The 262,080-nt window shown below is 42.3% G+C and overlaps 2 protein-coding genes and 1 long non-coding RNA gene across 5 annotated transcripts; 1 reads left to right on the top strand and 2 right to left on the bottom strand.

Moving 5' to 3' along the window:
* The first annotated feature begins 33,803 nt into the window (after positions 1 to 33,803).
* Positions 33,804 to 215,977, top strand: PDE8B (phosphodiesterase 8B). 2 transcript variants are annotated; one of them, XM_038402078.2, is made up of 22 exons: positions 33,804 to 34,111; positions 135,083 to 135,142; positions 151,725 to 151,915; positions 153,421 to 153,480; positions 154,970 to 155,027; positions 159,328 to 159,416; positions 166,513 to 166,591; positions 168,029 to 168,169; positions 172,140 to 172,228; positions 173,042 to 173,102; positions 182,052 to 182,103; positions 190,266 to 190,343; positions 191,398 to 191,474; positions 192,216 to 192,380; positions 193,382 to 193,427; positions 193,869 to 194,004; positions 197,083 to 197,281; positions 198,432 to 198,649; positions 199,323 to 199,458; positions 210,547 to 210,714; positions 213,093 to 213,222; positions 213,977 to 215,977. In XM_038402078.2, exons 1-22 carry the CDS (start codon positions 34,061 to 34,063, stop codon positions 214,090 to 214,092), a joined length of 2,400 nt encoding a protein of 799 aa, XP_038258006.1. In that variant the 5' UTR covers positions 33,804 to 34,060; the 3' UTR covers positions 214,093 to 215,977. The 2 variants fall into 2 exon arrangements, with proteins under 2 accessions (XP_038258006.1, XP_038258001.1); XM_038402073.2 differs by lacking the exon at positions 33,804 to 34,111 and adding an exon at positions 44,005 to 44,410.
* On the bottom strand, positions 183,745 to 193,806 carry LOC119855644. Its single transcript, XR_005292994.2, has 3 exons — positions 193,746 to 193,806; positions 188,658 to 193,629; positions 183,745 to 183,959 (listed from the first exon to the last, which is right to left on the bottom strand). It is a non-coding gene; the product is annotated as an uncharacterized LOC119855644 (long non-coding RNA).
* WDR41 (WD repeat domain 41) lies at positions 215,311 to 257,466 on the bottom strand. 2 transcript variants are annotated; one of them, XM_038402081.2, is made up of 13 exons: positions 257,126 to 257,408; positions 254,847 to 254,962; positions 246,855 to 246,903; positions 244,737 to 244,868; positions 244,322 to 244,384; positions 242,193 to 242,304; positions 238,502 to 238,564; positions 236,296 to 236,406; positions 233,346 to 233,530; positions 223,510 to 223,631; positions 222,708 to 222,796; positions 220,367 to 220,500; positions 215,311 to 215,992 (listed from the first exon to the last, which is right to left on the bottom strand). In XM_038402081.2, the coding sequence occupies exons 1-13, from the start codon at positions 257,174 to 257,176 to the stop codon at positions 215,942 to 215,944; spliced, it is 1,278 nt and encodes a 425-aa protein (XP_038258009.1). In that variant the 5' UTR covers positions 257,177 to 257,408; the 3' UTR covers positions 215,311 to 215,941. The 2 variants fall into 2 exon arrangements, with proteins under 2 accessions (XP_038258009.1, XP_038258008.1); XM_038402080.2 differs by lacking the exon at positions 215,311 to 215,992 and adding an exon at positions 217,481 to 217,788 and having other exon boundaries at positions 257,126 to 257,466.
* Between the last annotated feature and the right edge of the window lie 4,614 nt (positions 257,467 to 262,080).

The following is a 262,080-nucleotide window of genomic DNA, read 5'->3' as shown; positions in this document are numbered from 1 at the left end:
AGCACTCCTTAGGGGCTCTGCCACATCCTCAAATCCTAATTAATTTTTATCTCAGATAAAAAGTACTGAGTAAAAACTGAACAAGGATTTCAGAATTTGGTTTAAGGATTGTAATCATTCTCTGCTCCAGCAGCTGCTTTTTCCCTCTAATATTTTAGCTGGTCTCAAAACTAAGGTTAGCCATTTTGTAACCGAGAGAGATTTTGCTTTCTCCCTCACTGTGTATACCTGCGGAGGAGACTGAGGGAAGGTTCTTAAAAGATTTACACTGAGATTTGATCTGTATACTATTTTCTTAGGCAGTCCCATAGCGTGTGCTCAAAGCATTGGCTTTCCTCTAGACACTGTCTGTGGAAAATTCTAAATCCCAATAGTCACCATTTAAAATTACATTTTAGATTTGAAGCTTAGTGAAATTGTTTTCACCATTAGAAATAATGATTAGAAGGCTAGATTCAGTGTCATATATTATAAGGTTTGGAAAATGATGAAGTGTGCGCATATTTAGGAACACTGTCAGTTTCAATTCTCAGCACCCTTTCAGCCTTCTGTAATGGTTGACATAGTATTATTATTAGCTGCCACAACTAATTTAGGTAAGCCGCTGTGAAGTGTACCTTTCTTTGTAAGGATGTATTCTCCTTGGGACTTTAACTGTTGTGTTATGTAATTTTGCTCTCTTTTTTAGTTTTTAATTTGTTTTGTTTCGGGAGTGAAAAGATTATGCCACGTGAATGTGACAAAAATGGGTCACATCTATGGGATTTCAAATTCTGGAAGCTAAACCAGCTTGCAGATTGGGTGCTCCAAAACAATAGGAGCCAGCTCCTCAGCTGATATAATCAGCTCCAATGACTTCCATAAATACATGCTGATTTACACCTGTTGAGGATCTGGCCCCAAATGTTCATGGACCAATATTAGTAAGTAAATAATAAACGGAGCAGACAAAATACACACCCCTGCTAATTCTTCATACTCCTGAAGAGATTAAAATATTTGTTCCTGGCATCAGAAGAACAACATGACCACAGACAAGAAAATCCCCCCATCTCCTCACCCCCCAACCCCCACCTCCTTGATTATCTAAATCACTGTAATTCGCTAAGGAAGAACATTCTATTCTTACACGTTTAGAAGCCATGAAATGTTTGTGCACCTAAATGAAGTGTTTGTCCCCTGCTTGGATTCAGAGATTTTGGAATGTCAGCTGAGAGCTGTGATAATCATAATGATTTACCAGGTCACAGTCCAATTACAGAAATGTTTACAAGAGTCAGTGTGGAGTCTGATTTTCAAAACACTACTAGTCTAAGATTGTGCAATTCGAATGTGAATGATTACATGTTTTAGTCTTTTAAATACAGTTAAAAATAGTCCAGAGCTTTAAAACCGATAAAGCCGACACCTGAAGTGATTTGATTTTGATTGGCTTCATAAGAACGTAAGAATGGGCATACTGGGTCAAACCAGTGTTCCACGAGTGGCTGGTGCCAGATGCTTCAGAGGGAATGAACAGAACAGGGCAATGATTGAGTGATCCATCCCCTTTCATCCACTCCCAGGTTCTGGAAGTCAGAGATTTAGGGACACCAAGGTAATGTGGTTGTATCCCTGACCATCTTGGCTAACAGCCATTGATGGACCTATCCTCCAGGAACTTATCCAGTTCTTTTTTGAATCCTTTTGGCCTTCACAACATTCCCTGGCAACAAGTTCCACAGGTTGACTGGGTTGTGTGAAGAGGTACTTCCTTGTGTTTATTTTAAACCTGCTGCCTATTAATTTCATTGGGTGATCCCTAGTTCTTGTGTTATATGTAGGGGTAAACAATTCCTTAGTCATTTTCTCCACACCAGTCATGAATTTATAGATCTCAATCATACTCCCCTTTAGTTGCCTCTTTTCCAAGCTGAACAGCCCCAGTCTTTTTAATCTCTTCTCATACGGAAGCTGTTTCATTCCCCTACTCATTTTTGTTGCCCTTCTCTGTACTTTTTCCAGTTCTAATATCTCTTTTTTTGTGATGGGGAAACCAGAACTGCACGCAGTATTCAAGGTGTGGGCATACCATGGATTTATACAGTGGCATTATGATATTTTTTGTTTTATTATTTATCCCTTTCCTAATGGTTCCTAACATTGTTATCTTTTTTTGACTGCTGCTGCACATAGAACAGAAGTTATCAGAGAACTCTCCACAATGACTCCAAGATCTCTTTCTTGAGTGGTAACAGCTAATTTAGGCCCCATCATTTTGTATGTGAAGTTAGGATTATGTTTTCCAATGTGCATTACTTTGCATTTATCCACAGGCACCAACTTTCCAACGTGCCGGGGTGGGGGCGGGGTCAACCCCTGACTCTGCCCCAGGCCCCACTCCATCTCTTATCTCAAGACTCCCCCTGCTTCACCCCCACCCGTCTCTTCCCACCCAGTTCCACCCCCTCCCCCAAGTGCGCCATGTCCTCACTCCTCCCCTTCCCCACCAGCCTCCTGCACGCCGTGAAACAACTGATCATGGCGGGCAGGAGGTGTGGGGAAGGAAAGGGGAGGCACTGATCTGCAGGGTCCACTGGTGGGCAGGAGGCGCTGGGGGGGGAGGAGCTGATAAGGGGCTGCCAGGGTGGGTGCTCAGCACCCACCATTTTTTCCCCGTGGGTGCTCCAGCCCAGGAGCACCCAGGGAGTTGGCCCCTATGCATTTATCAATTGAATGTCATCAGCCATTATCCAGCCCAATCACCTAGTTTTGTAAGACCCCTTTGTAACTCTTCACAGTCAGCTTTGGACTAAACTATCTTGAATAATTGTATCATGTGCAGTCTTTGCCACCTCACTGTTCACCCCCTTTTCCAGATCATTTCTGAACATGTTGAACAGCACTGGTCCCAGTATAGATCTTTGGAGGACCCCACTATTTACTGCTCTCCACTGTGAAAACTGACCATTTATTCCTATCCTTTGTTTCCTATCTTTTAATCAGTTACTCCATGAGAGGACCTTCCCTCTTACCTCATAATTGCCTACTTTGCTTAAGAGCATTTGAGGAGGGACCATGTCAAAGACTTTCTGAAAGTCCAAGTACACTATATCCACTGGATCACTCTTGTCCACATGTTTGTTGTCTCCCCCCCCCCCCCATCCCCGCACCCCAAAATCAATTCTAATAGATTGGTGAGGTATGATTTCCCTTTACAGAAGTCGTGGTGATTGTTCCCCAACATATCATGTTCATCTATGTGTCTGATAATTTTTTTCATTCCTATAGTTTCAACCAATTTGCCAGGTACTGAAGTTAGGCTTATTGGTCTGCAATTGCCAAGATTGACTCTGAGACCTTTTAAAAAAAATTAGCATTACATTAGCTATCTGCCAGTCATCTGGTACAGAGGCTGGTTTAAGCAATAGGTTACGTACTGCAGTTAGCAGTTCTCCAATTTAATATCGGAGTTCTTATATTTGAGAACTCTTGAGTAAATACCATCTGGTTCTGGTGACTTATTACTGTTTCATTTACCAATTTGTTCCAAAACCTCCTCTAATGACACCTCATTCTGGGATAATTCCTCAGATTTGTCAGCTAAAAAGGATGGCTCAGGTGTGGGTATCTCCTTCACATCTCCTACAGCGAAGACCAATGCAAAGAATTCATTTAGCTTCTCTGCAATGGACTTGTCTTCCTTGAGTGCTCCTTTAGCACCTCCATCATCCAGTAGCCCCACTGATTGTTTGGCAGACTTCCTGCTTCTGACGGACTTGAACTTTTTTTTAAATTTTTGCTGTTAGTTTGCGTCTTTTGCTAGTTCCTCTTCAGATTGTTTTTTGGCCTCCATAATTATACTTTTACACTTGACTTGCCAGAATTTATGCTCCTTTCTATTTTCCTCGGTAGAATTTGACTTCCAATTTTTGAAAAATGCCTTTTTGTCTCTAACTGCCTCTTTTACTCTGCTGTTTAGCCATGTGGCATTATTTTGGTCTTCTGACTATTTTTTTCAAAATTTGGGGTATACATATTGTTCAAGCCTCTATTATGGTGTTTTTAAAAAGTTTCCATGCAGCGTGCAGGCATTTCATCTTCTGACTATTCCTTTTAATTTCCATTTAACTAGCCTCCTTATTTTTGTGTAGTTCCCCTTTTTTAAAGCTGTTGTGGTGGGTTTCTTTAGTAGTTCACACACACACACACACACACACACACACAAACAAACACACGTGTTAAATTTAATTTCATTATGGTTGCTATTACCCAGCGCAGAGGTGGGCAAACTAAGGCCTGCGGGCCACATCCAGCCCGTGGAACTGTCCTGCCCAGCCCCTGAGCTCCTGGCCTGGAGGCTAGTCCCCAGCCCCTCCCCTGCGGCCCTCCTCCCCCGCAGCCATGCCACTGCACAAGCAGCATTCTGGGCAGCAGGGCTGTGTGCTCCTGCAGGGCAGCACGGCAGCATGTCTGTCTCTGGCCAAGCAGCGTGGCTGCCAGACATGCTGCTCTGAGTGGCATGAGAAGGGAGCGGGGGGTTGGATCAGAGGCACGGGGTTCCAGGTGGCAGTCAGGGGACAGGGAGCAGGGGGTGGTTGGATAGGGTGGAGGTTCTGGGGGGGACACAACAGGGAGCAGGAGAGCTGGATAGGCGTGGGAGTCCCAGGGGGCCTGTCAGGGGGCAGGGGTGTGGATAGGGGTTGGGGCAGTCAGGCGACAGGGAGCAGGGGGGGTTGGATAGGGGGTGGAGTCCTGGGAGGGCGGTTGGGGTGAGGGGTCCCGGGAGCGGATGGTTAGGGGACAAGGAGCAGGGGGCGTTGAATGAGTCAGGGGCTCTGAGAGTGGCAATCAGGGGGCGGGAAGTGGGAGGGGGCAGATAAGGGGTAGGGGCCAGGCTGTTTGGGGAGCCACAGCCTTCCCTACCCAGCCCTCCAAACAGTTTTGCAACCCCGATGTGGCCCTTGGGCCAAAAAGTTTGCCCACCCCTGACGTAGCAGTTCACTTTTCACTTATATGCACCTCTTCGACTAGATCCTGTGCTCCACTTAGGACCACTGTTCCCTCTAAGCTGTGCGCGTGTGCGCATGCACACAGATCCTAAACCCTGTGCGCACGGTGAAACACCATGCGCACAAAAATTTACACAGAAGCACAAAAATTTGCACAGAAGAAATTTTTTGTGCACACAGCCTGTCAGAAATTAGAGGGAACATTACTTAGGACTAAATCAAGAATTGCCTCTCCTCTTTTGGGTTCCAGGACTAGCTGCTCTAAGAAGCAGCCATTAACCGTGACTAGAAATTTTCTCTCTGCATTCCATCCTGAGGTGACATGTTCCAAGTCAGTATGGGGATAGTAGAAATCCCTTATTATTATTGGGTTTTCTGTTTTTGTAGCTTCTCTAATCTCAGATCACCATTTCAATTCACCATCACCATCCTGGTCAAAAAGAAAAGGAGTACTTGTGGCACCTTAGAGACTAACAAATTTATTAGAGCATAAGCTTTCGTGAGCTACAGCTCTATGCTCTAATAAATTTGTTAGTCTCTAAGGTGCCACAAGTACTCCTTTTCTTTTTGCGAATACAGACTAACACGGCTGCTACTCTGAAACCTGTCATCCTGGTCAAGTGGTCGGTAGTATAGTCCCACTACTATACTCTTGTTATTCAAGCATGGAATTTCTATCCATCATTCAATATTTTTCCTATATTTGATTCTATACTTTATTTCACATATAGTGCCACTCCCCCCACCAGCACAACTTACTCTGTCATTCCTTTGTATCTTGGGATTACTATGTACAATTGATTATCATCATTCCACTAAGTTTCATGATGCCTATTTTATCCCAATCCTCATTTAGTATTCGGCACTCAAGTTCACCCATTTCAGTATTTAAACTTGTTGCATTTAGTATCTTAGTATTTAAACTTCTTACAAGCACAAGAAATTTGTCAATATTTAGTCATAGGTGCTAGAACTGGGGATGTGGGGGGTGCTGCAACTACCCCTGGCTTGAAGTGGTTTCCATCATATACAAGGTTTACAGTTTGCTTCAATGGCTCTCAGCACCCCCACCGTAGAAATTGTTCCAGCACACTTGTATTTAGTTGTCTGCCTTCATGTAATGTAATTGAAGGTGACTCTTTTTCATTTGACTGTTTCTTGTCAGCTCCTTCCTGTACTTTATCAGCTTCTCCTGTTGAGTAGGAAATAGATCATCCCCTTTAATAAATCCTCCTCTAAGATATGTGTCTGTCTGAACACTGTGCTCCTTTGACAGGTTTCAGAGTAGAAGCTGTGTTAGTCTGTATCCGCAAAAAGAACAGGAGTACTTGTGGCACCTTAGAGACTAACACATTTATTAAAGCATACGCTTTCATGGGCTACAGCCCACTTCATCGGATGCATAGAATGGAACATATAGTAAGGAGATATATATATTTATATATATATATATACACACACACACATACAGAGAAGGTGGAAATTGCCATCCCAACTGTAAAAGGCTAATTAATTAAGATGAGCTATTATCAGCAGGAGAAAAAAACTTTAGTGATAATCAAGATGGTCCATTTAGACAGTTTACAAGAAGGTGTAAGGATACTTAACATGGGGAAACACATTCAATGTGTGTAATGATCCAGCCACTCCCAGTCTCTATTCAAACCCAAGTTAATGGTATCTAGTTTGCATATTAATTCAAGCTCAGCAGTTTCTCGCTGTAGTCTGTTTTTGAAGCTTTTCTGTTGCAGAACTGCCACCCTTAAATCTTTTACTTAGTGGCCAAATAGGTTGAAGTATTCTCCTACAGGTTTTTGAATGTTATGATTCCTGATGTCAGATTTGTGTCCATTTATTCTTTTCCATAGAGACTGTCCGGTTTGGCCAATGTACATGGCAGAGGGGCATTGCTGGCACATGATGGCATATATTACATTGGTAGATGTGCAGGTGAACAAGCCCCTGATGGCGTGGCTAATGTGATTAGGTCCTATGATGGTGTCACTTGAATAAATATGTGGACAGAGTTGGCATCGGGCTTTGTGGCAAGGATAGGTTCCTGGGCTAGTGTTTTTGTAGTGTGGTGTGTGGTTGCTGGACAGTATTTGCTTCAGGTTGGGGGGTTGTCTGTAAGTGAGGACTGGTCTGTCTCCCAAGATCTGTGAGAGCGAGGGATCATTTTTCAGGATAGGTTGTTGATCTTTGATGAAGCACAAATCTGACATCCGGAATCCGGTTCTATCTTTTCTGTATAGGCTGCTCCTTTCCCAAAACGTTCCCCAGTTCCTAATAAACATAAATCCCTCCTCCGAACATCATTGTCTCGTCCATGCATTGAGACCCTGCAGTTCTGCCTGTCTAACTGGTCCTGCACTTGGAACAGGAAGCATTTGAAAGAATGCTAGTACCCTGGAGTGACTTCAACTGGAGTGATTCAGTTGTCTGACAGTTGGAATGCCTACTTTGGTATCTAAAATGCTAGCTAAAAGTAAAAATAATTTTATGCTGTCTAGTTTCTCTTTTAGGTTTCCAATAGTTATATAAACATAGTGTCAGAGTTTCCTCACCTGTACACGAGTTTTTCATCAGTGTGGCTCAGTGGAGTTACTTCTGATTTACACTAGTGTAAGAGAGGAGAAACAGAACCCTAGCTATTATATTACACACACAAAAGTATATTAAGAGAACAGTTAAAGTGTAAAGTCAAGCACTCAAAAGAGAGGAAATGTCAGAATTAAGGTTGCCTGTGCTTCCTTGCCCAACCGGTCCCAGTCTCCCACCTCTAGCTTCCAAGCACAGTTTCTTCTCCCCTACAGTTCCAGTCTCATCAGAGTCCTTGTTTCAGTTTACTCCTTTCCCTCCTCCTGGTCCAGCTTTTGTCCCCCCTGCATTCAAATCAGGTGGCTTCCGCCTCCATGCTGCCTGGATGCCAGCAGAGGAATCATTTAGAGCCCAAGATAGACAGACTCTCTGCTCTCAGTTACTGTGCTCACCCTGACTTTGGCCTGGAGCAGCCATTACAGGGAAAGTCCCTCTTCACCCCATAGCCCTGGCTGGAGCATGCTCAGTAGCTCTATGGGGACGACACATACACAATCTGGTCAGTATTAGCAGCTATGAGAGGCTCAAGCATGCTTTGTGAGGACAGAATCTTTGGAGATTTTAGCTGATAAACTCTAACAAGTCTCTGCTGATCATGTGCAGCCTGTGTTTCTCAAAGGATTAAAACTTAGCTAAATTTTGGTGGATTTTCATAGGAATGGCAAAAGGCACATCCGTGACTCAAAGGCCACCCCCTGCCCATTTCAAATCCCTGCTCCAAAGCATAGGGTAGTAGAGCATTTCAAAGAAAAGGTCTCAAGAATTTTTTTTACATGGGACAAAGAATGTATTTTCTCTAGCTTTGTTCTCAGAAATAGCTGAACCATTTTGTTGACATTTTCCCCAAGAAATTCCGTCTGAGGCAAACACAATGGAAAATTTCAGCTCAAAGGGTTAGAGCTTTTCAAAATCATAAGCAACTGAAAGCAGGTGCTTATGATGGGAAGTGTCAGGGAACCTTAATAATAGGTAGTGCTACAAGCCCCATCTATAATAAATTCTTCAGCGCTACTATTTCATTTTCTCTCTTTTAGTGGATTTTGGCTTGATTACTGTACCAGCTCCAGATTTATGCCAACAGCCATAGAAAGGACATTGGTGTTTTGGTCCTCTTATGTGGAATCTAATAACCTACTTTAAGCCTTACAAGACCCAAGTACTAGGGTGATAGTACCTTATATGTGTCATAGGCACCGACGCTGTGGGTGCTCTGGGGCTGGAGCACCCATGGGGAAAAATGGGTGCGTGCTCTGCACCCACCAGCAACCAAGCTCCCCACCCTGCCCTCTCCCTGTCCCAGCTCACCTCACCTCCGCCTCTGCCTCCTCCCCGAGCATGCCGCATTCCTGCTTCTCCTCCCAGCGCTTGCTGCTGCAAAACAGCTGTTTCCCGGCATAACAAGCTGTGGGAGGGAGGGGGGAGGAGCAGGAATGCAGTGCACTCAGGGGAGGAGGCAGGGAAGAGGCAGGGCCGGGGTAGGGATTTCAGGAAGGAGCCCAATAGGGGCGGGGACTTTGGGGAAGGGGTTGGAATGGGGGTGGGGCAGGGGTGGAGTCGGGGCAGGGCCAGAGGTGGGGGGGGGTCTCGAGCATCCACCGGCGCCAGGAGAAGTTGGCACCTATGATATGTTTGTTATAATAATAATAATAATAATTAATAATGTAACTCATTGTTTTATAAACCACTTGAGTCTGAAAGTCATTATGAACTATGGTTGCTAACTGGGTAACTATTAACTAATAACATTAAATCACTGGAAGTATTATCTTCAGGAATCAATGGGCCTGATTCTTCTCTCGCTTACACTATTTTTACACCAGTGTAAACCCATCCATTTCAGAAGGTGGAGGAAGTTACCGGGGGACAGCCATTTTAGACTTGATTCTGACAAACAGGGAGGAGTTGGTTGTGAATCTGAAGGCGGAAGGCAATTTAGGTGAAAAGGATCATGAAATGATAGATTTCATGATTCTAAGGAAAGGAAGGAGTGAGAGCAACAGCATAAGGACAATGGACTTTAAAAAAGCAGACATTAACAAGCTCAGAGAACTGGTAGGTAAGGTCTCTTGGCAAGAAGATCTAAGGGACACAGGAGTTCAGGAGAGTTGGCAGTTTCTAAAGCAGACAATATTAAAGGCACAACTGCAAACTATCCCAATGCAAAGGAAAGATAGGAAGAATGTAAGAGACCAATATGGCTCCATCAGGAGCTCTTTAATGACCTGAAAATCAAAAAAGAATCCTACAAAAAGTGGGCTCATGGACACATTACTAAGGCGAAGTACAAAAGAACAATATAAACTTGCAGGGACAAAATCAGAAAAGCTAGGGCCCACAAAAGGCAATAAGAAGAGCTTCTTTAAATATATTAGGAGCAAGAGCCAGATGAAGGAAAGTTTAGGTCCCCTACTTAGTGGGGAAAGAGAGCGAAAAAACTGATGACATCAAGAATGCTGAGGTGTTTAATATCTACAGTAGAATCTCAGAGTTGCGAACATCTTGGGAATGGAGGTTGTTCATAACTCTGAAATGTTTGTAACTCTGAACAAAAGGTTATGGTGGTTCTTTCAAAAGTTTACAGCTGAACATTGACTTAATACAGCTTTGAAACTTTACTATGCAGAAGAAAAACGCTGCTTTCCCTTTACTTTTTAGTAGTTTATGTTTAAGACTGTGCTTTACTGTATTTGTTTTGTTTGTTTGTGTTGTCTCTGTTGCTGCCTGATTGTGTACTTCTGGTTACATATGACGTGTGGTTCCCTGGTCAGTTTGTAACTCTGGTATTCATAACTCTGAGGTTCTACTGTATTTTGCTTCAGTCTGCACTAAAAAGGTTAATGGTGACCAGATACTCAACACAATTAATATTAAAAAGAAGGGGGAAGAAACGCAGGCCAAAATAGGGAAAGAACGGGTTAAAAAATATTTAGATAAGTTAGATATTTTCAAGTCAACAGGACCGGACTAAGTTCATTCTATGGTACTTAAGGAACGAACTGAAGCAGTCTCAGAAGCGTTAGCAATTTTCTTTGAGAACTCCTAGAAGACAGGTGAGGTCCCAGAGGACTGAAGAAGGGCAAACATAGTACATACCTTTAAAACAGAGATAAACTGGGAAATTGTAGACCAGTCGGCCTGATTTTGATGCTTGGAATAAATCATTAAACAATCAAATTGTAAGCACCTAGAGGATAAAGGAGTTAGACGGAATAGCCAGCATGGTGCTGGTGATTTGATAAATGGCACTCTTCCCTGATGGCTTTAACTTTAAGTATGTGAGGAATCCTATTGACTTCAAATCCCATTTACTACTCACATGCTTTTAAGATAAGCTCATGATTTTAATGCTTTTCTGTATTGGAGCCAGGGTGCTTAGCACATCATAGGATCAGCACCTAAGTCAGTACTCGGACAATGTCCCAGTGCTGCTGGAAGTGCCCTCTTTCAGAGGAGATGTACAACCAAGGTCCTTGTCACTTGGTGGTGGTTAAAGATACTATGGCACTCTTTGGCCAAATCCCATCTCTGAGAGCTAAATTTCCCCTACCCTTTCAACTGTAAATACTGTTCTTCCCTTCCTGTCTTAGCTATGCACTGGAAAACTGCTGCTGCATTCCGTCATGGAGATGATTGCATTTCAGATTTTGCCATTTATTCCTTATCTACCTCACAGGGGTGTTGTGCAACTTAGGGCAGGTTACTACTGCTTAAGGCGATCTAACTTGTGTCACTAAGAGATGTGAAAAAGCCATGCCCACCACCCCGACCAATGCAAGTTACAGTGACCTAAGCACTGTCCACATCAGCTCTATGACAGCTGTCCCGCCAATGTAGCTTCTGCCTCTCGTGGAGGGGGAGTAATTTTGCTAATGGGAGAGTGCTCTCCCGTCAGCATACAGCATCTTCTCCAGGTGCACTGCACTTGTGTAGCTGCATCGGTGCAGCTGCACCGATGTAATGCTTCTAGTGTAGACCTGCCCTTGGGTAATGTTTGTTTGTAAAGCAGTTTGAAACCCTGGGATGTTGAAAAGTGCTATATACCTGCAAAGCATTATTAAGTGCTAAGTATTTCACCGTCTATCTTTAGTGCTTCATAGCTGTTTTCAGAAAAGCACTGAACACCAATGGATGGGGAATAAAAGGAAGGAGAATAATAAGCTGCATTCGCACTGCAAATGCTCAGTACTTATCCCACAGATAGCTTAGTCCTAGTAGCTCTCAACAAGGATAGATGTCATGATGGTAAAAATGCCGGCATCCTGTCTTCACTAGCACTCCTGTCATTGCTACCATTGGTTCTAGACCAACTGTGGGGAAAATGCTAATAAAGATATAACGCCAGAAGAAGGCCCTCTTCTCTGAGTCAGTACTGAACCAGAGCCCCAGGATGGTTTCAGGATGCACCTTGGCATTCTGTTAATTCATTATATCTGCTTTAGGCTAAGCTTGCAGCCCACAGCCTCCACTTGTGTATATACATAACTATGTCCACAGTTCACTCATGCTGCCATTTGCTTTGCCTATGTTTGAATAATTCTAATGCCTGCACACATGCATATGTTAGGATTTGTACCTGGAAAACTTTCTGAGTAAAAAATGGGAGCAGGTTGCAGTTTGGGCCCATATAGATGAATGTGCAACTTTGCCTGTGTATAGATGGAGAGCAGCTAGAAGTCTAGCTGAAAATGTAGTCCACAGTTGTCTGAAGTGCATGGAGTCCATCCAAACACCCATTCTATGCTTACATTGTCAGGGTGCAAGTAATCTAGGTATCAGCAGGATTGTTATAAAATCCACTCCAGTGTGTGAATGAGGGGCACGTTTCTAGAACTGCAGTAATGTGGGTCTAGAAAGTATGCACTTTATACAGCTCCAAAAGCACCAATGGGGAAGGACTTGGAGAGCTACACTCTCCCTTTTCTTTTTTTTTTCTTTAAAATAATTGGCAAATGAGTGAAAAACATTATTTTATCAACCTTAATCACAAGTGTCAGGGAATGGAAACAAAAAATTACAGCATGTAACTGGGCCAGGTGCCACACAAGAGATTCTCCGTACCTGTTTTTGTGTTAGCAGAAGACAAGGTGGGTGAGGTAATGTTTTTTTTATTGGACTAGCGTCTGTTGGAGAGAAACCTACGTCTACACCACAAATTACTTAGGTATAATTTGTTGCTTAGGGATGTGAATAAACCACACCCCTTAGTGATGTAAATTATACTGACCTAAGTGCCAGTATAGACAGTGCTATGTCAGTGAGAGAGCTTCTCCCACCAACATAACTCCTGCCTCTGCAAGAGGTGGTAGCTATTAAGTCAACGGGCGAGCTCTTTCCTGTTGGTAGCGTCTTCACCAGAAGGGCTACAGTGGTACAGCCACTGTAAATAATGTAGTGTAGACATAGCCAGAGACAAGCTGTGAAGTTACATAGACCATTTCCTCAGGGCTGCAAAAGGTATTTAGTAGGGCTGTCGATTAATTGCAGTTAACTCATGCGATTAACTCAAAAAAATTAACTGCGATTAAAAAAATGAATCACAATTAATTGCACCATTAAACAATAGAATACCAATTGAAATTTATTAAATATTTTGGATGTTTTTCTACATTTTCAAATATAGTGATTTCTATTACAACACAGAATACAAAGTGTACAGTGCTTGCTTTATATTATTACTTTTTATTACAAATATTTGCACTGTAAAAATGATAAAAGAAATAGTGTTTTTCAATTCACCTCATACAAGTACTGTAGCGCAATCTTTTTATCGTGAAAGTGTAACTCACAGATGTAGATTTATTTTTTTGTTGTTACATAACTGCACTCAAAAACAAAACAATGTAAAACTTTAGAGCCTATAAGTCCATTCAGTCCTACTTCTTGTTCAGCCAATTGCTAAGACAAACAAGTTTGTTTTCATTTACAGGAGATATTGCTAACTGCTTCTTATTTACAACGTAATCTGAAAGTAAGAACAGGTGTTCACATAGCACTTTTGTAGCCGGCGTTGCAAGGTATGTATGTGCCAGATATGCTAAACATTTGTATGCCCCTTCATGCTTTGGTTACCACTCCAAAGGACATGCTTCCATGCTAAAGATGCTTGTTAAAAAAATAATGTGTTAATTAAATTTGTGACTGAACTCCTTGGGGGAGAATTGTATGTCCCCTGCTCTGTTTTACCCGCATTCTGCCATATATTTCATGTTCTAGCAGTCTGGAATGATGACCCAGCACATGTTCATTTTAAGAACACTTTCACAGCAGATTTGACAAAATGCATAGAAGGTACCAATGTGAGATTTCTAAGGATAGATACAGCACTCGAACCAAGGTTTAAGAATCTGAAGTGCCTTCCAAAATCTGAGAGGGATGAGGTGTGGAGCGTGCTTTCAGAAGTCTTAAAAGAGCAACACTCTGATGAGAGAACTACAGAACCTGAACCACCAAAAAAGAAAATCAACCTTCTGCTGGTGGCATCTGACTCAGATGATGAAAATGAACATGCGTCAGTCCACTCTGCTTTGGATTGTTATTGAGCAGAACCCGTCATCAGCATGGATGCATGTCCCCTAGAATGGTGGTTGAAGCATGAAGGGACATATGAATCTTTAACGCATTTGGCACGTAAATATCTTGCGATGCCAGCTACAACAGTGCCATGCGATCACCTGTTCTCATTTTCAGGTGACATTGTAAACAAGATGAGGGCAACATTAACTCCTGCAAATTATAACCAAATGTGTTTGTCTGAGTGATTGGCTAAAGTAGGACTGAGTGGACATGGAGATTCTAAAGTTTTACATTGTTTTATTTTTGAATACAGGGTTTTCTTTTACATAATTCTACATTTGTAAGTTCAACTTTCATTATAAAGAGATTGCACTACAGTACTTGTATTAGGTGAATTGAAATATAATATTTCTTTTGTTTTTTACAGTCCAAATATTTGTAATAAAAATAAATATAAAGTGAGCACTGTACACTTTGTATTCTGTATTGTAATTGAAATCAATATATTTGAAAATGTAGAAAACATCCAAAAATATTTAAATAAATGGTATTCTATTATTTAACTGTGTGATTAATCACAATTAATTTTTTTTTAATCGCTTGACAGCCCTAGTATTTAGCTGACACTCTGAGTACAAGATCAAACATATACTTTAGCAAGTAGTTAGCACATATTAAGGATCCATTCAAGGTGTAGTGGCCTGTTAACACCCCTGTAGTCACAGGACAAAAAGGGGGGTCAGTGGTTACAGACTGTTGTAGTAAGCCATAAATCCAGTGTCTTAAGACCATGATTTAGTGTCTAGCAAAGTTATGAATTTAAGCTCCTAGGCTCATCTTTGTCTATTAAACAACATCCTTAATACTTTGTAGTTTTATTAAATGTAAAATACCAAGGGGCCAAATTCATCCCAGAATGTGCTCAAAGTCACATTGCCTTCCACTGGAGTTCCACATGGAGATCTGGGCAAGTTAGTATTGCTGTTGCATTTAATACAATAAATCAATCTTTGTTGGTGGGCAAGTAACTTCTGAAGCTGTAATTCACCTTTGGTGAAGGGGGGGCCAGTGCAGGTCCCTCCACACCATTTAGGCCCTACATTGGGGCTGTGCAATGGGGGACTGCAATCACAGCAATGGCACAGGGGAGGATGCCTGTGTACCCTCAGCGTAGCACTGGAAATATCTCCGCACTGACCTTGCGTGGGCTGTTGCAGACAGACAGCCATGCTGGAGACAGGTCCAGGGAGGGTCTGCAAATCTGTTTATACAGATCCAGTGACCTCAACATCTTTTGTAACTGGCATGGGAGGGGTAGTAGGAGTGCAGCCACTACTCCAGTGAATGGGCTGGGCCAGCAGCCATCGTCAGGGAAAAGGGAGCCCTGTGCCCCTTTTGGTTGGGGTGGGGATTACACATCCCCTACTCTGCTCTCTATCTGCATAGAGCCAGATCCCTTGGGCACCATGTAGGGTAGAGTGGATTCTACCTGACTGCAAAGATTCTGTCATCAAATCACTGGCAATGGAAATAGACTATGTACTCCTCTGCAGTTTCATTTAATAGCCCCATAATTCATCCTGGTCTGCTGAAATCTTCTTCACCCCACTTCCCAACAATTCTCCCTGGACCAAAGCCAGAGAGATACATTCTATTTACCTCCATTTCTCTTGCTGTCATTCTGGAATCTCTCTGATCTGGCACTACTGCAGTCTACAACCGTCACACAGACTCCTATGTTGTTCTCAGTAGTACTTCACAGTAAATAAATTAGCACAACTTCACTGACTTCCATACTGTGTAACATTTGCATCTTTTCATGACTGAGCCAGGCTCCCTGTTTTCTGCCTCACTTTAGTGCATTCTGCAAAACCTAAACAGAACTTACTGTGAAATTGAATTTTTAAAATTATTTTTCTAATTTAGCCTCCGCAATCATGTTTTCCAGTTCTTCTCCAATTTCACATCTCTCCATGCTCTCCGTTTCAGATTTTCCTGCAGAGTGCTGCCAACTGCTGTGCAGCCTACATTTTTCCTAGGGAAATGGAGCTAAATTGTAAATGTTTCTCTTACATTTTTAAGATGTAGATGGATAGACTATCTTCATATTAATCAAGGGAGAACGTGTCCCAAGCAATTCCTCTTCAATCTGAGTCCCACATGGTGGTTGATATAATAATATGACTGAGTTAAGGGTTGCATTTATTACTTAAAAACTAAAAGAGATCCTGGAAAAAATGTACTTTTTTCAGGATCTGCTTACAACTTCAAAACAAAGAGGGTTAGATCCTCAGATGATATATAAAACAGCATAGGTCCACTGACTACAAAGAGCTATGCTGATTTACAGCAGCTGAGGATATTGCTCAGGTTGTCTCTTACTATGTGTATTTATAGTGCCTAGCAGAATGTGTGGCCCTGATCTTGGCTGAAGCCTCTAGGCGCTACCAGAACAACGGGTCAAAAACTCTGCAACAAGATTTGTTTGTAAATGAATCTCTTGTGCTATCTCCTACTTCAGCTTTATTAAGTGTTGGCAACTCGTCCTCTAACCTTGCTCAGGATGAATTAGTTCACCTCTTATATCTGGTAGGCTTACTGTTGATGAAGTTTGGAAGAAATCTTAAAACTCCATTGCTGTTCAGATTGCTTACAAAAATTAGGGAGGTCTTTGCTATGGAAAAAAATTACGAGGATGATTCATATGACAGGTATCTGAACCCCTGGCTTCATCACTTCAGCTGAAGCTAATAGTTGGATCAAAACCCCAGCGCTCTGCCAGAATTCTTCTCTTGACTCAGATTTGTCTACACCAGCAGTTCTCTCAGGACCCCAAAGTGTGTCACGACTCATTTTAATAGGGTCACCAGGGATGGTGTTAGACTTGCTGGGGCCCAGGGCTGAAGCTGAAGCCCTAGCCCCACCACTCGAGGCTGAAGCTGAAGCCCTGGGCAGTGTGGCTCAGGCTTCGGCTTCAGCCTGTGGGCAGTGGGGCTCGGGTTACAGGCTCAAGCTTTGCCCCCACCCCATCTGGGGTGGTGGAGCTCAGGCAGGCTCAGGCTTTGGTCTCCCCTCCTGGTGTCGTCCAGTAATTTTTTTTTGTCAGAAGGGGGTCGCGGTGCAATGAAGTTTGAGAACTGCTGCTCTAGTCATTCCACCCAGACAGTGAGGTGACACACACACCCCTCCTGTCTCCTGCACTGTTCCAAGGGCAATATTAACCTTTGGTACCCACTGGGTAGCAATGCAATATACAGAGGGTAACTGAACCATGTCTAGGATTCATAAAAATATTACAGACAATTCCCACTTTGTCACGGGGCTCAAACTGGTCCTCTTTTGTATTAAGACGAACCCCTAGATATTGAGCCTGGCCCTTCTACCTGCTGACCCCACTTGGCAGATGGACTATCTCTTAAGCTTTATTTCTCTATTTTAACCTAAGGACTCCTGATGCTGTGTGACAGTTGACTAATAAACCCTACTGGTTTTTGAAAACGGGGGAACAGTACACATAGCACATACTCTCTCCGACGTTTCCCCAAGACTGAGAAGAATGTCAGGGAGGAAAAGCCAGAAATACCTGTAAAAGAAATGCTATCACAACTTCCCCAGAATATGAACAATAATAACCACTAGTCATATTTTTAATAATAATAAAACATCCCACCTTTTTGCTCCTTTGCTGTCCTGTGCAGGGACAGGCACAATCAGGACCATAAGGAAGCATGCCACAATACATCTTTTTGAAACTATATCTTCTGTGAGGAAAATCCCACATTAACTCACTGGTATATAGAAATTGTGAGATGCATACAACATCACAACCATATAAAGTCTTGATCATATCCAGGTGCCAGGCCTTTCCAATTGTAGGCTGCTTCCTTCCAGTTCCTGCTGCACAAAGATATTCACAATTATTCCGTGAATGTCTCCTGGGCAGCTGGGTTATTCATCACTTCCCTTCCCTAAGGCGAGATTAGCCATGTAAAAATATTATCCTTCATAGTGGTAAGGCTTTCAAACATAGCCTATGGTGGACTTAGAAATACTACTGGTGCTGGTGGAGAGCCCAGAACCCTTTCCTTTGAGAAGAGTTTACACAAAAGGACATCTGGGATGAAGGATTAAATCACATTCAGCAGCAGCAAGTTTGCAATGTAAAATGGTGAATACTTGTCCTAAGACAAACCCCACTCTTTATACAAAATTGAACAGTGTAAGTCAGGCAAACTATGGGAAAGAGCATGATGTAGTATATTTTAAATACATGTGAAGTATATTTGAAAATTCAGCTGCAAAATATTAATCCCTAAAGCTGAGGTCTGTAGTCCTTGCAAGACTAAACCATTTTCTACTCATTTGCCAAACAAAATAGAAGAATGTCTGGTGCATACCCTAATATAGAGTAATAAAGAGCTTGTATTATATCTGTGCCATCAAAAATTCTCCACAGTTTGTGACTGCAATTCACATAATTAGCAGCATATAGCTTAAATCTAATTAAGAGTCAGTTGAATGAATCTTCTCTCGCTGTGTTTATGGTGTCCTGTGATGTTAATTTGATTAAAAAACCAAAAACAAAAGAGATTTACTTTACAATACCATGGTAGAGTACTTCAGAACCACCAGACTTTAACCAAAAAGCCATAATTAAAATCAAGAATACCACAATACCAAAACAAAAGTTTAAAAAATATGTTCACTAAATGTTAATTGCTTCACTGTGCCTTTTATAATGCATAATTCACATGCAGTGATTAAATGTCTAAACAAAACCAACCAGAGATACTTATCCCACAATAATACATCTGTTGCTTATTTTTGTAGTGGCATAATGTTTTAGTCAATGGAGTTGTTTGCTTTAAAATGTTACCACTAGAGGGTGCTCATATAGCAGTATTGCCAGACTTTCATAAATTGCTCTTCTTACCTTGGCTAGAATTATCTGCTTTTATGCAGTTATTAGTGGCCTTAGGTTTTGCGTTCCTAGTTGTTCTATTTTTTCCTCCCATCTCTTTATTTAGAGCTTCTGTATGCTGAGAGGGTCCTGCTGATTCAGCTACAAGTGAATCATTTACGTGAAAAACATCCCAGTGCTATTTTAATGGTGTTTGTCAACCCAGTGCAAATGGCACGTCCCCATTGCACCTCACCCCACGTCAGCACCACATATTGCTCACCGCTTCCGGAAATGAAATATGCATTAAATCAAAGGATGAAAATAGTTGTGGTGCACTACTGGGAAGAAGATTATTTCCAAGGGATCCTACATGAACAAAACTGTAGTACTATCCCCTATATGAGAAAGCAAACACACATTCTTTCAAATAAATCAACATACATTTTCTTTGCTATGGTATATTCCAGGTCACAGTGTTGCTTCATCAGCCGAGCTAAAAGTGCTAAGCAAATATACCATACTCACCTACATCTCATGCATGTCATAATTATTACAATAGGCACGCTGCATTACACAACACTATACAACATCCTCATGCTGTGTTAAGATATACTGATATTCATCCACCTTTTGTAGAATCTGCATATTGTTGCGAGCCCTGATGGATGAGTAGGGGAAATCCTCCTCAATCTGTGAATACATGGGCAGCAGGTGAAGCTTCCCTTTGGGGAGCTTAGCCCCCTGCCCTGCCTCTTCCAGCAAAGGCCACACCCCTATTTGCTGCTCTTAGCCCCCCCGTGGCGCAGACCAGGGTGAGGGGACTGGGTGCTTGGCACCTCTCCCCCATGGCCCCCGCCGGGGTAGAGGGGGGAGCAGAGAGCTCGGTTGGGGCCACGGGAGTGGGGCTGAGAGCTCGGTCTCAACCGGGGTTGAATGCTCAACCTCGGCTGGGATCATGGCGAAGTTCTCAGCCCCGGCTGGAGCTTGAGCCATAGCCCCTCCCCCATTCTGCCCTTTCCACCTGCAGCCCCACCCCCATTCTACCCCTGCTCTGCCTCTTCCACCCCAAGGCCCCACTCCCCAGTCACTTCTACCCCCACACCGTGTGGCCCTGAGACCAGAAAAGCTCTGTGACCCCACCACAGACCCAGGGTCATGGCGGGGGGAGATTTTTCCAGGCGCTCCAAATCCACCCCCTGGTGGCGCAAGGTTTGGGGAGACTTAGCCTCCCCCAACCTCCATTATGTGCTGCCCATGTGTGAATATAATAAAAACGTCTAACAGCCAGCATTTTACTGAAGCTGTCAATGAGATAAGGAGATTTCTAGAATAAATGTCTTTCAAGAAGAAATTTGAAGGAGGGGAGAAAGAATACTTGGTAGACAAGCATTAAAACATGTGACAGCATGAAAGAGGATTCACAGACAAGTGGGAGAGGATGAAAGAAAATACGAGAAGAGAGGACTGAGACGAATATAAGCCACATGAGGGAGAGTAGGACAAGATTATGTAGGACCATGAACATGAGCATCTGGAGTTTGAAACTGACATGGTAAAACAAGGTGCCAATGAAAAGACTGAAGGAGAAGATGGAGGTTGGAGCAGCAGGATGGGAAGATGACTTTAGCACCAGTATTTTCTCGGGTTTTTCTACGTATTTTTAGGTTTAATGGGGTTCCCTGATTTGTTGGGGGACGATTGAAGGATGAGATTAGTGAATAATGGTGATTGGTTATCTGAACAATGAGGTGCTGCCATCTCCTTATCTTAGATCATTTATTTTGTGCTGATTTTCCATCCAGGTCAGTAACTGGGGGGGAACGGGAGCAATTCCACCTGGGTCCTGAGAGTGAGATGCTCAAGGGGCACACAAAGTTATCGTGGAAAGATCTGCTTAGCAAGGTAATTAATTCTGGGGAATGGAGGGACCCAGGGGCTGGATAGGCAGTGGCAGAATAGATGTGTGTGGGACTGGGGAAAGTGAATATATAGTTTGTGCTTTGGTTACATTCTGGTGCTTATCTGGTTAGTATTTAATGTCCTCACTTCAGTGGCAGTAAGGATGATGTAAGCAAGTGCCTGATAAAGCTGGGACTGTTTGGATATCAGAACATGTCTAGACTGGCTGCCACCACTATGGTTATTACAGAAAGTGTTCCCACCCCTACTTCTGCCTTGCTCCTGCTCCCTTGCTTGGGGCTTGACTCCAGCTCTGACCACTAGGCTTGGCTGCCTGCCTGCTCTTCTGACCACAGGGCCTGGTCTCCTGCTGCTCTGAGCACTGGGCCTGACTTCCTATAGCCCTGTCGGTGACCCTAGTAATGGACAAGAATTATTATGTACATACATATACTGATTTTTATCAGCTGCATTTGCCACTATTGGCCAGAGTTGGTGTAGGTATTTCTGTGGTCACTCACAGAAATAGGTAGAATCACTTTCGTTTGCCGGTTTCACTCCTTTTTGTTCTGATTCATTCTTTGTTCCTAGATGATTGACCTTCTGTTTGGCTGGATTAGGAACATACTGTTTGATTGCACTCATTTTACTAAGCAAGCCAGAGTGCCTGATATAAGTGAGCAGTCATCATTGTTATTTACCACTCCACCAGTCTTTGGCATTTAGTTAGGACAGAGGTCCCCAAACTGTGGGGCACAGAGGAACATTGGGGAGGAACGGGGGGGAGCATGCAGCAGGGCTCAGGCCAGCTCCCACAGGAGGTGGGGAGGGAGCACCACCCAGCCCCTCCCTGCCCCCACCTCTGCTCCAGTCCCGCCACAAGCCACATCCTTGCCCCTCACCCATCCCCGGCCCTGTGCCACCCCCCATTCTTGACCACTGGCCACAGCTCTATTCCCAGCCCAGGGGCAAGGCTGGAGGTGAGGCTGGGAGCAGAGCCGTGTCAGCCCCCACCACAGTCCAGCTGCAGCTCCACTCCCACCTCTAGGCTCAGCCTCAGGCCATGGTCACAGCTCCCAGCTCCAGACTCACCCCCAGCTGTAGCCCCAACCTCAGCCCCCTTACACCCTCTGCGTCCCCCACCCAGAACCATGGCTCCACTCCCAGCCCCAGCTCTGGGGCTCAGGGGGGCATGGACAGGGGTTAGGGGGGTGCGACTCTCAAAAGTTTGGGGACCGCTGAGTTAGGAGGATGTCATTGGCGATCTTGATGAGATGAGCACAATTTTGATGGAGCAGAGAGCGTGCCAGATTAGAGAGATCTAAGTGGACAGTTGGGATGGAGGAGTAAACAGCATGCTCAAGGATCTTGGAGGTGAAGGGGAGGAGAGATGAGTTTGAAAATCAGCCTGGGCTCAGGGAAGGTTTTTCAGGACAGGAGATCCAGTAGCTTGCTTATAGGCAGACTAATAAAGAGCCAGGAGCTAGAGGAGAGAGGCTAATAAGGGAGTTTGTTAGAAATAAGGAAGATGGAGATATGAGGGGATGGAGTTGCAGGTTTGAGGCAGACAGAAGCAGGGTTACCTCAGAGTCCTGAAAGTTGCAAATATACAAATATCTTGGAAAAATTCTCTAAAAAATATGTACATGTTTCTTAATTAAAATTAACCAGGATCACCGTAAATCCAAATTGGTGTGATTCCTCTGGGAATTTGTTTCCTTCTTTAGCTTTATATTTATTAAACATTATTATCTGAAACCTTCTGCTACAGAAAATGTTAATCTCTTCCTATGCATAAGAAACACACTGCCATTTAAAGGTCAAATTTTAAAATGGGCTTCATTCTGGCTTCTAGATTTGAGCCTGTGGACTTTGTGTACACAATACTTTGTGCCAGCAGATAACAGAATGTAAACATCTAGCTTCCTGATGTGTGAGCAAAAAATGGTTTGTATCTGCTAATAAGGCATAAATAGTGATTTGTGGTCACAAATAATATTGCACACAGAATTACAAGTGAAATTTAGAAGCCATTTTTGAATATTGGAAGCTAAATTACACTTGCTAGAGGGAGTTTTCAAGAAGTTTGTAGGATGGTCCTGATGGGCCCCACAGATTTTGCATAATCACTCCACTACCACCTAAGATGTTCCTGAAGGAGATGCATCTCTTGTTCCTTCTCTTCTTCATGCCTCCTCTTCTTCCACTTCTGTAGGTCAAAAGCCCTTAGCTGGCTGGGACCTTGATTTGCTTCTGTCTCTATCATTTCCCAAATTTTCATGCAAGATCCTAGTCTAGGACCTTCCTTAGCTGATCTTACAGCCTGTGAAAGATAAACATATGATGTCACTGCTTGACATTTAGAACTGCCTGTGTGCAGTGGTATCACTGATTGGCATTTCTCAAATTGACTCTCAGGTTAGCTTTCAAAGTGTAATGAATTGAGTAATTGTGCATTGCAACCATGCCTCTTTGTTGCCTTAGATGTAGTATTGTTTCTTGTCCCAACTTCTGCCTTTTACAACCTGCCATGGTTTGTTTGGTTTGAAGTTCTGCTCTGTCTGTCTCACTCATCACCATGGTATCTGAGCACCTTACAAAATTACTTAAGTCCACGGTGCAGTCTGATCAATGCTGATCTTTGCTTTATTCCCCTCTTCCCATAGATAGGAAGGGAGACAAATACTGTAATTGTATTATTGCAATAAATCAATAGTGAAGAGTCTTAAATGTTGTCCGGAAGACAGTGAGATGCATACTCATCCCAATCTGTTGTGTAAGGGGGTGGATTGGAGTTGTTGGTCTTGTTTTCTTATTGTTTAGATGGCAATGTGCAGTTCAGAAAAAATATACACAGTGCCTCTCATATATCCCCTCACATTCCCCTATGGTGTCTATTTAAAGGATTTTTCCCCTTTCTTTTTTATTTCTGCTCCACATATTGTTTCTGTTCAGACCATGACTTACAATTTTACATTACAAGTTCATGTGATTTCCTCTCCCTCCCCTGTCAAATAATGATCCAGATGGTCCTCAGCATAAGCTTTTCTAAAAGTAAAGAGCTCTGGTCACTCCAAGAGCAATGGTATGTTATATTCTCATAATTGTTTGTACCTTCTTACACATAACTTATAAAATATGGGAACACAAAGAAAAGATCTGTGCTGTCTGAGCTGAGGCCATCTGTGGATATTTGGGATCTGCAGATTTGAATATCAATCTCTTGACACAGTACACTGGGATTAGACACTGGAGCATATAAAGAAAGGGATTCTCTTCGCCTCGCAGTCTCTTCACGATAGTTTCACTCCACACCTGTTCCTCCCTTCCCCTGCCCCGCTCACCTTCCTCCCTCCCCTTTTTCTTTCCATTTAACTTATCCCCTTCTAAGTAACCTCCCCCCAATCATGGAACTAACATGACATTTGCCACCATCACATTGTTCACTCTGCTTCTGGGGTCTACCTCTTGCCCCACCCTGTGTCTGTCTTGTCTATTTAGACAGTATTATCTCATTGTTTCCTTGTACTCCTTCATCTGTCTGCATCCATCCATTGTCTCTTGTCTTATTCTTTGATTACAAACTGTCTGGGGCAGGGGCCATCTTGTTCTTCAGTGTTTGTACAGCACCTAGCCCAATGGGTTCTGGTCTATCACTGGGGCTCCTAGGTGGTACGGGTAATACAAATAATAACAATAACAACTCAGGTACGTTACATGATTACAAAAAGCTGAAAAAACTCAGATTGAGATTTTATGTATTGAGGTAGAGAGCTGTGTAATAGTTTCTCAGCTACAGCATGGGAGAGATTTCAAACACATGCATTGCATGCAGTCTATATTTCTTATCTCCACATGAGTTTCAGTTGCAAGCATAGTAATAATGCTGCTTTGTACTTATATAGCACAGTTTGTCCAATGATCTCAATGAGCTTCACAAATATTAATGGCTTACGCACGCAGCTTTTATCAATCAGGGCTGCACTACACTGAGTCCTGTACTGTTTTGTCGTGCATAGTTACGGACAGGCACAAACTACATGATGCAATCTGAATTTACTAATGTAGATTAAGCAGTGTTAAATAATTTCATTGTAGATTGTTTTACCATGTCAGTATGAATGTTTATATGTGTCCCTAACACTTGTTTAGTGCTTTGTTTGAGAGTTCATGGAGACAAAGTGATTAATCTTAATTCTTTCTTTTGTACAATAGCCAAGGACTCTTGTCCTTCTAAGTACTGTAGCCCAGTGCTTCTCAATCAGGGGTAAGTGTACCCTTGGAGGTACTCAGAGGTCTTCCAGGAGGTACTCAATTCATCTAGATCAGTGTTTCTCAATCTAGGGGTTGCAGCTCCCCAGGGGCTCATGGGACAGGTTTAGGGGGGTGCAAATGAAGGGCCAGCATTAGGGGATGGCAAGCAAGGCTTCAGCCCCAGGCAGCCGGGCTTGGGCTTCAGACAAGGCTCACAAGTGAAAAAGAGGCTCAAGTATCACACTGAAATATAAGTATAATATTTATATTCCAATCGATTTATTTTATAATTATATGGTAAAAATGAGAAAGCAAGCAATTTTCCAGTACTAGTGTGCTGTGACACTTTTGTATTTTTATGTCTGATTTTATAAATAAGTAGTTTTTAAGTGAGGTGAAACTTGGGGTATGCAAGACAAATCAGACTCCTGAAAGTCTGAAAAGGTTAAGAACCACTGCTATCGCCCTACCTGTATATACAATAGGGATGTTCATATCTTTCTGTTGGAATTGATACCTTTGAGCAGGGTCTAGCCTCCCAAAAGAAGTCAAATTTTTGAAAAGGGGTCTTCCTGCCCTCTAAATAAAGAGATGAACATTCCTGGTCATGTGCTATAGCAAAGTGTAACTTGTTCATCGTTCAATGGGAAATTCCCTCAAGATATAACTTGGAATAATTTTGTAAAAGAGGTAGGGGGCACTGAATTGTTGGGGATGGGGGATTTCTCATTTCATGTTGCTTTAATATCTGAGTCTACTTCAGAACGGTGAAATACATTTCATTTTTGGAAGATGTCTTCTGAAGATGCAACAATATACATTTAGAGTTATTTGGGATTTCTAAGCATCACCTTTTAGCTTCAGAATATATCCTGCCTCAAAGGGGGGATTTTCTGTTTTTATTAGACACACGGGGTCTTCCAGGATCAGGAGACCATATGATCTAAGAAATCTGTATGTTATGCAACAATGAGAAAGATAACATTTATTATGTTAACGTCAATGGCTGTAGGATAGGTGCTCAGATAATGTGGTTATGGATGTCCCAAAAATACCCTAGATAGATTACATTAAATTCCTTTCTTCTCCAAAAAACATGTACAATACACTCCCTTGCCATTTCCTCTGATTGTTTTATAAAGGTCTGTCAATTGGTTCTATATTCCAACCATGCAGGGTTTACAGGAATTCTGTCAGAATTGCTCATAGGTCCATCATTTCTTTAACTTCAGTCAATGAGCTCTTGTTTTGTTACTGCATACATTATTACCCAGTAATCGCCCATTACTCTGTATAGAAGTGAGACCGCTCATTGATCTGGACCAAACTCAGGATAGCCTTCTAGGGGCACAAAGCTCCAAAGATATAGAGCAGGTTGCACAGAGGAGCCAAGAGGCCAGTGAAGAAGCTTGGCAACATGTGACCTCCAGAAGAGGTAAGCGGAATGTCCGGGTTCCAGTAACACAGACACAGGTAACTAACCGCTTTCATGTTCTCTCCACAGGTACCAATGCGGAGAGTGGACCAGATGATATGTCTGGGGGGAGAAAGCAGAAGGAGACTCCGCTGGTTGGGAGGCATGAGATGCGATGTCCTGAGGTTGGGGGTTCCACGACCACCACTCCCAAGAGGAGAAGGCGGGTGGTGGTGGTCGGGGACTCTCTCCTCCGGGGGACTGAGTCATCTATCTGCCGCCCTGACCGGGAAAACCGAGAAGTCTGCTGCTTGCCAGGGGCTAAGATTCGTGATGTGACGGAGAGACTGCCGAGACTCATCAAGCCCTCGGATCGCTACCCCTTCCTGCTTCTCCACGTGGGCACCAATGATACTGCCAAGAATGACCTTGAGCGGATCACTGCGGACTACGTGGCTCTGGGAAGAAGGATAAAGGAGTTGGAGGCGCAAGTGGTGTTCTCGTCCATCCTCCCCGTGGAAGGAAAAGGCCTGGGTAGGGACCGTCGAATCGTGGAGGTCAACGAATGGCTACGCAGGTGGTGTCGGAGAGAAGGCTTTGGATTCTTTGACCATGGGATGGTGTTCCATGAAGGAGGAGTGCTGGGCAGAGACGGGCTCCATCTTACGAAGAGAGGGAAGAACATCTTTGCCAGCAGGCTGGCTAACCTAGTGAGGAGGGCTTTAAACTAGGTTCACCGGGGGAAGGAGACCAAAGCCCTGAGGTAAGTGGGAAAGCGGGATACCGGGAGGAAGCACAGGCAGGAATGTCTGTGAGGGGAAGGCTCCTGCCTCATACTGGGAATGAGGGGCGATCAACAGGTTATCTCAAGTGCTTATATACAAATGCACAAAGCCTTGGAAACAAGCAGGGAGAACTGGAGGTCCTGGTGATGTCAAGGAATTATGACGTGATTGGAATAACAGAGACTTGGTGGGATAACTCACATGACTGGAGTACAGTCATGGATGGTTATAAACTGTTCAGGAAGGACAGGCAGGGCAGAAAAGGTGGGGGAGTAGCACTGTATGTAAGGGAGCAGTATGACTGCTCAGAGCTCCGGTACGAAACTGTGGAAAAACCTGAGTGTCTCTGGATTAAGTTTAGAAGTGTGTGCAACAAGAGTGATGTCATGGTGGGAGTCTGCTATAGACCACCGGACCAGGGGGATGAGGTGGATGAGGCTTTCTTCCGGCAACTCACGGAAGCTACTAGATCGCATGCCCTGATTCTCATGGGTGACTTTAATTTTCCTGATATCTGCTGGGAGAGCAATACAGCGGTGCATAGACAATCCAGGAAGTTTTTGGAAAGCGTAGGGGACAATTTCCTGGTGCAAGTGCTAGGGGAGCCAACTAGGGGGAGCGCTTTTCTTGACCTGCTGCTCACAAACCGGGTAGAATTAGTGGGGGAAGCAAAAGTGGATGGGAATCTGGGAGGCAGTGACCATGAGTTGGTTGAGTTCAGGATCCTGACGCAGGGAAGAAAGGTAAGCAGCAGGATACGGACCCTGGACTTCAGGAAAGCAGACTTTGACTCCCTCAGGGAACAGATGGCCAGGATCCCCTGGGGGACTAACATGAAAGGGAAGGGAGTCCAGGAGAGCTGGCTGTATTTCAAGGAATCCCTGTTGAGGTTACAGGGACAAACCATCCCGATGAGTCGAAAGAATAGTAAATATGGCAGGCGACCAGCTTGGCTTAATGGTGAAATCTTAGCGGATCTTAAACATAAAAAAGAAGCTTACAAGAAGTGGAAGGTTGGACATATGACCAGGGAAGAGTATAAAAATATTGCTCGGGCATGTAGGAAAGATATCAGGAGGGCCAAATCGCACCTGGAGCTGCAGCTAGCAAGAGATGTCAAGAGTAACAAGAAGGGTTTCTTCAGGTATGTTGGCAACAAGAAGAAAGCCAAGGAAAGTGTGGGCCCCTTACTGAATGAGGGAGGCAAGCTAGTGACAGAGGATGTGGAAAAAGCTAATGTACTCAATGCTTTTTTTGCCTCTGTTTTCACTAACAAGGTCAGCTCCCAGACTGCTGTGCTGGGCATCACAAAATGGGGAAGAGATGGCCAGCCCTCTGTAGAGATAGAGGTGGTTAGGGACTATTTAGAAAAGCTGGACGTGCACAAGTCCATGGGGCCGGACGAATTGCATCCGAGAGTGCTGAGGGAATTGGCGGCTGTGATTGCAGAGCCCTTGGCCATTATCTTTGAAAACTCGTGGCGAACGGGGGAAGTCCCGGATGACTGGAAAAAGGCTAATGTAGTGCCCATCTTTAAAAAAGGGAAGAAGGAGGATCCTGGGAACTACAGGCCGGTCAGCCTCACCTCAGTCCCTGGAAAAATCATGGAGCAGGTCCTCAAAGAATCAATCCTGAAGCACTTAGAGGAGAGGAAAGTGATCAGGAACAGTCAGCATGGATTCACCAAGGGAAGGTCATGCCTGACTAATCTAATCGCCTTTTATGATGAGATTACTGGTTCTGTGGATGAAGGGAAAGCAGCGGATGTATTGTTTCTTGACTTTAGCAAAGCTTTTGACACGGTCTCCCACAGCATTCTTGTCAGCAAGTTAAGGAAGTATGGGCTGGATGAATGCACTATAAGGTGGGTAGAAAGCTGGCTAGATTGTCGGGCTCAACGGGTAGTGATCAATGGCTCCATGTCTAGTTGGCAGCCGGTGTCAAGTGGAGTGCCCCAGGGGTCGGTCCTGGGGCCCGTTTTGTTCAATATCTTCATAAATGATCTGGAGGATGGTGTGGATTGCACTCTCAGCAAATTTGCGGATGATACTAAACTGGGAGGAGTGGTAGATACGCTGGAGGGGAGGGATAGGATACAGAAGGACCTAGACAAATTGGAAGATTGGGCCAAAAGAAATCTAATGAGGTTCAATAAGGATAAGTGCAGGGTCCTGCACTTAGGATGGAAGAATCCAATGCACCGCTACAGACTAGGGACCGAATGGCTCGGCAGCAGTCCTGAGGAAAAGGACCTAGGGGTGACAGTGGACGAGAAGCTGGATATGAGTCAGCAGTGTGCCCTTGTTGCCAAGAAGGCCAATGGCATTTTGGGATGTATAAGTAGGGGCATAGCGAGCAGATCGAGGGACGTGATCGTTCCCCTCTATTCGACACTGGTGAGGCCTCATCTGGAGTACTGTGTCCAGTTTTGGGCCCCACACTACAAGAAGGATGTGGATAAATTGGAAAGAGTACAGCGAAGGGCAACAAAAATGATTAGGGGTCTAGAGCACATGACTTATGAGGAGAGGCTGAGGGAGCTGGGATTGTTTAGTCTGCAGAAGAGAAGAATGAGGGGGGATTTGATAGCTGCTTTCAACTACCTGAAAGGGGGTTTCAAAGAGGATGGCTCTAGACTGTTCTCAATGGTAGCAGATGACAGAACGAGGAGTAATGGTCTCAAGTTGCAATGGGGGAGGTTTAGATTGGATATTAGGAAAAACTTTTTCACTAAGAGGGTGGTGAAACACTGGAATGCGTTACCTAGGGAGGTGGTAGAATCTCCTTCCTTAGAGGTTTTTAAGGTCAGGCTTGACAAAGCCCTGGCTAGGATGATTTAACTGGGACTTGGTCCTGCTTTGAGCAGGGGGTTGGACTAGATGACCTTCTGGGGTCCCTTCCAACCCTGATATTCTATGATTCTATGATTCTATGTTTGTGTTAGCAATAAAATATATCATTTTTGTTAAAAAGAAGTTTTCCTGATTTTAATAGAATATTTATACACTGCATTATTTCTTATTGATTTGCTTCACCAGAACATAAAGGGAACCCAATCACATTTTCAGAACACAATGTAAGTAAAAATAAAGTGATTGTCTAATAACTAAATGAACAACTCAAGGCAAAACAAGAAACTACGGTACATGTCATCAGATTCAATTTATATTTGAGTTAAAGTAACATGGCATTGACTGCACACAAAGCTTAAACTGTCAAGATTAAGTAGGGCAAATTAAAAGTGAATTTAACAACTGATACACTCTGAAGCCTACAGATAACAGAATTGATGCTGGATCCTATGGTCCTTACTCATACCTGTAGTCCTAACAAAATCAATGGGCCAGATAACTTGGACTATACAAAGCTCACAGGAGGTCCTTTGAACATGGAACTCCATTTCCCATAAGGATGGGAGGTCAGTTGCTTCTTTAGTACCATCCGCTTTCCTCTGCAGGGTTACAGATCCATAGCTGCAGAGGGGGTGAGCAGAGGCAGCCAAGAGCAGGGGCTGTGGATGACAAAACACTTCTGTGCACTATCAAAAAGCCAGTGCAAACATAATGCAATCTGGGGCTTCTTGAACTCTTCTTTTTCCTCTCCATGCTGAGGGAAATACCTCATAAGGGGACTATGGAAAAACTGCAGTTGGGGAAACCTTGGCAGGGTGGCTTTTTAGACCTGTGCTGAGAGCTGGGATGAGCTGCAGAGTATCCACGGAGCTAAGGGAAGGAACTGTCTATACTCCAAGGGAAAAAATAACAAAGCTCTCCATGACGAAATGGTCCTAGAAAGTCTCTGCAGGGAAAGGGGTTTCCACCCTCTATGTCCCAGGATTATTTCTGTATGGGCATAGGAGGGGAAAACTGAGCCAATGGCCACTGAAATCAATATGGCTACGTGCATGTATATGTGTTGCAGGATCAGGAGCCTAGACTGCATCATAGGACAAACCGCTTTATCAGGCTTATGTATGCCTTTATAACAACTATAGCTGCACATTCGGGAGTGCAAATCTATTGTTATTATAGAAAGCCACACTCCCTTCTCTGAAGAATGGCCCTTTTTATGTGTTAATGACAACAGCAAGTATTATTTTGAGCAAATGTTTTCCATGGCATGTTTTTGTAGGACATCCTCATGAATAACACCCTGCTGTAGTCACCCAGTTGTATGCTACCATTAGCTGATCACATTCTCTTATGATATATTGCCATCAATTCATGATCTCAAGGTTAGACATGTGTCCCCACTTCTCCTTGGCAAGACCTTAAAATCCGAGGAAAGGTGAAACAAACATCACTTCAAACCAATTGGGACTGGATGCTAATAAAAAATAACAATCATAAGGAATAATATCGGCAAAGAATCCTGTTATAGACTAAGAGATGTATAGGAATAATATGTGCATCCTCACTCATGAATATATATTATTATAATATATGAATCCTCACTTTGTGGTCTGCCTAAACATTCCACTGGCAAATCCTGAAAGAGCATGTTGGCCGGACTGGGAAGGTACAAAAGGAAACACATTGAAAAGCCCAGAGGGAAACTGCAAAAGATCTCAGTTTGACAATGCTTTACAATAACCAACAGAAGCTGATTTTGAAACCTGCATATAAGGCTAGATTATACCTGCCACTTGTGAGGATGCATGAGGGATGAGGAAGGGTCTTGTGCCCCTGTGCTAAAGTTAGACACAGGCAGAGTCCTTACTCCCATGGAGCTTCCTTCTAGAGCCCCAGGGACGCAGGCTATCCTAAAACCCAATCCTGCACCTCTGAAATCAATGGCGAAACACCCATTCATTTTAGTGGTGCAAGATCAGGGTCCTGAAGAGAATGGAAATGAGGTGGGTCCCCTTTACACCAGCCATTAGAGATGGATGGCTACAAAAGAGGACAACATGCTGCATCCTCCTTAAGGATGTTGCCGGAGATGCACTCCCTGTGCATGCCAAAGAGCTCTGGGAGGAACCATTTCTCCTGATTGTGTTTCTCCTGAGAGCTCTCCCTGGAGTACTGCAGCACCTCACAGCCTTCAGCATGGACCGGTGTCTATCAGGCACAATGGCTTGACCCATATTGTTTTGCTTTTCCTATATATAACTTAATTTCTAGAGATTTGCAATGATATGGTGGTAGTGTGGGGATTTTGGTCAGGCAGCTGGTGTGCTGTGAGCAATGCTTTATCTTGCTGTTCACAATCTTCTCACTGTGCTAAATTTGCCTTTGTTGTGTTCACCTGCTGTGTCTCATCCTATACGCAGATCATAGGCTCTTCAGGGTAGGGACTGTCTTTTTTCTATGTTTGTACAGTGCTTAACCCTGATCCCTATTTGGAGTCCCTCATTGCTACCTAAAACTAATAATAATAATTAATAATGATAAATACATGTATTGCGGGAGTTCTAAACCAGTTATTAAATCAATTTGAATACTATGCTATACTTCCAATATATTTTCAGCCTATTTTCAGAAAAAATAACATTTGTAAGAGGTGCACTTAAAATATGAGTGAGAGAAAGAGCGATTTCAGTGAACTCCAATGGAATCATCCTCCGGAAATGTTATTTAAAATACCTGACACTTGTTGCAAACTGGCATATTTCAGATTTTCTCCTGGGAGTATTTCTATGATCTCTGGGGATCAAAGTCATCTCTGGCAGTCATGATTTACCCAGGGAGTAGAATACTCGCCATCAGACACAGGGAAATCACCTCCTTCTTCCTTTATCTTGATGATGGAATTTTAACATACTGGTCCTGACAACTCCTTTCAGTGCATCACTACAATTACTATGGGTTATTTTAGATATATCAAAGTATATTTGTGTGTGCAAGTGTGTTTATCATTTTCAGAAGACCACCACTTGTAATGGGTTGTAACAAGACCTGCTACAGAGCACGTATTTGTTTTACTAGCACCGCTGGCATTTGTAAGCCCTTCTCTTTACGTTATTTTCTCTATAATATGATTTTCTACTCTAAGCTGAGCAAAGGGTGGGGGAGGAGTGGAGGAGAGGATGGCACAAGGGTGAAGAGCTTCGAGGGGAGTACAAGAAGCTTGAATTTGATGCAAGAGGCAGACGGAGAGGGAGCGGAAGGCGTTGGAGAAGGAGGCGTGAGACGTTGTCAGAGTGACAGGCCGGGACGATTCTCTCGGCCGCTTTCTTTTGAAGGGAGTGCGGGTGTCAGGAAGCCCCTCTCCTGTCCTTTCAAAGCACGGGGGCTAAGCCCATCCCTGCCCCTGTTATTTTGAGGGTGCATTATTCCCTGGAACGTCTGGCTGAGCGGGGCAGGGTCTTGCTGCGTGGGGCTCTGCGGTGCGTTATTGGCTGGGCAGCGCCCAGCGGTGCCGCCGCACCTGTTGTAGGGCAGAGAGATCGGCGTGCTGCGGGAGGGGGCGGAAACCAGCGATTGGATGAACGGGCAGCCATAGGCCCAGCAAGAGCAGGCGGGGCGCTGGGAGCCAGCCGTCCTATCGGCGAGCCGGAGGCCGGGAGAGCGTGAAAGCTGAACTTGGAGACTTCTTTAGTCCTTCCTCACCTGGGATCAGCCGACGGGACGCCCGCTGGCTGCCCCGGGCCAGCTCCCAGGTTGACCCCCTGTTAGAGGAGACACTCCGCTCTGCAATGTAACAGATTCCTTCCGCCTGGGAGCCCTTTTCGGCGCTCGGCCGCGGGAATCCCTTTAAAATGAATGGGATCGGCTGCACGGAGGCGCCGCTGAACGGACCAAAGGAGAAGGTAACAGGGCTGTGTGGGGCAGGCGAGCTACTAGGGAGGTGATAAGCAAAACAGAGGCACTGGAAAATAAGTGCAGCTCTGTTCCTGTGTTGGGGAATCGGGTCCCTTTAGACTTAACACAAGGCATGTCCACACGCAGGATGCACTGGCGCCCAGAATGCTTTGGTGCAGGAGCAGTGGCTACACGTGTTCTCCATTCCTGCCAGGGAATTTGAGGGCCAAAATGTAGATGGATCCACCAGGATCCCGGTGCCCGAGTCAGAATTTTGCCGTGTTCATGCACTGAGATGTGTCTAGGTCTGTTGTAGGGGAGAGAGAATTGGAATGTTTTGGTGCGGTAGAAGTGGCTGCACTTGTTCCCCATTCATGCAGGGATATCGGAGGGGTTGAAGGCCAAGAATTGGATGGATTCAAATAGGAGGATCCACCTACTAGATCCTGGGTTTTATGCTTGTATTGGGTGTATTAGGGTCCAGATTTTTTTGGTACAGTCCGAGCAGACTTGTTCTCTATTTAGGTATCAGAACTAGGAGAGTCAGGGCCAAAGTTTGGCTGGGTCCAGAGGCTGGTTTTGGGACACTCATGGTCTAGGATGAATCAAGATCCAGATATTTTGGTACAGTCCGAGCAGTTAGACTTGTTTTTTATTTGATTGGGAACTTGGGGGGGGGGGGGGGGAGGGGAAATCAGGCAGTATCCAAGTATATCCAGCTTTTACCCTTGTCTCACTCTGAGCTTTGGTTTTGGGATTTTCCACAAAATTTCTGCCTAAATCTTGTTGTCATGTAGGTCACAGGTTCTCGACCTTTTTCTTTCTGAGGTCCCCCCCTCCCCACATGCTCTAAAAACTCCATAGTCCATCTATGCTACAACAACTGTTTTTCTGTATATAAAAGCCAGGGCTGGTGTTAGGGGGTAGCAAGCAGGGCAGTTGCCTGGGGCCCCATTCCACAGTGGGCCCTGGAAGCAAAGTTGCTCACTTTTTGGCTTCAGCTTGGAGCCCCAGCAAGTTTAAAGTCACCCTGCTCGGTGAACTCCCTTAAAACCTGTTCACGGCCCCCCAGTGTGCTCCAGATCCCTGTTGAGAACCACTGATGTAGGTGATTCTTCCATAAAATTCCATATCTTCCTTCACAAAGTTTTAGGGTTACAAAGGATACGTCCTTCAAAGTCTTTAGACAAACATTTCATGAAGTGTGTGCATCCAGCCAATGAGAGAATTCCATTCCCAGCTTGTATCCCCTGCTTCCTACTGGGCAGTCACTGAGGGAGACTTTTACACACTCATTTTCTCTGACTCTGCTGCCCTGTCCTGGGAGTCCCAAGTATTTCTCAGAAACACAGCACACAAGCAGATTTGCAAGCCCCATGTAATTTACCCTGCAGCCTCTATTCGACCTTGTTTAACCTAATAAGGTGCAGATTGCTGGCAAAAATCAACTTAGATATTTGGAGCCAAAAGTTTCTTTCAAATGTGATAACCACCTAGGCAGTATTTACTGCGCAAATAGAAAGAGCATGTTGATTTAACAATTAATCAATAAGAAACAATAATGTTACAAAGTGAAACAAACAAATGATACATTTGTTATGAAGAAATGACCATCCTTCTTTTTCCCACAGGAGACTGGCAAAGGAGAAGTTGCTGCTTTCTTGTAAATGCAGGGGCTGCACTTCTTCCTTGCCCTTATTCAAGGGCAGGGAGGAAAGGTGGAAACTCCTTCCAGCCTCCACTTCACTGCACACCCACATCAGGGCCACCCAAAATCTGTCCAGTTCTGCCACCCTTAGCAATATTGAGTAGTAAAGCAAACAGACTCACTGCATTTAATGAGACTAGACACCTAAGTAAGTACCACTCAACCTGAGTCACAGTGGCAGTAGTAGTACCTTCCTATGCAAGTGTTCCCACTGGGAGATTATCCTGAGTTAGAACTAGAGGATCAGGCCCCTAAGCTATGTTTGTTTATTGTGGCAACTTACCATTTTTGCAGTGACAAGGTGAAAGTGACCCTGGGCAGAATAAATATATAGGTCTGGATTCTGATTTCAGTTAAATAGAGGGAGTTCACTGACCTGAATGAAGTTCCTCCAAGTTTACATTGATATAAACAGGAGCACAGTCTGACTCATGGAGTGCAAAGTATGGGCTAGTCTTCCTGAGGTAAAGATTGAAAAAACAACCCTGTGTTACAATATTTGGAAAGGAGAAGCAAGGTGAATGCAATTTCCTTTGCATTGTGTTTGTGAGTAAGAGCATGAAATGAATGTTTGATAAATTATCATTACAGAGATTACAAAAACAAAACCACACATAAAAGGCTTCTTGTGGTATTCTATTTATCATGACTACTATTTCAAAATTGATATATGGAAGATTTAAAAACCACAGCACTTAATTTAATTTAAATTATCCAGACTAATTTAAGTATGTATTTTGCTTTAGTCTAGATATGCCTCACATTAGTTTGCACTGTAGTTTTTAAATCTTCCTGGTTTGATATGAATGGGGCTGAGGAATGGCCAAGCTGTATGGGAGCTCCCACACTAGTCTAAGGAACTTTTTCCTACTCAGGATTATTTATACATTTTAAACTGGTTTTATGGCAAATTAACATAAATAGAGGTAATTGTCTTCAGAAGAAATTTGTCAGAGACCAGATTTTTAGATCCCTGTAAAATGTGACCAGTAAAGTAATATATTGCCTCACTGTGATGAGCTGGAATTTACAGATGTAACTTCCAATAATACTAATATAAACTTTGAAATTTACCAAACTACCAATACCATAAACTCGTAATATTGAGGGCAAAGTGAAGTCTATGACTGGCTTTGGAAGAGATCTGAAGTTTAGAGGAGTATATTCTCCTCTCATTGTGAGGGTATTTACAGGTTTAATTCCCTTTAATATTAACAGAAAGATGTATTCCCATGGCTTTGCACTGAGAGAAGAACAGCCCCTTCCACGTTTCAGAGTTCTCTTCCAGAGCTATTCATGTACTTAAGTTCATCTCACTGAAATGCACAGGAAAGCAGTTTCTTGTAAGTGCAAAGTTTGTTAGAGGGTGCACAGTTTCATAGCACTTACCCTAAAAGCCTTTATCAATGAAAGCTTCTTTTTAGTGGGAAAGCAAATAAAACAAAACAGCTCTTTTATGCTCACTGCATGTGTTTTCCAGAGGTGGAATATAATAGGTCAAATTCTGGAGGTGCACAAAGTGTGTATAAGTGAGGTCAAAGTTTGGCTGACTACATTTAGCAAGTTCTGTCTTTGGTTCCCTGCTCTTCTGTATATCCCTGGCTGAATTCACACATTCCAATTACTACTAGTATGCCACCTCAGTTTTGTCTTCAATTCTTCTCTCTCTTTCTCCTCACATCCAAACTCTTGCTATATCCTATCTCTTCTTCCTCTAGAGCATCTCTAAAATCCATCCTTAACTCTTCACCCCCACACACCCCACTGCTAAAACCCTTGTCCATGCCTAGGTCATTTCTCATGTCTGCTACTCCTCTCTGGCTACCTGGCATCTCATTTTGCTCTGCTCCTCCGGTCTATGTTGCTGCCAGACTCATCCATCTCTCTTGCTGTTCTGACCAAATAATTGCCTTCTTCTCACTTTCTGCATCAAATTCAAGACTTACCTTCAAGGACTTGCACTACTCCTCTTCTGCCTACTACATCTCAGCTGATATCTTCTTCTGTTCACCATCCTGTAGCCTATGCTCTTGTCAAGCCTGTCTTAAATGCTCCACTACCTCTCAGCCTCAGGCCCTTACACCATGAAACATCCCAGAACATGTATTAATTTAATATGAATCATTTCCATTTTTTCAAGTTAGTATTCTCTGCATTTAAAAATCATATGTTGGGTAGGCATTTTTAAAAGGCAAGAACTTCCTTATTATAAAGGAAATGGAAAATTAATCACAGTTCAAGAAGGGTGTTGATAAATTGGAGAAGGTTCAAAGAAGAGCCAGTAGAATGATTATCATGAACCATGCTTTTCAATCCTTTAAACTCAAATAGCTCAACAAAGAGAAGGTTAAGGAGTGACACAGTTTATAAGTATCTACATGGGGAACAAATATTTAATAATGGACTCTTCAGTCTAGCACAGAAAGGTATAACATGACCCAATGGCTGTAAATTGAAGCTAGACGCAATCAGACTGGAAAAAGGTATACATTTTTAAGTGAGCATAATTAGCCATTACAATAATTTACCAAATCTGGTGGTGGATTCTCCATCACTGACAATTTTTGAATCAAGTTTGGACAATTTTATAAAGGACCTGCTCTAGGTATTTTTGGGAGAAGTTAAATGGTCTGTGCTATATAGGAGGTCTGATTAGATGATCACAATGGCCCCTTCTGGCCTTGGAGTCTATGATATCTATGAAACTTCCTCATTAGGCAGAAATCAATAGCATCCTCAGAATCACACCTTGGAAAAGGGTCGGTTCTGCAACTTTGACTCCTATGAAATATCCTGTGACATGAATTGGGAGTAATCATACAGGTAAGGGATACTCATGTAAGAAAATTGCAGAAGCAGATTCAAAATAAAGGTGGGTTCCTTCTTTCACTAACTTCAATGGCAAAAGCTCTAATGGACTTTGATTATAGCAGGGCTGGGCCCTATGTCTACTTCAGAATGTTGAGGAAACCTCGATACGGATTGATTGGTGAAATAAAGATGTAATAATTTATGCTGGTTTATAAAAGCCAACTGTGAACAGCTGAACAACATAAACCCAGGTTTGATCTGACATATTTTAATCAAACTGTCTGAAGATTCAAAATACTATGTTTACTTGCAAAGCATATATTAAAATTCTAAATACTGTAAAATCTTGTTGAATATATGAGACAATTACATTATTATGTAATAGGGATTAAATCCAAGACATAACAGCCATCAAAAATCTTTTGTAGCTAATCTCATTCTGAATATAGCTTGCTGAAGGGGAATGATGATCTTGTGGCTAAAGCATAGGACTCTGAGTCAGGCCATTTGGGCTCTATTCCTGGCTTTGCCACAGTGTAAGTTTGGGCAAGTCACTAAAACTCCCAACTCTCCCCATCAGAAGGTAGCCACACTGTTTATCAGAGATGAAACTAAAGTCAAAATAGGTTTAAAAGAAATGTAGTTCTAAGAAACAAATAAAATGTTGTCATTTTAAATGTCCTATGAACATTATTATTATACAGTGTAATATATTAATTGTATATTGCAATTAATTTTGTACTAGGTGGTTATAGGCAGGTATGAAGGCAAGGTGTCTGCCCAGAAGAGCTTGTGTAACCCACACACCTCCTCAGTGTGAAGTTCTGTCCCAGCTCGTGGCACCAAGACCACTTATAGATTAATGAGTCTGCTACAGCCTTAGCTAAGGGCCATGTGGCTTTTAGCTCATGCAGTAGAGCAGGGGTAGGTAAACTACAGGCCGTGTCCCACCCATCAGATGTTTTAATCTGGCCCTCGAACTCCCGCCAGGAAGCAGGGTCTGGGGCTTGCCGCGCTCCAGCTGGGGAGTCGGGTTGGGAGCTTGCCCTGCTCCACACATGCCATGGCTGCTCCATGCAGCTTCTGGAAGCAGCATCATGTCCCCCCTCTGGCTCCTACATGTTGGGGCAGCCAGGGGGCTCCAAATGCTGCCCCTGTCCTGAGTGCCACCCCCACAGCTCCCATAGGCTGGGAACCATGGCCTATGGGAGCTGCAGGGGCTGTACCTGTGGACAGGGCAGTGTGCAGAGCTGCCTGGCCATGCCTCTACGTAGGAGCCGGAGGTAGGACCTGCTGCTGCTTCCAGGAGCTGCTTGAGGTAAGCACCCCCAGAGCCTGTACTCCTGACCTCCCCCCCGCCCTCCAGTCCCTTGCCCCAGCCCTGATCCCCCTCCCGCCCTCCAAACCCCTCAGTCCCAGCCTGGAGCACCCTCCTGCACCCCAGACCCCTCATCCCCAGACCCATCTCAGAGCCCGCACTCCCAGCCAGAGCCCTGTCCCCTCCCCCCTTGCACCCCAATCCCCTGCCCCAGCCTGGAGCCCTCTCATGCACGCTGAACTCCTCATTTCTGACCCACCCCAGAGCCTGCACCCTCAGATGGAGCCCTCACCCCTTCCTGAACACCCAACCCCCAATTTTGTGAGCATTCATGGCCTGCCATACAATTTCCATACCCAGATGTGGCCCTCGGGCCAAAAAGTTTGCCTACCCCAGCAGTAGAGGCTCATACATTTAGCTCCAGAGGTCTCATATTCAATCCTGACCACTGGGGTCTATCCATGTTACACTTTCAATCTCCATACCATCACAAAAGTGAGGATAGGAAGCAACAAAAGCAATATGCTTTGATAGTGAAGTGCGGTCCACTTCATTAGTTCCACAGTCGAGTTTGTCTTCATGCCTTTTCCTAGAGTGAATCATCAGAATATGGTGGCACAGTGCAAAAACCAGATATGCAGCATACATACCATATGAGCTAAGACTCTATTTGTGGAGTTTGTTTATGTAGGTCTATTGAAAAATCCTTTGTAATGGATTTGATTGCCAAATCCAACATAGGTCAATCGTAACCAGAAATGGTCTAACAGCCGTTTTAGTGGCCTTTGTGAAATCAGCTGATGGTCTCAGTCTCTTTCTTAGTGAACAAGAGTCTTCATTGCCACAATCATCCTCACATGTTGGCAGTCTCAGTAGCAACAGAGGCCTAAGACTGAGTGAATCTGCATACAGATCAACCCTTTAGGTGAAAACATCTTAGTTGGGAAGTTCCCACTGCTACTGCTCACACATGCTTTACCTGGTTGTGAATAAACAGCAGAATTCAGTCTCCAAGACTATCCATGTACACACTTTATTAATATTACATTCTACAGAATTTAAGAAACTAAATAAAAAGGGGCTTTTTTCAGTACAATCATACCAGTTGTCTCCAGCATACGGTACCATAATTCTTGCATTAATAATACTTCCCTGTTTCTAGAATTATAACAGTTGAAAAGAAGTCAGATTTGGGGAATTATAACAACAGTTGAAAAGAAGTCAGATTTGGGGAAACAGTATGTTCAAACTTTAGCTATCATTCTCAGGAGAACTAAACAGAGGACTCTCGAGTAGAAGTGGAGAGATTATATTACCTCTGTATTTGGTACAACTGCAACCAGTGCTGGAATACTGTGTCCAATATTCAAAAGATATTGATAAATTGGAGAGGGTTAAGAAAAGAGTCACAAGAATGCTTAAAGGATTGGAAAAAAATGAGAGACTCCAGGAGCTCAAACTATTTAGCTTAACAAAGAGTAGGTTAAGGGGTGATTTGATCTCAAGCTGTAAGTACACACCTACATAGGGAACAGAAATTTGATAATTGTCTCTTCAATCTAGCAGACAAAGATATAACAAGATCCAGTGGCTGAATGCATAGGCGGCTCGTGAGTCTTCCATCTGGGGAGGTTTACATGTGAGTGCCAGATGCTTCCTAGAAGTGTGGGGGGGCACTGGTGCCTGGACTGTGGCCCTGCCCCAAGGCTCCACCCCCCACTTTGCCTCTTCCCCAGAAACCCCACCCCCACTCTGCCCACTCCTCTTCGCCGTTTTCCCCCAAGGCCTCTCCGCGCCTGCTGCTCATTCCTCTCTGCCTCTTTCCCCAAGGCCCGGCCTGCCTACCCCTCACTCCTTTCTGGGAAAGAGGAGCAAGTGGTAGGTGGGAGGAGACCTTGGGAGAAGAGGTGGAGCAAGAGTGGAGCCTCGGGGGAAGAGACTGAGGGGGGGGCGGGGTCTTGGGGCAGAGTGTAGGTGGGGCCATGGTTCAGGCACCGGTGGCTCCCCCCACTTCTAGGAAGCTTCCGGCGCTCCAAAGGTGGCTGGCTGGTGCACCTCCAAAGGGAGGTGACCCTTTAACAGTGTGGGTAATTACATTGACAAAATTTACCAAGGGTTATGGTGCAGTTTCCATCACTGGCAATTTTAAAATCAAGATTAGATATGTGTTTTTTCCCCCAAAAGATTTGCTCTAGTTCTAACAGGAATTATTTTGGGGAAATTTTATGGATTTTGTTACATTGGGAGGTCAGATTAGGTGATCACATTAGTCCCTTCTGACCTTATGTATGAATGAAAAGGACTTGAGAAGTCTTGTCAATTTTTGATTAACGGCAGATTAAAGCTTTATTAGGCAGTAAGAAAACCACTAGGGTGACACTCATAAATTGTATGGGATTTAAAACTTGCAATTCAAAATCAAGTGATTTAAACCTCAGTCCTACAAAGATTTACACAGGTCATTGACCTTACTTGAGATTAAGGAAATTACTCACAGTGCATACGGTTAATCATTTCTACAAATCCTTCACAGGATTAGGGCCTTAATTTGGTTATTATAGCATGGATGCCAGAGGAGGTGACTGATGCATAGGCCAAGATATCAGTTCATTAAAATGTTTGGAATTCAGGTTCTTTTAAAACAGAAAAATAGCCTTTGTTTTTGTTTTTTAAAAAACTTATTTGTCAAAAACCCCCCAAAACCTGTTGAGTTTTTCTACATTCTTCACGTTTATGCCTTTTATGATTGAAATTTGTACTAAAATGTTAATGAAATCATTATGGGGTTTTTTTTTTTTGCTTACCAAAATGATTTGAATAATATTTTTAATGAGAAATGGGTCCATTTTGAATCTTGAAAACAACGTTAATCTTGTTATGAATATTCTGAGCAGTACTACAAAATCTGATTCTCTAAAAGAATTGGACTTTCACTTGGCCCATTTTAGAACAAATCTGCTACAGAGGGGTGAAAAGGTTTATATACATAACGGTCCTAGCAAACAAATCGCTGTCTGTCCTGAGGTGCTTTTTGCCTGTATCTAGTCCAGCGAAACCATACAAACAGTGTTAATAATTGATGCTGAAGAGGGACAGCCAGGTCTAAGGTACATTCCCGCTCCCTACTATCTTATTTGCAGCAGCTCTGAGGACAGTCCCCGCGCACTAATGCTGCCAAGGGCACCAGTAGCAGCAGGTGTAGTAAGAGCGGAGGTGGGAAAAGAAAGAATAGGAAAAGTGGGAAGGGAGATCTGCCAAGGAGACGACGCCTTCTTGTTTTGCATCACCACCAGGATGCAGGGGCTGGGCAGCAGGAGGGAGCAGGAGTTCAAGAGAAGCACCGAGCATTTGGGCTTTTTCAAGTCCTCTCGGTAGTGCGGGCTGGGGAGCAGAGCCCAGGGGCAAGGGGGCTGTCACAGCTGCAGAGACAGGGTTAGGAGGAGACTGCAGGGGTGGGCGGGGGTTGGAAGGTGAAACTGAACTCGAAGCGCACAAGAAAGCTGAGCAAGAGACGCCGCAAAGCCGGGCGTCTCTGAATTGTGGTGCGCTGGGTGCTAATCTGCAGTTGAAGAGGTAGCCTGAGCCGGGCGTGCAGGCTCTGGGCCGCTGCATGGGGGAAATTGGGAGACACCGGCTTGACTCAGAGCCCGGTGTCCATTAACGGGGCGGGAGGGGCGCGCCCGGGAGCTAGACAGGCACCTCCGGCCGCCGCCACAAGTGACCCCAGGCTCGCGGCGCGGGAGCGGCGGCGGGCCGGCTCCTGGTGGCGGCGAGCAGCGGGGAGGGGGGCGAGATGCCCCGCCGGGGGGAGCGGCCGCCTCGCTCCCCTGTGGCTGTGCGGAGAAGCGGGCCCGCCGCGAGCCCCGCAGGAGGGGGCCGGGGAGGCAGCGGGCGGGCGGGCGGGCGGGCGAGCGAGGAGATAAATGGGAGGGAGCGGCACGGCGAGCGCCACAGGCAGCGAGCGGCGGCTCGGCGGCGGGCGGTGCCCGAGGCACAGCTGCGCGGCGGCGGCCCCCTAGCCGCCCGGGGCCGAGCGGGCTGCGGCGCGGCTGGGCTCGGCTGGGCTGGGCGCGGAGCGCGCCGCGCTGGTGGCTCGGCTCGGCTCGGGGCCGGCCGGCCGGCGGGGGGAGCGGGATGGGCTGCGCGCCCAGCATCCACGTCTCGCAGAGCGGCGTGATCTACTGCCGGGACTCGGACGAGTCCACCTCCCCCCACCAGACCGCCGCCCTCTCGCAGGGCACCGCCGCCCCCCTGCACGGCCTCTTCGTCAAGACCGACGCGGCCGACTCCATCCCCTCGGTGCTCGCCTACCAGAGCCGCCAGCCGCCGCCCGGCCCCGGCCCCGGCCCCGGCCCGCGCCGCCAGCAGCGCCGGGAGCCCGCCACCCCCGCGGCCGCCGGCCGGGCTGGGGCGCGCCGCTGCTGCAGCAGCGCCGAGGCGGAGACCCAGACCAGCCACACCAGTGTCAAGGTAAAGGCGGGGGGCGGGCCCAGGGGCCGAGTGGGGTCTGCCGCCTCCTCCCCTTGGCCCGCAGGGGGCGGCCGGCCGCGCCGGCGCTTGGCTGCCGGAGCTGCCCCGCTCGGGCAGGCGGCGAGTCCGCGCAGAGGCGCTGGCCAGAGCCGGGCGCGGGCTGGGGACCCCGGGAGCTGGGTTCTCTCCGCACGTGGGCCGCGTGTGCGGGCAGTAGCTTTCCAGAGGGCGATGGGCGTATGTCAAGCTTGCGATCCCTGCAAAAGCTTCTGGCGGCAGAGCGGTGGGTGGGTGTGTAGGGCGCGGGGCGAGATTTCATAAAGCCAGGCAGAGTCACAGCGGGGATTCTCACTCTAAAAGCACGTTTTCCCCATCCCGCGGCTGACTTATTTTACTAGGACTAATACTCAGTTTTAACACTCAGCCAGGGTACTGGAACAATTTGTATAGTGAGGGTGCTGAGAGCCACTGAACCAAACTGTAAACCCGCTAATAATGGAAACCACATCAAGCTAGGGGGTGCGGCAGCACCCTTAGTTCCAGCACCTATGCAGTCTACTATAAATGGGGGGGGGGGGAAATCACCCGTATATACATGAATGCACAAGTAAGTTCATCTTGGACAGACATGGCTATAGTACTGCTAGTAGTAGTTGGTGAAGTGGTTCAACAGATGGCTTTAGTCTGTAGGATTCATTCGCTGGAAGTCTGTGGCTGGATTCCAGCCATCAATGGTTAAGGTATGCATTGCAGCAATCTGCATGTGAAGTGTTACAAGTTAGATGTAGTAGTTATGAGGCTTATTATATAATGTGGTTTTGCTTGGGTTTTTTCCCTTTTGTATTTTGTTTGGTTTGGTTTTTAGGAATAGTCTTTGATTAACTTATATTCAAGTGGCCTGGCATTTTCTCTTCATAGCCATGAAGGGTCTGTAGGAATTACTTGTTCATGGTGTCATCACACTCAAAAGGTTAGGAGGACTTGTGGAACCTTAGAGACTAACAAATTTATTTGGAGACTGGACACAGTCATGATAGTGATACAGTTTAAGTTTAGTTACCTTCTCATGCTGTAATGGTGTGGCAGTACACATAACTTAGAAATTAAAGAGACACCATGAACTTAAAAATCACACTTCTGTCTGGAATCTTTTCACTTGAAACACATAAGCGTCATATAAGTGAAAGAGATTACAGGGAAAATAATTTCCCATGGTATATTTGCTTGCTGTATACATTTCATAGCATTCTGTGTATATTTAGTTTCATTGTTTCCATCATAGAGGGGCTGATCCTGCACCCTTAGAATGAATGGGAGTTTGTTATTGACTTCAGTGGGAGCAGAACTGGGGCAATAGCTAGTTAGTCAGTTTCCCCTGTTGTTTGTATGGGTGTTTCAGACAGCAACATGGGAGAAAAACATTTTAAAGGATAAGAAAATGTGATTGTAAAACCTACAAAACTTGGGGCTGATACAATTCTCCATACTGCTTTTAACTCTCTCTCTCAAAAAGGTCTCTTGGTTTCAAATTGGTGTCCCTTTAAAGGGACAATATTGAATAAAAAACATGCGTTATAAACAAATACATTCCTTTATCTATGTTACCAATAACACCTTTGGCTATTACAAATAAATGTATTTTAAAAATGCAATTTAATTTTCATAATTTATGTTCTGCTAGTTTTTTACATTTCTCTCAGCATAAAGAATGAAAATCAGTGAAGTCGGTTTGACTTTTAGGTTCTTGGTTCTGCAATGTTTTGGATTCAGACACTGCAGATGAATGTTCATTTACTTGAAAAGAACTGTTTTCATTGAAATGTTTAAAAAGTGAGAATATTTCTGTTGTTTTTAGATTTTATAAAATCTTGTTTTTACAGCATTTAAATTTTGGGCCAAATTCAAATTTCCCTTTAACTTTTGTCACTATGTTCTATAAAAGTATGCCAGAGAAATAATGCCCCCACTTGTACATATTCTACATTCTGTGACTAAAGTGAGGTTGGATATTGCAGAATTATTACCCATACAAAACACTGTTCAGTTCCGACCTGGTTACAGAGAAAAATTAAAAGCATGATACTGTAGTTTTGTGTTGGTAGATACAGGTAAAACAAATTAAAGAAAAAATATTCAGAATTTTGGCAAATAGTCTGTTTATATTCAACTGCCCATTGTTTTAACTATTATAACTCTTGGTTCAATATATTATCAGGAATGCAGCGTCTCCATTGTGGTCTGAGTTGTTATTTTTAGGGAAAGAAAATCGATTCATTTATATATAGCATTAATAGGCAGGTTAACCCTGATGTCTTCATCAAATTCCAGTTTGGATAACTATGTACTATGTAGTTCTACCTACCTTTCCATTGCTGTTTTCTCTGTCTTTACATTCTGTCCTAAACAGTTGTATATTGCAGCTCCTGGTTAATGCATTGCTTGCCTGAGGTGGCCACACTTCAGTGGTGGATCATTTGCATATCAGTTTGTTTATAAAACACTTTCAAGTTGATCAATGTAACTGCATCATCACAATATACAACTGGCATTAAAAGAGAAGTTTACCCACAGTATGTTTTCAACCCAAAGTAATTCAAACGAAAGGTAACAAAGACTGATTGTTGTTGTTTAAAATGTCATGCATAAACTTGATTTAAGTCCAAATAATCTGTAGCTCATTATGAGTGAGACAATGGTTATAAAAATACATTTCCCCACTTACTTTTTAACAAAATGTTCTAGTCTTCATCAGCCTCAAGCATTCAAGTCTGTTAGTCAACATTCAGGGTACTTACGCCAACCATGGGCAGGAATCTCAGGTAAGTGTGTGAATGCATGTCCCATTACTGTGTTTAAATGTATGGGTGGTGCATGACCCCAGTGTAGTGGGACACAGGTAATGAATTTTCATTAATTTACTCGTACTAGAAGTAGTGCGACAACAAACAGAGGTATTGTTGTCATCTGCTTTTCATTCCCCTGTACAGTTAGGTGGGGCCATGCAGACCAGTTTGTTTATGTACACAGGGATCTCCCTTGAATCATCCTGAGAGATCTCAATGAAACTTTTATGGAGATACACTGCAGTCCTCTCCCAAAAGTTTTTAGAGATGGCAGCCTTATTTCTTCCTCTGCAGTAAGACACATCAGTGTGCGATTTCTTCAGCTGGCACCATTGCAGTAAACAGGTGCCTATGGGCCCATGTGGCTTCAGGATGCCAACATGGGCTGTACTCTCTGTGCCTTTGTTACCCTCAGAGTGAGGGTATCAGCCAAAATCACGACCACCTATGGAAAATAGTGCCAATGCTCAGGGCCATTGCCCTGCAGTGATACACATGGAAATAGGGGCTGAAATTTTATTGTTTCACGCAACCCAACAATTCCCTCCTCATTCCAACCCATGACCTTGCTGGGCTGTTGTCACCATGCCTGGAGCTGTGAGTGGCGGTGTGCACAGGCTTTCCAAAAGCTGAAATGTCAATAAGCATGTCTCACACTTTAGGGGAGCTAGGGAAGGGAGTTCTGAAACTTTTGCTTTCTGGTTCTGACTATATATACAAGGATACTTAGGTGTGTTTTATCTGTTCCCCCTCCACACTCACTGAGCATCTTAGCCAGATAAGGAGGGGAAAAAAGAGGACTCAGGAAGAGGTTCTTTGAGATCCTGCAAGCCAGCATTGCATTGGACTGTGAACAGAAGGCCTGGAAGATGAATATTTCAGACAGGATGAAGAGGGAAAGAGCAGACAAGAGACAGGCTGAGGAGTCAGAGAGGGAGATGCATCAGGGCATAATGGGGCTTCTCTGGCAGCAAACAAAAATGGCTGAAGAGTCTTGTTGACCTACAGGTTCAACAATCATAGGCTCGCCTCCTTTTGCAGTCAATAGAGAACTCCATTTTAGCACTTCCTGACATCCCCCAACTTTCCATGTGACACTAGGGGCTGCATCCCTAATCCTCCAACTCCATCCCAGGGGACATTGAGTTCAACCACAGCTTCACATGCCCTACCCTTGAGAGACTTGTTGCTTTATGTGTAGCCAAAATTAACTGAAATGAACATGACTGTTCTTTCCCCTTGTTAGAATCTGTTCACTTAATTTATTATGGAAGTTTTTTAATTGTATTTGCTTTTTAATTGCACATTGGGTTTTGTTTTGTTTTTTTGCACTGGTTTTGATACACGATGAAACTCTATTTTTTGGAAAATAATTTCTCTTTATTACTTCACAACATATGCTGCAGAATGTCTATCACTAATTAAAAAACACTCACTACTTGTTATTGTTCAGGGCAACAGAACTCATAGAATCAGCAACAAACACAGTTTAATAATTATAAATGTACAGCAAGCACTGCAAAATTAATAGGTGCATTAACAGATAGTGTTATGTTCATAAATGTATACTAGGCATCACACAATTCCTAACAGCACCCAAAACTGCACAGCTAGGTAGAACACAATCCATCACACCATATTACTGTGGCTGACTGTTAAAGTGCTCTTTCAAGGCCTCCCTCTCCCGTATAGCTCCTTGTTGAGCTCTTCTAATAGCCGTTGTGTTTGGTTGTTGAAACTCAGCAAACAGCTATTCTACATCCACCCCAGCAGCAATTTTTCCCCTTTTGCCTCATAGATAAGCAGGACATAACAGGCAACTCTAAGCTTTGGGATATTTTTCTCACTGAGATCCAATCTAGTGAGTCTCTTGGACCTCCTAAAAACACATTCAGCTGTCATGTTGGGCCTGCTGAGACGTTAGTTGAATCTTTCCTTGGTGCTGTCGAGGTGGCTGGTGCATGGCTTATTAAGCCAGGGTAGCTAGAGGTAGACTGAGTCCCCCAGGATCACTGTTGGTATTTCAGCATTGCCAGTGGTGATCCGCTGGTCGGAAAAGAAAGTCCCTGCTTGCAGCTTTCTCAACAGTCCTGTGTTTTTAAAGATGCAAGCATCATGCACCATCTCTGATCAGCCGATATTGACATAGATGAAACTTCCCTGGTAATCCACCAGTGCTTGCATATCCAGAGAAATGTAGGTCTTTCTGTTGGTGTATTCTCTGGCAAGGTGGGTGGCTGGCAAAACAGGGACATGCTTGCCATCTGCCGTTTGGGGACCCCATTGCTTCAATCCATCCGTTACATCTGGTATGTTACCAGAATCACAGTCCTGCACAGCAGAAGATTATTAATGGCCTTACACCCTTGCATGACAATGGCCCCTTCTCTGGATTTCCAACTCCAGAATGATTTCCTACTGTCTGGTAGCAATCCAGCATTAAAAGCTTCCACAGTGCGATCACTTTCTTCTCAACTGTCAGTGCAGCTCTCATTCTGGTGTCCCTGTGCTGGCAACGTGGGGCGAGCTTGGCACACAGATCCAGGAATAAAAGAAAAGGAGTACCGGTGGCACCTTAGAGACTAACAGCCACCGGTACTCCTTTTCTTTTTGCGAATACAGACTAACACGGCTGCTACTCTGAGATCCAGGAATATGGCCTTTTACATCCAAAAGTTCTGCAGCCACTGCTTGTCATCCCAAGCATGCATTACGATGCAATCCTACAAGTCAGTGCTCATTTCTCAGGCCCAGAAGCAGCGCTCCACCATCTGAAGCAGCTCCGTGAATGCCCCCAACAATCTTGAATTGGTTTTCACTATGTCCCACAGCAGTCTGTCCTCTACAAAATTGTCATGTCCCCTGCTGCTGCGGTTCTTCCTGCAGCTGTGCAAATACTGGAAGATAGTTTGTCCTGTATTTGCAGTGCACATGACAGAGCTATGTAGGCTCCATGCTTTTGTTGGAGATGGCAGACAGTGAAAAGTGCCATGTGGGATTTTTTTAAAAAAAAGGTGTGAAAATAATGCGATTTGGATGGTATATGGGGATGGAGAAAGTTGCATGATTGGAACTTGACCACTGGCTTCCCATCATCCTGCATGAGTTGTTTCTGCCTCACCATGCATTGCCAAAATTTCCCAGAAGACAGTGCACTGGATGAGGGTGAGTTGCACACCAAAGGGATACTCGCCCTTGTTGCACCACACTGTGTACCAACACAAGCACTCCTAATGAGTACACCCAACATCTACACAAGGAGACAACAGTCAGGGGCTTGAGCGATATACCAACTGTGGGAGCTTTATGCTGATGTAACTTTAGTCACCAAAGTTTGTAGTATAGACATGGCCTAAGTAAGCATGCATTCTTTCCCTTAAAGACTAGTGTTACATTTCAAAATTCCCACTGCTTAAGTGAAGCTTCTGCTTGACATATATTCATATTGGTAATAATACTTTGCAAATCTATAGCAAATCTTTCATTTGAGGATATCCAAGCATTTTACAATTATTAAATAATGACACCAACATCCTGTACATAGGACGGAGAAGGGATCATTCACCCATCACTCAAATGCAGCCAGTTCTGGGTTGTGTACAGCAACGTTCCACAACACTTTAATAAAGAATATCATAGAAGTAAAGAATATCAGATCCAGAGAAAAGTTGGCCTTGAGCTAACAATTAGATTCTTATGCAAAGTGCTATGTAAACTTCAGTTACAAGAAGTGGTCAGGTCTTCTATTTTACACCTCATCAGGAAGATGACACTCTTACTAAAAGATGGTAATATTGTTAAAAAAATTCTATAGAAAAGATAATGCGAAAAACTGCCCAGTGAAAACTTTTGTTCAAACATTCATTAAAACAATTCTTTAAGTAAGCTGAAGAAAATAACAAAAGTAGAAGTTTAAAAATTATTTTTGTCAGAAACTCATGTCTATTAGATATCTAAGATAGTATAACCACACTTGTAAAAGAACTGTTTATCTATATTTGCTAATTAGGACTTAATTGTAAAGAAGTTAAAAATACAGTTACAAATTGCAAATGTTATAGCAATATATTTACTTAAAATGTTAGTTTAGAAATTCCATATTTTTAAAGTATCAAGTGGTTAAATCTATTAATTTTGAAGATTTTAAATTCAGTTAATTTTAAACCTAACCTTGCTTGCCTAAGGATCGAACTTTAAAAGGTTCTGCCGTCCATTAGTTTTCTACTGATACCTTGGTCCTCCTTGCTTTTCTATTTGAAAGGAAGGCGAGCCAGTAGGGTTTCTTTTCTCTTGCCATTTGTCTTTGTTGTGAACTTTACTCCAGGTTTTTCTTTGCTTCCTGGATGACAATCACAGCAGAAGCAGTTCTTGATGGAGTCTTCAAATTCTTTGTTAAAATCCTAGATTTACTTTTATGAAAACAGCTCATTTGAAACATGGCCCAGAAAGGGAAAGAAATACAGGGACCATACTCTCTTGTTTTATCAGACCAGTAACTATATTAACTCTGCTGAGGAAGTTGATTCTCACTGAGCTTCTTAGTGCCCTATGGTCTGCCTTTCCTGTTCACAAAGAAAAAGGAATGAATGAAAAACATATGAATCTGAGGAGGAGAGGGTTATGGAAAGCCTTGAGAAACCTGAGCACTGAGAGAGGTGTTAGGTCCACAAGCCCATGGGGAGGTGCAGTTCTTCAGGCTTCCTCTTCCTTCATGGTCCTTCCAAATGGATATGGTATTCTTTGCTTCTGAGACATTCTAACGGGGTCCAACCTGGAGCACTGCCTTGCACCAAGAGAAATATTCAACTCCATAAAGCAACATCTTGCCTGAAACAATTTAAACAAAGAGATTGATAGTAGAGCTCTTAGAAAAGTTTCTTTTCTTTTTCATTATACTGCTGTTCTGATGGCTGCTATTCCACTCATTGTATGCAGCTAGAGTTCTCATAGCACAGAGAGGGCAGATACAGGGGGAAAGCCTCCTTGAAGATGAAATCTGAGTCACTCAGGACAGCCATTTGTAGAAGCAACCTCCTTCTTCATGTTGCATTACGTTGTGGGAATCTTGTTTCGCCACTAAGTATGGTCTGTAATGGCCTGACAGTCCTCTTGACTGTGCCCTTGGATAGCAAAGGTATGGAATAAACTGAAAAATGATGGTAACGCAAGGAGTGTTACAATCCTGAGCCTGAGGGACATAGGATAGCAATCTTCTTAGAGCTGCTCTATTATCAGGCTTGGCCTGGACAATTCTAAGCATGTAGGGGACACCAAATAGCTCAGGCTTCAAATTTGTAACCATCTTCTATAAATGAGTATAATAAGAAAGGCTCTGCACAGATTTTGCTCTCGTATGCCAGACTTCATGTGGTATAGGTGAATTCCAAAAAATACTGTAGTTACTGTGAGAAGCAACACTAGACATGGAAGTCTGTGGCTGGAAGCCCTGTTATGGCCTGGATGAAACAGTATCTCAAGAAAACAAAACATCCTGACAGACAGACAGACTTAAGTAGTATCTGCTCTTTTCAAAGGACATACTGTGTTTCCAGGAATGGCCTGCATGATCACAGACTCCTGGGTTGCTATAGACATTAACTTGTTGATCTAAGTAGACAGCAGTAACTATCCAGGCCCAGGAGCAGCATTTGTGGATACTTCTGCCATCCCCAGGACAGATTTTCTTTGGCATGCGTTTTCTCTGGTGCGCCTACTTCACAGTATCACAAGAATAGTGTGAAAGGTTACCATGATAGTAGTAGCCTCAGACTAATCTAAATGATGGAGGGGATTCTCTTCTTCTGCTTCTCCTACACAACTTTCTATCTCATAGCAGCTAGACATCGAAGAAGGGTTCAAAAGGGATGACTAATGAAGGGGGATGACTAGTTGCCATGGACTATGTTTGAAACCCTGGATAGATATTTTACTTCAGTCACTAGCTACTGTGTTTTAGACTTGCTTTAGTTTTTGGTACTGTCAAGGCAGAAGTGGCTTCTCTCCCCAATAGCCCAGAATTTTTATGAGGGAAATTAAACAAAGACCTTTCCTCCTGGTCCCTTGAAGTTCGTGTCAGCTCTGGGAGCCGTTAGGGGAAGAGTGCAGGGTGTACAGATTGGGTCTCAGCTGATAGATTAAATATTGCTCCATGGCAAGCAGAGAGTGCAGTCTTTTTGCATGTTCTCTCTGTAGTATGCCAGGCTGTGCAGTTCTGCTGCAGTCTGAAGCTTGCGTATCTGAAAAATGAAGAACCATTATTTTTCCCTATGGATATACTAGTTGAGTTTCATCAGTCACAAAATTATGTACTAAGAATGCAGAAATAGATATTCTTATTCTTAAACCATGACTGGCTGTACTGCCTGTCAGTTGGAGATGAAAGGAGAAGCATTGCAGTAGTCACATAATGATAGATTAGCATGTAGAAGGCTTATTAACAGGTAAACATTGTCAACTGGAGCTTGGAATTGATTCTAAGCTCTAAAAAATGAAATAATCTACATGTTCAGTTTTGTAGTTTCTGAATATAAAATTGAAAAACCTTTCTTTTAACAATGCCTTTTTGGTTTACTGTACTGAATTGCATTTGATATAACAGTATTGCTTGTGGTGAAAGTGGTAAGCATCTGGTTCGCTTTTCTGTCTGCAAGAAAGAGGATAAGAACAATATGTGAAAGAAGTGGGGAGGGAGACAATGCAGGTAACTTGTAGGAAGGGCTTAGAGAAACATTGTGAAAAAGCCTGATCCAAAAACCACTGGAGTCAATATCTTCACTTCAACCAGTCAAATCTAACCCTGTTTTCTTTGTTATGGTTTTCTCATAGCACAAAATACTTCTGGAACATGTTAAACCTGTATGATTTTATTGGATTTCTCTTTAATATGTATGTAATTTTTCCTAAATAATTTTTAGGGAAGATTAGATTAAAGGTCTTTTTACCTCTGTGTACCGGTGTGGTTGCTAGGAAATAGTATGTGAAGTGTTTCAGAGTGCAGCAGAATTAACTCTTTTTCTGAAGTGTTGTCATGGTGACTAAAAGCAATATTTTCTGGACTTCAAAAAATAAAATAAGACAAGGATAGCAGAATTATAATTTTAAAAAAATCCTATAACAACCTTATTGGATGTTAAAATAGATGCATTATAAATAAATGTGCAAAGATCTGAAGTCCAGTTTAATGTGTATTGAAAAAACATTTTTGTGGGAAGGGGAATGACTTTGTAATGATGAAAACTAGGGATATGTTTACACTTTGATCTGGAGGGTGTGCTTCCCATCTTGAAGTGACATTCTAGCCATTATCCAACTAATGTGCTAAAAGTAGAATGTAGCCACAATAGTGCGAATACACAAGCTAGCTCCTCCTGCCACTTGCGCTGCCATCACTATGCTCTATTTTTAGCACGCTGGTTTGAAGAGAGCTAGCACGAGTATGTCTCCTTGATCTAGGAATCACACCCCCAGCTGGACATGTAAACATACCTAAGTGTTTGACCCTGTGGTATATTGCTGTCTTCCATTCAGCCAGTTTAATAGTCACCTTGCTACCCCAGTAATTCATCGATTTTGCAATCTAATAATAGCTTCAATTGACTTCTGGTGGAAACATCATCTTTATGCATAGAGGTAACTAAAGTTGGGTGATTTGTTAAGGGGATTTTTAGTTTTCCATCTCAAGGTGACTAGTTCAAATGTGCCACAGACTGATAGTGACTGCCTGTAATTAAGGCCTTGTCATGTTCAGTTTTTACCAGTTTTTACAAAAGCTATTGTTCATTTTTTTTCTGATTTTTTCACCTGAACTTTGGAAGTGCTGGAAACTTCCAAGACCCAACTTCCTGCTCCAAAAGGAGAGATAGTGACTCAGTAACCTGGGCCACCATCTCTCCTTCCTGAGCAGGGAACCGGGTCAGAAGTACTGGAACGCCTTGATTGCTGGTGTGTATACTGTTGGCAATTCCATGCCCACCACATATACATTACTAGTTTTGAAGATAGCAGAGATAGATAACAGCTTTCAAAGCAAATATAAGTTAGTAAACTACTTCTCATGCTAAAATGGGTCAGAAATGAAAAACTGTATCTGACTCTGTTTCAGAACATGTGAGTTTTTTTAAAGTTTTTAAAAAATGAAAACAGGAGATGGGAGTGATATTTATTGAGAAACTTGTAAAGTTAATTTTTTTTCACTGATTTTTTCACTCATTTTTAAACTTTTGTAATAAATACTGATCAATTCCTGGGAAATTTTAAACAGAATAAAAACTGAAAATGAAGGGCCTTGCATGTGATTATTACATCTAATAGTTACTAAATACGACTATCAGCCAGAGAAGAAGTTTCAGGCCTGAAGACAAAGTTTATCAGGCTGACAGATCTGTTATGAAGCTCAGACAGCTGCAGCGGCACAGGAGCTAGCAAACAGAGCTCTAAACAGGGGAGTTTGAGTGGGAGTTCTGTTGGAGGAGAAGGTAGTTGTACTTGGTTTTGTATTTTTAGTATTTGTGTGTGTGTAGGGGCTTTGTGCTGGGAGAGCAGCTGAGCCCTGATTAGGGGGTGGGGCTTTGTGCTGGGAGAGCAGCTGAGCCCTGCTTAGGGGGTGGGGCTTCTGACTAGAGGTCCTATAAAGGTAGCCAGCCAGTCAGGCAGCGGCACAGGAGCTAGCAAACAGAGCTCTAAACAGGGGAGTTTGAGTGGGAGTTTGCAAGGGGGGGTTTGTATTGTGGTGCTTGTTTGGGGTTTGCTTTTGCTGGGGGGGGGTGGTCTTTTTGGTGTGGCTTGTGTTTCCCAGATTAACAGGATTTAGGTGGGAAGGTGATGACAGATACAGAGGCAGCTGTGGGAGTGACTCCTGTAGTGGAAGACACATTGAGGATGACTGGATGTGGAAGCTGTGGTATGTACATGATCCTGGAGGGGGGAATCGGTAAGAGTTTTTTCTGCATGAAATGCTGTCTGATAGAGCTGATGGAGGAAAAGATTGAGGTTTGGAGATGCAGGTGGAAAGTCTGGTTGAGTTTAGGAAGGGGTTTGAGCAGATGATGGAGCAAAGATATGAGGTATCTGAAGGGAAAAGCTCAGACTCGCGGATGGAAGCAGGGCTGGGGAATTTTGAGGGGAGACTGGGTGAGGAAAGTGGTCAGTGGAAGCATGTGACTAAAAGAACCAGGCAGAGGAAAAGATGGGCTAGTGAAGGAGAAATAGAGCTTAGGAATAGGTTTGCAGAGTTGGAAAATGAAGAAGGGGCTCAGCAGGTACTTGTTGAAGGTGGAAGGGTAAGGAAGAAGAGAAGAGAGGCTAGTCCGATAGGAAAAGCGGAAGAGTCAAGGGAGACTACACCAAATATGAGCCCCAGGAGGATACAGGATAGGTTGAAGAGGATTATAAGGGAAAATAGGAATGGAAAGAACTTGCAGCCAGAGGGAACAGGGGAGAGACTGGAGAATAGCACCGTCACCAGGAAAAGGCAGGTCTATGTGATTGGGGACTCTTTATTGAGAAGAATAGACAGGCCTGTAACTAGAGCTGATCCAGAGAATAGAAGGGTGTGCTGTCTTCCGGGTGCTAAGATACGGGATGTAGACCTGAGGTTGAAAAGGATCCTAAAGGGAGCGGGAAAGAATCCCCTAATTATCCTTCATGTGGGAACAAATGATACTGGTAGATTCTTGCTGGAAAGTATTAAGGGAGACTATGCTAGGCTGGGGAAGACGCTTAAGGAAATTGAGGCTCAGGTGATCTTTAGTGGGATCCTTCCTGTTCCTAGAGAAGGGCAACAAAGGTGTGACAAGATTGACTGTCAACAGATGGTTTAGGCAGTGATGCTATAAGGAGGGCTTTGGGATGTATGGCCACTGGGAGGCATTCACGGACAGAGGACAGTTCTCTCGGGATGGACTTCATCTGAGTAGGGAAGGAAATAGACTTCTAGGATCGAGGCTGGCACAACTGATAAAGAGAGCTTTAAACTAGGAATTAGGGGGAGATGGTTGGGAGATGTCCAGGAAATCTCCACGCCAGATTTTAGCATTGAGAGGGAAGAAGACGAAGTAAGAAAGGATACAGCCGTGGGTAGGAGAATGTATATAAGGAGCGAGGGCGGTGTGGATACCAGTCTAATAGGTCATACTGGCTGTAGAATGACTGTGCCTAATAGGATACAAAATGTGAGCGAGGCCAAACAGCAAAATTTAAGATGTTTATACACCAATGCGAGGAGCCTAGGTAACAAAATGAAGGAACTAGAGCTACTGGTGCAGGAAGTGAAACCAGATATTATAGGGATAACAGAAACATGGTGGAATAGTAGTCATGACTGGACTACAGGTATTGAAGGGTAAGTGCTGTTTAGGAAAGACAGAAACAAAGGTTAAAGTGGTGGAGTAGCATTGTATATCAATGATGAGGTAGAATGTAAAGAAATAAGAAGCGATGCAATGGATAAGACAGAGTCCGTCTGGGCAAAAATTACATTGGGGAAGAAAACTAGTAAAGCCTCTCCTACGATAGTGCTCGGGGTGTGCTATAGACCTCCGGGATCTAATTTGGATATGGATAGAGCCCTTTTTAATGTCTTTAATAAAGTAAATACTAATGGAAACTGCGTGATTATGGGAGACTTTAACTTCCCAGATATAGACTGGAGGACCAGTGCTAGTAATAATAATAGGGCACAGATTTTCCTAGATGCGATAGCTGATGGATTCCTTCATCAAGTAGTTGCTGAACCGACTAGAGGGGATGCCATTTTAGATTTAATTTTGGTGAGTAGCGAGGACCTCATAGAAGAAATGGTTGTAGGGGACAATCTTGGCTCAAGTGATCATGAGCTAATTCAGTTCAAACTAAATGGAAGGATTAACAAAAATAAATCTGCAACTAGGGTTTTTGATTTCAAAAGGGCTGACTTTCAAAAATTAAGGAAATTAGTTAGGGAAGTGGATTGGACTGAAGAACTTATGGATCTAAAGGTAGAGGCGGCCTGGGATTACTTTAAATCAAAGCTGCAGATTTAAATTGGAGAAGATGGGGATCAATATGAACATCAAAAGGTGGATAAGGAATTGGTTAAAGGGGAGACTGCAACGGGTCCTACTGAATGGAGAACTGTCAGGTTGGAGGGAGGTTACCAGTGGAGTTCCTCAGGGATCAGTTTTGGGACCAATCTTATTTAATCTTTTTATTACTGACCTTGGCACAAAAAGTGAGAGTGTGCTAATAAAGTTTGCAGATGATACAAAGCTGGGAGGTATTGCCAATTCGGAGAAGGATCGGGACATTATACAGAAGGATCTGGATGACCTTGTAAACTGGAGTAATAGTAATAGGATGAAATGTAATAGTGAGAAGTGTAAGGTTATGCATTTAGGGATTAATAACAAGAATTTTAGTTATAAGTTGGGGACGCATCAATTAAAAGTAATGGAAGAGGAGAAGGACCTTGGAGTGTTGGTTGATCATAGGATGACTATGAGCTGCCAATGTGATATGGCTGTGAAAAAAGCTAATGCGGTTTTGGGATGCATCAGGAGAGGCATTTCCAGTAGGGATAAGGAGGTTTTAGTACCATTATACAAGGCACTGGTGAGACCTCACCTAGAATACTGTGTGCAGTTCTGGTCTCCCATGTTTAAAAAGGATGAATTCAAACTGGAGCAGGTACAGAGAAGGGCTACTAGGATGATCCGAGGAATGGAAAACTTGTCTTATGAAAGGAGACTTAAGGAGCTTGGCTTGTTTAGCCTAACTAAAAGAAGGTTGAAGGGAGATATGATTGCTCTCTATAAATATATCAGAGGGATAAATACAGGAGAGGGAGAGGAATTATTTCAGCTCAGCACCAATGTGGACACAAGAACAAATGGGTATAAACTGGCCACCAGGAAGTTTAGACTTGAAATCAGACGAAGGTTTTTAACCATCAGAGGAGTGAAGTTTTGGAATAACCTTCCAAGGGAAGCAGTGGGGGCAAAAGATCTATCTGGTTTTAAGATTCTACTTGATAAGTTTATGGAGGAGATGGTATGATGGGATAATGGGATTTTGGTAAGTAATTGATCTTTAAATATTCAGGGTAAATAGAACTAATCCCCTGAGATGGGATATTAGATGGATGGGATCTGAGTTACCCAGGAAAGAATTTTCTGCAGTATGTGGCTGGTGAATCTTGCCCATATGCTCAGGGTTTAGCTGATTGCCATATTTGGGGTTAGGAAGGAATTTTCCTCCAGAGCAGATTGGAGAGGCCCTGGAGGTTTTTCACCTTCCTCTGTAGCATGGGGCATGGTTGACTTGAGGGAGGCTTCTCTGCTCCTTGAAGTCTTTAAACCATGATTTAAGGACTTCAATAGCTCAGACATAGGTGAGGTTTTTCATAGGAGTGGGTGGGTGAGATTCTGTGGCCTGCGCTGTGCAGGAGGTCGGACTAGATGATCAGAATGGTCCCTTCTGACCTTAGTATCTATGAATCTTAGTCTTGGGAATAATGAGAGATTTTCCTCCCCCTGTTGCCTCTCACAAATCTACTGCAAATGCTGTTTCTCTTGAATTGCCTGCTACTACTTGCCATCAGAAGGCTAGGTGTATACAGGAGGTTATGACTGAAGTATCTTGCAGCTGAGGGAGTCCATCTGTAATAGTGATGGGGTATGCAGATCTTAAACATCTCAAGAGATGGAGCCTGGACACTATCACCATCACGTTAGGGTTATGGGAGTGAGGGGTTTTTGGTTTTGTTTACAATCCACAGGCTGCTGAAGATCCATCCCTCTCTCCTCTTAGGGCCTCTCATTGGGGTAATGGGCTGTGCAAAATGAGGTGCTCATTTTCATGAATTATCACCACACCTTAAAATATTCTGTTACTCTGGACATGTAAAGTTTGGGTAGGTTTTTTTTTTTTTTAAATATTTGTGGTGGGAGGAAGGGAGCTCTGTAGAGCAGGATATCATTTCTCCTGAATAGGCTGATGTTCTGCACAGCCTTCTGGAGTCTAGGTAGCCTGTAAAGCCATAACTGTTTTTTGCAGGATAGAGTTTAGTCCAAGGTGTACAAGCATTTTGTCCTTGCAGTTCAACTGTTATCTATCTGGCCTATTCACTGAACCAGCCTTTAACACACAAATATTTATAGACCTTTTTCTCACCCACATGATCAGTTACAACAGAACACAATGTACTAGAGTTGTACTATTTCTTTAGACTCCCATCTTCATTTACATCCCTGGGAATAGGGAGTTATTTTGGAGAAGCATTCAAAATACATCAGTACATATCTGCTCACCCACTCGCTGCCAAGTATTTTATATTCTGAATGCAGGAAAGGCAGAGCTTCAACTGTTTCCAAAAACCATTTCAGTTTAGTGATGACTGTGCTCATTAATAGTGCCTCAGTGCAGAGCTCTTAAATATTAAATTACTTTGCTCTTTAAACACACAGAATCCATTTTTAATGGAATTGTAATAAATTGATGCATTCCATGACTTCCCAAAACTAATTCCCTGGGTTCATGGCCACTGAGGGGCTTGCCCCCTCTCCTGTGGGCACAAAACATCCTGATGACACTGGAACCAGCTTGACTCCACGGCATGGGTGGAAAAGTACAGGATTCCAGGAGGAGCATACCATCTGCGCTGCACAGTGCAGAGTTCTGTGTTAGATCCCTGCGACTGAGTGTGTAGAGTATTTGTGTGTGCCAGGCAGGCTGGAGGAGGGGATATCAGATCCACTATACTCCAGTTGCCACCATGGAGCTGCTCTACAGCTAGTTTGTGGTCTGTTCGGAGCCATTATTTCCTGTCTCTGGCCTTCATGGATCTACCCGGTGCACAGCCCAAAATATGTACAGAAGCCAGCATTTGACTCCAAATACTTAAAAATTGTGGTGATTTTAGTCAGTCTCTTGGATCTGCACTGAAAAAGTATTAATGTTTTTTTTTCCCCCAGGGACAGCAAAAATAGCATACCTTACTCCTACTCATTCATGACAGGCTTATGTATTTCTTAGGACAAACTGTGCTCTCAGCCAGTGTGCATACATCAGTGTAATTCATTCCTGTTCAACTACAATTTGTTTGTAACTTGTTTTTTCAGACCTGATTCTCCTCTCACACTAGTTTAAGCATGGAGTGGGTCTACTGAAATCATTGCAGTTATACCAGTGTAAAAATCATGTAAGTGAATGTAGACTCAAACCCTTGGTTTAAAAAAGATCGTTTTGAATCTCCTTCCCCTGTTAGCTCAGCCAGTTGGAAATTATGTAGGAAACTTTTCCCCCTCTGTTGATCTAGGAGCCTCTCTGTCTGGGATTGCTATACAAAAGGAAGCCATTTGAACACAAGTGTTAATCATCTTCATTCTATTGCAACTTTATTTTATAATAATTACTGTTGAGTGCATTTCTAAAGGGCATATTACAACGCTGTCTAGGCACCAAGGGCTAGATCCACAGAGGGAGTTAGGCGTAGCAATATCATTGTTGCCATGCCTAACTTTTAGGTGCCCTGTTGCCCAGAGGAATTCACAACCCTGAAATAGGAGCCCGGGGGGAGGTAGGTGCCTAAGAATGGAATCCACAGAAGCCAGCAGGCTGAGTGGGGAGCTGCCTAAACTAACCAATAGGAAATACTGAGGAGAGAAGTGTAGCCTAAGCCCTGCCCGTCAAAGAGATTTAGGCACCTAAGTCCAGGCAGGAAGGAGACTCCTATCTCTGTTTGGTATCTCCAGCCATGAACCCTTTCCAGGAATTAGGGACCTGTGACCGAATGTACCTCTGTAGTCACACTTTACACACCATTGTAATAATCTTTGTACAAAGTATCAGAGGGGTAGCCGTATTAGTCTGTATCCACAAAAACAATGAGGAATCCAGTGGCACCGTAAAGACTAATGGATTTATTTGGGCATAAACTTTCGTGGGTAAAAAACCCACTTCTTCAGATGCATGGAGTGAAAATTACAGATACAGGCATAAATATATATATTGGCATGTGAAGAGAAGAGATTTACCTTACAAGTGGAGAACCAATGTTGAAGGCCAATTTAGTCAGGGTGGATGTTGTCCACTCCCAATTAATTGACGAAGCGGTGTCAATAGCAAGAGAGGGCAAATTGCTTTTGTAGTGAGCCAGCCACTCCTAGTCCCTATTCAAGCCCAAATTGATGGTGTTAAGTTTGCAAATGAATTGTAGCTTTGCAGTTTCTCTTTGAAGTCGGTTTTTGAAGTTTTTTTTGTTCAAGTATCGCTATTTTAAAATCTGTTATTGAGTGTTCAGGGAGACTGAGGTGTTCTCATGCTGGCTTTTGTATGTTACCATTCCTAATGTCTGATTTTTGTCCATTTATCCTTTTACGTAGAGACTATCTGGTTTGGCCAATGTACATACCAGAGGGCGTTGCTGGCAGAATATGCCTTGTGAGGTACCATTTGAAAACTAGTAACTCACTGGTCAGTAATATCACAATGAAATGTGTGTAGCAACATTATATGTAAAGATATGAACGTATTCCGAAATTATGACCGAAATGTGTTTGCCAGACAAGTGTGGGGAGGGAGTAAACCTGTTTTTCAAAGACAAACTGATGCCTCTAGCCAGGTGCCAAAGTTGATTGGCAATGACCGGTCAAGTGGCCATTCTTTGGCAGCGAAGGGGAACAGATCAATTTGCATTTTACCAAACAATAGCATGAAAACTTTTTCACCACAAGACTCCTGCCTCACATCTCACAGCTGGAAGGAACTTTATCTAGGTCAGAAGTGGGCAAACTTTTTGGCCTGAGGGCCGTACCTGGTTATGGAAATTATATGGTGGGCCATGAATGCCCAGTGGGGGAGGGGCACTCTATGGGGTGTAGTACGGGGGGCTCTATAAGGGATGATACCAAGGTGGGAGGAGAGGGGACTCATGGGGTGTGGCACGGGGCAGTACCAGGGACTCCTAGGGGCCCTGCTGGCAGTGACACCAAGGTGGCTGTACTAGGTGCTGCCACGGGCAAAGGCACCCTAGCTGGGATGGGTGCAGCCCCTGGGCATTTTCAAGATTCTCAAGGATGGGGCCGTAGGAGACTGGGAGGGGATTGGGTGCATTGCCGCGTGGGGGGCTGCCTCATAGGGGCCAGGTTCTGATCCCAGAAACAGTGCGGTGAAGTCGTGCCTGTGTATTGTGGCTCTGCATGCCAGAAGATGGTGCTCATCAAGGAAATTGAGAGTAGAGGGCTGGGGAGCACTGGGCGGAGCGGGGCAAGCCCCTGACCATGCACCCCAGCAGGAGCTCGAGGGCCAGATAAAAATGTCTGATGGGCTGGAAGTGGCTTGCGGGCCATAGTTTGCCCACTCCTGATCTAGGGCATAGAGTTGCCAACTTTCTAATTGCACAAAACTGAACACCCTTGCCTTGCCCCCTGCCCTGCCCCTTCCCCGAGGCCCTGCCGCTTCCCTGAGGCCCCACCCCCACTCACTCCAGCCCCCTTCCCTCCTCGCTCGCTCTCCCCCACCCTCACTCATTTTCACTGGGCTGGGGCAGGAGGTTGGGATGTGTGAGGGGGTGAAGGCTCCAGCTGAGGGTGTGGACTCCAGGGTGGAGCCAGAAATGAGGGGTTCAGGGTGTGGGAGGAGGTTGGGGTGCAGGAGGAGGTTTTTGGGGTGTGGGCTCTGGGAGGGAGTTTGGGTGTGGGAGGGGGTTCTGACCTGGGTCAGCAGTATCAGATGCTGGTGGAGGTACAGGGTCTGGGAGGGAGGTAGGGTGCAGGAAGGGGTTCCAACCTGGGCCAGGCAGAGGGTTCGGAGTGGGGGCTCCTGCTGAGCAGCGCTTACCTCGGGCAGCTCCCAGTCAGTCGTGCAGCAGGGTTAAGGCAGGCTCCATGCCTGACCTGGCTCCGCGCTGCTCCTGGAAATGGCCGTCATGTCTGGCCCCTAGGCAGAGGTGCAGCCAGGCTGGTCTATGCGGTGCATGCTGCCCGCACTTGCAGGCACTGCCTCTGCAGCTTCCGTTGTCCGCAATTTCTGGCCAATGGGAACTGCGGAGGCAGTGCTCGGGGCTGGGGCAGCACGTGGAGCTTCCCTGATCGCACCCGTGCCTAGGGGCACAGGGACATGCCAGTCACTTCCGGGAGCTGTGCAGAGCCAGGGCAGGCACAGAGCTTGTTTTAGCCCTGCTGTGCTGTCGACTGGACTTTTAATAGCCCAGTCAATGGTGCTGACCTGAGCAGCCAGGGTCCCTTTTCAGCCAGGTGTTCCGGTTGAAAACCAGATATCTGGCACCCCTACTAGGAGAGCATTTCTCAAATGTGGCCACAAGGGGTTTTTCTTGTGGCCACAGCCTCCTGGGCAGTGTTTGGGGAGGTGGGCAAACCAATGGCCCCTCCCCTGGGACTGACAGCAGGGGGTGGGGCCTTCTCCCCTCTGAAGCCACAAACACCAGAGGAACAGGCAGCCACTGTGAGTTCCCACCTTCCCAGGGCTCTGGGCTCTGACTGCGGGGCCATGGAATCCAGTCCCAGGCTCACCCCCCCCCCCCACACACACACACATATGCCCTTGCTCCTGCTGCCTCCCCTGGTCCTCCTGTCATAAATATAAAGGGAAGGATAAACACGTTTAAATCCCTCCTGGCCAGAGGAAAAACCCTTTCACCTGTAAAGGGTTAAGAAGCTAAGATAACCTCGCTGGCACCTGACCAAAATGACCAATGAGGAGACAAGATGCTTTCAAAGCTGGAGTGGGGGAAACAAAGGGTTCTCTCTGTCTGTGTGATGCTTTAGCCAGGACCAGAGCAGGAATGCAGGTCAGAACTCCTGTAAAGAGTTAGTAAGCAATCTAGTTAGATATACGTTAGATCCTGTTTTGTTTAAATGGCTGATAAAATAAGTTGTGCTCAATGGGATGCATATTCCTGTTTTGTCTCTCTTTGTAACTTAAGGTTTTGCCTAGAGAGATTCTCTGTTTTGAATCTGATTACCCTGTAAGGTATTTACCATCCTGATTTTACAGAGGTGATTCTTTTACTTTTTCTTTAATTAAAATTCTCTTTTAAGAACCTAACTGCTTTTTCATTGTTCTTAAGATCCAAGGGTTTGGGTCTGTCTTCACCTCTGCAAATTGGTGAGGATTTTTATCAAGCCTTCCCCAGGAAAGGGGGTGTAGTGCTTGAAGGGGTATTTTGGGGGGGAGATGTTTCCAAGTGGGCACTTCCCCTGTTCTTTGGGTAACACCTTGGTGGTAGCAGAGTTTAACCTAAGCTGGTAAGAATAAGATTAGGGGGTCTTTCATGCAGGTCCCCACATCTGTATCCTAGAGTTCAGAGTGGGGAAGGAACCTTGACATGGTGGCAGAGCGTTGGGGTTAATTTGAAATCATTTTGAGATTTTTTTTTTTTGAACCAGAAGCACAGAAGGATTTTAAAAGATTTTAAAGGGTTTTGTAAAAGGGGACAAAGCAACAAGCATAACAAAAGGGATTTGTCTTTTGTGAGCTGGAGTTTTCTCTACCTAAAGGCAGGGTAGCTAACCTCCTGCAGGGAAATTCACAAGTTTTTCAGAAGAGTTTTTTTTGTTTTAGCTAAGAGCAACTAGAGGGTTTTTCTGTCTATTTGCCTGGAGACAAAGGTGTTAGTGTTTTTTTTTTGTTTTTTTTTAAGGATTTTTCTGTAGGTTGACAATCGCTATCAGAGAACATAGGTATCAGGTTACAGCACAACCTATTTTTTTTGACAAGCCAAGTTTTTGTTTTTTTTGTTTTATTTCTAACTCTCTGGTGTAAAGTTAGTTAAAAACAGAGAAGCAAACATGACAGAGCCCAAGGCAGAAACAACCAAGAGGCTGCCCACAGGGGAACTCTGGAGACAGCGAAAGAAGCAGAAAAAAACCAAGAGGCTGCACACAGGAGAGCTACGGAAGTAGAAAAAAACCAAGAAGCAGCCCACAGGAGAGCTATGGAGGCAAGAGAAAAAAAAAATGGAGGAGAAGGAAAAAGAGAGGAAGCATGAACGGGAGTTGGAGAAGGTAACAACTGAGCGGAATCTACTGGATAACCCTAATAATCCTTCCCCAACAATCCACAAATGGGAGCGACTGTGTCCACAGTATGATGAATCCAGTGATGTTGCTGAATATTTTCTCACCTTTGAGAGACTGTGCACTCTCCATAAAATTCCTGAAGCTCACAAGATGACCACATTGATCGCAAAATTGACTGGAAGAGCTCTGGATGTATTCAATAAGATGCCTATTGATGAGACTTTTGACTATAATAAGTTCAAGGATTTGGATTTAAAGCAATTTCAAATTACTTCTGAAACATACAGAGTAAAATTTCGAATCCTTAAGAGAAGGCCTGGACTAAGTAATGTGGCTTATCTAAACCAGATGAAGGATCTGTTAGATAAATGGGTCCATGGAAGGGGTGTCTCTAGCTTTGATGGAATGTCTGATATGATAGCTCAGGAGCAATTCCTGAATAAGTCCAAGGAGGAAATAAAGCAATGTTTATGGGATAAGGAAATGGACTCAGCAGAAAGTCTTGCTTCTTATGCTGATCAATACGAGCAGTCCCAGACCGCCAGAGATGTGGGGCAAGGTGGAACAAAATGGGTAGAGGGAGGAGAGAGGAACAACCCTGGTCACAGTTGGAGCGGATACCAGAAGGGACACCCTCCGACCACACCCTACTATCGGGGGCAGCCTAAGGCCCAACTACACACGAAGGAATCTCCAGACACCTTATCGTCCTGCCACACTGTTCTCCAGAAACCCACCTCGCCCCAGTGATCCGTCAGCTGGAAGATGTTTTAAATGTAATGAGCCGGGGCATGAAAAGGCCAACTGCCCCAAGAACCCCAACAGATTACAGTTCATTGCACTGGAATCACACCAGAGGTTCTCAGGCCCAGATACCTCCCAGATACCCTCAGAGCAGAGGGAAACTGGGAGTGTGGGCGGGAAGAAGGTCACCGCGTGGAGGGACACCAGAGCACAAGTGTCAGCTATCCATGCTTCCTTAGTGGACCCCAATTTAATCGACCCAGAGATCCAAGTGACAATTCAACCCTTCAAGTCCAACTCTTTCAATTTGCCTACAGCCAAGTTACTGTCCAGTACAAGGGCTGGTCAGGAGCGTGGACTTTTGCAGTCTATGATGATTATCCCATCCCCATGCTGTTGGGGGAAGACTTGGCCAATCATGTGAAGCTAGCCAAGAAGTTGGGAATCGTCACCTGCAGCCAGGCTAAGCAAGCCGTCATGCCTAGCTCTGTTCTGGAAACTTCTACCAGGACCCAGTCAGAGGCGATGGACCCGGACCCCAGGCCAACATCTGCAACAGCAGTAGTGGATCCAATCCCAGAGACCCAGACAGAGCCAGTCCCAGAACTGGAACCGGCGGAACAACCAGCACCAGACCCATTGCCAGCACTGAATCCAGTACTTGCAACCCCAACACCAGGGGGCCCCACTGAACCTGAACCGGCAGCAGCCGATAACCCTACATAAGAGGCTCTGCCAGAGCCTGAACCCCAACATTGTGCACCAGTGGAGAGCAGTTCACAGTCAACTGAAACAGACCCATCCCCTACATCGCTTCCAGAGGAACCAAGCCTAGGTCCACAATCCAATGAGGAACTGATGTCTCCAGCATCAAGGGAACAGTTCCAGACTGAACAGGAAGCAGATGAAAGCCTCCAGAGAGCTTGGACGGTGACACGGAGCAACCCACTGCCTCTCAGCTCTTCTAATCAATCCTGGTTTGTTGTAGAAAGAGGACTTTTATACAAGGAAACTCTTTCTGGTGGACACCAGGAAGACTGGCATCCTCAGAGACGTTGTTAGTTCCAACTAAGTACCGGGTAAAGCTCTTGAGCTTAGCCCATGATCATCCTAGTGGCCATGCTGGGGTGAACAGGACCAAAGACTGTTTGGGGAAATCATTCCACTGGCAGGGAATGGGCAAGGATGTTTCTACCTATGTTCGGTCTTGTGAGGTATGCCAAAGAGTGGGAAAATCCCAAGACCAGGTCAAAGCCCCTCTCCAGCTACTCCCCATCATTGAAGTTCCATTTCAGCAAGTAACTGTGGATACTCTGGGTCCTTTTCTGAAAAAGACACCTAGAGGAAAGCAGTACATACTGACTTTCATGGATTTTGCCACCCGATGGCTGGAAGCAGTAGCTATAAGCAACACCAGGGCTAAAAATGTGTGCCAGGCACTAGCAGACATTTTTGCCAGGATAGGTTGGTCCTCCAACATCCTCACAGATGCAGGAACTATGGAAAGCCTCTGGGAAACTCATGGGGTGAACCACTTGGTTGCCACCCCTTACCATCATCAAACGAATGGCCTGGTGGAGAAATTTAATGGAACTTTGGGGGCCATGATACATAAATTCATAAATGAGCACTCCAATGATTGGGACCTAGTGTTGCAGCAGTTGCTCTTTGCCTACAGAGCTGTACCACATCCCAGTTTAGGGTTTTCACCATTTGAACTTTGTATATGACCGCGAGGTTAAGGGGCCATTACAGTTGATGAAGCAGCAATGGGAGGGGTTTACACCTTCTCCAGGAACTAACATTCTGGACTTTGTAACCAACCTATAAAACACCTTCCAAACCTCTTTAGCCCTTGCTAAAGAAAACCTAGGGATGCTCAAAAAGAGCAAAAAGCCTGGTATGATAAACATGCTGGAGAGCGTTCCTTCAAAGTAGGGGACCAGGTCATGGTCTTAAAGGCGCTCCAGGCCCATAAAATGGAAGCGCCGTGAGAGAGCCATTCACGGTCCAGGAGCGCCTGGGAGCTGTTAATTATCTCATAGCATTCCCCACCTCCAACCGAAAGCCTAAAGTGTACCATATTAATTCTCTAAAGCCCCTTTATTCCAGAGAATTAAAGGTTTGTTAGTTTACAGCCCAGGGAGGAGATGACGCTGAGTGGCCTGAAGGTGTCTACTACGAAGGGAAAAGTGCTGGTGGCGTGGAAGAGGTGAACCTCTCCATGACCCTTGGGCACATGCAGCGACAGCAGATCAAGGAGCTGTGCACTAACTACGCGCCGACGTTCTCAGCCACCCCAGGACTGACTGAATGGGCATACCACTCCATTGACACAGGTAATGCTCACCCAATTAAAGTCCAGCCTTAACGGGTGTCTTCTCAAGCTAAAACTGCTATAGAACGGGAGATCCAGGATATGCTACAGATGGGGGTAATCTGCCCCTCTGGCAGTGCATGGGCATCTCCAGTGGTTCTAGTTCCCAAACCAGATGGGGAGATACGTTTTTGCGTGGACTACCGTAAGCTAAATGCTGTAACTCGCCCAGACAACTATCCAATGTCACGCACAGATGAACTATTAGGAAAACTGGGACAGGCCCAGTTCTTCTCTACCTTGGACTTAACCAAGGGGTACTGTCGGGTACTGCTAGATGAATCCGCCAATATCACTTCACTGCAGCAGATTTACTAGCTAGCAAGTCTTTTTAAAAAAAAAAAAAAAAAAAGCAAAAGCAACAACAACAAAAAAGACAAGAATGTGCAAAACACCTTATTTTGTTTCTATTCTGTTTAGATCCTGTAAAGAATAAGGACACCTGTACATAATTTTTATTATTGAGTCTGCAAAAAACCCCTACATAAATAAATTATAATCATCTGCACATATATATATGTGCATATTTATTTGCTTTTCCTAAAGCTAATTAAGTATTTTAGGAAAAATTGTCAGAGTGGCCACCAGCAAGATTTGGTAGCTGCACTCTAAAGCCATCAAAATTTTTCTTGTGCAAAGACCTGATCTAGGGGTAACCCTCAGGAAAATGCATTTCAAAGGCTGACAAGACTATAAAAGTGAGAGGCAAAAACACCCCAGGGAGATAGATATATATATATATATATATATATATATTCTCTCTCTCTCTCTCTCTCTTACCTCACAAGACAAAGGAAACAGCTCTTTGGACTTTGAGGGCAGATTCTGACGTGAGAATTTGATTTGCCATGTTGCTGGGAAGATGTAGAAAGAATTTTACCTTGAATCAAGTCTAGTTTAAGTTTTCATTACTAGAATGTGTTGTATCTTTATTTCTCTCGAAAACATTTAGACTTTAATGCCTTGTACTTGTACTCACTTAAAATCTCTCTTTTTTTCTCTCTCTCTCTGTAGTTAAGTAAACTTGTTTTATTCTTTAATCAAAACTGTTTAATCCAGTGCTGTGTTTAAACTGAATTGCTTGGTAAATCCAGTTAAAGTAGCAAACTGCTGTGTGTTGACCTTTTACAGAGGCAACAGACCTCTAAGATCCGAATTGTCCGGGAGAGGCCTGGACACTCTAGAACACATGTTTTGGGAAAAATTCAGGACAAAAATTACCCTTCAAGTAATAGCCAGGTGGTGATACAGCCCGTCACTAATCTGGTTTGCATCCTGGAATGTGATAGCACCTAAGTCATTTTTGCAATAAATGTAGGAGGAGAAGGCAGAAGAGGCCCTTATAACCTTCAGTCCAGGATGTGGGAGACCCAACTTCAATCTGAACTTGGATATTCCACCTCCCAGGAGGGTGTCCTAACCACTAGACTGAGCAGTGGTTTTCTGAGTGTCAGTGGTACCTGAATGTTGGACTTCGGTGCTTAAAGTAGCAGTCAGGCACGTAAATCGCTTTGTGAATCAAGCCTCAATTATATAACTTTATTAGAAAAGCAGCACTCTCTTTTTCCCTCCCAGATTAAAGGCACTTGCCTATGAAACATAGCTGGGGCTGTATCACAGTTTGTTGGGTCATATCAGGTCATGTTGTGACCTTGGGGAAGAGGTAAAAACCGCATGCAGGGCAACCCACAGCTAATTTGTGCTAAGCCACTTCCTGCTGTAGCAGAGGATTCAGTGGGAGGAGCCAGGCTGACAGGAAAGAAGCAGTCCCATGGACGTGGAATAACCATTCCTCTCCAAGCCCTGAAATCCTATCACAGTATCATGTCTTGATCTGTGAGTGACTTGAAGGGGAAAGGGGAGAGAGACTGGCTACAGTTGCTGGGCAATCCATGTGCATATCGGCAACTCTCTCATGATGGATTCAATGTGCTGCACACATTACATGACTATTTTGAGGACTGAGGGAGTGGGGACTGGTTAACATCTGGTTGTGAAGGATACAACTAAATCAGCACCAGAGAGAGAGAGAGAGAGGCAAGAATGTCAACCAGCAGTGTAAAAATATCAGTATATAGTGGATGACCGGAGAAGAGAGAGCTGGAAATACAACCTAGATGGGAGTTACTCTAAGGTGAGTGCATAACTGCTTGTAAAACCATTCTCCAAGAGTAAAAACAATGAGGAATCCTTGTAGCACCTTAGAGACTAACAAATTTATTTGGGCATAAACTTTTGTGGGCTAAAACCCACTTCATCAGATGCATGGAGTGGAAAATACAGTAGCAGGTATATATACACAGGACATGAAAAGATGGGAGTTGTCTTACCAAGTGGGGGGGGGTTAGTGCTAATGAGACAATTCAATCAACAGTAGAATACCAAGGGAGGAAAAATCACTTTTGTAGTAGTAATGAGGGTGGCCCATTTCAAACAGTTGACAAGAAGATGTAAGTAACAGTAGGGGGAAATTAGTTATGGGGAAATTATTTTTTGTAATGACCCATCCACTCCCAGTCTTTCTTCAGGCCTACTTTGATGGTGTCCAGTTTGCAAATTAATTCCAGTTCTGCAGTTTCTCGTTGGAGTCTGTTTTTGAATTTTTGTTGTTGAAGAATTGCCGCTTTTAAGTCTGTTGTTGAGTGACATGGGAGATTGACATGTTCTTCTACTGGTTTTTGAATGTTATAATTCCTGATGTCAGATTTTGTCCATTTATTCTTTTGCATAGAGACTGTCTGGTTTGGTTGGTGTACATGGCAGAAGGGCATTGCTGGCACATGATGGCATATATCACATTGGCAGATGTGATGGTGTGGCTGATGTGATTAGGTCCTATGATGGTGTCCCTTGAATAGATATGTGGACAGAGTTGGCACCGGGGTTTGTTGCAGGGTTTGGTTTCTGGGTTAGTGCTTTTGTTGTGTGGTGTGTAGTTCCTGGTGAGTATTTGCTTCAGGTTCTGGGGGCTATCTGTGAATGAGGACTGGTCTGTCTCCCAAGCTCTGTGAGAGTGAGGGATCATAGTTATCAGTGGTTCACAGTCAAGCTGGAAGAGCATTTCAAGTGGGGCCCTGCAGGGATCAGTTCTGGGTCTGGTTCTGTACAATATCTTCATCAATGATTTAGATAATGGCACAGAGAGTACACTTATAAAGTTCATGAACGATATCAAGCCAGGAGGGATTGCAAGTGCTTTGGAGGATAGGATTAAAATTCAAAATGATCTGGACAAACTGGAGAAATGGTTTGAATTACTCCATTTAGGAAGAACAATCAGTTGCACACATACAAAATGGGAAATGACTGCCTAGGAAGGAGTATTGTGGAAAAGGATCTGGGGGTCATAGTGGATCACAAGCTAAATTGTGAGTCAACTGTGTAACACTGATGCAAAAAAAGCAAACATAAATTCTGGGATGCATTAGCAGGAGTTTGTAAGCAAGACACGAGAAGTAATTCTTCTGCACTACTCTGCTGATTACTCAAGTGGAGTATTGTGTCCAGTTCTCGGTGTCACATTTCAGGAAAGATGTGGACAGATTGGAGAAAGTCGAGAGAAGAGCAACAACAAAAAAATCTAGAAAACATGACCTATGAGAGAAGATTGAAAAAACTGGGTTTGTTTAGTCTGGAGAAGTGAAGACTGAGGGAGGACATAACAGTTTTCAAGTACATCAAAGGTTGTTACAAGGAGGGAGAAAAATTGTTCTTGTTAACCTCTGAGGATAGGACAAGAAGGAATAGGCTTAAATTGCAGCAAGGGTGGTTTTGGTTGGACTTAGGATAAACTTCCTAATTGCCAGGGTAGTTAAGCACTGGGATAAATTGCCTAGGGACGTTATGGAATCTCCATCATTGGAGATTTTTAAGAGCAGGTTAGACAAACACCTGTTAGGGATGATCTAGAGAATACTTAGTCTTGCCTTGAGTGCAGGGGACTCGACTAGAAGACCTCTTGAGGTCCCTTCCAGTTCTGTGATTCTATGACACTAGTTGGTCCAGGGTGGGCTAAGCAGAATGGGAGAAAAGTACCTGGGTGGAAGGCATTGCCAAGCCAAGGGCGTTTCGAGCCCTATTCAAAGACTCAAATCCAGGGACCCCTCCTCCCCACTGCAAAAAACCCTGGAATCACCAATAAGTACTTTTACAAAGAGGCCTTCATGGCCTTCTCTAAAGCAATCTCATTGGCCTTGCTTCTGAGTTCTCTATAGAAATAACTGCCAAAGCACTTAACCTTTGCTGCCCAAGGGGCATTCTTAGATAGGTCTTGATTAATTTTAGCTTGCTGAAACTCCTTTCGTTAGCAGACCTGATTAAAAGAAGACAGCAAAAATACACAGTGCAGTTTCTATGTTAGGGAAACTCCCATCTAAAGACTTTTTATGAATGTAGCTAAGGAGATCACTGGGTGCCTTTGTTTCCAAGTCAGCCTTAAAGATTCACTTGCAAAAACTGGTGAAAAGCTCAGTCTCATTCTCAAAACTGAGTTTAAATCCTCAAGGTAGTTGCTTGCCAAGTTTCAAATGTGCCTTGACATTTCAGTTTCCTGCATGTTACAAAAAGCAAACCTTTCTCTGTGTCCATCATACTTACACTCCTATCATCTAATTGTATTAGTATTGGGTCTAAAATGGACTTGAAAGCCTCGCATTCAAAAATTTTTTGAGATCTGATGGCCTTTCGTCCTTTGCAAGTGTGCCTGACATTGGTTTCGTCCTTTGAGATTGTTTCTCTTTGAAGTGCATGGATACACCTAATGTTTCAGCCTGTGAAGCAGCAACTTCCTTACACGCAACAAACCCAGAGGCCATAATTCTGAAAAAGTGACTGGAAGACCACCAAGTAAACTGAAAGTTATTTGTCAAGATCCGGATTCAGCAATTTTTTGCTCACAACATTCATTTTTGATAAGGTATTATACCACATCTTGGCCAAAACAAGAAATGAAATCTCTGAAATATTTGTTTGCAAGCTATCAGCTTCTAGCTTAAGTTCTGGCATGTGAAACCTTTATCTCAGCTAAAGTATCAAAAACACCCTATACGTGATTCATAGTGGATGGATTGCCTCTACTCTTGCTGAACATCTTGTTGTACTTTGGCATTTTTTATGTAACATTAATATGCTTTTTCAACACACCCCAATTACTAGTCGAAGCAGGAAAACAGGGTATACGATATTTGAACAATTCCAAAAAATAGAATTTGTGGAGCAATAATTTCAGTAGCTCCTCCCACAATATACCATGAGTGGGCAGCACATGGGATGAAAGACATGTATGAGTTTACCTGCTGAATCGGATTTTGAACACCTTTTTATGCTGCAGCTGTGTTAGCTCTGTTGTCATAGCTTTGTCTGTGGCAATCGGCCATATCTAAACTATCTTTTTTTCAGCTTCTCTAAAATAATCTCTGAAATACCTGCCTCTATTTTAGGGTGGATATCAATGAAATATACTAAGCTCTCAACAACCTTTCCTCTGCCTTTCGAAACCTCAACATACCTTAACACCTGAGATATTTGTTCCATTCAGAAGATGTCTTGACTGCCGTCAAATGTAATAGAGAATTATTTAGCTTTCCTAATCTTGTGAAAAAAAATTGTCTGCTTTTTTTCTTGTGATCCTACCGATAAATACATTTTGAATTCAATTTGATAAGTATGTCACCTTGCAGTACTAGCCTTAATAGCTTCCACATAATCTCAATACGCCATCATACCTTGTAAACAATTTCCATTACAAAGACTGCCTAATTTCTTGTCTGAACTTCTCAAGTTAAACCCCTCTCACCTAAGTACAGCAAAAGATTCAAGAGACGACGCAAAATATCGCACCACATGTCCTTCTGCATCTGATGACAGATTGTATATCTTTTCCAATTGTCAGGTTTCAGAGTAGCAGCCGTGTTAGTCTGTATTCGCAAAAAGAAAAGGAGTACTTGTGGCACCTTAGAGACAAACACATTTATTTGCGCATAAGCTTTCGTGAGCTACAGCTCAATGCATCCGATGAAGTGAGCTGTAGCTCACGAAAGCTTATGCTCAAATAAATTAGTTAGTCTCTAAGGTGCCACAAGTACTCCTTTTATTTTTCCAATTGTGTGACCCTTTTCCAACCATTCGGCAAGTTCCATCTAGTGAGCAATTGCCTCCACATGTTTCTTTGAATGTTCATGTTGGCATACTCACTCATTAAAGTGGAAGAAGTTCATCATGAATTGAATTTACAATTCACAGAGGAAGATAAGGAATTTGGCTGGAAAAGCAAACAGGTGAAACAGAACAAGGAGGTAAGAGTCAAACTGTATATCAACCATGCTTGCTAGCATAACTCCCCATTAAGAATGTTGACAGAGAACCACCGTTTTAATACTTGCCTTCTTTTGTGTTTGCTAGGCAAAAAATCTTGTTCTAAATTAACAGCAAACAGAATCCATCACTTGTGGCCAAGTAGCCAGATCTGCTGAAACTCTGCCCTATGCTTTCAATAATCAAAATCTTATCTGCATCCATGTGCATAGCAATTATACTAGCAACCAATGGGCAAATTTCTGTCCTGGAATCAGAGATACTGGTACCCAACAAGCCTGACAAACCCAAATCGACATCCTCACTCACTGAGGCAGAATCATCCACGGATTGTTCACCAGGAACATAGTTGAACTTCTCATGTTTCAAGAAACTTCAGTAAGGTTTACACTATGAGCCAGGATGTGATTCTCAGCTCACTTACACATACTTGCACTAGCTCTCATCAAACTAGCAGGAGTACAAATAGTATTATAGCTGCCGTACCACATGTGGCAGCATTAGAGGAATGGCTTAGCCAGGCTGAGTATGTACCCACTATTTTCAGGCAAGTTTGTACTCAGCCTGGCTAAGCCATGCCACTGCTGCCAGTGATACTGGGTCTACACTACTACTATACGTGTGCTAACTCGATGAGAGATAGTGTGAGTATGCATAGTCAAACTGGGAATTGCATCCCCACCTTGTAGCGTAGACATAGCCTATATTGATCACTTGCATGAGTACCACCATCAGGGCAGACTGGTAAATTTAAATTTAGAACTCACAATCAATTATGAGTCCTAGTTTTTAACAATCAACTGCACCAAGTACAAATTCCTCAGGCACATTAACAGCCTTAACATGGAGATACAGACAGTTCCTGGGGTACTCCTGTTTGTCTTGCCACCCAGGTGAGTGCATCTCTGTGATAGAGGGCCCCTTAATCAAGAATCACAGCAATATTCAGGTTACTCCTGATCCCAAAGGACCAATCATTTACCCATGTCAATTGTGCTTTAGGTCTCACACCAAGACAACCCTTGTAGCCAGTGCTATAGTAAATTATATGAAGATTTATTAAATAGGAAAAGGAAATTAGAGGGTTATTTACAAGGTTAAAGCAAGCAAACATAGACACACAAACGAGTTAGTCTTTGGTTTCAAAAGGTAATATAGGCTTCTGTGATCAGTAAGCACTGTTGTTTAGGGCTAACACAGGCTAAGCAGCTGGAGATCTCTTGTTACACCTTGAAATACCTTTCCACCTCCTCCCCCAAGTCCAAGCAGCATAGACATACCTACTTCCTTTGGGGGGGGCGGGGGTGTCGGTTATCCCCCTCCTGCCATGTGCTCTGAGCTACAAACTCAGCAGATAGGAGGAGTAAACTTGCATGGCTCATCTTTGCAGGGAGGAGAGCGAACATTTATAAGAGCCTTTAATTCTTTTGTTGACGATTCCTTAATCCAGATGTAAAATCCATCCTTAGCCTGTCTAATATCAATTGGTTTGCTCTTTCAGGAGGGGAGTAACAATTTCTGTAGAAGAGCAACTCTTTTCACTCATTAATGTCGCTCCCCTGTATGGCGATCCATAATCAGAGGCTCATAATACAACCACTCAAATATTACATTACAATATGGAACACAGATATTACAAGTAAGAAGAATGCATGCAGCAATTCAAAGCATTCAATAGAGCCCAAACACTACCGAGTTTCTTTTAGTTCTAATATTTCTTTTATCAATATTAATCTACAAGTGAGCCAGACAGATTCCAGATGTGTATCTGTTAGTTTCCAGTTGAGACATGGGGACCTTGGCATGATCTGGCACGTAGCCTGCCAGTATCACAGTTTTTCCAGGTATGCCTGAGGTTAGTTTAAATAAGATCTTTTTCACACAGTGGCACCTATTGGCTGAACTGTATAATATAGTTTAGCATTCCACCATACATCTCCACCTTGAAGTTCTACAATCCTAATGTTTACAAAATATATACTATCATGCTATCTTTGAAGTTAAGTGTCTCTGACTCGTACTGCTTTTCTAATGACATGACCCGAATGCATAACAACTTGCTCATCTGGCTGTCCATTAGTTGAAATGACTGGCTGTGTTTGGTTTGGAATCTTTGAGTCGTCGTCTTGTTCTGCATCCACCATCGGTAGAGTTTTCTCTATTCATTGTTCTTTTTGGAGAAACAAACTGTAGACGTCGACAGTTTCGGTTGAACTCTCCACAGTCCGTCTCAATTACATATGATGTGGGGCCTGAAGTCCTTTTCTTTCTGACAGCTGGAATTCATCTTTTTTCCTCCATCCAGTTTGAGACAAACATGGTCACCACATTCTTGATCAGGCAGCTCTCTGAGTGATGTCTGTTGTAAAGTATTTGTAGGCTCTTTTTGCCTTTTTATTTGATTTGGTTTCTCTCTTCATGTCTGGCCACTTTGGAAATAGATACTTTTCCAGAGTTGGAAGAGTAGTTCTGAGTTGTCTTCCCATCATGATTTTTGCTGGACTATATCCAGTAGCTGCTACTGGTAGTGATCTGCAAAAAGAAAAGGAGGACTTGTGGCACATTAGAGAGTAACAAATTTATTTGTGCATAAGCTTTCGTGAGCTACAGCTCAATGCATCCGATGAAGCACGGCTGCTACTCTGAAATCTGGTAGTGATCTGTAACTCAGAAAAACAAGGAATGGATCTTCCTAGTGTAGGATTTTCTTGTGCTTTCTGTTCAGCTCTCTCAGCCTCTCCATTCACTTGTGAATAATGTGGGCTGGTAGTAATATGTTCAAAATCATATTTCATTCAGAATTACTTAAATTCAGTGAACTGTGGCCCATTGTCTGTCACTAGTTGTTCTGAAATACCAAAATGAGTAAAAGAGCACTTCGTTTTCTCAATAACACAGTGATGTTATGTCTTTCAAGTATATTATTTCTTTATACCTGGAAAAACTGTCCACTACGACCAGGTAATTATGTCCTCTGAATTCACATAAATCTGCAGGTACTCTCTTCCAAGCTGTCTCTGGTAGGGGTGTCTCTACGCTGTATGATTCAATGTTGTCTCAAGTTGATTTGTATTGGATCCTCTTTCAAAATCCAATATCATCCATTGAGTTCTTTCCCCTTTCCCATCAGGCCCATCATGGCTGTCGCATTGCAGCTCAGAAAGTTGTTGGTCTTTGATTCTTTGATCGCATGCACTCTGAATGCAAAGGTTTTGTCTTTGTAAATTGTTACTATGGTGAACTTGCTGGTGCAGTTCGTACCTCCAGGGCTAGTCGGAGCTGGGTCAGGTGACTTCAGCTCTGGGAGGGGTTGAAGGTGCTTGTAAATCCCTTCTGAGATGATTGTGACATCAACTCCTGAGTTAATTTTAAAGGCATTAGTCTTACCATGAATATTCAGTTTCACTCTCCAGGCAGGCTCACTCTTCATCTGCAAAATGTCCATATTTCACACATTTATTACTGCGTGCAACTCTTCTGGACATGCATTATCTCTTGGGATATGACTCTTTCCACATTTTGTGCACGTAGGCTGGAATTTGTCCCTTAGCCTGGGAGTTCTCTCTTCATGCCTCAGGAGTTTTATGATAATTACTGTTTGAAAATGTCTGTTTGTAGCTTCTAAACCAGTTTCAGGGTTTTCAAGTTACTCCTTCCTTTTGTCCTGTTGTTTGACCAGTTCAGACTGCTTTGCTTTCTGTATAGCTGTGGCTCAGGTTAAGTCTGTCATCAGTTATAGCTGCTGAGAAAGGTTTTTAATCTGTTGTTCCAATAACCAGCCCATCTCTGATATTTTCATGTTTTGCAATCCCAAAATCATGGTTTTCAACCAATGTATGCAGAACTCTTATAAAACATTCGACGTTTTCCCCGGGTTCTTGAATTCTCTGTTGAAAACATGCTCTTTCATAAACCACATTTCTTTGAGGTATAAAGTATGCATCAAACATAGCCAGAATCCTTTTTATAGTCATCTTTGTGTCTGTCTTCAGTAAAGTCAAAGAATTTAAAGAAGATACCAATATTTCTCCAGTTTCCCTGTGGAGCTTGGTAGCAATATGAAATCTTGCAACATATTGTTTCCAGTCTGTACATTCTGAAGGTTTGTCAAATCTGAAGTTCTCTGGGGCATTGAAGAGTCGCATGTTGATGAGATCCTACAACCTTTGTTGCTTTGTTCCTTCTGTTGACAAGCTTTGTTGCAGTTTTCCTTCTGTTTCTGTTCTCCTCTGTCACAAGTTTTATTTCTGAGGCTATGTCATATTCCTGTACCAGATATAGATTGTCAAAGGAGCTTCCTTATTGGTGAGGTACACACCAGATGTGTTCATCATAAGATCCTTTAATGCTTTGCCAGGTATGGTAGAGGTTAGTTTAAATAAGGTATTTTACACACAGTGCCATCTAGTGTCTGAACACTAAAATACAGTTTAGAACTCCGTTACCTCTAGGGCCCAACGGTGGAAGAAAAGAGCAAGTAGGTTTTTTTTGGTTTTGGTTTTTTTTAAAAAAAAAAAAAGAAAAAGCCCTGTACAGGCCTGAGCCCAGTTCCATTTGAAATCCCTCTTTGCACGGTCTTGGTGGAAGGAAAGTCAGAGTCTAGTCTAGGCTGAGGAATCATGAAAGAAGAGTCTGATGGGCGGGTGGGTGGGGATGGAGAGTGGGGCCAGAGAAAAGGTTGGTGCTAGGCTAAGAAAGGATGGAGGAATAGTTGGGTGGAGAGGTAGCTGGGAAGAAGTGTCTGTCTTGGTGGCATACTATTTTGAAGGAGCCAAAAGTTTTGAGGGATCTATGCCTGAGCTAGCTTTCACCCACTATAATCCTGCAGAACTATGGCTGATGATATAGCCTTGAAGTTGTCTTATAACAAAATTTTTTTGAACCACTGTGTCTCTGGTGCTTATTTATAGGGGTCTGATTCAGAACTTGCTATAACTGCTCAAGTGTATTTCTGTCTCACTATAAAAAGTGAAGTGTAGGTGTTATTCTGTGCTCATGTTTTAAATTAGAAGTAGATTGTCCATGGCCATCTAAACCACCTAACATGAGTCTGTTCTCTGTACATATTTTTTCTTCCAAAGATCGTGGGGAAATATATGCATGTATGGACAGTAGAAGAGACCACTATGTATCCACAGAATTTGGAGGAGCATTAATCCATCCATTTCTTTGTGGCACACAGGCCAGCATGTGCATCCATAAGAGTAAAACAAGGTCTTTCACCTTCATCCATTTTTTTTCTTGCTAACACAGATTATTGCTACTGTCAAATAAGGTTGATTAATAATGGATATATGGTGGTACCAGGGAATCTGGGAGTGGAGTGTGGGCAGCTATAGTAGTGGCTCTATTGTAGGAGGGGAAGGTTGCTGGCAAGAGTGTGCTACCAGTGCCAAGAAAGCTGTGGATGGGCAAAACAGGGGCATGACTGCTGCAACAATCAACAGATGAAAGGGGAAACTTCTGGCAGCACTCCAGAATAAAACTAAATAATGAAAATCACCCCTATGCAGCAGATCCTGCACAAGGCATTTATGTCCCATTTTAGCCCTCGGCAAAGATTTGAGTGGCTACGCAGGGGTGAATTTCACCAAAGTGCAGCTTTACTCTGGAAAAGTGACTTTGTAAAATTAGTACCATTTTATTCAGCAGAGTATTCAGTTTCCTTTGTGCATTCAGGCTTAGCCACTCACTTTAGTGACAAAAAACAATGGTTACTACTTTTCACTTCTATTAGCTCTGCAGCAGCCACACAGGTAAGACTGAGAACTGCAGACTCTAGTCCATCTTTTGCAACTTCAGTAGTATTGTTTATTGAAGTCCAACCAGCTCTGTTTTAAGTTCACTGAAACAATCAGATTGTATAGGAATTACTAAGGGCACAACTGGCAGGCAGTAGCAGGACTGTCAACTCCATGGCTTAAAATCATGAGATTTTTTTTAAAAATAATAAATGTGGGGGGTTTTGTTTTTGTTTTTTTTGCCTTCTGGTGTTTGAGCCAGTAGGGGTCACATTGTCCAGCTTTTCTCTACACATGAGTGCTAAAAACCTACTTTTTAATGAAAACTTAAATTTATCGGTAATCACATGAATCTGGGAGCTAGGGTTGTAAGATAAACACCAAATAGGGTTATACTTCTAAGAAGCACACAGGATCTTTTTGGGGAGAAGGCAGCATGCCACATTAATTGAGAATACAATAGTTAACGTATGCTTTTTAATCACACACACACCCACATGCACACCATGCACACAGTCCTGCCAGTTGATGTTTATAGTTACCAGTCCAGAATCTGGATAATTTAGTGGCCAGCCAGATTGGTTGTAGAGGGGAGCAGGGCTCTGCTGGTCGCGATCCGATGCTCCTGGAGAGTGGCAAGATGAACCCAAAGTCCCATGGCCAAATACCCTGTTCTTATAGTCTTTTTTTCTCTGTTGAAGTCTATGGATTTTGCTGTGTCAGTTTGTGACCGATTACTTCTTAATTGGTGTATCTTTTGATGTAATGTAAAAACCGGATGACTGGAAAAAGGCTAATGTAGTGCCCATCTTTAAAAAAGGGAAGAAGGAGGATCCTGGGAACTACAGGCCGGTCAGCCTCACCTCAGTCCCTGGAAAAATCATGGAGCAGGTCCTCAAAGAATCAATCCTGAAGCACTTAGAGGAGAGGAAAGTGATCAGGAACAGTCAGCATGGATTCACCAAGGGAAGGTCATGCCTGACTAATCTAATCGCCTTTTATGATGAGATTACTGGTTCTGTGGATGAAGGGAAAGCAGCGGATGTATTGTTTCTTGACTTTAGCAAAGCTTTTGACACGGTCTCCCACAGCATTCTTGTCAGCAAGTTAAGGAAGTATGGGCTGGATGAATGCACTATAAGGTGGGTAGAAAGCTGGCTAGATTGTCGGGCTCAACGGGTAGTGATCAATGGCTCCATGTCTAGTTGGCAGCCGGTGTCAAGTGGAGTGCCCCAGGGGTCGGTCCTGGGGCCCGTTTTGTTCAATATCTTCATAAATGATCTGGAGGATGGTGTGGATTGCACTCTCAGCAAATTTGCGGATGATACTAAACTGGGAGGAGTGGTAGATACGCTGGAGGGGAGGGATAGGATACAGAAGGACCTAGACAAATTGGAAGATTGGGCCAAAAGAAATCTAATGAGGTTCAATAAGGATAAGTGCAGGGTCCTGCACTTAGGATGGAAGAATCCAATGCACCGCTACAGACTAGGGACCGAATGGCTCGGCAGCAGTTCTGCGGAAAAGGACCTAGGGGTGACAGTGGACGAGAAGCTGGATATGAGTCAGCAGTGTGCCCTTGTTGCCAAGAAGGCCAATGGCATTTTGGGATGTATAAGTAGGGGCATAGCGAGCAGATCGAGGGACGTGATCGTTCCCCTCTATTCGACACTGGTGAGGCCTCATCTGGAGTACTGTGTCCAGTTTTGGGCCCCACACTACAAGAAGGATGTGGATAAATTGGAAAGAGTACAGCGAAGGGCAACAAAAATGATTAGGGGTCTAGAGCACATGACTTATGAGGAGAGGCTGAGGGAGCTGGGATTGTTTAGTCTGCAGAAGAGAAGAATGAGGGGGGATTTGATAGCTGCTTTCAACTACCTGAAAGGGGGTTTCAAAGAGGATGGCTCTAGACTGTTCTCAATGGTAGCAGATGACAGAACGAGGAGTAATGGTCTCAAGTTGCAATGGGGGAGGTTTAGATTGGATATTAGGAAAAACTTTTTCACTAAGAGGGTGGTGAAACACTGGAATGCGTTACCTAGGGAGGTGGTAGAATCTCCTTCCTTAGAGGTTTTTAAGGTCAGGCTTGACAAAGCCCTGGCTAGGATGATTTAACTGGGACTTGGTCCTGCTTTGAGCAGGGGGTTGGACTAGATGACCTTCTGGGGTCCCTTCCAACCCTGATATTCTATGATTCTATGATTCTATGTAAACATTCCAATACACCTCAGAAAGGGTATTCCTGTCCTGGTTCCAATTTAATTAATTGTTCTGTCTTTAGGAGTGCCAGCCTTCACCTCAGGGTTGTCAATCTGCCCTTCCTTCATTATGGATGCACGTTGTTGATTTTCTGGTGTCATAAGGCCCTTCACTCCTTCCTTGACCATCTGGCTATAACAATGGCCTTCACAGCTTCTTTTCCTGATGCATACATTCCTCATTTACACAAACAGTCTTTTTACAGAGACCTTTGAGAATACAAATAGTGTCAGTTTATTTTGAATCTCCTTAACATAGACACAATACAAGATCCTGTCTCTTACTTACTAAACCTTTAAAACAAAGAAATGTATATTTAACTAGAGTGCCTAATTTGTAATACATATAGAAAACCATAGTAGACATTATAACTGATCCTAAAACAAAAGGGTGACCATAATCAGTCATAAGGATGGTTCTAGTCTGTCCCTGCTTTAACATCAGTACAGACGCTGGCAGTCTGTCAGGATGAAATCAAATCGTACATTAATTCTCATAGTACAATTATAAAATCCTGCTCCTACAATAGCGTGAGACTCATACTAAAATAGGTTTCAGAGTAGCAGCCGTGTTAGTCTGTATTCGCAAAAAGAAAAGGAGTACTTGTGTCACCTTAGAGACTAACAAATTTATTTGAGCATAAGCTTTTGTGAGCTACAGTTCACTTCATCGGATGCATTCAGTGGAAAATACAGTGAGGAGATTTATATACACAGAGAACATGAAACAATGGGTGTTGTTATACACACTGTAAGGAGAGTGATCACTTAAGATGAGCTATTACCAGCAGAAGGAGGGGGGGAGAAAACCTTTAGTAGTGATAATCAAGGTGGGCCATTTCCAGCAGTTGACAAGAACGTCTGAGGAATAGTGTTGGGGGGGATAACATGGGGAAATAGTTCTACTTTGTGTAATTACCCATCCACTCCCAGTCTCTATTCAAGCCTAAGTTAATTGTATCCAGTTTGCAAATTAATTCCAATTCAGCAGTCTCTCGTTGGAGTCTGGTTTTGAAGTTTTTTTTTGTTGAAGGATAGCCACTCTCAGGTTTGTAATCGAGTGACCAGAGAGATTGAAGTGTTCTCCAACTGGTTTTTGAATGTTATAATTCTTGACGTCTGATTTGTGTCCATTTATTCTTTTACGTAGAGACTGTCCAGTTTGACCAATGTACATGGCAGAGGGGCATTGCTGGCACATATCACATTGGTAGATGCGCAGGTGAATGAGCCTCTGATAGTGTGGCTGATGTGATTAGGCCCTCTGATGGTGTCCCCTGAATAGATATGTGGACAGAGTTGGCAATGGGCTTTGTTGCAAGGATAGGTTCCTGGATTAGTGGTTCTGTTGTGTGGCCTGTGGTTGCTGGTGAGTATTTGCTTCAGGTTGGGGGGCTGTCTGTAAGTAAGGACTGGCCTGTCTCCCAAGATCTGTGAGAGTGATGGGTCGTCCTTCAGGATAGGTTGTAGATCCTTGATGATGCGTTGGAGAGGTTTTAGTTGGGGGCTGAAGGTGATGGCTAGTGGCATTCTGTTATTTTCTTTGTTGGGCCTGTCCTGTAGTAGGAGACATCTGGGTACTCTTCTGGCTCTGTCAACCTGTTTCTTCACTTCAGCAGCTGGGTATTGTAGTTGTAAGAATGCTTGATAGAGATCTTGTAGGTGTTTGCCTCTGTCTGAGGGGTTGGAGCAAATGCAGCTGTATCATAGAGCTTGGCTGTAGACAATGGATCGTGTGGTGTGATCTGGGTGAAAGCTGGAGGCATGTAGGTAGGAATAGCGGTCAGTAGGTTTCCGGTATAGGGTGGTGTTTATGTGACCATCGCTTATTAGCACCATAGTGTTCAGGAAGTGGATCTCTTGTGTGAACTGGTCCAGGCTGAGGTTGATGGTGGGATGGAAATTGTTGAAATCATGGTGGAATTCCTCAAGGGCTGCTTTTCCATGGGTCCAGATGATGAAGATGTCATCAATGTAGCGCAAGTAGAGCAGGGGCATTAGGGGATGAGAGCTGAGGAAGCATTGTTCTAAGTCAGCCATAAAAATGTTGGCATACTGTGGGGCCATGCGGGTACCCATCGCAGTGCTGCTGATTTGAAGGTATACATTGTCCCCAAATGTGAAATAGTTATGAGTGAGGACAAAGTCACAAAGTTCAGCCACCAGATTAGCCGTGACATTATCAGGGATACTGTTCCTGATGGCTTGTAGTCCATCTTTGTGTAGAATGTTAGTGTAGAGGGCTTCTACATCCATAGTGGCTAGGATGATAGTTTCCTCAGGAAGTCAGTGGTGTCTTGAAGATAGCTGGGAGTGCTGGTAGCGTAGGGCCTGAGGAGGGAGTCTACATAGCCAGACAATCCTGCTGTCAGGGTGCCAATGCCTGAGATGATGGGGCGTCCAGGATTTCCAGGTTTATGGATCTTGGGTAGCAGATAGAATACCCCAGGTCGGGGTTCTAGGGGTGTGTCTGTGCGGATTTGTTCTTGTGCTTTTTCAGGGAGTTTCTTGAGCAAATGCTGTGGTTTCTTTTGGTAACCCTCAGTGGGATCAGAGGGTAATGACGACAACAGCACCTCTTTTGTCAGCGTTTTTGATTATGACATCAGAGTTGTTTCTGAGGCTGTGGATGGCATTGAGTTCTGCATGGCTGAGGTTATTGGGCAAGTGATGCTGCTTTTCGACAATGTCAGCCCGTGCACATCGGCGGAAGCACTCTATGTAGAAGTCCAGACTGTTGTTTCGATGTCTGATTATCGAGCCTCTGATAGTGTGGCTGATGTGATTAGGCCTATGATGGTGTCTCCTGAATAGATGTAGGTTGTGGTGATGGGGAAACCATCATAGGGCCTAATCACATCAGCCACACTATCAGAGGCTCATTCACCTGCGCATCTACCAGTGTGATGTATGCCATCATGTGCCAGCAATGCCCGGGAGTGGATGGGTCATAACATGGGGAAATAGTTTTACTTTGTGTAATTTCCCCCCCACCCCGCACTGTTCCTCGGATGTTCTTGTCAACTGCTGGAAATGGCCCACCTTGATTATCACTACTAAAGGTTTTCTTCCTCCCCCCCCCCCCCGTTGGTAATAGCTCGTCTTAAGTGATCACTCTGGTTACAGTGTGTATGATAACACCCATTGTTTCATGTTCTCTGTGTATATAAATCTCCCCATTGTACTTTCCACTGAATGCATCCGATGAAGTGAGCTGTAGCTCACGAAAGCTTATGCTCAAATAAATTTGTTAGTCTCTAAGGTGCCACAAGTACTCCTTTTCTTTATACTATAATAGGTTGAGTTGGCAACACCGTGTAGAATGCCCAATTTGTCTGGCAGAATCTTTCACACACAACCGGTCGGAGGCAGTGTATTGTCTATCAAATACTACTGCAATTGATCAGTTTATCTGTCTGAGGGCATGTCTACACTACAAAATTAGGCTGAATTTATTTAAGTTGACATTTAGCCTCTTATTTTACAAAGTCGATGCTGCATGTCCCCACTTTGCATATTCTGTCGGCAGAGCACATTCTCACTATTACGGGTAGTATCGACGCACTGAGTGATGCACTGAGGGCAGCTATCCCACAGTTCCTGCTACTGATTGGAATTTTGGGTTAGGTTTCCAATGCCTGATGGGACAAAAACATTTTCTCGGGCTCTTTTGGGTACATGTTGTCAGCCTCCCATTATGCACTTACCTCCTCCCTCCTATCCCTGAAAGCAATGGCAAACAATCATTTTTTGCACCTTTTTTTCCTGGGTTACCCATGCAGATGCTATAGCATGGCAAGCCTAGATCCCACTCAGCTGTACACTGTAGTTGTGAGCGTCACAAACACCTCGCGCATTGTCCTGCGGTATTTGTAGAGCCTAGCCAGGAGCTGCTGCGCGGAAGAATGTGATGCCACACAACTAGCCGTGCTGGAAGCCATGGAATGGAGCAATTCGCACATGGTGGCGGCAGCAGTAGGGCTTGTTGACATGGTGGAACGCTGCTTCTGGGCCCGGGAAACAAGCCCAGACTGGTGGGACCATATAGTTATGCAGGTATGGGATGAAGAACAGTGGCTGAAGAACTTTCAAATGCATAAGGCCACTTTCATGGAACTTTGCAAATTGCTTTCTCCAGCCCTGAAATGCAGAAATACCAAAATGAGAGCTGTTCTGACAGTTGAGAAGTGAGTGGCGATAGCCCTGTGGAAGCTTGCAACCAGTCAGATTGCTACCAGTCAGTCAGAAATCACTTTGGAGTGGGTAAATCTATCATGGGAATTGCTATGATCCAAGTAGCCAGGGTGATCAATTCACTCTGCTAAGAAGAGTAGGGACTCTAGAGAATATGTAGTACAGAGTGGATGGGTTTGCTGCATTGGGGTTCCCTAATTGTGGTGGAGCGATAGATGGAACGCACATCCCTATCTTGGCACCAGACCACCTCGCCAAAGAGTCCATAAACCGCAAGGGGTACTTCTCAATGGTGTTGCAAGCGCTAGTGGATCACAAGGAGTGTGCACAGTGAATAAAGAGCCTTTTGTCCTCAATCCATGCATTTTTATTTTGCTAACAAACACTGAACAGAGACAGCAATGAATAGCAAAGATAACCCTGATCTAAGGGCCTGATAACACAGGGTGGGAGGGACAAGGACACGAAGCTTATTACAATTGCACTGTGTAGCAATCAAAGCTGTGGGAATGAAAGCCTTCTGTTCCATGAACCATCCCCTGGAGTTGAGTTCAAGGGATAACGGAGATTCTCCCTCCCCCTGCATTCTAGATCGTCTGGGAGAGGAGGATATGGAACTTGATGAGGAGGGCAGCTGGTTCATCACTGGGTGCAGAGGGACTCTAAGGTCTAGCTGCCTTTCCTGCACCTCAACCAGATGCCTCAACATGTCTGTTTGCTCCCCCATAAGCCACAACATCTCCTCTTGCGTGTTACGCTCTTGTTCCCTGCATGCTTTCCTGCCCTCTTGGTTGGTGTGCATGCTCTCCGACAGTGTGAGCCTCCATGCCCTGTCAGCTGGGCCCCGTCAGTCTTGGAGGAACACATCAAATCACAGAACATGTCTTCCCTTGTCAGCTTTTTTTCGCGTTCTAGTCTGGGACAGCCTTTGTGCTTGTGTGGAGGAAGCACCCACAGCCAAGGTTGCAGCTGCAAGGGAAAAAACCCCACAAGGGTAGCCTTACAGAACATATATTGTTGAAAACAGAAGGTTAACTCTTGCAATGAATGAAACACTTCACAGCAGTAAATACGTTTCCTGAGATACAAGGCCACATTTTTCCTTTTAAAAGAAGTGCCTATCAGTAAAGTACAACACATGGCAGAGCACTGGGCAGCAGATTTCGGTTTCCAGGCAGGTATGGTAAGCGCACAAGAAAGGATAGGAGATGTCAGGACACACCCAGGGACGTTTTTTGGTGGGGATCAGCAAACAGTGGCGGATTACTTCAGGGCAATCACTTATGAAACTTCCCCCATTTCACCCAGGTAACCATGTGTGATATCAGTCTCCTGAGGGTAACAGAGCCAGAAAGGGAGTGGTTGCTTCAGGAATCTGGGCAGAGACCAGGATCTTTTCCTGCTATCTGTGTGCTGCAATGATGCCAGATCACTTAATACTGGTGTGGCATGGGAAAGTGTCCTACCGCAGTGGACAGAATAAGGCAGCCCTCCCCAGCAACCACCTGCAAAGGATTGCAGAGTACCTCCAGGAGAGCTTTCTAGAGATATCCATGGAGGATTCCTGATCCATCCCCAGGCACGTAAACAGACTTTTCCAGGGAGCACCCTTTGCATAGCTGGACTGGCCGCCACTGTATCCCAATTATTTACCTCAGATTAAACATTAAACACATTTGCATTTAATCCCTGTAGTAGGCTTACAAGTGTGCACTCACCAGAGATGCCTTCCCCCCCACATCATAGTCCTGCAACAATAGGTCCGGGGGCGGGGGATTGGCTCCAGAGTTAGGAAAAGGTAGTGGCTGTCGGGGAGAATGGATCCTCCAATTGCCTGCTGTGCATTCTCCTCCTCCCTTTTCTCTTCCACAATGTCTTCCTTATTGTTGCCCAGGGCCACCTGAGGCCCCGTGGGAGGTATCCACAGAGAGTGCTGGCGTACCGCTGGGGTCCCTGCCTAGAATCACATGCAGCTGCTCATAGAAGCAGTATGTCTGTAGCTCAGAACCAGAGCAACTGTTCACCTCCCTTGTCTTCTAATACTCTTGCTTGAACTCCTTTATTTTCACGTGGCACTGCTGTGTCCCTGGGTATAGCCTTTGTCCCTGTGTGATTTTGGCATAGATGTCAGCAATTCTTCTGCTGGTTCGGAGTTCTGCTTGCACATACTCTTCTCCTCACACAGCAATCAGATCCAGTGCCTCCATGCTGGAGCACGTTTGTGGCCCTGGCCAGGGATGGTCAGTTGTGCTGATGAGCTTTCCATGGTGATCAAACAGGAAATGAAATTCAAAAGTCCCCAGGGCTTTCCCTGTGCACCTGGATGAAATGCAGTGGAGTTGAAAGTGCTATCCTGAGCAGTCACATTGGAGCACTCTGGGACACTTCCCGTAGGCCAGTTCCATCAAATTACACAGCATTGTGTCTACACTACCCCTAATTCAACCCGGGAAGGTCAACTCTAGCACTACGCCTCTTGCCAAGGTGGAGTACAGGTGTCGATTTTACAAGCCCTTTAGGTCAGTAGAAAGGACTTGGTAGTGTAGACACGCACATTATAAATTGGACCTAACGTGGCATATGTCAACCTAACGTCATAGTGTAGACCAGGCCTCAGATAGCTGTGATGCTGCCCTCCACACAGTTTTGGTCTTCATGGGTGTTAATGGAAGGAAATCCCATGAACTCCCCCCACCCCATCTCCCAATGAAACAGTTCAATTGAACACTGTTTAGAACTCTTTGGGCTTAAAACTCTTGGTTTCCTCCCTCTCCTTACCAACTTAATTAATGACCAATTACTTTATTTCTTCTCACAGATCCTGTCTGTGGGACTCAGTTAAATAAAATAGGTGATCCACATGCATATTTCTCCTGACCTTCTGGCATCTTAGTGACATCTATAAAGTTCAAAGAGCTCACTTATGAGTCATCTTCAAAGAGGAAAACCTTTTCATGGGGTTCACCTGCTTTGTAAGTGGAGTTATTTTTAGATCAAAGACTTTTTCTAAGGACATTAAGAAGTCTGCAGCCTCATCTTAAATTTGGAAAAGCCCCCGTACTGAAAGTGACAGCGTCACAACCATCCTCTTGCCTCTCCATCATTTTTCATAAGGGCTTTAAGAAGTCTGCAATCTATGGCTTTGGACATCTTAAATTTGGAGACACTGTACTTCTACAGTTTGCAGGTAGCGTATCCAAAATGCACTACAGTACCTTGCCTTGATATTTGGTTTCATACATTGATGATGATGCTTAGTCAGACCACTGACTTTTGTTTTTTTTATGTCAGTACTGTAATGTCTTGATTTTCAAAAAGACATTTGACTGCCTGCATAGGCCTATATTGTGGAATATTTTTCAGTATTATGAAAATTCCAGATAGTCATGATCATCATCAAGCCTATGTACAGTGATGCAAAATACACTTTAAGGGTGAATAACCAGACAGCGGTTCAGCATGGACAATGGCATGAAACAAGGCTGCATTCTATTTCTGCTGCTGTTTGGCATTAGCATAGACTGGGTAATGGAAAAGTATATTAGCAACACAAACACTGGCATAGCATAGGCAAGTGGAAAATGCCTAAAAAACCTGGACTTTGCTGATGATATTGCACTATTAAGCGGACACCCCAATAAGCTACAACCAAAGACAGATTTAGCAAAACCAGCCAGGCAGTGCTCAGGATCAGTTATGCCAAAACAAACATCCTTAAAACCCAGTCATTAAGCAGCAACATCACATAAGATGGCAAACACATCAGGAAAATAGAACAGCTCATTTACTTGGTGTGATGGGGTCGCACCTGGACTGTGGGACTGCTGAGCCCTCCATCCCACCAACCTGGGCTGCCTCTCACACTGTGAGGCTGATGTCAAGCTAGAAGCCTCTGAGAGGCTCTTCACTTACACAGCCATCCACAAGCAGGGACACACCCACCTGAGTTACATGAATGATCTCCCAGCCACTTGTGAACCATCAATAGGGAGGCTCTAGCTAATTCCCCTCAGCTCCCCAGTCTTCCACCCCAGAACTGTACCATCTTACACTGCTCAAGACTCATTTGTACAGTGCAAGTTCATTAAATAAGTTTGCCAGTTCTTCATAGGAAAGGGGACATACTTTTGTAAGATGAGCTGAGATTTCCCAAGCATTTCAACCAAAACACATTGTTTTAGGTAAAATATAAAACAGATTTATTGACTACAGAAAGATAGATTTTAAGTGATTATAAGTAGCAGGTATAGAGATCAAAGTTGGTTACTTAAGAAATAAAAATAGAAATGCAGTCTAAATTCTAACTTTAGCAGATTAAGCAAGATTTGAATCAAGCAATGTCTCTCTCTCTAGCAAATGGTGCAAGCAGGTTACAGTTCCTCAGTACACAGACTGGATCACTTTCTAGCCTGGGATCAAACTTTCCCAGTTCAAAGTTCGTTTCTCGCAGCTATTCTTCTAGGTGTTGAGATTGGGGGTGAGGGGGGTAAGAGGCCCAGTGGTGTCACGCTCCTTCTTTTATACTTTCTTCAGCTGCTAGAAAGAGCCTTGCTGTGACATGGGGGGGTCAGTCAGTCCCTATTGGTCAAGCAGTCTCCATGGCATATATGCCTTCTCTAAGGCTATGTCTACACTATGAAATTAGGTCAAATGTATAGAAGTCGGCTTTGTAGAAAGCGTTTTTATACAGTTGATTATGTGTGTCCCCACACAAATGCTCTAAGTGCATTTAGTCGGCGGAGTGCGTCCACAGTACCGAGGCAACCATCGACTTCTGGAGCGTTGCACTGTGGGTAGCTATCCCACAGTTTCCGCAGTCTCCGCTGCCCATTTGAATTCTGGGTAGAAATCCCAATGCCTGATGGGGCAAAAACATTGTCGCGTGTGGTTCTGGGTACATATCGTCAGGCACTCCCTTCCCTCCCTCCCTCCATGAAAGCAAAGGCAGACAATTGTTTCACGCCTTTTTTTCTGGGTTATCCATGCAGACGCCATACCACGGCAAGCATGGAGCCTGCTCAGCTCACCGTCACTGTATGTCTCCTGGGTGCTGGCAGACGCGGTACTGCATTGCTACACAGCAGCAGCTCATTGCCTTTTGGCAGCAGACAGTGCAGTATGACTGGTAGCCATCGTCGCTGTACTCAAGGGTGCTTTTTTAGCCGACCTTGGTGAGGTCAGTCAGGGGTGCCTGGGCAAACATGGGAGTGACTCAGCCAGGTCATTTCCCTTTTATGTTTCATCTCATGGCGATTCAGCACCATCTTCTAATGAGCAGCCAGGAGACGATGATGGCCAGCAGTCATACTGCACCGTTTGCTGCCAGCAAGATGTATAAAAATAGATGAAGTGGATCAAAACAAGAAATAGATCAGATTTGTTTTGTATTCATTTTCTCCTCCCTTCTTCCCTCCCCCCGTGAAATCAATGGCCTGCTAAACCCAGGGTTTTGAGTTCTATCTTTGAGGGGGCCATTCTGTTTCTCCTTGATGCAAAGCCACCCCCTTTGTTGATTTTAATTCCCTTAATTAAATTTAATTTAATTAAGCCAACTCTGTAAGCCATGTTTTCAGTTACCCCTCCCTCCATCAGAGCAATGGCAGACAATAGTTTCACGCCTTTTTTCAGTGCAGACGCCATAGCACTGGGAACATGGAGCCCGCTCAGATCACCGTGGCAATTATGAGCACTATAAACGCCACGTGCATTATCCAGCAGGATATGCAGAACCATAACCTGCAAGAAAAGCTAAACTGGGCGAGGAGGAGGCGACTGCAGCACAGTGACGAGAGTGATGAGGACATGGACATAGACTTCTCACAAAATACGGGCCTCTGCAATGTACACATCATGGTGTCAGTTCATGGCATGGAACTCCGATTCTGGGCCCGGGAAACAAGCACAGAGTGGTGGGACCGCATAGTGTTGCAGGTCTGGGACGATTCCCAGTGGCTGCGAAACTTTCGCATGCATAGGGGCACTTTCATGGAATTTTGTGACTTGCTTTCCCCCGCCCTGAGGCGCAAGAATACCAAGATGAGAGCAGCCCTCACAGTTGAGAAGCGAGTGGCAATAGCCCTATGGAAGCTTGCAATGCCAGACAGCTACCAGTCAGTCAGGAATCAATTTGGAGTGGGCAAATCTACTGTGGGGACTGTTGTGATACAAGTAGCCAACGCTATCACTGAGCTGCTGATATCAAGGGGAGTTACTCTGGGAAATGTGCAGGTCATAGTGGATGGCTTTGCTGCAACGGGATTCCCTAACTGTGGTGGGACGATAGATGGAACTCATATCCCTATCTTGGCACCGGAGCACCAAGGCAGCGAGTACATAAACCGAAAGGGGTACTTTTCAATGGTGCTGCAAGCACTGGTGGATCACAAGGGACGTTTCACCAACATCAACGTGGGATGGCCGGGAAAAGTACATGACGCTCACATCTTCAGGAACTCTGGTCTGTTTCAACAGTTGCAGCAAGGGACTTACTTTCCAGACCAGAAAATAACCACTGGGGATGTTGAAATGCCTATAGTTATCCTTGGGGACCCAGCCTACCCCTTAATGCCATGGCTCATGAAGCCATACACAGGCAGCCTGGACAGTAGTCAGGAGCTGTTCAACTATAGGCTGAGCAAGTGCAGAATGGTGGTAGAATGTGCATTTGGGTATTTAAAAGAATGCTGGCACAGTTTACTGACTCGTTTAGACCTCAGCGAAACCAATATTCCGAGTGTTATTACTGCTTGCTGTGCGCTCCACAATATCTGTGAGAGTAAGGGGGAGACGTTTATGGTGGGGTGGGAGGTTGAGGCAAATTGCCTCGCCGCTGATTACGCACAGCCAGACACCAGGGTGGTTAGAAATCTACAGGAGGGTGTGGTGTGCATCAGAGAAGCTTTGAAAACCAGTTTCAGGAATGGCCATGCAATGGTGTGAAAGTTCTGTTTGTTTCTCCTTGATGGAAACCCCCCCTCCCTGGTTTCACTCTACTTTCATGTAAGCTAAGCACCCTACCCTCCCTCCTTCGATCACCACTTGCAGAGGCAATAAAGTCATTGTTCCTTCACATTCATGCATTCTTTATTTATTCATCACACAAATAGGGGGATAACTGCCAAGGTAGCCCAGGACGGGTGGTGGAGGAGGGAAGCACCAGTGGGGTGGAGGAGGAGGGAAGGACAAGGCCACACAACACTTTAAAACTTTAAAACTTATTGAATGCCAGCCTTCTATTGCTTGGGCAATCCTCTGCGGTGGAGTGGCTGGATGGCTGGAGGCCCCCCTCCCACCGCGTTCTTGGGCGTCTGGGTGAGGAGGCTATGGAATTTGGGGAGGAGGGTGGTTGGTTACACAGGGGTTGTAGCAGTGGTCTGTGTTCCTGCTGCCTTTCCTGCAGCTCAACCATATGCTGGAGAATATGAGTTTGATCTTCCAGCAGCCTGAGCATTGACTTCTGCCTTCTTTCAGAAAGCTGACACCACCTCTCCTCACGGTCATATTATGTTTTCCTGCACTCTGAGATTGTCTGCCTCCACGTATTTTGCTGTGCTTTGTCAGTGTGGGAGGACAGCATGAGGCCAGAGAACATTTCATCATGAGTGCGTTTTTTTGCCTTCTAATCTTCGCTAGCCTCTTGGAAGGAGAAACATATGCAGCTGGTGGAGGAAAAAAAAGGGAGAGTGATAGTTAAAAAGACATTTTATAGAACAATGGGTACACTCTTTCACGGTAAACCTTGCTGTTAACATTACATAGCACATGTGCTTTCATTACAAGGCCGAATTTTGCCTCTTATTGAGGGTATGCTGGTTTCGTGTGAGAGATCACTCACGCAGGGCCGGGCAGCAGAATTAGGCTTGCAGGCAGCCATGGTAAGCCACAGTCTTTTGGCTTCTTTGAATTTCATGACATGTGGGAATGGTTTCAAACAGCAGCGCCCTCATTTCCCGTACGAAGTAGGCATTGGGTTGGCCATTTAAAATGGGTTGGCAATTTAAACAGAGGGACTGTGGTTTCCGGGTTCATGTGCAGCAGAAACCCAACTAACTTCTCCCCCCCACACACACACCCAATTCTCTGGGATGACAGCTTCACCCTTCCCCCCACCGCGTGGCAAACAGCCCAGCAGGAACGGGCACCTCTGAATGTCTGCTTACTAAAACCACCCTATTTAAGCCAGGTGACCATGAATGATATCACTCTCCTGAGGGTAACACAGAGAGATAAAGAACGGATATTGTTTGAATGCCAGCAAACACCATACGCTGCAATGCTTTGTTCTGCAATGATTCCCAACTATGTGCTACTGGCCTGGCGTGGTAAAGTGTCCTACCATGGAGGACGGAATAAGGCTGCCCTCCCCAAAAACCTTTTGCAAAGGCTTTGGGAGTACATCCAGGAGAGCTTTATGGAGATGTCCCTGGAGGATTTCTGCTCCATCCCCAGACACATTAACAGACTTTTCCAGTAGCTGTACTGGCCGCAAATGTCAGGGCAAATTAATCATTAAACACACTTGCTTTTAAACCATGTATAATATTTACAAAGGAACACTCCCAGAGGTCCCTTCTCTGCCTTCAGGGTCCAGGACCCCGCCGTGGGTGGGTTCAGGGGGTACTGGGTCCAGGTCCAGGTTGATAAATAGATCCTGGCTGTTGAGGAAACCGGTTTCTCTGGTTCCTTGTTGTGAGCTATCTACAACCTCCTCCTCATCATCATCTTCCTTGCCCCCAAAACCCAACACTTCCGTGTTGCCTCCCACTCCTTGGATGGAGTCAAAGCACAGGGTTGGGGTAGTGGTGGCTGCACCCCCTAGAATGGCATGCAGCTCATCAGAGATGCGGCATGTCTGGGGCTCTGAACCGGAGCGGCCGTTTGCCTCTCTAGTTTTTCGTAGGCTTGCCTGAGCTCCTTAATTTTCACGTGGCACTGCTGCGGGTCCCTGTTATAGCCTCTGTCCTTCATGCCATTAGAGATTTTTTTCAAATATTTTGGCATTTCGTCTTTTCGAATGGAGTTCTGCCAGCACAGATTTGTCTTCCCACACAGTGATCAGATTCCTTACCTCCCAATCGGTCCATGCTGAAGCTCTTCGGCGACTCTGGGACTGCATGGTCTCCTGTGATGATGAGCTCTGCTTGGTGACCTGTGCAGGTGAGCTCGCCACATGGCCAAACAGGAAATGAGATTCAAAAGTTCGCGGGCCTTTTCCTGTCTACCTGGCCAGTGCATCCGAGTTGGGAGCGCTGTCCAGAGTGGTCACAACTGAGCACTCTGGGATAGCTCCCAAAGGCCAATACCATCGAATTGAGTCCACAGTATCCCAAATTCGACCCGGCAAGTCCAATTTCAGCACTAATCCCCTCATTGGGGGTGGAGTAAAGAAATCAATTTTAAGAGCCCTTTAAGTCGAAAAAAAAGGGCTTGGTCTTGTGGACAGGTGCAGGGTTAAATTGAGATAATGCTGCTAAATTTGACCTAAACTCATAGTGTAGACCAGACTTAAGGAGCCTCTGGGATAGTGGATTGTTTTCCTGATGGGCCATTAAAGCTGTCTAGGCCCTCCTTTGTTGCAACTGAAAGGCTGGTTGTGGGTGTTCCCAACCTCACAACATATTTCCAAAACACATATGGCAATACTTCATAACTCCACATACAACTATAACACATACAATACAACCGGATAGTAATGTTCAACAGATCAATACTTTTAAAATGATACCTCAATGTATACTGTGTACAAAACATATCAATCATTATCACAGTAGTGAATATGGGGGTTCCAAGGTGCTATTTTGAGGTACAGAGTGTCACCCCTGGACAGCACCATATTAGCCAATGGAGATCTCAAAAAAAGAAGAGACATCAAGATAGGAAAGGTATCCACAGTATTCACTAAACTCCATCACATGTGGAAATCAAAGTTATGCAGTAGCCAGACAAAACTGAGAATTTGCAACTGAAGTATACTCTCAGTGCTAACTTATGGCTGCAAGAGCTGGACCTTTATTAAAATGTTAGCAAACTAGATGCCTGTGCAGCAGGGTCATGTATTTAAGTGTGCAAAAGCATTTTCAACATAATTAGTTACCTAGTTGGGTATCTAAAATAAGCAGTGTATTTAAAAGTGTAATTAACTTTGATTTATTGAGAAGCACTCTGTAGTACTTTGTTCTTGATTTCATATAAATAACGAGATCCAATACAATATTTTATTTTAAAGGGTATCTGTCTTTTAGACTAAAACTTTCATACAAAGGCAAAGTTGAAAATGGAAACAAACAGTGAAAGACAGCAGGACAACATAGAACTGTGTAAATTCTACCTTAAAGTATGCTTACAGTAAACATTCTTTGTCCGATCCACTAGCACATACATTCATTTAACAAATTTGTTCTTAGAGAAAGCAACCAAATTCAAATGAACATCTCACGTACGTAAGTCCAGATCCTGCTCCTATTCAAGACACTAGCAATATGCTCATTGACTTCAGTGGGACTAGGATTTGGCCCTTAGTAAATACGAAATCAAAAATCAAAAATTTTCTGTATAAATCTCAACAATTTAATTTTTAATATAACTGAAATAATTAGAGAACTGGCCATATGCTCAATCCTCAGCTGCAACGAGTTTACTCAGTTGCTGTGCAATCTTTCCCATCCATGCATATCTCATCTCCAGCACATCTTTTATGAAGAGCCAGTGAGGCCAGGAGGCACAGAGCAGACTATTCCAACTTTGCACCGCCCAAGTACGTCAGAGTAATCCTTGGCTGCTCCTTTGGAGAAGTTTTCCAGCTGCTTTGTGCTGCCTTAAGGTTTGGCCCAAATATTCAATGTTTTTTCATCTTTCCATGGAGCAGCTATTTCAGTGGCATAAGTTTTGTGAACAAAGGGCTTGATCCTGGGAGATACTGAGCTCTTGCCAGTACTTGCAATTCCCAGGATTAGGTCTGGAGGGCTTAATCCTACTTCCATTCAAGTCAGTGGCAAAACTCCCACTGACTTAAATTGGAGCAGAATCAAATCCAAATAATATAATTAATATTCATGAGAAGAAAAAAGTTATATTAAGACATGTTACTATATTTTTGTCTCAGCATCAGTAAAAAGAACAATCCCCCCCTCCAAATCCCATCAAAGTTTCCGCTGCTAGAATTACTTTTCCTTTTTAGATACAAAAGCACAGCTTGAATAGAGAGGGGAAGATTTTAGAAATCATTTACAGAATGAAAAGAGGGGAAGTATCTGTTAATTAGCAATAGGGCATTGATCAGTGGGTGGTTTTGAGCATAAGTAGTATCCTTTGAGTATTTACAGTCTCTGGTATTCACATGAACAGCTTTGCACCAAGTGCTCAGTTAAGAGCACAGTAACAGGGACATAGATGACTTTTATTGTGGTGGGAGATCTAGAATTAAAAAATAATAATAAAATAACAGCTATTGCTGCTGCTGAGAGGCAATGGGGGAGGTAGCAGTGGCCAAAGCCCCTTCCTGGGAGTGCCTGGTGAGGGGAGTCTGAAACCCCTAGCCCAAGGGACGTGCAGTCTGAAATATACCCCAGCCTGGGTTCCTAAGGCTGCTGCTGCAGAGAGAATCAGTTCCTTCCGGGATACAGCGAATAGAAATGGGGACAGAATCTAATATGTGATACTGGGGAGGAACTGCCTGGACACCCATCACCAGAGACGCACACAATTATCCCTGCAAACCTTCAGCTCCCATATGCACCTCTAGCCACACACCCTACACACACTATAGCTCCCACAATGCCCTCACAGCTTCCGGGTGCACACTCCCACAACACCCATGTACACACAACACCCCTGAACACACTCCATTTCCCCCCCAAACACCCCACCACCTATCACTTTAAAAAAATGGCAAGCTTGCTCAAGGACAAAAAACGGAGTGCTCTGTGGAGTTTGTAGCCCTCAGCATGCACAAAAGATTAGAGTGAACTTTGCTGGATTTTATTACCCAGGATCCTAGCATTGGTGTATAGGTAAAGAATTTCTTTACTTCACACCCTCTGGTGCCTTGATCTTCCTCCTGTCAATGACTAGAGAACAGACATCCATTCTCATCCTCCTGGACCTCTCTGTAGCACTGAACACTGTTGACCATGAGCTACTGCTGTCTCATCTGAGAGATGTGGCGGAGTTCCAAGGTAATGTGCTGAAATGGTTTGAGTCCTTCCTTGAGGGGCACATCCAACAAATAGTGATGGGAAACTGCACATCCACCGCTAGACTCCCTCACTTGTGGGATTCCACAAGGATCAGTTCTCTCCAGTCCTTTCCAAAAATCAACAGGTGGTCACTAGGTGAACTGGTAGGACAACATGGATTCAAGTACCAGCACTATGCAGATGACACACAGTTCCATCTAGCCTGCTCCACCTACAACTCTACCTCTACCACTAAGGTGGCCCAGTGCTTGGATGAAATCAGTTCATGAAGGAAGAACAGCTGACTGAAGCTGAACCTGAGAAGACAGAGGTGATCACCTTCTCACATGCAGACATCAGAGCTCAATGTCCAGGTTCTGTAACCAGAGGATAGCCTCTGTGTCAAGGGAGGCTACACGTTGTAAGTTGACCTCCAGATGTCAAGGTGGGCACACTTCCACCACATGAGTTATTATCTGCAATTCTGCTCCACGGTCAGAGTGGAGAGGAAATCAGGCCAAGCTGGTGCCTAGTTGCAGCAATTCTGGACAAGTCAGAGAGTAGCCTGTTGAGCTTGGTCCAGGATCTGTGATGAAATGGACAAGGAGGCAGATGCAGTGATGGACTCATGAACATACTTAGATCATCTGACTCTTTCCCAGTGATGCTTCCACTCTGTAAGAATATAGTTTTCAGCTCCTCGGCAGTGCTGATCATCCGTGCATGGTTAAAGGGTCAGTAGCACTCTTGTCCAGGAGTGTGTGAGCTACTGTAGCAAAGGGGTATCGAGAGATCAGCCCTGCTGTCAGATCCTGGTCTGCGGGAGTGATATTCCTCCCCTGAAATATGAGCAGACCTTCGAGCTGGAGCTACATGTTGTTTCCTATCTGCAAATGAGGCATCAGTCAGCTGGAGCTGTAGTAGGTTAGTTTCCATCTGTCACAACTCTCCAGGCAGACTTAACAGTAATGGCATCTAGGCGAAGGTCTGGCAGAGCTATGTGTGCTAGAACATACAGTTGTTGTATAATTCAAGTGCCAATAATAATGTGAGTTGCCAAATTCAGCTCTTTGTCAACATGCTAATGTGGTGACTGTACCCACAAAACACAGAGCAGTGTTCAGCTGAAGCCAACACCAGAACCAGGACAACTGTAGGAAGGACTGAAGTGTCTGATCCCCAGGAGGTTCCTGTCTACTTCAGAGCATCAGACTTTTCTATTTCTTCCCAGAGAATGGTTGGAAGATTTGGCTTTTATTGATGCCACTCTTTTGATTGACACCTTGAAAATATTATCTTTGTCTGTTTTTGCTATGTTGGTCAGGTGTGTGGTGACACATGGCAACAGGCATTCTCTCCCAATAGTATCTGGTGGGTTTTGTCTGGCACTGAACTTCTTGAATGTCCATGCTTCCCTGCTAGATCTTGACCTCTCCATTTCTAAGATTGCTTCCCCCCCATTTCTAAGAGTGCTCTTCAGGCTGCATTCAGGCTCTAAAGGAGGTGGGTTTTGATTTTTCATACTGTTTAAGGAGGTGTGCCTATTCTTCATCCAGACATGGCAGATAGGTATTTTGGTAGCCATGTGGGCCGGGCTTGAAGGTGGCCTTAAAGATTGCTTTGGTAAACCTGGAGTATGCTTAGGCTTGTCAAGGTGTGATGTCAATTGATAGAGCTTGGTACACACTGACTTCAGCTCACATACTGAAATCGATGAAAGAAATATCAGTCGGTAACAGTTGGCATGTCTGCAGGGATTGGGTGTCATCAGCCCTACAGCAGTGCAGGGAGCCCTCTGCATTCTTGTGTCACGGGAGTGAGATTCTGACAACAGTGTGCAGGGAAGGCTGAGGTCCGGGCAGAGCAGAGAACCCTGGGCAGGACTGGAAGGGAGAGAAGGAGAGGCCACCCCACTACTGAATGGCTGCTGTAGCAGCACAAGGACTCTGCAGCCCCATTGTCACAGATGTGCTCTCACCCAGCAGCTGGGAGGTCTCTGCTCTGCCCCATCAGGACTGCAGCCTTCCCTGCAACTTGCGCCTGTAGGGATCGAGTGACACCAGCCCCGTAGCTGTGCAGGAAGCCCTCTGCAGCCCCATTGTCATGGGAGTGAGTGAGTGGGGCTGTGAGAGCAGAGCTGCAGAGGACTGGCTGTGCGGTCATGGATCCAGAAACGCCCAGTCTGCAGACACAAGCTGTGGAGAAGGCTGCGGTCCTGGCTCAGCTAACCAGAGTGGCCAGGACTGCGAAGAAGAGGACAAGCACCTGGGTGTGGGAGAAGGCCACTTTGCCACCTAATGACTCCATCCTTAGGCAGGAACTGTTCAGCAACAGGGCAGCCTCCCCCTTGCAGTCCTGACTCAGGGTCTTTGCTCCAGGACTGCAGCCTCCCTGACTCCATGCACCCGTGTCTTTGGCCCGTTGGTTGTGCCAGGAGCCCCCTGCAGCCCCGTGAACCTCTTGCAACACTGCCCTAACCCTAACCTGCCAGGAACTGTCCAATAAATAAATAAGTAAATACAATTTAAAATAGACAAGTTCTTAAAAAACAAGAAAAAAATTAAAAACCCTTAATAATTCATATTACTCCAAATTAGAAAAAATAAAAACTGAATTCTGCCACGCCTAAATACGCTTGATTGTTGAGATGTTTTGAAGCATATAGACTGTATATTGGTCAATGAGCTTAATATAGTTGACCCATTCTGCCTTTCTGTAGTTCCAATATAGTCTCAGTCTAGTGGGCATGATAGGTGTGGTATGGGTTAACGCTAGATGCAGGGGAAGGACCCTACAGGTGGCTGATAAAGGGCAGTCTCCAGCAAGAACAAAGCTCATCAGTGCGGGAGACAGAACTTTCTCAGGGTGGTCCAAGACTATGGAATGAACTCCCCCAGGAACTAAGGACCATGACAAACCTCATCCCCTTCCACTCCAAGTTCAAGGTGCATTTCTTTGCCTTTTGCCTTCTCTAACAAACAAATACACATAGCAACGGGTACATCTATGAAAAACACCTCTTAAAACAAAGCCCTTATCAGAACAAGATACTCCACTGCACATGCTTCTCCCACTGGGGAGAGGATGAGAGAACAAACAACATGTGACAGATTTGCAGTCCTGGTGCTTAATGCACTACAGGAAGATGCTTAGGTACTGTGGTGATGAGCACAGTATGAAAACCTGAATAGAATAGAGATATTTTCTGCAGTTTCCATGCTGAGAAACTGATAATGATTGGATACTCTAAGCTGTGTGGAATTCCTCCTGGTCCTCCTCTCTTTGGTGGTCACAGCCTGTCCTTCCTCATCTGTCTTCAGTGGTGCAGAATGCTGCATTGATTCTCTTACTTCTGGTGTTTACAAACTGTCACTCCTCCTTCTGGTTTCCACACTCAGTGGCTCCTTGACCACCACCAGTTCCTTTCTTTCTTGAATCTGGGATGGTGACGCTTCTCAAACCTGGTTGTTTAGGAACTCCTCTGTTTTGTGGGAAATTTTGTATTTTTTTTCTTTTCCAAAATGGAATGAAAACAGAAAGTGTTGAAAGTTCACATGAAATTATTGCTGGGTGAGTAACTAATTTTTTTGATTGGCAGCAATTAAAAAAAAACTGAATTTTTAAATTTCGTTCATTGAATCAGAAAAGTAAAGAATATTTTATTAAATAATTATGAATTGCCACGGTGAATTACAATGAATCATCATTGGGCCAGGGAAAGAAAGTGAGAATGACTGTCTAGTGTGGTGGTTAGTAGACTCATGTATGATGTGGGAGACACAAGTTCAAGTCCCTCCTCTAATGAGTATTTAATTGGGTATAAAAATTGGAACAGCTTCAATAGGAGAGACTGAGGAAAAACCCATGCCAGAATATCCCATAACTCAGTGACTCGGGCATGCTCCTGCAATGTGGAAGACCCAAGTTCAAAGCCCTTCTCCACATCAGGCAGAGGGGGGAATTAAACCTGGGAGAGTACCCAAACCACTGAGCTAAATGTTATAAGGGAATGTCACAGAGTGCTCTACTCACAGCTGGGTAGCAGCTTCTTCTGGGACTTAGCTCTGCCCAGTTCAGCACCCCCTTCCTTCTCTTTCACCATTGCAGTTCTCCTCGCACCCACAGAGTCACACTACAGCTGCTTCATGACTTGGCCCTCTGGCCAGGTCGTACTGTGATTCTCCTTCTGGGAGAGTCTTTCCAAGTATCTCACCACAAAGCAGTATCAGGCAGTCCATAGGTACTGACTCCGTGGATGAGGCAGTCCTCATACCTGCTACCCTGACTATGTCACTCCTGCAGTGACTCAGGCAGTCTTCCCATTCAGTCTACCCAGTGCAGTATCACTCAGCAGTGGATGGTCGGGGATTCCAGTCCAGGGCCCTGTAGTGAACAATTAAGGGCTCCATCTACCTTACTGCTCTCACCCTCCTGACAGTGTTGCCTGCCTCGTGGCTTTATAGAAGCCCCGCCTGTTCCCTCACAGGTGAGCTTTATTCTAATTAGCACCCTCTACATAGCCTAAATCTTCCCTGTTTGCAGCTTAATTGGCTGATTGGGCCTGCCTTGCTTAATTCAGCTCTCTTAGGGCAGGTATGGGGAGTACACCCCATCACAGGGAGATCGTCTTCTTCCCTCAGCATTTTGTGAGCCTATGCCTTTGCTTTTCTGAAAAAGCCTGAAATCAAAACAAAAAATTTTCAGGTTGGGTTGAAATGAAATGTTTTTCTGACATTATCAAAATGTATCAAGTTTTTTATTTCACTCAAAATTGTTTGGCAGACTCAACAAGAATTTGCAAATAACTTCAGGTTGAATGAAATTGCATTTTTGGTGAATAAACTTCTGAAAAAAATTGGACCCAGTTCTACACAAAATTAAATTCCCATAATAATTTGTTTTGGCATTTTGTTCCAGTTTCAGCCTTTTCAAATGTGCATATTATTATATTAGATAATATAAAATAAAAACACTGAAATAAAAAGTTGCTTTCACCTTTTTGGAATGTTTATTCGGGTATTTTTCCTAACAAAATTTAGTCAAAATCAACACCCTTCTATTAAATGTTTCATTTTCTACCAACTGGCATTTTCTTATGGAAGAAAGTTTGGTTCGAAAATTTCCAACCAACTCTAATATTAACCCTTGCTGCTCCGCTTCACCTCCTCATTAACAGGAAAGGATTGACCGCTCAGAGATTTCAAATACAAAGCCTTCCCCAAGACACAAACAGACCTGTCTTGCCTGGCTTGTTCAGTGGCCCAAAGAGCCAAGCTACATGACTCTCAAAGACAATAAATAAACAAATAAACGACAAACAGACCAGACCAAATACACAACTCACCAAGTCCCTCTATTTTCAAGCACAGGATCTCCTGCTGCTGCTGCTTCTTCCAAAATTCCACTGTTTGCCTCTCCTGTTCGCTTGCTCAGGAGTTTGCTTGGCCGCTGACTTGATTTTAACCTTTTGTGGAGATGTATCTTGCATCTTTGATAGTTGTGCAGTGTGGGACTTAGCTGTTGAATTTAAATTCAGAGCAAAGAATGAAATGCATGATTTACCCTTTTTACATTCTACCATATCATCATTTGTGTGCTCATTGATTTGACTTAGACATCCAGGTTTAATGGTTGCAAATATATTCAGTGAACCAGCTGGGCATGAAAAATCTTCCCCTTTGAAGGCAAATATCAAACAAAGCACCAAGGTGAAGAATTTAGCAAGCCATCTGTAAATAAATATGGTTCTTGACCTTGGTTTGGCTGGGACATAAACTATCAAAAGCAGCAAAGCAAATGTTTGATTTGGCCTCATGTAGCATGATGCCATTACCCAATTCATTGTTGTTATGGTTCTAGGCATGAAGAACCGAGTCACACAAGACAGCACATGAGTGAGATGCTCATTTGATGTTGCTATCAGTAGTGGCAATGTGAAATGACCTTGAATCAATGTTCTGAGTTTTACAGTACATAAAAATTCATTGAGACTCCTGTACCACTTCATGCCATACATATTTCAGTGATAAGTAATAACCTCAGAAAGAAATGTCGTTAGTGTACCTTTTGGCAGTAACAAAGACAATCATTAAACCAAGCCATCTTAAAGAAGATAAAAGTTCTTGCAGCTGTTTCATTTTCTAAGAATGAGTCTTTCACTATGGATCATTTATATATCCCCACCTAGTATATTTATTCTGTTTGTGTATAGTGTCACAGCATTTTCATCAGCCTTGCAAGGATAATAAAATAATTTGTGCTGGGTACCAATGGAATTATTTCACTTACATGATAATTTAGCTGCTTGAACCTGTCTATGGTTACATTGCAATTTATAGCAAGTGTCTTATGCTGCATAGCTACGCTGAACTAAAAATAACTGGCACATGTCAAAATGCGGGAACAGTTGTCGTGTGATAGCTGTAGTTAAGGTTACATACAAATTTCCATTCTAAACTTTTTGTTTTGAGTCTTTCATAACTTTCTAAAGCTTTCAATATTCACAAAGCTATAGTCATTATAATGTACAGGAATAGGGTGGCATCCTTTTAAATAGTTTCTGAGTTGTGCTAAGTTTCGAGAATTGTATCCACTTTCTGCTCTACGGTATACTTGAAAGCTTTTCAACTAAGTTTCTGAATTATTATGATACCCTTAATGTTGTTATGTGGTTCCTATGAGATAGAACAGGGGTTCTCATTGTAAACAGGTGTCGGGGGTCACAACTACCTTGCCTTTCCCATAGTGCTAATTGGGAGGGGGGATCCTGTCTCAATCCCAGCTAGATGGGAGGACGGGTCCAGGTATGGAAAAGGATGAGAACCACGAAGGTAAAAGTGGCTCGGATCAGTGTTTAGCACTGTGCAGATGCCCACTTTTCTTCCCAACCATACAGATCCCTTCCCTGACTGATGACAGTGTGCTGATGCCATGGTATTTCTAATGTACATGGTTCAGAGCTTTACAGTTATTCAAAAAAAGGGCTCAGTTTCAGTTAGTGGCATTGACCAAGTAACATTGGGGAATGGAATTAAAGTTTTTAAAGTAGATCAGAGGATTTATTTGAAGTCTCACTTCATTACTAAAATACAAAAATATTAGTCAGTAAGGCTGTACCTGTTCTCTCACTGGAACAATCTAAGCAAGAACCATGTTTGCAAATGCATGCATCCAAGGATTGCAAACCCTGCAAGTTAAAAAATATGAGATAGATGACTTTCCTCAGGTCTCCTCCCCAAAACAGAGATTTACAAACAATACAGGTTTCAGAGTAGCAGCCGTGTTAGTCAGTATCCGCAAAAAGAAAAGGAGGACTATAAGTCCTCCTTTTCTTCTTCCAAACAATACAGTCTCATGTATTAATATTATAGCTCTTTGGTAAGTGGCTCCTTCCTTTGCCCTGTGTGTGTGCCTATTTCAGATTAAAAAAAATTAACTGAACATTTATACAAAATGCACTCACAAAAACGGCAGGAAGTTCACTGCTCCCAGATGAGAGAGATACTCATGCCAACATTCTCACCAGATCCTGGGCCTGATTGACAGCTCCTTCTTTTGAATACTGGTCAGTTGGTTCGCAGGCTCTCAAAGCTATTGTTTCTGGCTGGTTAAAGATTTGCATTGTTGCACTGAGTGCCACTTAATTCATATTTTCCAAGTTATCTTTATAACCATCAGGGCTAGAAACTAATTGTTTATAATGAAAGATTAGATTCTCGAGCATAATTTTACCCTAATGAGTGTATTCTGTGGAAAATTGCTTGGTCACAAAATTACAGAACAAACCAGCCCCTGGCAATATATAGTTGTATAGCTATTTTTTATATTCATTTGTAAACATAAAGGACCAGATCCTGGCTTCAATTAAGGCCCTGATTCAGCAAAGCATTTGAGCAGTACTTAATTTTAAGTCTCTTGGGGAACATTGCAGTTGGGTGCAATTTAAAGCAGTCCTGAGACTGCTGTAACCTGTGTCAGGGTCTGATCCAGGCCCTGGCTGGCCTAAGGATTGGGCAGCGGAGAGAAGATATAAAGCCATCTTTGGCTTCATGCTCAGAAGAACTGAGCGCTGTTCTAGTGTAGCTAAAGATCAAACCTAAAGGTGCCTTGCGCCTTATGTTGTCATTTGCACAGTGACTGTGAAAAAACATAACTCCAGGCAAGAGAGGATTTACTGATTTGGACATACTGTATTTTACATCCACTTTGCGTTCAGCCCAGGTATAAATGACTACACAGGCACAAATCAGTGAAGAATCTGCCACTCTGTATGTAGCTGTCTAACAAATTACAGCAATTTTACTTTGTGTGACTGAAAAAAACCATAACTTTTTACTACATTTCTTTTCAGAAGTATGTTGCAAGGCTACAGAATGAAAATGATTCCATACACTAACATTAGTGTTGCATTTATTTGTTTTATCATTAGTTGGCACTGTGTAAAATACAAATAGTCTTTTTATTCATTTTAGTATTACTTTGTAGGCAGGAATAATGCACATATGCTAAAGATTTAGGGTCTGATTCTCCTCAGACCTACACAGGTGTAAATTTGGAGTAAAACAGCTAAAGGCAGAGAAGTTAGCCTAGTGTAACAGAGAGGTGAATCAGGCCATGAGTACTAACAATTTGCATTGAATCATGATATACAATATTTTGTTCTGGTGAGAAAAACTATTCTAAGTTACCAACTATATGCTTCTTAAGAAAAGCATGTAATCCACAAATGCAATGTGTAAGGCTCAAGTCAATTAAAAATATTTCTCACTTTTTCTGCAACCTAGCTCTGGCTCTGGCTCAGCAGAAAATTATAGAAGTACTTTTAAAAACATTAATGTTTTCTGTATTTTAGAGTATACTTTGGTGAATAAATAAAATATGAAAAAAAAAAAAAACCAAGACAAGGATGCTTTTACTCTGAGCTCATCCAGAGACTTGTAAAATGACTTAAGACATAGAGAAGTTATGTAATAAATTCTCCTCTTCCTGAGTACTGTAGTGCCTGATTAGGAATAATTTAGGCTAATTCTCTAGTGATGCAGATGGGACATAGGCTCATGTATTTAAGCAAACAAAGACTTTACCTGAGTGTTTTGCTATGGAGGACTTTGTCCATCCAGTGGAGCTCAGTATTCTCTTGCATGCTTTCTCTAGAGAGCTATATATAGTGGAGCAGTAGAACAGCTGCTCACAGTTTCTAATTGGTCACAGAGGACATGAATATTCCCTTCATTTTAGTTAGTTTCGTTAGCTCTTTGGGGCAGTGACCATCTTTTTGTTCTTTGTACAGCACCTAACACAGTGAGGTCTGAGTCTGTGACTGGGACCGTAGGCACTACTGTAATACAAATAATAATAATAATATATCCTGGAGATATAATACAATGTTAGAGGAGGCAAGGGTGGATTTCCAAGCTAGAAGACTCTCTTTGGTCAATGTCAGGAACAAACAACCTGTCATAAACCCATTTGGGGCTTGATCTTGCAAGATGCTGAACACTCTGGTCCTGATTCTGATCCAGCAGAGCACTTAAGCACATGAGTAGTCCCATTGATTTCAGTAGTTCACAGGCTTGAAGGTAAGCACATGCTTAAGCATTTAGTCAGATTGATGCTGAAGTGCACACAATTGAGTCATATGATATTATTGCACTACAAGGCTGGACAGTCGTGAGAGCCTTACAGAATGCTCCAGGGGCAGAAAGCATAATATGGCAGATATTGCATTCTGCAGTCGCCGAGGAGTTTGCACTTTTCCCACGCTCGTGCATAGAAGTTCACATATTGTAGCATGTGCAGAATCAGGAGAGGGCTTCAGCTGCTGAGACATTTTGTCGGAGAGTAATGTTTTGTGGTCTGTGAATAATGTAATGGTGGTGCCATTTTTATTTTCTCAGTGTTGCCTTGGGAGTGGGTTGAATAATATATTTTAATAGTGGACAATAGTTCTGCTGGAATATATTTCAGTAAATATAAAGTCTTGGGGTAGTATTTAAGGACTCTCTGGAACATTGGTATTACTATATGTGGCTGATTCAGGGAAGCAGGTTTTCTGAAGTCAGGTTTGATTTACTTGTTCTTGTAAGCACAGAGAACATTACAGAAAACCACTATCCATATAGATGTATTAAAAAGTGGCATTTTAAACTGTAGTATGTGAAAAAGAAGACTGTAATGCAGTAATTAACAACTGCCATTTTGGAGTGTTCATGTAAAGCCCAGCAAATTCATTCCTGTGCTGATGGCCAGCCCAAGGCCTGTGCAATGTTTAAGACCCACACTAAAAGCCCCAATTTTATAGGGACAGTCCTGATATTTGGGGCTTTCTCTTATATAGGCTCCTATTACCCCCCACCCAGTGTCCCGATTTTTCACATTTGCTGTCTGGTCACCCTAGTCCCACACAAGCCCTCATAATGACTCATAAGTGGTGCATAGGCAGCGAACTAAACAGAATGAACAGTTCTAAAGTTAGATCCTGCTCTTCCAAACACTTACATGCAGGAGTAGTTCTAGTAAAATCACATGAATAAGGATTGCAGGACTAGGGCCTTAAATTTTAAGCTCTTCATGGCAGAGACCTCCCTTCAGCAAGCTGGCATAACTACAGGTGTCTGTAACATGCAGCTGCCTTGGCCCAGATCCACAAAGGGACATAGGTGTCTAAAGCCCAGATTGAGGCACCTAAGTCCCAGTTTTAGGCACTACTGATCCACAAAACCCCTGTTTGGCTGCCACCTAACCCTGTAGGTGTGAAAACTTACTCAGCACCTGAATTTTTGCTGTAAAAGTTCCCTAGGTGCCTGAATTTCTGCTTGTGGGCATGCACGCTGCTACCTCACTCTAGGAAGCTGGACCCCTATCTCACACTAAAGCCCCACTGCAATCCACAAACCAGCGGAGGATAGGTGCTCCTTCACCCAGCTTGCCTGTGGGGCCTGATCATGATACTTAAATAGTCATTGGGACAGAGAGAGAACCTGAGAGAATGACTAGAGTCTGGTAGATTGGAGACCTAGGGTCCAGTCCCCCTCTTAATTTAATTGTTTATCCAAAGTGGAACAGCTTTAGCAGGAGGAACTGAGGGTAACCCACATCCAAATATCCCATGGTCCAGTAGTTAGGGCACTGTACTGAAAGGTGAGAGACCTGTTATTTATAGAGGCTGGTTGGGGCAGTGTGCTGGGAGATAAGCTGAGCCCTGATTAGGGGGCAGGGCTTCTCTCACTAGGGGTCCTGTAAAGGAAGGCAGCCAGCCAGCCAGGCAGCGGCACAGACAGCTGAAGCAGCACAGGAGCCAGCAAACAGAGCTGTAAACAGGGGAGTTTGAGTGGGACTTTGGGGGGAGACTAAGAGAGCCTGGCAGAGGAACAGACAGGCTAGTGAAGGGAGCGTGTGGTAGTCTGGCAGTGTTTTGGTGCTTGTTGGGGGTTTGTTTTGCTGTGGGTGGTGGTGGTTTGGTTTGGTTTGTGTTTCTCAGACTAACAGGACTTAGGTGGGAAGGCGATGACAGATACAGAGGCAGCAGTGGGAGTGACCCAAGTAGTGGAAGACACAATGAAGATGACTGGACGTGGAAGCTGCGGCATGTACGTGATCCTGGAGAGGGGACCTGAAAAGAGTTTCATCTGCATGAAGTGCCACCTGTTAGAGCTGATGGAAGAAAAGATCCAAAGATTGGAGATGCAGGTGGAAACTCTGGTCGAGTTTAGAAGGGGGTCGAGTGGATGATGGAGCAAAGACATGAGGAAGCTGAAGAGAAAAGCTCAGACTTGCAGTGGGAAGCAGGACTGAAGAATGCTGAGAGGAGACGGCTGGGTGAGGAAAGTGGACAGTGGAAGCAGGTGACTAAGAGAATCAGGCAGAGGAAAAGACAGGCTAGTGAAGGAGAAACAGATCTCAGGAACAGGTTTGCGTAGTTGGAAAATGAAAAAGGGGCATAGCAGGTGGTCACTGAAGGTGAGAGGGCGAGGAAGAAGATAAGAGCAGCTAGTCCTATAGGAAGAGGGCAAGAGTCAATGGAGACAACACCAAATATGAGCCCCAGGTGGATACAGGATGGGTTGCAGAGGATTGCAAGGAACAATGGGAATTGAGAGGACTTGCAGCCAGAGGGAACAGGGGATAGACTGGAGAATTGCACCATCACCAGGAAAAGGCAGGTCTTCATGACTGGGGACTCCTTATTGAGAAGAATAGACAGGCCTATAACAAGAGCTGATCCAGAGAACAGAAAGGTGTGCTGTCTGCTGGGTGCTAAGATACGGGATGTGGACTTGAAGCTGAAGAGGATCCTAACAGGAGCGGGAAAGAATCCACTGATTGTCCTTCATGTGGGAACAAATGATACAGCTAGATTCTCACTGGAACATATCAAGGGAGACTATGCCAGGCTGGGGAAGACGCTTAAGGAAATTGAGGCTCAGGTGATCTTCAATGGGATTCTGCCTGTTCCTAGAGTAGGGAAGCAAAAGCATGACAAGATTATGATGCTCAACAGATGGCTCAGGCACTGGAGCTATAACGAGGGCTTTGGGATGTATGGCCACTGGGAAGCATTCATGGACAGAGGATTGTTCTCTCAGGATGGACTTCACTTGAGTAAGGAGGGAAATAGACTTCTAGGATGGAGGACACAACAACTGATCAAGAGAGCTGTGAACTAGGAATCTGTGGGAGATGGTTGGGAGATGTCCAGGTAATCTCCACACCGGATTTTAACATTGAGAGGGAAGAAAACAAAGTAAGAAAGGATACAGCTGTAGGTAGGAGAATGGACATAAGGAGGAAGGGCAGTGTAGATACCAGTCTAATAGGTGATACTGGCGGTAGAATGTTTGTGCCTAATCGGGTAAAGAATGTGAGCGAGGCCAAACAGCAAAAATTAAGATGTTTGTACACTAATGCGAGGAGCCTAGGTAACAAAATGGAGGAACTAGAGCTACTGGTGCAGGAAGTAAGACAAGATATTATAGGAATAACAGAAACATGGTGGAATAGTAGTAATGACTGGACTACAGGTATGTGCCATTTAGGAAAGACAGAAATAAAGGCAAAAGTGGTGGAGTAGCATTGTATATCAATGATGAGGTAGACTGTAAAGAAATAAGAAGTGATGGAATGGATAAGACAGAGACTGTCTGGACAAAAATCACATTGCGGAAGAAAGCTACTAGAGCCTCCCCTGGGATAGTGCTTGGGGTGTGCTATAGACTGCCAGGATCCGATCTGGATACGGATAGAGCTTTAATGTTTTTACTGAAGTAAATACTCATGGGAATTGTGTGATCATGGGAGACTTCAACTTCCCAGATATAGACTGGAGGATGAGTGAGAGTAATAATAATAGGACTCAGATTTTCCTGAATGCGATAGCTGATGGATTCCTTCACCAAGTGGTTGCTGACCCAACAAGAGGGGATGCCATTTAGATTTGGTTTTAATGAGTAGTGAAGACCTCATAGAAGAAATGTTTGTATGGGACAACCTTGGTTTGAGCGATCATGAGCTAATTCAGTTCAAACTAAATGGAAGGATAAACAAAAATAGATCTGTGACTAGGGTTTTTTATTTCAAAAGTGCTAACTTTAAAAAAATTCATGAAATTAGTTAGGGAAGTGGATTGGACTGAAGAACTTGTGGATCTAAAGGCGGAGGAGGCCTGCAATTACTTCAAGTCAAAGTTGCAGAAACTATCAGAAGCCTGCATCCCAAGAAAGGGGAAAAATTTATAGGGAGAAGTTGTAGACCAAGCTGAATGAGCAAGAACCTTAGAGAAGTGATTAAGAAAAAGCAGAAAGCCTACAAGGAGTGGAGGATGGGAGGGATCAGCAAGGAAAGCTACCTTATTGAGGTCAGAACATGTAGGGATAAAGTGAGAAAGGCCAAAAGCCATGTAGAGTTGGACCTTGCAAAGGGAATTAAAACCAATAGTAAAAGGTTCTATAGCCATATAAATAAGAAGAAAACAAAGAAAGAAGAAGTGGGACCGCTAAACACTGAGGATGGAGTGGAGGTTAAGGATAACCTAGGCATGCCCCAATATCTAAACAAATACTTTTCCTCAGTCTTTAATGAGGAGCTTAGGGTAATGGTAGGACGACAAATGGGAAGGAGGATATGGAGGCAGATATTACCACATCCAAGGTAGAAGCCAAACTTGAACAGTTTAATGGGACTAAATCAGGAGGTCCAGATAATCTTCATCCAAGAATATTAAAGGAGCTGGCAAATGAAATTGCAAGCCCATTAGCAAAATTTTTTAATGAATCTGTAAACTCAGGGGTTGTACCATATGACTGGAGAATTGCTAACATGGTTCCTATTTTTAAGAAAGGAAAAAAATGTGATCTGGGTAACTACAGGCCTATTAGTTTGACATCTGTAGTATGCAAGGTCTTGGAAAAAATTTTGAAGGAGAAAGTGTTTAAGGACATTGAGGTCAGTGGTAATTGGGACAAAATACAACATGGTTTTACAAAAGGTAGATCGTGTCAAACTAACCTGATCTCCTTCTTTGAGAAGATAACAGATTTTTTTAGACAAAGGAAACACAGTGGATCTAATTTACCTTAATTTCAGTAAGGCATTGGATACGTTTCCACATGGGGAATTATTAGTTAAATTGGAGAAGATGGGGATCAATATGAACATCAAAAGGTGGATAAGGAACTGGTTAAAGGGGAGACTACAACGGGTCACACTGAAAGTTGAACTGTCAGGCTGGAAGGAGGTTACTAGTGGAGTTCCTCAGGGATCGGTTTTGGGACCAATCTTATTTAATCTTTTTATTAGTAACCTTGGCACAAAAAAACGGGAATGTGCTAATAAAGTTTGCGGATGACACAAAGCTGGGAGATATTGCCAATACAGAGAAGGACCGGGATATCATACAGGAAGATTTGAATGACCTCGTAAACTGGAGTAACAGTAATAGGATTAAATTTAATAGTGAAAAGTGCAAGGTCATGCATTTAGGGATTAATAGCAAGAATTTTTGTTATAAACTGGGGGCGTATCACTTGGAAGTAACAGAGGAGGAGAAGGACCTTGGAATATTGGTTGATCACAGGATGACTATGAGTCGCCAATGTGATATGGCCGTTAAAAAATCTAATGTGGTCTTGGGATGCATCAGGCGAGGTATTTCCAGTAGAGATAAGAGGTATTAGTACCATTATACAAGGCACTGGTGAGACCTCATCTGGAATATTATGTGCAGTTCTGGTCTCCCATGTTTGAGAGATGAATTCAAACTGGAACAGGTACAGAGAAGGGCTACTAGGATGATCCGAGGAATGGAAAACCTATCTTATGAAAGGAGTCTCAAAGAGCTTGGCTTGTTTAGTCTAACCAAAAGAAGGCTGAGGGGAGATATGATTGCTCTCTATAAATATATCAGAGGGATAAATACCATGGAGGGAGAAGAATTATTTAAACTCAGTACCCAATGTGGACACAAGAACAAATGGATATAAACTGGCCATCAGGAAGTTTAGACGTGAAATTAGACGAAGGTTTCTAACCATCAGAGGAGTGAAGTTCTGGAACAGCCTTCCAAGGGAAGCAGTGGGGGCAAAAGACATATCTGGCTTCAAGACTAAGCTTGATAAATTTATGGAAGGGATGATATGATGGAATAGCCTAATTTTGGCAATTAATTGATCTTCAACTATTAGCGGTAGATACGCCCAATGGCCTGTGATGGGATGTTAGATGGGGTGGGATCTGAGTTACTACAGAGAATTCTTTCCTGGGTGTCTGGCTGGTGAGTCTTGCTCACATGCTCAGGGTTTAGCTGATCACCATATTTGGGGTTGGGAAGGAATTTTCCTCCAGGGCAGATTGGCAGAGGCTCTGGGGGTTTTTCACCTTCCTCAACAGCGTGGGGCAGGGGTCGCTTGCTGGAGGATTCTCTGCACCTCCAAGTCTTTAAATCACAATTTGAGGACTTCAATAGCTCAGACATAGGTTAGAGGTTTGTTACAGGAGTGGGTGGGTGAGATTCTGTGGCCTGTATTGTGCAGGAGGTCAGACTAGATGATCATAATGGTCCCTTCTGACCTTAAAGTCTATGATTCTATAGTTAAATCCTTTCTTCCCCACCAGGCAGAGAGAGGTATTGAACCTGGATCTCCCCCCATACTAGGTGAGTGGTCTAACTACTGGCCTACAAATAATAAGGGAATTACCATCTCCTCTTGTGTTTTTTCAAAGGAACAGCTTAGGTACCTGAGCTGCCTGACTCCAGGTGCAGGGTTCTCAGCTCTGGATGGCAAACAGAGATAGGAACTTCCCTTCAGCTGGGTTAGGTGCCTAGCTCTGTGGAAAGGGCAGAGCTTAGGACCCACCCCAGTCATCTATATCTCCCATTAGCTAGCCTAGGGGGCTCTCTGCCTAGCGTGTTGGCTTTTGCGAATAGCATTCTTAAGTGTTTCTGGTTGTGCCATCCCACGTTTTCAGTTTTCAATGTAATACAGATTTTTATGTTGACCGTGCATAACTATGATAAAAGATGTAAGGGGAAGCTGGAGGCTTTGGTATCAGGGTGAGAGGAGCTGGGGTTTTGGGCATCTAAGAAGGCATGGGAGGCAGTTTGGGATTAGCTCATTAGCTATATGTTTCTGGTGAAATGATCAGCAGAGAAGTAGGTAATAATGTTTAGGTTTTAGAGTTAACGCTACAAAGTTTAGGTTTTAGAGTTAACACTTCATTGCGATGAATGGGGAAGTTCACACTTCCCAGATCTATCATTTCATGCCACCTGAAGACTCAGGAAAATAATGCCGATTGCTTTATATGCAATTCATGTTTTTCTTTGCAACTCTGAGAGCTAGAAGCATAATTTTTTTAAAAAAGTTTAGATTCTGGAGCAAAGGGTGCATTCTGCAGCAAAGCCCATGGCTGCTGAAGCATGGATTACACAGGCCCTGCTAATCTGCCTCAGTTGCCTTTCTTCAGACCCAGACCATCTGAAGAGAGAACTCCCAAGAAATCACAATTCAGAAGTACTTGAGAATGGGGGAAGGCCAGGGAGAAAAACTAGGTTTTTTCCCCTTCTTCTATTACAGCTTCTATTTCTAGGGCTGATCCACAACAAACTCATCCAGATAAAGAAGTTTCTCATGTATTTCCAGCCTTCCTCTTTCTGTTTGTCTTTTCTCCTTGTTGTTTGTCTTCCAATAAGTATAGTACGGAGTGGTGTTTGGATTGAGATAAGGTATACATGCTCTCTGATTGCTTGCACAGGAAGGGGTTAATGGACTTCATTAGACTAGCATCATCCTGCAGACACTGCAGCTCCTAGGCAGGATGCCCTCCAGCTATGGACACCTAAGAATAAGAAACAAAAGGAGGAGGCAGGGGTAAGTAAAGACTTTTTGTTGCTGCTGCTGTAGGAGAGACAGACTGAGTGGCTCTGGAAAAGGTTTCAGGCTATTAAACCCTAAAGTTTAAAGGTCAGTAGCAGCAGCTACATGTTCCTGGGTAAACTGTCACTGGGGAAAGGGTCTACATGGATTTAAATAGCTCCTAGATCAAAAAGGAGCCTTTCTGTTTTTGCCTTGGGGTAGAGGCAACCTCATTATTTTGGGATGTGCTTACAAACTTAATTTTTTAGGAGTCTGATTCTGGCAATTGTTGGCATATAACAAGGAGCAGAGCTGGGGTAGGGAGAACTCTTGAGCACTGCTCTGTCTTAATGGACTCATTTTATATGAAAAACCTGGACCTTGGCAAGCAAGGGGCCCTTAGTCACTGGGGAGCTTTGCATGCATTCTGGTGAATTATAATGGAGCACACTAATTGCCATAATGAGGACCCCGTGAAGTAAATAATTAGAATTGTTTCCCTTTCAGAGATGGGGAAATTAAGGCAGAGAGGCTACTTGGTGACTGGCCCAAGGTCATAGAGGGAGTTGTTGTCAGAGCTGGGTTTGGAGTGTTGTGGTAAAACTTTCAAAAGCACCTAAGTGACTCAGCCAGTCTCCATTGTCAAAATGATTTAAATGTTTTTTGACTTAAATGCATTTAAATGCTTAGGCTCCAAAGTCACTTAGGCACCTCTGAAAATGCTGCTTTTAGTTTCTAGTCTAGACTGTGTCTTGCAGTGCTGAGCCACTCTGATTGTGGCAAGAGGCCACAAAGGTACCTTAGCAAAGGAGGTTGTGTAGTTCTAGTAACCAGTTGCCGAGGGTCCACCCCCCAGCCTTACAGCAGCTGCCGACCGAGAGCCCCCCCTGCTTTCCAGCAACACCAGCCACCAATGGAGAGCCCCCCCATTCTGCAGCTGCAAGATGCTTTCAGGCAACCACCTCCCACCCCCGCAGCTGCCCAGGTCCCCGACGCTGGTGGTGCTCTCGCTGCTCTACACACCATCAAGAGAGGAATCTCCATAGACAGGACCAGCATCTCTCCAGAGACCACCCAGAGAGTCACCAGCGCCTCACCGGATGCCTGCCCAGCCTCAGAAACCACCCTGAGGGACCCCAGGTCCGTGCCAGATGCCTGCCCAGCCGGACCTCTTGACCCCAACTGCCCACATCAGGATGAACCAGCCAGCGATACCACTGATGCTGCTGGAACCCTCCCGCTGCAACATAATGAGGACACCATCTACCTGCAGTACCCCCTCGCTGTGGACGTGCTCATCTGCCCCATCTGCTCTCCGCCCTGAAGCTTCCACCTCCTTGGTGGCGTCACTAGGCACCTGAAGAGATGCCACAGCAAGCGGGTCGCCTTCAGCTGTGCCCTCTGCAGCCTCCCTTTGAGGCGCAGAAGCAATGCAAGATGCACCAAGTCGCCTGCAGGAAACGCCTCAAGGGAACAACACAGTCCCCTGTCCCGGCTCCCAGCCCTCCTGCTACACACCGGCCCGCTGCTCCTGAACCTCAACAAAGAAAAGCGATCGTGCAAGCTGCCGTCAAGAAGCCTGTCCCCATCGCCAGACCAGCGCAACGGGGTGCTGTGACCGAGAAGGTACCTGCTGCCTTGGGGACCATCACCCAGGTCCTCGCCAGTAGGAGGCCCGTCTCACCCTCTCACGTCGCCAAGAAAATCTCCATACTCAGACGACTCAGTACTACCTTGCCACCTGCCCAGCAAGTCCCCGTCCCCAGAAGGATCAGCGCCCCACCATGCATAGCTGCTCGAGATCCTGTCACCGGAGGAGCCAGTGCCGCCCCTCAGAATGCCCCGCCAACTCCAACCGCTGGAGGAGCCAGAGCCACACCTCAGACCGGCCAGCAAACTCCAACCACCGAAGGAACCAGAACCACACCTCAGACCACCCTATAAGCTCCAGCAGCCAGAGGAGCCAGGGCCAAGCCTCAGACCGCCCTGTGAGCTCCAGCCACCAGAGGAGCCAGCACCATGCCCCAGATCACCCTACAAAAACCAGACATTACTGGAGGAACCAGCCCCGCAGCCACCGCAAAGCACCGGGCCTTTGTCACCAGACGGCCCAGCACGGCCCCCGATTCCATTCTGCAGGACACTACCTACGGGAGATCTCCCGCTCCAGCAGCAACCGCCCAGACAGCAGCCACTCCTAGAAGGACCAGTGGTGTCCCTGCAACCCCCGAGCCAGACCGCATCTCTCCGACCGCTAGCAACGCCAGCATCCCGCCAGAGATCCCGCCCCAGCACCCAACCAATGGGAATCCTGAGCCATGAGATAGACGGCAGGCCGACAAGGCAGGCTTTGAGCCTGCACCGGATGAGTTCGAGGACCATGAGGGCCAGCAGATGGTGGAGAGGGCTGCTGCTCCGTGGCAGACTGCCTGGACCAAGGAACTGCAAGCAGCAGCTTCCTTTGACGACTTCGACCTCCTCGTAGACAGGCTTACCCAAGAACTGTCTGCTGGAACGGCTCCCAGGAGAAGTTCGAACCAGGAGAACACCCCACCTGCCCACAGAACGCCTGCTCCAAACCTCAACACCACCACCAGGGGAGCCAGAAGTAGAGACGCCAGCCGCCGCTACGATCCAGCTGCGGCTTCAAGGATCCAAAAGTTGTACCGGGCATACCACTCCAAAGCCATGAGGGAGATCCTAGACGGGCCCTCGCCCTACTGCATGATCCCATCTGAGCATCTCTACAGCTACTTCAAGGATGTATTTGACCGCATAGCCCAGAATGAGGCGCAGTGCCCAGAGTGTCTCTGCCCCCTGCCCCGTGTCGATGAAACAGGTGTCCTGGAAACTGACTTTACGCCCAAGGAAGTGATGGCCAGACTCTCAAAAACAAAAAACACAGCTCCTGGGAAAGTCGGCATCCCCTACAGCCTCCTGAAAAAGCAAGATCCCGGCTGCCTGGTCCTCGCCATGCTCTTCAACCAGTGCAAGTGATTCTGCCGGACTCCCAGCTCCTGGAAGAAGGCCATGACAGTACTGGTGTACAAGAAGGGTGAGCGGGATGACCCCAGCAACTGGAGGCCCATCTCCCTCTGGTCCACGATGTACAAGCTCTATGCCAGCTGCCTGGTGTTGAGGATCATGGAGTGGCCAGTGAATGGGGGAGCCATCAGCTCCACCCAGAAAGGCTTCATGTCCTGTGAGGGCTGCTATGAACACAACTTTGTCCTCCAAACCATCATCGAAATGGCCAGAAGGGCGCAGAGGCAGTGCACAGTAGCATGGCTCGACCTGGCTAATGCCTTGGAGTCCATGCCCCACCACCACATCTTTGCCACGCTCCAGGAGTTTGGGATGCCAGAGAACTTCCTCCGTGTGATCCGAGAGGTATACAAGGGATGCAGCACAACCATTCGCTCGGTCGAAGGGGAGACCGCCGAGATCCTGATCCAGAGCGGAGTTAAACAGGGCTGTCCCCTCAGCCCCATCATCTTTAACCTCGCCATGGAGCCGTTGCTGCGAGCGATCTCCAATGACACAGATGGCTTCAACCTCCACGGCGAGAGGGTGAGCATCCTGGCTTACGCGGATGACCTGGTCCTGACCGCAGATGACCCAGAGAACCTCCAACGTATGCTAGATGCTACCAGTTGAGCTGCCGATTGGATGGGTCTCCACTTCAATGCAAAGAAGTGCGCATCTCTCCACATCGACGGCAGCAAAAGGGACTTGGTGCAGGTGACAGGGTTCCAGATCCAGGGCAAGCCCATCATCCCCCTGGCAGAGGGGCAGGCGTACCGGCACCTCGGCACGCCGACAGGTTTCTGTGTCCGGCAGACACCCGAGGACACCATCTAGGAGATCTTACAGGATGCCGCCAAGATCGACGCCTCCCTGCTAGCACCATGGCAGAAGATAAATGCCCTGAACACCTTCCTGATCCCTCGCATCTCTTTCGTCCTAAGGGGATCCGCCATGGTGAAGGTACCCCTCAACAAGGCAGACAAGATCATCCGGCAGCTGGTGAAGAAGTGGCTGTTCCTTCCCCAGAGAGCCAGCAACGAGCTGGTCTATATCGCCCACAGGCATAGTGATGCCAATGTCCCCCACATGGGTGACCTGTGTGACATTGCGGTGATCACCCACGCCTTCCGTCTGCTGACATGTCCCGACGCCATGGTAAGGAACATCGCAGCAAACGCCCTTCATGACGCAACAAAGAAGCGGATCAGCAGAGCCCCCTCCAACCAAGACACCACCAGATTCCTGAATGGTTCTCTGGATGGCGAATTTGGACGGGACAGTGGCGACATCGCTTCACTGTGGTCCCGTGCTCGTAATGCCACACGTCGCCTGGGGAAGCGCATCGGCTGCCGCTGGGAGTGTTGTGAAGAGCTCCAGGAGCTGGGAGTCCTGGTGCCGCAGATCAGGTCCTAAGACAATACCATCGTCACCCCGAGCGCCAGGGGCATGCTGGAGAGGACCCTGAAGGTGGCCATCCACTCGTTGTATATGGAAACCCTTAAGCATAAACCAGATCAGGGTAAAGTCTTCGAACTTACCAGCAAGTGGGACGCCAGCAACCACTTCCTTGCCAGGGGCAGCTTCACCCGTTTCGCCAACTGGCAGTTCATCCACCGCGCCCGACTCAACTGCGTCCCGCTCAACGGAGCCGTCCGCCACAGGAACCAAGACAAAAGATGCAGGAAGTGCGGCTACTCCAACGAGACCCTGCCCCACATCCTGTGCAGCTGCAAGTCCCACTCCAGAGCCTGGCAGCTGCGCCACAACGCCATTCAGAACCGCATGGTGAAAGCCATCGCACTGTGCCTGGGGAAGGTCGCCGTGAACTCCACCATCCCCGGGACGGACAGCAGTTGCAACCTGACATGGTAGTCACTGACAAGGACCAGAAAAAGATCACCCTCATCAACATCATGGTCTCCTTTGAGAACAGGACCCTGGTCTTCCGCAAATCCCGAGCTCGTAAGCTGGAAAAATACGCCCCCCTGGCCGACACCCTGAGAGCGAAGGGCTACGAGGTGGATGCCCTGATTGTCGGAGCCCTAGGCGCTTGAGACCCCCGCAACGAGCGTGTGCTGCGGACCTGCGGGATTGGTCGACGGTACGCACGGATCATGCGGCGCCTCATGGTCTCGGACACAATCCGATGGTCCAGGGACATCTACATCAAACACATCACCGGCCACCGACTGTACCAGGAGGTGTGAGCTGGTACAACATCGTGCATCAACCATGGGAAAGGGACTGAGAGACTTTTTTCATTGGACCATATGAACTGGAACCATAAACTCACTGAACATTAAATCCCACCAAATGAGGGTAGATCCATCCTCATCATGACATCCGCTCATTATACTCCACACCTGAACATAGCCATTATATGGACAACATACCCCCATATCTCAATGTCTGTACTTTGACCCATTAAACTTTTACCCCCTATTGGGGAAATTGCAGATTATGTATTCCTTATGCAACCTGCTCCTAAACTGAATTTCGCACCCCTTGATAATCTGTACCTTATTCCCTGATAACCAGAAAATTCTATGCCTAAACTCTGTACCGTTTTCTTTTTACTTCAACATTATCTTAATAAAATTATTATCCATGCCCGCTTAGGCAGCCCAGTGACCCACAGTCAAGAACTGCTCTGAGTTCCTCCCAAAATGGAAAGATAAGTTTTACGAGTATTCAACACCAAACCTGGGTGGCTATAGGAGGAGTCGTGAATCAACCATGAACATCAGAAAAAATTGCACATGGCAAACTTGCAATCCTAGCAATGAGCTTCAGTGTTTGAGGTCATGTCTGCAAGGAAGAAGGCTAAAAACTTAATTTTCACTTTCAAATGAAAGCTGAGCTTTTCTTTGACATTTAGAGGGCTCCCAAACTGAGAGGGAAAGAGTCAGGGGCAAGAGCATGACTGACAGGCCCCAGAGGCCAGCTTGAGGGCCTGTGGTAAGGGCCTGATTATTTGTCTTTTCTATCCGACTGTAACAGTGTACACTATAACTGTGCCAGAAGTGAAGGACTCTCCTCACAACTAAGAACATCCAAGGTTACCTCATGAGGCTCAGTTATTTACTAGTGTGGCAGTGGAGTTTGGGGCTATTCCAGGATGGGATATACACAGCCAATTGGTCTAATCCCTCTTTACCTGAGAAATATCCAGTAAGCAATCACTAAATGCAGTTAAGAGAGAGGGGAAAACTGCCCTTTTCTGATTAAGGTTAGACTCGTGGAAAGCTCCTCAACAGTAGTCATCATTAAATATTTAATTGCTTTCTTTCCTAACTTCCGGGAGCAATTTCAAATATGATAATTCTGTCTCAGTAAACTCCTAGTAATGTCATACAGCCCTGCAATTATGCCTCTCCCCACTGTAACAGCACAAAAGGAAGACTTCAAACTTCCATTGGCTGCATCTGCAGCATGAGACAGGGCATTGGGTGGCACCTGGTGTAAATGTTGAGCTGTCAGTCTCTGGGACATATAAAATCTCCTATTTTACTCATTCACTTTTTGGAGGAGGATGACTTTATGTTAAAATTAGGTAACTGATTATTTTGCAGTCCAATAGTCTTTCATAAGCCGTGCACACGTAGCCAGCTTAGGAGCGGGTGGAAGGTCATTAGAGCTAGTTTGTTCACTGTGACCCTGGGTTTTCTTTCTTATTGCTGCAATTACTGCTTTAGCTGTAGTTACTCACTGACATTTATTAGATCACATTGCTCTCTCGAGGCTCTTGTGCTGTCCATACTTACTTTATACCCATGTACCAATTACAAGGTGATGACAAGACCCTTTACAAAATTCTGGTGTGTCTAATCATATTTTTAGCATTTTCTCTCCCCTCTCCCTCCCTCAGTGTTTGCATCACTGATGTGGTTCAGAGTTAGTTATAATAGCCTTTCGTAAGATTGACGTAACCAGATCTGACCTGATTCACCAGTGAGAAGTGACTCATCCTGCTACTGAAACGAGAATGGACAATAATGACAAATGGTTGTACAGAATGAAATCTCAGACACACTCAGAAGACCCATCCTGGACAGATTATACCTACCTTTGACAGATACTGAAGCGATTTATCTTTTTTCTAATATTTTGGTGACACTAATAAAGCTTGTTGTGCCAATAAGTATTTAACAAAGTGAACTGGTGTGCTAGGGAATTACATAATACGTCTTCAGAGAGAACTGCATTTAAAAAGACAATATTCAGAAACAGGCTCATGGCCATTCTCTATCTTATTACAATTTCTTTTCTCCCCTCCCTCCGCCATACCCCCAATTTATAAATTTCACTGCTTGTGAAAAGATTTGGGCTGTGTGTTTACTGCCCAACTATATCTCTTGCTGGATTAAAATATAGGAATGTAAAGTCTGTGTTTACCGGTGAGTAGTTCACTACCATTATACGTGGAGTTACAGAAGACTCCTAGTTTTGGAGGAGTCCTGAAGGGCCCATTATGCCTTTCTGCATTTGCAACACAGTCTAAACAGAAGTTAATGTATACGTAGCATCAGGTGCAGAACTGACTCTTTGGTGTGTCACCAAATCATAATCAAACTGCTGTTGGAAACAGATGGATTCAACAGTCTATGTATGTGTTGTGATTTATTTTTCCTGTTCAGGAAAAAATATTGCCTTTTTTTTTTTCAAATCAACAGGAGGGCCATGTATAAGCGTAGCTGTGATCTTGAAATGAGATATCATTGATACATTACTTTGTCACAGCCAATCCCATACACTTAATGATTTGCGCAGCCATAGCACCATCCATTTACGTTCCTCAAGTATTGTGTTAGTCTGGCACAGCAGCCTTCCTACCACTACTAAGTAAATGTCCCTTTAAAATGCCACTTAAGACAATAGAATAAGAATCCTGCAGTATTTTGAAAAGCTGTTTTGAAAAGCAATAAATGCTTAGTTTTTCAGTGGTCTCCATCCTGAACAAATAACTGTGTATATTAATGCATGCAGTGTTGTAGCCATGTTGGTCCCAGGATATTAGCGACAAGGTGGGTGAGGTAATATCTTTTATTGGGCCAACTTCTGTTGGTGAGAGAGACAAGCTTTTGAGTTACACGGAGCTCTTCTGAAGATATTACCTTTCCCACCTTGCCTCTGTAGTAATGCAGTCTCTAACAGGTGACTTGCGTCTTAAGGGCTAGAGGTCTGAAGCTAGCCAAACCCTAGTTACTAACGGCAGGTCTACACTATCACTTAAGTTGATCTACCTTACATCTCTCCAAGATGTGAAAAAGACACTCCCCTGAGCAACACAAATTACGGGGAGCTAAGCACTGTCCATATCAGCGCTATATCAGCCAGAGAGGTTTTGCAAAGATGGAGTACCTGTGCCGACGGGAAAGCGCTCCCCGTCAGCATAGAGTGCCTTCACCAGACGTGCTAGGGTGGTGCAGCCACATCAGTGCAACTGCGCCAATGTAGTGCTTCTAGGGTAGACCTGCCCTTAAATAAGTACACCTGAGCTGGGATCAGGTCATTCCCCTAAACAGTGGCAGGATGCTGCAGAAAGGTGGGGGGGGGGAGGGGTTGAGCTGGTGGTGTTCCACCCTGCTTCCAGCCCCTGATGTAGGAGGGAGATAGCTAAGGACTAGGGAATGTGGCTGGAGATCACCCCTTCTGTCTGGCTGTTTCCAAGTGCTAGAATGGCCCCCTTTGGGCTGTGTTCAGCTAAGCATAAACTAGAGTGGCCCCCAGGTGCCCTAATTTAAACAGAGGACCAAACCCTTCCCTGCTAACCCTAGATTCCAGGGGCCACAAAATTAGCTGTACTGAGATCATGGCTCAGAATCTGGACCTTGATGTATATGTGTAATAAAAAAGTGTGGGAGGGAAGATTGTCTGCATAGTGTAAAAAGGTTTCCAGCTTCTAGAGTACAGCCTCAGTTATCCAAATGTCTGGGGGATGCTGAAAAAATCCAGATCTCCTCAGAGTTTTTGATGTGCTGCAGTAGAAGTCAAGAGACTCATCCCCGTTTTGGAGCAAGCTGTCTGTTGCTCCAAAAATATTTTGTGTTAACTAGATACTTATATGGCTAATAACATCCACAGTCACAGGGAGAATAGAAATGTATAGAACCCTCATGGTACAAGCCAACTATTGACTATTGAGGGCTAAGGAGACACTTCCCATAAGGGCAGGTTATTACATGATTATTCATTATGGGTGAAATCCTAGCCCTATAGAAGTCCAATATGACCCACTAACCTCAGAAGGGCTAGGATTTCACTATATGGAGATTTTTACTTCATATTTTTTTTGTGTTTTGCACCTTCCTGTGATGCTTCTGGTAACAACCACTGTCTGAGACAAGATATTAATCTGATCTGATCCAGCATGGACAATTCCTGTGTGCTTAAATTAACAAAATAAATCTCATTCACATTGGTGACTTTTTTCCTATGAGAGGTCTAATTCCTATAATGATGATGTATTTCCAGACAAGCTTGTATTTCTGTGTGAATATGATTAAAAAAAATAAAATCCTGATACAATGCAATATTCTTACTGCTGTCATTTTAATACCAGACCTACATCTGTTCCATTAGCACTCAAGGAACTATTCTACAAATGTCAGCTTGATGTTTCATGAGGTTGGTCTAAAATTGCTAGTAATTTGGTGTCTCTGCCTTTTACCTTTCTGAATTGCTTTCTTCTTAAGGTAGGCCCAGGTTTTTTATGTATCCTTTTCATGCTGGCTGGCCTCTGCCTTTTTAATTCTTTTGAAGCTTTACCTATGTACAGCTGGCTTACTTGTCTTTTCTTATTGTGATTTTATAACATATAGGGCCAGATTTAGCAGTGTGATCACTGTCATTTTATTTTATAGTGCATACAATTGTACAGAAAATTAATAGGAAAACAGTTTCTGCCCCAAAGACCTTATATTCTAAACTTTTAATTTGACACACAAGCAAGGATACAATATTTGCCAAGAATGGGGACAAAGAAAGGAGAATCCATGTCATAGGGCTGGCTCCTGCAAGTGATTCTGTGCAGTTGAAGAGGTCTGCCTGCACTGAGTCAACTGCAGGAGCAGGGTTGTAGAGTGTACAGTTACTCCGTTTAGGTCTGAGTCACTATGGCTTTTGTACCATATGCCTAAATATCTGATTTGTGGCATTGTAGGCAGAAAATTTGGCCCATATTGTATAATCTTTAAGGTTTTTCTATTCTTAATAGTGTTCTATAGGTGATTGGAAAATTATGTCTTTTCATTCTCTGCTTAAGTGATTTCTGTTATTAACTAGTTATCAACATTTAATATGTAGCAGCTGTAAGCCCTGAATTCATTCTGGGTTATGAACATTGCTTATACACGTGAAAAGGAGGCCCTTTCAACTATGTGGTAAAACGTTCCATCCCTGATTTGCAGAATGACTTAATAAACCATTGGAGCAGGGAAGTGCTCTGCTGTAAGAGATACAATTGGGGTGCATAGATACTGAAGATTTCTTAGCTGGGCACCAGGCTAATCCATTAGAAAAGGTCTCCTCTTTTTGTAGCGACAGAGCTTGTTGAAGTTTTCCATAGTAGAAAAGACAAGTTTTCGTGACTCACAAATTTCACAAAAAAAGTTGTTTTAAAATAAAGTAGCCTAAAATAAAACATCTTCTTAAAAACAGAAGTTATTCTAAAATCAGTCTGAATCTTTTGCAGACCAAAAATATCTTCAGGGACACTGGTAAAAATTGGAAGCAGCCAGATGATCCAATTTATAAAAATCTAGACTGAGATAATCACAAAGAAAGTAGATAATCTTAAAATAGTTATCAATCCTCGGTTCCCTTTCTGAAAGATTCTAGTTCTGCAAGGAGTAAGGTTGATAATGAAAGAGCAAGACTGATACCTCACAATGAAGAAAACCTCATTTTTCTAAATGCTAATCTGCCAGTTTTGGGCTACTGTTCCTATGCCACTATTTTGGAAAAGGATGATGATTAACCTACAGTTCTCTCTCCTACACAATGCTGCCATTTTAATACTTACTTACACAAAGTGTAAAAGGGATTTTTCCAGAGGGGGACACTCAAGTATGATGAGGCCCAAAAAATTGGTATAAATTCAAATAAACTTTGTTTTAAAAATCCAAACTTTTGGTTCTTATAAAAAACAAACTGGTGAAATTTGGACAAAAAATTAGTGATCTCATGTGCTGGATGTAGGTATGATCACTTTGCAGTATATTCTGGCTAGTACGGGTGCAGTGGGGGGTGGAGGTGGGAATAGATGCTGGAAAAAAAGGAATAAGGAGAGGTAGGTATGAATTCAGGAAGACGGAGACCACACATCCGTTTCCCCCAAGCTTATGATCTGCATCTACCTGGATGCTGACACCAAAGAAACCATCCATAAATATTTTTTATTTGTATTCCTGTAGCATCTAGGAGCCCTACCTATGGACTAGGGTCCCACTGTGCTAAAGGCTGTACAAATACAGAACAAAAAGACAGTTCCTGACAATCAAAGTATAAGACAAGGTACAACAGATGGATAAAGGCAGACAAATGAGGAGTACAAGGAAACAATGAGATAGTATTGATCAGCATGCTGAGCAGTGGTATCAGTGCACCGCAGCCTGACCATTGTCTTTTTTTTTTCTTTGTAGACATCATGATAGAGGAGAGTTTTTTATGGAAGGATTAGAAGGATGGTAATGAGTTAGTTCTGTGGATGTTAATGGGGAACTCCTCCCAAGCATAAGGGGCAGCATGGGAGAAAACACAAAGGGGCTTATTTGAAAATTTAACAAGTGGGCAATGGAGACTGGCTTCATGGGATGATCAGAGGTGGCAGCTGACACCTTGATAATGAATGAGACAGGCCATGAAGGGCCACAAAAGTGAAGACAGCCAGCTTATATTTGATATGATACAGAACAGGGAGCCATGGGAGCAGGGCAAGCCCTAAGTTTTTTTGCCCAGGGCTGAGAATGTTTTTGGTTCCCTTCCCCACAGACCATCTAGCCAGTCGAGCAAAAAACAACCACCACCAAGCAAGCAAGCAAAAAAAAATAAAACAACCAAAAAGCCCACAACAATGCACAGCTGGATGCAGAGCATTGTATCACCCTTAGAAGCTGGCATCCAGAGAGGCCGCCCTGCTCACCCGCTCCTAGGGCTGGCTCTGCGGTGGAGGGATTCAATGCAATGGACTAAGAAAATTATCTTTTCAGTAGCTTATTAAATGGATATGAGCTGGCCAAAGATTGCGTTTGTCAAGACCAAAAAGAAGGATGTTGCAGTAATCAAGGTGCAAGATGAGTGCCTGGATGAGAGTTTTTGCTGTGTGGATGGATAGGAAAAGCTGTAGTTAGAGATGTTATGTAGAAAGAATCAGCAAGATTAAGACATCATCTGTATATGAGGATTGAGAGAGAGGTCCCGGTTAAAGAGGATACCCAGGTTATGGGCCTCAGTGACAGCAAGGATGATGGTGGTGTCCACAGTGTCAAGAAAGGAGATAGCGGGGAGGGCTTGGGGTGAAAGATTAAGAGCTCTATTTTAACCATATTGAGTTGAGCTGACGGCTAGACATCCACAAGGAGATGTCCGAGAGAGAGATTCTGTAGCAGACAGCATGAGTTTACATAGAATTTTGGTAGAGAAATTTCTGAATAGTCCATGAATGCCAGGTAGTTCAATTCTCAAAGTCTTACGTGGCTGCAATATGTAACTAGGTTCTTCTGTCACACCCACTGTTGTACTATCTGAGCAGGGTACTGTTGCTAGAGGATCTGTGTATTCAAATATAGAAGCATAACTATAGCACGGGGTCTTATAGTTCTTCAGTAGCATGAGACATTTAATGAAGAGATTGCCCATCAAAAATTTTTATTAGTTTGGTTAATGTTAGATACAGTCTGGTATTCACTGTATAAACTATTTTGTTTGGCACTCTTTAGAGCATTCCAGATCTCTAAACTGGTTCCACAATCAAGTGCTTTAACTGAGACATATCTGGCAGACATTGCTGGAGATAAGGGTATTTAAAAAAAAATGAAGGCGAGTCAATCGGAATGCTGATTTTCAGTGAGTCTCAAACCAGCCTTCTCTTTTGTGCGTGTATCTTTGTGTAGGCACACCTGCATGAGTATTGCTCTGCATTAATACCTGTGCAAGAGACTCTTTTTCACATGAAAGTTGTATCATGTGATCATGCTTCTAATAGTTTGAGCCACACAAAGTGGTGGGGTTTTTTTTACTGCAATAGCAGTTTTCACCATAAAAAAATTGTCCTGAAAATGTAAGTTCTGCTGTTTTTGTAAAACTAATAAAGTATAAACACAGCTTTACTTTCTGAACTCTTGCAAGAATGAATAAGAATCAGAATTTGAAAGCTTAACAACAACAAAAGACTCACTTGGAAAGTTCTTTTAACTGTGGCCTCAATTCAATTGACTCCACATAGGCAGACTCCTCAGTCAGCACAGAGCTGCATTGATTTCATTGGGGCCTTGAATGAAAGCCAGTTACAGGACTGGGATCAGTATTTGTAAATCATAGAAAACTGCCATCACACAGGCAGTTGCTTGTGGTATGCTTCTCCTGAGCTACCTGCTGTCAGAGCTGGTATAGCAGCTTCACAGCTCCTGCTTCAGCTGTGTAGAATAGAGCCAGAAGCATGAAAACAAAAATCAGGAACTCTGAGAGGTCAAAGGATCTACCAGTTAGTACCTTGCATCAGGAAATTAACCCTGCTGATGAACTACTTCTGTTTTCCTAGTTTTTTGTATTATATATATCACTAAGCACACCCTACCTTGTTTTGTCCAAGACAAAACAATTGAATCAGAAACGTATGAAGTGAGCTGTAGCTCACGAAAGCTTATGCTCTAACAAATTTGTTAGTCTCTAAGGTGCCACAAGTACTCCTTTTCTTTTTGCGAATACAGACTAACACGGCTGCTACTCTGAAACCTGTAGATCTGTGTGGTGATCAGTCAGTTTGCCACTCTCATTGGTTTGGATATCAACAAAAGAACTGTGACTCAAAGTACATAACCCAAAGGACATGCAAACAAATAACATATGCCCTGTCTGTACTAGGTAAACATTTCAAAACAATCCCAGAACTACTAATAGTTTCTCCTGGGATAAATCAGGCTAAGAGCCCTAGTATAGATGGACTGCTAGCTACCACATGCATTATAAACTCTGAATGATCTAATCCTGCTCAGAGCAGATCTAATGCACATATAGTGCTTAGCATAGCAATGGTTGCTTATGCTAACAGAGATGGAGCAAAACTGGTGTTAAGTGAAACTATTTGGACAAATGTTAGCTTAGACAGTGCTTTGCAGTGTATGGGCTTGATTTTTTTAAAGAGTTTCTTGAGCTAACACCCTGACTGTCTGGAGAAATTGAGATCAGTTCCCCTTCCCCTAGAATCTGCCCTATATTTATAGACCCCATGATTAGTAATGAAGTGTAGCTGCCTTTTGTCTATCAGGTTCCAAAGGGATCTCACTGTCTTTTAAAATCTGGAATTGACAGAAGAGCTCTTTTGACTCCTAGCTTCCCCTTTAGTCCTCTCGTTGCACTGTTGAGGCCAATGCTGTTTCTCTTTATTAGATAAAATGTGTATGATTACCACAAGAACCATTCTGGGGAACTCCAAAGGGTCTGTGCCATCTGTCACTGGGACACTGTAGTTAGGAGGCTTTGGAAGGAGAACTCAGGTTTGATCATTAGTATGCCTCTGTGGTGTGCTCTAGTTGTCACAAATCTTCATATACAATTTAATTTCTTTTATATATTTAGTTTTTTAAATATTTAGCTTGTTCAGATAAATCTCAGGAGATTGTCTGGACAACAGTTTTGTTGCCACATAACATCACCATTGACTTTCAGTACAAGATATCCTTAAAAGCTATCCCTCTGTAAGTAGCCTCATTATGCGCTCATAATTTCACAGATAACCTTTAATTATTAATTTTCATTTCCATTCTGATAACCTAACGCATGCAATGTTGTGACATTCTGTACCTTGGGGGAGCACCCTGTAACCCCCCATACATATTCCTCATCTGTATATAATTGTGATATTACCTTACAAGGCATGCTTTATATGTATCAGGGGAAAGGTTATGATCTGCTAAAAGTCATTTCTCTATCCATAGATGTATAGCATTAATGCATGTGAAATTATGAGAATTATGGTCACTAAAACATGATGTAAGTTGGGGAATCAGCCAGATATTTGCTCCCCAGAGGCAACAGCAAGGAAAGTAACCAATGCCCGGGTGTGGTGTCAAACCCATCAACAGCCATTGTCCAGCAAGGGAAGTACAATTCAATGACTCACCTGCATGAGGCCACACCAGGGAAATTGCTTAACCTTGCCTGGAGACCAGTAATGCCCCCCAGACATGCCTGGACTTGTGTTTTCCAAGTGGACATGGACATGGACTGAGCGTATAAAACTGAACACAAGGGGGCCATATGGGGCCTTCTCCTGCCACCACTTATGCTGCAAGCAACTAAGGGCATGTCTTCACTAGCAATGTTAAAGCACCGCTGCAGCAGTGGTCGTGGCACCAGCACTGCCACGGCTACTGGTTCTGGCACCAGCGCTGGGAGGTGAATCGCTACGAGGGGAATAGCTACCAGCACTGGTTCACTGTCTACACTGGCACTTTACTGTGCTGAAACTTGCTGCGCTCAGGGTTGGGGGGGGGGTTTTCACACCCCTGAGCAAGAAAGTTGTAGCGCTGTAAAGTGTCAGTGTAGACAAGCCCTAAGACACTGAGAAGAAGACAAGACTCCAACAGAGGAGATTGTCTCAGGTTTAAGGAACAAACCTGTATATTAAGGACTGCAACATCCAATGGGCTGAGAAAAACTTAGTCTAGATGTTGCCCAGTCTAATAGGGTTGAGAGTTTAGATTGCATGCTTATATTTTATTTCTGTTGGTAACTAACTCTGACTTTTTGCCTATCACTTAAAATCTACCTTTTATAGTCAATAAATTTGTTTAACTGTTTATCTTTACCAGTGAATTTGTCTGAAGTTTGGGGTGAATCTGCTTAGGTTTCATAAAGGTTGGTGTATGTCCATTTTCCATTGTTGAAGTGGCGAACCAATTAATAAATCTGCACTGCCCATCTTGAGCAATGCAAGACAGTATATTCCTGGGGTACAGTGCTGGAAGCCTGGGGGGAGGGACAGAACTGGGCTGGTGCCTTTCTCTGTGTGATTCATCAGTGGCTCTGGGAGCAATATAGCTGGGTGTGGGGCTCCACAAGCTGTTGTGCTGAGCGATTACAGTGCCTGGAGGGGTTTGCTGCTGGTCACTAGCAAGGCATTATGAGAGAAAGCCCAGGCTGGAGAGAATTCAGGTCACAGTGGTCCCACAGTTCCAGGCTGCACCTCAGGGGGGATCCTGTCACAAATGTAACTTCTGTTTGCTTATGGCAGTAGATCAAATAAGCAATGTAGCTTTCAATATTTTGTGAGAAAAGGAACTCTTAGTTACAGCGTTTTACCTTATATATTAGAAAACAGTGATAGGTTCTTTGGAGTTTAGTATCTTGAAGTACTGCCTATGGTATGAACACCCTTTGACGTGTGTTGAACTGAGAAGAATCAACGCTTAGTGATGCATGAAAGCCAGACATGTCAGTCATAACTTTCTGTAATTATACTGTGTCTCACGTACAGGTAACACTGTGTTAATACTTAATAGGGATCGTATTCTTTAAGAAAGAGAAAACAGTACACTAAAATTATACACATATAATGTTCAGGAATAATCCTTTGGAAGATATCAGCTTTAAGAACAAAAAGACACCCTTAATGAGTGCTGCAGCAATATAAAACTGCTTCCTGGGTTCCTGAGTCACAAATAAAGGCCTCGCACTCCTGCCTGGAATTAGGATTTCATTTTATATCTGACTCATGGAGCAATTTCTTTATCTTACCTTGAACAGGCAGTCAGGGTAGTCACTGAACAGGAGAGTGGAGATCTACACTCTCTTTGAAGTGACAATTATTAAATAAAGTGCCCATTGATTAGAAGTAGCTTGAGGGCATTCTGACTTTCCATTGCAGTTAGATGTTGGTGTGGGAGGGCCTGTGCATTGTTTAGTCTGTGTGAGAATATTCTATAACTCTGTGAATTTAAGAAGATCTCAAGGGAAATGAATCATTAGTATAAAGGAAAAGTATATTAAGTTGCATCAAACTGCACAAGGAATGCGTCCAAAGCAACAGTCCAACTTCTTTGTAATATAGCAACTGACCAGCCATAAATGTTGTCAGTTTTATTGTGTTGGCGCTTATCATAACGAGTTAATGTGGATGTTTTCTGATTGTACTCTGCCAGGCATAGCAGTGATGCATATTCCTGGAAATTCTATAGGCCATGGTTCAAAAAAAACAGCCTTAAACCCATAGCTTTCAAATAAGCATTCTAAAAAGAAATTCACTTATTTAAGCAAACCCAGAAAACAATTTTTTAAAAGACTGTTAGTCGTGTGCTTTTTTTCCCTTCAGAATGTTTTATAGAATTACATTTTTATTGTTCTGTCTGATCTTTCTTGCAAAATTCTATCTGTTAATGTGATCTGAAACTGAAAACATCTTTTGCATTTCTCTCACTTAGCAGGCTTCGACTACAGAGGTGCAAATTGGGCCCATGAGACTAACACAAGACCCTGTTCAGGTAGGACTTTGTTTCAATTTGATGGTACTGTAAGTTGTGTGTGAAAGTGCAAAGGAATTAAAGGCTCAATCCATGTATTAAAAAGTCATTGCCAAACAGACCACTTGTATTAGAATGCACATCTGTATTGCTAAATTACACGTCTCCTTCTTGAAGCTATGTTGCCGCTCTAGAGTTACGTATAATAACATGATACAGGCAGTATCCAGCAGACTATTGTAGGATTCTGGATACTTTTGTTTTTTCCTCAATTTGGAATGCAGCTATTGAACTATGCAAGAAATTCTTCAGAAAAGCATCTCGGCCTGTTACAAGAGTGAAGAAGCTTGGTATGGAAAGGCAGCATAAATTCTGCTGCATATAAAGTCTTTCAAGAGCTGGAAAGTAGGGTCCTTCGGTTCTTGGACTCAAAACCACACAAGAAGATTTGGATCTAGATATTTGACACCAATTCCCACAAAATTTAAGGAAGGTTTGGACTTGAGCTTTTCTAATTTTGGACCATCTTTAGGAAGAAAATGTGACTAGTAAAGTTTTTAACATGGTGGTTCTCAGCATTTTATAGAGGTGAGAAACCATTCTGTCTGGCTAGTGTCTTTGTTACTAATAATGCCACTTTTATATGAGAAAAGTATGGAATAGAATCCTGAAAACCGTTCTGCTCAGTGATCTTCATGAAATTTACTGTGCCCATATGTTAAATGTAGTAGCTGACATTTGAAGAAAGCTGTTGCATTCTGCTAATCATTTGGTAACATGTAGGAACCATTCTTTTCTAATTTATCCAGCCAGGAAGGAATAATACATAACTTTTATGGAAAGTAGCAGCAAATCAACGTTCTTACTACTTGTACCTGTTACCCACTAGAACAGTTGGTTTAATGCTGCAACATTTTACAGTACCTGGCTAGATAGCTATAGAAAGTTCCTCACTAATGAAAATTGCTCAGGCAGGCACCAGCAGTTTAATTAAAATGGCAATTGACCTTTGTGACTGTAATGTGCTCAGGACTGAACTACAATGCTAGAATGAATATACACTTAAAGTAATGAACTCTTTGACCACTTCATAGAGCACATTCCCTAAAGCTGCATCCGATGAAGTGAGCTGTAGCTCACGAAAGCTTATGCTCTAATAAATTTGTTAGTCTCTAAGGTGCCACAAGTACTCCTTTTCTTTTTGCGAATACAGACTAACACGGCTGCTACTCTGAAACCAACAATTTCTTTGGTTTACGTACGAGCCTGGGAAGAAACCAGTGCACAAAGCATGTGAATATGCAGTGACAAGCAAAGAGCTCAAAGAGAGGCCACTAAAATAGAACCATTCCTGTCACTAGCTTCTACCAACCAGAATCTCTTTTCTCAGTGTTATAGAATTTTGTCCTGATACAGTACTGTAAAGCACTCCATTACGGAGTTAAAAGGTACCATTGAGTCACTCCCTTTGCTGGAGGATGGCAGAACAGGACAAAGAGAATTGTGCTCTGACAGGTTACAACTACAAGAAATCAAATGAGCCCCAACAATAATGACTGAACTATGGCTCAGCATAAAATCACTCTTACTCATACTTACTACAATTTCTATAGGTTTTGTCTGTTCAGGTAAATAGGATAGATGCAGTGCTTAATTTGTGATGGAAGAAGTAGGCCTGGCACAAATTAAGCACAGATGCACACACTATCCCATACACCCAACCCTGCCTATACTCCATGCAATTCCCCATCCCGCACACAGCGCATGCACCCCTAGCCCCGCCTATCTCCCATGCACCCCTAACCTACACCCTGTCATGAACACCCATCCCAAACATACGCCTATGCCCTGTACAATTGTCCCAGGGAGTCTGGTGCTTTAGTTTCCAAATTGGTCAGGGGACACTGGAGAGCAGCACTATGCCCCCCGCAACCACCTCCATCCCCATTGCTCTCCCAATGCCAGCGTGTGTGTGTTAATTTTCCACCCCAGCCATCGCTCCCATACAAAGGGGCTGTGGTCGTCCCCAACTGAACCCAGATCGCTTCGCTCTTGGCCTGGATCGGGGCATTTATCCAGCTGGAATCCCTTGTGGGGAAGAGCACCCCATCTCTTGTGCAAGGGGGTCCAGAATTGGGCCCTGTTCTCACCTCCTCCTGGTGCAGGTTCCCTGTGGGGGGTGGGCTGGGCAATGCCCTCGTACTGAGCCTGGCTGTTGCCTGGGTCTGCAGCAGCCGGGATTGCGGGCACCATGGTGGGGTTAGCACCTCCCACCCCCAGCCAGAGAATAGAGCTGCCTCCCTAGCTGGTGCATCTTGCATGCCCTTTTCTGTGTGCCTGCAGTGCCTCCCCCAGCAGGGTCCTGCCCATGGCACTGGGGCTGCCTGCTGGAGCTTCACTCCTGTCCCGATGCCGTACTGCCCCTATCCTACACTGCACTCCGGCTGCATGGTCACCTCCCCAGTCCCTGACACCTCACCTCTCTCCTCGCTGCCAGTACTTGGGAGTCTCTGCCCCTCCTGGGCCTCCCAGGGGGCAGCAGTCTCCTCACAGGAGCCCCCCAGAAAGCCAAAGGGGCACTGGCAGATGCAGTGCTGAAGGGTGCCATCCCCGGCCCCGAAGGACTCTCAGCCCAGGATACAGGAGCTCAGCTTGCATTGATTTAACCACAGCTGCACCCACTGGATGCTGGACAGGCTCAACATGGGGGATGGGGTGGAAATTGGAGCCTGTGCGTGAAGCGGCTGCAGCCCCAGTGCAGAAAGGATGCTCTGCTGCCAGCATGAGCCTCCTGCTGCCTGTGTTGGGACCGGAAACTGACCTTCCAAACCCGCAGGTGTGAGGGCACAACCCTGGCACAAATTAAGCACTGGATGGATGTCAAGTGTTAGTTCTTGGTTTATAATGTGTACACTTAGGGATCCCAGATGACAGAGAATGTAAGTTAAAAGTTTGCAAAACAATATATATTAACTGTTGAAACACAGTAACCTTTTTATTCTCATTCTGTAACAATGAGAATAAATTTTAACAATACAAGGTTCGGTTTTATTTTTGTCTGATTTATCTATACATTTTACACACACAGCTATGTGGCAGAATTTTAAATTGCTGTGAGAAGCAAAGCATAAACAGTGATGCAAGAAATAAAGCTTTTGTGGGAATGATACAAGAAACAAAGCATTGCTATCCTCTATGCACATATAATTAAATTTAAGTTTAGAATTACCATAAAATGTTGAAACTTTTTCTGTACCAAATACTGTTCTAAATAATGATTTAATCAAATTAAATAGTTCCTTCATGTTATCTTATGCTTGTAGAACTATAACTAGCTTCAGTAGTAGAACAGTGTCTTTGTTTTTTGTGGAATTTTAACATAAATGTGTGGAACTTTTCAGGAAAAAAATGTTCTTCGAACTTTGATAGTTTGCACTACGATGGGCAAGAAAGTATTTAACAAGTAAAACTGTACTCTCCACATTTATGTGAAAGTTCTCTTCAGTGTCCTTAGCAGAAATCATGTTTCTCTAAATACTGTTGCGCTAGTGTTAGCGGTTGTGATGTATTTTAAATTAACATTCATCATGTAGGAAGGGAGAGCAAAAAACAAATGCTTTAGGGTTGGTTTTTTTAAACTACTTCGTTGCTTGTAGAAGGTCTTTTGTCCATAGTTCTTTTAAAGAGATAAGAATCTACAGTATTGCATAAAAACTGAAATAAGGTTAAAAACATTATATAAGTTAATTTCCATATAAGAAAGGCATTATTATACAGTATTCTTTTTACTGTTTGTGGGTGGGGGAGACATTGTACCCAAACACATTTGTGGAATAAATTGTGTTACTCTACACTTGGCTAATCTGGCAACATATTGCTAACAAGTCCATTAATTTAATAAATCTGCATGCTAGTCTTTTGTTCCATCTTAACCATGTACATGACATAAAATCTGCTGTCATCCAATTTAAAATCCCCATTTTCTGCAACTTCATCCCATGTAAAATTACCAGAAATTAGTCGACATGTCTGATAAATTCAAATAGCTTGTTAAAACAAGTCCTTGTCAGGCCTTCTATAACAGCTAGGTTTGTTTTACTTGGTATACTTCTTTAAGGGTTATTATCTAAAGAAGTGAATATTGCTTGTGTTTCATTTGGAGCGAACTGACCCACAGAGCTAGGAATGCTAGGAACATCCAGACCTGCCTGGAATACTGCCTGTATTTTTGCCTGGTATGTGACATTATTTGTAATTGTGCCCTGCCACAGGCCATTTAACAGATGGGTGAAGAGTCAAGTGGGGAATCTACAGCGGGGAGGAGAAATGTCTGTTCTGGCATATGTTTGTAGTGCAGCATGATGAACGGTGACCTGGACAGTCTACTCCTGGCCTTATGTTCCTGACCTGCAAATGGGTGAGGGATCCTGACTGTGCCTACCATGTGATTCTAACATGTCAGCCCCTGGTCTCTAAGTGCCCTTATGGTAGTCTCTCACAGAGCTTCTATTGCTGCCAAAACCCTGTACTCTTGCCTCTTGGGACCCCAGAAGTGACACTGGAGGTAATGTGCATGAAAGGTGTCTCCCCACCCGCACTGGAAGCCAGTGGAACAGTTTATCTATGGACGGACGTGCAAGTTCTGATTACCCTCAAAAAACTGTACTGGCAGGCATCTCTGAAACAGAACAAAAACTTAGTTCTGCCTACCACAGGCCCTGGACTGGGCCCTGTATGTCTGTTGCTCTGAGTCATACCACACGTGACTCGGATGCAGAGCCAAACTGGTTTCTACCTTACAATGGGAAAAGAAGCAGAAAAGGCAAAAACGGGACAGACAATAAACGAAGGGAGAATCAACAGGATAGTTAGTGCTCAGAGCCTCTCTGGATTTGGCCCTTGGTAGATGAACATTCCTTTAAATTAAAGGGATCACTTGGTATAAAGCCTTACTCGTATAAATACGTACACAGATTTCCGTGAGACCATTTGTGCAATTGCTTATGTGAGTGGCTTGCAGGATCAGCCATAAGACAGAATCTTTTTCTGTGGAGAGCTTTCGTAAAGAACACATCCGTCTGCATTTGAGGCCATTAGTAACTGTTAAAATAACATTAGGGAGTGAGTTAAAGGTGATGGAGTAACTTTATAAAAAAAAATTGGATTCTTTAAAGAAGATGGCCAGTGGAAACTTTAACAATCACTTTAATTCTAAATGATATATGGTGGTCATTTCACTAATAGCCTAGGAGTTTCATATGCAGTTGCCTGCTCAGTACAGAATATGATGATGGTCTCTCTCCGGAGAGGGTATATGGTAGAAATTATGCCTGTCAGTAGGAAGCCAGTGTAAGTCAACCTGATGGAGATATAGTAATTAAAAAGGTGAACTTCAATATTACATTGACGGCAGAACTGTCTCCTTTAGCGAACTTCAAATATTATGGTGAGTGATCCTGGTTATGTGCCACTGTTGGTATTTTATGAATACAGATGCAATGAGGAAAATGATGTACTATCTAGTTGCTTGTTTTGGCCCTCTTCATCTCATGTATCCATTACTGCCATCTCCCCTACTCTGGCCTTGACAAATGCCACTTCTGTCCTTTTGAAACATTGCTGCAAAAACCTTTTTCCTGGCTCATCACTTCAACAATTTCCTCAGTTGCATTCTTCCATGGCTTCCCTTTCTGCATTTCTTAAAAAAAAAAAAAACAAAACCCTTACTCATCTTCACTTTTTAAGGCTCTTTATCTGTCAACTCTTGTACAATGTCAAGATTTCAACCTCTAATTCTGCTCCACCAATAATGCCTTCATTGCCCATCTCTAAAATTTTCTACTAAGCATTTTTGTCTTTTCTCTTGTCCCACTCCTTATGGGTGGGAAGAAGCTCCCGGTGAACATTCTCAAAGCCAGTGTCCTTCAAAATCCTTCCTTAAAACTCTTCTGCTATGATGCCTTCAAGTACCAAGCCAATAGTTAGGCAACTGATGTGTTGTGACTGGTGCTTATCACACTGATCATAATCTTCTCATTGTTACCTTATTGCACCTGTGTCTGTTTCCACTTGTTGTCTCTCATCTTATACTTAGATTATAAACAATTTGAGGCAGGGACTGTTTTTGTTATATGTTTACACAGTGCCTAACACTGGCATCTTTATGTGCTACTTCAATACAAATAATAATTAATCACACCAGGTTCTTTTGAGCCATATAAGTTGGCTCAGCAAGAGGAATCTACCTTGCTATCTACCCAGAGCAGTGCTATTGGAATAAACATATCAAATTATCCACCAAAACAACAGATAAAATGACTTTAGCTAAGGAATGCACATGAAATCTAAACACACATTTTAATTCAAACTCTTGCATGCCAGTCCAGATTACTCAGAACTGTTATTTTCTATCATGCTATAGACCGTATACCTTGAAATCTGTCTGGGTATTTCTAGTTACGTTAAAGTTCTGTAATTTACCAGAAAGGTCCCACACAAACTTCTGACAACCAGGGATTATAATAATACTTTACTGGTGACTTTTAGCTAAGGCATTCAGCGGGTTTTATACACTCTAATTAAGCCATCCAAATACCTTATGAGGTAACTAATTACTACTGTATTATTTTACAGATGGTGAAATGATGTAATTAAGCTACAGGTTTCAGAGTAGCAGCCGTGTTAGTCTGTATTCGCAAAAAGAAAAGGAGTACTTGTGGCAACTTAGAGACTAACAAATTTATTAGAGCATAAGCTTTCGTGAGCTACAGCTCACTTCATCGGATGCATTTGCAAATGCATCCGATGAAGTGAGCTGTAGCTCACGAAAGCTTATGCTCTAATAAATTTGTTAGTCTCTAAGGTGCCACAAGTACTCCTTTTCTAATTAAGCTACAGTAACACAGCAAGTCAACTTAGTCATAAACTCATCAATTCCTCCTTATCCAGAGCACCTTCCCAGAGTAGGTGTGCCTCACTGAGAAACATGAAATCACCCATAAAAAGGTTTGCTATGGACATCTTTGCATTAAACAAAGGGCACTATTTCAAGCTGCTCACCTCCCTGGGCTTGGCAGTCCATTTCTAAAGAGGGGGAAGGTGCCAAGAGAGGGGATAAAATCACAAAACCTTGCAAATTAATACCGCCTACACTACTAATCTAATTAAGAACAGGATACACCTAATAATTGTAGAAGAAAGGGCATGGCAGACCAGGGAATTGAACCAGGGTCTGCAAAGTCTCAGGTTAGCACCCTAACCCACTGGGCCCTTCTTTGATGCTCCAGGACCTGGATGGAGATGAGGAACAGTGCAGAGTGTTGGCTACTAACACACACACACACTCAGGCCTGAATACTCAGTGCCACAAGGTAGTATGCATGTGGTCCCAATGGCCAAAACTTGCTAGCGAGTTCCAGCAAAAGTGTGGAGTGTGCAGCCACCTCCCAAGGGCAAGGCTCTGTGCAGACAATCACCTCAGAGAACTCCGGGTACAGCTGAGTAGTACTGCAAAGCAAAACACACACATCTTACTCTATTTCTAGTTAATTGTGACTACTGAGACACTTTCTAGTAAATATAAATATCTAAAGTTCTAAAACATTAAAATATATAACTACTAGTATGTCACTTTCTTACCAGATTAATCCAATATTGAATTATACTGCTTCCACCATAACATTAATCACTTCACTTGTTGTTTAGAATTCAGCAATCTAGACAGCTTGAGATAAGACAAAAGTAGGGTCACCTTGGCTAGCCTCTAGGCTGTGTGTGTTGAATTTCACATGGTGACACCATGGTTACACAGAGTAACACAGATAAAAGACTGTTGATCTTTCTCATAGACATTTTGGGCCAAATCTGGCTTACTTTACCAGACAAGTTGTCCCAGTGAAGTCAATGGGATGACTCGTGTGGGTGAAACAAACAGTACTTTGCTCTATATCTGATTTTTCATGTCACTGCATAGTTTGAACAATTTTTGGTAAACTTTAGAATCCTTGAGCCCTTTCTTTTTCAGTATATTTACTTTAAAGAGATTTTTTTCATCTGCAGCACAGTATGGCATAGTTAGTGACTGATTGCTATGGTAAATATGTGCAAATTGTAGAGGAGAGTGGCTAGATGACCTGTGTTACTGGCTATATAATCTTTAAACTGATAACAAGCAGTATAAGTGAAAAATTCTTTCCTTTCCTATAAATTAATTAAAAATTAATTATTTAATGTAAGACATATTCATTAAGTTCCACCTATATTGACCCTTGGGTCTGTCAGATAGCAAATATATACATTTTCTAGGATATCAATTTAGTTTTTATATTACCATCTAACAACGGATCCAAACCTACAACTCTTTTCATGTGAGTAGTTCTAACACAGGTTATTGACCCTGTTGAAATTGGTAAATATACTTACATGACTTGGGATAACTCACATGAGTAAGAATTGCAGCATTGGACCCAAATTTTATTTCTTTTGTCATACATTATCTAATTGCTTGCTGCATATTATTATTGTTCCTGATGAAAGAATCAGACTTAGCTATGTTTGGCTGCACACTTAAAGGAGAAGTAATGGATAAAAGGCATATTTGTATTCATTGTGTTTGTCCCTGGTAATAATAACTTATAAAGCTACATCTTAGACAATGTCTCCTTATTAAAAATATTTAAGTTGGGGCCTGGATGACCTAAAGGGCTTGGTAATAAAATATGGAACCTTTCACTTAGACACGAGATGAAATCCAGCCCAATTTAGTAGTGAGCCAAAGTTGTCATCTGGTGGCTATTTTCATAGCTTTTGTAACAGGAGTTTATGGTCTCTCTCCAGTTCCTAGTGGACAAGCATCTGCAACACAGATTCACTATCACATTTGTTGTTGGCTCTCTTGCTGGCAAGTTCAGCACGGAAACCCAGGGCGGAATGGGAATGAGACTGAAACCATTGCCCTCTAGAGGGTGACCAATTCTAGAAGAGGGTTGAAACTAGAGGGGTTGGGAGAACTGAGAAACTATAGGAAGTACTGAAGGAGGAAGAAGAGGGACAAAACGTAAGGGTGATGTGGTCAGATAATTTGATGGGGCTAGAGAATGTGCTCAGGTCCAGGTGGTTGCCTGGGTGGTGATAACAGTGAATTTGTCTTGACTGTTTGTGGCAAAGTGAAAACATTTTTAAAAAAGAACGGGAGCATTTTTGAATAATGTTTTTGCTGACCGTGACATCTATCATGGCATAACGTATTCTGGTTAATGCATTATTTCATATATACCCCCTGAAGCCATTATAGCTGTCCAACTTTTACTGCTCGTCTCTGTGCCTTTAAAGGTATAGAATTTGCACAGGCCTCTGGAGCAGTGCACGAGCATGTTCTATTCCCCACACTCCTGTACAGTATTTCCATAGGGACAGATCATGAGCTAGGTTATTGCAGCATGTTGGTCAAGAGCACTGGAAATGTGTTTCTGCCACACCTGGTGAGTGCAGCAGGCCATCGATGTGACTCAGTCTTTCCTTTCACGTGTTCATTTGTCCCCAAATTGAAGTAGGAGTCAAGCAGCAAGCCACAGTTAGTTCTTTCTTTCACAGTTAGTAGTGTCTAAGGGGCCCAGTAAAGGGATTCCCATTGTGCTAGGTGCCGTATGTGAACACATAATGAAAGGATTATCCCTGTCCCAAAGATCTTACAGTGTAGGTATAAGATGAGACATTTGGCAGGGGAAGCACAAGGTCACAGTGAGGAGAGTAGAAATGTAATAAGTAGCAGTCTCACCAAACCAGCTCTCTAACCATTAGAGCTGGTTGGAAAATAGTTATTTTTTTCCATGGAAAGTTTTGACAACTAAAGTATTTCCCTCAAACTTTTGTGCATTACATTTTGAGTTTTTCTTGGAATATTGAAAACATTTCCGTTCAAAATAGTGTTGCTGTCCCTCATTGAAACTGTAGTTTGCTTTATGCTCCCATTCTCTTCTATGGGCTGGGCTCTCACTACATCTCCCAGGTTATGCCATTTTTTTGCACTCTTGGTGAGGGGAAGAATTGCACATAGGAGTCTCTGGCTATGGAAAGTATAGCCCAGCCCAGAGAGGAGAATGGAAGCTTAAGGCACCCAAACTGTAACATCCGTAAGGAACAGTGATGCCATTTTAAATTTTAGCTTAAATATTTCAATTTCCCATTAAAAGCAAACACTTTTCACAAAAAATTGAGTTCAGTCAAAAATCCAATTTTCTATTGGAAAAACAGTTTCAGCAGAAAATTTTCAACCAGCCCAATTAGCTGCTGTCAAATGTCTTTTAGGCATTTTGGCAGCAGTGAATTTTTAAGGAGAGATTTCAAGTAGTCTCCCCTCTTCTGTTGCTATGCTTAGCAGTAGCTGACTGAGTGTGTGCGCGCATGGCCTAGGCCTTCCCCCTGTTGGGGATAAGATTCCATCCCTTGCTCAGTGTATTGCTTCAAACTTTTTCACAAGAACATCCCTTGTACTCAGGCTCTTGCTTGCTTTTTCAGGATTTCAGCTATAGTGACTAGGACCAGAATGGTAACAGTTTACATGTTTACAATTTCAGGCAAAAGGATTTGCATATAGAGAATTAAAAAAAAAAATAGAACCAGATACTGGGGGGAAGTAAATGGCAGTGTTAATTACAGGTTGGTGAATCCCTATAAATCTATATAGCTTCTATAACATGAGATTGAAGGGTGTGGTTGTGGTGGTGGTTGGTGAAGTACCCTGCATAAGACTGTAAAATTAAGCAGACATCATTTTATAATTTCTTTTATCCTTTCTTCCACTATGTGGCTGTTGAGAAACTGAGGGCAAAATTCTTAACTGATGTAAAGTTTTATTGTTAGTTACAGACAAGCATTGTCAGCACTTAACAAATTTAAAAATGGGTTTTTATGATTGACATGTTCCATTTTATGACAAACAGAACAATTAATTCACATATATTTCCATTCACATTTTGAAAAATTATTAAATCTCTTGGGAAAAGTTTGTGTGTGTGGGAACCCAAGGAAATGTTGGAACTGTATCAATAGGCATTTAGTACTTCCCAGTTTAAATTATTCAGTGAAGTGGTTTAGCAAAATAAAGAGATGACAGTGGATTAGCTAACATATTTTTCTAACAGAATACTGCCTATTGCATTCATATTAACTAGAGTTTCCTAATGTGAATGTATACCATATCATATTAGAGCTTTTATTTTAGCTGTGTGTTTTGGTTGTTTCACAGCTGTATTAACCATATTATGTGCATTTGAAGTACAGTCTAAATTGAGTTCAGCCTCAGTGGACAGGAGTAGTGGCAATGAACCATGATCTCCCATTCACAGGCATGGGCTGGTGGATCTGAACAGATTGTTGGTCCACTGGCAAAGCACACAACCTGCTTCAACCATATCCCCTCCACCATCTGTGCTCCGGCCAAGCTGGGCTGTCATGGAGCTTTGCTGCAAGGCATGCAGCATTCTAAGGAGCCATCTAGCATGGCTTCATTGCTTCCTGTTCTCTCCAGGCCATGGGTTCACTGCATTTCTATTGCATTTTGTACTTTGCTCTGTCACAGCAGCTAGGGAAGAGAAGAGTACAGGCCCTCTGTATTTCTGTGGCTTAGCTATAGGTTGTGTAATGTACCTGCAAGTATGATTAATAGTTGACAAAAGTAATCTGAACTGATAACTAATTATAATATCTACTGTAGTTGTAAATGCATTACTTTCTTCTTGATCTCATGAATACAGTAGTACCTTGTGATCAGGGCCAGATAAAGACCTTTAGAGGCCCTAAACACTAAAAAGATTATGGTGACTCCCCTCCCCATAGGTAATTCAAAATAAAAACAACACTATACCGTAAAATAAAATTTTATTTTTTGAAATGACACAAAACTTACATGTATGCTAAAATTAAAATAGCTTCTTTCTATATTTTCTGATTGCAAAATTCTGGATAAGTTCATCGAAGCTGACTTGAAGAAGCATGTCCGCTTCCATACACAATAGAGAAAGTGAATTAAGTCTGTCCTGACATATTGTTGTTCTCTGAGGGTTTTTTATTCTTTTCAGCTGAGAAAAAGAGCGTTCTGCAGAGCAGTTAGTAATCATCAATGTTAGAAAAATACGTAGTGCGATCTCTATATTTGGAAATACACATTGTATTCAGTCTTTCAGTATTGTATCATGAAGATCAATGTGACTGAATTTCATTTTTCCTGTTTCATTAAACTTTATATGCATATAACAGTGGAACTGCCGTACTTCTCCACAGAGATTCATGTTCAAGTCAACAGGGTATGAGTCAACTAGCTTTTGGGAAACTTGTGAATATTGTTTGTCAGATAAGTCCATATTTTTTAGAAAAGAAAATCTACTTGATACTACTTTGTACACTTCACCTCTCCTCTTCATATGAGCTTCAAGTGTATCAATTATAGCGTAGTAAGTAGATACGCAAAATTTGTCTCTAGGATTCAATGCTGTTTCTGTTGAACTGCTATCATTTACTTGTTTTTTCCTGATTCACTTGCGGGACTGGACTTCATTGTAGTTAGTATCAGGCAAGATATCTTTTGATATGTCTTCAAATCTTTCGAAATCATTCCTCAAAGTGTGTAAGTGGTCTGCTAATGATTGACAGAGGTCTGCATATGTTTTCAAATCTAATTCTTTTTCTTGGAGAGCTTGACTTGTGTGGTAAAAGTGTTATAAAATTTCATTCCACATGGTCAACATGAATACAAACTCTAGTTCTTGCATCTTGTTTGCAATGTTTTCTGCTTCTCATATCGTTTCTCCCTTTTGTGATTGGTCTTCAGCTGTACTTTCTAATGCATCCACAATCTTTGAGTAGGACTCCAGAATTGCACTTGTTGCCACTGCATGTGCCTTCCAGCAAGTATTAGAAAGAGATTTTAACACACATCATTGCCCAAATATGTTTTAAGAACTGCCCATCGATATGTTGAGACAGAGAAAAATGTATAAAGTAACTGGACTGTTGAGAAAAAACTTACTGCCACCAGACAACAATCAACAGCACTGTGGCCAACAAGATTGAGAGAGTGTGCAGCACATGGTATGAATATGGCATATTTGTTCTGTTCTAAAAGCTTCTTCTGCATTCTGCAAACTTGGCACAGATAATGCAGTACTTGATTTACCATTTCTTCACCAGTGTGGCTTTTCAAATTGAGGAATGTTATAAATCATTCAGCTGGTTTTCCATCTGTGGGAGACACATATTTTAGTACAATACTCAATTGATCAATATGTGAAAGATCAGGTTTAGAGTCGACAGATAAACTGAAGTACACAGCAATACTTATTTCATCCACAATAGCTGAACGAACGTTGTCACTCATTAGACCGATGAGTTCCTCACATATTGTCTTGGATAAGTATGATGGGTTACCTTTGCCAGCATTCCCATATTTTGAGATATGGCCTGCTAAAAATGGGTCAAACTGAGCCACAAGCTCCAATGATCCCAAGAAATTTCCATTCTGCAATGATCCAAATGTGTCATTTGATCCCCGGAAAGGCAGACCACGTTCAGCTAATGTTTGAATAACAGCTATAACACGCTGCAAGGCATGTTGCCAGTATTCATGCTCCCCTTTAATTTGTTCTTTCAATTTTTGTGTCAATCCAAAGCCCTGTCTTCGATTTAAATATGTCAACACTGAATCTCTGTGAGTAGTGCTATTTTCATGTTGTTCAATTAAAACAGTATTCCGCCAGTCACTAAATCCATCTTCGGCAAACTTGCCAACAAGTTTGCAAAAAGTTTGCAAAGAAAACTGGACGCAGACCCTGTTAATGATGAATACAGTAGCCATTTTCAAGTGTATTTCTCACCATTCGCTTTCATGCCGAAAAATATTTTTTGTGGACAATATCTTGTTTGTTTGCCATTGGTAAAAGTCCGACATGATTTCTCAAATGGCCCAGTGTGGTGTTGACAGTCATTTGGTCCACGATCTATCCAATAAGCTATATCATCGGTACTGAAATCAACCCACATACCAGGATTTTTTCTCCTACTATTTACAGCATGATCAGTTACAGTCTCTGACACATCCACATGTTCTGGAATGGTGTTTGTTTCACCAATAGAAGAAGGGTCAGTCTCTGAAACACCTACAGGTTTTGGAACAATATCTGTGCTAATGAGAGAAGATGTTGCTTCTGATGGATTTGCTTTGAAAAATGTCAGCTTTGGAAGATTTTGGAAAAATTCACTAGTTTTTTGTTTCTTTTCTTCCGTCAGTTTACGTTTCTGTGCTTCACTCAGTTGGTTACATTTCATCCTGCCCCTTATCTCAGTTATCTGAACATAAAAAAAAAATTACACAATGTACACTATTTTTATGTGTGTGTGTGTGTATATATATATATATATATATATATATATATATATATATATATATATATATATATATAAGAAAGAAAAAAGACAAATCAAGGACATATAACTCAGAAGAATATATCAATAATAAAACATAAATTTATTGTAATACATGACAGGATCTGATTTCCTCACATTATTTTGATCTACCTTAGTAGGATGCCCCCCTGGTTTAGGTGGGGATAAGTAATAAAAAGAGAACAGAAAATGGGGGAAGACTGTGTAGTGGAGTATAAGGAAGTCTAACAATGTTCTGATTTTTCCCATGATGACTACTTCGATTCTTTTTTTGAAATATTAAATGTCAATTTTTTTTTTTTAAAAATCCCATTTTTTTTGGTGCCCCCTGCTTTGCTTGTGCCCTAAGCACGTGGTTCATCTTCCTATGGGTAATCCAGCCCTGCTTGTGATTATAATAGGTGACAATGTTCATTACAGTCAACATGTATAACTTCTCAGTGGACTTCTTCCTGGTGACCTGTTTTCCATGCATTCTGAGCCAGATTCTTTTAGCTGAGCGGTGTTCAGCAAAGGAACGGAGGACGGTGTGCACCAAAGCTGACTTTCAGATACCTTTTTGTGTCTTCCTTTATTCTCTGGATGACCAGGAGTCAGTTCAGCCCACAGCATAAATTAGAGTAACCTTGAGGCTGGTCTAACTCATGCTAAGCTACAACAGCCAGGAATAGCTGAAATGCAGCACAGTCCAGCCAAACCCTTGCTTTGCCTAAACCAAGGTCTGCTATCCTGGCAGCTCTTTGTTGACTGGGGCACCTTCTTATGTAACGGATAATCCTGTGGGATTTGTCTATCCTCATTGTGTTGTGAGAACAGAACAGAGAATCTGCCCTTCTATATATGAAGAATGAACAATTTTCTGCCTGCAGCATAATTTTGTTGCCAATCATGGGAAATTAACTTTCTCTCATTCTTCTGTTCTTCTATAGCAAAAATGAAATCATGCTGGACAATAAGAATCTATGTCTAATTCTGGGTTTGTCTCGTGTAATTGAGTGCACACTTAGGCTCTAATGGTGATCCCATTGAAGTCAATGGCAAAACTATTGATTTCAGTGGGGCCAGGATGTCGCCCTAAATATTTGATTCTCAATCCCATTGAGAGAGTGATGTTGCACCACTGTAAAAGTGGTGTAACAGAATGGAGACTCAGGCCTGCCATGTTGTATACAACAATTCTTTCTTGTCGCAACCTCAAGATGATGACACCAGTTGTTGGAACACCTGCTTATAGGCTATTGCTGCTTATGGCTTGGAGCAATATTCACCTTCAATCATGGAACCCCCAAGTGGGTGCTGTTAAATTCATTCCTGCTTTTGCTGCTGATGCCCATCTAGTTTTCATGGTAGATTTCATTGAAGCTTTATTGTTTTGCCATGTGATACTTAGTGACCTGCATTCTAAGTGAGCATTATTTTTCAAAGCACTTTGAGTCATTTTTTCTTTCCAAAGTAGCTAAATTTTTCTTGCTGTACTTTGAATTGAAACTATGTAGAATGCACCCCCAGAAGCCTGTGCCTTTCACAAACTTCTGATTGACGAGCATTTGGAAATTAGAGTGTATATAAAATATTTGTGAAGGAGCTAGTCAGTTCACTGTCTTGTGGTAAGCAAGCTCAGGTGCACACACAGGAATAAATTTAAGATTATTTTATTCCAAGCTCCAGCAAACTCTGCTTCACACAGTGTTGGTTTTTTCCCTACTTTTGATCCTACTCGCAGCACTGGGATTCACTGGCAATAGCTATCTGGTGGCTTAATGGTATAAGTGTTGCATCAAGATTTTTTTCAGGGCTGAGGTCCTGTCTTCCTGGTGCAATTTTTTGCTCCTGGTTAATGGCAGGTGCAAATCCTACTACAGATCAAAAACTTAAACATTTTAGTGGTAGGATTTTTATCCAAAACTAATTGTGGACACATCTGCATTCACACAAAAAGTGTCTGGGTGAAAGCTGAATAAAAATAACGTGCTTAATATACATTATTAAAATTATGTTTAATAATAAGGCTAATGTAGTAATTAAATGGGTCTGTTTTAAATTGTAGAGTCTGATACTGTTTTTGAAAGCAGGAAGACTAATATTTTAAATTCTAGTAGTTTGTTTGTACAACAAAAAGAATTATGTTGTATATTTAATATGAGCTGATGACTTCCCTGTTTTGCAGGTTTTGCTGATCTTTGCAAAAGAAGACAACCAAAGTGATGGGTTCTGGTGGGCTTGTGATAGAGCTGGATACAGGTGCAATTTTGCCAGAACACCAGAGTCAGCGCTTGAATGCTTTCTTGATAAGCACCATGAAATAATTGTCATAGATCACAGGCACTCCAGACACTTTGATGCAGAAGCGATCTGCAGGTAACTTAATGGACGTTGTGCTTCTATTGAATGCATTGCAGAATACCACATTAAATGGGCATAACAAAGTCAAGACATGATGACATACAGAAAACAAGTCTGGAGACTAAGAACAAGGATTGCAGTGCTCCATCACAAAGAAAAAAATAAAAACTGCTTTGGTGGCTAAAACAGCAATAGAAATAATTACATTTAGTAAATGAATACACCTATTGTCAATACGGCTGACACATGACCAATAAAACCATCATTTTTTGTTCATAGCTTCCATAGGAGCTTGAACCAGAGCTAACATGAAATCCTTCCTCACAGTGTGTGGTCATCAATTTTAGACTTACTCCTCTGAGAAATTAATCCTGCATCAACAGTTGGAGCAGCAGGGTCTAATGGAACACTGTCATTTGTCCCCTGGGTCTGCCCCACTTAACTAATGGCATTTCAGTGAAGTTTATGTCATTCTTTGCATGTGTGTGGTACTCTGTGTCAAAGCAGCTGCTTCTAAGTTTACAATCATTTATCATTAGGATTCTGGGAAAGGTGTCTTTTCAACTGTTTCATTTATTTTACACATCATGTCATGCTCTGTGCTTTTTCATCAGAGCATAATGGGCAAATTTTGTCATGCTTATCCTGAATAGTATATTACCATTCAGACGCTTTTATTTATTTCAGTAGAACTACTCACAGAGTAAGTGATTACCTGGTGGAAGTATGGCATGGGTGGTGTAAGGCTAGCCCCCAGCCCTGCCCCTTCTGTGCCCCCTCCAATTTCCACCCCATCCCCCATGTTGAGCCTGTCCAGCATCCAGTGGGTTTGAGGATTTGCAGAAGGGGCAGATACTGGAGATCCCATGAATCCTTTGTCTGTGAGGGGAAAAGCATGTTCTGGTCTGCAGGGATCCAGGGCTGTGGCAGTTGAGAGCTGGCCTCTCTTAGTACTCTGTACTTTCCTCCCACCACGCAGAACAGCTCCTTGTAGGAGCTGTGCTACCTTTGACCTACCTTTCATACCTCTGCCCTAACCAGCAATAGGAGTAGGAGATGTAGATGAGTTAATGCTTCATTTTCTAATCTTCCACCAAGATCTCTTTTTTGGCAGTCAACTAATGGAAATGGGGAGCATGCCATTTAGACTGACTGCTCCCCCTTCAAGCCCACCATACAATCCACACATCCATGGAATCCAAACCAAATGAAATTGGTAAGAAGGGGCTTCTCCAGGTTCCCTTGTATTAGACAGATGCAGCTTCCTGCTCTCCCAAGCTTTGGGGCTTTCAGCCCAGAATTGAGGGAATGTGAACCTAGTATCCTTAAATACCCAAAAATGAAATGGATAAAGTGCAAAAAATGTTTTTTTGGGTGTTCTCTACCATTTTCCAGCCTTGACCTTATAGAATCTTCTCTGAGGCTTTGTTCATTTTCTGTTATATAGAAGATGAAGAAATTCAAAGTTGTCAATAAAGCATGGTGTGACATAGTGTGACACAGGACTTCTCTCCTTTCAGGTCAATCCGTGCTGCAAAGCCATCAGAACACACTGTGATACTTGCTGTTGTTCCCCGCATGTAGGTATTTCTTTATATTTTTGTAAAAGTTTTGTTCTGTTCAAGAAAATGCTTATTATTTACAAACAGTAATAATGTTTGCATGATGATGTGTGGTCTCATAGGCCACAAGCTACTATTTGTAGCTTGGGTGGAATATATTATCACTAGGAGTATTTGTTTTTACATGAAGAGGAAAAGATCAGTGATGTCATCTTGTGGTAGGTTCATTTATTCTATCTGATTGCAGACAAAACTATAACTTATTGCATTCTGTCATTGAAGAGGGTCATAATATAATGGCCTAAATATCAGAAAAATATAGAAAGAATGTTGTAGCCTATAACATCTTGGGGTTGTGGGGTAGGGTGGAGTAGGAGAGACTAAGAAATATAAATATAAGAAAACTTAACAGTAGCTTGATAGAAGGCAGGTCCCATGTTCACTGGAACATTTCCTGAAGTCTTTACACTGTTTTTACTCTTTGCTCTCTTTTTTACACATTTTACTCCCATTGACTTCAATTGAGAATTTCGCTTTATTAAGGACTGAGGACCTCTTCCTGTAAGGGAGTGGTTCTCAACCAGGGGGTTGCGAGCAGGTTTCAGGGCGTTTGCCAAGCACGGCTGGCATCAGGCTTTCTAGGGCCCAGGGTAGAAAGCCAAGTCCTGCTGCATGGGACTGCAGCCAGGGACCCCGAGCCCCACCACCAGGAGCTGAAGCCTGAGCAACTTAAGGGCATACAGCACCTTACAGAATTCCTTCCTAAGTATTGGACTTAGGATTTGACTTGTTATGAGGAACACAACTAATATTAGTTATTAGCTTGAAGGGAAAAAGAGAGAGAGGAGTACTAACAAAGATAAGGAACAGAACAATAATGAAGAGCCCATGAAATTTCTAGGAGCTCAATTAAAAGTTCTAGAGATGCATACAAATTATATCACATTATTATTCCAAGGCAGTCTTGTCAAAAGTAATCATGGCTCTGCATACTGTATAACTAAAGGAAATAGCAAGATCATTTTCTCCACCTAGTTTTGTTTGTTTTCTAGTTGTGTGACCAGGTAATTGTAACAAAATAAAATATAAAAGATTTATTATTCATTTCCACTCTTTAATGAATAACTAACTTTAGGTTTTTTCCCCCCTCTGTGTATACCTCTATCCTCTTTATATTAGCTTTCTTTGAAAAAAAACCAAAAAACAAAAAAAACCCTTCTTTCTAGCTGAAAAGAGCCAGCACTTCTCTTGAACATCTAGCAGGTTTGCTGCAATAGTGATGAAAAAATATAGTAACTGCCCCCAATATCCGTCATGATATCGTACAGTTAGCACATTGCTGTAGGTATCTAAATATATGCATCAGGAAGAGCTACATCTGCAAATGGATTACATGATATATACTGTGATTATATTTTGTGCCATGTTATTCTTCCTACAGTCTGTTTATATAACTGTCAAGTTATCCTAGTTTTCATTTTGGATGATATGTTCTGCTTTGCTGTAGATCTGCTGACCAAGAAGAGGCCTCTGTTCTTCCCCTTCTCCATGCGGGCTTTGACAGGGTATGTAATTTACTAAAGAATCAGGATAATTTCTACAAACACTTCAATTTTCTATAACTAAAAATGAGTTTATGAATTATTCATGTAAAGCATAAGTTTGCTTGTATCACATGTTAACTACACTGTATTAATGAGAAAATAACTTCATCAAACACTGTTGTTTGTGTTTAACTGGAAATGTCTAAGTATACACCCTAAGAAAAACCTGTAGACCTACCCAGTGCTTCCACAAGGAGCAGGAATGTTGGTAGATGAATTCCTGTTGGACTGGGCACAATTCCTGTGACAGTGTCAGGATAAATATCGTGCAGTTGGGTGTCCTTTGCTGCTCCTTTGAAAAAGAAGCAGCTTGGACCCCTGATTTGTATGTGTTGCATGTCACAGCATGCACTCTAGCCATTAGGAGAGCTGTTCATCCCTCTAGCTGGCAGCCCACACCTACCTGGGGCAAATGGGGCCTAATCCAACTCTAACTGAAATCAATAGGTGGCTTTCCATTGTTTTCAGTAGAGACTGAATCAGGTTGGTTGTGTGATATTGATACATTGGCCTGCAAAGTCTCTTGGTGCTCTGGGTATTAGATTCTGCCACACTGCTTGCACAAAGGGAGGATGAAAAAGGTGTCTGTGCCTTCTTGCTCTCCATGGCACCTGTGTAGTTGAGAACTGAGAAAGTAGCCCTGTAAAGAAAGAAACAATAATCCAAGAGCTAGGGTGCTAGCCTGGGACTCTGGAGACTCAGGTTCAATTCCCTGCTGTCCCACAGACTTCCTGTGTGACTTGGGCAAGGCTCTGTCTTTTTGTACCTCAGTCCCCATCTGTAAAATGAGGATATAGTACTTCCCTATCTCACAGGAGTCTTGCGAGGCTAAATGCATTAAACACTGAGGTGCTCAGATGCTGTGGTAATGGGTGGGGGGAAGCATATAAGTACCTAAGACAGATAGATATCAGCCCATACATTTGCAACTTCAATTTTCTTTTTAGTTTAGTGTATTGTTAAAAAAAAGTTTAATTCTTTTAGTCACATTCTTTAGTATTAAAATTTTTTGTCTCAAGATTTCCTTTTCTCCTAATGCCTAGTATTTTGTCCAGAAAGTTCAGGGCCATATGCTCTGTAGGCTAGATTGTGACTTAATGTGCAGTCCTGAGCAAGGGTGGTGCATAACCACCCTAGAAGTAGCTGCAGGAGGCACTCTGAGTGACTCTGACACACAGCTCTGAGTCATCATTCCCTTCCTGTGCTGGCCTTATACCAGCAGCAAACTGACCCTCCCTGCACTAGTTCAGCTGTACTGGATAGTGAAAAGGGAGGATTGATCCAAAGCCTTACCTGTTCTCTCCCACCTGCCCCAGCCAGGGCAGCAAGTGGGTGCATTCACTTTCTCTTGCATGGCCAGAGCAAAGGTAGGGGGTTCAGGGAGGCTTCTTAAAACAGATGGGAAGAAGAATTGGAAATGAAGCAAGGAATTCCTTTGACTAATTTTCGGAAAGATTGTCATCATAAATCTTTCATGATCCTCTGCCTTTTAGAAATGAATTAGATACTTCTCCACGATCATTTAACATACTCCATTAGCCTGTTGTCATCACCATTGAATGTTGAACATCATTTTCTCCTTATCGCCCTAATTATTTGTAATGCTGTAATCAGTACGTCAGCATGATTTTATTGATTAGTAGCAACTTCCAGAATCAACTTGTTAAGACTGGATCCCACTGAATATCTTCCTGACACACTTTATGTTGCCATTATGACCCTTCTTATCAGGATTGTTTTCAAGTTCTAGAATATGTCAGATATCAGAGTCTACTTCCGCCTATCACAAGCAGTGGGGAGCATAGCAATTTTTCATGCTTGAATGGATATCCACAGGCTCCAAATCCATTGAAGGGAGAAAAGATCAGCATTGTGTACACACACAGACTAAGATTTTTATCAGCAACAGAATGAAATCAATTTTTGGAAAAACAGATTCATTTTGTTTAAATTATATGTATCTCTTTTTACTATTTCCCTTTTTCGATAGCTTTATTTATCATATCACTATTCATTATGATGTTGGCATGCAGCACCTGCCTTTTACCTATCCTTCCTTAATTTTTTTCTTGGAAAAACACTATTTGACAGTTTTGTGTACCTTACTGCTAGTTCTGGTGGTTGTCTGGGTTTTTTGCACATGTGTAAATTTTAAAAAATTAACAAAGGGTTTAATCCTGCACCCAGTAAAGCTATTGATAATGATACTGAAGTCCTTTGTAAAATGCTTTGAGATCTACTGATGAAAAGCTCCATATAAGGGTAGGTGTTTGTTGTATTATTATTTACTGGAGTTTTGTTGTTGACTTCCTTGGGTTCTGGACTGGGCTCAAAGACTTGTTGAAAGCTGATTTAATCTCTTCTTGGAATAGTTTTGTCAGCTAATCAATAGAGTTTCTACAGTACAGTATATTATGTCTATGTCCTGTAGCGATGAATAGTTCTGGACTTTTGCTTAAGAGTTTTTCTGTATCTTTGTCATTTAAGTGACCTTTAAATTATCTTTATTGATCCAATGAAATTCCTGAATCACTGCCTTTGGGGTTTGTTTTTGTTTTTGATAGTTTCTGTGATCAGTTCCTATAAGATGAGTAATTTTTTTTGTCATCTAGTGCATAGCTGCTACAGTGACAGAAAATCTTCTGGACTGTATGTAGGGACAGTCATGTTTTAGGAGTTATTTCTGTTCATTGTTTCATAAAGTGGCCAGGAACCTTTTTCATATGCCATAGACTGATAGAAACCAAGTCATCGAAACCTATTGCTTTCCAATTCTTGCTTCTTGGGGTGAAACACTTCCAGAATATCTTCTGAAGTCTTCTTTTTTCCTGTATATTTTTTGCTATTTTTTAAATTTTTAATTAAGTGGCTTTCATGTGTTCATGTTGGTATAATAAATGTTTGTGCTGATTCCCTTTTATAATCAAAAGTATTATGAGTATATTAATGAATTAATTGCATAAATCTACTACACATCCATAAAAGAACAGAATATGTCTTTCTCCGCAGGGTGTCCCTTTCTGGTTCTGTCAGTTCTTTTCATCAGTGCTGATCTGATTTTCTTCTTCAGCATTGTACCCTCATGTGATAATACTGCACAGGCTGAATCTTAACTTCTGTGAAGTGTAAATTGTCCTTTAAATTGTACAGCTTCCTCTCAAAAGGTCCTTTGATGTTCTTCAAAGGACTGGCTGCTGGCTCTCAATCCAGCTATTCTTCCACAAAACTAACAACATTAGAGAAGTTTCAGAGTAGCAGCCGTGTTAGTCTGTATTCGCAAAAAGAAAAGGAGTACTTGTGGCACCTTAGCGACTAACAAATTTATTAGAGCATAAGCTTTCGTGAGCTACAGCTCACTTCATCGGATTAAGGTGCCACAAGTACTCCTTTTCTTTTTGCGAACATTAGAGAAGTGTTCTTTCTGGAGAACACAATAAAACTGTGCAAGCATTTATAAAATGGTTGTTTCAGAGCTTCTCCAACAGTTTTACTAGTCCGCAGTTCACTATAACTGAAGTCAAAGAGCCAGATTCTTCTCCCCTCATAGTCCATGGCAAAACTCTTTAGACTTCTGTGGGAGTAGGACTGGATGCTGTATTTGCCAGAGAGGGGATGGGGGAAAGAAACCAAAACTATTCTCACTTTTAGAGTGTACAGATATTACCCTTTGCCATCCTCTTTTTCTTGACCACTATCAGTGTGCTCAGTACTTCAAGCATCCTTTATAAGCCAGGGTCTACCAGCCATACTCACGCTGAGGAGTCCCTTGGACTTCAATGAGACCAGACATAGACTAGGCTTCCTACTCCTTGTCAGTTTTGGACCGTTGTGAGTTTACTTGGAATAAAGTGGAAGGCCAGAGCGCATCATAGATTAATTTGGTATTAATGTGAATGTTGTACATGTTTCTCAGGAATTCCATTTCTTTTCAGAAATAAGTGATGGACATGCAATATGAAAAGTCCTTGAATATAGGTTCTGGATCAGGTTTTTATTTTTTATAATTCTCTATTTAGCTGGCTTCCTAAAACCAAACACGAAAATGTGCAGTTACTTAGCATATTACCTCACTTGCTTTGTACATTACTAGGCAATGTTGTCTGGACAATTAGAAAATCAATACAGTGGAAAAGATTGTTAGAGCGTTAGCCACAAAGGGTACAAATAAGGGTTCAAAAGATTAGTGCTTTAGGCACAGAAGTATAAATAAAGGTTTAAAAGTAATCAGACTTTTCATGTACTGTCTCTGATTCTTTTCCAGCGATTTATGGAGAATAGCAACATAATTGCCTGTTACAATGAATTGATTCAAATAGAACATGGGGAGGTGCGGTCACAGTTCAAACTACGGTATGTAGAAGCACAAAAAAAAGAACATAAACTTTTATTGTCCAATTACTTGTTTGTGCATCTGCCTCCTTGTGGGTTCCATATACTGCATTCTGTGTTAAGAAAACCTGTCAGAGGTGATTATCTGTCATCATCAGTTCTGATGGGTTTTTGTGCCCCACTTGCCTTGATATGGCTTATAGTGAATTTAGGCCACAGTGCAGCTCCCCTTGCTAACGTCCCCCTATAGATCAGAATGAGGCCAGTTTGTATATTTATCATTCTAGTAGAAATAGTATGAAAGAGCAATGTACAATTCAGCTGGTGGGATGGGGTTTATATGAAATTTGTCTGGTCTTGTATACATGGTGCATACACTATCATTTTAAATGACATCATAAAATTTAATGAAAGTAATTTAGGTTATTATTCATGTAGTATTTACTTACTATGTGTGACATCCTGTCATAAACTCGATCTAGTGCCAGATCCTGATGCCTTTTTACTCCGTTTTTACTCATTCTTCATTTGGGCAAACCTTGTATTGATCTCGGTGAGAGTTGGCCTCTGTAAGGAATTGGAGATTTTGTCCCACAGTGATGGTATTCCAATATAGGATTTGTTTACTATAACTAGTTTAACAGAGAAGAGGGGGGTGCAAAATATATACTCAGTCTTCTACGTATATAAAAAACTTGTTGAAATTCATAAATAAACTTTAGCAGAAAAGAAACAATATTTAATCTTTCCAAAAATATTGAAGAGGAATAATCTACAGTGGTGACCTCTGGAAAAGAACATCTTTTCTGTGAATTTGAGTTCACTCTACAGGAATGCTATAAACATCTTTCATTAATTGTCCTGATCCATCACCATCTAAGTTAGGGGTCTCAAACCCGCGGGCCGCATGCAGCCCCCAGGGTTATTTCCTGCAGCCTGCAGGCTCCCCATGGCACCCTTACACCCTCAGCATTTACCTAGAGCGGCTTCAGCCTGGCACGCACTGGTGGCAGGAGGGATTTCAGGGAAGGGGTGGGAAGAGGCGGGGCAGGGGTGGGGCCTCACGGAAGGGGAGGAGTGGGAGCAGGGCCAGGGCAGCGAGTGGGGGGGTCAGTAGTGTGGCCCTCGGACCAATGTACTAGTCCTCATGTGGCCCTCGTGGTCATTTGAGACCCCTGATCTAAGTCAAGGGAAGCAGGAGCAGACCCTCTTTGCAGAATCTACTTTTGCTGTTGAGATGGAGGTCTTATAGGGCCTTGATTTCAAATAGATCTTGAGGTGGCCTTGAAATTTGAACAGACATGCATGCTATTGGATGGTACTTGGCAGGGCACACCAGTTACTACAGTGTGAAAGCAGAGGAATGCAGAATTCAAAATAAGTGTAATACAAAACTTAGCTTTTTCCAAAAGCTTAATATAGACTATATACAGTATCTGTAGTCTGCGATAAGACTAATGGAATATAATCTGTAATGACAGTATAAAAGGAAACCTTTCCAGATAATTTGGTGTAATTTTCAGACTACCATCTCCAAACTCCGTATGTACTATGATAATAGAAACATATTGCCCAGCAATGTGCAAAGTCAGAATCCTGCCAGAAACTCTAAATACATGAAAATACCCCACTTAACTATTCTCAGATAGTTAATTAATTAACCTAATTAGTCTTTTTGCACCCTTTAGGCTTAAAACTTTCTAGGCACTTGCATCTGTCTTCTAGCACTTGTCTGGAATGTACAGGAATAAAGAAACAAAGAATTATTAAAAAGGTCAATAGGCATTAGTTTCATGTCAGCACATTGAACATGCCCTCATACTTCCTGTTCTGTTTTCATTTGTTTCCTTTTCCAATAATCATTACATCCTGCTTGTTTAAAGAGTACAAAAACAGGATGTTTTATCATGTAGAATTATAGCTCTCAAGGACAGAACACTAATACAGCCTGAACACCTCTGCATGAACAGTATTAATAATTAATATAAGTAATTGAATTCCCAAATCCAGGGAACATGACTCATATTGATTATCACATTTTTCTGCAGCTTTATTGAAAATAAAGCCATCAGCCAAAGAAAGCTTAAAGTCCTCATTACACTTTGAAGCCAATGTGTTAGTCTCTGGAGGTAATTAATCTACCAAATCTACTGATATCCTTTCACCTAGTTTATTTAAAGGAACTGAGCTGTGCTCTCTCCTTTCTCATTCAGTTTTCTGTAGTTTTACAAGCCATAACAACAAAATGAATTCTAAAGCACTGCTTTTTTGCATCTGCATAACTCTAAAAAATGCCTTCAACTTAAAAAGAAATAATTTGGAAAGCAATTAGTCTTTAATCAAATAGAAACTGTGTTGGTATTTTCATCCATTTAATGTGAGTTGTATCTCAATATCCCCTCTGAATTTGGACCACAGAGACTGCATTAATGTAGCTCTGTTTCAAACAAACTGGTACTTTTTCACATTTATCAGCAGGGTCTACATGGGACAGTTAGAGCTCAGCAAGTTAGTAAGCTTTACAAATCGCACCCTCCTGTCACACTCTGCTGCACCATGTAGACAAGCTCTAAGTGGATCTAAATTGCTGTAACTAACAATGAGGAACCAGAAGATGTGTGTGTAGTAGGCAAGCACCTAACACGAGGGTGTAAGAAGATGCAAGGTAAAGCAGACTGACCCTGGACTTGAATTTACACTATTTTCTTGCTTTATAAGGCATAAGTTACGTAAACTTAGTCCCCCTTAACCTATTTCCACCCACTTGAATATTACTGATGTTTATCTTACACCTATCCCACACCTCTCAGTTGGACTCTACCTGGTTTTAAATCCACGACTTTAACTGAGAATGATCTCAAAAAGCCACTTAATGCCTGGATGCAACATTTTTTGGTTTGCTACGGCCAATGCAGACATCAGCCCCCAGAGACCGCTTCAGTTAACTCAGTGATACTCAGATCTCAGTGGTTCAGGAGCCAAATTATTGATCAACATTATCCAAGTGTGAATTCATTGTTTTATTTACTATAGTACTATAGAGTATGTGTGTGTATAATATATAGATTGTGTGTGTGTGTGTGTGTGTGTGTGTGTGTGTGTGTGTGTATATATATATATATATATATATATGTGTGTGTATCTATATACACACACACACATAACCTATAGATAGGTCGTAGTGAGGTGCCCACAACCCTGGGTACCCTTGGGAATTTGTTGTGAGATTATGTATATATTATATATACACATAATCTCACAAAAAATTTCCAAGGATACCCAGGGTTGTGGGCACCTCACTACCACCTACCCTTAGCATGAGGAAGCTTTGTCTGTGCCTGATGAGGGTCAGCTCCCTGCCTCCACCAGTCACAGGCAACACAAGCCCTGACGTGTAGGCCTACGCAGGCCATGTACTCTCTTTACAGGCTAGTGAAAGGAGCACCCCAGACTGACAAAGCATCTCCCTGGAGTGTCCAGCCCCTGTTCCACTGGATACTTGGAGTATTCACAGAATCACTGTTTCCAAAGAAGTTATACAACCCTGAGTACGTGTTTTACCTCAGATCACTGCTCTGCTAAACACATAGATATGTTCATAGTGAAAACAAGTAAGTTTATTTAACAAGGTAGAGAGATTCAAGTGATTGCAAGTAAAGGTATTGGAAACAGTTGATTACATATCAAAATCATAACACACATTCTAGAACTTAGACTTGCTTAACTAGATACTTGCATGTCTTACAGAGCAATGCTCACCCAAAACCCTTGAAATGTTTTACAGCCAGGCTTGGCTGTGAACTTCCATTCATGAGACAAGTCACGCTGTCAGCTTGCTTCCTCAGTGAAAGATTCAGGATGTAAAATTTCCTTTCAAAGATTTTGCAATTTCTTGATTAGCATTTGGCTCAGTATGCAAACAGGCATCTATTGTGAGATATGCAATGCCCAATACATATATGACCAGACAGAGAGAGAAGCATCTGTTACATCCTGCTTGAAAGTAACCTGTCTGAGACATGTCATAGACTCATAGAATCATCGAATTTCAGTGTTGGAAGGGACCACAGAAGGTCATCTAGTCCAACCCTCTGCTCAAAGCAGGACCAGTCCCCAATTTTTTCCCCAGATCCCTAAAATGGCCCCCTCAAGGACTGAATTCACAACCCTGGGTTTAGCAGGCCAATGCTCAAACCACTGAGCTATCCCTCCCCCCCACCTCCTGGTTACCTGCCTCAAGAAAATAATTTTGTGTACAGACACATAATTCCTTTAATATTGTCTGTACATACATTTCACAGTGATTTATTATGATCAGTAGGCCACTGGCTCTTGGTAGAGACCTCACATATCACCCGTCAGTGAATTACTATGCATGTATCTGACCCAGGGATCCCTGTAAAACTCTCTGCGCCCCTCCAGCAGTGCCTGCTGCCAGTAGATGCCAAGAGATTCCTGAGTCTCATAAACCAAGACTCTTTTGTGGCAACATTTATATAGTTATGAAATAGTCACACAAAAGTAAACTATTTCTGTGTGCTGGTGTCATTACTGCCAGCTTCTGACTCAGAGATGTGCGTATTTCTCAGAGTGGAGGATTTTTTTCCAGTAACTTAGTGTTTCTGAAGGAATTCATCATAAAACACTGAATAACTGTCATTAAACTCACTTTGGGTAAAAGAACAGAGTCAGGCTGTCTAGAGTGGCTCATGAAAATGTGTGCCAACGTCAGGGCGGACTGTTACAAACCAGGGCACAAACCCCGAGCTGGTTGTGTGTTCTATAAGTAGATTCCATCAGCCAAGTATCAAGTGTGAATTCCTCAAGCATTAGAAATGCCTTAACATGGAGTCACAGACAGCCCCCTTGGGCATTCCAATCTATTTTGCCACCCAGACAAGCCTGCCTTTGTTATGGATAGTCCCTTACACCAAAAATCACAACAATATTCACATTGCTCCCTGTCCCAAAGGACCAGTCACTTACCCCAGGTCAGTTGTACTTTAGACAATCCTATAATAAACTAAAGTTTTATTAACTAGGAAAAAGAAATGAGTTATTTGCAAGTTTAAAGCAGGTAAACATAAACACACATGAGTTACAGTCATAGGCTTCAAAAGATAATAGAAGCTGTTGTAATGTTCAAACTGTGTGTCCTTTAGATCCAACCCAAGCTAACCTGCTTGGGGATCTCTTGTTTAAGCTTAGAAATGTTGCCTTCTCCAAATTCCAAGCAGCATAGTGATGCATATCAGGGATTTTTATTCCCTTCCCCCAGAGTTCAAACTGTGATGGGATGAGGGTTTGTGAACATCCCTTCTTCATGGGGGTGGGAGGGAAGCAATCAGCAAAGTCTTTTGTCCATTGATGTTCCACAATGGTTCGTCTGTTATCAATAGACCTTCTCTTGTTGGGCAGGAGATGACACCTCTTATTGTAAACTAGTAATTCATACTAGGTAATGCTTCCCTCCTGACTGTAGGGGGTGTCCAGCTTCATAGCTAATACCTTTGTAGTTACAGAGAAAACATTTAAATATTACCTTTATAACATGGGATACAGATGATATAAGTGAGATTAATTAATGCATCAACTCGCACACATTTCATAAAGTCTAAATACTAAACACATTCTTATAAATGTAACACATCTGTTTTAACCATGCTAACACACAGGTGAGCCAGATTGGTTTCCAGTTAATCATTTGTCAGTTTTCAGTGAGGCCTAGGGGTCTTGGCATGAGCTGGCACCTGGTCTGCCAGCATCACAAACAGTTTGATGGTGTTTATGTTCACTTGACTTTTCTCTTCACTCCAAATGCATTTCATCACACATTTAATGGGACTATTTGTTTCTGGTAAACAAAGAGAAAATTTTGCTTGGTATAGCAATATGATTTGAACAAACATTTGTAGGCTTATTGGGGTTTTTTGGAACATTGACTGCTGAAATGAAAACTGAGACATTTCAGGTGTCCTGGGACCCAGATGAAGCCATATGAAAGACTAGGCCTGGACATATGATCACTGTAAGGGAGGGAGAGCATTGTCTTCCTAGCTAGGAACCTCTCCACACAAAAGAACTTTACAGGTTCTGCTGCTGTTGAATCTTTCCAAAGGACCCAGGATTCGGCCCAATGACTTCAGCAGGTGTTACATAAAAAATCAAAGAAAAATTTTGAATTTCTGGTTTGAGCCCCTATTAAAGTTATTGAAACCAAATATTTTGGTCTTAATAATAACATGGGAGCAATTAAAACATTCCAATTTGTTTTCTTGCAGGGAGACTTACTTCATATTTCTTTTAGCTACTAGTAGATCAGCAAGGGGGCTCCCAACATTTCAAACTAAATTAGTTGTACTATATGATTTAAAAAAAAAAACCCATACATAATGAAGCTGTTTTGGTTGCCAGGACATCCTTTATAAAGTGGTGATCAACTCAGGAGAGACTTTTGTTGGGTTCCCTTGGTAATTTGTGTATTGTTCGCAAGATACACATGCATGAAAACTGAAATGTTGCTTTCTTAACCTTGGCCCTGACCAAACTATTATCCAAAGGGCTACGGTTTTGGTTTTTGCATACTTCATGTTGTAATGAATGTAACTAATATCTGCCATATAAAAGATTCAGTTCAACAGAAATGCTGAGTATCTTCTGCATGTGTTAGGCTACTGAAATGGCTATATGCTTTCAACTTGTTCTGAAACACTGAACAGAAGTTTGTCCAGTCTTTTATTAGCAGTGCCACAGGCCTTCTGTAGAGACCCAAACTGGAAGGCAGACTTCATTATAAAATTTCATGTCCACTGTTTCCCCAATAATACACACCCCTCCATAGACACTCTGGTTGTTCAGTTTAAAGTGTGTTCAGAAAAGAGAACTTGCTATTAAGATGGTAACTTTTATATTGTGAATAACAATAAAAACACTTGAATGTCAAAAATGTATGAAAACTGAATTTTCAATTATTATAATAGAGATGATTACATAGTTTTGTCAAAACAGATTTGGTAAATGAATCACCCACTTATGCATACAGTGTAACTGCATACTATAGTTACCGGTGACAATTGTAATATCGGTAAAACTAATGTGATTCATTTGCTAATTGCAGGGCTTGTAATTCAGTGTTTACAGCTCTAGACCATTGTCATGAAGCTATAGAAATAACCAGTGAAGATCATGTTATTCAGGTATGGCAAATATATCATTTATTAGAATATATGGTTGGTAAGGAGGAAAAACTGTCTCCTTTTATTCCTTATGCTTTGCTGTATTTTCATGTTTTGATTTCATTGCCTGTTGGAAAGCTTTAATAAATGAAAGCAAATATGATGATCTATTTATTTCTTTGCATATTACTATTTGCTGTATTTGTAAGGTCTTTCTTCATTGCGCTATCAAAAATATGCTTTAAAAGCTGTCTCCAATATTTTGCATTATGACTTCTTAATACAAAGCCAGAAAGATTGATTGTGAAAAATCCTAATAAAGTAATACATTTACAGTGTATAGTACATAACAGAGTAAGATGGCCTTGACAGTCAAGTATTTATATAATTTTTACTTCATTTTTCTTTTGCCCTTCTCCTCTCCCTAATTTGAGATCTTTTTTGTAATTTTTGCCACTTCCATGATACTTGGCATCAAAAGCATGAGGATGGACACCCCACTACATGTGACTGCAGTTATGGGTTCATACAGACTATTCTCACTCTCTGATATGCAGGATGAATAGCAAGGCCCTTTTCCCCCACTATTTTTCTCTTTCACTCTTTCCTCATGATTCCTTGATGCTTGTTATTTCTGTTAGCATGGCTAACAGTGCAAATCAAAATGGGACACTTTGTAATGTGATGTAAAGTTCCAGAAAATGGACAAAATTTACAGCAGTTGTGTAATACATAATTTGACCATAGCATCAGAACTCAAATTGTTGTTTTCACAGGATATACTGTAGGCCTTCAGCTACAGATCCATTAATGCTGAGCAAATATGGCAATATTTGAGAATATTCTTTGGAATGAAAATCATGTCTTTGCTTTAGCAGTACAGTACTTGCAAGCCTTTTTACTTGATGTTTGCAAACTTTTGTGAGTAAGTTTGATTGTTTAAGAGTCTTTTGTCTTTAATACCCACAGGCACTTATTTGTAGGGTTTTGGGTTTTTTTTAAATTGTTAATGGATAATTGGCAGAGAAAATGGCTAAATTAAATTATTTGCTATGAATAACTCACCAAGCTCTAATTTTGGCATATTGAATAATATATGTTGGTTTGTTTTTGTTTTTTAATTAAAGTACTTTGGACAAATTCTGCATTAATTTGCAGTCCCTTGTCTTATTTCTGCTTCTTCACATGTTACACGTGAATTAGGGCCCATTCAAAACCTTATTGACTTCAGCAGGAGCAAGGTCAGGCCCATCAGCAAGTTCCTTGGTTTGGTAAGAGGAATAGTCTGGGCTATACAATGTGTATTCTTCCAGCAAAAATTTATTAGTATAAGGTACAGTAGGGCATTTCACTCGGTATCACAGAACATTTTTATGTTTAGGTTTGAGTAGATCTTTTCTCTCAGTACTTTCCTTTTTCGCATGCTGGACTAAAATTTAAGGACCTCTATTTTGACAGTATGTTAACCCAGCCTTTGAACAGATGATGGGCTATCACAAAGGAGAGCTTATGGGAAAGGAGCTTACTGAGCTACCAAAAAGTGATAAAAACCGTGCAGACCTTTTAGACACTATCAATATGTGTATCAAAAAAGGAAAGGTAGGTAAATAATAAAATTACACAAAATATTCTATTTCTATAATGCCATGTTATGTTCTTCTGGACTGAAAATGTGACATGTCCCAGTTCTTCTGATAAATCACGTATGTGGGGCCAGACCTTGGTCCCTGCTCCACACAAAGGAGCTGGCAAATCTGAGAATCTAGTCCTCTGGGGAATCCTCTGGTGGCACAGGGCCACTGCTTCAGTGATACCCATCTCCCAGTCCCCTTTATAAAGGGAATCCCTGTGCTCTGGTGATGCCCAGCTACCCTAATTGCCCTGTGGGCAACCGGCACAAAGTGGAGCAGCCTACTTTATGCTAGGGGCTGGACTGCTAGTCAGCTGCCCCAGGATTGGGAGGCAAGGGGATGATAAATGTGGCTTAATGATGCCTTTTGTCCCTCTCTTCTCCCTGCTCCAAGCTGCACCAAACGCAGTGCAGGGACAGCCCAGGATCTGGGATTAATCTTTAGTATACCATTTAAAGTTCTTGTTTGTGTGTCTGGTCATGAAAATGGCATTTCCTACTACACCATTCCAGGTGTGCCATATTCCAAAAGAGAGCTCATCTACAGATGCCAAAAGTGACTTCTCTTGTTCAGTTTTGGGCTACCCAGAGGCAACCAGCAAAGCTGACAGACCTTGTGGATTTCTTATTGTAGAGATGTCACTTTTGATCTAACCTGCACACATTGAAGTCAATAGGTGTTGTGTTCTTCACTTAAATGGGAGAGATTCCAATACACCCATAGCCCTAACCCCATAATTCCCTCCATGCACAGACCCACCCTCAATCACTAGCCTGTGACTTCCAGAGTCTGCTCCTAGGGATACCAGAGAGCAGTGCTTGGTGGAGCCCTTAACTGCCAATGATCTGCAGGGAGGATGAGGATAAAAAGCAGGATTGGGAAAGATCAGGATTTCCTAAGGACTGAGCCTATCTCACCATTCAGGACTGGTGAAGAGACTAGTATGGGGACAGCACAGCAGAGTCTTAGGGAGGCAGACCAAACAGCTGCTGAGAACAGAAGTAGCAGGCAAATCTGACTGCTTCTAATACTGCCAACCTCAGATAGTCAAAAACCACGAGACTGGCTGAGATTTTTAAAATAGTAATTTTGGGGGGAGGGGTGGTGTGGAATTTTCCTTCTGTTTTTTGAGCCTTTTTGGTCACATTTTCCAGACCTTCTCTACAACCATGAAGGATAGAACCTTTTAAATTAAAACTGAGATTCTCATGTAATCACATGACTCTATCTTTAAGAAAAACAGAAGACATCACAAGACTTATGATAAATCATGAGAGTTAGCAACACTGCTGGCCTGTTGACTTTTGTTTGTTGGGCTAAAGTGGGTTCTGATGAATAAGGAGAGTAAGTCTTTGTTTAAAAGTTTAAATCGGCCTTATCCCTGAGATAGTGTTACTGTCTGTGTTTGTGTTAAATCTGGAATCTGTGGTCACTTTTTTTAGGTAGAGGAATCTTAAAAATAATGAGGCTCCTGAGGGTGGAAAGTGAAGGGAATTTCAAAATGAAATCACTTTTTAAAATGTTCCTACTGATTTAGTTATTTAAAAAATATTGTGTTAAATTTAAGAGCATAATTCAATCATTGGTATGAAATAGAAGGATTTTCATCCTGCTTAAAATTCTAATCTAGAGCTAATTGAAAAAATTGAACTTTTTTCAACAGGAAAAGGGACTATTTTTTTCCGTAAGTGTCCTGAAAATTTCTTTCTGGTTTTGTTTTTGTTTGTTTACCCAGTATAGAGCTGGCTGAAAAACCTTCCAGTTTTGAAAGGTGTTTAGTTTTTTGTTTGTTTGTTTGTTTGGGGGTGGGGGAAGTTGGAGTCCATTTTTCATTACGCATTTTTTTGCTTTTTTGTTCCGCTTGATTTTTATCTTATTATGACCTTAAGTATGGAGCTGTTAGGGCATATCCATAACGTAATTCGGTCTGTAAAATGTGCAGTAAAGCATGTCACTAACAAATTCTGCCCCTTTCCTGTGCTGGTCTGAAGGGCCCTGGGTACAGTGGAAACAGAATAGAGGTGGAGCAGGATGCTGCCTGCCGGAGGTCAGTAGAGGGAAACACAGTAGATACCTCTAGGAGAAATGGTAGGAATCATATATAAATCATATATAATTCCTTTTCAAAAGAAATGCATGGCTAACTTTCACACCACAATTATTTCTGTAAAATATGTGTCAAACATGGTGCTCTGAAAGCTTCTCCACTGATTATGATTTAAAAAATAATTATGGGTATATTTATAGGGCTGTCAAGCAATTAAAAAATTAATAGCACTGTTAAACAATAATAGAATACAATTTATTTAAATATTTTTGGATGTTTTTTACATTTTCAAATATAATGATTTCAATTACAACACAAAATACAAAGTGTACAGTGCTCACTTTATATTTATTTTTGATTACAAGTATTTGCACTGTAAAAAAACAAAAGAAATAGTATTTTTCAATTCACCTAATACAAGTACTGTAGTGCAATCTCTTTATCATGAAAGTTGAACTTACAAATGTAGAATTATGAACAAAAGAACCCTGCATTCAAAAATAAAACAATGTAAAATGTTAGAGCCTGCAGGTTCACTCAGTCCTCCTATTTGTTCAGCCAATCGCTCAGACAAACAAGTTTGTTTGCATTTACAGAAGATAATGCTGCCCTCTCCTTATTTAAAATGTCCCCTGAAAGCAAGAACAGGCATTTGCATGGCATCATTATAGTCAGTGTCACAAGTGTCACATTATGTGCCAGATGTGCTAAAGATTCATATGCCCCTTCATGCTTCAACGACCATTCCAGAGGACATGCATCCATACTGATGGCGGGTTCTGCTCAATAACAATGCAAAGCAGTGTGGACCAGCGCATGTTCATTTTCATTATCTGAGTCAGATGCACCAGCAGAAGGTTGATTTTCTTTTTTGGCGGTTCGGGTTCTGTAGTTTCCGTGTCAATGTGTTGCTCTTTTAAGACTTCTGAAAGCATGCTCCACCCCTCGTCCCTCTCAGATTTTGGAAGGCACTTCAGATTATTAAACCTTGGGTCAAGTACTGTAGCTATCTGTAGAAATCTCACATTGGTACCTTCTTTGCATTTTGTCAAATCTGTAGTGAAAGTGTTCTTAAAATGAACACGTCTTGGGTCATCATCCGAGAGTGCTATAACATGAAATATATGGCAGAATGTAGATGAAAACAGAGCAGGGGACATACAATTCTCCCCCAACAAGTTCAGTCACAAATTTAATTAATGCATTAGTTTTTTAATGAGCATCATCAGCATGGAAGCATGTCCTCTGGAATGGTAGCCAAAGCACGAAGGGGCATACAAATGGGCCATATCTGGCATGTAAATACCTTGCAAGGCCGGCTACAAAAATGCCATGCAAATGCCTTTTCTCGCTTTCTGGTGACATTGTAAATAAGAAGAGGGCAGCATTATCTCCTGTAAATGTAAACAAACTTGTTTGTCTTAGCAATTGGCTGAACAAGCAGTAGGACTGAGTGGATTTGTAGATGCTAAAGTTTTACGTTGTTTTGTTTTTGAGTGTAGTTAACAAAAAATTCTACATTTGTAAGTTGTACTTTCACAACAGAGATTGCAAGACAGTACTTGTATGAGGTGAATTGAAAAATACTATTTCTTTTGTTTATCATTTTTACAGTGCAAATATTTGCAATCAAAAACAATATACAATTTGATTTCAATTACAACACAGAATACAATATATATGGAAAATGTAGAAAACATCCAAAATACTTAATATATTTCAATTGATAGTCTATTGTTTAACAGTGTGATTAAAACTGTGATTAATCGCGATTAAATTTTTTTGAGTTAATCACGTGAGTTAACTTCAATTAATCGACAACCCTAGTATATTATTTAATTTAATGTGACCCGAAGTATCCTTGAAAGCTGTTTTCATTACATTGATTTAGGAATGGCAAGGGGTTTACTATGCAAGAAGAAAATCAGGAGACAGTATCCAACAACATGTGAGGATAATACCTATGATTGGTCAGGGAGGGTAAGTTACCCAAAAGGTACACTTTATTTTGTGTAGTGTGTTAACCAAACTATTTTATATCCCCAGCGACCTTGGTATAAAAACCCCAATGTGCTCATTAATAGAGTGACATAGATAAATGTACAATAAGCTATTGCTTATTCTTTGTTTTCTGCCTAGGGAATCAATAACAAATTATCAAAGCTGAACACTCGAGGGTGAAATTCTGTGATGTACATCCATTGCAGCCCCACTGAAGTCAATGCAATTACTCGTTGCGTACGTCAGCGCAGATTGTGGCTCAAAGAATTGCATGTAAAACTGGGGGGAGGGGGAAGAAGAGAAATAGCAATTATAATGAAGTGTAACAATGTCACTAATACAGAAAACTGCAAATCCAATGTTTAGGTGAACACTACATGAAAAGAATAAAAACAACTTTTAAAATTACCTTCTGAAAAATCCAAACAGACTGTGAACAATTCATGGGAATCAATAGTCTGAGTAAAGGCTTCCCATTCCGCTCATCATGCATGCACATGCTTGCATGTACTCATAATTGCAGTGTATTATACACAGGGTTAAATTCTTCCTTCAGAAGTGCATATGCACCTACCACAGGAGTTAATGACATAAGGATCCAAGGGCAGAACTTGGCTATGAAATATAATGAATGTTCTTCACCTGGTAATATGTTTTATGCTTTTGGTTTTCATATATGGTCACTAAGGTCTGCTTTAGACAGCAGTACTGATAGTGTGTAAATGTAATCATGTCGTTTCACTTCTGTCTTAACCATTCAATTGAATAACAATCAATTATTTGTGTTGTTAGGAAAATTAGACATTTTGTGTCCATCAAGAAGCTGTGTTGTACCAATGAAAACAATAAACAGGTATTGTATTTCCTTTGTAATGTGTAATATGTCTGTGTTATCAGGCCTTTTCATTAACCTTTTGCCATTTTTCTCTTTACAATTGGTATAATAGACAACTTCTAAAACAAAAAGATAAAGTCAGATACTCTTTAAAAATGTTGAAGACCGTGTACCCTTATTTGAACAAGCAAGAAGACTTTTGTATTTATTTCAAGAACAGCTTTTTCTAGTCAGCCACGCTTTATATTATATAGGGCTACACTCTGTGCTGGCTGGTACGGTGAATGGGAACTCCTGAAGAATGAATCTAGCCATCCAGAGCATGATTTGATGGTTCAGGCCTTGGGTATGCATTCTAGAGTTCTCTTTGCTGCCCCTTTGAACTAGAGCAGTGTGCCCCAGCTAAAGACATCAGCACACACAGTAACAAGCTAACGAGCTAGATCCTTCTCTAACCTGCAACCTGGGGGGGGGATGTGCTGACAGGTAAAGTAGGGCTTCTTCTAGGCCTCGGCTATACTTGAAAAATGTACCATGTTAGAAAATATGCTAACTATAACCCATTTGAACTAGCACAGTGTTAAATATATTTTTGCTCTTAATGTGGACAAAGACAGTTGTGCAGAAAAGCCAGTCCTGGTTAACTCTAGGGGATACTATTACAATGTGCTTCGCTCATATCAATACACTGTCTGACAACTTCTGCCCTTGGATGAAATAAAGATATGTTCTAGAGGGCAGACTTTGCCCTATCAGTTAAAATTAAGCCCTCTGGACAAAATCCTGCCTGCTTACATGGCGCTAAAAGGGAAGGGGTGAATGATGAGAGAGGTTAGAGAAGTGTAATTTTCAGTGAGGTGTGCCTGAGGTTTTTCTATATATTGCACACTCACCAATAAAACACAGTGTATAAACACCTGATCTTGCTAATGCAGAAATAAGCAAGAAAAAGTTGAAGTCATGTGTATAAAGTGGCAGTAAAGGACATAATTTAAAAACAACACCAACAAAATCCTGTGCGGTTCATTTTTGTTTTTCTGTAGTCTTCAGTCTCTCTGTTCATTGACCTGGTAAACACAAGTGAGTTAAAATATATGGAAAAGTGTACATATAAAACCTTCTTGTATATAAAACTTGGATCTAAAACTGAATTAACATTGAGCATATTATAGGCAGAGCTGGCAGCAGCATCTATTATTAAGGTTTTGATTTCTGATATTTGAATAGTTATTTGAAAACAAAGGCCACCTCAGCCTTCAAGCTAATTAGCCTGGGCAGACCCTGATGCCGCTTTGCATCTCCCTTGACATGTTACTTCAGGAGGGCTCTACAAGGCTGTTGGGGTCTGCCCTCAAGGTTTGAGGATCAAGGCCTAAAAGAAAGCATCACCCATAGAGGGTTAAAGGCCCTACGAAAAAAACAAGCTAAGGCCATTTTGTTCAAGTGAAGTTAGATAAAGCTGGCTTTGATCAATAGAAAATTCTTTTCTTACAAAACTGTGGTTAACTAGCTAGTCTTTTGAATTCACAACTAAGAACCTCTCTTGTTTGTACCAGGATGTTAAGCACGCTACGATATTGAAGGAAATTTCAAAAGAAGTTTTATTGAGATTGCAGGCTCATTGGGGCTGGGAATGTGTCCTTAGATAGGGCCACAAATTCAAACAGCTCTTTATAAAAATAGATTATTTTGTAATAATAAGTTGAGAGGAATGATTTTGTTAACTGGATTCAGACATTGCAGATTTGCACCCTCTGGTGGCACAGATAGCTTTAAAAAAGGGAAGGCAAGATCCAGTTTAGGCTGTTACAAGCATAACTGAATTTTTGTGCCAACTTCTGTGTTTGTTCAGCATTAGTATGGCAGACTGGAAATTCATTTGTAGCCTCAGGAAAAATAAAATTGAATCCTTTATTGAATTAAATGAAAGTAAAAAATAAAATTATTACAATGTCTCCTATGTTATTTAATTAGATATTAAATTAAAATATTTTTTCTACCCCTACACTTTTAATTTTCAATATGGTGCAGGATTTTCTATTGAAAATACATCAGTATGTTGTAAAAGTAGTCAAGGGGAAAGCTGAAGGCTGGGTGTGTGGCAGTTTGGGGGTTTGGCATCCAGGAAAGTATGAGGAGGCAGTTTTGGGATTGTGGGTTTAGAATATTCTGAGATGATTCTGTCAAACTGATCAGGAATGAAATAGTTAACAAATGGCTTGTATACATTAGGGATTTTTGGCACTGGTCAGCAATCTCTAGGTAGCTGAGCTGCACTGGTGTAAAGTGACTCTTTACCAAAGTGTAAAGTGGGTGTATCCTTAATGTTGACAAGCCTAATGTTGACATTTAAATTGTTTCACTTTGAAACTAACAACCCATTCAGATACATGGGGCATGCATACTTCCCAGAGCTAGTTTTCAGATTCTTGTGCAGATTTAGGAAGACAATACTGCTCATTTATTTCATTTGGTGTTTACATTGACAGCTTCTTTGATGTGTGATTAATACAGTATTTAAATTCACAAAATAAGATACCACTCACTGTGCAGATGTTCCCTGTTTGATCCTGTGTTGCCTGGTTCTCCAGGGAGCTTCACTATATCCATGGTCTCTGCTAGGCTCCTTGGGCTTGGCTCCTTTTTGATTGGGATCCAAACACCAGTCACAATTGGCACCAAAATGAGACCTCACTCACAGAAAATTGTGCTGACCTGTGACCCACCCTCTTCTTTTCACATGAGGAATGAAACAGTTAACAGTGTTGTCATTTAAATTGTCAGCAGGCATAGGAGTAAATGCTGAGATTGGTAGATTTTAAAGCCAGACAGTACGTTGCGATCATCTGGTCTGACCTCCTGTATAACACAGGCCTTAAAATTTCCCTGAATTAATTCCTGTTTGAACTAGAGCATATCTTTTAGAAAAACATCCAGTCTTGACTTAAATATTTCCGGTGATGGAGAATCTACCCCGACTCTTGGTAAGTAGTTCTAATGGTGAACTACCCTCACTGAATGGGGCAGTTCATTTTTCTCAGCGCTATTTTCTTGGTTCTTAAGTCGGACTCGTCTCTGCAGTGGTTACCCAAGGTGCGCGTTTTTGAGATTCTTCATAACCATAACAGCTAGAGACTTACATTTGTTAAAATGAAAACTGTGATTATGGAAAGCAAGATATCAGCACTTCTCTAAAGCTAGCCAAGGCATATGGTCATACACGGCACCTAGCACGACTGGTGGTAAGGGGGCCTGTTCAGTTAGCTTGCAGGCATGAGAGCAAGTATTAGGAGAAAGCGCATGCTGCTACCTTTTGAGACAGCAGTAACATGCACTGTGTAGTGGGGTGCCTCCAAGTTTCACTGAGCTGTCTTGTCCTGTGTAGACATCATGGCTCTGCAAATCCCTACTTACCTTTTAGTGTTGTGCTCCCCACCAGTGTGCCTCATATTGGTAGATTTTTGCCTGATGATGAGGTACCTAGATGAACTTCTTACTTGCTGAGCTGTACAGTAGCACACTGAATGACCAGACTGAGGGATTATGGGTACATTAATAAAATTTGGGCCAGAACAGTGACCCAGCATCAAAAATAAATTGCTGGACTTCGGGGGCATTTGTTCAATTCCTATAATCCAGTTATGGTCAGAAAAGGCAATTTGTTCCTAAAAGCAAAATCAGCAATTGACTGGGCTGGATTTTGCTGTCTGTTCAAGTCTGCAGTAACTCCACTGGAGTTGTCATAAGTCTATAATGTATGAATCCATCTACAGTTCAAGCATAGTTCATGGTCTTAATATCAAATGGTTTTTATTGCTGAGAGAGTCACAGATGAAACAAAGGCCTTTAATTATGGAATAAATGAGTCCCAGCATTTAGTCACATTATTACAAGGATGGTGTTCTATGTAGCATCTTGGATGGGTACCTTCTTGGGGTGGCTAGCCCCGCTCACAGCTTGCACCACTATTTACGCTCTGTTTTGTGCACAGTGGCTCAATCAGAGCTAGCGCAGGCATGTCGCCTCATACTGGAATTACACCTTGTGACATTTCTGGGGTCCTCAGGTTGGGGGGCACCACACCACCACCTGCCCTTGGTGTGAAGCAGTCTTGTCTGTGCCTGCTGTGGTTCAACTCCCTGAAACCACCAGGCTCTGGCAGCACAAGCCCTGACTTCCGTGTCTCCGCAGACCTCACCCTCTCTGCACAGGCTAGTGATAGGCACACACCAGCCCCCGAGTCCTTGGAGTGGTCTCTACTGAAAGCAGCCCATGTCACGGGATGCTCAGAAATGACCAGGTAAGCTGCCCCTGGAGGAATAGTACACACACAGCTTGACTGGTACCACTCAGGGTCAGGTCCTTTGTAACAGCATAACTCAAATATATTTATAGTGAAACAATGATAAGTTTGTTATCAAGGATTAAGTTTTAAGAGATAGTGAGTAAGGATACAAAAAGGGTTACAGATATAACATAAAACACAATCCTTATCAGTGCTTATCTTTCCTATTTAATAAAGTAGATTTCCCCCTAAGGGTTAAATGTTTGTTTGATAGAGCTGCAGTTTGTCAGCCTTGAAAACAGGACACCTGGCAACCCTAGCCCATTGTGAAATAATACAATGCTTAATTTACATGTCAGTTGCTAGATGGACAAACACTCCTGGTCTGAGTGAAAACCTGTCTCTGCTGGTGACTCATATCTTGATACAGACACTCGGAATATATTTTCAGTACATATACACAACTCCTTAAATATCATCCCTACATACATCACACAATATTATTAACCAGCATGATCCTGGCTTTCATTTAAGATCTTACACAACACTCTTTATGGATAAATACTATGAAAGCAATATGTTAGCTGTAGTGAGTTTGTCAGGCCTGCTAGGAGTTGCTGTTACATGACAGTGAATCCCTTGCCAGCTGGGATTCAGGAGTTCTGAAGGTCACACGCCTCCAGCTCCAAGTGAAAATATACCCTAAAACTGCTAGCATTTAACACTTCAGACTTTACACACAGACACACATACCTCCTTAAATTCTCATGCATTGTCCACTTTTTTTAAAATGTGAAAATAAATTACATTTGTTTTTTGCCATTTGTTACACTTCATCAGGGATGTCATTGTAGATAGGTTTCTACGTGGTAGTCTCTATGGTATGTATTTGTACATCAGACTTGTCACAGAGAAAAAATATATGAAGGATTTGTGCATAGAAAACTTTATTTCTGGGTACAAGATTACAGTAAAGACTGTAGTATAGTAAAGATTTGTGAATGGGAATTCATTACTCATGCTTAAAAAGAAACACAGTCTTAATACATGCTTTGCTGGGTTGGGGCCTTGTAGTATCCAGCCTGATGTTCAAATTTGCACCTTCCTCTCCCCTAGCAACCAATTGGCTCAACATTAAATGTGTAATCTCCCTTCTTTCTTTCAGGCCAGCTGGGAGGATTCTTGCCTGCAGGGGGAGGAAGGGCTGAGGGAAGGGGAAATGTATTCAGAACTAGTATCTATCTTTTACTGGTTTCAGAGTAGCAGCCGTGTTAGTCTGTATTCGCAAAAAGAAAAGGAGTACTTGTGGCACCTTAGAGACTAACAAATTTATTTGAGCATAAGCTTTCATGAGCTACAGCTCACTTCATTGGATGCATCTTTTACTGGGGCACTGACAGGAATAGTGGATGGAGGCTTCCTATTAAACAGGGTGACCATTGATGTGTCCCCCTGCAATTGTGCAGTAAAGAGAGAAGAGATAGTTAAAGGGTGACTTGATCACAATGTATAAATATTTGTATGGGAAACACATTTTATAATGGAAGAGCCTTCTCCTTTGCAGACAAAGTTATAACACAATCCAATGGCTGGAAGTTGAAGCTGGACAAATTCAAACAAGAAATAAGATGCACGTTTTTAACAGTGAGGGTAATTAATCAATGGAACAATTAACCAAGGGTTGTGGTGGAGTCTTCATCACTAGACACTTTAAAATCAAGATTGGATGTTTTTCTGAAAGGTGTCCTCAAGTTCAAATAGGAATGAATTCACCCAAGTCCTATGGCCTGTGTGATGCAAGTGATCCGATTAGATTATCACAGTGCTCACCTTTGTCTGTATAGTCTAGGAATTTGATTCCCTCAGGGTTCAAACTATTCCCCAGAGAACTTTCAGTTTGAGCCCACAGCAGCTGCTTTTGCGCACACTGTAGCAGTGGGATGTGCGCGGTAAACATCACCTCGACATTGCCATGAAGCTTGTCAAAATTCCTTAAATTATTTTTTAGCCAAAAAAAAGCCTTATCTCCCTGCCACAGAAATTTTTGTGAAAAACATTTGATAGTCGTTAAATATCTCACATGCTTTCACTGATACAACATTTGACATGGCATCATTTCACACCATACTTTGCCATGGCATATTAACCCAGCAAAACATTCTTTGATCAAAGGATATCCTGTTTAGGCTATTGTAACCCTTTCTGGCATTATTCATTCTGAATAACCACTGTGAAATAGTTTGCTCCTTGCTCCTATTTGTGCCTCTTCTCCCCCACCCCTTCTTTTCAACGTGGTGGATGTGAACAAGTAAGCAGGCTCTATCCCTCATTTGGGGCCCACTGCTGCCACCTGCACCCACAGAGAGTCACACCTTACTATAGGTTTCAGAGTAACAGCCGTGTTAGTCTGTATCCGCAAAAAGAAAAGGAGTACTTGTGGCACCTTAGAGACTAACAAATTTTTTAGAGCATAAGCTTTCGTGAGCTTTATGCTCTAATAAATTTGTTAGTCTCTAAGGTGCCACAAGTACTCCATACCTTACTACGTAAGTAGTCCTGTTGATGGGACTGCTCGCAGAGTGCAATGAGGCAGGCCCTGTGGAGCCCAGGTGACTGTGCAAACTACTCCTATAATGGTGTAAGCTATGTCATGCCCTTGCAGTACATTTTGTGGGCATAAAGCATGGGAATGGCTTCTATTGCACCTCCCTGAGGATGTAAAAGGGACAGATTTGGCATTACAACCCAGAAGGGCCTACAGAGATTGTCGAAGTTCTTGGAAAAGTCTGCCTTCACTTATATTGTGAAGCCTTGAGTGGCCCTGTCTCCTCGGAGTGGCTGAGGATGCTCTAGCAGTGTCCTTGGGCTCACCACTCTTGTCCCAAAAGGACACTGAGGGTTAGCTGACCATTTGTCCTGTGTGAGCTGCCACATTCCTTGGTTGAATGCAGCTGGCAGGGCAAATTGCTGCAGCTGTGGACGACACAGGTTAAAACACTTGGGATGTACATGCTACTAGCTGCTGCTGACCTAAGGTATGTTGACAGTGTCCATTTGCATAAACCCATTGCTTTCTTTGGTGACTTCTCCTAATTTGTATATTGCAGCATGCTATGTCAGACAGACCGTATGCAGGCTGCTCCCGGCTAGGTGCAGCCCCACATGATTCCCTCTAACTCAGAGGTAGCAAGTCAGGTGACTTACCAACTCACTACCATAAAATTCATGCTCCTGCAGAACCTAATGCATGGGCATAGGGTGGCTGATGCGTTTGGTCAGAGTAGGGTACTAATCACCATGAGCAAGGGTGGCAAAACTGAGCTCTTAGAGCTCTGTGAATAACTGGTTGGGGTTTTTTTTGGTTTGCTGGCTGAACCAAAAAAATGGTCCTGGGTGAATTTGTTTTGGGTCAAACAAGATGTTTTGGTTTTGAGTTTAATCTTTTAAAAATTACAGTAAAAATCAAAATTAATAGTAGTTTGTAATCGAAACATCAAAATGTTTCATTTTGAAAACACTGAAATGTTTTGATTCTTTCAAAAAAAAAAACAAACAAACCAAAAAACTTTGGGGGTGCAAGTCTGGGTAGGTGACCAAAAATTTGGTGAATTCACACAATGTTTCAGTTAACCTAAATCTGTATTTTTGAGCAAAAAAATGTTTTGGACAGACAACTTCACTCAGCTCTACTACTAGTGTGACTAGAGTAAAATACAATGTCCAACTATTATTTTAACGAGGGGCTCTAACAAACTTTCCCCTTTAGTATTTGATTAGCCACATATAAATAAAGGTTTGCATGCCTGTAGAGAGGAGGGTTCTGAGACTGAGCAATCTGTTCACTTGTTATCCCACTTCAGCAAAAATATTTTCTAAAATCCATAACCAAAGAATGAGACAACATGATGTGGCAATTTAATTCTGTTAAGTCTATTCTGCCTGAGAAGTGTATACTTTATTCCTGGAAACAAACAGAGCATATTACAGAGTAGTGTTCAATCTGTGTAATTTGAAATCTGGTATTTATGTGAAAACATAATAAGGGAGTGATGATATCTTGCCCAAGAAGAGAGAAATATTTAAATACAGAGAGTGGAGCAATCTGGTGCACTCCAGTGGCAAAAAAGAAAAAAAGATCTTACTAATCCTATGATCAGTGAAGATGATTAAACATTATCCAGGAACATGTAGCAAACTTCATCAGAATCAGGGAATTTCCCCACCCAAGGGATTTTTCACAAGGCCAGTGCATCACTGGTCCTTGAAAATGTATTTGTAAAATTGGTTTATAGAGTACCAGGAAATCAGTTTTTAAATTACAGTAGAGTAGACAAAAAGTACCTGATATTTTTTTACTTTTTATTGAGGGTAGTCAGTATTTCAGGGTGACTGACTTAGGAAAACACAATTAAAAATGAATGTCTGTTCCCTTACAGTCACAGGCATCAAACAGAAAAGCACTCATAATGCATAAAAGCACAACAGTATTTGTAATTTCCTATGCCATGTGCTTGTGGCCTCTCCAATTGTTGCTCTTTCTTCTTAAAATGCAATTATATCTATAGAATCTTTTTAAAAAAATTCTTGCAAATAATTGGACAGTGCTTGTTGAGGATCATATTGAATGTAACCCTTTAAAATGTTTTCTTTTTTTATATATTTTACTTTTGGTACAACTCCAGCTCTACAAGATTCATCGTGATGAGAAGTATGCAGGAGACAATTCACAGGCAGGTTAGAATATGATCATTTATCTACATACGCTTCTTCATTTAAAAAAAAATGAGGCCAGATTCTTCGCTAGTATAAATCAGTGTAGCTCCATTCTGTTCAGTCCAGTGGTGTTAACCCATCAGAGAAGCTGGCCCATGACTGACTGAGGCCAATTGGCAATGTACTGCTAAACAATGTGTGTCACTTATAAACAAGTTTTGAGTAATAGTCCCCACTTTTATATTACCTTTATTTTATGGTGTAGAGCACTTAGCTGGTGCTCAGAGTTAAAATATAACAGTTGTAGTTGTATTTAGCAGTGGGTCAGATCTTTAGCTGGTATAAATTGGCATAGATCTACAGCCTGAACTAAAGGGTGCTATACTGATTTATGCCAATGGAGGATTTGGCTAAAACCTTCTAAATTAGGACCATTTTAGGACAAGTTAGGCTGGAAGAAAAGCAAATGGGTCACTAAAACTTGTCTATGTATGGCTGACTCTCCTCTAAAGAGCCAGTTCTGGTATATTCTTGGTGTTGTGAATGAGATGTTGTTGAATACAGGACTGAAAGTTGGGAATTCCTGCTTTCTAATTCCTAATCCAACATTGGTTCCTTTGCTTGCATTTTTTAGGTTTCCTACCCCATGTCATGTTGTTTGGCTACAGCCAAATTGTATTCATTTTAACTATTTTTCAACTTTCCTTTACATCATTTAAGGACAGTTAAAATTTAATAGTGAATGAAATGTAAGATTCATTCATTATGCAAAGAGTCCTGTGGCACCTTACAGACTAACAGGCTTATTGGAGCATAAACTTTCGTGTGTGAATACCCAATTCGTCGGATGCATGTAGTGGAAGTTTCCAGAGGCAGGTATAAATATGCAAACAAGAATCAGGCTAGGGATAATGAGGTTAGTTCAATCAGGGAGGATGAGGCCATCTCCTAGCAGTTGAGGTTTGAACACCAAGGGAGGAGAAACTGCTTTTGTAGTTGCCTAGCCATTCACAGTCTTTGTTTAATCCTGAGCTGATAATGTCAAATTTGCAAATGAACTGAAACTCAGCAGTTTCTCTTTGAAGCAGTTACTTGTAATTTCCATGTAAGTAAGTTACATACATAAAAGGTTGTTACAAGGAGGAGGGAGAAGAATTGTTCTTGTTAACCTCTGAGGATAGGACAAAAAGCAATGGGCTTAAATTGCAGGAAGGGAGGTTTCGGTTGGACATTAGGAAAAACTTCCTAACTGTCAGGGTGGTTAAACACTAGAATAAATTGCCTAGGGAGATTGTGGAATCTTCATTGTTGGAGATTTTCAACAGCAGATAAGACAAACACCTGTCACAGATGGTCTAGATAATATTTTGAGTGATGGGGACTGGACTAGAAGACCTCTTGAGCTCTCTTCCAGTCCTATGATTCTGATTTTGTACATCTAGTCTCCCTGCAGAAAGTCGTCATGTTCAAGTTCTCAGCCAAAAGTTTGTCACAAAAGTTACTCAATGTATCCCAGTATCCCGGGGAAGTGGGAGAAGGAAATAAAGCTAAGACATTCACTTTTTCAGAAAACATGCACTATTACATAATAAAACTATTTTATCTGAGGAGGAAGAGGCACAAGTTCAGTTTTTAGGGTTGTAAACATCTTTTATTGATCTAAATGATCTGCCGTTTTAAACCAATAATAGCAGGTGGGTGAACAAACAGGTGGGGAGAAGGGATGATGGTATAGCTGCATGCACAATTTGTAGGTGTAATAACCCAATCAGCAGCAGTAATCACAACTAGTAGCAAGACTGTAACAGAGGAGCTGGGATCTTGATCCTGCAGTGCAACTCAGTAAATTCAGGAGAGTGGCTTTCAAACTTTCACCACTGTGTGGAATAAGATAAAACCCTTGTCACCTCCTTGTACAGGAATTTTTGGAATTTTAAAGTAACCTTGGACCTCTAATGGGAAAAAGCTACTCTCAGGGCTTGTCTACACTTGATATGCTACAGTAGCAGAGCTGACACAGTGAAGACTCTACCTACGTCAACAGGAGAGGTTTCATAGATTCATAGATATTAAGGTCAGAAGTGACCATTATGATCATCTAGTCTGACCTCCTGCACAATGCAGGCCACAGAATATCACCCACCTACTCCTGCGATAAACCTCTCACATATGTCTGAGCTATTGAAGTCCTCAAATCATGGTTTAAAGACTTCAAATAGCAGAGAATCCGCCAGCAAGTGACCCGTGCCCATGCTACAGAGGAAGGCTATAAACCTCCAGGGCCTCTTCCAATCTGCCCTGGAGGAAAATTCCTTCCCAACCCCAAATATGGCAATCAGCTGAACCCTGAGCATATGGGCAAGATTCACCAGCCAGATACCAAGGAAAGAATTCTCTGTAGTAACTCAGATCCCACCCCATCTAACATCCCATCACAAGACATTGGGCCTATTTACTATGAATATTTTAAAAGATCAATTAATTGTCAAAATTACATTATCCCATCATACCATCTCCTCCATAAATGTATCGAGTTTAATCTTAAAGCCAGATAGGCCTTTTGCCCCGACTGCTTCCCTTGAAAGGCTATTCCAAAACTTCACTCCTCTGATGGTTAGAAACCTTCGTCTAATTTCAAATCTAAACTTCCCAATGACCAGTTTATATCCATTTGTTCTTGTGTCCACATTGGTACTGAGCTTAAATAATTCTTCTCCCTCTCCGGTATTTATCCCTCTGATATATTTATAGAGAGCAATCATATCTCCCCTCACCCTTCTTTTGGTTAGGCTAAACAAGCCAAGCTCCTTACGTCTCCTTTCATAAGACAGGTTTTCCATTCCTCGGATTATCCTAGTAGCCCTTCTCTGTACCTGTTCCAGTTTGAATTCATCCTTCTTAAATATGGGAGACCAGAACTGCACACAGTATTCCAGGTGAGGTCTCACCAGTGTCTTGTATAACGGTACTAAAACCTCCTTATCTCTACTGAAAATATCTCACCTAATGCATCCCAAGACCGCATTAGCTTTTTTCACGGCCATATCACATTGGCGGCTCATAGTCATCCTGTGATCAACAATACTCCAAGGTCCTTCTCCTCCTCCGTTACTTCTAATTGATGCGTCCCCAGCTTATAACTAAAATTCTTGTTATTAATCCCTCAATGCATGACCTTACACTTCTCACTATTAAATTTCATCCTGTTACTATTACTCCCGTTTACAAGGTCATCCAGATCTTCCTGTATGATATCCGTGTCTCTCTCTAAATTGGCAATACCTCCCAGCTTTGTATCATCTGCAAACTTTATTAGCACACTCCCACTTTTTGTGCCGAGGTCAGTAATAAAAAGATTAAATAAGATTGGTCCCAAAACCTATCCCTGAGAAACTCCACTGGTAACCTCCCTCCAGCCTGACAGTTCACCTTTCAGTATGACCCTCTATAGTCTCCCTGTTAACAAATTCCTTATCCAGCTTTCAATTTTCATATTGATCCCCATCTTTTCCAATTTAACTAATAATTCCCCATGTGGCACAGTATCAAATACCTTACTGAAATCTAGGTAAATTAGATCCGCTGCATTTCCTTTGTCTAAAAAATCTGTTACCTTCTCAAAGAAGGAGATCAGGTTGGTTTGACACGATCTACCTTTTGTAAAACCATGTTGTATTTTGTCCCATTTACCATTGACCTCAATGTCCTTAACTACTTATTCCTTCAAAAATTTTTCCAAGACCTTGCATACTACAGATGTCAAACTAACAGGCGTGTAGTTACCCGGATCACTTTTTTTTCCTTTCTTAAAAATAGGAACTATTAGCCATTCTCCAATCATACGGTACAACCCCTGAGTTTACAGATTCATTAAAAATTCTTGCTAATGGGCTTGCAATTTCCTGTGCCAATTCCTTTAATATTCTTGGATGAAGATTATCTGGGCTCCCCGATTTAGTCCCATTAAGCTGTTCGAGTTTCGCTTCTATCTCAGATATGGTAATATCTACCTCCATATCCTCATTCCCATTTGTCATGCTACCATTATCCCTAAGATTCTCATTAGCCTTATTAAAGACTGAGGCAAAGTATTTGATTAGATATTGGGCCATGCCTAGGTTATCCTTAACCTCCACTCCATCCTCAGTGTTTAGCGGTCCCACTTCTTCTTTCTTTGTTTTCTTCTTATTTATATGGCTATAGAACCTTTTATTATTGGTTTTAATTCCCTTTGCAAGGTCCAACTCTATTTGACTTTTAGCCTGTCTCACTTTATTCCTACATGTTCTGACCTCAATAAGGTAGCTTTCCTTGCTGACCCCTCCCATCCTCCACTCCCTGTACACTTTCTGCTTTTTCTTAATTACCTCTCTGAGATGCTTGCTTATCCAGCTTGGTCTATAACTCCTGCCTATGAATTTTTTCCCCGTTCTTGGGATGCAGGCTTCCAATAGCTTCTGCAGCTTTGACTTAAAGTAATTGCAGGCCTCCTCTGCCTTTAGATCCATAAGTTCTTCAGTCCAATCCACTTCCCTAACTATTTTCCTTAATTTTTGAAAGTCAGCCCTTTTGAAATCAAAAACCCTAGTCGCCGATTTATTTTTGTTAATCCTTCCATTCAGTTTGAACTGAATTAGCTCATGCTCACTTGAACCAAGGTTGTCCCCTACAACCATTTCTTCTATGAGGTCCTCACTACTCACCAAAACCAAATCTAAAATGGCATCCCCTCTAGTCGGTTCAGCAACTACTTGATGAAGGAATCCATCAGCTATTGCATCTAGGAAAATCTGAGCCCTATTATTATTACTACCACTCATCCTCCAGGCTATATCTGGGCAGTTAAAGCCTCCCATGATCACACAATTTCCATTAGTATTTACTTCATTAAAAACATTAAAGAGAGCTCTATGCATATCCAAATTAGATCCCGGTAGTCTATAGCACACCCCAAGCACTATCACAGGGGAGGCTCTAGTAGTTTTCTTCCCCCATGTGATTTTTGCCCAGACGGACTCTGTCTTATCCATTCCATCGCTTCTTATTTCTTTTCATTCTACCTCATCATTAATATACAATGCTACTCCACCACCTTTACCTTTATTTCTGTCTTTCCTAAACAGCACATACCCTTCAATACCTGTACTCCAGTCATGACTACTATTCCACCATGTTTCTGTTATCCCTATAATATCTGGTTTCACTTCTTGCACCAGTAGCTCTAGTTCCTCCTTTTTGTTACCAAGGCGCCTCGCATTGGTATACAAACATCTTAATTTTTGCTGTTTGGCCTCACTCACCTTCTTTACCCGATTAGGCACGGTCATTCTACAGCCAGTATGACCTATTAGACTGGTATCTACACTGCCCTTCCTCCTTATGTCCATTCTCCTACCCACGGCTATATCCTTTCTTACTTCGTCTTCTTCCCTCTCAATGCTAAAATCCGGCGTGGAGATTACCTGGACATCTCTCAACCATCTCCCCCAAATTCCTAGTTTAAAGCTCTCTTAATCAGTTGTGCCAGCCTCCATCCTAGAAGTCAATTTCCTTCCCTACTCAGATGAAGTCCATCCCGAGAGAACTGTCCTCTGTTCATGAACGTCTCCCAGTGGCCATACATCCCAAAGCCCTCCTTATAGCACCACTGCCTAAGCCATCTATTGATAGTCATAATCTTGTCACACCTTTGTTGCCCTTCTCTAGGAACAGGCAGAATCCCAGTAAAGATCAGCTGAGCCTCGATTTCCTTAAGTGTCTTCCCCAATCTAGCATAGTCTCCCTTGATACGTTCCAGCGAGAATCTACCAGTATCATTTGTTCCTACATGAAGGATAATTAGGGGATTCTTTCCCGCTCCCTTTAGGATCCTTTTCAACCTCAGGTCTACATCCCGTATCTTAGCACCTGGAAGACAGCACACCCTTCTATTCTCTGGATCAGCTCTGGTTACAGGCCTGTCTATTCTTCTCAATAAAGAGTCCCTGATCACGTAGACCTGCCTTTTCCTGGTGACTGTGCTATTCTCCAGTCTATCCCCTGTTCCCTCTGGCTGCCAGTTCTTTCTATTCCTATTCTCCCTTATAATCCTCTTCAACCCATCCTGTATACTCCTGGGACTCATATTTGGTGTACTCTCCATTGATTCTTTCCCTTTTGCTTAAGGACTAGCTGCTCTTCTCTTCTTCCTCGCCCTTCCATCTTCAGTGACCACCTGCTGAGCCCCTTCTTCATTTTCCAACTCTGCAAACCTATTTTTGAGCTCAATTTCTCCTTCACTAGCCCATCTTTTCCTCTGCCTGGTTCTCTTAGTCACATGCTTCCACTGTCCGCTTTCCTCACCCAGCCCTCTCCTCTCAGAATTCCCCAGCCCTGCTTCCATCTGCAAGTCTGAGCTTTTCCCTTCAGTTGCCTCATGTCTTTGCTCCATAATCCACTCGACCCCCTTCTAAACTCAACCAGACTTTCCACCTGCATCTCCAATCCTCGGATCTTTTCCTCCATCAGCTCTATCAGACAGCATTTCATGCAGACAAAACTCTTACCAGGTAGCCCCTCCAGGATCATGTACATACCACAGCTTCCACATCCAGTCATCTTCATTGTGTCTTCCACTACATGGGTCACTCCCACTGCTGCCTCTGTATCTGTCATCGCCTTCACACCTGAATCCTGTTTATCTGGGAAACATAAACAACACCACAACACCACCTCCCACAGCAAAAACCAACCCCAAACAAGCACCACAATACAAACTCCCACTGAAACTCCCCTGTTTACAGCTCTGTTTGCTGGCTCCTGTGTCGCTGCAGCTGTCTGAGAGATTCTCCTGTCGGTATAGGTAACCCAAGAGCAGTAGCTAGGTCAATGAAACAATGCTTTTATCAATCTAGTGCTGCCTACCCCGAGGTGAGGTCATCTTAACTGTCACTCCGGGATATAGATTTTTCACACCTCTGAGGGATAGTTGGGTCAACCTAACTTTTTAGTGTCTCTGAATCCAGCATCTAAAGAGTATTCCTAAAACAAACTTTTGATCAATTTTAGTCACTTTAAAATATTTATTATATTTATAGTTTACATTACTTTAAATTCTAAGACATTTTAGTAAAATCATATACCATTAAGTTTCCAACCAATAATACTGTGTACATTATAATATTATATATCTTTATACTATTGTATGTTCACATTAGATGCATACCTCCAGCATCGCATGAAGTTAATAAATATCAATTTAATGATGGACCTAATTCTTTAAATTATAATTATCCCTTCTGAACAGTTCTCTGTGATCTGTAACTAACTGGCACTTTAGATACTACAATGATGGGCATTTTAAAAATATGTACACATAGATAGATGGAAATTATTTTACAATGTAAGGTAAACTGTGGCTATGTATCTGAAAAAAAAATCTAGAAGTTTACCAGGTTACCCTTTTGAGATTATCATGAAGCATGTAACGTGCATCTGTTTTATCTGACTATTTCCTGGTCTGATAGATGGGATTTTCTCTCTTGTCAATGTCAGGAATGGTGGTTTGGTTTGTAGCTAATTGCTTGGCAGCAACTGACTTGATTGTTTTTAATCACTGTAACTCTTTTTTAATATAATACTCAACAAAATAAAAAAAATGTCCAGCTCAATTCCGTGTGGAGAAGCAGGATAGTCTTCTGGTTCAAGAACAAGACTGGGAGTCAGGAGACAAAGTAGCTTGTCTTTCGTGTGCAGCAAATTCCTGGGTGATCTTGGCCAAGTTACTAAGGGCCAGATTTCAAAGGTATTTAGGCACCTAAAGAAGCAGATCAACACCTAGTGGGGTTTTCAAAACTGCATAAGAACCTAACTCCAATTTATTTCAATAGGTATCAGTTGACATGGGCCAGATTTTTAAAAGTATTTAAACTGAACTCCCATTGATCTCAATTATTTTAAAAACCTAGCCCCTGGGCAATTTTGAAAATCCCAGTAGGCAACTTTAGGTGCCTAAATATCTTTAAAAATCTGGCCTTAATCTGTCTCTGCCTCCATTTATCTGTATAATAGAGCTAGCAATATCTCCCTACCTCACAGGGGGCTGTGAAGATAACGAGCTTTGGGATTTTAAAATGGAAGGGGCAGTAGAAGAGCAGTGTATTTATTATTATTGTCATTTTAAAGTTTTCATTTTATATTTCTAGAATCCCACTCCTTCAGATGCAAGAACAGGAGGAAAGAATCAATTGATGTCAAATCAATAACATCTCGAAGCAGCGATGGTAAGAAAACAGAAATCCAAAAAGAATACAGTTAGAAATATAGAAAGCAAGTGACCTGAGCCATCAAAATACAGAGTTAAACAGGACAGATGCACTGAACAGCAGTAGCATTCTTCTGAGCTACTGATGGAGAGACGCACAAGTGATCTTTGACATGTCTTCCAATGTTTTTTGTTATCCATTTATGTTGAATTATGAGGTACTTCCCAAAACAGTAGTAGACACTAACTTTTCAGTATGATGCCTGATCATGTACAGCCTGCATGAAGGTGAGGTGTGGCTGCGCTGCAGCAGGGGTAGGAGGGTTCTGGAAGAATGCATTTATGGAGTGCCAGCTCTGCCCCCTTTGAAAGGGTGCAGCTTGTGCTCCTCCTATGTTTGTTCAGCTTCACGGGCCAATGCAGGAGGGGGAGGGGCCTTCAGCCCACAGGAGCCTTGTTCTGCTACTGGCTAAGACTCGCTCCTTATCCCATTTGTGGCTGGCCGCTGTGATGGGATGTGAGCATGGTGACGCTAGAGGCTTCTTTCACCATTTCTGCTCATTTGCACGCACTCCCAAGCAATCCTAGTTTGCAGAGATCTAAGAACCTGGTTGTGGTCCGGCAGAGTCTCAGGGTTCAGAGTGTGAAACAAATAAAAGGAGAGTTGAAAGAAAAGCTAGACTGAATTAAGGCTATTTTAATTCTGAAGGAGAGTGTCGATGCAGGGATTTAATGTGGTTTTAACTAATCCATTTAAAATTTACAGCTTCAGTTATTCAGATTAATTTTCCTGAGTATTCCCATGTAGACAAGCCCCTAATAGGCACCAGTATACTCAACTGAATCAGCTGCAGTGTTGGTGCTAGTGACTGCTAATAGCTTCCTGCTGGACCCTCGTGTGCAGGGGATTAAGCAACTTTGAACCCCTTTGCTAGCTAAGGGCATATTTTGTTAGGTCATTCCCAATGACAGTCTCTATGTGCCAGTGATTCATAGGGCTCTTTCATTTAAATGCGTGTTCGGAGTTACGTGCAGTGTCAAAATCTAAATCTGTATATTTTATGCAATGGCAGCGCCAAGCTTACAGAATCGTCGGTATTCATCAATGGCAAGAATCCACTCAATGACAATAGAAGCACCTATCACAAAGGTAAAAAAATGTATCACTGACTGCTACTGTATGCCACAAACTCAGGGTTAGGTACTATCTTTGCAGAAAAATATGTGGGTCTATTTACAACAAAGGGAAATTGTGCATCTCAATTTTATTTACTCTGTTACAAATATCCTCTTTGGGTCTCTCCTTCTAAATTATAGCCATAGAATAGAATATCTGTGTGGCCCCTGCTTTCTCTTCCTTTTATATTGAGAGCCATTTAGAAAATCATAGCTTTGCCTCCACAATCACAATGTTTGAGTTCTGGCCTGGATTCTTTGTCTGGAGACCTGTATAGTCCCATAGTTTATCGGGTCTCAGTAGTCTTGTGGCATTGCCACCCATTAGCCTGCCTATAAAATACCTTGGGCCCAGACACACAACTTCTAATAAGGATGCCTAGGCTAGGCATTCACACCTCTCTCTTCACTCAGGCTCCTGGTCCCCATAGCTCCTCAGTAGGTTTCTTCTCACCTAATCTGCTGTTTAAAGCACCAAAATAATAGAATGTAAGGGAGGGAATTCAGATTCAGAAAATCTAGACTCTCTGGTTATTTATATAATACACTTAGTATTTGGGGTGACCATAGGACTTCTACAAAGTGTGAAATAACACAGTATACTGACTGCTGTCACTGTAAATGTCGTGGGGATTAAGATTTTGTAATAATATGAAGGGAACAATGTTTTTTCTTTGAAGCAATCTGGTTTTACTCTTCCCTCCCACCCCCTCAGGTTATTAACATCATCAATACTGCCCAGGAGAACAGCCCTGTCACGGTAGCAGAGGCTTTGGACAGAGTTTTGGAAATTTTACGGACAACAGAACTTTATTCCCCTCAGTTAGGTACCAAAGATGAAGATCCTCACACAAGTGATCTTGTTGGAGGTCTGATGACTGTGAGTAGGAAAAGAAAATTTAAACAAACATCAACTAACTGATCTGACCCAGTGGGTATCTGTCTTCCACCACTGGGGCAAGGGAATCCCTGCATCCACCTGACTGAGGGTTCGTCAGCTATAGTGCCTGTACCTTCAGGGGGACTTGCCTTGCATTTAGGCCACACCAGTGAAGTTGACCTGAGAGGCACCAGTAAGCATGAAGATTGTTACTCTTGCTGTTTTTCAGTCAGTTGGCTTGGAAACACTGCTACTCTTACGTGAATAATTCTTTAGTTCCATTGGAAACTACATATATTGATAACCTAATCAGTAGTATCCCAAGTTCCTGAAAGCTTTTAAGAAAAAGCTTAAAAGATCACTGCACTGCAATTGAACTGAAGCAGTCAGTGACTATACAGAAGTTGTAAAACTGAACTTTGACCTGCTAAGGAGCTTTTTACCATGTCCAGTCTGCCCTACACACTAAACCTGCACTGGATTTTCATAGTGGAATATCTCAAACCCTCTTCCTACAAATGCTGGTCAGGAACCCCAGAATGGGTCGCTTGTGGAAACAGCATAATTGAAATGCAAAACAAGTGAAATTTGTGAATTTCAATTAAAAACATCATGCAACCATCAATGAAAGGGGATGAGAGGAGGCCAATACATTGTTGATCAAATAAATACCCTTTCTGGAGACCTCCTACCAGTGGTATTCAATAGTCCGAGTGTCCCTGCTTTTAGACCTGTGTCATTAAAAAGGAAATCTTGCAGTAGCAGTTACCACTTTTATCAAACTTTTCAACTCCAAGAAAGTGGAGTTGGAGCTTCTGAGTCCCTTGGTAGTTACTTCTACCTCTGTACTGGAAGACTGAAAAGAAGCATGCTGCTTGAGGCACTCCCTAAAATATGACCAATATTTTAGGTACCCAGGACTAGTTCCTATGGGGAAATGGTGTAAAGTATTCTTTATGCTTGATAATGGTTTCCTACAACTTATAGAATCTTTATTTCAGGATGGCTTGAGAAGACTGTCAGGAAATGAGTATGTATTTTCTAAGAGTAAGTTTCCATGTTAAAACTTTTTTTGTCTGTGTTGTGTTTCATTGGCTGCAAACATTGATTTAGAATTCCAAGCTAGTTTGTAGTTTGATTATTTGTCTTTGGAAGTGGTTTTCCCAGTAATCTGAGAGCAAGTGTTTGAGCAAGTATCAGTTTGGTTCAAGTAGTCAACATCATGTATCTGAGAAATGTAGAAACCAGACTGGAAAAGAATTAAAATGAAAAATGTTAATTAAACAAATATGACCGTAAAAAGTTGTCATTTGATTTGTTTGCTCTTCTTGATTTATGTCTAAACTTAAATAAAAGATACAGTACCTGAAGATATTTCTAAACTTGGTGTCTTCAGAAGGAATTAATTTCTAATAAGGATCCTGCAAATGAAATAAAAAAGTTTTAAAAATCCATAATTAATTTCATTCCAAAATTTTCTTTTGACAGACATGAACCAAAGCCATAGTCACCTTTCAGTGCCAATTACCATCAATGATGTACCACCTTGTATTGCACAGTTACTTGATAATGAAGAAAGCTGGAACTTTAATATTTTTGAATTGGAGGCTGTTACCAATAAAAGGTATGTGACTGCTTTCTGTACATACCCATAAATGAAGCTGTCAAGTGAGCTAAAGCACAAAGGAACCCTGTGTGTTTCACTATGTATTTTGTCATACAAATACATACATCTTTCAGAGAGACCCTCCCCTGTTGTGTGTGTTGTCACTGTACTACTTTGCAAACAGGTCAATATGCTGTTTTCAGAAATCAAGTGCAACTGGCCAGAAAGAGTCAGTGTCCATGCTAAGGGTACAGACACCTCATCCTATCAGTCTCTTCTTTATCTCAACACCCATAGGCCTACAGGATTCTTTCCTCATCAATTGATCTTGTTTCCTACCTGCTCCAACTCCCTCTCCAAATAGACATTCTCTTCGGAATACTCCGCTGTCTTTACCTTCTAGATGCTCCCACAGAATCCTTTTTTCCCAATTGCTCCACAAAGGATGTTGAGGTGTATTTTGTATCTGAAGGCTGCTCATGGTCATGCAGGAAACAGAAAACCCCCAGTAGAGGAGGTGCTGGGACAGGTCTGTGTTGGGAGTTTAAAAAAAATAGGTGGAGGGGAGCAAATGGTACTGGGCCCGATAGATTTTAAGGCCAGAGGGAACTATTGGATCATCTAGTCTGTATAACACAGACCGTACAGTTTTACCCAGCTAGCCCTCTACTGAGCCCAGAGTGACCAGATGTCCCAATTTTTATAGGGACAGTCCTGATTTTGGGGTCTTTTTCTTATATAGGCTCCTATTACCCCCCCAACCCCGTCCCGATTTTTCACTTGCTCTCTGGTCACCCTAATTGAGCCAAATTGTGCTTCACTCAAGGATGCCTTCCAGAAAGGCATGTTGTATTAACTTTGCTGGAATAAATGGATCCAGAGAGTAAAAGGTGTTAACATGATCCTGACATTGTACAACACCAAACAGTTAAACATAGCTCAGGTTTCAAGGTCAGAGCCTCAGCCTGCTTAGTCGCATGTGAGTGTTAACACCATTAAACAGCTTTTTAACCTTTAATTACAGAAAAAGAAGGAAAAAACTGTTAAAGCATTTCAAATGTAAATTATTATGCAGGTCTTTCATTTTAACACATCCCTGATTCCCATTCCCTGAGCTGTACAGAGTTTTTAGAAGGAAACACATCCCACGTCTGACAGTGTCTTAGGTGGTGGTAAAGATGGTAATAACTGTCCTTTTCTGGGAGAAAAGGAGAAAGTTAGTGGAGATGAGCTGCTGTTGTAGTCTGATCCTGTTTCCTAGAAGATAAAACACATAAGAAGGAAAAGAACAGCAGAGAAAGAAAATGTAACTTCTATCTCTGGTGCTGACTGTCACTTGCAGCATTGCTGCTGGGGAATTGCACAGGGTCTTATCAGCCGCTGGCAAACTGGTAGCGGTGTTGGGCTGTGTAGGGCATTGCTTTTAGCTGCCTCTCTGGTCACAGGCTTACAGCAGTGTCACAAAATATACAGTCTTGGCCAGCTAAGCCAGACTCTCTTATTAAGCAGAAGGCAAAAGGAGAGGGATAGGAAAGAAGAAAAAAGGTGCAGAAGAAAAAAGACACAGTGCGGGGGGGAGGGGGCAGGAATCAAAGTCTCACACCCCAAATGGTGTTCAGGATCTAGCCACTGGGTAGTTAGATCCTGAACAGCATGTCCTTGGCTCCTTCTCTCTGGCCTGGGCTGGGCTGGTCAGGTCATTTCTCAAGATCAGGATGACAAAGGCCCTGTGGTGTCACCATAGGTCTCGGGAGATAGTGAGGGTGCCAGCTCTGATGGTGAAGCTCCTGCCTTCCTGTATTTCTGTCTCCCCGACAGACAGCTACTTGTATTTTAAGGACCCCAAAAGGAAGTGATGGGGTGAAATAGCCCTTGTCCACCAGTTCGGCCTGATTTCCAACACCATGTTTGGTCCATTGGTTTCTGGTTCCACACATCTCTTGTTCACGAGACATAATTCAGCACAGTCCTTGAGTTATATCAGTCTGTCTCCTTTTCATTCCTTTTCCCATCAGTGTTTATTGTCATAAACTATTGTGACATTCTATAAAATGTTATCCACATTTCCACAGTTAGGCTCATGCTTTCGGTAGATAGGTAAGGCCCCAATTTTTACATTAGGCATACAGTCTTGATTTGAAAACATTAAGAGATGAAGAATCCACTATTTCCCTTGGTAGTTTGTTCCAGTGGTTAATCAACCTCACTGTGAAAAGTGTGTGCTTTATTTCTAAATTGTGTTTGCCAGACTTTAACATCTCATAATTGGTTCCTGCTATGCCTTTATCCACTAGATTAAAGAGCCTTATAGTTGGTCCTGCATCAGGTAATTCAGTAGCTGAGCAGTGTATGGAATCACAGTAATTCAGAAGCTGAGCAGTGTATGGAATTCCCATGCTTCTCTCCCCAAAAGTGGTCCTGTCCTCCCAAAGCAGGCACAATTTATGCATTGGATATCTCATCAGTGTGGGCCATCGTCTCTATAGGGAAGGAGTGGCTTTAGGCTCCAAGCTATTCAGAGCAGTGTTCATAAACAGTATTGCCACCCTCAGGCATTTAAAAACCATGAGTCAGATCCCCAAAAATAATGAGATTAAAAAAAAAACCCAATAGCAGGGTTCTTTTTATTTGCCACTGGGTTTTGAGCTGTTAGGATATACTTGGGTCATGTTTTCAAGTTTTTTTTCCCAAAGACCATAAGGATTAGACTTATATATATAAAATGAAAGCTGAGGTTGTCACATAATCAGAGGACACCAGGAGCTGGAGTTTTAAGAAAAACACCAAATACCTTGAGACTCCCAATAAAATCAAAGAGTTGGCAACACTGTTTGCTCTGTGATGCTTTTCATAGCAGATTAAATTAAGTCTGAAAGCGTGGCAGAATGGGTAGTAAACTAACTGCTGATGGACCAGAGCCTTAAAGAATTACATCATGTGATAAACTAAATGGTGTCTATTTACACTTGTTTTTTTAAAAAATGGAAGGTGCCATTTTAGAATGCACAATAGAAATTATTAATTTGTTTGCACGCATGTGTGTTTTTTCTACTTTGCTACATTTCAATGATACTTGTCTCCTTACTTGTTTTCCAGGCCATTAGTTTATTTGGGTTTAAAAGTTTTTGCCCGGTTTGGGGTCTGTGAATTTTTAAACTGTTCAGAAGCAACACTACGAGCCTGGTTCCAGGTGATTGAAGCCAACTACCACTCTACCAACTCGTACCACAACTCCACACATGCAGCAGATGTTTTACATGCTACTGCGTTCTTTCTCGGAAAGGAGAGAGTTAAGGTACAACTTCTATTGTGAATTCTTTACTTTGACCCTTGAATAAGCACACTTTAGGACTAATCAGATTATTTGTTCATTAATAAGTGTGTCCATGACAGCCTCTTGTTACAAATAACATATTTGTTACTTGACAGTCACACAGTAGAGCTGGGCATCTTTGCAACCAATAGATAATGCTACTAACTTCCTATGTCTGCTCTAGCCTTTGCACCTGCAGGCTTTGCTGAGACAAGTAATTTCTCTGAAGTCCATAGGACTATTAACGTGAGTAAGGAAATTAAACAAATAGGCGTTGCAGGATCACACCCTTCATTACAAACAGCTGAAACCTCTTTTCCCTTTTGTAATCTCTTGAAAATTTTGCTGGGGGGTGTCAAGAGATATACATGATAAACCTAGGTTAATACAGAGAGAATACTGATCAGGAGTGGTAATGGCATTATTTTTTCTCCAGGGTTATTTTAGGAAATTGAATGCTATAAGGCTTCTAGTTAGAATGACCTTGCCCATCCCTTCCTTCTAGAAACATTTCTTTATTCACAGAAATGTAGCTGAAGCAATTATAAAACAATCTGTGTTTATCCTTTGAAAAATGGTATCTTCAGCCATTTTTCTAGAAAAAGGAGAAAGTTAGTATTTGGTTATCTGGTTTCCTTACCCCAAAATATTGTAGTCATATGGTCAAAATCAACTGTAAGACAGATGCAGAAATTAAAATTTTAAATGGGATTTCTACATCTCAATTTACTTAAGTCAATGGCAGAAATATATTTAATTCTTTGATGAAAATTGTAGAACATGAGTATTTTGGTCTGTACACAGTGCTTTGCAAAACATGAAATAGAAATCCTGCTGCATGGTGCTTACCATTGCAGACACACGCTACATGGCACAACAGCTCCAACAGAAGAAGGTGCAGAGAGATCACTGAGATGAAGACACAATAGGAAAGCTTCATAGAAGAAGTGGTTTTGAGACGAGGAAAGGGTACTCTTGGCACTCAGTGAGTGGGAAGCTCACGCATGGAGAGAAGGCCTCTGTTCTGAAGAGCTTACATTTGAACTCCGATATTTACCAAGTGATGTTCTAAAGATTGTATTGTGATTACTTACTACATGCTGAATAATGGTAGTTTTACTCTTTCTTGCAGGGAAACCTTGACCATTTAGATGAGGTGGCTGCATTAATAGCTGCCACAGTTCATGACGTGGATCACCCAGGACGAACCAACTCTTTCCTGTGCAATGCAGGAAGTGAATTAGCTGTACTTTATAATGATACTGCTGTACTGGAAAGCCACCATACAGCATTGGCATTCCAGCTCACAGCTAAAGACAACAAATGCAACATTTTCAAGAATATTGATAGGTTAGCTTGCTGTGTTTATTTTATTCCTTTTGGACACAGAAGGTGCCACTTTTGCTTAATATAGAAAATTCGCACAAAAGCCTTTATCACTTCTAGAACTATACAATAGACAATTTTAAAAAAAAATTCTTTCTTCCCCATGTCAGCATTCCAAATGATATGTTTGGAAATGTAAAGATGTTTCATATTATTTTGTGGAATATGGTTTTACTTAAAAAACCAATCGACTAGAACTCCAGGTTAATAGGAGGGGTTGCAGAAGTATATTGTTATTATCCCTGGAATATTGAATTCTGTGTATTGATTACTCTACCATATGAACCTAACTTTCATTATTTAAAAAGATTTCTATGAGTGCCCTGGTGACTTCCTGTTCCTGCTTTTTTCAGACAGATCCTTTATTACATCCCTTTTGAGGTTATGGCATCTTATGAGTGACTTGTAATTGTACTGATTTAATTTTAAGTTTTGTAAAATGGTCACAGGCCACTAAAACCCCTGTTGACATGAAAGCAACTGCAGTCACTTTTCTGAGTTGCTTTCAAGTTAGTCCATTTTATGTTCGATTTCTGTCTCAAAATGCTTTTTGTGAATGTTGTGAGGAGATCAGGAGAAACACAGTTAACTCTGGCAATGGCCTGCATGAGTAAATTGTTTCATTTTTCTCTTTCAGGAACCATTATCGGACATTGCGCCAGGCTATTATTGACATGGTTTTGGCAACAGAGATGACAAAGCACTTTGAGCATGTGAACAAGTTTGTGAACAGCATCAACAAGCCGATGGCATCTGAGGAAACCAACTCAAATGTAAGATAAATCAACTTGCTGTTCTGAAGGACTTTGATCTGTTTAAGCATCAAGCAAACATTTAAATGTTGTTTTCATGTACTTATATTTATTTGCACTGTGGCAATGCCCAAATGCCACAATCAAGATCCTGACAAATGTAAGGGGACTGTTGCCCCCTTACTAACATTCAGTGGAGGTGTTTCAGTTGCTAGCTCCCAGTTCTAAAAAGGGGGAAGGGTCGATGGGGAATCAGGACCCTCAGACTGACAGCCCCCAGGAACAATGGGGAGAGGCCAATGCTCCAGGTCAGCCTGAATGACAGGGTGGCCAGGCTAATCAGGGAGTCAGGAGGCCAGGGAGGTCCTGTCCTCCGTGTGAGCTGGAATTGCCTGGGTCAGACAGAGTGGGGCCGAACTAAGGAGAAAGCAGGGGCCCAAGCAGAGAGCAGAGCTGTGCCAGATCCAGAGGGACCAGAAAAGCAGCCCAGAGAGAGCAGACCCTGTCCTGGGAGCAGAGCTGCAGCCCCAAAGCCAGAGGCACAGCCCAGAGAGAGCAGACTTGCCCTGGGAGAAGAGCTGCAGCAACCGGAACCAGAGGGACCAGAAAAGCAGCCCATGAAGCAGGTCAGTGCTGGAAGCAGAGTCATAGAAGCAGCCTGCAGAGCAGAGCTGTCCTGTGAGGAGAGCTGCAGCAACCAGAGTCAGAGGGGCCAGAGAAGCAGCCCAGGGAGCTGGAGGCAGAGCAGCAGCCGTGCTGAGGTAGAGTGGACCTGAAGCTAAGACAGAGTGGAGCTGGAGCTGGAGCTGGAGCTGGGGCTGGAGCAGTCCAGAGCCAGGTGTCGTGAGCAGCTGAGGAGAGCGAGGGGGGACCCTGGGCAGTGGGCCCAACACAGGGAGACGCCTCAGCCAGGAGGCTCTGCAGGCCAGACTCGAAGGGGGATTGGTAACCCCGACAGGGCAGGAGCAATGCTGGGAAGAAGGGCCCTGCCACCCAGAGCCTGTGGCCACCACCAGAGCGAGTGTCCAACCCACAGCATCCTTGCAGCACAGCCAGAGCCTGAGAAGAAGGCCTGGGACTTACAAGGAACAGACTGTGAACTGCCCTGACATTCCAGAGACGCTGTTTGTGATGTTCCCTGCCACAGAACGGGTTGATGTGTTTCCTTTAACCTTTCCCATTTCCCCTTATTCTTTTTAAAATTAATTGTTGATTAAATAACTTGCATTTGCTTCAAATTGTATGTAATGGTCAGTGGGTCAGAGAAGTGCCAAGTGCAGAGAGAGTACCCCGGAGAGAGGGACACCCTAGCCCCTGTCCTAGGTGACCACAGCAAGATTGGGGGTTGAGCCCTCCAGGAATCCTGGGCCCCGCCTTGTTGGGGTTACGAGGACTCTGCCAGACAGCAGAGTGGAAGGGGAGTCCTCAAGGGCAGGGAGGCCACTGGGTAAAGGAAGTGGGAGCGAGGACTCGGATCCTTTCGCTAGCCCACTTCACGGGGTAGTGCAGAAGCCAGGAAAGTTCCCAACAATAGCGGGACTATTCCCCCGCTTACACTATGGTGCTAGATGCAGTACAAACACAGGAAAACCATAGTGCCAGGCCCTGGCCCAAAGAGTTTAAATCATCTGATGTTGTAGGCCATACTTTCATAGAATTATAGAAGATTAGGGTTGGAAGAGGCCTCAGGAGGTCATCTAGTCCAACCCCAACTAAATCATCCCAGCCAAGGCTTTGTCAAGCCAGGCCTTAAAAGCCTCTAAGGATGAAGATTCCACCACCTCCCTAGGTAATCCATTCCAGCGCTTCACCACCCTCCTAGAGAAATAGTTTTTCCTAATAACCAACCTAGACCTCACCCTTGAGACGATTGCTCCTTGTTCGGTAATCTGCCACCACTGAGAACAGCCAAGCTCCATCCTCTTTGGAACCCCCCTTCAGGTAGTTGAAGGCTGCTATCAAATCCCCCCCTCATTCTTCTCTTCTGCAGACTAAATAATCCCAGTTCCCTCAGCCTCTCCTCATAAGTCATGTGCTCCCAAATCATTTTTGTTGCCCTCTGCTGGACTCTTTCCAATTTGTCCACATCCTTTCTGTAGTGGGGGGCTCAAAACTGGATGTAATACTCCACATGTGGCCTAACCAGTGCCGAATAGAGGGGAATAATGACTTCCCTTGATCTGCTGGCAATGCTCCTACTAATGCAGTCCAATATGCCATTAGCCTTCTTGGCAACTGTTGACTCATATCCAGCTTCTCATCCACTGTAATCCCCAGGTCCTTTTCTGCAGAACTGCCGCTTAGCCAGTCGGTCTGCAGCCTATAGCAGTGCATGGGATTTTTCAGTCCTAAGTGCAGGACTCTGCACTTGTCCTTGTTGAACCTCATCAGATATCTTTTAGCCCAATCCTCCAATTTGTCTAGGTCACTCTGGACCCTATCCCTACCCTCCAGCATATCTACCTCTCCCCCAGTTTAGTGTCATCCGTGAACTTGCTGAGGGTGCAATCCATCCCATCATCCAGATCATTAATGAAGATGCTGAACAAAATCTGCCCCAGGACAGACCTCTGGGGCACACCGCTTGATACCGGCTGCCAACTAGACATCAAGCCATTGATCGCTACCTGTTGAGCCCAACGATTTAGCCAACTTTCTATCCACCTTATAGTCCATTAATCCAATCCATACTTTTTTAACTTGCTGGCAAGAATACTGTTGGAGACCATATCTAAAGCTTTGCTAAAGTCAAGATATATCACATCCACCGCTTTCTCCATATCCACAGAGCCAGTTATCTCATCATAAAAGGCAATCAGGTTGGTCAGGCATGACTTGCCCTTGGTGAATCCATGTTGACTCCTCCTGATCACCTTTCTCTCTTTCAAGTGCTTCAAAATGGAGGTTTTGAGGACCTGCTCCATGATTTTTCCAGGGACTGAGGTGAGGCTGACTGGTCTGTAGTTCCCCAGATTCTCTTTTTTCCCTTTTTTAAAGATGGCAATATATTTTCCTTTTTCCAGTCATCCAGGACCTCCCCTGATCACCATGAGTTTTCAAAGATAATGGCCAATGGCTCTGCAATCACACCAACCAACTCCCTCAGGACCCTCGGATGCATTAGATCTGGCCCCATGGATGTGTGCATATCCAGCTTTTCTAAATAATCCTTAACCTGTTCTTTGCCCACTGAGGGCTGTTCACCTACTCCCCATACTGTGCTGCCCAGTGCAGCAGTCTGGGAGCTGACCTTGCCAAGACCGAGGCAAAAAAAGCATTGAGTGCTTAAGCTTTTTCAACATCATCTGTCACTAGGTTGCCTCTCCCATTCAGTAAGGGTCCCACACTTTCCCTGGCCGCCTTCTTGTTGCTAACATGCCTGTAGAAACCCTTGTTACCCTTCACATCCCTTGCTAGCTGCAACTCCAATTGTGCTTTGCCTTCTGATTATACTCCTGCGTGCTCTAGCAATATTTTTGTACTCCTCACTAGTCATCTGTCCAAGTTTCCACTTTGTGCAAGCTTCCTTTTTGTGTTTAAGCTCACTGAGATTTCTCTGTTAAGCCAAGCTGGTCAACTGCCATATTTGCTGTTCTTTCTGCACATCGGGATGGTTTGTTCCTGTGCCCTCAGTAAGGCTTCTTTAAAATACAAGCAGTTCTCCTGGACTCTTTTCCCCCCCCGCCCCGCATATTAGCCTCCCAGGGGATCCTGCCCATCAGTTCCTGAGGGAGTCAGTCTGCTATTCTGAAGTCCAGGGTTCAAAGTCTTCCTAACTGTATCAACAAAATTTGGGAATATATCCATTTGTGCAAAATTCTACATGCTGAGCAGAATCAGCATTTGTGTGTAGTTATCCAGGTCAGTTTGTGTTTCCAAATGTGGATTTTTACATGAATTAATAAAGGCATCAGCAGACTTTACATGTGCAATTAGAAAAGCTATTGACAATTTGGCCTTAGCTATTTTAAAATGAAGCCCATTTCTGGAACCTTTAAGAAAGATTGAATAATTCTCACTTTTTTTCTTTTTATCATTCTATTTTATCATTTTGCCAGAGCCCACACCCCAACCCCCCTCCCTTTTATCATTCTGCCTTTGGTCCCCTCTTTTGTCGCTCCTATTTGTCACCCCGTGCTCCTTAAGCAGCTGCAGTCAGCTTCTTGACAACATCTCTTGGGATCAGTCTTATGCCCTGTGCTTTTTGACTGAGTGCTCCAGATCTGGTGCCTCTTATCCCTGTTTGTCTCTCCTCAAAGTCAAATGTTTGGTCTGTATCCCAATAATCAGCTGTCACAAAGTTCCTCAAAACAGTCTTGGCCACTAAAAAAAAAAAAAAAAAAAAAAAATCTACTTAAGCCTCTGCTTAAATAAAATAAATGTATTAGAAAAATTGAGAAAATCCTATCAAATCAAAAGTATATGACACAAAAATACATACCTAGGTCTAAGACTCCCCTCACCTTATCTAGGTAAACACCAAATGCTCTGGAAATAAATGCTCACATCTTTAGGCTTCTGTGCCTCAAACAAGCTCATATCAAGATTTTTCTATGTTCATATATGGGTATATTAATTTACTTCTGGTATTAAATGGCCCCTTTGCCTGCCAGTTATATTCTTTATACCCTTTGAAGGGACAGTTGTGAGAATGCATTAGTATGTTCACTATGAGGTCATGGGATTTTGGACAGTGATTTAATCTCTCTCTCCTCTGAAAATGTGGTATTTTCCAAGATTATTAAACTTTGCCTCATTTGTTCGGGGAGGCAGTTGTCCTTCTCCTGCCTCTCCTTATTAATTTCAAAGTTCCTTTGTCTTGCAAATAAAATTACCACCAGCCTTTTCCACATACAGTGGCTTTCTCCCCAGGAAGGCATGGTCAGTTACATGTAGAAAGATCTAGTTTAATTGTTAGACAATAGGCAAATCTCTCTTTCAGAGTTTTAAAAATCCTCAGCTGCTCAATAACATGAGTAGATAGCAGATATGATTTTTCCATAGATAGTATGCCATCTGCAGTAAAGACCCTTCCCTAACTGCAGGAGTGTAGCTGACGGAACTGGGGGAGAGGTTTGTGGACCACCATTTTATTGCTGTTTACCACTAATCGTTCCCACTGTCCTTTGTCATGTTTATAGGAAGGACAGAAGTCCTCTGTATCTGTAAACTCAAGAAGAGAGAGGAGATTACACCTAACCTAGTGTTTCCTGAAGGATAGCACCCACCACTATACCTAGGCAGTTATGATAACAGTAATCCTTACACACTTACCTGTATCTAGGTATTTCATGTATCTTTAAACAAGGAACATCTGCTTCCTCCATTATTTCATGGAGGTGTGGTGAATAGCTGAAATGGATTTTTTTCAGTTGAGGAGTGTCATTTTGTAGTAGAATTTGGATGACTGAATGCAATTTGACAAATTAAGACCATTATTACACTTCATGTTTAGGAATAAGCCTCTTTGCTTGCCATCTTCAGAGTTGTTGCATAGCTTGCTAGGCATAGCATGCTGGGGCGTGGGCTTTGGCCAGCTTCCCACTTGTAGAAACATGGAAGAAGTTCTACAGCCTGCATAGCTTCCTTAGAGATGAACCATAGTTCTGAATGCAAATCTTGAGGCTGTAGCTCTCTGCACTGGCTATTCATTATTAAAGCTGGAATCGTTCTTAAGTCTTTCAGGAGTAGATCCATTTTAATATATTTTTCCCATTTTTAAAGCTTTAATGTTTTCCAACAGTTGAGTGCCCTGTCAATTTAGGTGCACAAGTACCACTGAATGTCTAAATGTCCTAAATCCCAAGGTGGTTTTGAAAGTCTCACATTCCTGTAGTAAAGGGATTTAGCACTTACTGATGTGCCACTAAATGTTTTTCAAACATTCTACTTCAGTCAGCATTTTTAAGCTATAAAAAACATTTCCTCTGATTGATTGATTGACTTTCCTTTATTTTACCAGTTTATAGCAGAGACTATTGTAAAATATACAAAGACTTGGGGAGTAATAAAACTGCAACACAGAAAAGAGTGATATTACTGGCTTATTCCCCCCTAGCAGTAGTTTGTTGTAGGTTGTAGGTATTGTTAATGGTGCCTCTTCCTATTTTTGATCTTTAACAACAGTTAGGAGGAAGCATTAATTTGGTGGCTCTTTGCTGGTAAACCTATGCTGAATTAATTTGATTCAGCATAGGTTTACCAGCAAAGAGCCGCCAAATTAATATTAAATATTGAGATAAGAGTAATGCCCCAATTGGTAACAGTTTGCAAAATATTTCCTCATAAACCACACAGACATTAATTGCAGCACTAGTGATAAAAAGTATTTATGTTCAATTTTTGACTGAGTTGAATGTAGTAAGAGAAGGGAGGACATAATTACACAAATATATTACTTTTGTGAGCAGCATTAATGCCATGGTGAGCTCAGTTTTATTGCTCAATAAGGAGCCAATCCATCATAACATGCCTGTGCCCAGAGACAGATTAGGGGTTTGTGGGGCCCTGGGCCAGAGCAAGTGGGGGCTCCTCCCCACCCCTTCTGCCTGCAGTCCCCCTCCGGCGCTCCTGCTGGGGAAATGGAGTTGAGCACAGGCTTGCCCTGCTCCGTCTCCCCCCCTTCCATCCACCCACTGGCCCAGCACTCCTGCCAGAGAGTGTGGTCAGGGTGCAGGGGCTTACCCCACTTCCTAGCAGGAATGCCAGGTGCATGGAGCAGCGCAGGCCCCCTTGCCCTGGCCTCACTCCCTGGCAGGAGCACCGGGCGGGCGGGATGTGGGGGCGTTCATTTTTCTGGAGGGCCTGCAATTGGCTGTGGCCCAGGGCACAGGCCCCGTTGGCCCAGTGGCTAATCCGTCATTGCCTGTGCCCTTGTAAACTGTACAAGGCCCAGAAGACTGCTCCATCAAAGGTTTGCCACAAAAGTTCCAACCCTGCCACCCACTCTGCAAAGCAGCTGGTAAGGGGTGAACTGCAGAATTGCTTAGGAAGTAGAGAGCTCTTGCAAATGACCTCTTCCTTTCTATTTCACTGGTGGTTTTCTGGGCTGTCTCAAAGCTACCCAAGGCATAAAGGAGTAATTCCTACTCTGGGGCTTAAAATCCAGTCCAAAGGCCACACAGGGAAGTTACTGTTTGTTTCAAACTTATAAAACTAACTGGAGCTGCTGCTCTATCCTCAAAAATGCCGTGGGCAAGTCACTTTATATCTCTGTGCCCAAGTTTCCCCATCTTTTAAGTGAGGATCAGACCTTCCCTCCTTTCTTAGATGTAGATCTCAAAGAGCTTTATAAATGCTACATAAGATCTACATATTGTTATAATGTCACCTCTAAAATGCTAATTCCAATCCAGATCACTTTTATGACTGAAAGCTGTTTACTAGCTTCCAGCTATCGGGTGATACCTATGCAATAAGATTGATAGTCCTTTGTCCACATCACAAATAGCCACCCCCACAATTGGTTTTCTTGGTTGATGAGGAAAGAAAAAGTCAGTGACTCTTTCTTTTGCTGACTTCATAACTAATTCTGAAAACCTCCCAAACTTCTAACGCAGGTAATGTGATTATAACTACCTAGTAATACTCCTGTACACAAGAGAAACTTTCTCCTCTCTGCTTTTTGTATTTAACCTGTTGTTTGAACATGTTGCTCACCATAATAGAGGCTCAAACTATATGTATACTCCTGTGACGGGGTGATCCACTCACCACTGCTAGGATTACACTACCTCCTGGGAGTTGTGGGGACTAGCTTGCAAGGTCAACACCCCTTCCCACAGTTGCACACCGTCTCTCCACCTCTGCGTGTGCAGCACCTCTCTTGCATCACGAGTTGCTGCTGCCTCTTTGTGACTTAGCTGTCCGGCCAAGTCATTCTACATATTTTCTCCTCCCAGGGTACAAAAATCTTCCTTCAGCAATCCTAGGCAGTCTTTTCATTCACTGCCTTGTAGTGCCACTCCCTCAATGGCTGGCATGGGAACCCGGGCCCACCATTTATTCTGGGTTTCGGTTCAGGGACCCTCTAACCAGCAGTCAAAGACTGTTCCTTTCTAGACCTTACTGCCTTTCCCCGAGCCCTGTCCTACCTTCCTCCCCTCATTGGGTTTGCCAGTCCAAGTGCACCTCCCTTCTCCCAGGGAGTGACTGCAGACTTTCCCAGCAGTCCCTTCTGCTATCAGCTTCCTGCCTTGATAAATACAGCCTCTCTCATTCCTCCTCGGTCAGGGCATTGCGTAGCCACCTGATTCCTCTCAGTTATGGCCTGTTTGGTTAATTGTCCCTCCTCTTAGCCTACATTAACCTTTTCCAGGCAAGTGCAGGGTGAACACCCTATCACAACCCCAAATTAAAAAAAAAAACAACCAAAGTATCAAAAAAAAAAAAGTCACCATGGCTAAACAGAATAAAAAAGGTGGTTAAAGACAAGAAGAGATCCTTTAAAAACTGGAAGTCAAATCTTACTCAGGAAATAGAAAGGAGCATAAACTCTGGCAAGTCAAGTGTAAAAATGTAACTAGGCAAGCCAAAAAATTTTTTTTGAAGAATAACTAGCAAAAGACTAACATTTTTGTTGTTAGTTTGTAAGTACAACAGAAGCAGGAAGCCTGCCAAACAATCAGTGGCTCCACTGGACAATCGAGCATTCAAGGAAGATAAAGCCATTGCAGAGAAGCTAAATTAAGTTTTTGTATCAGTCTATGCTGCGGAGGTTGTAAGGGAGATTCCCACATTTGAGCCATTCTTTTTAGGTGACAAATCTGAGGAACTGTCTCAGAATGAGGTGTCAGTAGAGGAGGTTTTGGAACAAACGGATAAATTTAAACAGTTATAAGTCATCAGGAGCAGATGGTATTCACCCAAGAGTTCTGAAGGATCTCAAATGTAAATTGCAGAACTACTAACTATGTATAAGACACAGATTTTTGTCACAGATATTTTTAGTAAAAGTCACAGACAGGTCACGAACAATAAAGAAAAATTCACAGAAGCCCGTGACCTGTCTGTGACTTTTACTAAAAATATCCATGACAAAATGTCCAGTATTGGGGGTAGCTGTGTTAGTCTGTATCCTCAAAAACAGCAGGGAGTCCAGTGGCACCTTAAAGACTAACAGATTTATTTGGGCATAGGCTTTTGTGGGTAAAAAACCCACTTCTTCAGATGCATGGAATGAAAATTACAGATGCAGGTATTATATACTGACTGACACATGAAGAGAAGGGAATTACCTCACAAGTCAAAATGGGGAGCTCTGGGTCCACACCACCTGTTGGGGCTCAGAGCTCCAGGGTCCCCCGTGGCTCAGAACTGCAGGCCCACAACGGCTGAGAGCCAAGCATGGGGATGGGACACAACACCCCCACAGCTCCCAGTCACCACAGGCTGAAGTCACAGAGGTCTCGAAGTCATGGATTTCATGACTTCCGCACCCTCCATGACTAAATCATAGCCTTAACTATGTACACTACCTATCACTTAAATCAGCTTATGTTTCAGATGACTGGCAGATAGCTAATGTGATGCTGATTTTTTTTTTAAGTCGCCAGAGGCAATCCTGGCAATTACAGGCCAGTAAGCCTAACTTCAGTACCAGGAAAATTGGTTGAAACTATAATAAAGGACAGAATTATCACACACACAGAGTAACATGATATGTTGGTGAAAAGTCAGTATGGCTTTCATAAAGTGAAATCATGCCTCATCCATCTGTTAGAATTCTTTGAGGTTAACAATCGTGGACAAGGGTGATCCAGGGGATAGTGTATTTGGACTTTCAGAAAGCATCACCAAAGGCTCTTAAGCAAAGTAAGCAGTCATGCGACAAGAAGGAAGGTCCTCTCATGAATCAGTAACTGGTTAAAAGACGGGAAACAAAGGATAGGAATAAATGGTTGGTTTTCACAGTGGAGAGAGGTAAATAGCAGGGTTCCCGAAGGATCTGTACTGGGACCTGTGCTGTTCAATATACTCAGGAATTATCTGGAAAAGGGGGTAAACAGTGAGATAGCAAAGTTTGCAGATTATACAAAATTACTCAAAATAGTTAAGTCCAAAGCAGACTGTGAAGATTTACAAGAGGATATCACAAAACTGGGTGACTGGGCAAAGAAAATGTCAGATGACATTCAATGTTAATAAATGCAAAGTAATGCATTTTTACTCCCAACTGTATATACAAAATGATGGGCCTAAATTCGCTATTACCATTCAGAAAGAGAGTCATTGTGGCTAGTCCTCTGAAAACATCGTCAGGGATAGGTAGTAAGGCAGAAAATATCATAATGCCACATTATAAATCCATGGTCTACCCACACATTGAATACTGCGTGCAGTTCTGGTCGCCTCATCTCAAAAAAGACAGTAAGAATTGTCAAAAGTACAGAGAATGGCAACAGAAATGAGTAGGGGAATGGAACAGCTTCCATACGAAGAGAGATTAAAAAGACTGAGGCTGTTTGGCTTGGAAAAGAGACTCTTGAAAGGGGATATGATCATATCGAGGTCTATAAAATCATGACTGGTTTGAAGACAGTGACTAAGGAAGTGTTATTTACTCCTTCACATAACACAAGGACCAAGGGCCACCCAATGAAATTAATAGGCATCAGGTTTAAAACAAACATAAGGAGTACTTCAACGCACAGTCAACCTGTGGATCTCGTTTGCAGGGGATGTTGTGAAGGCCAAAAGTATAAGTGGGTTCAGAAAAGAATTAGATAACTTCATGCAGCCTAAGTCCATGAATGGCTATTAGCCAAGATGGTCAGGGATGCAACCCCATGCACTGGGTGTCTCTACACCTCTGATAGCTAGAAGCTGGGACTGGATGACAGGGGATGGATCATGGGATAAACTGCCCTGTTCTTTTAACTCCCTCTGAAGCATCTGGCTTTGGCCACTGTCAGAAGACAGGATACTGGGCTAGATAGACAATTGGTCTGATCCAGTATGGCCGTCCGTCAGAATCTAGAGTACCATGTATCTAATTGGAGATGGTGCCATTTATTAGAAGTGTTTCAGAGAGGAATGAAACGATGAGTTTATACTTTGTTGCCAGTACTGATGTTGCCATCAAACTGTGACTGACTCCCTCTGTTACAGAGTGAGGGCAGTGACTGTGAATGTGCACCCAATGTAAAGAATTTTCCAGAGAACCAGACACTGATCAAGCGCATGATGATAAAATGTGCAGATGTAGCAAATCCTTGTCGCCCTTTAGAACTGTGTATTGAATGGGCTGGGAGGATTTCAGAGGAATATTTTGCACAGGTATGTTTTATTATTATTATTTTATTTGAATACATCTTATTAGCTCACACACAAGTGCACACATACCATCCACTCTGTGCTAGTCATTTTAGAGTCCATCTAATATTCCTATAGATTCAAAATAGAAATGGTTTTAATCTACTTTTCTCCCACTACTAGGATCTCGCTGTTTCATACGAGAAAAAACATGCCTACATCTAAACCTTCAACTATTCGTGACTAAGGCTCTGGGTTTGTCATGGATTCTGTGACTTCCGCAGCCGCCCCGTGTGGCTGGCCCAGGAATCGCACTGGCTGATGCTGGGGCAGTCTTGGGCCTCCCCGGCTCTCAGCAGCAGGAATTTTGTGGGACGTAGCTCAGGGCTTGGGGTTGGGGCTGCTGCTCACCTGGTGGGGGCTCCTCACCCTCTGCTCCCCTCGCTCCACAATGCAGCTCTGCTGGCAGCAGGCACCGCCCCTGCAGCTTCCATTGGCCAAGTTCCCAGTCAATAGGAGCTGCAGAACCAGGGCTTGGGGCAGCAAGTGGATCTAGGGCCGCCGCTTCCAGGAGTGGGTAAGGAGCCTGCCCCAGCCCCACCAACCCCCTCCCAGCACCCGCACCCTTGTCCCTGAGCCTCCTTCCCCAGCACCCCCAGTGCCCTCCCCCCAGGCTGCACCCCCGTCCTCAGCACTTGTTGTGCCCCCTTGAGTCCCCTTCCCCCCCCAGTTTGAGATAGGGGTATTTTTAGTAAAAGTCGTGGACAGGTCACAGGCCGTGAATTTTTGTTTACTGCCCATGACTTTCACTAAAAACACCCGTGACTAAAACGTAGCCTTATTCATGACCTGCTGCCTGTAGGGCCAGACTGAGTTTAGTATTGGGTTTGAAATGTGAAACTATTTGGAGAACACTTTCATGCTTCAATTGTTCTATCTGGGTTGGACTAGATGATCTCCTGAGGTCCCTTCCAACCCTGAGATTCTGTGATTCTACTTTCTGTTACCTTCTCAGTCTGCCCAACAGCCCAAGAGATAATTACTCATCACGTTACAATCACCATTCCAGTTTCCAGTCAGACCACTCTCCCAGATGAAGGTAGTAAAGAATTCTGTGTCTGCAGAGACACCTTGGTGTTCAGTAGAGGATACTTTTCCTTCTGTCATACTTGAACCAATATCTCAGCATGGGGTTATGCAGCACTCTGCTATTGAAGGTGTTATTTTTCAGATATGATGTAAAACCAACCACATGTGATCACTAAAGTTGCCATGGTAACCTTCATAAGACTAGGGACGTGAGCCCTGCTTTCCTTCCTCACTTTCAATGCCATTATGCCTCCTGCAGACATTTCCTGCAGTTTCCTGAAAATGAAATACTCTTCAGTTCCTGCTCCAAAGCACTGTGGACTATTAAAAAGCTCTTGGGCGCCACTCCACTGGTGGCAATGTTTCAGCAGCGAGAGAAATGATCTCTCATCCCAATCTCAGTGTTGGCTTGAGCGTAAAGCACTCAAATGACCGCTGTAGCAATGCAAAATATTATTTACCCTGTGTGATTTCCCAAACAGTGTGCTCGAGGAAACTAAGAGCTGCACAAGAGACAGATGGCTGATACATTTGTCAAAATCCAAATGGGAGATATGGCACGGTTATTAATGGAAACCATAGTGACAATTCTCAGAACGTTTTGGAGTTCTGCTTTATTCCACTGAGTGGAGTCTCTGGATAATTTCTAACTCTAACTCTTAACATGAACTTGATTAAACATTGATTAAAATATTACAAAAATGTACTACGAAATAAAGATGTTGTTACAATTTAATTAGTACTTACTGTCATTATGAGGCAGCAGCTGACTCTAGCTCTTGGCACTTGTCTGATTTGTCTTAATATTATAAATCTTTATAATTATAAAAATAAGTATAATTACACTTAAGGAAAAGGGCAAAAGATAAGAGGGAAAAGATTTTCCTATTCGTATCTCTTCTGTGCACCATGGACAGAGCTCCGTAGTGGGTCTCTAGCTAGGACTATGGAATAGGGCATGGTGGACACGTCAATGCAGCAATGACAGCAGGTCCACACAATGAAAGTGTCAGGGTTAGTAACGTTATTATAAGTACATTTTTTTGTTTGGTTTTTTTTTCCCCCTCCAAAAAAAAATAAACACGATCCTTGAACTAGGAGTTTTTAATCCATCTTAACGCAGGACACAGTAATCCCCCCAAGGAATTAGTCATATTAAACTACTAGCTTGCAATTTTTGTGTTCTGGTGATTGGCTAAAGAACCACTTATTGTTTCGGTCTACTTACAAATTCACCTAATTCTCAACTTGTCTTCACCCTAGGACGGCAAAGGCAAAGCTTTAAAGGCTAATATTAACTTTGTTTTCTACAGACAGATGAAGAGAAAAGACAGGGTCTACCAGTTGTAATGCCAGTATTTGACCGAAAGACCTGTAGCATCCCCAAGTCTCAGATATCCTTCATCGATTATTTTATAACAGACATGTTTGATGCCTGGGATGGTAAGAAGTTTACATTCTCTTCTTTCTCTGTTGAAGAGCAAATCCCCGTTACAAACTCAATGATATTCTCTCATGAATTATCTCAAGCCCTGTTCTACTGTTTTCCATTTCAATAACTGTGTCAATACTGAATATGCAGGAGGATCTAAACATTAGTTGTGTAAATTGCATTATTTATACTGAAATTGAACATTATTGTAGATCATTTCAGAGAATCAAGTACTTTTAAAAATAAAACATTTTATTCACCTTGTTTAATGATTTAAGATGAAAATAGTTATTTTTTACCAACTTTCTCCTTTAGCAGAATATTTCTTCTGAGCAAATGAAAATTAAGCTATATCTTCCTGTTAGTAAAAAGAAAAGGAGTACTTGTGACACCTTAGAGACTAACAAATTTATCAGAGCATAAGCTTTCGTGAGCTACAGCTCACTTCATCGGAATGCATCGGAGACTAACATGGCTGCTACTCTGAAACCTGCTTCCTGTTAGTGTACCAGAATTATTGATAAATCAGCCCACTCGTAAAAATAGGATTTGCTTACCGGTGCTGCTGTTGTGAAAACAGTGCAGAATCTTGCCCCAATAACACTACTTAGTAGTGCAACATGTAAAAGGATGGCAAGGTTACACCCAGATCACCTGCCAGATTATAATAGTGTAAATGTTAGGCCAAGTAAGGCTGGTGCTATCCTTCTGAACACTACGCCATACAAAGCTGTGATATGTTACTCTTTCTTCTGTCCACTGCAGCATTTGCACATCTACCTGTTTTGATGCAACACTTGGCTGCTAACTACAAACACTGGAAAACATTAGATGAGTTAAAATGCAAGAGTCTCAGGCTTCCAGCAGAAAACAACAACTGAAGCAACGAGAAGAAAACAGGACCTCTTGATCTACCAGTCACACTGTGAATCATTTACTAAATTAGATACAAGAGGCATTGTGTCTCCTTTAATATGAACTTAAAACTCTGCAGCAAGGAGAAAATATTTTACTCCTCACTTTTAAAATGCTCTAAATTCAACAAAATTGTTTTTCATCAAGGTATGTAAGTGGAGATGAATAAATAGTCTTTGGAACTATCCTTTTGTGGCAGAACAGGTATTTCTAAAGCTAATTTGTAATGTTTGTTTTAGTGCGTTTGTCAAATCTTGTAACTGGTGCAATTTTATTTAGTGACTTAAATATACTATTTACAAATGGTTCTCCTACAAAAGTGTAATCTATTCACCTGTGAAATGCAAATAAGTTAATCAAAGACAAAATAGAGTAAAAACCACCATAATTTGGCATAAATTTGCCCCCGTTATGTAAGTTTTCCTCACAAGGAAAACCTTTTAAGAACTTTATTTCTAAAGAGAAGCTCTAGAGTAGAACAAATGAGGCTGCATAAATAGTTGCAAAACCTGCTGTTTTCAGAGGAACACTGCCTAGACTGTCTACAAACTTTAACCATTTGTTATTAATCAAAGATTGAATATAATTTTACCTCTGTCATATTGCACAGATCAACCTGTTTCTCGCCTTTCCCATATAAACTCTTGATTGTTATAATTAAATCAGTCTAATTTAATTACATTTATTATATAGAGGGGATTTATCATGGTTCATATAATTGGTGCGATTCACTCTTTTCTCTGCCATCATACAGAGGTTACCAGGAGACATTTTGTCATATTTTACATGTAAGCCAATACAGCATGGGATTGATCAACAAACTTTTTAATAAAATTTTGTTTGTACACATGGTCACTAAGATTTTATTAAATCTAAATTTTATGGACACAAGGCCATATGGGGTGTGTGTGTGTGTGTGTGTGTGTGTGTGGACCTGTAGCTTTTTAAAGAGTTTTCAGGTTATAAACTATAACAGCATTATAATTTATGCTTTTTTCCCCTCTAATAGAATATGCTGTTTTATTAGATGATGTAAAAAGTATTTCAAAAGATGTAAATAAGTTAGAAACTGAACATAGTATTTTCATTAGTTTTAAAATATGAAATTTATGGTAACGCTTCCAAAGCACAAATGCATATTTTTATACATCTCATTTTAATCACGAATTTGTGCAAACCCTGAGTTCAGATTTTAGACTTTGTTTAATACTAGCAAAACAGCTAACAGCAATTATTGATTTTTAACACTGTGCACTCCAACCTGCAGTCAAGAGTTGCGAGCTGTGACTTTGTAGAAAGAGGTAACGCATTGCTCACAGAAAATAAAGGACTTTGGACAAGCTCTATACCTCTGTTTTGTGCTGCATCAAGTAGTAAACCAGGTAAAAAGAAAACAGACATACTGCTATGGAGGAAAAATGACAATGATTGTAGTTTACTGCAGGAAGCTTACATAATGTGCCAACATTTTTTCTATGTTTTGTACCAAGTTATGTAAACAAATGGAAACTGTACAATTTCCATGCAGAGAAATGTATATTAGCTATATTTTTGTTAGAATTGTAATAGAATCTTACTTTTGTCATAGCTGAGGCAGTTTGCTGTGTATTATAATGCTGCGTTGTGTATATTTGACGAATGGAGTTTTTGGTGAACTGTCTATATTAATTATTCCCATAATGTACCACTATACGAAGTTTTAGTTCTGATTACATTTTTTTCCAATGGATTTTTATTCAAATAAGTTGACTTGTAGGTTTTATACTGTAAAATGTTTTTTCTTCTCATTCTTCCATTTACGAGCAAGTGTTCTGGTTATATCTTGAACCAATTATATGCTGAAAGACTTGACTCTCGTTGCAGTTTCTGTTGGAGAGGGAGAAAGATCTCCCATGAAACTTCAGAGTGTTGTCACTTGAACTCAGTTTGTTAAATACAGTATCAGTTTTCCGACTATAAATGCTGTGTATAAAGATTTACTTCAACTTTCTATTGTCAAATTTTATACCAACTTCAAACTCTTACAATACTGTAGGAAATGTTAACTGTTGAAGAAATAAAGCTCAACCACAGTTCTGTTCATCTGAAGCTTTAATCTGCAGTCAATATTAGTTGTAAAACGCTACACTCTTTCCCCAACACATGAAGAAACAAAATTGGGGTTAAGCAAGGTAACTAGTAGTGGAATGATGACCTTGTGCAATAAAAGCCTTAGGCCAGGTCTACACTACCACTTAAGTCAGCACAACTTGTCACTCATCCTTGTTGGTTTTTTGATTTCTTCTATCAGAACTTTCTCCTGCTGGTTTTACCCTAGGAATGAGTGGTCTGGCCCTTATGTTTTAATTGCACTCACTGCAGCCTCAATTCAGCTAAATCCAGAATAACAAACTTTAAACCTCTCTCTTTCAAGCTCTGAAAATAGCTGCCACTGATTCAAAAGGAAGAGATGACATAGGAAAAGCTATAGCTCTGTTTACTTCTGAAAGATGCACCACCACCATGCCCTAAAACCCCGTTTTTAAAGCTGCTGGGTTTTCCTCTGTGCTTATTTCTATTCAAGGGCAGTCTCAGGGTAAGTGGATTTAAAACCAGCTAAAAAAAAACTCTCCTAGATTTCTCTCTATGGCTGAACAAGCCATTTCCAGTCTCAGTTGAATATGGAGGTTCTCACATTCTAAAGAGCCTAGAGGGCTTGCCAGTGTTTTTATTCAAGTCAAATGAACTGAGATGAAGAAATGATGAAAAGACTAATCTAATTTGTAAATATACTTCATATTAAACACACTAATGTTACATAAGGCATCTCAGGTGCCTCAATCCCCACTAAGGTCACAACTACTGTGAGCTACCAGCATCCTTGTACTATTCAGTTGGCAAAACAGGCACTGGGCATTTCTTCTCGCCCCCTACTTTTGTGCACATTATAAAAACTTAAAATACTAAAAATCATCCTACCTAATGGCATTCATGTTTATCATTTTCTGCAGACATTTAAACCCAGACCACAGGTAAGAAAAGCCATCTACTTCTGCCTTTAAATAAGAGGTTATATAAATGAAATTTCTAATTATCCTTCCTTAGCCCCCCTGTGAGTTTGGCTCTGTTAGAAAGAAGTGAAAATCCCAATGACAACTGCTTCAGTTATGATTAAACCAAGATTTTTAGCCTCTCTCATGCTGATTTCCATCCATGTTTCTTTAAAAGAAAATTATGGATTCTAACGATCAATTATAATTAATACAATTACTTTCAATGGCTTAAAGAACAAACATGGCACTTCTGCTGAAGCAGCAGGCCACCGTTTCAAACATGCAACATTCTCTTTTGGCTGTATAGAGTAATAACTAAGAATTCAAAGAAAGGAAAAAGACACCACCTTTATTTGTAAGGCATAATGATACACAAAGTTATTTTCAATATTTCAACTTTTCAAATAGCTCAATTTCCTTTACAGACATACCTAACAAACACACAGCTCATGCACATCTACCTCTTACTCAGCCAAGTTAGAAACTAAGCTGCAAAGCATCATTTTGCTCTAATTTTTGAAATAATGTTAAACTGCGCAGTCTAGACTCTCTTTCTCCATCTTTCCACAAAATAATAAGATGGTCAGCAGAGCATGTCACCAGTCCAAGTTCACTAAAGTACAGGAACATCTGCAACAAAAACCATTATCATGATCGTGCTGCACATTTAGATTTAGGCAAGTTGCTTATTTTCAGCTTTGTGTGAGACAGTTCATTGGGGATCCCACAATATTTCTGTTTAAATGCAGAATAATGTTTTCCACATATGTGAAATTTTATACAAAGTTTTCCATATCATATGTAAACTATTTGATACTAAAATGTGAGGCAGTGATAGCAGAAAAAACAATCTGTGTCACAATAATAATCTCTGGTTCTTATATAGCATTTTTCATCAGTAAATTTCAAAGCATTTTAGCGAAGGTCATCCCCATTTTACAGATGGGAAAACTGAGGCCCAGAAATGAAGTGACTTGCCCAAGATCACCCACTAGGCCACTGGCAGAACCAGGAAAAGATCCTAGGTCTCTGGACAGCCAGACCAGTGCTCTAACCACTGGGCAACACTGTCTTCCCCTATCACATCAGGGCCTGCACACCACCAGTGGTCATACAGTAAGTGAGGAGATGGCAACTTCTTCAGGCAGCAAAGTGTGTCTAGCCAAGGCAAACACAGACTGACACAGGAAAGTGGCCCAGCCAGAAATGCTAAAGAATGGCAGAAAGGGAGTTAACAAGATAGTTAGGGCTGACAAATGGTGCTACTGGCAAGTACACAGCATAAAGAAAGGGAAGCCCCTCAAGACTTCTCTTCATGGACTATCAACAATCTGCCAACAGTCAAGAAGCAACAAACAGTAAAAGGAACCAGGAATGGCAAAGCAGCAGATGTCAAACTGTCAAAATATGAAAACAATTCAGTGCAGCAGTCAGAAGAACATGTCATGAGCACAACTATCTCACAGCTGTAATATCCTGATTCCTCAACTGATTAGGAAGATTCTGTCCTGCGGAAGCATTCAGCCAAAGGAGTCTGTCACAGCCTGCCTCCTCCAGGAACAGCCATAGCAAAGTCACCAGCAATGGGGACTCTCCCAGGTAAAAATACTTCAAACCCACAGCTTTGGATATCATGTTCCACTGGCAACTTTCATCATGCAGGCTAGTTTTCTATCTTAAACAGCTCCAGTCTGCTTGGAGTTAAAAATTACAATTTTCCCCAAAATGCAGCAGCAAACAGACCCAGCAATCTGGATAAAGGCTATTGAAGAACAAACAGTTGCATGGTGGCACGGGGTATTTCAATGATTGATTCACATGTGCTCTCCACAGGAAACGGCTGTGGCTGATTTTTTAAGCAAATATCAATTTTTGCATGAAAATCAAATACAATCATGGGAAAGTACTGTTTAGAGCATAGGATACATTTTATCCTTGGCTTTGTTTTGTTACAAAGATCCAAGTGGGACAGCAGCTCCCGGATTTGCATGTTGTGCCAGGAAAAACCTCACTTCCAGAATCAAAGGGTTAATAATATATTAATTGCGGTTAAGTGTGGTTACGCTAGACCTTCTCAACGATGGTATAATAGTGACTCAAAAAAGAACTGTCTTCTACACGACTGCCCCTTCCTTATTCTCTACCTTCTTTCCTGTTTGTAAAGATAGTGGGGAACATAAGAACGGCTGTGCTGGGTCAGAGCAAAGGTCCATCTAGCCCAGTATCCTGTCTTTCAACAGTGGTCAATGCCAGGTGCCCCAGAGGGAATGAACAGAGCAGGTAATCATCAAGTGATCCATCCCCTGTCACCCATTGCCAGTCTCTCTCTCTCTCTCTCTCTCTCTCTCCTGGTTATAGAAAAGTCCATCCCATCAACTAGCAGGAAATGCCCCACCCCTAGTGCTGACAACTATATATTTTAATTGTTTTATATGAAATCAGTGTTGGTGATATACGTAGGATGGAATAGGCCCTTTAGCTAGGTGTTCTACCTCCCCAACCAACTCTTTCTTCTCTAGATACAAAACATTTCTTTCTTATGCTGAAATTCTATAACAAGAAATAGATACCCTTGTTGGTGTTCCTCAGACTGGAGAACCAAGAAGACACAGGGGGAAGTGCAGCTATTTAAAATTAATCACTAACATTTTACTGGGCAGATACTAGCATGGAGTGGTACCTGCTTTAAAAAGGCAGATATAAAACATCACACTGTACACATGAGGGACAGTTAACATTGCTTTCAATCAACAGCCAAAAAAACCATTTCTGTAACTAGTTGATGAATGGTTGATGGCTGATGAATGAAGAAAGGATTTTCATAAATCTTATAGGACAGAAGGCTGCTTAACAAGTTTTATTTATTACAGCCCCCTGGGTTGGAGTTGGAGCCTGGAACCTGCATATCCAGGTTCCCAATGCCAGTTTCTGAGGACTCAAGTAAAGGTTGCTTAAGAAACCTGATAATGCAGAAGGTTTTGCCCCAGACATCTTTGTGATGGACTTTGGGTTTCTCTTTTTTGAGAAACTTGCTGTGAACCAGGCAAGGCCAAAGTACAGGCCTCATGCAGCTCTGCAGCGTGACAATCAGATTCCCAGTCTCCTGAGCCATCTAGTCATAAATTACAGATGTGTAAGAAGAAACATTACCAAAATTACAGCATTAAATAAAATTCACATTTTGTTTCTCTTACTAAATTCCACATACCTGCACGGCTGACGAATGCCCAATCAAATCGCCAATAAGCTCTAAGGAATATGATGTAGTGCTTTCTTGCATCTTTTTAGCAGTTTGGCTTGCTTGTTTGTTGGCCCTTCCAAATCCCCACATGTTGAGAAACCCTGGGACACATATAAAAGAGAAAATCCTTCTTTCCATTTTGGCAAAGGCTTATATTAATATTTGATGAATTAAACACTATACTTAGAGGACTATGGGATATTGTCACTTAACTCAAAAAAGACAACAGATGTGTAATAAAACATTTCTGCACCTGCATTAAGACCACACACTTCTTAAATCAGTGGGTAACAGAAACTTTAGATACTGTCCCCCTTAGTAGGCCTGTCATAGCAGACAAGTTAACTTACCCACTTGGATTGTAACTGGGATGAGACAGTGAAGAAGTGAAGAAGCACAGAGAGAAGCTGCCCAAATGAACCCACAACACAAAGTTGTATAGTGCAGTATTATGAGGCTTACCTCTAGTCTGTGCTGCCTAAATTGATTGGTTGTCCTTAAATGGAATGGAAAGGGAGGAATGAGGCACGGATCTCTCTCCTCAGTGACTTGCACAAACACATTCATGTTTGTCAATAGCTAACAAGCTCTAGTTTCTGTTCCTGCACTGTCCACCTATATATTCTCCTTCTTACAGAAAACGATCACCCAGAGGGATTTGAGGACAAAAAAGCTCTTGCCAACTGCTCCTCCAGGACTGCTCTCACCAGCTATTGCTGCTCCCAGATATCCAGAAGCAGCTGCAAATTTAACTTCCCTAGGTTACGAACTTAAGCAATAAGGGGCAGGTAACTGTAATTCACAACATGGATATAATCTCTAGCCCTGCTGCTGCTGTTTTCCCCACATCCTATATGCACTCTCTCTTATCCAGGTTGATTCTCTGTAGGCTAGTACTCATTTATGCCACAGTCTCCAAAAGACACTGGGTAAATTGTGTAACTGTATTGACAGACTTAAAAAGATTGGGTATCATCTACCAATAGACTGAAGACAGTGCCGGATTTAGGGGAAGGCGACCAGGTGACCACTGAGGTGCCAGGCGTGGGGGACGCCAGGCTCGGGGTGCTGGTTTTGTTGTTAGCGACAAAAGGGAAAACAGAATGTTTGAAGTCAAATGTTTCAGATCTTCCGTATGTGGATTCATTTTTCACTAACCTCCTAAAATGTTCTGGACCTTTGTAGAATCTCGTGGAGCCTTCCAGACTTTCTGAGAACTACATTTTCCTTGAATCTCCTAGAATGTTGTCAGCCATGCTCTCACGGGAAAATAAGGGACACAGTGTCACCAGTCCCGCAGTGAAATATAAGAACGAAGTGGAGTGAGAGCCCACGTGCGATATTGTGAATCTTGTTTTATTGTGTAATTGTGGGGGGAGGGTGCCAAAGACGCTCCTCGCGTGGAGTGCCATATGGTCTAGGGCCGGCCCTGACTGAAGATGACACAACCTATACTTTCTCAGTAATCCTTCGATCAGCCCAATAAACACACTGAACAAGAAGGGTGACAAATTGGAATCCTGTATGAGAGAGACAACAGGACAGATGAACAGTTACTCTCCGGGATCACTCAGAGAAAAGAACAGAGCAACTCCATCTGCCCCTACCATATAGCCCCATGTAGCATGTGGCATCTTCACCTGCTCCTGATTATAAAAATTATGTACCTCCTATATGAGAACATAAACAATCTTACATCATGTATTGCATCACAACTGAGTAACACAGCTCAGATTTTGAATACTGAGTACAGAATATTCATAGTGAACTGTTTATAATCAATACAGAGTAAAAAAAAAAAGCAAAAATTAAAAATAAATTGGAACGACTCTCTGAGGAAGCTGTGATCTGCTGGTGAATATTCTATGAACCGAGAAACAGGCTTAAATGTACTCACTCAGTTTCAGCAAAGACCCTAAGGAAGAACAAAAACTAGAAGAGGAGCTCTGTGTGGTGGATCTCTGCAACCAGATGGAACCCCCAGTGACTTCAACAGGGCTCCTCACTGTACAGGGGTCTACCTGGCCAGAGCTCAATGCAGGAACTTTGTAGGTGAGGCTATGCATACCAGCTGATTGAAAGTCTTGATATCTTTGCTTATAAATTCCGGGGGAGAGAGAATAAAGGAAAAACAACATTTTCTGTAAAAGCTGCCCCTACTGCAAGCATGTCATAGTTTCGTTTTTTTATGCTATGCTCAGGTACTTCTAGTTTTGTATGGTCAACTTGGGGGTCCATAGGTGGGTGGGTATTTGTTTGTTTAACACCATTTTTATATAACCAATTCTCTCTGGAGCTACAGACAAACCTGTTGGAACAGGCTCAGCTGGAAGCTGCTGCTTTTCTCGTAGCTCCCAAATGCGAACACTGCCATCTTCTGAACATGATATCAACTGCCTGTCCAACCAAATGAGGAATTATATTGAAACAGAATAAACGTGGATACATATTAGCACAAATCGACTTATAAAATTTCACTACAAGTACAATAAGTCCCGCAATTTTATTACCAGTATCTCTTAAGAATTATTATTTAACATGATGCTGAGAGATCTCTTGCAAAAGGACAAATTCTAGTGAACTCAGGAAAATTAGTATAAAACTATATAAATCTGCAATCCCATTTAATGCTTTTAAAAACGTATTGCTTTATAAAAACAAATGTAGGTCTTGATCTGCAAAGACTAATGCATATGTGTAGTCTTAACAACTTTAAGCATGCAAGTAATCCAATGGAGTGAGTCTACTCACTGCTTAAAGTTAAGCACAATGCAAGTGTTTGCAGGATCAGGGTTTTAAACAAATGTGAAAAGATATTTCCATAATGTAGACTAATTATTTTGCTAGATTTGAATTTAAAAAAGCAAAAAGGTATTTAATTTGGAAGCTGTGTACTAAGTATGCTGAATTCTATTATTCCACATTAAATTATAATGGTGTATTTTCAAAACGGAAAACAATGCTTTCTATTTCTTAAGGGCAGATCAAGCCAAAGATCAGGTACCCTATGCTGCCTTGGGAAGTTAAATGTAGCTCTGCAGGTTGTTTCTAGCCATCTTTCTGAGCCTTGCATTTCTTTACTGCATTACAAAATTTACCATGACTTGTACCTGTTTGGAAGTTTTGCAATGTGCAATACAATGGAGTCATGAGCAGTTCTCTGGCAGGCAATCACACGCTTCATTTGAAGGTTATAGACATATATGCCCTTCCCAACAGCAGCAAACACACACTGGAAAGAAAATTCAATAGAACATCATACAGATACAGACATAAAACTATTACTTTGTGTAATAGATTTCCAGTGGTACTACGACATCATAAACCACCACTACCGGGCCCAACCTATCCTTTTAACCTGAATTAATGCACTGCCTTCTGAAGTATAAAAATATCAAACAATTGGGAAAGCTTTGACACTTCCTGGATGAGAGAGGAAGATTGCTTAATGGGTAAGAGACCTTACATATCATCGCCCCAAAATTAGTACAGCATAAAAATGTACTTGTAATTATACTTGAATTCCTCTGTATGCTGAATTCCAAGTTGGCTACAGTGATATAAAAAATTCACAAAGTGCAGCAATTGTTTCTTTTATGGAATATTTTTATTCAAAAACGTTTTAAACTATTGTGAGAGGGTGTGCTCCCCACACAGATTCTTCAGGGCAAGCTGCACAGATGAGTTACTCCCTGGGAGTAGGAAGTGATGAGAATGGCAAACCTGGAGGAGTGGGGAAGGCAAGGAGGTATGGAATCGGCTCAGAGAAAGGCAGCAAAATGCAGGGAAGGGACCTTGGCTGCTGTGTAGAGGGTCCTTGAGCCAGAACCTGGAGTAGAGGTTGGGCCCGGTGGCACTGTGAGACAGTGAAGCAGAAGACTACCTGAGACTGCTGGAGAGCAGGAACCTTGATGCACTCCTCCTGGAAGGGAAAGCTACTATAGTGACCTGGCCAGATGGCTCAGTCATGCAGAGGACACTGCGGTTCCTGGAGCAAGAGAGGGGTTGTAGAGGAGAAACTGATGGGGTGTAACAACTGGAAGGAGCATTAGCCTAAGTGAATTAATCCCCAGAACCACCAGGAGGCAGCACAGTCCATCGGTGACTAGAGCAACCCATCACAAATTGATGGAGAATGTGGGCAGGATGGTCACCTCTGATGCAAGGGGTCAGTAATGGACTGTGCCTCACAAGATCCCCCAGGTGAGGGACAGAGAGACACTAAAATGCGGTTGAACCCTGCAGCAAGGGTATATAACAGAGAGAGAACTGCTAAGTGAAGGCAAAAATGGAAATGCCCACAGTACAGACTTTCTTTGCTGAGGGAAGATGTCCCCTACTAGGGTGGATGCCAGAATTGCTGCTCCCACAGTGGGAAGATAAGAAGCAACAGAGGTGGGTCCCTGCTACGTGGAGATAGAGAACCTGCAGAGACTGTGTGAAACCCAAGTCTATTTACAAGACTGTATGGTGCAGGTCACTTGTCAACAGCAGCAGCTGTACAGAATCCTTCACGAAAGAAGCAGGAGGAGTTATAAGGGCCAGGAATGGGAAAGGTGCTTCAGGACTAGGAGGCCAGAGGCCCAACCCGAAAGTGTTATGGCTATGGGAGCAGGAGGCACCTGAAGAGGGAGTGCCCCTATTTGGAGGGAAGCAAAGAGCCCTTCCAGGAGGCAAGGACTAAGGAGAGGGCCCAGAGAACACCACCCAATAAGTGATTGGGTTGGAGGAGGACCTGCTTTTGGTGTGGTAGAAAGGGCTATATAAAGAGGCATTGACCCCACAGGGAAAAGAGAGCTCAAAAAAGGGCAACGGCCTGAGGCAAGAGAGAAAAGAGTCAGAGGCCTATAAGGAGCTCATAAGAATAGTGGAGAAGCCCAAAAGGCAGGTAAAGAAATGTAAGGGGAAGAAAGAGCCTCTGCATTAATAACTGTCCTCCCTGGGGGCCTAACACTGAGATAAACCACAAAACAGTGGGAACTCAGAGCCTGGCAGCAAGGAGGACTCTGAAGGGATGGTCCAGGTGAGAGAGAAGCTGTTAACTGCAGAGCAGGCCTGGGTGGAGGCTACATAGGACCTGCAGTTCCAGCAGGAGAAACTCAGAGATGCTATGAGAGATAGGTCTCTGACCATGAGCTACAGTCTAAGGCCTTGTCTAGAGTATGAAATTAAGTCAATTTTTAGAAACCGATTTTATACAGTCAATTGCATATGTCCACACTAAGCGCATTAAGTCATTGGAGTGCGTCCTCACTACCATGGCTAGCATCAACTTACAGAGCGGTGCACTGTGGGTAGCTATCCCACAGTTCCTGCAGTCTCCACTGCCCATTGGAATTCTGGGTTAAGCTCCCAATGCCTGATGGGGCAAAAACATTGCAGGTGGTTTTGGGTACATGTTGTCAGGCCCCCCCCGCCTCCCTCCCTCCGTGAAAGCAACGGCAGACAATCGTTTTGCGCCTTTTTTTCCTGGGTTACCCATGCAGACGCCATACCATGGCAAGCATGGAGCCCGCTCAGCTCACCATCACCGTACGTCTCCTGGGTGCTGCTGGCAGACGCAGTACTGTATTGCTACACAGCAGCAGCTCCTTGCCTTCACGGCAGATGGTGCAGTAGGACTGATAGCTCTCGTACATCTCCTGGGTGCTCCTGGCAGACCTCGGTGAGGTCGATTAGGGACTCCTGGACAGACATGGCTATCCTCCTCTTAGAGCACCGAATGGGAGCCAGAACTCCAGGTCATTCTCTTCTTTAAGTTTCGTCTCATGGATATTCAGTCCTGCCTAGAATATCATGCAAACTGGAGGCTTCTGCCTCAGGCTGCTCTCCCAGCCGACAGCACCGCACGGTCACACCTACCCCAGCCTACCCCTTGCTCCCGTGGCTCATGAAGCCTGGACAGTAGTAAGGAGCAGTTCAACTATAGGCTGAGCAAGTGCAGAATGGTGATAGAATGTGCCTCTGGATGTTTAAAAGCTCGCTGGCTCTGTTTGCTGACTAGGTCAGACCTTAGCACAACCAACATTCCCATTGTTATTGCTGCTTGCTGTGTGCCCCATAATATCTGTGAGTGTAAGGGGGAGACGTTTATGGTGGGGTGGGAGGTTGAGGTAAATTGCCTGGTGTCCAATTTTGAGCAGCCAGACACCAGGGTGATTAGAAGAGAACAGCAAGGCACGCTGTGCATCAGAGAGACTTTGAAATCCAGTTTCATAACTGGCCAGGCTTCAGTGTGACAGTTGTGTGTGTTTCTCCTTGATGCAAACCCACCCCCTTTCTTGATTTTAATTCCCTGTAAGCCAACCACCCTCCCCACTTCGAAATAAAGTAACTATTATTTTGAAACCATGCATTCTTTCTTTGAAATGAAGTAACGGACAAGGTAGCCCAGGTGGGGTGGGGGAGGAGGGAAGGACAAGGCCACATTGCTTATTGTAGCTATACTAAAAATCAAAATGTTTGAATGACAGTCTTCTGTTGCTTGGGCCATCCTCTGGAGTGGAGTGGCTGGGTGCCCGGAGCCTCCCTCCCCGCGTTCTTGGGCGTCTGGGTGAGGAGGCTATGGAACATGGAGAGGAGGGTAGGCGGTTATACAGTGGATACAGTGGGGGGTCTGTGCTCTTGTTAGCTTTCTTGCAGCTCCAACAGATGCTTCATCATATCAGTTTGCTCCCCCAACAAACGCTTCATCATGTCCGTTTGCTCCCCCATTAGCCTCAGCATCGCATCCTGCCTCCGCTCTTCGCACTCACTTAATTCTTTCCTGGCCTCTGCCAATGAATGCCTCCATGCATTAAGGTGTGCCCTATCAGTGCGGGAGGACTGCATAAGCTCGGAAAACATGTCATCGCGAGTGCGTTTTTTTCGCCTTCTAATCTGCAATAACCTCAGGGACGGAAATGATAGGGGGAGCGAAGACACATTCTACTCTCTACAGTTCTAGGGGGACTGCATGGTCACCTGTGCTGCTGAGTTCGCCACGCTGACCAAACAGGAAATGAAATTCAAAAGTTCCCGGGGCTTTTCCTGTGTACCTGGCTAGTGCATCGGAGTTCAAAGTGATGTCGAGAGCGGTTACAATGGAGCAGTCTTGGATAGCTCCTGGAGGCCAGTACCATCAATTTGTGTCTGCACTACCCCAAATTCAACCCAGCAAGGTCGATTTTAGCACTACTCCCCTCGTCACGGAGGAGTACAGAAGTCAATTTTAAGAGCCCTTTAGGTCAACGGAATGGGGTTGGTTGTGTGGACGCATTCATTTTTAAATCGACCTAACGTGGCTAAATTCGACCTAACCCCGTAGTGTAGACCAGGCCTAAGACAAGAAAGGGATGACCTGATAGCCCAGCTGCAGCAGTCATGGGTAGGTGATTTAGAGTAGAAGAATACCTGCCCACCCCTGGGTTGCAGCCTTGAGGAAGAGGGCGTGTGATGAGATGTCAAGTATCAGGGGGGTAGCCATGTTAGTCTGTATCCACAAAAACAACAAGGAGTTCGCTGGCACCTTAAAGACTAACAGATTTATTTAAGCATAAGCTTTTGTGGGTAAAAACCCCACTTCTTCAGATGCATGGAGTGAAAATTACAGATGCAGACATAAATATACTGGCATATGAAGAGAAGGGAGTTACCTCACAAGTGGAGAACCAGTGTTGACAGCACCAATTCGATCAGGGTGGATGTGGTCCATTCCCAATAATAGATGAGGAGGTGTCAATTCCAGGAGAGGCAAAGCTGCTTTTGTAATGAGCCAGTCACTCCCAGTCCCTATTCAAGCCCAAATTAATGGTGTTAAGTTTGCAAATAAATTTTAGTTCTGCTGTTTCTCTTTTAAGTCTGTTTCTGAAGTTTTTTTGTTCAAGTATAACTGCTTTCAAATCTGTTATAAAATGTCCAGGAAGACTGAAGTGTTCTCCTACTGGCTTTTGTGTGTTACCATTCCTGATGTCCAATTTGTGTTCATTTATTCTTTTACGTAGGGACTGTCCGATTTGGCCAATGTACATGGCAGAGGGGCACTGCTGGCACATGATGGCATATATAACATTAGTAGACGTGCAGGTGAATGAGCCTCTGATGGTGTGGCTAATGTGGTTGGGTCCTCTGATGGTGTCGCTAGAGTAGATATGGGGACAGAGTAGGCAACGAGGTTTGCTACAGGGATTGGTTCCTGGGTTAGCGTTTCTGTGTTGTGGTGTGTAGTTGCTGGTGAGTATTTGCTTCAGGTTGGGGAGCTGTCTGTAAGCGAGGACTGGCCTTCCTCCCAAGGTCTGGGAGAGTGAGGGATTGTTTTCCAGGATAGGTTGTAGATCGCTGATAATGTGTTGGAAAGGTTTTAGCTGGGGGCTGTACGTGATGGCCAGTGGTGTTCTGTTATTTTCCTTGTTGGGCCTGTCCTGTAGTAGGTGATTTCTGGGTACCTGTCTCGCTCTGTCAATCTGTTTCCTCACATTCCTAGGTGGGTATTGTAGTTTTAAGAATGCTTGATAAAGATCTTGTGGGTGTTTGTCTCTGTCTGAGGGGTTGGAGCAAATTCAGTTGTATCTTAGGGCTTGGCTGTAGACAATGGATCGTGTGATGTGTCCTGGATGGAAGCTGGAGGCATGTAGGTTAGTATACCAGAAACCAACTGACCGCTATAGGGTGGTGTTTATGTGACCATCACTTATTTGCACTGTAGTGTCCAGGAAGTGGATCTCTTGTGTGGACTGGTCCAGGCTGAGGTTGATGGTGGGGTGGCAATTGTTGAAATCCAGGTGGAATTCTTCAAGGGTCTCCTTCCCGTGGGTCCATATGATGAAGATGTCATCAATGTAGTGCAAGTAGAGGAGGGGCGCTAGGGGACAAGAGCTGAGGAAGCGTTGTTCTAAGTCAGCCATAAAAATGTTGGCATACTGTGGGGCCATGCGGGTACCCATAGCAGTGTCGCTGACTTGAAGGTGTAAGTTGTCCCCAAATCTGAAATGGTTGTGGGTGAGGACAAAGTCACAAAGCTCAGCCACCAGGTGTGCCGTGGCCTCATCAGGGATACTGTTCTTGACAGCTTGTAGTCCATCCTCATGTGGAATATTGGTATAAAGAGCTTCTACATCCATGGTGGCCAGGATGGTGTTTTCAGGAAGATCACCAATGCATTGTAGTTTCCTCAGAAAGTTGGTGGTGTCTCGAAGATACCTAGGAATGCTGGTAGCGTAGGGTCTGAGGAGAGAGTCCAAATAGCCAGAAAATCCTGCTGTAAGAGTGCCGATGCCTGAGACGCCTGGGGCGTCCAGGGTTTCCAGGTTTATGGATCTTGGGTAGCAGATAGAACACCCCTGGTCGGGGCACTCCCCACACTGACCCTGCAAAAGCTGAATTGGGCCAGGTGGGCCCAATCGTCTAATTAGGCTGCAAGGGTTTGGGGAGGGGTGGAAGGAGATAGCTTTAGGTGGGACACAGCTACTTACAGAAAAGCTCACCTGTGAGGGACAGGTAGAGCTTTTATCCAAGATTGGAAATTGGAAGCAGAAGAGGCTGCAGGGAAAAATCTGTAGTCACTCCCTGGGAGAAGGGAGGTATGTTTGGGGGGGCTGTAGAGATGAGTTACCTAGAATTATTCCCTGGGAGGAGGGAGTAAAGAGATTGGCAAACCCAGAGGAGTGGGGAAAGCTAGGAGGTATGAAAGTGGCTCAAGGAAAGGCAGCAAGGTCCAGGGAACAGACCTTGGATGCTGTGTAGAGGGTCCCTGAGCTGGTACCTGGAGTAGAGGGTAGTTCCCAGCTCCCCCAGTCTGCCACTGTGGGAGTGGCACTGAGGCGGTGAAGCAGAAGACTACCTGAGACTGCTAGAGAGCAAGAACCTTGATACACTCCCCCAGAAGAGGAAACCACAATAGTGACCTGGCTGGAGAGCTGAGTAATGAAGAGGACACTGCAGTTCCTGTAGCAATAGAGGGGCTGCAGAGGAGAAGCTGACAGAGTGTAACCGGTGGAAGGAGCATCGTCCTGACCAAGCTAATCTCCAGAACCACAAGGAAGCAGCTCCGACCAGCAGGGAGTAGAGCAACCCATCACACTTGCCTAGGCCAATTCTAGTTTAAAACTACATGTAGAAAGAAGAAACTCTAATAAGTAAGTTTAATATTTCAAAGAGCCAGAAGAACTTGTACACAAGATCAATTTACATAAACTACAAACACTAGCAACAACTCTGCAGTTGTGGCACACACAAAAAAGATTATTTATGCCAAGTTCACTGCCAGCTTTGTCACAAATGATTTGACAAACTTTTCTTTCCTCAATAAAGTATCTGAATGAGTTTGCAGGAAAACAGTATGTTCTGAGGTATCTTAATACCATTTTACGGGGTTTGGGCCAGTTTATTTCAACAATTTTTTTATTACTACTATTCTTTATTTATGTTGTGGTAGCATCAAGAAGTCTCAGTAAGGAAGATAAGCCCCAGTGAGCTGGGCTCCTATAATGAAAGATGGTCTCTGCCCCACAGAGTCTCCATGGTATTGCAAAGTCTGGAAGCACTATTGTTTACAGCAGTTATATTATCTCAGCAGAGTGTAGGGATGCTGTACAATTACTAAAACATAACTGTACAATTCCCCCTCATTATGTAATGATGTCTGGTTTGTATAATCACTGTATTCTACATGGATGGCAGCCATTATTAGCCAGAGGGTAGTATTCTGCAGAATCACTTTACAATTATTCTCAATAAATGTAGTGTGAATAGACAGATCTGTCTGGGAACTTTTTCCCAGCATTCCCAGCTGATCTTCTAAATTTGGCAGAACCAAGCATTCGATCTAAAGTGGCCATTTTGTGCCTATTTTACCTTCCTCTCTTCCATCTGATGAGTACTGAGATCCTCTTATGTTTCCCCTCAAGCTTCCCCACTCTTGTATCTCATAAGACAGCACATTCTCACAAACTACTATAGTTCCTCTGGGTCCCACACCCAGAAACAGTTGCCCATATAGAGATGCTTCCTCACTCAATCCAAATAAAGCAGAGATAAATAAAGAACATTATTTTAAAAACAAAGAACATCAAGCTGCATAACAGGGAAATAATTTTGTTTAAAGTATTTAAAAACCCTTTTGACGATTTCCTTCAGGCCAAATCTTGCTCTCTCTGGAGTTCATGTGAACTGTGCAATTGATTTCAATGAGGACTAGCTCTGATCCTTCCTCAAATCCATTTCCTCCTGTCTACAGGCTAGCAAGGTTCTCATCATTTCCACAAGAACTATGCTATATTTGGATTTACATTGGGTTAGCTCACCCCTCCCTCCCAATTTAATTTTGACATTCAAATATATTGTCATTATTCTGAGGTGAGCCTTGTCAACGAGTAAGGAGGGGAGGAGATGAAAATGAGGAGGGAGATGAAGAGAGTAAGGGGGGAGAGCCAACAGGGTTTTTTGGGAACAATTTTTGGTTTTTTGTTAAACAATTTCCCTTTCAACAGTTTTCAAACCCATCTGGGGGATTTTCTCCTTTCACTTAAAACTTGATTTAACTAAACATGTCCTAACAATAACAACTTGAGGATGCTTTATTGCATACAATGTCATAATCATGTCCTGAGCTGAGTTTCTTTGAAAGAATGGGCACCTTTGAGTTATCACTGACACATTATAATAAGCTCTGCAGTTCTGGACCCATCTTTGCAACCTTTTCAATCAACTACATTGATCAAGTCTCTTGGAACAAAGGCAGGAACATTTTTTTTACTACCATGTAATAGACATGTTCACAGTCTGGCACAGACTGTAAACATGCCCTTTGTTTAATTCAGTTTATTAATTTTAAAGTGCCTACAGCTAGAACTGTCTGAGGGGCAAAGTTTGGAGAAGCAACTCAAAAAGTTGGAATAACTTCATTTCACTGAAACAGGCACCTACCTTGTTTGGTTTTTAAAACCAACTTTAAAACAAATTAAATTGTATCTGTTCATTGTTGCCGTCTGCTAGTTCTCAGGTTGAGTCTATTGACTCCCTGTGCTGAACTACTTAGAAAAAGCATTGGTAACTGCTGTAATCTTCTTAGTCCAATGAGCAAAACATTAATATTATTTGTGGCACCTTAGAGACTAACAAATTTATTAGAGCATAAGCTTTCGTGAGCTACAGCTCACTTCATCGGATGCATTTGGTGGAAAAAACAGAGGGGAGATTTATATACACACACACAGAGAACATGAAACAATGGGTTTATCATACACACTGTAAGGAGAGTGATCACTTAAGATAAGCCATCACCAGCAGCAGGGGGGGGAAAGGAGGAAAACCCTTCAAATCAAAGGTTTTCCTCCTTCCCCCCCCCTGCTGCTGGTGATGGCTTATCTTAAGTGATCACTCTCCTTACAGTTTTCAGAGTAGCAGCCGTGTTAGTCTGTATTCGCAAAAAGAAAAGGAGTACCCGTGGCACCTTAGAGACTAACAAATTTATTAGAGCATAAGCTTTCGTGAGCTACAGCTCACTGAAGCTCACGAAAGCTTATGCTCTAATAAATTTGTTAGTCTCTAAGGTGCCACGGGTACTCCTTTTCTTTCTCCTTACAGTGTGTATGATAAACCCATTGTTTCATGTTCTGTGTGTGTGTGTGTGTATATAAATCTCTCCTCTGCTTTTTCCACCAAATGCATCCGATGAAGTGAGCTGTAGCTCACGAAAGCTTATGCTCTAATAAATTTGTTAGTCTCTAAGGTGCCACAAGTACTCCTTTTCTTTTTGCGAATACAGACTAACACGGCTGCTACTCTGAAACCTGTCATTAATATTATTGACTGCATTAATAAATAATATCCAGTTCTTCAGATAGCTGAGTAAATTTTAAACAAACATCACAGTAAACTGAAAATGTTAACTTAAAACACTCTGCTTTCTATTATAAAGTAAACTTCATTTTTTTATTTTTGTTTGTTTTGTTTTGTTTAAGGTTTTTACCTCCGCATCAGATGTTAAATGCTGAATTGAAACTTCATGTTGGTTTTGTGATAATTTAATTTCTTGTTGTGTGACTGTGTGGAAAGAGGGGTCCCATGTGTTGCGCTCACATACTTGACTTATCCACTCCAGTGAATCCCAGACTATAAGCTCACCCACATGAGAGCCAGTCACAAAAGTCAAATCTAGGCAAAAGCACAAAAAGCCGCATATTATAAATAATGCATTTCAAACTAGGAAGCCGCTCTACAAAAGCAACAGCTAAAATGCTGCTAGATAAAACCTGTTTCTAAGTTAGTGATTGGAGTTTGTAGTATGTATTTGGTTAGGTAAAATCCTCTGTCCTTTCAAAGATGTTGGTAATCTGATTTCCTTTTATTGATATAAAATTAAATAAATGTTTTGCAAAACAAATCAGAAAGGAAAGCATTTCAACTTCTGTGATGTATACCATGATAAAGAAAGGCACCAACAGCAGAAGCATGTGCAAATGCTAAGGGTTTTTGTCTTCAACCTGCATGAACAGACACTTATACTTTATTGGTGATTCACTGGATCATCCTCTCTCAGGCAGAATATACAAGTTATTTCTTGGTGTGGAGAAGGGACTATGATAACCTAGAATGTATGATAGGTGGCAGTGTAAGATAGGCATTGTTAAGCACAATTGTAAATTGGGTATGTTGTGAGACAAAGATCATACACTGTTGGGTACGGGGACACAGAGGTGTGAAATCTAGGATGGAAGCACCAGCCAGAATGCTCATTTGGACCTTTGTGGAGGTTGAGTTTGAAGGGTCACTGTTTGGCTCCTGACTAGAGAGGGCCAGAGAGGAAGACTATGATCAGGAAGGGAAGTGTTGCTGGGCTCTTAAAAGATTAGGCTTTCCCTCCTAGAGTAAGAAAGAGAGGTTATCAAAAGCTATTATGTTTAATGTGGTTGAATAAAAAGCTTAACGGTTTCTCAAACCCAGAAATGGGAGAGTAGCAGGGTGGTCACCCACTCCTGCCTTAAGATGCTTAAAACAGCCCGGGGAGAGGAATGTGGCAGGGAAGGAAAAGCAGGGCTGACTGGGAGAAGCAGCCTCAGCTGGGGGCCATGCCCCAATCAGGCTGTGGCTGGCTTAATCAGGGCCCAGCTGGCCCTTATAAGAGGGCAGTGGGCTAGGAGCCCACAGAGTCTTTTCTAGCTGTGGAGGGAGATGGGCCTGGCTGCTAGGGAGCTTGAGAAGGTACCTGGAGTGGAGCAGGGCTGGGGGAAAGCCAGAAGAGCTGGGGAGCTCTGGCCTTGAAACCCCACAGGCTGCAGGCCTAGTGGAAGGCCAAAAAGGGGACTGGGCTTGCAGGGGGAAGCCCATGGGTAGGCAGAGGCAGCAGGTCCAAACCCCCCTTACCTGTGATGATTGGCTTATATACTGCAGTGTGCCCCAGTGAATGGGGGCTCAGTGGTGACTGGCAATAGCCAAAGACTGAGGTGAGGTGGGGATAGTGGGTGGGGGTTCCCTGGGGGGGGGTACTGCTGGGGGCAGCACCCTGGGTAAACATGGGGGCAAGTGGGACACTGGCTTGCACAGGGTGCTCTGGAGGCTGGAAGAGCTAATTCCCTGAGAGGCCAGCAGGAGGTGCTGCTGGGTGAATCTGTACCCCATTACAGGGAGGTGTAGTCAGTGGATTCTGCAGAGCCCTCAACATAGAGTTAGGGAAAGCAGCCAGAATTGCCCAATATTTACAGGTAAATGTCCAAAGAGATTGTACTAGAAACCCAGAGATATCAGTGTTGAACAGTGTGTGTGTGTGTCCATGAAGGGGTGGGTTGTGGTAGCTGGTTTTCCCCCACTTGTGGTTTTAGAGGGTGGGGCTGAGTTGTCTACCATGATCATGACATCATACACAGAGCAGTTAGTGGGGTGCCTTTTTAAACCCAGCATTGTTCAGCTCCTGGGATTAGAACCAATGGAAAACTGGGAACAAAAATCCTATAGATCTTGCTATTCTAAAATCTAAGCTTTCATTTTCCCAGTTTTTCACCACATTGCACCATGGCCTCTTGGGTATTATAACCCTGATGCAAGAAGCTGCTATGCCAAATCTACAGGAATCCTGGGCACAGGTAGAGTTGTGGAGAGGGTGAGAAGCAAGAGAGGGTGTAGTAAGGCCAACATGGGTGCTTCTACAGCAGGGGAAAAATTAGGGCAACTCTCAGGCCTACCCTACCCATCAGCAGGGGCTCTATCAACTCCTGCAGCCTCTGTACAGAGAAGACACATGCTAACTCATTTTGGTGCCGGTACAGGTGCAGGGATGAATCTGGCTCAGACTCCCGAGCTGTTCATTTATTCAGATGGGTTTCAATTAGTATTTAACATTAAGCCAATTTAAAGCAACACTAAAATCACAACTTGATTTTTTGTAAGATTTGAGTGTCCATGATGTGCTGCAAACTTTTTTTCAAAAAGCAACATAACATTACTTCAAACTTCATAACTTCTATTATACCAACCTACCATAATCATCCAAGCTAAGCAATTTTAGGAGGTCACGGAAGGGAATGATAGAATGGTGTTTTTAAACTTCAAATACAGCCGTAGCAAAAATACAATACAAGCCATGAATTAGGATTCTATTCCTGTCATTGACATAGGTTGTGACTAGTCCAAGGCACAGAGGAGCCAATCTGGCTTAGCTTCCCTAACCATATAATAGTATTTCCTTCACCGGGATGTTATGAGGATGAGTTAGTGTTTGTGAAGTCCTTTGATAGAAGAATTTCATAAGCATCACTACATATAGTTTTTAAATTTGACTATCTTCACAACTCTATTTGAGAGTTCCTCTAGAGCTTAGAAAGCTTTGTTCCAGTTATGTGTCTGGCCATATGCAAAATAAACTTCATAGCTGAAAATATTCCACTAATAACCAGAAATACTAACTAATAAAGCATCAGTCTTACCATTGACACTGACCAATGAGAGGATGTTATCTTGATGGTCATCCAGGCGTTTTACTTCAAGGACATCCCAACCTTCAGAGCCCTCTGTGGAAACTACCAACCTAAAAATTACTTAAAGACAGATGGACAAATTTTCTGAATAAGCATCATCATTTGTATAGAGTAAAATGCAGCTCTGGTTAAATGAGGAACGCAACTATGAATCAAGTATGCTTTAGATGACAATGCAGTATGTACTATACAGTTTAGGATAGTCTCTTTTGTGAGGGTTTCAAAGTGCTATGGGCTGCTATGCTCCAGCTATATACTTTTTATCTGCTTAGCAAGAGTTAATGATACTTTGGTGGTGATGTAATATTATACCTGGTCTCCTGCTAATTGGAGTTCTCTTCAGACTCTCACCTCTGAACACATTTGGAAGAGGCTATGTGCCGTGATCTTTTTTTAAAAAAAGACTCCTCATGGATGACAAACATGTAATCCTGTTGTTTTACTTTGAGCTCTGAGAATGTCTAGTTATGTGCTCTGGGTAACATTCCCTGGCTGGCACCTTGCATGCATGTTTTTATGATAAGCAGACTCTAGAGATGCCTAGCAAAGGTAAAGAGTCTGGATTGAGGGCTGGGGAGAGGTGAAAACAAAATGGAAGCTCAGATAATGAGTTCCAGAGCAAGGTTAAGGAGAAATTTATCTTCTGTATTAGAACTAGGCACCAGAGGTGCTAAGCTACCAAAATATATAGAGCTGCTACAACCAGTATGCACACATCTTGTTCTTAGAGAAGGAAACAAGTAGGAACTTGGTATAAAACAATTTTAAAATCAAAAGACCATGATTCATTATCATAAACTTGAATTAACTGTAAATCATAGGCCATTTACTAAGCCATATAGGAACCAGAATGGATCTGTACAACAATGGATATACTAATTAGGTAATAAGACACTGCGCCATGCTGAAATTTTAAAATGACTGAATGCAAGTAACTAAGTTATGAAAGAGACTAGATGCATCATTAAACCACTAAAAAAATTTTAAACTGGAAAAAAGTTAAGCAGCTTAATAAAATATCCACCCTTTAATTTATTTTCCAGCTTGTTTTTGTAAACACAGCCGTTTTCTTTGATCCATTCACATCAGCCCCATTTCTCCTCTTCCCCACCCCCAATCTGCCTGCTTACTTTTGACAGGATATTAGCTTTAGTTCAAAATGCTTTTATCAGAAATGGTAAAATGCCACCTGATTCCTAATTTTGAAACACATAGTAAGCCAGAGAATCAAAAGACCATGATTCATTATCATAAACTTGAATTAACTGTAAATCATAGGCCATTTACTAAGCCATATAGGAACCAGAATGGATCTGTACAACAATGGATATACTAATTAGGTAATAAGACACTGCGCCATGCTGAAATTTTAAAATGACTGAATGCAAGTAACTAAGTTATGAAAGAGACTAGATGCATCATTAAACCACTAAAAAAATTTTAAACTGGAAAAAAGTTAAGCAGCTTAATAAAATATCCACCCTTTAATTTATTTTCCAGCTTGTTTTTGTAAACACAGCCGTTTTCTTTGATCCATTCACATCAGCCCCATTTCTCCTCTTCCCCACCCCCAATCTGCCTGCTTACTTTTGACAGGATATTAGCTTTAGTTCAAAATGCTTTTATCAGAAATGGTAAAATGCCACCTGATTCCTAATTTTGAAACACATAGTAAGCCAGAGAATCTCATCCCACCACAAAAGTGTGGCTGAGACATAACTTTACAGAAAACAAGCAAAAGAAGTTTTTTATTTTGTGGGGTTTTTTTTGTTTTAATAAAGTGCAGTGGCTGTCCAGTACTACAGCTCTAATTGCATTTTGTTACTTCACTTGCAAGAGGACCGGACATTGAGTGTTACTCTCTACCAAAAAGTTGAATGAGAAGCATTCTTAAAACACTAGTTATATCAGTTGTAATATGAAGTGAAAAAAATTATTTTTTTATATAAATAATAAGGCAGCCCAGACTGGGGAAACATGTAGGTAAATATATATATTGGAAAAAACGAGGAAGGAAGGAGCTGATAGAGTGGCATACAGTTTTGATAAAATGCTTCAATCCATGTGTTCTTGCAAGCTAGACTTTCTTATATGCAGTAAACCTCTTGAATATTTTGAAGGTTGTGGAAATTAAGTTGAAATGTAATATACTCACTCAACTCTTTGCCAACAGCTGCTGCAACACAGTTTTTAGGCAATTCAACCAAAGCACTGATATCTTTAAAAAATCCATAAAGAAAGGAAAGGTTGTTTTCCATACAAATATAATGCAGTTGAGAAATAGCCCTTCTTTCATAATTCTAAAAATTAGGGATTTTAATATAAGAAAGATTAGTTCCACATTCTCAACACACAAATGAGAGGCAAATTGATATCACGTATGTACTGGCAACACATACACTGTTAAATATATTTTCTATGATTTATCAATTCATATATATATTTCAAAACATTTTAACAGTAGCTTTTTACAAACAATGTTCATCTTTAGTAAAGACAATGGACTAGATCCTCACCTGGTGTAAATTAGCAAGTCTCCATTGGCTTTGATGGAGTTATGCTAATTTACACCTGCTGGCTCTCTAACCCTGTATGTTTTACTTCCTAATTTAAAAAAAAAAAAAAAAAAAAGTTAGACAAAAAACAGGCATATTCTGCCACACTACACCACTCACATTATTTTAAACACGGTTGGCCTGATCTCCAGAAATGCTGAGTCCCACTGAAATTAAAGGGAGCTGCAGGTATACAGTGCCTTTGAAAAAAATCAGACCATATGACAAAATCTCTTGTAATGAGGGATTTTGTCACCATTACAACTGTAAAATGACCTAAATGCTTGTAGTCTTGTGGAAAGTGTTGGACAAATTTAGAACATGAGGGCATTCAGCACCGCACAGCATCAAACCCTTCCTCAGGAAACTGTCCCATAAACTAAGAACAGCAGTGGTTTGTGACTGTCCACCAGACAACACTATATACACTTTAACAGGTTTACAACTGTTGTTTTTATTAGCCCAATTACAAACTGTTGGCATTGTTTGTAGCTCTATGCTATACAGATAAGATTGTATGATTTGGGTGCATTTTTAATTAGCATTTCTTTTTATTATATGTGCTGTATGTAAAATATAGCACAGCTGATTTTTATAGGTAGTTTGAGTCCATGAATAAGGTAAATCAATATATAGTTAAATTTGTATGCCTTTACTCTAAATTTCTATTTCACATTGTGTGTGTATACATAGAGACACACACACAGAAAGGCAGATAAAGCATATTTGTATAGATTTATCTATTCTAATTTTGAAGATCTAGGATTACACATACTTATGCAGAATAGCAACATACAGATAGATAGTACTCCTCTAGCAATTAAGTTAGAATAGGTATATTCATATAAATGCAGTGATTACATATACAGGACATTTTACATGCATATCTGCTCTCTCTCTCTCCAGATAAAATGGAGATTAGTGAGATTCTACTCTAATCTTCAAAACAACCTTATGAAGTAACCAGTAACTATCTCTTTCACATGGGGAAACTGAGGCACAAACATTTGTCTCAGACCACAGACGGAGTCAGTGTCAGACCTGGAACTAGAAGTCAAGAATTTCTCACTTCCAGTGTCATGAGTTAACTGCTACACTATCCCCAACTCCTAGCTTTTGAATTGTGTGATAAAACAAAGGCAGACCAGCTCAAGCATTAGGATAGGTGATGTTTCTTATATGAAAACTAAGTCTATCTTTGTGATCAGGCCTCTGAGGCAATGTTTAAAGATTTAACTGTTACAATTGCAATGCATTTCATAGATACATTGGGGAAAATGAGTTCAATATTTACAGATATTGCTGCACCAGACTGTAGCTCTCAAGGTCCCAAATGTGTGACCCTTCTCCTCCTCTTCCCTCTATACCATTTCCTTGGGTGTTCTCACACCTTTGTAATGAGGACTCACAAATCTGCCTTCTCCCTCCTCAGTTGTCTCTCTACCTCCATCCCTCATATCTTAGCCTGTCCGTCAGACATGTTCTCTTGGATATCTTACTATGAACTTAAATTTAACATGGCTAAAATTTCATCTAATCCTTCCTCCCAAACCCTTCCCACTCCCTGCTTTTTCTGTCCCCATCAACAATATCATCATCTTCCCACTCAGGTCCATAACTTGGGAGTCAGTGTCTAAGCCTCGCTTTCCCTTGGCTCACATATCCGAGGCTGTGTCCATATATTGCATTTCTTCCTTCACAGTATTTCTAAAATCAGATATTCAGTTTCTATCTAAAACCTGTAAACAAGTCGTCCTCCTCCTATCAAGTACTACCACTGCTTCCTATCTGGCTTCCGTATTTCCCCATCCCCCCATAGCATGACCTGCTATGATCATCTTCCCAGCCACAGCTCTCCCTCTCTGAATCCCTTCACTGGCTTCCTCTGTCCCACCACATCAAGTTCAAAATCTTTGCCCCCACTATCAGACCTCTGCTATGGTCTGCCACTGATGCCAGCCTTGACCACTTATCTCTCACTGCTTCTCATCTTCTTCCATGCTGCCACTTATGTGTGAATGCCCATCCCAAACTGATCTCTCAGGCCACTGCTTCCTCCTCCTCCAAACCCCTCCACAAACAGCCCTTCTTTTGTGCCATCTACATAAGAGGTCAAGGGGCAACTGGGTACAGGCATACATTTTTATATACTTTATTTTTTTCATAAGAAATGTATGTAATACACATTAAAATTGTGCATAGTTAATTACATCCCCTTTGCCACATATCCTTCTTGTCCTCCAAGACTGTATGGATGAAACCGCTGACTTTAATGGGGCCAGGATTTCACACAAGCTTTTTTGGGGTAGGTTCTACGTCTTCCTATCCATTTGAATTGTAGCTAGGACAATGAGTTCCTAGTCTGAAGGGAGTTCTCTTAGCTGCTAGTGCAATATAAATAAGAACACTAGCTTTATGCTGAGTGAAAGACACAAAATGAGGTTCAGAGCAAACTGTTTGAAATGCTGTACAATTATCTTTAACTTGCACAAAGTTCTCCAACATCTCCACTCCAGGAATAAATAGTAAAATACAAGCAGATTGTGAGGGCTGGAAGTAATACTAAGTCTGAAATGAGTGGCTTGCCTCAAAACTTAGAGGTAGGAGGTTAAATTGTGTATCTGTGTAATCCTCCTGTGTATATAAGAGCTAAAATATCTCTGGTATCCTATTTTATGAGGGGTATATGTAGCTATTTTGGCTCCAGCCATGTACTGAAAAATTCCAGTATACTAGATGCCTTAAGAACATTGCTGCATTTTTTTAAGCTTTTACAAACATATTTAGATGATACTGTATTTTAATACATTGATTTACTAATAGTTCAGAGCTGTATGAGTTTCTAAGTTCATATCTGATTATATTTACTAATCCTATTCAAAAATTTCCTTTAGTTTATATAAAGGATTGAATCTTGTAATTAAAACCCTTGAACCTATGTACTTACAATAAAAGTCTAGTTCCCTCATAGAGGTATAAATCACTAGGCTGTGGACCTGGCCCGCTTCAAGGGAAATGTATAAATCACTAGTTGAGGATCTAGTCCAGCAAGTCAAAGTTAATGTACAATTATTGAAACTTGACATTCTAAAATGCTTATAGCACAGGTTATACGTATCCTTAATTCTGAAATGATTAAGTTGACATTTTTAAAACTAGACAGAGGGCAGCTTTAATATATAATGTTATCTTTAGAATTAAAGAGAATTTGCCAGGTTTCATTTTGCACCATTATACAAACCCATTTTACTTACATTTTATCTGCTATAATGAGCCATTTCCATTTTTTACCTGCATCGGTGGGATGACTGGTCTTACACAAGAGATCTAATTTTCTGTTCCAAACACATAGATCACTCCCTCCAGATAACCATACATCCAGTCTTTGAAGAACTGTCAAACACTGCAGAACAAAATCCGATATATGGCCCTTACAAAAGTTCTTTGGGGAATTTTTCAGTGAAATGATTCAGCTTTAGCTAGGTAAAACTGCAGGTACTATGAAATACATTAAACTCTCTTTCCTTCAGAATATAGAAGTCACTTGTGAAACATCACTATTTTTACTAACAAGACTGTAGGGCCTGATTTCAGAGAGGTTCATCATCCAAAGGTCTCACTAAAGGTGCTGAAAGCCAGACGATGGGTGAAATCCTGGCCCCACTGAAGTTAATTTCACAGTTTCAGATGTTTACATCTGAAATTTCACAGGGTTGTAGCTCTGAGGCTCCTGACCCAAAAGGGGGTTGTTGGGCCATGGGTTTACAAGGCAATTGTAGGGGGGTCATGGGATTGCCACCCTTACTCCTGTGCTGCTGCTGGCATGGGTGCTGCCTTCAGAGCTGGGCAGCCAGAGAGCAGCAGCTGCTGGCCGGGCACCAAACTCTAAAGCCAGCACCATAGAGTGAGGGTTACAGGGTATGGTGGGTGGATTCCTGTTCATACGTTTTTTTTCATGGCAGCCTCCACTCAGGTCGGGGGCTGACAGCCACCCTCACTTCTGCGCTGCCTTCAGAGCTGAGCTCCGAGCCAGCAGCGATGGAGCTTCCTGAGGCTGGGGGAGGTTCTTGGAGGTGGGTCTGACCCAGCTCTGGGAGCATCCCCTACAGGGGAAGATGCAGTACCATCCCTCCCCAACCTGGGCTGGGACTATCAGCTAGAACCAGCCCATGGTAGGAGGCCCCTCCCCTCCAATAGCCAGTTTTCACAGGGGAGATCAGACTTTGCAGTTCATGGCACATGTTTCACAGCTATGAATTTGGTAGGGCCCTCAAAATAACTAATAATGCAGCTTGCCACTCCATATGGCTGGGAAGATCCTAGGGCTGTCATTTTTGGCTCTGCCCCTTCCCGGCTACCCAACTGCAATACATCTATAATCATATGGTTGGCCGAAGCACCTGATTTGGATCTCAAAGTCATCATGGAGCACTGGAAGTATGCACTCCTGATGGCTGTGGAGCATGATCTCCTGGGGACAAAGTGACCTTTACACTCTACCTCAGGAATCTCTTAAAGCATGTAATGTGAGAGAGTTTTCACTTTTGTTTATTAAGAAAGTCAATGATTTTGGTTTCTATGCAGTATTTGGGGCTTAAGATTACTAGTAAAACCGAGATGTGATTTCTCTCCTTAAACAGAACAAATTATTTCATTTATAAGTGGTGATTACTGGTGCAAAGCATCTTACCAGAAATCTATTTATCATTTTCTTTATAGGTTTTGTTTTCTTTGTTCTTTAGCAGATTTGCATCTGCAGGAGATAATTGAATTGTATTTCTGTGGAATGCTCAAGTTAGTTTAGTTTTTGAATGGGGTATGGTCTGGAATATGGATGTGGATAGGAGTGGGAATGTGGGGAGCTGATTTTGCTCTTGAACTGATCTAAATCAAGAACCAGTCCATTGAAGTTTAGTTGAGCGGTGTCTAGCATAATGACTGCATGCCAAACAACTGAACACGAACACAATTTTCCTGAGAAACACAAGTTGGAAAAGGGAAATGGCAATTGTAAACCATTTATAACTGAACCAAACTTGAACAGAATTTCAAAGGACAAGCAAAAGGCATTACTCCAGCCCCAAAGCTTTATCCCTGTCCAATGTGAAAGATCTGGTGCAACCAATGGTGTTAGAGAGTCCCAAAAAAGTGGCAAATAAATAAAATGGTTGCTCCCAGCTACTTCCTTTTATTAAAACCTTTGTCAGTACCTAGATCTCAGTCACTCCGCTACCTTTGAAGTAACTGGTCTTAGCTAACTAAAAAGTAGGTTATTCATTTTAAAACATTCTGTCTTCACACATGTTACACTAGCTTTCACTACAGGTGTATTTTTTATTTATTTATATATATATATATTTTATATATATACACACACACACACACACACAAGCCTAAAACACACTTGGACTTTTCTTTACCTTTACAGTGGAATGGAAGCATGACACTTTCTGAACTTGCCTGCAACTATTGCAATCCCATTCCTGAATTCATTTATTAAGGAAACACAAAAGGCCAACATGTTTCTATGTTTAGTTTATAATTAGATGACAGAGTTTGAGAAATAAAAATATAGACACACATGGGTTTTCTAAATACTAACATCTTCAAAATTTGGACACAGTGTCATTTCAAACACTTGTTTGTTGCATATTCATTATTTTTGTGATAGGGACCATGTCTACCGTGTATTTGAACAGAGGCTAGCACAACCGAGCCGCAGTCTTGACAAAGGCCTTTGGGTCCTACTAAAATATAAACAATTGCCACCCACTCTGCTGCCTGGCTCATTGTTCCCTTTAAAATCAGTTAAATCTTCCTAAGATTTAAGGATACAATAACTGTCCTATCAGCAGATGCTGTTAAGATCAAATGATTTTTTTCTTCATAAGCACCAGATGAAGGAAATGCTGCAATAGCTGTAATTTTGTGCGTGTGTCCATGTAGCTCAACTAACTTTTCTCCAGTCTGAAAAAAAAAAAATACAGCACATTAAGGGTAAAATTTTCAAAATCCACTAAATCCCAGTGAGACCTAGGTACCTAAGTGATTTCTGAAAATAGGGACTTTAGGAGTCTGTCACTTAGGTGCTATTGAAAATGTTACCAAGATTTATTATACCTAAATAAACCTGTTACTATGAATATAGGGGGATTCTATGAAAAACCTATACATTTAATAACAGGAAACCACTTGAACATCTGTTTTTAAGATGAATATTTCAGAATTTAACTTATGTATTTTAATGGTTTCATTTTTAGCTTAAATATTAGCCAATTTACTTCATTTATACTCTATTGACATCACTTTATTTCTCATTTGCTGGCAGAACAAAATCTGAAGGGTTATTTTAAAAAATAAAACCATTTGACCTACTTGAAACTACCTTTATCAATAAGAGTATCTGACTTAACATTTACTGTATGAAACTCAGTATTGTATCTATTGTCTACATCCATAACAGGGACCGTTTTAGCTTTACTACCTAGTATGAAAATTAATTAGGGATGCACACAGTTGATATTGCACACTTGCGGATTAATAAGATCGTATTTTGGTTTTTATTAAATACAAGAGTCATTTCAAGCATGTAAAGTGTGTAGAAGTCAAAAAACAGAACTCTAAAGTTGGACGCCCACAAATTTTACATCCGTAAATGCTTTGTGTGCATTTTCATATACATTTCTCAAATATTGATTCTCACACACCATTTTCTGTTTCATATTAGAGGGTTATGAAATGTCTTCCATAAGAAATATTATGCTTAACTGAAACTCTTCAGAAAAGGAAGGAAAGTTACAAGTTCCCCTGTTCGTATTTTAAGTTACACTATTGTAAATGTTATGTATAACTTTTTTCAAAAGGTCTTCATAAAAAGTTTAGTCTCCGAGATTTCTCTCTGCCTCACTTGAAGCTTAACATTCAGACTTTAGACAGTTCACTGATCTGCCTTTCAGTCTAGTAAATATCTAAGCTACTTACAAGGCCTCCTCTAAAACAATTCTAACAGGTAACCTGCAAGATACTTACCTTCTCATTTTTTTATAAGATTGTATAGGGAGAAAACAGCATGTTTATTATTGGAAGTATCACCTCTAAAATGCAGTATTCCTGTGACAAGTGTTACATTCAACAAAATACTTTTAAAAGCTGGAGTGAGACCAGTATCATGGCAAGCAACTAAGAGCTTTTTCCCTCTTATTAACTCCATGGAAGTGACACTGAAGTCAGTTCTTGTATTAGGCTGCAAAGATTTGCACATGTGCTTAACTCTACACTATGAGCAGCCGCATTTTAATTAATGGGAGTAGGCAGACTGCAAAAAGTTACACTCATGCATAAGCAGTGCTTAACTTGTGCCGAGGCTTCTAGGACTGAGCCCTGGCACCTCTAGGCTTGGTAGTTCATAATAACTTGGCACTTCTGGGCTGGCAGTGGCAGTTATGAAAATTAAAAAAAAAATTGTTTGAGCCCAATACCTCTTTCATTACAAATTAAGCACTATGCATAAGTCTTTGCAGGATTGGGGCCTCGCCATGTTGTCTGATATTGAGAGGTTCAGCAATCAACATCTTAGCAGCTACTGAAAACATTTTAACTTGTACTTCCAATACTTCATCTTGCACTGAATATTTTCATTCACATTTTTACTTCTTTTTTCAGACACTCAGTTTCACATCCTACTTCTCTGAAGCTGAAACATCCTTGAATTGGTTTTTATTTTTGTTCTATCAGACATGTCTATAAAACTCAATTTATTTGTACTGTGCTAAGATTCTCTTGGACTGATTCTGCCCTTGCGCAAATTTTACATTATGCTAGACACAGCTCAACTAAACTTCAATGGACTGATTCTTGATTTAGATCAGTTCAAGAGCAAAATCGGCTCCCCACATTCCCACTCCTATCCACATCCTTATTACAGAACAAACCCCATTCAAAAACTAAACTAACCTGAGCATTCCACAGAAATACAATTCCATCATCTCCTGCAGATGCAAATCTGATAAAGAACAAAGAAAACAAAACCAGTAAAGAAAATGATAAATAGATTTCCAGTATGATGCTATGCACCAATAATCATTACTTAAACAGAGCAAATTATTTCATTAATAAGGAGTGAAATCACACTTCAGTTTTACTCATAATCTGATGCATAAAAAGATACCTTTTAAGCTCCAAATACTGCATAGAAACCAAAATCATTGACTTTCTTAATAAACAAAAGTTTATCTCACATTACATGCTTTAATAGTCTCATTGTTGCGAATATTCTTTAATGTGTTCTAAGCATTTTGTCACTATTCTAAATAGTAGCCTGTACTACAGTATCCAATCTTTTTACTGCTTAGGTTTAATATTGGGGATAGTGGAGGAGAGGGGGGAGGTCATATCCAATAAAGCCAAATCCTAGTCTATTAGCCTTCTTATCTAGCCAAGTAATTTAGAGAGCACTATATAACAAGTTACACAGCATGAGGATTAAAGTCAGGCCAGGCGTACAGGAATATTACTTTTTTTTTTTAATCTGACTTTACAAAAGAACTCACAAGGGGATTATATGTATGCTGCTATGCACAGCACCTGCTGAAACCCAGCTAAAGGTCATACCCTGCATCTACACTAGGAAAAAGCAGTTGAGTTTTGGTTTTATTTTACCTAAATCCAAATAAATTTGACCTGTTTCCTTACCGAGAGAGCACCTCAAAAAACATGCCTAAGCCCTGTCTACACTAGCAGTTTACTGTCAGGGAGCTGCACTATTGCTAGAGAGTGAGTTTTCCTAGTATCGATGCACCCTGTTTAAGGAAAGTGGCCAATCTCTAGTGACTGAAAACAGAAATGATATGATCTGAAGACATCTGCATCTGGCTCTTGACTGGGGATACAGCTACATTTTAACTTTTAGTTGTTCTAGGCCACAGCCCAGGATTAAACACCACTAAGCAACAAATGTGTCCTTGGACAAATGTTTGTGTAGTGTTTTTACACTAGAACTTGAAGTCCTCTCAAAAAGAGTAAAAAAACCTAAAAGGTGATAGTGGTGAGAAATGGAGTAGGGGGGAAAGGAATTGTAACCCCAGAACTTGATCATACTAAAACCACAGTCATTTTGGGTGTATTTAGCCACCATTTGTTAAAAGCAGAACACCACATAGCTAGGAATAATTGTCAGGGCTTTCATAGGCAAGGCCAAATTGCTGTAGTTGCAGCTTTGCTAATCAAAATTTAAAAAATTAACAATTCGTAAAAAAAATAGGGGTATTCAGAACCAAGGTTGCTAACAAGTTTTTTATTACGACTAAAAATATTAAAAATCCTTTGCTAATAAAAAAATAACCAATTTGTTAAAACTTAAAATTGGTAATCCAGTAAGGCTTATTAGAAATTCAGTTTTATAAAATGTAGCTATAAAAATTATGTAAAAATAAACATCACTGAGCCGTCGGAGAGAGCTTTTCTTCAGGCAAGGAGGTGTCACCTCCTTGCCTGATCAGCTGTATGGAAGAAGGGCCCCTGGAAGCCTGCCTGGTGATCACTCAAACCCAAAGTCTGAGATGATTAACTATGCTTGGGGGTGCTCTGAACCTATTGCTAAAGTGCATATATGTGTGCGCTTAAAACCTAATAAAGTAGTTTTAGGTAAAAGCACTCTAGTTTGTATCAATCCTTTATCAAACAGAAGAGCTGTGTCCCCATTAACTTATTCCTGACACTGCTAAGTTAAGTTACCATTGTTTTGGATTCAGAAAACCCTGGGTAACAGCGGTGGAAAGGAGGGGACAGTCAATACAAACAGTTTGTTGTGCAATAGGGAGGAGACAGCACAGCAGGGTTGCAACCTGTAAATTTCCATGTTGTAATCCGCAAGCTGATTTAAGGATACATTCCATTTCTGGGGCTCAGGCTGGTAGCCTGGTCAAGTAAGAAAATGAAGAAAAAAATTTTTTTTTTTAAAATTAGATAACAGCTTTTTACAAATTTTGTACAAAAATATGGTAATGGACCCTGGAACCTTCACTCACGCTGGGGCATTCCTGCAGCTCTAAGCAAATGGTTTCAATAATAAATAAATAAAATAGATCAGTTAAAGGCAAGAGTAAAGGACTTAGAGAAGTATAGAGTCCACACACAAGAAAAGGAAATAGCCTAAAAGCAGAATCAGACACCCTTTGGGCTACCACCCTGATTCAGACAGCACAAACAGTGACACTGCACAAGCAAGTATGTGACCAAGAGAAAAAAATTGGAACAGGAAATATCTGAGTTACAAAAGCAAACTAATAGAAGCGAAGTTAGAGCCTTACTGAAGGAATCCCAGGATAAGACCCAGGCAGATCACAGTGAATGTAAGAGACAAAGTTATGTTCTCAGAGCCATGTTGGGAGAGTAGAAGGCAATAGAGGCTGTGATTAGAGGAAGCCGTAGCTTTGGTGAGGGAATGTGTCAGAGGAGGACCCTGATTTGTATTCTGGTTGTAATTGTGAGAGGAATAATCCCCTTATAATGACTGAACAAATTTTTGCAGTGGGGTTTTAGGACCAAAATGTCTTCTAATGTGAGATTTATAATTACTTTTTAGAGTGTGGTTCAGTTTAATTACCAATTGCTTTTTTTTAATATTGGTTTGAATTATATATGCCCTGACTAAATTGGTAAAGGAGGGCTCTAAAATGCATACTTTTAGGCCGTTTATTTTATGGGGGTTTTGGAGATGCCATTTTTGTTATATTGGGCTGCATGTTAACCATTTTATTAAGGCATTATTAAATATTGTATTGCAGGGCAAAATTTCCCATTCCCCTTCTGGTGCCATTGTTTGTAGCCTTGCCTCCCCCAGAATTTTTTGCCCAGTGTTTGGGGTGTAAGGAATTCTTTTAGCTTAAAATTTATTTGCTTCTCCCCTGGTGCTGTCCACTTGGGCATGTCAGTCTGTAAATGAACACATTTGGGCTTACTACAATTAAACAACAGCCTGTCAGTTCCCACCCAGTGAGAACCCATATCCACCTGGGTAGTTTCCAATTTCCCCCCATGAACAAATCCATTCCCCCCCACTATTCCCTTGTGTATACATAAGGATTCCTTAGTCACCAGCATAGACTATTTGCAATCCAAACCATAATGCTGCCAGTTCTCGCTCACATCCATGCTCAGATTTATTTTAAGTTCAAGCCTTTTAATTTTACTGAAGTGGGGCCATATTCGTCCAAAGGGCCTAAAAGAGTGATCCGTTTTTCTGGGACGTTGGGATTAGTAGTGATGTCAAGGGTATTGTTTACTTTACATTTTATTGTTGTTTATGGGACATTTTCCCATGCCTTGAACCCAATAGGCTTCAGATTTACACCACCAAAGGAGCAGGTCTGCAATACAAACACCAAACAAAAGCAGTATACAGGAGAACACTGTTTCCAAAAAAATTTAGCACTTACGTGGCTAATGATTTGAAACACAAAGCAATAGAAACCTCCCCTCCCTATATAGAAGGAGGTACCACTGGATATTTAAGGTTTCAGAGTAGCAGCCGTGTTAGTCTGTATTCGCAAAAAGAAAAGGAGTACTTGTGGCACCTTAGAGACTAACAAATTTATTAGAGCATAAGCTTTCGTGAGCTGTAGCTCACGAAAGCTTATGCTCTAATAAATGTTAGTCTCTAAGGTGCCACAAGTACTCCTTTTCTTTTTGGATATTTAAGCTGAACTTATTTTATTTATCTAGATGTACTGGGTTTGATGAGGTTTTTTGGGGGGGAGGGGGCTTTTGAACTTTTAACTGTGCTTTGAGCCCCCACTTGGGGCTCAGCAAATTCATTAGCACTAATTTTGCTTAGGACTTGCTAGGGCTGGACACATGACTGTTGTTAATTTTGCTAGTGAGTATATATTTTATCCGAAAGTACTAGGCACCAAATATTCCCAATGCTGCAAAGCCCAAACTAGTGCCAAAGCCACTTTTTCACAGGGGGTGAATTTCCTCTTTACCTCACTGGAAGATTAGGAGGCATATGCCACAGGGCAGAGCCCTGTATCATGGTTCTGACTTAGTATAGCTCCCATCCCCCTCCCAGTAGTTGCCAGTTGCAGCACAAACAGCTGTCCCACTAAGGGATATGCAAAGGCTGGAGTTTGAGCTAAAGCTTATTTTAATTGAACCATGGCTTCCTGCTATTGAGAGCCCCAGGCTCACTCTACTCCCTTCCTTAACCATTAGGAAATATGGCACTGGTGCTTTACGTGTTGTAACTATTGTGCTAATAAAACTCCAGTGCAATCAATTTTGGGGCTTTCAATATGCACTCTGTTTGTTTGTTTTTTTTTAAATTAGACTGAGTAGAGACTGCAGATTCACCTGCGAATTTCACAAGAAAATTCACCATCTACTCTTGTGTCCTGTATCTGGTAAGGGCCATTATCAGAGGTTTCAGAGGAAAGTACAAGGAACTCCATAATGGACAAATAGGGAATAATCTGACTATAGAGGAAGTGTCTTTCTAATTTTAAGCACTAGTGGTTGATTTATATTTTAAATATGGAGGAGTTCTATCCCTTCTAAACTTTTACCCAATAATATGAATGTTCTAATTATCCATAAAACTATCATCTTTATTTAATCCTAATCCATTTTTAGCCATTATGATATCCTGCCACAAGGTAAAGCTATGTTGCCTTTCAAACTTAAACATTTTCTTGCTCTTGTATTAGACAGTGAGTAGGTAGACCTAATGTAGCTTCTCCTTACCATCATTGTTTGATATACCTCTATCAAGTCCTCTCTTCATCTCCTATCTTAAGTGAATAGACAATCTTTTCAATTTCCCCTTCAATTTGGAAGTCTTTCCATGCCTTTACTAATGTTGGTTTCCCACTTTTGGGTACCTTCTATTTCTGTTATATCTTGTTTGAGATGGGGTGGCCAGAACCAAACACAATAGTCAACATTTTGGACATGAACACTTTAAATGTGGAAACCTATCCTTCAATTAAATGATGGGACACTGACACTTGAACAAAGATCTGAAAAGAAACCTGACCTTTGAAGGCGAAGGCATGTGTAATTCATCAAATATAAGATGTACAGTGGGTTGGGTTTTTTTTAAGGATTTATTTTTAAATATAAAGGTATCGGTAGGATGGCTGGTTCTACAGTATACATTTTGTTCACCAAGCTGGAGTTTCATGGGTCACCTGATTCTTTTCCAGTCATGATCACCATCCTCTATAACCTTGTCTGCTTCCTGGAGGAGCAGGGAATGATCAAATGAGCAACAAAGAAAGCTATTCTTAAAATGTGTTATGAACTCAGTTTAGTTTAATATGTCAAATGCTAGGGTATTACATGCAATTTTATCAGTCCATTTTTTGGAAGACTTGCTGAGGCTTACCCTTCTTTAGTGATCTTCCAATCAATATGACCCTCACTTCATGTTCAAAAAATAAGAAAGAAACAAAGAAAAAAGCAGCTGTCTGTTAGATTGATACAGGATTTATTTAGTATCTTCAAAAAACAATCTGAGAAAATTTTCCACTCACTGGTTTTAGCCGAGCCACTGAGAAAACAAGAAAATCCTTCTGCAAAATTCTCAATAAGATGATATTATCTAAAGACCTGAAGCGTGAAGCCTGGCTTACAACAGTTAACAAAAAAACACAATGGGATAGCTTCAAAAACTAAATAAAAACATTTCAGAAACTGAATAGCAATACTAATTTTATTGGGGGGGGGGAGGGAAGAAGAAGCAGGTGAAAAATTATCAGCTGTTTAACAACTACTATATTCATGCTAAATAAAAAAAATGAAATAACAATCTATTGATGCAAACTATTCTAAACAGTTCAAACTCTCAGACTATTAAACACCTATAAGATACTAATGTAACTTATTTCTTATCCATATGACTTATCCTGTCCTCCAATTTACTAGTCCATCTGTTTTTTACATTGATTTTTAATTTGTTTAGTACCGCAATGTGTTTGATACAGTACAATGAAGATAGTCCTCTCCTGAAGTAATAGAGGATTTGTTAGCATCAGCAGATGCCTCTACTCTGCCTCAGGATGCTCTAGCATTTTTACTATAAAGACAGATTTTCAAAGATTAATGAGATCTATTCAGTGTACATATTCTGAAAACATGTACTGTTAAGAAATATTAAAATAACTAGTCTGAAATTGCTGTAATGACTACCCAAATCACCAGAAAAGAACCTTACGGTTTTATTTGAATCTTTGTGGCCTATTTTAATGCTACTTAGAAAAATCAATCACAAGCTGCATGTATTTCCTTATCTATAATAGTTCTAACACATGCTTAATTTAAACATGTATCCTGCGGACCTAAAGAATTTTGTCCCTTTTGTACATATTTTTAAAATTGTCAATTCTGTGAAACTTCAGCAAGCATAAGAGATCATGGGAATTCCACATTTGGATGAATGCAGCTGCCTGATCAGCAGACACTAGGGAGGAGAGAGTCTTCCCCCAGCAAAGTGCCTGTACCCTTGAAAGTGCACTGAGCTTAGAGAACGCCAGGATTTGAAATCTCAACTCTGCTGCTTGCTATTTTAGATTTCTAGGCACTTTGCAACCCTTATTATTGAATAAAGCTTCAAAGCTCTACCCTAAAAGGCAGTCAAGTATTATTTCCCCTATTGCACAAATTTAACTGAGAGATGGTACAAGATCACTTCAGGCAAAGGTGGGAATAAAAGCCAGGTCTCCAAAATGTCAGTGCCAAATCTTTCACTCACCCACACTGCTTTCAGAATGACCATGCCAAGTCAGTGTGCATGCCTCTCTGGTCTGTAACCACTGGTCTAACCATGAGATGGGCTCTAGGAAGAGAGTGTCAACTTCACCCCAAACAGTTAGATGAGGTTATAAGTAAATTAGAACTGGACTGATAATGAAAGCGTTGGGGAGTACATGAATGAAGGCACGAAGCTGAGAATGAGAAGAGGAAAAAGGATTGGGAGAGGGAGTTGAGAACAGAGGCAGGAAGAAATCAGAGGAGACCAGGGATGAGGAAGTTATGTAGGACTTTGAAAGGGTCTTCTAGCTCCTTGTGGAGATAGAATGAGGTACTGAAAAAGGAAACCACTGACAGCTTGCAGGGTAAAAGATGACAATGGTCAGAGCAGTGGGAGAGGAAGACTATTTTGGCAGCAGCATTTTGAACAGACTGATGGGGTGAAAAGATGAGAAGCTAGAAAGGAAGTAATCCTTGCGGTAACCAAGACTAAATAACGATGAACCTAAGTTTCGACAGTGGGTACAGCGAGAAACAGATGGATTTCCATATTTCCTAATTTTAGTATTGCCTAAGACTTCCAAAGAGACCAATATAGTTGGAGAAGGAAAGAGGTTGTGGGCCTAGGAGACAGGAAGGGTATGATAACAAAGGAAAGGCCAATAATTCATTTTCAGATAAATCCATTTTGAATAGACATTGGGATATCTTAAAGATGTCAAAGTACTGTGTACCATTTGGAATATTTGATTACAAAGAGGATACTGGAGAATTGGAAAAGGTACAGAAAAGGGCAGCAATAATGTGAAAGGAAATCCCAGGATCTGTGTGTTTTACAAATCACATAACGCCCTCTAAAATAAGGAAGCATTAGCCCCATTTTACAGGAACCCAAGGCACAGATAGTTCCTCTTTGACCTTGGTCAAGCCACATAATCTGTGTGGCAGTTATAGGAGCAGATCCAGAAACCTGAATGCTCAAGAAGCAAAAGTTGCAGGACAATGTTTACATTCAAAGCAAAAAGTGATTTCACTGAAATTTAATGTTTTACTGAATATATTTGCATTAATTTAGATCTAAAATTTCCTGATATTTAATTTCTGGCAGAAAAATGATCAAAATATTTCTTAATTTTCATGGACTTCCACTTATGTATTTCTTTGCATGTAATACAATAATCTGAAAAAATCTCTTACCTGCAATCATCTATTTGTACTAGAAATCTCACTATATCATGATGACCTTTCAGTACAAGGAGCTCAGTATAGAGATTCTGTATTTGTTCTTCACCCAAGCTCTGCACGGATGATTTCTAAAAACCATCAAGAGAAATCAATCATGAATACTTCAGTTTGTATGTATATAATTCATTTTTAATTGTTTTCAGTCATATCTACCATAGTGTGTGTATAAAATACATTCACAAATAGATCATTCATATAAATAAAACTTATCCCCAAACATGAATTTAACATAACTACCTGTTCCCTTAATAGAAATTATAACAAGGGATTCACTCCTATTTACTTAAATTAGGTAGATTATTATATGGAATGTACTTTGAGTTACTGTACAATATTTAAACTGGTTTAAAAAAACCTAATAAGCAACAGTCCCTTATTGTTTTTAGTCATGATCTTGAATAACTAAAGAAAGCAACTTAGCAGCTGTGGTCTGGTTTCAGAGTGGTAGCCGTGTTAGTCTGTAACAGCAAAAACAACGAGGAGTCCTTGTGGCACCTTAGAAACTAAAAAATGTATTTGGGCATAAGCTTTCGTGGGTTAGAACCCACTTCATCAGATGCATGGAGTGAAAATACAGGAGTAGGTATAAATAAATGAAAGGATGGGGGTTGCTTTACCAAGTGCCTAGAATCCTCTTCCTGTCCCAATAAACTACACCTTTAAATGTCTCATTAAACTGCCTTTTTTCTGAGGTCTGTCAACCCTATATGATGTCCCCTCTTACCAATAGTTTCATTTTAAAAATTGATAGACAAGTTTAAAACAAACAAGAAGAAATGCTCTTAGACATGCAATACAGGTTATCCCTTGTGACCTTATTGCAAGACATTAAGGCCAATAGTTTAGTAAGATTCAGAAAAGGCTCAGTTTCTATAAGAATAGCATCTGCAGTTATGCCATCTGGGTAAGTACAAGGGCTATCACTCATGCTCATGAAATAAGCTGATCACCAGCGAGGGTCAACAAGACACTTCCTCCATAGCATACTATTGCATTACTAGATGCATGATGTTGATGGCAGTTCTCTAACTTTTCCTAGTATAAGCTACTGAGACCCATTGGCTTGCTTCAGTATGGCAATTCTTGTGCTTCAAGCTTCCACCATTTTTGGAACAACTCAGTAGCGTGCAATTTTTGTTTTATAAGGTGTCATTGCTAGATACCTTGAAACGTGGTGGCAACTCAGTGACAGAGTACTCTCACGGTTACAGCTTAATTTTACTTGCAAATGTCAACATCTCCATACCTTCAGGACTGCCTCAATATTCTTTTGACACTCAGAAATTTACAGCAGCACTAAAACATCTACTGGACAGACTGCGTAGCTTTGCTAGATAGATAACTTTATCACAGACTAGTCACATGACTTGCCCGAGGTCTCTTGGCTGCGCCAGGAATAGAGCCCAGGTCTCCCAATCCAGTCCTCTATCCATTGGACCACAGATTTAAGATTTCTACAGACCTGAGACTCGAGAAGCTGTCTCACCCTTCCTTATGGCCAGGGTTAGTATTAAAACTGCAACACAATCACTCAACACCACCCAATCAGGGCTCAGATTGGGGTGGAGGGACATGGAGCAATACACCATATTAAACTGTCTTAAGCTGCCATTTTGCAATCCCCAATTTTTCATTTTTTAAAATCAAGTCTCTGCCTTTTGAAGGTTTTCCGTGCAAGTACGAGGACATTTCCAAGCTCCATCCCTAAAATCTCACTGAGCTGCCAAAAATAAGCAGTAGATTGTTTTCTTGACAATCTAAGGAGCTTTACTGGGCTTCTTGGGTTTGATACCTGCCTCGGTGAGGTTTGGCTATACCAGGGGTTCTCAAACTGGGGGGGCAGGACCCCTGGGGGTTGCAAGCTGGCAGCCTCCACCCCAAACCCCGCTTTGCTTCCAGCATTTTAATGGTGCTAAACATATATTAGAAAGTGTTTTAAATTTACGGGGGGGGGGGTGGGCTGCACTCAGAGGCTTGCTATGTGAAAAGGGTCACGAGTACGAAAGTTTGAGAGCCCCTGGGCTATAGCCATGGGATCTGCTGGGTTTCTTAGACTTGGCTCCTTCTTGAGTGGAGAAAAACATTAAGGGCTAGTTCCCTGCCAACTGCCCCTCCCCCAGCCCTTCGCCTCCTCCCCGCCCTGCCTGCTCCTGGCCCCGCCCCCTTCGCCCCGCCCCTTCCCCTACCCGTCTTCCGTTCACGCGCACGCGCACGCTCTGCTCCCGCTTTACCTCGGAGAGCCCCTGCGGCTCCCGCCCGCCTCCCATCAGCCATCGCAGCATCGGGAGGCCAGCCGGGCCGGAGTGAAATCAGCGCCTGGGGAGGGGCAGCAGCTCGCCCGAACAGCGCCCTGACACTTCGATGTTGTCCCTCGCTGCCTCCCGTACGTGGGGTTGGCAGCGTCCAGGAGCAAAGTGGCTGCCGCGCGCCGCCCCGCGACACCACCTCGAGCTTGGGGAAAAGTCCTTATTAATCGAAATCGCAGCGCGGCCGAAGCTCCGTGGCTTCCGGTGGCGTCTGCCGCGCTTAGCTCCAGAGCCAGGCAAAGGGCTAAGAGTGCCGAGCAACTGATCAGCCCATTGCTCCGTCGTTCCCTCTTATTCAGCTTCTCTCCAAGCTAACTAATCGAGATCTTTTCAATCTCTCTTCATACAAGACTTTTTTCGGGCCCTTGATCATTCCCATCACCTTCTCTGAACCCCCTCTTTATTTCTGGAATATCCTCGGGTGAATTATATTGCACACACTCTTCCAAATGAGGCCACACCATTGATACATGTAAAGGCGTATTTTGTGTAGTGTATGGTGTCAAGTATCGCGGTAGCTGTGTTAGTCTATCCACAAAAATAGCAGGGAGTCCAGTGGCACTTTAAAGATTTAGCAGATTTATTTGGGCATAAGCTTTCGTGGGTAAAAAACCACTTCTTCAGCTGCATGGAGTGAAAATTACAGATGCAGGCATTCTATCATGACACATGAAGAGAAGGGAGTTAGCTCACAAGTGGAGAACCAGTGTCTCTTCAGGTGTCATGATAGAATGCCTGCATCTGTAATTTTCACTCCATGCATCTGAAGAAGTGGTTTTTTACCCACAAAAGCTTATGCCCAGATAAATCTGTTAGTCTTTAAGGTGCCACTGGACCCCTTTCCTTACGTATCCTAACATCTTGACTGCAGGTGTGCATTGAGCAGAGGTTTTCACTGAACTGTCTACAGTGACATAACAAATCCCCTTCTTGAGTTCATTTAGGCATCTGTAAGGGGTTTGAGTAATTTAATTTTTTTCCTCCAATGTGCATATTTCGCATTTATCAACATAGAATTGAATGTGCCATAGTGTTGCCCATTCATCTAGCTTCTTATGATCGCTCTGAAGTTGCTCACTGTTCCCTCTGGTCCTGACTTACATAATCAAACTTTGTCAACATTTACTGCATTATTTGAGGTACCATGAATTTCCCATATCCCAGAGTAGGAATAACTGGTATCTCTGATACTATAGTATGGTAATCAAATGCTGACCTTTTAATGGTGACCAATTTATGTGCTGGAGGAAAGTGTCTGAAATGAGGCATTATGCCTTGTAAAAAGTAAAATTGGTGAAGCCTGAAGGAGTTCAAAATGAAGCATGGCTCCTGATCTTTAAATGTTGCATAACTGTATTTTATTCTCGTAATTATGTATGTGCCAGCTGGTAGAGTGTCAATTTTATATATAGTTCCATAACTTCGGTGAGTTTTTACCAATCTTAAACCACTGACCTCAACCATAATGTGAACTCACTATTTAAAGAAAAATGGCTTCTTATGCCAAATTGATGCTCCAATTTCAGTGGGTCATTCCTGCAAAATAATCATTGGAACTAATTACATAAATTATGTGAGTGTTTGCACAGGATCAGTCCCTAAAGGTGTCTTGTTACACATGGTTTGTTAATAAATTATATAGTCAATTGCTTGACCACACTTTGGTTCATTATGAAATATAGTCATTGTCAGTCAGGTTTATTAATATGGTACAGGAAAAAGGTTCTACACAATACCAGTGTCCAAAGAGCAGTCCGGTGCCGCAATGTTACATTCATCTTATGCAGAAGGTATGCTCCCCAAGTTACATATTACAGCTGACATTATTTATATGATTTTACAAGTTACACATTTTTTTATACATCACTAAAATCCAACCCATCAGTTTCCCACAGTCCCCTAACTTTCTATTCTGTTCCTTCCTTATGTTTGTTTTGGATACTAGCATTCCAGGTACCGGTCCGTGAAGGTACTCCCTAGCTTGTACTAAGACATAAAGCAAATGTCTCTTGATTTTGACAAATTTCCTGCCTTCTTGTGCCATTGCTTACTTCAGCAAATGCAACGTGTTATGGAATACTTAACATAAGTGAACAGGATTATGATATATGCTAGTTTAGGCTATATCACTGTTACAATATTTATACTTAATGTTATTGGTGCTTAATGCAATATGGTGTGGATAGTACATATTATTAATATGATATATATTTATGCTAGCTGTGTGTAACTTGTAAAATCGGGAAACATGGTAGATTGGTAATGCCCATACATTGCTAGTCTCCAGAAGCTACTTGGTGTCTTCTGTGAAATGGCAAGGGAAGAGCAGTCTCAGCCCAGCTTCTCTTGGGGAGGCATGCACTTCACAAAAATATCACAGATGGCACTAATTGCAGCTCTTATTGAGCTCAGCAGACGATGTACGATAGACATAGAAATTAAACTATTTTACCCATATTGGCATCCCCTCCAGAGATTGCAACAGGAAGGGGTGCTCTCACTGTACTAGCTAGCAAAGTGGTGAGCTCTGGTTAACCAAGCCAGAGAAGAGGGGGACCTCCCTTCTTTCTTTTAACAGAGGAGAGGTATGCTTCCCTCTCGCCCCCTCCCCCCACCTAAATGCAGATGTAAATTGAGCTAAGACCTTGTTTGTCAGACCCTGAATATGTTGGATCTGATAGAACAGTGCCTTTTGTCTTATAGCTTTCCTGACTTGGCTTTTGCCAGATTCATAATCAAAATTCTAATTTTGGGCACATTTTTAATTTTCTCCTTAAATGAATACACGCTCTGTTGCCCGATCTCTCAGATCATTTTCTCCATTACACTAATTTTGAATGGGCTGTGAAATTCTGTGCTTCCTTTCTAAAAGGCTTCTTGCCACCAGTTTTTGTATCTTAAACAGCAAATTTGTAGTACACTTCATGAACACCAGGAAGCACCAGTGTAGGATAATATTAAATTAAACTTCTTGTATGTATCCCTAATGGCTTTTCATTCATAATTACAATATTTGTAATGAGTGTACTAGTGATGACAGAAATCCACCAGTACGTATTCCATTGCCTGATTTAGATGCACATTTTTGATTTAATGACTTATTAGCATCCGCCACAGTCAGTCAACAGTAGATCATATTAAGGCTCTATACAATATGAGCATGGCATTTTTATTTTCTCACCATGTTATTCTGGAAACAATCATTAATAATATGAAGCTGTTCATACAGTCATCTTCAATTCTATTAATAAAGTTCAACTCAGGTTAGTTTACTGTCAGCATCTAGAAATTTACAAGGATGAGTTTAATTGGTACACAAATGTGCATGAACATACATAAACAACGTACACATGCATATGTATGCATAACTATATCTAAGGCTTTGTCTATACAATACTATCACTTTCATCAGTAAAACTTTTGTCGGTTGGGTTGTGAAAAAACACATCCCTGACTGACAAAAGTTTCACCAACAAAAGTGCCGGTGTGGATAGCACTATTTCGGCAGGAGACGCTCTCCCACTGACAGAGCTACCAGTGCTTGTTAGGGTGGTTTAATTATGCCAGCGGGAGAGTTCTCTCCTGCTGGCATAGAGCGGTTACACAGGAGACCTTACAGCAGCATAGCTGCAGTAGGACAGCTATGCCACTGTAATATCTGTAGTGTAGACATGACCTAATATATATATACACAGCAGTATATATAATATTAGAACTGAGACAGTTATTGAACAAATTATGCTGCTTTTTCAATTTGTGAATTGTCTGTAACCATATTATAATTTTTTCACATTTATGTAGTTGAAATTATTCTCTAAATACTTTCTACAAATAACTTTTGTCTTGTAGATTGTGTGTGAGCAGTTTGAAGCAGGTACATAGTAACATTTGGAATCATTCTTATTTTTGAAGAGCTGAGGGGGAATTTTTGGGGAGCAGCAACTAGAAATATCTTTGAAGTTTAATCTGTTGCGTTTGAGCTTCAAAATTGGTGCCTAATCCAGACAGTTCTTTTACCTTATTTCTAAATAAAAATATGAGGTGAAAAGTGTCTGCAAAAATTTCACACTCCGCTAGTATCAAATACAATCCAAAACATTGTACATGTTAAAGAAATCAAGGTGGACACAGACCAGTGTGTCTGGTCAGCCACACAAATAGGATATTTTAATGGGAAGGATAATGGTTACATCTCAGTCTGGCCAACAGATTTCTTAATTCTCCACAGATTCCACTGTATGCACAACCAGTGCTGTCTGCCCAAGAGGGTCCCCTTTTTATTGTTTTATGTATTCAATTTTTGTCATCTTGAACTTGTCATAAATCTCCAGATGCAATTCATATAACAAGTTTAAAAATGTACAAAAATCAATTATTCAAAATAACTACATTAATACATGACACTGCAAAAAAAAAGAACTCTCCCACATCTGTAAAAAGAAAATAATTATCTCTACTTAATCCACCTACCCAAGAAGAGATTAAATATTCTATTCTACATAAGTTCCTATGCTGCACTTCTCACTGTAGTATCAGAGCACCTTCTGGTTGTGCATTAGAAAATGTTAGTATCATCTGTCCCGTGTTTGTTCTCTCATCCTTTCTCCAGGGGGAGCAGTGTGTGCAGTGGAGTGTATTGTTTTGCTAGGATGTTAGTTCATTTGTTTTTAATATATATGTTGCTATGTATTTATATAAGAGGAGCCATGGTCAAATAAATGTGCCTGGCACTTGGAGTGGAAAGCAGTGAGGTTTGTCATGGTCCTTAGTTCCTGTGGGAGTTCATTCCATAGTTTCAGACGAGCCCCTAAGAAAGTTCTGTTTCCTGTACAGATAAGCTTTCCCCTTATTTTAGAGCGTTCCATTGTGCTAGAGGAGCA

Source organism: Dermochelys coriacea, chromosome 5 (assembly GCF_009764565.3).
Source record: "Dermochelys coriacea isolate rDerCor1 chromosome 5, rDerCor1.pri.v4, whole genome shotgun sequence".
NCBI lineage: Eukaryota > Metazoa > Chordata > Testudines > Dermochelyidae > Dermochelys > Dermochelys coriacea.
Note: the sequence above shows the minus strand (reverse complement) of the source record. Positions and strands in the feature narration are given on the sequence as shown.

Excerpts from the sequence above, each read along its gene's own strand:
- PDE8B (XM_038402073.2), top strand. The coding sequence starts at position 44,075 with ATGGGCTGCGCGCCCAGCATCCACGTCTCGCAGAGCGGCGTGATCTAC. Across the intron at positions 155,028-159,327 it reads TCCATGCGGGCTTTGACAGG|CGATTTATGGAGAATAGCAA; the intron begins GTATGTAATTTA and ends ATTCTTTTCCAG. Across the intron at positions 166,592-168,028 it reads GTGAAGATCATGTTATTCAG|TATGTTAACCCAGCCTTTGA; the intron begins GTATGGCAAATA and ends CTATTTTGACAG.
- WDR41 (XM_038402080.2), bottom strand. The coding sequence starts at position 257,176 with ATGCTGCGATGGCTGATGGGAGGCGGGCGGGAGCCGCAGGGGCTCTCC. Across the intron at positions 238,565-242,192 it reads CAGTCATCCCACCGATGCAG|ATATCAGTGCTTTGGTTGAA; the intron begins GTAAAAAATGGA and ends GATTTTTTAAAG. Across the intron at positions 217,789-220,366 it reads GGCATTCGTCAGCCGTGCAG|ATGTTCCTGTACTTTAGTGA; the intron begins GTATGTGGAATT and ends TTTTTGTTGCAG.